We start from the raw sequence: 288,358 nt of genomic DNA, 5'->3' as shown, positions 1-288,358 counted from the left end.
TACAAGATCCAGATATGACAAAAGCATGGAAATTTCATATATGTTGGATCTCTTAGCAAGGTCTAATGGAAATTGGAGATGGCTTAATCTTTCTTAACCCAAAGGAGGTGCTTTCTAGATGGGGAGGAAGATATGGGCATTATAACTTTTAATTCTGCCTTTGCCTGTAGAGCAGGCAAATGGAGACTGCTGAAAGGTATTTCCAGTTTCCATACTCCTCCCTCTACCACTCCTGCTGAGGAAAATAGGATTTTTGCTAATGAGCTGGTGAGCCAGTCAAGTACTACTGCTGCCCCACCGACACCAAGAAGATGAGACTATGTATCAGATGTGAGGAGTCCTGGCTTTTGTGACAGGCAGGGGGGACTATTAGAGATCACTGTTTTGGAAATCTGGGGAGAGATTAAAATGATAAGGGAATGGCAGAACGCACAAACTCCAGGACACTGGGTATAGTTTCATTTTGGAAATAGTCCAGGTAGGTGCAGGCACCTGCTTATGTTCTTCTTTATGAATGATAAGGTTTGGTGAGCCTCACTGGACAATGAAACAACAGGAAATATGTTCCTAGTCAAGGAAGGGTCGATCATTATGGAAGGATTCTATTGTCCTAAAACAAAAGAGTGTTATTGATATTGAATGGTATCTTCCTCCTTCCAAGAAGATCAAGGAACCTTAACAGCACTTTGTATCTTTAGATTTTATACACAGTTGGTGATCCAAAGCCTGTATTCCCTAGCCAGCTTCCACGTTCAATTCTACCCTTCCTCATCCCTGTCCCTTGAGCTGTTGTTCTTAACTTGACCTAACAATCCCATCAAAAAGAAGAAAAACCAGAGTGTGGAGAAATCCTCCTTTCTATTGCTTCCCATCCAAGACTGTACAGGATCCTTCCTTTCTTCCAAAAAAAAGTTTCTCAGTGGTGAGGATACTGCCCTAGCTGACTGTTCCCTTGGGCACTTTACCCCAGGATTGTCATGGAAACACCATGGTTACCAGAAGGACTGCCACTCCCCTCCCCCAACCTCCAGAATGGAAGTTTATCTTAAGATATGGTACATCTTCAGCCCTAAGGCCCTTGGAAGCTGCTTCCCTCTGCTTTCACAGTCAAAACTGCATAGGTAAAAATGAAAATGTCTCAACAATTCTTGTCAGACGGTTGGCAAGAAGATGGTGATGGGGTTTGGCAACAGCTTAGAGTGGAAAGAAGCAAGGATGTGTTTTACTGTTCTTTCCCTTCATCAGATCAACCAATCCTTTTTTCTGTTCCTTCTTTCCTCTCCACCTCAATAACAGGAAGGGGGTCAGTATTCTGAGTCAAACTTACCATAAGACCCATCCCATAAGAAAATAAACAGTGATGCTGTTGAAAGCATCACTGATCTCTTGTTAGCATCTTTCCTCTTGGTTTAAAGAACTTTAATTCCAGAAGGCAAATTTCTCAGAGTGGCTAATTTGGTTAGAGGAGTTGGGAACAGAAAAGTGTCTAGAATTCTGATGCAAGGATAAACATGAACCTTGCTGTGCTACAGTGGCCAGGATACCAGAAAGACAAAGGAATTCAGAAAACCCATCTACCTCACAACGAAGGTTCAAGGCAATTTCTTTACTTTCTATTCTGTTGTCTGAGGGCCTGGTTTCTTGTTTCTTAGGTTTCATCTAGTACTTGTATTTAAAAGAAGTAAAAAAGGGACAAGCCTCCTTTTTGAGTCTCAGTGGCAAACTAACCAGCAAACCCTAAATTCCAGAGTTCTCTGCTATTCTAAAATTTTGAGGCGAAAATACAAGAGATGTTTTTCATTATCACAGTAGTTTAGGTGTGTGTGTTTGAAGTGAAGGTCATAAAGTATTCAAAATGGCGCAATTGGATGAACTTTAAATGTCCCCCTCCCCCTCCCCATCCATGTAGCCAAAATTACAATTTCAGTTATGGGAAGAAACTAGATTAGAAACAGAAGACCCTAGGCTGGGAGAACAGAGCAGATTTTAAAAGCAGGATTAAAAGCTCTGGATGAGCTGCTAAGTTGGGGGAGGAACAAGGCACAAGAAGCACAGCTGGCCTGGAAGAGGAGAGGATTGTCAGGAGAAATATCAGCTACCTAAGAGGCCAGGATTGGAATTCTGCAAGGCATGCCCAATATTCCCCATTTAAATTGTTGTAAGAATATACCTGCCCTGTGGGGGCGGGTGTAGAGAGAGAGGAGCTGGTGTAACACAGTAGAAAGAGCATTGGATTTGGACTTATAGGACCTGAGTTAAAAATCTCATTTTTGCTACTCATTAGTGTATGACCTTGGGTCAGTCACTGAACATCTCCAGCTATCATTTGTGAAATGAAAGGAACAGACCAGATCATCTTTAAAGGTCCCTTCCCAGTTAGAATCCTATGAGAGATGAGAGCTGGTAGAATGAGCCTTACTTAGTCCTTTGCTGAATTTTATTTGTCTCTATATGATGCCACCAGTATCTATTTTTGTATATACTCAAAGAACTGTTGTGGTGAAAGTCTAGTATTTGGGGGAGGGGCACTTATTGTTTATCCTTTGGGTATTCCATGAAGTAGAGACCACTGATCTCTAATGTCATCTCTGTAGTTCATTACAGTCATTTGTGGGGATTTAGAGATTTCCATAGGGAGAAGCAGATTGGCCAATGCTGTTAAAAATACTAAGCCCTTATTTGACTTTTAACTCACACACAAGTGGAATAATGGATAGTTTTGGACTCAGAGTCAGGAAGACCTGATTCTTTCCTCAGATACTAACTAGCTTATGTGACTCTGAACGAGATACTTCATGCTCAGCCTTCAATTCCTCATCTGTAAAATGGTGATATTAATAACACCACCTACCTCACAGCGTTTTTGTGAAGATCAGGTAAGATAATATATGTAAAGCATTTTGCAAACTTTACAAGGGCTATGTGAAGGATAGCTATTGTTAATATTATCACTTGGGGGCATAAGCAAGAGAATATGAGGCACAGTTATCACAGAGATGAGAAGGTAACAAGCTCTGCAGAGGAGTAGGACATGTCTGTGGTTCAGCCTTCAAAGAAGGGGCATCTGAGTCTCAGTTCAGGGAGGAAGAACATCAATGATTCAGTAGGAAACTGCCTTCCTGGCCTGGTCCTCGGGTTACGTTAGGCTCTTAGAACACCTATTTTTATATGGCAATATGGGAATACCTGTAATGTCCCATCTAATAATAAGATACAGATGAGGGTTTGGGGATTTTATAGGGAAGGGAGGCCTCTGACTCAGGCTCCTCTGCTTTTCCATTTCTGATATCACAGGTAAGAAGGTGCCAACGACTCCAAATATGAGGATTCCAGAGAGAGACAGGCCAATGGTACCAGGCAATAGAAGGGTCAACTTCCATCACCCACCTTTGAGAGTTGAAACATGTCACAAAAAAGGCAAGGCTAAGAAACTCAGAGGTTATATTTTTGGACATATGAGCTTCTGGTATCCTTTTCCGCTCTTTCAGATTGCTGTCTATCCCATCATATTCCTGGGGAGTAGAGGTTCAGATGCCTTAGCGGAACTTTCAAACATGGAGAAGGAAGGAAAGAGACATACTGGCAGAAATACTGTGGGTTCATGGGGAGCATTACATGAACACTTTCTATGAAAAATAGCTCATAGAAAAGCTCATTGGCTTCCCCCCTCCTCCTGTGTTTACCCTCATCTCCAGCTCCCCACTGTAGAAGGATAGCCCCAGAGAAAGAGGAAGCTGAAGAGACGCTCAGGATGATCCAAAACAGGAAACTGCAGGATGACTGACACTTTTAGGATAACAGAAGATTCTGACCCTGCCTAGGTCCTTTGGGGTAACAGAAACAGTGCTTCCTTTTTTGGCATGGCCCACCACATGAAACTGGGAGCTGAGTAGAGGTCATCAAATAAGCCTTCCAGAATCTTCCTCTGAGCTGTGTCTGACTCAGTGCTGTTAGTGTCCATTTTCAGGTCTAGTCAACAAATACTGATTGAGTACCTATTCTATTCCAGCCTTAAATTTGTGATCCTTTGATCTTACTTGTAAATGTAATGGAAACATAAAAACAAAAGTGAGACAGTCCAGGCCTCAAAGGGCTTCCATTATATCAGAGGGGGACACAAGATGGACAAAGATAAGTGTTATGTAGGGTAGGGAGTGGCAAAGGTTAAGAAGAGATCTGACAAAAAGTTCTGGGGACACCTAAGAAGACAGAGAGTGAATAACTTTAGGAGATGTACAGATCAGAAAAAACTTTAATGAAAAGGTGACCCTTGAAATGAACCTTGAAGGAACACAAGGATTATTAAAAAAAAAGGGGGGGGGATGTTTTATGCAAATGCAGGAAGATGGAAGATGATGTGTTTGTACAGATGGAAATGGTCCAGTTTGACTGGAACAATAGACTGCATGAGAAGGAAGTAGTGTAAAATAAGCCTTGAGAGAGTTGGCAACAGGTTGTGGAAAGTCTCAAATGCCAAGAGGGACCAAGGAGCTGTTGAGAGTTCTTGAGTAGGGAAGCAACATGATCAGACCTATGACTTGGGGATATTAATGTGACAATTATGTAAAGGTTTATGGGTTCTCCTCAGAGAGGCAAGTAAATGAATGGGTTTTAGTGCATCACAAAGACAAAAGAAACATCATTAGTTGGGAAATCTTGTCATTTTGTAGTACTTACTTATAATGAACATAATAAGATTATCATTAAGATAATTTCAGCTTTATTTATCAGAAACTATTTGTTATAGAGGATGAAGGGATAAAGAAAATACAAGGAAGTAAGGGAAGTTTAGATAGGTCTTACTTTTACCTTCTTGGGTCTTCTTATGGCATCTCAGGATGCCATGAAAACATGGACATCCTGTACTTGAGACCTTGACTTGTGGTACAGTCTCACTGGGAATTCCCTCTAGAGTTTTCCTTGAGTGTTGAGGTAGGGTCAAGTTCTTATGGCCAGATTCTCATTTCAATTAACACATTTTTTTTTTTGAAAGAATGGGTCTCCCTACCTCTCCTGATATGGAAGTATAGTGGCCATTAAGTGGGTCCACACTCAATAATGGTCAGCACAGAAACTTTAATTTCCTTTATTTTTCTGACATGGGCTGGTTTGCCCTTCCTCAAGCAGCCTGGTAGCCCTACACTAATAGGGGTTCACCATGTTGGTGCCAGACTTAGTGCAGGCACCAGATCAACTTTAGCCCTACCGGGGATCAGTACTCCCAAACTCAAGTGATCTACCAGCCTCATCCTCCACAGCAGCAGGGACCACAGGTATGTGCCATCATACCTAATCATGTGCCCAAGTCAGCAGAAAATCTAAGCATCCCCCATTTGTCTATCTGGTATTTCCTATCAATCTAGGTCTATGCTATTTCAATGCTCAAATGGAGCTGTGATCGCATAAAAGGAAATGATTTCTCTAGCAATGAAAATCCTGACCTATCTATGCCCGCTCATCCTGTGTGACTCTTATTCATGTACTCTCATAAGCTGCTTCCTGGAGACCTGTCTAGCATGCTGGAGATGGGATTCCTTACTTGATGCTACAAGTATACCCCTACAACATTAGGATTGTTTAACTTTTATCCTCCATCATTATCCATGAAGGCAACACATATTCCTATCATGTTTCCCTGCTAATAATCTTTTTTTTAAACTTCTTTGTTAAATATGGCAGTCTGCTCGCATCTAGCATCAACCTATACATTGCCTTCTAGGTGACATTCATTTCAAGTCTTTGAAGACTTGTGTTCTATGTCTTGCTTCTATATAATAACACCAGTAGAATCTTTGTATTAAAAAAAAATGGACCTTAATTTCTGGGAGAAGTTTAGAGGTCATAGGATCACAGATCTCAAGGCTAGAAGACATCTTAGAAGATACATACATATATGTATGTATGTATATGTATTTTCTATGCCTTTGGTTCTTCTTTGCTTTCAAGTAACCTTGTGAGGTGATTGCTCAGTACCCTCCCAACTGATGCAGCAAGCCTTCCTTTATATATACTTTGTCTAATCCAGCTGATTTTCCTGTCTTTTTCAACCCCTTCAATTTGCAGATGAGGAAACTGAGGTATACAGAGGTTAAGTGACATGTCCAGGGTCACACAAGTGGCAAGAAAGAAAGAGAGAGAGGGGATATGTACTTTTGAAAAATTATGTGATGGCAAATATATTGTCTACAATGGGATTTCACTTGCAAAAAAATGACTGTTCCCTGCCAATACCCTCATTGACTTAATTCCCTGAAGCATATGTAAATGATCTCATAAACTTATATAGATGGGAAAGTTGACATATAAGTCAATAAATATTGATAGTGTCTGTTACTTTAAAATTTTTTGGCATTAATAACATCTAAGATATTTTCTATGCCTTTGGTATCTTCTTTGCCTTCAAGTAACCTTGTGAATTGATTACTTAATACCCTCCCAGCTGATCCAGCACTGGCTTTCTTTATATATACTTTGTCTAATCCAGATGATTTTCCTGTCTTCTCTTTAATGCTATTTCTACTTCTTCTCTAAGTACATCTGAAGCTGTGATGTTAATGTTCAGATGTGGTGGCTCTACTGTCCTCAAAACTGAAAAGAATTTGTTAAAAAAAAAATCTTTACCAGTTTTTCCCATTTTTTTCTTGTTTATTGCCCTCCTTCCATGGAATTTGCACCTTTAAATGCCTTCAGAATGACCAAACTTTCTTTTAACTGGATTTAGCTTCTAATATTTTCCTCCATTTTATGAAGTAGCACTGCTTATAATCTTTCATTATCCTTTTCTGTAAAACTTTACTAATGAGTTTATATTCTAAACCAGTATTGTCTTTGGTTTATATGTCTCTTTGCTTAGAAATGAGTGTTTTCTGAATAAGGTACTAAAAGATTCTTTTGATCTCCCTGTTTTCCCAGTTGATCTACATTGGTTAAACTTACATATGAAATTTCTATAGACTTTATCTATACCCTTTCTTCCATCCATAATCCATTTTACAATATTAATGACTTTGTTTGAATAAGTTATTATTACATTTGTTTGAAAGTTAGTATTAAGTTGGTTTAATTGCCATATATTTTTCTAATTTTTACTCTTTTTTGTGGTTTTGTATCCATTTCTATCTTTGTCTTTATAAGTTGGTGGTCTGGCTATACTCAAATAGCTGAATCAAGGATAATTCCCACATCAGTAATGGGTCATTTTCTGTGTATTAAAACATAACCATTTTTTTGTGGGTTATGTTACTTACTGTTCATTATATCTAGCACCTACCTGGTATTTTCCCAAAGTGTTAATGATGTAGAAAAATAAGGTTTCTGTATCATCTAAAAGTCTTTTCCCCCTCTCATCACCTTCACCTATTCTTACTTGCACATTGAAATCACAAAGTTTCAGTGTGTATTTTGATTTAACTTGTCAGGTCTGATCAAGTTGTCCCTAGGATTTCCCACCTTCATAATTTTGCTCAACAAACATTGGTGCTTATACAGTTATTTCATGTTGTTTTGCAAATAATTACCAGGAGCCCTGGGGGCCATCTCCAGTCTTCCTGATCTATATCTTGCCACTAGACCCAGATAGCTCCAGAGGAGAAAGTGAGGTTGGTGACTTTGCACAGCTCTGCCTCCCTTAAATCCAATTCACTTGCAAGCTATGGTATCATCTTCCTAATGTCATGGTCCTCTTCAAGAGCAAAGGACAAATAACGACCATGAGCACTGCCATATGAACTATCCTATGGATTTTATTTCTTATTGTATTGGGACACACGATATAATCATCTCTCCCAATGCTTTTATTTGTTTCTCCAAGAAGAACCTAGGAGCCATCCTTGCTTTTTAGCTACAACTATCCTCTTCTGTCTTATTTCATTTAATAGCAAGCATGGCAAGATGGCTAAGATTCCATTTCTTGGCTAGTATGTTACTTGTCAATTGTTGGATCTAACATTTAGTTCACCAATAGCCAAGGTAAAATGTATAGACAGCCTAAAACTTGCATAATTCTTAGCACCCTCTTGTTCCTTTTCCCAGTGCCCTACCACTATTACTTCAGAAGCAAGCAGAGGGCTGCCCAGTACTATGAACCATGTTTCATGGATTTTGCGTGACCAATTGATGATTAGTTTCTGGTCCTCAGAAAGCAGATTCATTCTGTTGCCAAATTCATACACAAAGCCTTTGTAGTAGGGTAGAATCTGCCAGAACTTAATTTGCTTGTATAGTCTTTGACAGAGCAGTACCTCTGTACCATGATGAGGCATCAAACTTGGAATCTGTGAGGTTACTACAATGCTTGTTCTTTATTGTTTACAGAAGAAATCAGTTATTCCTCTTTTTTCCTGGAGCACTCTGGGAACAGGCAAAGGATTCCTCCCTGAACATAACAGGATCATATATATGCATATACATATATACACATACATATATATGCATATACATACATACATATATGCACATTTGTGTTTATGGGTGTGTGTTGGGTGATGCTGCTTTGGTGTTCCTCACAGATGTCCCAGTATTCCCTAACATCAGCTTCCAAAAGTGGTAGCCTCCCAGAGTTTAATATCGTTAAGGGTGAGTTCTGTCTGGATGTCTCCAACCTATTTTGCAGCTGCTGAGTAGCATGACTCAGATTTATTGAGACAATTGTCAGAGCTTAGTGAACTTCTAGTCAGCTGTGATATAGGGGTGCTATGATCTTGATTACTGTTCTTAGGGTCTATCTCCTTCTAAGAGGAATGTTACAAATGAACTGTGGGTCTTTGGTGTTTTGTAAAGGGGCCATACCTTTCAAATCTGACTGTGCTTAATGTGTTATGGTTAGTCATTTCCATGGGAGGGTGGCAGATTAGCTGAGAGTTTGGACTCAGTCAGTGAAGAGGCAGTTTCTGTTTTCCTTCCTCACAGGCCTTTTTTTCCCCCCAGAAGCAAAATCACATGTGATTTTGTTGACCAATAAACTTGAATCAGAAGGCCTGAGTTCCATTCCCTGGGACTTTTATTCTAATATAATTCATAATCCCATCTATTTTTCAATAACTCACATTAGCAAAATAGCATAGACTACTTCTGCCCATCCCAGAGGCCCTTTAGAAACAGTACTTTGAATTCCTTAAAGTGAAATGCCATAGAAACAAAATATCAAACTACAATGTCTTCTATGACCAAAAAAATTGCTTGGTTCTGGGTCTTGAAACACAAGGAGGGTTTTGCTCAAAAAAAGCTTACAATCTAGTTGGAGGGACAACTGTTTCAGTTGTCTAATTTTCAGTCCTGTCTGACTCTTCATGAGTGGGGTTTTCTTGTCAAAGATAATAGAGTGGCTCACCATTTCCCTCTCCATCTCATTTTACAGATGAGGAAACTGAGGCAAGCACGCTTAAGTGACTTGCCCACGTCCATACAGCTAGTGTCTGAGGCCAGATTTGAACTCAGGAAGATGAGTCTTCCTGACTCCAGGTCTGGGACTTTATCCACTGTGCTACCTACCTGCCCGAGACTACTGTTACATCTACATAAAAAAAAGAATAAAAGGTAGCATGTACTACATATACAGTGCCTCACACCACCTTTTTCTCCTTTCTGGACAGAAGTCTCTTTGACACAACAGCTAGGAGGCTGGTTGTAACAGTTTAGGTCCAATGGACAACTTGTGAGGCCATCCTGTGAACTGAGCAGGAAGTTTGCCCCATGAGGTGAGGCATAGAGTCATAGTTCCATTTTCCCAAGCTAGAAAGTATAATTACCATTAGGGTTCATGTTTTTGATCATACCAACCACTGATGGTAAGTCCAGCACAGCTGCCTTTGGATTTTGATGGTGACTTTGTCCTTATTTCCTCTTGTCAGTTCTGTTGAACTCAGGCCCTTATGTCTCACATGACCAACCCTTTCTCTTCCCCTAACCTAAGCCTAGCTCTAGTTCTGACTCATTCCTGGCCTCCATTCCATTCCCAAATGTACTGGGAATGGAAAAAAAGACAGAATTTGGAATTCCTGAGCCCCCAATGGACATCCCCTCTTATCAGCTTCAATTGCATCCAGCTGCTTCTGCACAGGCTCACTTGTGGCTGCAGACTTCTTACCCACTAACAGCACTGCTCTCCTTATTCTGGCACCTTTAAAAAAAAACCCTAGAAAATGTTTCCATATGGGACATTAACTCTCTTCCATTTTCTCTCTTTTTCTTGTATGGTTTCCATTTTCAAACAGCACTCCTGTTGTCTCCAGGTAAGAGGTTTGTTTTTCCTCTTCTTTCTGTCAGTAGTCAGGATGACTTCTGCTCTTTGCCCCCTTTTAAGGGATGCTTGTGTCATAGTGGGGACTAAGATTTGGCAGTCAGCTTGGGGATGTCAAGGATATTTAGCCCTGGCAAGTTCTTCAAAGGCTTAGGGTCTCATTTCACTAATTTTACACAGTCTTGAATCAGAGGTGATATTCTTAGCATCATTTTTTATATGGACATATAAGAGAAAGGGGCAGGAACATTGCCACTGTTTCCAAATATCTGAAGGACTTTTCATGTGAAAGATGAATTAGGTGTATTCTGTATGTATACAGATGGGAAAAGTGGAACCAGGGGTTGGAGATTAGAGCAAGGTAGATTTAGCTCAGGATAAGAATTTACTGATAGAGCTATCCCAAAATGAAATGGCCTGCCTTATGAGGGAAGAAGTTTCTCTTCACTGAAAGTGTTTAAGCAGAGTTTGTATAATCCCAGGAACACTGCAGAAAGGATTCATGAATGAAGAAGGGGTTGGATTTGATGACTTCTAAGATGCCTTCCATATGTAAAATTCTTTGGGCCTATTGTTTAGATGGTCTCTTCTGATTCTTGGATGGGAAATGAAAAATATGAACAGGACTCCTCCCTCATCCTGATTCACCCAATATCTCATTTAGGTAACGGAAAAATGAGAGATTGAGCTATATAGCCCCTGAAAACAGGCTTTTGAAGATGAATTTTGAGAATATCTTTTTGTTTCGAAAGCTGTCGGGACCTTGGTGAGGGGGAACCCTCAAATTGTCATCCAGAATTAGAAAAGTCAGTTATGCAAAAATTTGGGAACTTTATTGATGTTAGAACTTTTCTATCTCATTAATTCTATTCAATTCAACAAACATTTATTAAGCACCTACTATGTACAAGACTCTTTGCTTGGTGCTGAGACCCAAGCTGCTAGAATGTTTGGAAATGTCACCATTGACCTTCATACTTAGCTGTAACAAGAAATGTGTAAGTAAACTCAAAGAAATATTTGAAGCTTTTCTCCTGGCTGAAATAGAAATCTTGGAATGCCCTAATGAAAGGAGTCAAGTTACTTTAAAAGAGATTCTGAAATACATTTTAGGCTTTGAATGTGATTTGTTCCTGAGTCTGGGGTATGCTTCCATGAGTGGGATCCAACTGTGAAGTATTAGTAGACTTAAGGCAAAAAGTTAGCATTGCCTTTCCCCTGGGTGTTAGAGAGGAACTGCTGCTAATAGCTTAGTGCAGAAGGGTCAAGGCAAAAGGAAATGTGGTTTTATAGGAAGATGTTTTATTACTTCTTAAGAAAATATCATATATATCCCTAGACCTTTTGGTGAAGAACCATCTGATGTCATATGAGTTACAAAGGTCTTCTTCCTTACCACGTGCTACATCATTTTTCAGTAGCTGAAGTCACCCTTCAAACTTAATTCTGGATTGTCAATGTAGATCACACATTTATTTTAGTGTGTTCCTTTTTTAATGGTATGGGCAAATCCATCTGTATTTCTTTGAAATAAAAGGAGGAAAAGAGGTGGAAAAGGAAAAGAGAAAAAAAGGCAAGATGACAAGAATAGGGAAGAAATAAATTTGGTTCCAGAAGCTTCATGTTCACTTGTCCCACTTTTTCCATCTCTCTGATAATTTTCATGGTTTAATTCTGTCACATAGAGTTCTACCAAAATCTTCAACCATTTTCACTAATTAAAATTGGTTTCTTCCCCCAAGGTTTCAGGTTAGAGGAAAAGGCTTTTTCTCCAAAACTTATTAACTTTCTACTCTCACCCCACCCTCCAGGGATGTCAACTTTGATCTGCCTATAAGCTCAAATTAGATGCAAGAATGCATTTTCATGGGCTTTTGAATTTGGGAATCTGTCATTTGGGCACATGACTTAAGTTCATTGGGTAGCCTCAAGCTTTTTTTTTAAAACTCTTTTTATAGAGTAGGCAACCTTTACCAGTGGGGTAATATTAAACCTTTCTATGCCTCTACTATCTGATCAAGCCCAGGGATGCATTCTGAGATCCAGGGATTCCCTGTGCCTACTTTTCCCATGTGAAGGGGTTTTTTGAATCATCACTTGTAACCTCGTCGGTTTTAAGCTTGACAAACAACTCTCTCTCTTCATATACTTTTCAACCCTCCATTTCATCTTCTGAAACTTTCCTTCCTGGTCTTCAGAATTTGATAAATTTTGCTTATACATCAAGCAGACTGTCCAGGTCATCAATAATACCTACTTTCCCTTGAATCTAGGGGATTCTAGTCACATCACAGTGCATAATAGTGACTAGAATAATTGTTTCCTGGCTCAGCCTTCTCTGAAGAAATCCTAGTTGAGGTCTGAATTAAATGGAAGGAACAGAAATCTACAGTATCCATACTGTAGATGAAACTGAGCCTCAGCATCTGTAGTGCTTTGGAGACATGTAGATTAGCAAATATTTATGGAGGATTTAATATTATAAAGCTCTTTTCTAGGTGCTATGGTATGCACAAGGTATAAGACTGTAGACAGAGATTCAGAAACAGACAAATTTATATAGAAAGCTGGATAGCAAACCTGATTGCCATCACAGAGAAGAGGATAGGTCAATAGGTAAATCAATATTCTGCCTAATAGACACAGTATTAGATTGGCAGATAGACTAAGACTTACATAGGTACAATGACATGTCACTAGGGAACTCATTATGTTGGCACAAGGAGCTGTGTGGCCCATGTACAGATATGACCTAGGGGAAAATAGCACATCTCTGCCAGACAGAGTATAACCCTTCTTTTGTGAGACAGTGACATACACACACACACACACACACACACACACACACACACACACACACAGAATTTGTGCTGATTTCTGAGGAATCTGATGGAGTGTCTCTAAGAACCTAAGGGAACTCTTCAATCACTCCCTAAAGGGGATGCAGGTCACTATTGTGTGTCCAGAGAACTATCTTCTAGGTTTACTTACGCTCTAGCCATAGCCAATTATTGTCTAAAGGGATTAGCTATTAAGATGCTCAGATGATGATAAAAGCATTTAGATATTGTCAACTCACCTGGAAATTCAAGGGACAATTTCCCACAAGAGAATCCAAATCCTTTTTGGGAATAATCGAAGTCTGGCTGCATTTTAAACCTAGTAGGGAAAGATAGCACCATGGACAGTTCTGAGGCTGCTCTTAGTGCTCCAGCCTCTCTATTAAATTTTTTTTTTTAAATCATTTCTTCAGATTTGCCATCCTTGATGTTAGGGAATTTCCCTCAGAGGATCACTCATTTTTGATCCTTTTAATGGATCCCTACACCAATATGAACTGAAGTTAGTTTTCTTCCCTCTCACACCAGTTCATCCAGCTATAGAGAAAGGAAAGGCCTTAAGATATCTCTGTATCTTGAGACTATCCAAAGTACAGGAATCCTCAAGAAAACTCAGCATGTGGTGTGGAAGTAATTAAGGTGCCAAATGAAAGAATTAATTTTATGAGCACATGTGGAAGTAGATGTGTCTAAGTTAAAATAAGCTCTGGAAGGAATAAGCTGCCAAACACTTCTTATTCTTTAAGACAGAAAATATATCTGTCTGCATATTGAAGCTGCCTATAAAGGGATTTGCTAGCATAATTGGAAAGCAGCCTCTGACTGTTTCAACCTATGAAAGCCTCTATTGGCCACAGAGTCAGGATAGCAGACTTCTCAGGGGGAGCTCTGGAAGGAAGCAAAGACACTGATTGGAGTTGAATAATCAGAATTGTTTTGAGAAAATTTTGCCTAGCTCCCATGGAGTTAGTTTTAGGCATCATTAGATGAAAGCCCATGAAGTTTTGGGAAAATGTTCTAGATTTCTTATTGTGACAATGGTATGCTCTTTAAATGCTGATATTCCTGGAAGTGGCCTCCTTCTCTTTATTGGCACCATCCCAATTCTGGAGTTCTGTAAACAGCTGTTTATTCAACATGGCAAGCCTTTCTACTGGGTCTCATGTTCTTTACTTTCTACCCAGAACCATGAAGTTATTGTTCAGCCATTCAACAGTACTTTTCCACGTGAAAGATGATGGGATATTCATTTCAGTCTTGTCTAAAAAACAGGGGTCAGAATGTTGTAGATGTTGGGCAAGGATTTGGGATTTATGTTTGATCCTGTCAGTAACTTACTGAGTGACTTGGGGATGTGATTCAATTCCTTGATGAATTTCTCATATGCAAAAATAAGACAGTAATCATTCTGTGGAAATTAATGGGATATCTGTAAAGGGCCTGGATCTTCTTGGTAAAGGTGTTACATAATTAAAGGTGCTAATATGCATAAGAAATGTATGTTCTTTTATATTCTTTCCCTACTCCTTTTGCCCAAAGCATTGAATTGCAGATTTCTGGTGAAAGCATCCTGAAACTTGGTTTTATTTTGTTTTGTTGTAGATGTGACTGACAGGAAGCTATCTGTAGAAGAGGAGGAGGCCAAGAGGATAGCAGAGATGGGAAAGCCAGTGTTGGGCGAGCACCCCAAATTAGAAGTAATCATTGAAGAGTCCTATGAATTCAAGGTCAGGACATCAATGAGAGTGCTGGGATGGGAGGCAAGAGATTTGGGGTTTAGGTACAGTTCCACCATTAAATGGTTGTGTAATGGGAGAAAATAATTCAAATTGTGCTGTGTCTCAATTTTCTAGTCTGGAAAATGGGTATAACTGTGCTACAAGGGGATGTTATGAGGACAAATTAAGGAAATTAGAAGAAGGGGATTATAAAAATGCTACTTATTTAGCATTTGTATTCACTAGCAAGTTTCCTAACCTCCCAAGGCCTCTGTTTCTTTTTCTTCACCCTGAAAAAGGTGATTGTTGATCTTTCAAAGCTAATTCCTGTGATGCTAAAATCCTATGACCAGATGATCTCTCAAATGCCTTTAAGTTCTTAATCCTATCTCATTATAATTTTATTTTTTAAAGCTCAGATGGTATAAACTCATTGCATCAGCACAGGGCCTATTAGAGATGGTTATTGTGAGTATTATTATTTCTGGAATAATATGAGGAAAGAAAAAAAGAGAGAAGGATCCTTTGATACTTTTCAGTCCTCAGCCTATGCAAATCCATTTGTAATTTCCCCGCCTCTAGCAATGAGGCATTCTCCTATCTTGCTGTCCTAAATAACATGGAATTCCTCGTTGGGCCCTGAGAATTCAGACCTCATGGCTTCAGGTTTCTGTTTTTTTGACAGAGTACAGTGGACAAATTAATCAAGAAGACAAACCTGGCCCTGGTTGTGGGGACACATTCCTGGCGTGATCAATTCATGGAGGCCATCACTGTCAGTGCAGGTGAGAAGGCTTAGAGTTATGGATGCTGAGGAGGTTGGATAATACTGGTGAGAAGTTGGAGGGGGAAAGAAGCAGCATTGGTCCGTGGCTTAGAAAAAGATAGAAATTCCTATTTCTGAGGATACCTGTGTGCCAGCATTCGCTATCCTATTCTCAAATGTGCAGGTGATTGTTAAGCTTGGTGAAGTCACATACCTTTCTGTATCTTGGTTTCTCTTTTCTGTAAAAAGGAGAGGCAGCACACTCTTTGTGTATTTACTTCTGAACTTTGAGAATTAATAAAATTGTGGATGTGCTTTTTAGAAGAATTTCATTTCTGTCTTTTGTTTTCATATCACCTTCATTTCTGAATATATCCCTTCCCCCTCTCCTACCCAGTAAACCACCCTTTGTCATAAATAATAAATAAGGAGAAGAAAAGCAATTCAGCAAAACAAACCAACATATCAACCAATTTTGACAGCATATGCAGAAATATAATTCTCTACCTGTGTATTTCTTCAACTCTTCTCTGAGGTCAAGCTTCATTAAAAGATGCTTTTAGTTCCTTAAGAAAACATTCTCCTGTCAGAACTGGAAGCTGGATGTCTCATTTTTTTTCTGTTGGCCTGTGACCAAAGGACTACCTTTAGTGATGTCCCATGGGATTGCTGTAAACCACAACTCATAAATACTGCCATGAGGTAGAAAACCACAGTTCTCTTTCTCTCTCTCTCTTTCTCTATCTGTCCCCCCTGCCCCTTCTTGCCTCCTCTCTCTCCCATTCCATATCAGCAAAACACAAATGTGTTTGCCTCTCAGCAAATGGTAAACAGAGAGTTGCTGACTAGCCATGGTTGCTTTCAGAATTCTTCATTGCCATAGCAACCCACGAGGTCATATCCCACAGGTCCCAGTGTCAGAGTAAAGTTATAGCCCTGGAGAGAAGACTTGCTGCTGACCCACTTTCCAGCATCAATGGCTAAGGATCTATCCTCTCCTTCCATTACCCTCTGGTCACTACTTTGGTCCCTTGACAAAAAGAGGCCAAAGGGAAGGAAAATAGAGGAGTAATGCATTTCCTGGTGTTTAAGGGAACTCTTGAAAAAAAATTCAGCATTGAATTATAGACTGTTAGAACTGGGAGGAACCTTAAAGGTCTATTCCATCTTACAATTCTTTTTAGAATTCTTCATCTTACAAATAAGGAAACTGAGATCCAGAAATATGATATGATTTTCTGAAAGTCCCATAGAGTGCAGAAAAAACTAGAATCCATGCTTTCTGACAATGAGCTTAGTAATTTTCTTCCTATAACATACTACCTATTATGAAGCCCAGTCTACTCCAAGTAGTATGCTATGCCGTCACAGGGTAAATGTGCCAAACGTATGTAGGTAGAGTATATCTTTTCCTAATAGACCATCTTGGCTTGCTCAAAGTAGAATCCACCTGCCTTGTCTTTAGGTCTTGGGGACACCTCAACAGAGAGGTTTAAGAATAGGGATTTGAACACAGGTCCTCTGACTCCAAATCCAGAATACCGCCATTAGTAAAATTGGGCAACTGGAATAGATGACACATCCCTTCCATCTCTAAATCTACAATCCTCTGAACTCTTCCTCCTCTTTTTTAAACAATGCTTATTCCCTCCTCTAAAGCTTCATTCTCTGCTTTCCCTGACAGTGACTTTCTTGCCTACCTATCCTGTCCATGAAAAATCAGCAGCTTTCTTTCTTTCTCCTCCCTGGAGGACCCACTTTGGGATGATAAATGCTGCCCAAGCTTCCCCCATCATCTCTGCATTTTATTGATCCCACTGTGATATCCCCAAAAAAGGAGAAAAAAGGAGGGGAGAAGCAATGATAAGACAGAGTTTCCAAGTGTCTGAAACTGTCCTTCCTGGGTCTCTGTTTGTATCTCATAAGCACAGATGACCAATTCCTGGCTTTTGTGATCAGTTTAGTGTCATTTGTTTCACCACAGTAGAGAAGCAAATGTAGTTCCCTCCTACACCACTTCATCTAGGCCTCTGACCTAGATTCTGTTTGAGATTGCCCAAGAGATAGCAATCTCAGTCTGTTGTGGCATGGAAGTAATTAAAGGGACATTTTCTTGGGTCTGCAGGACTCTCTTCCTGCTCCCTTTGGGAATAGTTCTAAATACCAATGTATGTGTGTGTGTGTGTGTGTGTGTGTGTATGTTTGTATGTGTGTGCTCACACACACAAACATACACACACACACACACACACACATGCACAAATAGAGGAATATAAACTCTCTTGGTTGCATTTAGAAAGAATAAGGAATGAAAATATGTTCTTCTGCACACTTTACCTGGCCCTACTTTTCTTGCTTCCAGCAGGAGATGAAGATGAGGATGAATCAGGTGAGGAGAGGCTGCCTTCCTGCTTTGACTACGTTATGCACTTCCTCACTGTCTTCTGGAAGGTGCTATTTGCCTGTGTGCCCCCCACAGAGTACTGCCATGGCTGGGCCTGCTTTGTGGTTTCAATCCTCATAATTGGCATGCTCACCGCCATCATCGGTGACTTGGCTTCCCACTTTGGCTGCACCATTGGCCTCAAGGACTCTGTCACAGCTGTGGTTTTTGTGGCCTTTGGCACCTCTGTCCCAGGTGAGATTGTGGGAAGGGAATCCTGAGAAGATGGGGTTGGTGGGGAGAGAATGCTATGTGACTCATGTAAGGTGCTATGCTTAGCCCTGTTCCTCAGCAAAAGCAGCCATTTTAGGGCTCAGGTCATTGATTCTCAACAGCTTCTCTTAGTTGTATTGCCCAACAATCTTGGACAGTGCTTGATGGTAAAGAAATGGGAACTTCATGTATACCATGCACCATTCCCTTAGAATCCTGTCTAAAATGGCCCAAACTCAGGATACCCTGAAATATGAGGAGGGTGGTCTCTTGAAGGTCTTTGAGGACTTAGAGCCAGAAAACCTTCTGGATGACCATTAGCAAGTAATTTAACTCCCTCTAAGTCTCAGTTTGCTCACTTGTAAAATGGAGCTAATGCTACTTACATTGCAGTGATATATGAGGATCCAGCAACAAGATATTATTATTATCAACCTTATCCCTTTACTGATTTTTCATACTAAGCACCACAAAAATTAATTACAGGGGGGCAGCTAGGGGGGGCAGCACCAGCCCTGGAGTCAGGAAGACCTGAGTTCAAATCCAGCCTCAGACACTTGACACTTACTAGCTGTGTGACCTTGGGCAGGTCACTTGACCCCAATTGCCTTGCCTTCCCCTCTCCAAAAAAAATTAATTATGGAGTAGAGGGAAGAAGGCAATAAGCATTTATTAAGCACCTACTATATGCCAGGTACTGAGCCAAGCACTTTACAAACATTACCTCATTTGATCCTTACAACAGCTCTAGGAGATAGATACTGTCATCATCCTAGTTTTACAATTATTGAAGGACAAGTAATATAAGATACCTGCCCAGGACCATACAGCTTCTAAGGCCAGTTTTGAACTTGGGTCTTCTTGACTCTAGGCTGAGAGCTTTCTCCTCTTTGCCACCTTGCTATCTATAAAATAAAATGCCTGTTCTCAAAAAACGTATTCAGTCAAGGACTTGAGACTCTTTCATGTCTCTCAGTGATCCTAAAAACTTACCCTGGTCTAGCTTAGTCCATCCCATGGAGCCGACAGCACCTTGGGACTCAATCTCTAATCATCCACCTTTGCTAGCTCTCTGACAGCTAGAGTCCAAGGATCGTGCCACAGAGAAGATGCTGGAATACATCAGGGGTTTAAAGCTAGAAGACCCAAGAGATCATCTTGTCTAATCACTGGATAGACTGTTAAGGCCTAGAATAAAAGTGTCCAAAGTGCAGACCATCTGGTCAGTCACAGAATCATGGAGAACCATGACCCCTCATTTTACAGATAAACAAACTGAGACCCAGGGAACTGAGCTGACTTGTCAAAGGTTATGTAGCTGGTTTGTGTCCATCAAGTGCTGAAATATAAAAGTGGATTTTAAAAATGGCCCCAGACTTCAACAATATGTCCACAGATTTGGAAAAGTAAATGACCTTAGAGGTAATTTAATCCAAGCCTCCCATTTTCCTGATGAGGAAATTGGGGCCTAGAGATGTTAAGTGTCTTGTCCACATCTGTGTAGCTGATGACCAGAGAGCCAGGACTTGAACTCAAGTCTCTTAATTCTCAACATATTGTTATTTTCTCTCTACTACACCACACCACTATGTGAAGTTCAGCAGTTAGGAGTTGGCCATTCTTAGACATAAGACTCAGTTTTCCAACCCATCTTTTTCCTATTCCAGACACTTTTGCCAGCAAAGCCGCTGCCATCCAGGATGTATATGCTGATGCCTCCATAGGCAATGTCACGGGCAGCAACGCCGTTAATGTCTTCCTTGGCATTGGGCTGGCCTGGTCAGTGGCTGCCATCTACTGGGCCCTGAAAGGACAGGAATTCCACGTCTCAGCTGGCACCCTGGCTTTCTCTGTCACCCTCTTCACCATCTTTGCTTTTGTCTGCATCAGCGTCCTCCTATACCGGAGACGGCCCCACCTTGGTGGGGAATTGGGTGGCCCCCGGGGCTGCAGGCTGGCCACAACTTTGCTCTTCGTGACCTTGTGGCTCCTGTACATTCTCTTTGCCACACTGGAAGCCTATTGTTATATCAAAGGGTTCTGAGCAACCGAGGGCCGGTAGATCCAAGGAACCTCTCAGCCTCACCACCCGGCTCCAGCGACCACCAGGATGTTTGGTAGAGGAGAGAAAGCACCAGACATCCATGTCACTGGGGCACCATCTTCTGCTTGAATCTCCCCCAGCTAGGCCCTGGGACTAATGGACAACATGAAGGGTACAGCTGTAACCAATCAAACAGAAAGACAAAAGAAGCTACAACTTATCAAGTATTTAAATACAAGCCAACAATAGCAACAAAATCAACTCCCACCTCCTTCCTCCCCACAGTCCCAGCCTCCACAGCAGAGGATCCTGCTCATCTTACTCTTTTCGGCTCCGTTGTACTTGGTTGTTACATGTTCTCAAGATTGGGATTTCTCATGTGGGTCTCAATGGGATATCAAACACACACACACACACACACACACACACACACACACACGCACACGTTTCCACATCCAGCTGACAGGGTTGGAGGCGAATCATCACAACCATTTGACTTGGCCTCGTTTTCTAATTTGTGTTATTATTGTTGTCATGTGTAATCATTATTGTTATTTGGTGTCAGGTTTACCTCATTGTTTATTCTATCTTCCTCCTGACATCCATGACAAAGATGAAATGGAGCAACACTGGGCTGTTGTATAGAGAAAAAAGAGGGTGAATTTTTTAGCCGCAAACAATCTCATTCTCCCTAAGGAAGATCCATCATGATTCTGTCCTTGTTTCCTTTTTTTCCCTCAGAGTCTTTTATAGGACTGATATACTTAATGTGAAAAGACGCATGCTCATGTGTGCGCACAAACACAAACACATACACACAAACACCTATAACCACACACACAGTTGTTGGGGGGGGGCAATTAAATATTAGAGTTCCAAAAAGGAAAAAAAAACCCTTAAGACAAATATCTTTGTTTCCTGTCCCAATTGCTGTGTTTGAATACAACATGTCTTTTGTACGTTTATCAGTTCCTTCATAGTCATGGTATTTTACGAAGAACTATCTAGATATGGATTTATCCTGGGGAAGCAATAGGAAGTTAAGGCACAAGATGGAAAAGACCTGGCAGAGGAAGGTGTGATGTGTGACTTCTTGACCTCCTCTGATTTGCTTTTTGAGGTAGGATGAGAGGCATGTGCATATATCGAGATTTTTTTTTTAAGGCAAAACAAAAACATCACTGATTTGGTGTTCTCACCATTTGGTGCTTTTGAGAAATGTCGACTTCTTCATGGTCTTCCCACCTAGAGTATCATTGTGTTAGGGTTCCCCAAATTTCTTAGAGTCACATGAATTTGGGAGAAGTTGGGAGTAAGAGAGACTCCTTCCATCTGCTACTCTAATTTCTCTGTGCCTTTAAGGGATGAGCACTGATACCCTGTATAGTTCTTCTAAGTCACCAATGTGGGCTATATTGGACACTTATCTTTTAATGGTCTCTCATTGTTTTGAAATTTCATGAAGATATTTTTCCATCTGTACCTGAGTTATATTTCTGTGATCATAATTTTCTGAGGTCCTAGTTTGGGGAGTGACATGTTGTCGTGTCATTCAGATCTTGACAAAGTTTGAGAGGTCTTGTCTTTAAAATATACATACATAGTCACCATAAAACTGCCACAATTCTTCAGGTCTCTTCATTGACATAAGTACATTTTTAAGAGTAAAAAAATGAAAAGAGCAAAAAATACCATTTAATCTTAAACCCATTTTTAAAGAAAAAAAGTGCTCATGTCATAAGGTCTATTGACAGTCACCATTGGAAATTTTGGGGTGGTTAAAAAAATAAAAGCTATACTCTATCTCTTTAAAAATACATGCCATTTATCCTTGTTTTTATTAACTGCAAAAGACCAGAATGCCATTTTGGGTCCTCTCCTCAGTCAATGTAATTGAGATGAAAATGTCATTTATGGTGAAGTGTGCTTCCAATGATGCTATTTATGTCAGATCTGATTTAGAAAAAAGACAGGCTAGCACTGCAGAGGTAGCTCCAGTAGGGCCACACTAGAACTGAAGACACTGGAGGGTAGCAAGGCCATGAGTTACAATTCTTTTTTTTACATATAATTAATTTATTTGTCTTCAGTTTTCAACAATCACTTCCATAAATTTTAAATTTTCTCCTCCTTCCTCCCCCCTCCATTCCCACGATGTCATGGAATCTTATATGGGTTCTACACATGCATTCTTATTAAACACATTTTCACATTAGTCATGTTGCATAGAAGAATTAAAACGAATGGGAGAAACCATGAGAAAAACCAAACCAAACCAAAACATAAACCAAGAGAAAATAGTCTGCTTCATGTGTTGTAACTTTATAGTTCTTTCTCTGAATGAGGATGTCATTCTGCTTCATGGAGCTACAATTCTTGCAGAAGGAACAGGGTAGGAAGGAACCTTTTATAATGGGAAGGGATGTAGAAAGTTGCGAGTACTAATCTTGAATGGGGAAAAATGAATCTTTCTCATAATCCAAGGATACATAATTCTTTCTCCTTCACAAATACACTTAAATACATCAAGATTAGTTCTAAGTTGGTACTTTCCATAGACCATTCCTATGATGGGATTGTTAAGGTCAGTATCAGAAAATCACAAAGACAAACTTAGTGTATTATACAGTAAAACAGAGTTCAAGTTACCATCTGGGATTTGCAAAGGAAACGGGATCAAGCAACATCAATAAACACTTGAAAGTGGCTCAGTTGTTTAAGGTGGGCATGTATATTTCTTAATTTGCATTTGTCAGATGCAAACCTATAACACTATTTAGCTGGTTGAACAGCAAAGAAGAGGAATTATGAAATCCATATGGGACCTGATTTAACTCTACCCTTTGTTTGGATAATTATCAGGTTATCTGGATGTTCAACTCAATTCAACTCAGGATATATTGTTTGTATTTCCTGTGTGTAGAGTACCATGGAGATGTCAAAAAGTGAAGTCAATAAGCATTCATTAAATGCCTACCATGTGCCAGGTACTGTGCTAAGTACTGGGGATACAAAGAAAGCACCCCTTCAAAAAACTGAAAATAAACAAAAAAAACCCCAGATGCTGCTCTCAAATATCTCACAATCTAAAGGAGGAGACAAGATGCAAACAACTATGTACAAATTTATCATATATGTGGTGTGTGTGTGTGTGTGTGTGTGTGTGTGTGTGTGACAAATTGGAGATGAATATCTGGAAGGAAGGAAAGTGTAAGCAAACAGGACATACAGGAAAGGGCCAAGTTATGAAAGCCTTTAAAAGCTAAAATAGAGGATTTTTTATATTTGTTCCTGGGGCTAAAAAGGAGTCATTAGAGTTTATTGAATTGGGGGTGGGGGAAAGAAAGACACGGCAGACCTGTAAGAAAATCAGTTTGACAGCTAAGTGGAGGAGTGGGTAGAGAAGAGAGGGAGGAAAATCAACTAGTAGACTATTGAAAATACAAAGAGGATAAGACACAGTCTGTATCCTCCAGGAGTGAACAGTCTCGTAAGACTTCATCTAATACTGTATGCTGGGTGTGTGGGCAGAGAGGGAAGCAGGGGAAATGTTCCCTATTGGAATGACCTTGGGGAAAAGGGAAGAATTGTGTTGAGAATGATGCCATGGTTCAATCAACAAGAGATACAAATATAACCCGTAAGTGCTTACTGTGTTCCAGGCACTAGGCTATGTATTGAATCTGTTGTTACAGAGCTTTTTCCAAACTCTCTTGGCTCCCCAATACCATGCATCTCACCAGAGAAGCCTTTACAATTAGGTCTCTATGGGGCAGAAGGGGGAAGGAAGGGCATAGTGGGTCTGGGAAGTCATGCTCCTTCCTATTGAGAAATCTGGTTGCTTTTCTCTCTTTGTATTGTCAGACTCTCCATCCTCATCTTCTCCAGCTTCAGTAAAACAAAGGGAAAAATGGTTGTTGGATCAAGGATCATTAAAAGGAAGAAGGATAAATTTAAGGGCAAAAGCTGTCGGAACCTTTCAGTTTTATCTGAGTCAGGTATTTTATATCTCAGAGAGAGGCAGTATGATGTAATGGAAAAGTCACTATAGTAAGAGTAAATAGAACTGAGTTCTGGTCCTGGTTGGACCACTCTCTAACTATGTGACTCTGGGAAAATCATTTCCTCACTGGGCCCAAGTTTCTATCTGCAAAGTGAAGTGATTAATCTAAATGATCTCTAAGGTCCTTTCAATTTAATTCAATAAACTTTTATGAATCACCTCCTGTGTGCAAAACACTGTTAAGAGCTAGAGATACAAATATAACCCATGTCTCAGCACTTCAAGCTCTGGGTTTATATGGCCTGAGTTGCGTCGTGGGGGCATTCCCCTTAGAATTATTCCCTCTTTAGCTTATAGTCTGGAAACCTCAAGACTATAGCTTGTGTCTAGGTATTTACACACAGGTGAAAGGACCCTATACTAATACTCAGGATAACAAATGCATTTCTTGGGTATAGGACAACCCTTATTTCACCTCACAAATATGCAGATAATGCCAAGGACCTTCCCTAAAATTATGCGGAAGGCCCTCTAAAGCAGTGATGCAAAGCTTAAAAGAAACAGCAGCCCCTAAACCATTACCCACATGTTTATATATGTATATGTATATATATATATGTATATATATATATACATATATATATATGTATTTTTAAATTAATACATTAACACATTAAAATCAGATGAGAACATTTTAATCTGGCTTTGGCTGAACTGGGTTGTGTTTCATGGGGCTCATAAAGTCCATCTCAAGACAGTGCATTTCCCTTTTCCATAGGGTGCTCAAATCCTCTGACTCATGACTACCTCAGGGTTTGGACTTCTCCATTTAATTCAAGTCAATTAACATGTATTAAGCACCTACTATGTGTGCTTAGCACTGTGCTAAGCCTTGGCGATACAAATAAGAAAGAGACAGTTCCTGCTTTCAGTGATTACAATCTAACTTGAGAAGACAACATACAAAATGTGGCTGAAAGGGGGAGAAGGGGAAGGTCACGGGGTCCTGTACAGGGACATCCCAAAGAAGTAAAAGTCAAGCAGAGGGGAAACTAAGTCTCCTGAGCCCTCCATAAAGGCAGGCTTTGGGAGGAGATTGATGCTCCCCCCACCAGCTCTCCAATAAGAAAGAAAAAACGACTGAGGGTGGGTGGGGAAGGTGCTGATTATCATAACCTGAGTAATCTGAGTCAATCCTCGGAGGTGAGGAGACTTCAGGTGATCAGCTCATCCTGGTGTAGGGCATGAGTCCCGTGGAGTCAAAACCAAGCAAAGCTGCTGATGAAAAGGAAAAATGAATGTGGAAGAGCTAGAAAAGGAAAAATGAATGTGGAAGAGCTAGAAAGGCAGAACCCCACCAGACTGTCATCTCCTGTAACATGGAATAATCCCTGTCCTCCTTACCAACAAGGTTTCTGGGGGGATAAATTGAGGTAATGTAATTGTGAAAGCTCTTTGTAAACTAGAAAATACATATGTATGTGTAAGTTTGTTGTTAGAACTATCTCCGGTCAGTCAACAAGTATTTATTAAGCACCTGCTAGTTCCAGTCACTGTGCTAAATTCAAAGAAAGGCAGAATCAATTCTTGCCTTCAAGGAGCATATATTTTAACAGGAGAAGACAAGTAAATTGCTAGGTGTGTAAATATCTATATAGAGAGTAGCTAGAAAGCATCTGAGGGGGCCAGGGAAGGCTTCCTGCAGAAGGTAATTTTACTGGAGTCTTGAAGGCAGCAAGGCAGGATATTCCATTCTTCTAATGTTAACATATTCCTCCTTGTGCTCCACCCAAACCTGATTCCTATTTTTCCACCCACTGGTTCTGTCACTTTGGCAGGACATAGAATAAATGTCATGTTTGTTCCATGGGGCAGCCTTTTAAATATCTGAAGACAGCTACTATGTCCTTCCCAAATTAACTTTTCTCTAGTCTAATATCCTCAACATGTCAACCATTACTCACAAAATACAGTTTTTAGACTCTTTACTGCCCTATTCAGTTATCCTCCTGTAAACATTTTGCAATTTGTCAGTTTTTCCCTTAAAATTTGGTTCCCAGTTGAACACAATGTAATTTGCTCAGCACAGATTATGGTGGGAATGTTAACTTGCTTGATCTGAACACTCTAATTTTATTAATGGCTCCTAAAACCATGTTAGATTCTTTGAAGGCTCTGCCACGCAATGTTGCCTCATACTGAGCTGGCAGTCCACTAAAGTCTCCAGGTTTTATTTACTATTAATCCAGATCTATCTAATCATACACCTTTAGGAAAAATGGGGCTGTGGGAGTTTAATTTAGTGGCTAAGCAAAAAACTGTAAATGTAGAGACTGTTAGAAGTTTATTTAGACTTTAATTTTGTGAACACATTGGTTTTAAGGAGGAGTGCCATTTAGGGAGGCCAAATTCATGATCTGTCAATAAGTTCTGAGTGACAAGGAATCAGTTCCACTAGTCTCTCCAAGTATCTGTGTCCTAGAACATCAGCTGGCTACATACTTCATTTGGTACTTACATAGTTTTTTTTTTTAAAAAAATCTAAATATCAGACTTTTTCACTACCCCTGTTAGCTTTTATTTTATTGAGGTCAGATCATTACTCAAAACTTTTTTGCATCTTGCTTCTGTCATATTAGTGATCTCTCCTGATTTTGTGTCACCTGCAAATTTGATAAGTAAATAGTCTGTGTCTTCACCAACAAAATTGTTGAACAGGAGAGGGCAAGGTGCAGAGGGACCTCCCTTTATGGCCAATAATTGGGTTGTACCTCTGCTGTCATTAATAGACCAAGTCATTAATCAACACGCTCACTTTGGATAGGGTCTTTCAACTAGCTACATTTCTCACTAAAAAATGAGAGATTTAAGAGTTTTTATCAAACATATTACTGAAATACAGGCATACAATGCAGGAATACACCAACAAGTATTTAACAACCTACTTTCTGAAGCAAAACACATGTTTAATCTGCATTATTCATATTTTCTTCTTTACTTTCTAGTCTAGTTGTTATTTAGTCATTTTTTCAGTCATGTCTGACTCTTTGGGAGTCCCTTGGCAAAGCTACTGGAGTGGTTTGCCATTTCCTTCTCCAACTCATTTTATAGAGGAGGAAGCTGAGACAAACAGGGTTAAGTGACTTGCCCAGAGTCACATGGCTAGAGTGCGTCTTAGACAGTGTCTAAGGCTGGATTTGAATTCAGGAAGAGTAGTCTTCCTGACTCCAGGCCAGGTACACTATCCGCTGTGCCATGTAGCTTCCCCTTCTTAAGTCTAAACAATCTACAAAACAACAAATCATACTCTGATTTGTAGCATTTGTTGATTTTCAAGGCGTAAATGTTTATGCTGAAAGTTTAATAATGGGTTCTCAAGCCAGTAAAAGCTGGCTCTAGCATATCTCTGATACTATATCTCAAATCCCTGGGATCTGAGATCCCTGCCAGTCTTGTAACCTTATCCAAAAAAGGAAATCGGCTTACTTTCATGTGGCTTCTTAGTGAATTCATGGTGTCTTCAGTAATAGATAATTACTTTCTTATCTCATTGCTAACAAGTCTCTAAAAATATATTCTTTATTTTTTCTTAGTAACTTATAATTTCTATACTCTTTCCCCTCACCACTCCCCCCCCCCCCCTTTTTTTTTCCGTTTTCAAAAACAGAAAAAAAAGCCATTTGCTTGTCTTTAGTCTTTTTGGACTTCTCTATTTCTTCATAATTTCTCAAAAACACATCTGCAAATTTTTTTCTGTATTCTGAGATGCAATTCATCTGGGACTGTAGTTTTGAAATCAGTGAATCTAAATTCTGTCTTTCAAACCTGCCTATCTATCTTGGTCTTCCATTCTGTCTGACCAATGTGTGTTCCATCCTTTCCAGGTTAAAGATTATACTCCTTGGTAGAGAAGATAGCAGCAAAATGAAGGACTGAGTCATGCTGTGTTCTTTCTGTAATCTATTATACTATTCCAGCCCTTGCTCTGCAAAAAATAAAACCAAAAACCAGTAGATGTAACCTTGCCTTCTTATTCTTTTGTGCTCCTTTTATCATCCATAATTTTTCATAAGTCTCAGGTCATTCTGTACTTTATTTTTCCTGGGACTATTCTTGAAGGTCTTTGACTGTACAAGTATTTTTGGTCATGCTGTGTATTCTGTCTCCTGCTCTTATAAGAACTGTGTTAATTACAGAGCTCTCTTAGACACTTATCTTCTCATTAGACAGTGAGCTCCATGACAGCAGGGACTAGAGGATGAGAGGGATTGTTTGTTTTTGTTTTTCATAATATTCCCCAGTGCCTGGCATATAGAAGGTGCTTAATAAATAGATGCTTGTTGGCATGACTTAATTGGGCTCATTTGTGATTATATTGTTCAATTTTTTGATAAGAGAAATCAAAGTACTTGATAGATTTGCTTAATATAAATCCTGTGAACTCTCTCTCTGTGAAAAAGACAGGAGCACCAGGAGTCATATGCAAAAGATGAGAAAATTGAGGCCTAGAAGTGCTGTGATTAGCCCAGAGTTATACAGCTGATGTTTATGTAGTTGAGAATAGAAGTCAATCCCTTGACCTCTATGGTCCCAAGTTTTATTCAGTTTCCTATACATAGAGGACACCACAAAGCAGGACATCAACTCGGGGTAATATTCCACTGATCCCTTCCCATCCTAACCTGGTTCCCCTTCAACAATTCAATTCATGTCCTCATCAAATGCCTTCTAAGAGCCAGGCACTGTGCTAGGTGCTGAGCATATGATGACTAAAATGAAATAGCCCCTTGCCCATAAGGAGCCATTTGGGGGTAAGGAGGTGACCAATAGATAGGAAATAGAAAAGGAGCTTCTGGGGTGCAGGATGCATGAAGAAGCACTAGGGAGTTTACTAGAGGCAGGGATGGAATGAACATCAAGGGAGTCATTTGACTGGAAAGTAGAATTTGTGACTGAGGATGGGCATTTTTGAGACCAATGGCTAGGGCTGGAGGTATGTCCAAAAGCAGGAACAAATCAAGGCTAACTGATCCATTGAGAACTCAAAAGGGTCAAGAATGAACTCCACAGCTCTGACTTCTTTAGGCCAATGTTGCTAACCCTTCTTGATGGTTTCCACTTTATGCTGTTTTTGACTGCAGAGGATGAATCAGTAGGCCAACCCATAAGTCCCTCTCTCCTTTCTCACTGAGGTCTAGTCTCTGTGGGGCAAATTTGAAGAGGAGGAAGCAGATTGAGCAGGTCACCCCAGTAGCCAAAAGCGTATTTCTAAGAGTCCTTTTACTGGAATGAAGTGGTTGTAATTGAGGACTCTTAACTGATCATCAAAGGAGTCCAGTTTAAAAAAGACCTTTCCCAAGGGTTGATCTAGAAAACTGTCTTCAAGTGTTTGAAAAGAAGTAGTGCGGAGGAGGGATTAGATTTTTATGGCCCCAATGGGCAGAACTAGGAGTGATGTGTGGAAGCTGCAAGGGGTCATATTTAGGCTTGATCTCAGAAAAAAAAACTTCCTACCATTTGGAGAAAACCCAAAGTGAATCTTCAATAGGTAATGGGTTTTTGATTTCTCCCTCCTGCTAAAATTCAAGCTCTTTTTGCACTTTCCTCAGGAGACACAAGTATTTGGGATTTTTTTGGCTACATGTTTAATTAAGATTAATGTACACCTTCTCCTCCCCCCCCCCCCCCCCCCGTCATTATCATGACCTACTATTTCTGAGCTTATTTTTGTCATTTGATATAACAGTTGGTCTTCTTTTAGTTGTGGACAAGTGCTTCTTCTGATGCTTTAAACAACTGTTCTCCATTTTTGGGGGGTTTGAGTATTCACCTGTTTGTAGTTTCTTCTAGCCTTCTTTTCCCTCAAATAGCTTCTTTTCCTTTCTTCATCACATGGAGTCTCTTAAACTCCAGTCTCTCATACATTCTGTCTATTGGGCACCTGGAATCTAGTCTATTAGAAAGTGCCTGTGAGATGAATGGACCAAGTCTGACTGTTTCTTAGAGTAGCCACAATGCAGTTAGCTGATTTCTTAATTAGCTTGCCTTGTAAAGAGCCATAGGGAGGAAAAAGGTCAGTCCAGAGGTGTTCCTTTCCCTTCACCTCTTCTTATTTTGTTCTTAATGGCATGTGCCTACTCATATCCCCCATGCTCTGCCCCCAGGCCCCTTGGTTGCTGATTTTTAAAAATTGTATTTTGTTTAAATGATTTTAATGCTATGTGGGTGCAAAAGGTTCCTGGTCATCATGATCCCTATGTTATTGACAACAGGAGGCTGGAAGAATGTGGGGAATGACAGTTTGTCATTCCTCTTTCTCCTGACCATCTGCTCCTCTTCCTAATGATGGAATTTCTGGGAAGTAGAGAGGATAGTGTTCCTCAAGATATTTCCAACCAAGTCTCTTAACTTTGCCACTCTCATTCCCACATGAGGAAATGGACAAAAGGTCACTGTAGAAAGACTAACAAACATCTACTCTTTCATATCTTGATTTTCATGTCTTGATTATATGTATAATCAATTATAATAGGGCTGTGGAGTAGGAGACACATCAGAAAGATTGCCCATGCCCAATCTATCATAAATCTCCTTTTATTTAAAATCACTTATAGGTGGCAGCCAGTGTGGTGTAACAGAGACAGAGTTGGTGTTGAAGTCAAGATGACCTGAGCTCAAGTCATACCGTTTGAATGCATCTCAAGAGGATATTCATTTAGCCTATTAGGCACAGTTGCTTTCAAAATACCATAGTCATCTTTCTTAGGATACAGAGTTGGAAAGTACTTTAGAAATCATTGAATATGATATTCGTATTTTATAAATGAGGAAATTAAGGCCCAGAGGAGGAAACAAGCACCTACTATGTGCCAGGTGCTATGATAAGCACGTTACAGATATTAAAGCATTTGATTCTCACAACAACCCTGGGAGGTAGGTTCTATTATAACCCTCATTTTACAGTGGGAGAAACTGAAGCAGGCAGCAGGTTAATGACTTGCCCAAAGTCATCCATCTAGTAAGTGTCTGAGGCAAGATTTCAACTCAGATCATCTTTACTGGGGGTTTCTTATTGCAAGGAAATCCTGTAGAACTACAAGCAGAGGATCATATATTTAGGGATGGAAGCCAATTGGGAGCTCATCTAGCCTAACCCATTTATTTTGTTATTTAGTCATTTTTCAGTGGGGTCTGACCCCATTTGAGGTTTTCTTGGCAAAGATACTAGAGTGGTTTACCATTTCCTTCTCCAGCTCATTTGACACATGAGAAAACTGAGGCAAACAGGGTGAAGTGACTTGCCCAGGGTCACACAGCTATTAAGTATCTGAGGTCAGATTTGAACTCATGAAATGAGTCTTCCTGACTCTAGGTCAGGCACTCTACCTACTGAGCCACCGATCTGAGTTCCTTTGAGGTTAAGCATATCCATAATCATGCAGAGAGTAAGTAGCAGATTAAGAATTCAAACTCAGGTCTTCTGATTCTAGAGTCAGTGTTCTTTGTACTGTAGCAGACTGCCTTCAGAACACATCTTAAAGATTTTCTAGTTCAAAATTATTTAAAAGATAAGGAAAATGAGGTAAGAGAGATGACCTGTCTGAGCACACACAACAAAGTAGCAGAATGGGTACCAGAACCCAGGTCTCCTGACTCCCACCTAAGGATTCTGTCCTTGACGCTACTGCCTTCTTAGTAGTCCCTCCCTTAAGATCTGGTTTCTCTTGACCAGATTATTTTAATTCATTGCTTTTATCTCACAGATAATATTCTCCATTCTATTAACACCTTATTCTCCTATAGTCCTTAGCCAAGATCCCTTCCATCTTCTAAAATCAGGTTGCTCAGAAACTGGTGTTTCTTGTCCCTTACTTTCTCATTCCATATAATCCCAATATCTCTCCACATTATTACATAAACACCCTTTGAAACATAACGGTGTCTAATGGTGGTGTTCTCCCTTAGCTGCAAGGAATCACAGAGTCATAAGATCATAGATATAGAGTTGGAAGGGAATTCATCAACTTATCTAGTTCATTCCCTTTTTTCTACATAGGGAAACTAAGGCCTAGAGAAGGGAAGGGACACACAGGTACCATGTGACATAGATTCTATCTCACTGAAATCTGGAATGTTTTTCCACTGGATCGTGTAGCTTTCTAAAATGAATCAACTGCCACTACCAAGATTCCTACTCAACTGATAGGCATGACCAAGACCTAAATTTGGTGTTCAGGGACCTTAGCAGCTCCATAATGTTATACTCTTTGAACATGAATATCCTACTGAAACTTACCGTTCATACAACTCCTACATAAATATATTTTATTACTTGATATGTGGAATACCCCATTGTACCTCTTTCATTTATGCCCTTTATTACACCCTTTCACACATTCTTATTCAAATATTATTTCATTTTTAAACCTTATTTTGTTCTTCTAGCAGATACATTTGTTATGCCTTCCTGTTACCTCCTCTAAAGTATGCACATGGAATCATAGAATTGGAAGGAACCTACAAGTCATTCAGTTCAAATTCTTTTCCAATTGACTCATACTTTCATTTAGTAAACATTTACCCCCTTTTAACAATTCTCTTTTTAAATGTAAACTTGACAAACAACAAACAACAAACATGAGCATTGAATAAACAAGCAAAGAAAAATGGTTGTATTTGAAAATGTGAACTTCCATTACATAGTTTTTAAAAAATGTATATTAAATTTAATATATTAACAAGATTGCCCTGCTTGTTTGTGTCCTCTTCTGAATTTCCTTTGCTCTCTTCTGTGTATTTTTCATACATTTCCATTGATATTCATCCACTTCTCTCCTTTCCTCCTTCTACCCTCCCCCATCACTAACTATACCCACTGATTTCCCTACCCCCATCTCTATCCATACCCCTAAGCAATAGATGGTCTCCCTTTTAACAAATTAGCATAGTCAAGCAAAATAAATCTTACATATTGGCCATGTCTGAAGAAGAATGTATCATTGTGCATCTATAATCCATCACCTATGCCAAGAGGCAGGAAGCATGCTTCACTATCAGTGTTTTGAATTTGTAATTGATTGGTTATTGCATTGGTCAGATTTCTTGTCCTTAAAAATTGTTTTCCTTTGAATTATTGTAGTCTTCATATAAATTGTTTTTCTGGTTTTGCTCACTTCATATCAGTTCATAGGAATCTCAGATTTCTCTGAATCCATTCCTTTTATCATTTCATATGGTACAATACAATTACATGAGGTCAGTATATCATAATTTTTTCAACCAATCCCCAACTGATTGGCACCCCTCCCCTTTGCTACAATACAAAGGGCTGCTACAAATACTTTTGTACATATGGGTCTTTTCTCTCTTTCTTTGACTTCTTTGGATTTATTCCTAGTCAGTAGGAGTGTCTATTTCCATCAGATTGTTTTGACCAATTCCCAGCTCCTCCAAAAGTGCATTAGTATATCAAGTATTTATTAATAACCTACTGTCTTCTGGCCTAGGCACTGGGATACAGAGATAAGGATGAAATATGAAATAAATCCTGCTCTTCTTAAATTCTAATAAGAGGAAAAAAATATGGACACAAGAGGAAATACAAAAGATATATAGAATTAATATGGGGGTTATATATAGAATTGATACTAGGGAGTTTAGGAAAGGAGAGATGGGTACTGCAATATGAATCAAACCAAGGCAAGAATCAGATTCTTGCCTTGGTTTGATTCATATTGTATTTATTAAGCTCCTACTATGTGTTGGACACTGTGCTAGACAGAAGTGAAACAATTCCTACCCTCAAAGAACTTGTATTCTAGTAGGGGATGATAACATTCAGGAAAGTGATGGTTAGAAAAAGGAGTTTGGTCTGGGGAATCACAGGGTAATTGAGTGGAACCATAGGATAATTAATAGACTCCAGAAGGCAGTGGTAGCTTTGTTTTGATTACTATTGCTGAAGAAGGTAGTGGAAAAATGGTTGAGAAGAGGGAATATATGTATGCAGGGCAGGTGGAAAGATATTCTGGGTGAATAGATATGAAGGATGCTCTTGGGCTGGCTAGATATCGAGGGTTATGTGAGTATTCCTGACAGCTTATGCTTATACAGCCCCTCAAAAACAGGGAACTCCTTGTCAAGGCATTCTGTTCTTATTATTGGACAACTATAATTAAAAGGATCTTCCACTGAATTCTTCCTCCCTGTGCCTCTCATTCATGGCCCTCAGTTCTGCTCTCTGGGACCACAGCAAACTAAGACTAAATCTCCTCCCACATATCAGTCCTTAAAGTATTTGAAGAAAACTGTTATGTTTGCCCCAAGATTTCTCTTTTTTAGGCTTTAATATTCCCAGTTCCTTCAACTCTTCCATATGGAAGGGGGTTTACAGTCCCATACTCTCTTGGTTGCTTCTTTCCCCATAGGTTCCACTTGTCCATTTCTCTCTTAAAATATGGTATCCAGAACTAAACCCAATACTGTCAAAGTGATCCGACTAAAGTAGAGTACAGTAGGAATAGTACTTCCCACATTCTAGACACATATTTTATTCCTTGCAGCCTTGAATTATATTTCTTTTTTTGGTTGTTATGTCAAAAAACTCACATTTATGTAAGATTTTAATGTCCCCAGATCTGAATAGACTCTCCTGGCTAGCTGTTCACATAATTTTCTCGAGGTGTCTCATTGTATCTGCCCACTTACACATTTGTCACATTATCCCATTTTCAGGCATTATTCTCCCTAAATGTACTTTTCGGTAAATGCTCCTAATAACCATTTTCTGCACTAGGATTAAAAAAGCCTGAGTTCTAGATCTTATTCTGGTGACCTTGACATATTACTCAGATCATAGATTATGAAAAGAATTGTAGGTGTAGCCTAATTTAACTCCTTCATTTTATCAATGAGAAAATTGAGGACCAGGGAGGACCTGCCCAAGACCCCCCAAAATTTAAGTGGCAAAGTTGGGCTTAAAACTACGGTCACCGGAGCCTAAATCTAGAATTCTTTGCATCTTGGTGTGCTGGTAAATGTTTAACAGTCAGCTTTCCAAAATGTATGCAGACACACTTTTAAGTTTAATTAGCATTACTAGTACTTTCTCCATCATTCTTTCAAGCCTAGAAAATCAACAAAACAGTAAATCAAACCCTGATTTGTACAGCACTTGCCAATTTTGAAGGTGTAAACTCTTGCACTGACAATATCCGCATCTTTAAAGTGAAGAGACTAGACTAGAGATTTTCATAGGACCACAGGATGAAGAGCAGGAAGGGACCTCAGATGCATCTAGCTCAATCCCCTCATTTTACAGGGGAGGAAACTGAGGTCCATAGAAGTTAACTGACTTGATTTTGTTGTTCAGTTGTTTTTCAGTCATGTTTGACTCTTTGTGACCCCATTTGGGGTTTTCTTGGCAAAAATACTGAAGTGGTTTGCCATTTCCTTCTCCAGCTCTTTTTACAGCTGGGGAAACTGAGGCAAACAGGATTAAGTGACTTGCCCAGGGTTACACAGCTAGGAAGTATCTGAGGCTGGATTTGAACTCGGGTCTTCCTGACTCCAGATTTGGCACTTTATCTACTGTGCCACCAAGCTGCCTAATTCACTTGACTAAAACCACACAAATACTAAATAGCAGGGTCAGAATTCAAAACCATCTCTCTAAATTTATCACTCTATCAACTTTCATTTCTCTATCTGGTCAAGTAGGAGACTGTCATTACACTCCCTAAATAGGCCTTTCAAGTCATTTCTTGCCATTTACTATTCCATTTCCTATTTCACTATGACTTTCTATACCCATGTCATCAAATCATTCATCTCTTTCCTCAGAACATAATATTGGAAATTTAGAGCTGAAAGGGAACTTAAAGATTATCTAGTTCAAACTCCTCATTTTATGGATGTTCACCCTATCATCTTGCAGATGAGGAAGCAAGGGGAGAGAGAGAGAGAGAGAGAGAGAGAGAGAGAGAGAGAGAGAGAGAGAGAGAGAGAGAGAGAAAGTTTAGATGAGATACATTCTCTGTCCTCAAAGAGCTTAGGGAGGTTGAATAGATTCACGTTGATTGGTGTACCTCAATCAGTCAGCCTGTGTGTGAATACCCTGCAGCCTTGATGTCTCATCCTCATGTTTGAATCCCCTGAAATCTACACTTGGGTTTAAGGTCTATTTTGGGTAAGCGTTCACCCCTAAATAAGTCCCCACCGATGTTTCTTTTAAACACTCTACCCAGAGGACACTAGTTCGAAGCAAAAGACATTAAACTGCAAAGAAAATAAGTGACATGGAAAATATACTACACCCAACCAAAAGGTATGTTCTCCCATAGTTGGTGGAAGCACCTGGGCTAGGGCAATTCATGTCCTTCAGGCTGTATCTCCCTTGGAACCACTCTCTGGCCCAGAGATGCAGCCTACATCTCTTGCATAGACAGCAATGTCATCTGGCTGGTCTGGTAATGTCATCAAGGCATGAACTGCTTTCTCCATTGCCTCAGATTGCTGGAGTTCTCACTTAGAACATTCTTTTTGCTATTGTGACATCTACTGGTAGTTTTGCTGAGTTTTCCAAGGGTTCACCGAATCAGAGCCTCTGTGTGGCCTTGTCCTGTGAGGGCAACAGTCTGAGCTATTTTACTTGATCACCCAGGGTCTCTAAGTTCTTTTGTGACTCAAACCCCCCACAGTTAGTCAGTTATGCAGCCACCCAGACATTTAGAGAAACCCTGGAACATTAAACCTGTCTTTTAAACTACTTTTCTTCTGCCTCAGCTGCTATTCTTTGAATTAAGTCTAATCTCTCAGGGTGAGACAATTCCTTTCAAGATCTTGGTCACTAACTTGAGTCTGTACAGTCAGTGCACCTTTGTCTGGCTTTTGTACCAGCAGTGAAATCACTTCTCCCCGTAAAAAAGACATCAGTGGATATAGGGTCTCATCAACATGGGCATTCTCTCCATAAGTACAGACAAGTACCCCACCAAGACCAGTTCAATCAATGGAATCTTGTCTAATCCTCTCACAAGTCTTACATAGAGAATCTGTCCAACATACCAGAGGCCTTTCTCTAGGTTTATCATGGAGACCATTGTTGAAGTAAAGTGGAAAGAGTTCTGGGATCAGTGGGATTGGGTTCAAATCCCTTCTCTGGTACTTCCTGTGTGACCATGGGCAGGCCATTGAACTGATATGGATCCAAGTTTTCTTACCTGTAAAATCTTAATTACGGTTGATGTCTCTTCCAACTCTAGATCCATATTCTTATCCCATACTCTGGTTATTTTCCAATCATAAATGTCCTGGATGAATTTTATGCCATTTTTAGCACACTAATAATCATTCATAACACTGGTTACTAACCTTGCAGCCTGCTTACACCCACCATCTTCCTCTCCATTGTCCTTTGGGTCACTTGCCTAAGTTAAGGACCTAAATGTAGATCTTAAGTGTTAGTCTGTCAATAAGTATTTATTAAATGCCTACTATGTGCCAGGCACTGTGCTAAGTTCTGGGGATATAAAAAGGGCTGTGGTGATGATGTGGTAGGAGAGCAAAGCCTAAGAGGCTTCAGGAACAGGAGTAGTGACTGCTCTGTTTTCCTTGAATTGGGGTGAGGGGCAGTGAGGTAGATGAGATGTTTGCGGAGAGATGCTAGGAAATGTTTAATAACCCTGGGGAAAAGAATATACACAGGACCTAGTTTTAAGTTTAATCTTCATTTTAAGCATTTTTTCCCATCAACTTTCTTAAGTCTGCCTCAAGTGTGACCTTTACAGAACTAAAATTTGGATTCAGTCAAAAGGCTGTACTTAAGAAGGTCACATGTGGCCTTAAGGGTCACAGGTTCCCCCCCCCCCACAGACAATCAACAAAATAATAAATCAAGCTATAATTTTTAGCTTTTGCTGAATTCTGATGTGCAGATGCACACAAAGAAAATTCAGCAATGGGTTAGCTTGAAAAAGCTGGCTCCAGCACAACCTTGGATGACTGTGTGTGACTGCACAGGGAAGGATGCTTTGCAATATGCCTTCTTGGGAACCCAGACTCAGGGAATTGGTTACTCTGGTTGAAGCAATTCAGGTGACTCTAACAAAGACCATTTGGCTGCCTAGCTCCAGGCACAGGGCATGAAGGAAAGATGAATGCGCAGGCTAGTTTCTTCTAGGGCTTAGTCAATGTTCCTATGCAACAGAGCTAGGATTTCATTCCAAAATTCTATACCATACCAGTTTTAGATATGTCTCTTTGGAGAAGAAGAGAGGAGGTCTAGACCACACCAGAGGGAGTCTGGGCTCTTTATTTATCCTGTAAAATCTTAATGGAGTTGATTTTTACCTTCTGAAGGGTAGTAGAAGGCCTTCCATAGAGGATGTTTCTAGGAAGGTCTTGTTGCACCTAGTAAGGTCCACTTGTTAATGGGAACTCTTGAATTTGGGATTTGGAGGTAGGGGTTGATGAGTGACAGCAAGAGTCAACAGAATCGCCCTTTTGGCTTCCATGCCTTTGTGTAGTCACTGAAAAGAACGAATCAGTTCTTCTGAGTCTGTTGTTTTATAAAGGGGCTGGGGGAGGGGCAGTGGGCATATGTTCTTCAGACCAGGAGACTGCACCATTGGGAGCACATTCTCTAGAAATCCCACGAGAAGAGTATTAAAGTAAGATGCTCTTTTTTCTCTGACTTACAGAAATGACAGATACCATTAGATGATCCCCAGATTATTTCAAACTGAGCTAAAACGATGTGATGTTGAATAGTGCTGGAAATGGGTGGGCTACCAGTTGGAGTTTAGGACTTTTTTTTAATAAAGGGATTGTAGTCCATCACTGGCCATTGTAATAGGATTTGACCTGTGAAAGAAGATTTGGTTAATAAATTAGCAACAGTGGAGTGAGACCAGAGTTAGGGAGCAGGGGCTGTTGGCTTCTGAGAATGTTATCGGAAGGGTACCATTCATATGCCAATGTCTCCAGGAAAGCCTGACTGTCACTTTCTCCATACCCACAACACTTATTCATCTAACCAGGGTGTCCTTATTTTTGTGTTTGTCATGGATTTACAGTCTGCTGAAGCCTATGGACCCTGTCTCAGAATATTGTTGTGGATTCCTATATTCATAATCAAAAGAAATACTAAATTTCTATTCGAGGTTGGAGAAAACAAAGATATAACTTTTTCCCATCCTAGTTCACTGACCCTTGAAATCTGTCCACCGAGTCCATGGATTCCAGGTTAAAAACCTGTGATTTAAGCAAGTTCTCCTCCCCAGGTGGGGAACCAAGGGCCTTTGGAGTCCAAGTTTTACGGAACTTTTATTAAGTGGATTTGTTCTGTGAAGTTTGGATTCAGTCAAACAGCTGTCACACCCAAGGATTTGAAAGGTCTTGAAGTCATGGGTTCTCCACCCCTGCCCTAGCCCCTTACTAGCTCCAGTTTTCCAAGTAAGAATGACATGTAGAGTTGCAATATCATAGTATCAGGTGCCAGCCTTGTGGACTTTCTTAATTTGGTGTGAACACTTAGGGATGTATATATGGTGGGGGAGGTGAAAAAGTACCAGTATTCAGAAACATAGTTGGGAGACTAAGGATGTAGCCTAGACAGGAATTGGATGGGGGCTCGAGGAAGGTTTGTGGTAGAGCTATTCCTGCCCCAACAATTTCTTTCTTTTTTTAATTATTTTTTTCAATGAACAAAAATTAGTTTTTTTCCTGCTCCTCCCCAAATATACCTATAACCTTCATTTTGGTAAGAGAAACTGTTCCCATAAACCACGAGAAAGGAGTTGGGAAAACCGGGGGTATCATATTAGAGGAGATTTTCATTGCTTCCAAAATTCCACTTTTCCCCATGTAACGGTGACTAAATAGACCCTGTATTGATTTTTTCCTTCCCTGCCCCTGTTTGCTGGTGCCAAATGCATGTTTGGGGAAGGGGGAAGATGGGCAGCTAGCTTCTTTGGCAGGTTTCCATTGATGAAATAGATAGCATGTATTATAGTATTTTATGGTTTGCAAAGCACTTTACAAACATTATCACATTATCACTCATCACAACAACCCTGGAAGGCTGTGCTATTATGATCTCTATTTTAAAGTTGAGGAAACTGAGGCAGAGTATGCCATTGCCTAGGATCACACAGCTAGTAAGTGTCTAAAGCAGGATTTTGACTCAGGTTTTCCTGATTCTAGGTTCAACTATGCTCTGTAGCTGACCAGAGCGATAAAGGGGGGCAAGGGTGGAGGGAGGTAGAAAATGTTAAGTCAGGGTGAGTAAGTAGATTTTGGGGAATTAGGCTGGAGTCTTTTGGGTTCTGAGGAGTCACTGAGGTAAAGATAATCCAGGGGATGAGACCTCCACATTTTTATCAGTGGCTTGGATGAAGCATTGTTGACTTGTTTATCTCATTTGCAGTTGCCATAGAGAGGGGTGGGATAGCTAACAAAGTGGGACCTTTGAGGACACTTCAACTCTGAAATTCTGTGACTGACTCCTTGAAGTAGTGTTACAATCCCAAATAAAGCCTTACCTTTTCCAATTGGGACAAATGGAGAGCAGAGACGAAAGGCTATGGCTAGGACAGACAATAAACTTTTTGGGTGTGGGTGTCATGGATAATATCCACATTATGGATAAGATAAACCTGCCAAAGTTTATTGGTACAAGCCACAGCTTTGAGCCTAAGGGTCAATTACCTTACTCCTTTTCCCCAAGAACTCTCTCTGGTTACCAAGTGGAAGCCAGAGCTGTGTGCTCTGTGCCCTTCCCCTGCATGTCCTGAAAAAGTGATTGTTTTCCAAAGGTAAAAAACCAGGGTGAATGGACATACATCTTGGGGAAAGGCAAGCGTGAACAACGTGGAAATTCCTTCAGATGCTAGTGACTTCTCGTCTCAAAATGATCTTGTATTTATTTTGTGCATACTTATACATGTCTCTCCCTATAGAATGCAATCTCCTTGAGAATATAGTATTTGAGAGTATAGTATTTGAATTTGGTATCTGAATCTCCAGTGCCTAGCACATGAGAATTTAATAAATATCTGTTGATTGATAGAAAGTTCAGACTAAGGACCTGGGTTTCTTTCATTAAAAATCTGTAGTTAAGTGGAGATGAATGGGATGCGAGAAGAAACTTCACCAGTATGGTTTTCAGAAGACCAGCTCCTCCTCATCAAGGAGGGGAGGGAAATCTAGTGGACAACCTCAGTGATTTAGGTTTAATACCTTCCATGGATCTGCTAGTTTCACAGGTGACTGAAAACTGAAGAAGGCAGCAAAAGACCTTAGGATCATAGATTCAGAGCTGAAAGGAACCTTACAGGTTATCTATCAATTTAGTCTAATACCACCTCTCCCCCATTTATAAAGGGGGAAAGAGAGGCTTGGCAGAGCCAGCGATTCAAACTCAAACCTTCCACATGCAGATTCGGTGTCCCACAAATGTAATATGCTGCCTTCCATAGAAAAGGAGTTAAATTAGAAGATATCGGCAGCGAAGAGTTAATTCTTTGGTAATGGCTCTCTAACTTCTAGCCAGAAATGAGGGTCATAGTGCAGTGGGGAGGAGAATTGGCAAGGAGAGATACAAAACAAATGGAGAACCCTGGAGGTGTTGATCAGGTTGGCTTTCCTTGCCACATCTCTCATGGATGACAGCAGGAGAAGAGCACACAGACCCTCCTTTCCAACCCCCAGGCTGGGAATAAATCTTTTCGTCAAAGAATGGCCCAGCTTCTTGGGCTTAATGATTTTCAGGTCTGCTGGTTGTAACCTAATGTGCATATTGTATGTTTATAAGTGTTAGTTATAAGGAGATAAGAATCCTCAAATATAACCCAACTACATACATTAGGAGGACTTTTGTGTTGACTTGCCAGCGCACATTGCCATCTTGTGGTCATATCTTGGTTTTCTTGCCAGTGCATTGAAGAAACAGACAGAAGCAGGACAGAGTCCTAGGGCTCCAAGGTCACAATTGGGAAATTTCTCCAGAAATTTCTAGGGAATAGAAGGACCCCCAGAGACAAAGAACGCAGACACTGAAATTTATCTTTTTTTTTTTTTTATTTTAAAAAATGACCAAACCCCTTTCTTCAATACACAAATCACTCATACCACCGCAGAGAGTAAAACTCTGGAGTGCTGTCTGTATTCAGTCTTCAGTCTATAACCATGACTTCAGGGAAAAGTGTAGTCTGAAAGTCGGAGGACACCATTTAGATAAGGAGGGAGCCTGCTATTAACCTGCCCCCCTGAACCTGTCTTGGAATACACATTCTTCCTCCAGTCAATCTCTCCTGGGAGGCCAGAGGTTCTTTTGGTTTAAATCAGCATTTTTTCCATTCCAATCAATCTGTGTCACAGCTCCATCCCTCCCAAGTTATTCTGCCCAGATCTAAGAGTTTCCTTTTGGTCACTTTAACAGGCTGCTCTATCTTTGATCTAAGGTGAAAGATGAGTGGTACGTGGGGTCACTTCAGTCGTAAGTGGCTTTGGTTCTACAAGCAACCACTGTGGTAAACCTTTAAGCTGGACGTTCTTAATCTGGAGCCCATGGGTAGATTTCAGGCTATTTGTGAACTTGGATGGGGGAAAAATTACATCTTTATTTTCACTAACTTCTAACTGAAACTTAGGATTTCTCTTAATTTTTTAAAGCATTATTTTGAGAAGGGGTCTGTAGCTTTTATCAGAATACCCAAGGGTTTCATGACACAAAAAAAGGTTTGTTGTTGTTCAGTCATTTCAGTCATGTCTGACTCTTTGTGACCCCATTTGGGATTTTCTTGGCAAAGATAATGGAATGGTTTGCCATTTCCTTCTCTAGCTCATTTTGTAGATGAGAAAGCAAAGAACCCCTATTCTAAGCCCCCTTATCTAGACAGTGGATGAACTCTCTCTAGGCTTTAGCAATGTGGTCACTAGAAGACCAGGGGGAACAAAAAGAGGGCTGGTGGGCAAACTGGCTAATTGTCACTGAAGCAGGACCTAGTTTGTGCATTACTTTTCCAGAAATTAAATGCAGCAAAAACCCACCTGACCTAAGTAAAGGGAAGCCAAGCTTTGGATGGTTCTCTTGGGTTAGAAGAAGATGATAATGAAACACCTCAAAGACAAGAGTATCATCCCCGACGAACATGTGTAGGACTCCCTTATAATTCTGGCTTCATCTGTACATTTCTCAGAGGGTCAGGAAAGATCTAGTGGGAAGACAGGGGCTAGAATGTGAATTAACTTTATGTGAGGGTAGGCTTTTTGTTCCCTAAATCCTAGACTAAAATAATGTAACTGTTCAAATGACAAATTAAGGCCCTCTCCCTGAAGACTTGAGAGCTAGCATGGCATGGTAGATATAGGACTGGATTCAAGTCAGGAAGACCTGGGTTCAAACTTGCTTTGACCATAGCAACTCAAAACAGAGTCATTACCATCTGCATCAAAGGAGGTATACCCACATCCACGGAATCCCAGCTCTTCTAAAGAAGTTCAGACAAAGCTGTAAATTAGGCAGCTCCTTCAATGATGGCTGGCTGAAGCCACTCCTTAATTCTTCACTTTTAGTTGGACAACACTACATTCAGAATGAATATGAGATATAAAATTTCCTAGATTGATGCTCATTTTAGAAGACCATACCAGTGGACTGAGATTATTAATGCATTGAGGACTAAGATTTTCCTTAATTTGTAGATATTGGAGTAGTTCTTCCAATTCCTTGTGATTTCCTCTTGATGATTAAATATACAAAAAACCTTATATTGGCTATTAACTCCCCTGCACGAAAATTCATTGTGGGTTACTAAGACCATGGGAGTAGGGACAACCACTTTCTACTTTGACCCAATAACCACTTTTCCCATCTGTGTTCATTCTCCAAAACTAGGAATAGGAGAGAGGAGACTTGTAAATCCCATCCTTGTTGCAAAATGCTGCTGCCACCAGTACTTTCCTATCTCATGCATTGGAAAACCTACTCCATACATAAATTTCTATCACTATTTCCAGTTCCTTGATCCACAAGATATACTGATCCTAGAGAAAACTAGCATGTTCTCTCTCTCTCTCTCTCTCTCTCTCTCTCTCTCCCTCTCTCTCTCCCTCTCTCTCTCCCTCTCCCTCTCCCTCTCCCTCTCCCTCTCCCTCTCTCCCCCTCCCTCTCCCTCTCTTTCCCTCTCCCCCTCTCCCCTCCTTCACTCTCCTCTCTTTATCTCTACTCCTCTAATTAACTGGATTCAGCTCTTCCTCAGTCCCAATTGGCTAAAAAATTGGTCCTACAGAAATATACATAAAGCCTCTATTAACCCTTAATTAGGAAGCCCTAAATCTTCCTCCCAGAGGATTCTAGAATGCTAAGGAAATAGATTACAAAAAATTTATTTCCCAGAGAAAGGAGGGAATGTTTTCACCTAGGTGCCTGCTAGGCATTTCTATGTTCTATAACCTGATAAAGATTTTAGGATCCTCTTCCAACCCTGTGTCTCTAGTTGAAACCCAAACACCCTTCTAAGGAGGGAACACTAATTGCCCGAGGAGCTTGCTCTAAGATCTACCAGGTTAGGAACTGTTTCCATTGGGGCAGTAGGAATAACTTCTTCATCCAGTAAGATAATCAGCAATCCCACTTAGGCTACTACAATAGAAAAGGTAAGACATGTCTCCATCTACATCACTGAGGGGAGTAAGGAAGAAAATAAAGAGGGAGGGTCAATCCACACAGAGTGAGGATAGATAATGAACTATTGGCTTCCCCAAAACCTTTAGTAGAGAGAAGAAAGAAGACCATCAACTCTGAAGCTTGTACAAAAGAACTGTACAATCCACATATATATTTATATACAGTATATAAATCTCTTTCTTCTCAAGGCTGAACAAACTCCAACAAAACAAAACAAAACTCTAAAAGTTGTCAGTAGCTGATTCAAAAAAAGAGAAAAGTTTTGCTTTTTTTTTCCTCTTCTCTTCTTCCACTGTGGTATTCAATAACAGTGTTTTTTTTTGTTTTTTGTTTTTTAAAAACAGGACCCAAAACAAAACAACACACACACACACATACACAAATGAGAGAATGATTTAAAAGTGCAAACATTTGGGGCACCTCTCCTGTTAGGCGGGATGGGACTGGTCAGGGTCAAAGGTCTCTGATGATCCATTCTCTCTGCACGAACTCCCCACCTGCCCTTCTGCTCTTAGACCAGCTGTCCTACTAGAAATATGAAAAGGTAAGTACAGAAAGAAGAAAATACAAACGAAAGCAAATGGAGCTTCAAATATGGTGGTGGCTGTTGGGGCAAGTGGTGTTTTGGGGAAGGGACAAGTAGAGGGTTGGTCAAGAATCACCTAGGCATGTGGATAAACACAATTTACTAGCCCACCCTTGCCTCTGGAGGAATCACTTTGCAGATTAGAATGAGGGACTTCTGTGCTCTTCTCTGATCATTTCTTTGCCTGGGAAAGAAAATGTGTGCCATCCGGCAAGCACAGGGTGGTTGTTCAAGAGGCCTAAACTCAACTGTGTTGAACTGCTTATACTTTCTTGGTTGGAGTAGGGTGGGAAATAATAAAATTAGCCTACAGCTTTCATTGCAACCTCTCCCTGAGAAACAAGAGAGCTAGAATATGTCTCTGGAGAAGATTTTGAAATAGCTAAGGGAAAATATGGGATGATAGAAAAGGGAGGGAAAAAGGGAAGTGACTTACTGAATGGGTTAATGCCTTGTCTTTTTCCATGAGGAAAGTTGGCCATGCTGCTACCTGCAAGGAATGAGAACATGAAGGTGATTTGTCAGCAAAGAAGAGGGAGGGAGCAGTCATTGCTGTCTTTTGTTCCCTAATCCCCAAAAGTGTGTGTGGGAAACAGGTGAAAATTGACTGGCCATGTTTATTTTCCACAAGTGTTCATAACTCTTGTATGCCTGGTTGAGAAGAATCTTGGATCTGGAGTCAGAAAAAGCTGGGTTGGAATCTGGTGGGACATTTAGGAATTGTGCGATTCTGTGTGAATTTCTTGGAGTCTGTTTCATCTGTAAAATGGCAATACTAGCACCTACCTCTCAGGGTGTTTGTGAGGATTCTTGAAAATATAGAGGGCTTTTGTTTGGGAGAATGTCACAGGGACTTAATGTAATTGAGACTAAACTCACAACCCTAGCCAGTACCTTCTGTATGCCTCCCTACTCCCCTTCTAGTCTGCTTAGTGCAAAGATCACTGAGCTTGGGGGTGGGGGGATGCCAAGAGATCTGGCAGGCTCCAGTGCTCCCTTTAGTCTACTGGATGGCCTTGGGGCAAATATGATGTTGGATAAGTCATTTCCTTGGGCTCCAGTTTCCTCATCTATATGAGGGGGTTGGATTAGATGATTTCAAAAGTCCTTTCTACTTTTAAAACCTATGACCTCTGCTTCATTTCATCTGAAAAATATTATCTGTCTTACCTATTTAACAGGAGGCTTTACAAAAACTGGTATTTATATAACACTTAAGTTTGCAAAGTACCGTATGTGTTCTCAAGAGCCATATGAAAAGGATATAATTAAACAGGCCTAAAATCATTCCTATTTTTATGGATGAAAAAAAAAAACTGAGGCCCAGAGGCATTGATTTATAGGCTCATTGAGTGAGAAAAGGAAGCGACTTTGGGAGAGAAGAGGAAGGGAATAAGCATTTATTACGTACCATTATTTGCCAGGCAATGTACTAAGTGCTTTATAAATATGCAAAATCAGAAGTGAAACTTTACATTCTAATACAGGGAAGGTAGGGATGATATTGATTTTTGGATGGACTTGTACTGGTTTCCTTTTAAGGAGACAAAGAAAGCCATATTTGGGATTTGATCCTGGGGCATTGAACTGACCTGAGTTAGGTCTGGCCCAGAATAGGGGAAGTCAGTATCTCCATATAACTATATGCAAATTATAAGCAAGATAAATCCAAGGTAGCTTTGAAGGGAAGCTACTAGCCACTGGAGGGATCAGAAAAGGATTCATGTAGTAGGTGGCACTTGAACTGAATGCCAAAGAAAAGTATATTCTGGGGGATGGAGATGAGAAAGCAATGCAATCCAGGCACGAGGGTCAACTAATGAAAAGTTCTAGAGGTGAGAGATGGAACATTGTGTGTGGGGTAAAGCACGTTAGTCTGTAGATCCAGACTCTTAGACTCTAGTGCAAGGAAGAAACCCAGAAAGTTAGGATAAATAAAGCCAGGTTGTGAAGAGTTTTAAATGCCAAATAGGGGAGTTTATACTTGATCCAGTAGGCAGCTACTGAAACTTATTGATAACAAGGTCAGATCCACCCTTTAGGAAAGTCCCTGAAGACTATATGGAGAATGGTTTGGAGTGGGAAAAGATTTGAAGCCGGGAGACCAACTAGGAAGCTATGGCAATAATCCAGGTGAAAGGGCATGAGGATTTGAAGTTGGGAAGCATGACAGATATTGACTCGGGAAAGGAGACTGAGAAATAGTCATTATACAGGAGGACAGGGTGCTCTGTGATATAAAATGTTGCAAAGAAATCAAGGAGGGGGAGGATTGAGAAAAGGCCGTTAAATTTTTTGGCAATTAAGAGGCCACTATTAACTTCGGAAATGGCAAGTTCTAGTTGTTTTGAAGTTTGAAGTCAGATTGCAAAAAAGGTTTCCAAGGGAGTGAGACGAGAAGAAACCTAGTATAGGCTGCTTTTTTTCAGTGTGGCTGAAAATAAGAAAGATAGAAGTGGATAGCTGGTAGATGGCAGATCTTATCTCTTCCTAACATATGTAGAAACACCTGAGTAAAAACACTGGCTTTTAAATGGGGTAAAAGAAAAAGGGACAATCATTGTCTGAAATGTTTTAACACTGTTTTTCCTAGAGACAGAGGGATAAACCAGCTCCTAGAATCCAGAGTATGGACAATAAGAGGATTAAGCAGAGCAGGAGTTAAGAATAGAATGGACACCATCTATAGCACCAAAAAACCACCACCAATGAAGTAGAAAAAGAAAAGGTATGTGAGTGGGGCTAGGGAGAAAGAACTGAAAACTTCAAGCTGGAAGGGATGAAAGAAGTGAGCTAGTCTATTCCCCTCATTTTATACATGGGGAAACTAAGGTTCAGAGTCACAGCTAGGAAATAGGGAGAGCTGAACTGCAAAGTCCTGTGACTTCAAAGCTGTATTGTTTCTGACATCCCAAGAAGACAGGCACTGAGAGAAGGACAAGAAGGGAAGGGAAAGAATGGAGAGGAAGAGAAAGTCTGCGGGAGAAAGAAGAGGAGTAAGAAAGTTAAGGAACAGGGGGAGTGGTAAAGACAGATGGAGTGAAGAAAGGATGATTGATCTCTCTCTTTATGTGTGTGTATATATATGTATACACATACATACATATATGTACATATGTATTTATATATCTACACATAGAAATATATACATATATATATCTTTAGCTGTCTTTCTTTGATGTCTATCTATCCATCTGTCTTAGACACTCAGAGGAAAAGATATCCTAGGTATGAGAGGCATATAAAAATAAAAAAACTGAAACCAAACATCTGATAAATACAAGGACAGTCTCGTATTTCATCTAGGAAACTATTTCACTATACCATGAAAGATCAAGGACTCAAATTCCAAGAAGATTTAAAGGCAGAATTTACTTTTAAAGAATACGTTTGTATATGTTGTACCACCAAAACCTCTGGTTTCCTCTCTCACCACCCCCTGCTTTCCTCCCTACCTTTATACACTCCCTCTTTCAGAGATCCTAAAAGCAGGACTATAGCTCCAATTAAGACTCCACTTATGACTAGTGTACAAGCCCCAAGAAGTCCACCAGAGGGCGATATAACCTCCATTTGGGATGACCATTACAATGTCTCTGTGTTTCCCAAACTTTGCTGCTTTTTTTCTAAAGCAGTTGGAGCCAATAGCTCATTCTACTGCTTTCTTACTTCACCCATGCTTTTGCACTATCATTCTTCTCCCATGACACAGCCACCCACTCCCCACCCCCTACCTCCCCTGTCTCTAGCTCCAAGGATTCTGGGCTTCTACCAAACAGTCTCAGTGTTTTTTTCAATCACCCATCAGGTCACCATAGAAATTATATTTTATAGATTCAATAGCAGTGCTTGCTTGAGGTGGGAGGCAGGGGCTATGATATTAGCAGAAGGGGCTCTGAATTTAACAGTAACAATAAGGTTCTCAGATTCATAGCATAATAGAAAGAAGAAGGAGGCATCTAAATGTAACAGTGCATAGAGCACTGTGCCTGAAGTCAGGAAGACTCATCTTCTTTAGTTCAAATCTGGTCTCAGATGCTAGCTTTGATTAGTTTAATTTTGGGCAAGTCACATAACCCTGTTTGCCTCAGTTTCCTCATCTGAAAAATGAGCTGGAGAAGGAAATAGCAAACCACTTCAGTATCTTTGCCAAGAAAACCCCAAATGAGGCACAAAGAGTTGGGCATGAATGAAATGAATGAATAACAACAGATATAAGAAGAATCTTGGAAATCTAGTCTAATCCTCTAATTTTACAGAGATGGACACTGAAACACAGAAGATAAGGGAAAGTGCATGAACACATCTTTTCTGCTGACAAAGATATTTTTCTGGTTGATGATACTCTGTACTGTACAAAGTGCTGAACCCCTTCTAGTGTGTACGCTTTCTACAAGAGCATGCAGCTAACTGCTCATACCTGGTAGCTAGCAGAGCCCAAACCATCCAAAGTTGGATGAAGAGAGTGAAGACATTCTCAGGCCATGGGGATGCCCTATGATTATTTATCCCTCTTTAAATGTACCTGATCTGGATTATAAAAGAAAATCAAGAGCATGTGAGACTTGAACTAGCAACCTGAAGAGGCCCAGGCTGTCAGGCCGCCATGCCCAGTGACCCCACTTGTAAAGTGGACAGAAGGAGAATTAGTCACTTACCTCCTTCCTTTTTCACTCCCAGGCAACCTTTTAGTTCTTGCAATGAGATGGATTTGTCCTTGTTCAGGTCACAGTAGTCTGTAAAACGCCGGGCACATTTCTTGGGTTTGGCCTTCTTCTTCACGTATCTTTTGAAGGGTTTCATCTCCCTCTTGCTGATGTCATTACTGCCATTGTTATCCAGCTGGCTAAAGTACCAGTGTACTACCCGCTCCTCCAGAGTGTGACTTGGATCTGGCTCAGAGAACCTAGGCCCAAAAGATACCCATCCCACCACTTAGATCCTTTGGAAAGTCTCCCAAGAGAAGAGGTCATTTCTGGAGAGCCAATGGCCCATGAGGAGTTGGGCCAAGTAAGGCTGAGGCATTGCTCCTGTCCCAAGTCAGACCACTGAGGACCTCTAATTCATCCTTCCCCCAGTTTAAATCTAAAGAATAAAGAATCTGTTTCCTCAAGAACGCACAAACTAAGAGAACCTTTAACAAAACAACCTGTCTGACTCTGAACTAGATTCCTTGCTGAGGCTCCACAGGAAAAGTGGGAAAGTCAAAGACAGGGGAAAGATTATACCTCCATCTAGAATTTTTCCTGTTATGGGTCCTTTTGGCAGTCCGGTGATGCCTGTGGACCCCTCAGGATAGTATTTTTAAATGTAAAAAATAAAATTGAAAGGATTACAAAGGAAATCAAATCTGGTGAAATAGTTATCAAATTATACATTTTTAAAAATTAGTTCACAGATTCCAGGTTAAGAGCTTCTATTCTAGTTCATTGCTTATTGATAGACGTATGCGTGTGTGTGTGTGTGTATGTTTGTATGTATGTATATGTATGTATGGACACTCCCACAAATAGTGTGTAATCACTTCGAAGTATCTGAGTGGCAATGTGCCAGCTTTTGTGTTGGGTATTATGGAGGATACAAATATGTAAGACATAGTCCTTCTCCTCAAAGACCTTGCAATCTACCTGAGGAGACACATTTCTAACAGATATAACAAAGTTAAATGCTAACTGTTTTTAGTATCTTGTATTACTGGGGGCAGGGAGGTGTGAGAAGGTAATGAGGCACAGTGGAAAAGCATAGGGTGAGAAGTTGGATAACCTGAGTCCAGGTCCCCACTCAGCTGCTTAGTGTCTTCCCCTGTGAAGTAGCAATAACTGTACTTGTACTGCCTATCACTCAAGATTGTTACAGGGAAAGCATTTTGTACAAATGGAAGTGCCATGTAAGTGTGTTCACAGGGCAGTAAAAAGTATTAAAAAGTAGTAAAAAAACCAAAAGTTTGGGGAGGGGAGAGATGATCATGAACTAGAAGGGTAGAAGAAGGTTTTATAGAGGAGTTAGATCTTTGGGTTTCATAGAACCACATATATCCCCATAGCCATGGTGTGATTATAAAGTCATGAGGTTCTTTCACACATGCAGCTTATGGAAATATTTTGTAGCTTTAGAGTCACCTCATTTAACTTATTAAATAATTGCAAAACATGGAACAAAATATATCACCACCTTTAGCACATATTCAATTGAATAGAGGCACTTTACTTAGATAGACAGACTGTGCTGATAATGCTGAGCTCAAGCTTTCCATTGGATTAATTAGGAAAGGGAATGAGCATGATCTGATGGAGTTTGACAAAACCCAGTAGCTTCTAATCCCAACTTTGGTCACCAACTTATAAAATGATTCTAGTATTATCACTTGGTGCAGTGGGCTTGGAATCAGGAAGATTCATCTTTATGAGTTCAAATCCAAGCTCAGATATTTGGTATCTGTGTGATCCTAGGTCATGTAATCCTGTTAGCCTCCATTTCCTCATCCGTAAAAGGAACTGGAGAAAGAAATGGCAAATCACTCCAGTATCTTCTCCAAGGTACTTGAGATTTCTCACAAAGAGTCAGACTTCACTGAAACAACTCAACAACAGCAATCATAATTTTCTTTGATATTCCTGGGCTAGTGTCTCCTGAAAAGAAGAGTGAGGAGAAGAAGCCTATGAAGCTTGGCTGACAGCAATAGGGCAGAAAGTTAGCACGAGTAAACTTTGACTAAGAAAGAGAGAAGGCCTTATGAGATCTGGTACTCTGCTAGAGTTTCGCCATTTAATAAGAGTCATAAAATTGAAAAGGATCACCTCAACAAAGTGGTCCTTCAATTTCTACTAGAAGATCTTCAGTAATGGAGATATTATTACCCTTTCCTGCCTCTTCCTAATTCCACTTTTGGATGGCTCTATTGAAGAAGTTTTTCCCCTATATCAAGCCCAAATTTGTCTCTATGCAACTTCTAATCAATGCTTTTAGTTCTGTCTTCTAGAGTCAAATAAAAAAAAAAGCTTAATCCTCTTTTCACATAACAGGACTTCAAATGCATGAAGACAATGACATCTTCCCTTCTCTTGGCTAAATAACCCCAGTTCTTTCACTTCACAACCTCTAGCCCTTTAACTATCTTTCTTTTCATCCTGCCACAGATGTGTTCTGGCTTGTCAAAATCTTTTTTTACATGTGGAGCCCCAAATTGTACACAGCACTGAGCTGTGATTACCATGCTGACCATGACATTTCCACTATATAGTGGAACGCTATGGGTTTATAGCTTCTCTTTATTTGGGTTAATGAGAAGTTAATGAATTAACCTTTTTTTGATGGATTACAGAACTAAATTTATAATCCATGAAGATTCTCCAGGCTTTTTTCATCTAAACTGCTGTTTGGTCATTACTCTTCCATTCTGTATTTGTTTTTAATCCAGGTGCAGGACAATACTATTAACCTTTTTTATTAGATTCAATCTATATTTCATTGGATTCATTCTATAAATTTAACAATTATCTTTTTGGACTCCAACTTTGTTGTCAAATGTGTTATTTATCCCTTTCCTAGCTTTAGGTTATCTACACATTTGATAAGCACAACAGACATGTAAGACATTCAACTACAAGCCTTCCTGTAGGGATTATTACACCACAGATAAAGATCAAATGGTGGATGAGTAATTGTGACCTGATTGATCTCCAAGTCAAGAAGAGTGACTAGAAAAAAGACCCATCCCTTTTCTTTGGTTTGCTCAGATGCCCAACAAAGGAGATTGGCTGCTGTTGGTAGCAGCCCCTCTCCTGCTCAGAAATTTTTCTATGGTTACCTATGTTCTTTTCCCATTGATGCTTTTAATAAATTAGAGGAATAAAAAATAACATCTCACAGAAACTGGGGTATCTTTGCTCTATAATCTATCTCATAACTGTGTATAATTCGGAGTATACTCTAAATAGAATCCAAAAGAGATTAATATTTAAATACTAATAAGACCTCATTAATGCTGTCCTTGGGGGTATTATCTGCACAGGCTCTATACAATCCTTAAACATGGAAGTTTTCTGAGACAAAATGGAGACTTGGTGAAGGTCAACTTTTGTCTTCAAGGTACACAGTGATCAATTTTTAAGGATTCTGTTGCATTTGATAAAGGAATAAATGGCATGGTCCCTGTCATCCAATTGTACCAGATAGGCACTTGGAAATAATTTCTATTGAGATTATAGCACATGTAGCTTCTTGTGGGGGGAAAGAGAAAGACTATAGTCTAAGTTGAAGCTCCAAAAATGATCCACCCAAGTGGCTAGAATCTCCCTACACACCCAATAAGGAGAAGACACTGAGCAGGCAAGGCTTAAAGAATGGCTAGACGCAAAGAAAAAAAAGAGTCTGACACCTACTTACCCAACAGAAGTATTTCTAAGAAGGAGGGAGGAAAAGTCTGCTAACCCTGAAGCAGTGAGGTTTATTGTCTGTCTGTCCCTCCCTTGCTAGGGGGAGGTCATGGGATCCCCAGGCAAAATGAAGCTTTTCCTTTAACCTTTAGCATTAGCATAACGTAATGTCTCACCTAGAGGATGGAATAATAAAGCCTCAGTCAGGGGAAGACGGAAAAGAGTGGGTCATCCGATCCACTGGTCGTGCCAAGGAACGGATTGCTCCCTCCAGCATGTTCTCCCAGGGCTCCTTGCTGTCCAGGTTTCAGCTGCTCAGTCGACAGAGGCTTTCCTTACTTTCTCTTAGGGCTATTCCACAGGAATAAGTCATCTCACTTTTACCCACTTCACATCAGTCAGCAACTTTTCAGTATCTCTCCTATATTCTGAGGAGTTCACATTTTTCAAACCTTAACTACCTACCATCTTCAAATGAAGTCTTGCTTCTTGGCCATAATTTGACTTCACTCAGATTATTTTACTTATTTTACTCCTTCTCTTGCCTCCCTTTTCTGCAATTTGCTGGCAAAAGCCCCTGCTCCCACCTAGACCAACTAGGAGCCTATACTCCAAATTATGAAACCACTATAACTTCTATCTGCAAAAATTCCAGTGCCGGCCCCTGCTCTAGCCTGTAGGCAAATCAGTTCTCTCAGCCTTAGTTTGAATGAGCAACATACACTTGGATGTTTTTCTACTGTTTATAAATTAATGCCTTATTACATCCTTATAAATGTCCCCTTAACAAATGGTATGAAGGAGATTAAGACTTATATAGAATGTGGAACTCAAGAGTCCTCACTGCCATAACCAACCAAACTGTGACACAGTGATGCCTCTTTAGTGTCCTCTTCCTGCCCCTGAGAGCAAATGGAATCCTGGGATAAGAAAAATTATTTCTAAGTGATAAGGTTCCTTATTGTTGAGAGAAGACAGATTACAAGCAGGAGTCCTGGCTAAAGACCTAATTGTCCTGGCAGTGAAGACTATGGATGCTGATGTGTTGCCAGAAGGAAAGAAACCTCATGGGGTAGGGGAGGGGAGGAAATTCAGTAGTATTTAAGAATAAAAATAGCCCCCAAAGAAGTTGAGAGGGAGGCAGAATCCTGTCACAGTTATTTTCATACCCCTGTTGTTGCTGAGTCATTATTCAGTCTTGTCCAACTTTTTGTGATCCCATTTGGAGTTTTCTTGGTAAAGATACTGAAATTGTTTGCCATTTTCTTCTCCAGCTCATTTTAGAGATGAGGGAACTGAGGTAAACAGGGTTAAGTGACTTGTCCAGGGTCACACAGCCAGTAAGCATCTGAGGCTGAATTTGAACTCAGGAAGACGAATTTTCCTGACTCCAGGCCCAGCACTCTATCCAATGTGCTACCTAGCTGCCCTGTCATACCTCTAAATAAATCACAAAAAAGAAGGGAGAGTCATAAAAGTAATTTGAGCGAATGAATGAAAAGGCATTTATTAAGTGCTTATTATGCAACCAACACCAGGGATAAGATTAGAAAAACAAAGACAGTCCCTTCTGTCAAGTATCTTATATTCCACTGAGGGAGGACAACACAAAAAAACAGGAGTGTTAGCCAGTGAGGGACACTTTTGTTAAAAAAAAAAAAAAAAATTACAGGAATAGTGAATAGGACCTTAGGGGAAAAGAGTGATACTGTTTGATGAAAACCAGCTGAACCGCACTATTGGCTGTGGGGCATCCTCAAATCCAAGCAGAGGCAATCACTTAGCCCAGTTTATGCAAAATTTGATCAAAGTTGAAACCTCTCAGAAGAGTATTTAAGTTCTCCCAAGCCAAATCCTGGGAGTTAGATATGTGCACATCAAATGGAACACACATATAGATCTTACACTCCAGGAAGAGTTGGTTAGTGGGGAAAAAAAGGATTCAAGAGCCAGAGGACTTGGGTTAAAATCTCACCTGTGATGCTTACTACCTATCTGACTTATGACAAGTCACTTAACTTGGGCCTTAGTTGGTGGTCCCTCCCAGCCCTATATCTATGATCTTAAGTGAGAGAATGGGTGCGCTCTACTTCCCAAGGAAACATGGTGGAGAGAGAGCCAAGGAAAACATGGATAAAAAAACAGGGGGAAAATATCACCAATACCTTCTAGGAAATTTCCCAAGGTGCCATAGACTAGAATCCTTTTTATCTTACCACCAGCTCTTAGATCAATACTTTCTAATTTGTTAAGAATTGTGATTCACTGATTTCAAATCTTGCTCTTGTCCAATCCCCCTGGCTCTCAGCAATTCCTTTTCAGTAGGCAATTATAATTGGCAGCTGCTCCTCCACAAAAGAAGTCATCACCTTGTACTCTTGAGAATTTCGATGACTGATACCAATCAGCAACCAAAAGATTTTTGGAGAAGTTATAAAATTGATTTTTTTTATTAAAAAGTTAGAGAGTCCTGTCTGAAAGCAATGGAAGTATCCTGGAAGTCATATCATCCTATATGGCACTTATACCTCAGGGGAAGTGAGGAAGAAAGCAAACATTTGTTAAGAATCTACTATGTGTTAGGTACTGCTACAAATATCTCATTTGAGCCTCTCCACAGTCCAATGAGAGACATGGTAGTATTATCCCCATTTTACTGTTAAGGAAACTGGTGCAGGCAGAGGTTAAGTGACTCAGACAACCAATGTCTGAGGCTTCATTGAACTCAGGTTTTCTTGACTTTTAGCTCGGCACTTTATATACTGTTCCACCTAGCAAATTAATAGGAGAAACCATAGAGGCTTTCTGATATTCTAAAAGATCAAACCCATTTGGATAGGGTCTATGTGATACAAAATTTCAGGTTTTAATTAATTGTATTATAGTCAAATGCTAATTTTCTTTGTGTCTGTGGTTGATCAGCCTTCAGGGAGTTCTTGTCTACATATAATGGGGAGTCTAAGCAAAGACTAGTGAGGCCCCATTCCAGAGGTTTCCTCTGAATTCTGGGAAGGGCAAAATGTTACCCTTCTCTTCTTAAATTTCCTTATTTAATTGCTGTGGTAGCCTTTGCAAACTCTAGTTGGGGTAAGAAATATGAATGCCAGGAACTCTTACTCAAAGCAAACTGCTTTGGCCAACATCTCAGGCTCATTTCTGTTGTCCCAAGCATTTTTCAGGAAGGTGTCAAGGGTAGGCTTGGATGTTTTAGCCAAGCCAAACAAACTTTCTAAATCTCTAGAGACATGTCCAGTTCAGCTAACTATGAGATCGGTGGCACCAACACTTGAGAAACAACCACATCAGCCACATTCCCTCTCTTACTGGTACCTTTCCTCAACTCACTACTATATATGATCACAGTGAAAAGGGACAGGGCTGAAAATACTGTACTATCTTTTCCCTGGTTAGATAAAAGACCATATACATTCTACTCCCTAAAAGAATATTACTCTAGAGGGCATCTACTTCCTCAAGTTGAGTTTAGCTGTTAGGACTTCTCAACTCCAAGTCCAGTGCTCTGTACATGGTGCAGGAAGTCCTGTGGCACAGTGGAGTCAGGAGAGCCTGAGTTCAAATTCAGCCACAGACACTTACTAGATATGTGATCTTGGGCAAGTCACTTAACCTCTGTCTGGTTCAGTTTCCTGAACTGTCAAATACAGATAATACTAGCATCTTCCTTCCAGGGTTGTTGTGAGGACCAATTAGATAGTATTCATAAAGCACTTGGTATGGTGCCTAGCACATAGCAGGTGCTATATAAATGATTGTTATCTTCCCTTTCCTTTCCTCAGGGGGGTAAGTGGTGGTATGGAAAATCTTTCTACATCTGAAGACTCAATTTTACATCTACAACATTTATAGAATTGTAGTGCAGGGGGTTGTTCTGTGAAGTTTAGATTCAATCAAACAGTCACACTTGAGGACCTAGAGTGCCATATGTGGCCTCAATGTCCCAGGTTCCCCACCAGGTCTAAGCCAAACATAAAGGTCAGGTCTAATTTGATCCAACTGGCTTCATGTTGACAAATTCTACATTCAAAGCTGAAGCCATCACAGACTCCAGAGTCCTTCCAAACCATTTCTTCTGCCTGACTTTCCTCTTTCTCTTAATGGTACCACTATTTTTCCAGTTATAAAAATTCCTGATCTTTAATGAACCTTGTCTCCTTTCCCCCAATTCTCTTGCCAACCTTAATTTATGTAATATCTCCCCCATTAGTACCCCAACACAACCCTAGGTTCAGATCTTCATTATTTTTCACTTGGACAACTGTAGCAGGCTCCTATGATTATCCATTCTCTTCCCCATCTAATTCATCCTGTGATAAATCTGAGAATATTTGCATGAGATTGATCATGTCTCTCCCCTGATAGAAAACATTTAATTGAAGACAGTGGAGAAGCAGAAAAAAGTAGACGACTCCCACTCCACCACCCCCATTCTGCACCCACAGTTCTTCCAAAACAGATCTAGGAAATGCACAGACCAAATAATCACCAGGAAATTGAAAAAAAAATCCAAGTGAATCTTTTTTTTCTTTTCTACTCCAAGTTAACATAGGGAAATAGAGAGGTCTACAGATACTGGGGATGGAGTACTGCAAGAATGTGCTGTACCCAGAATGTTCCTGTGTGGAAAGAAGCTGTGTACCAGGGCAAGAAGAGATCCTAGATCCAGAATGGAGGGGCCTAAACTTCTTTAAGGTACAAAAACAAGTGCCAGCTGAGAGGTTTGTTGCTCATTACTTATTTTGGTGTTATACATTCAGGGCAGACTAAGAAGGGGACTTGTACCTAGGGGTGAACATTACAGAGAAGAGCGATCTTGGGCTCCAACCTATGACCTGAACAAGGAGCAAATTCATAAACAAGTGGCAGCTGTAGGGTCTGGCCCCAGGAGTGGAGTGGGGTCTCACTTCCAGATTTTAGCCCAGTTGAAGCTGGCAGGGCAGAATACCCAGGGCAGCAATCCCAGAACAAAAAGATAGCAGTTGAGTTCAACAGTAGTGTACCCAATCTCCAAATGGAGCAAGAGCTAAGGTCTGCTGTTTAACCCCCAACCTAGGTGAGGAAATTGGAGAGATCAGACCAAGAAGGGCAGCCATCAGACTTCGTCTAGGGCTCAAGCTTTCAGGTCTCAAGCCTTAGCTGTCCTTGAGATCCTAAAATAACACAATGTTCAATATCCCAAGAAAGCAGTGGAAAGATCAGTCTAGACATTCTCTCCAGAAATGTTCAGAACCTGCCCTTAACATAATATCCAAAGTGAGGAAGTAGGTTAGAAAAATGAGAAAAGAATCTCACCAGAAAAAGAAGTTGTGGAACAGGGAAGCTCAAGATACAAACTCAGAAGAAGAAAATGACTTCAAAACATCTCTAAGCAAAGTCTTGACCAAAAACTCAACTTGGGCACAGATTAAACTAGAAATCCTGAAAGAGATAAAAAGTTTAAAAAAAGTTTTTTTTTTTATTTTTTTATAAAAGAAATGAGAGTGCTAGAGGAAAAAATGGGAAAAGAAATGAGAGGTACTGAAGGTAAGAACTAGAAAGCAAATAGCTTTGCACAAGAGGTACAAAAAGTTGCCTCAGCAATAAACTCTCTGAAACTATGAATGGACTATATAGAAGTAAATGCTTTCATGAGACAACAAGAACTATTAAAACAAAGGGAAAAGACTGAAAAAAAGAAAAAAGTATCTCTTTTTAAAATGTGAAGTATTTTTTGTTTGGTAAACAAAAACAACTGACCTTCTTACTTCTTTTACAACTATGACTAATATGGAAATGTTTTTTTTTCTTTTTATAAATTATTTGTTTTCAGTTTTCAACAATCACTTCTATAATTCTTAAATTTTCTCCTTCTTCTTTACCCCTCCCTCCCAAAGATGGTATGCAATCTCATATGAGTTCTACACATACATCCTTATTAAATACATTTTCACAATAATCATGTTGCAAAGAAGAATTAAAATGAATGGGAGAAATTAGAAGAAAAGCCAAACCAAAATAAAACATAATGGAAATATGTTTTACATGATTATACCTATATAACCTATATCAAATGACTTTCTGTTTTAGAAAGAAAGCAGGGGAAGGAGGGAGAAAAATTTGGAGCTCAAATTTTTGTAAAAATAAATACTAAAAATTGTCTTTATATATAATCAAAAAAAGAATAAAATATTATTTTAAAAAAACAAACAACTGACCTGAAAAACAGATCGGGAAAGATAATTTAAGGATTGCTGGAAAGCCATGACAAAAAAAAAAAAAAAGAGCCTAGACATCATACCTCTCAAGAAGTCATAAAAGAAAACTGTCCAGATCTCATAGAAGTAGAAGACAAAATTAAAAGAGAAAGAAAAAGATCTATTGGTCATCTCTTGAAAATGAATATCCCAAATGAAAACATTTAGAAACATTATAGTCAAAATTCAGAGCATGATAGACACAGAAGTTTTGATCTGCCTGGTTTGATCCTCCTTAGGAAGATTTGTAGTCCCCACTCTGGCCCTTACCATATTGGTGCTGGACTTAGTGTAGACAATCAGATCAGCTTTACCCCTACTTAGATCTCTCAAGCCCAAGTGATCTACTAGCCTCACCATCTCTAGCAGCAGGGATTACTGGCATGAACCACCATACCCTACTCCATGAAACCTTTTCTGATACTCTCAACCAGTCCTGCTCCAAATCCTTCAAATCCTTTGTAATGCTCTTACATATCAGAGTTACATAAACCTCTCTACTAGGTCTTAAACTAATCAAGGACAGGAAGTATGTCCTACTTATCTTTATATACTCCACCACCAAGTGCAGTGTTTTTCTCAAAGTAAGTGCTATTACTGTATATATTTAAGATATATTTCTAAACACACACACACACACACACACACACGTGTGTATATGTATTTAGTTTAATCAAACTCAACCTCATGCCATGCCCTCTTTTCTAATTCTAAGTACCAGACCAAAACTCTGAAACAATTGAATTACAGAGCTTGAGGCAGATGGTACAAGATTAACTAAAGACAGAAGGAAGGCAGACCAATTTAAATGCTATGCTTAGGATCCTAAAGCTTTTGTCTTCCCTATCAAAGAAGATGATTTGCATAGGGCAAAACAAGCATGCTTAAAAAGAACATGTGGTAATAATAGAAGCACCTAGCAAATCTAAATGAGTTTGTCTTTAAGCCCATATATGGGTTTATCCCAGAACACTGGAAACATACAGACGAAATTTCTAATTGCTACTTGTAATCACTGAGGAATTGTGGAGTACGATAGAAGTACTGGAGACACTCAAGGTTCCAATTTTCAAAAAAATTGATGGAAAGGTAGATTCTGCAAACCACAGACCAAGGAGCTTAATCTTGATCCTCAGAACAATTCTCCAAGTACCTCAAGTGAATGACATTAGCATTCAGAAAAGGAAGATGGGAATTATCATAGATTTACTAAGAAATCAAAATTGATGGACTTCAACATTCTTCCTAAACTGTTGGGTAGAAAAGTATTTTCAGGACATTACATATCCTGTGCCTGGTCTCCCCTTTACCATCCTGGTACTTCTGAGGTAACCACCACAGAATCTGATTGCCCAGTGTAGGGAACCTGCATCCTTGAGGCCACATGTGGCCTTCTAGGTCCTCAAGTTTGGATTCAGTCAAAGGGGACATTTGAGGACCTACAGAGCCACATGTGGCCTCAAGGTTGCAGGTCCCCCACTGTTGGCCTAGTGCCCTTTGCTTTTTTATCCTTCTCACCACCTCTATAAAGCCAAGGCAACCTGATATACTTGAGACTCAAAATAGGGGCAGTTCCAAGGGAATCCAAAGAAGGCAAAGAAACCTGGGGTTTAGTCATTAGTAATCAGGTCCCAAGCCCCAGTATCATTATCCTCTTAAACTAAGGGGTATGTGTTTCTGAGCCATGTTACACAGTAAAGCAAGACCAAAATGAAAATCTCTCTATATGAGCTACCGGGCTTGGGAATTGTTTTTAAAGGTCTGAAAATTGCTTTTTTTTAATAGTCTCGGACTGAAAATGTAATATCAAATGAGATTTTTGTTTTAGAGACTTAGACATTCAGTACAGCACCATAGGACTCAGCTGCTATCCTTTTGGTCTGGGATTCTGACCCACTCCTCAAAATTAAATAATATTAGATGACTCAATGATAAACTCACTTGAACTTAAGACAATTCATTTTTCATTAAGAAAAGAAAAAAAAATTGCTTGCACAGCAGTGGAACCTACAGAGAGGGATTTTCTCATGCTCAGTGTGAAGGCAGAGAAGATATCTAGTACTTGGCCACATGTCATGGACTGGACTGTTATGAACCGTGCAATCTGGAGGTCTGACTATATGTGGAGGGCAAAGCGTGTTGCTTGAACTGATCCATTTAAGAGGCCTATACACCAGGGCTTGAGGGGCATGAGTTCTATATTCCTGTGCAAAGACAGTTTCAGATTCCATGTCAAAGGGGCAGCAAACTTCGTGTTTGTCTAGGAAAGTGTCAGACCTGAGGTCTAGAATCTTGATTCGTTGACTGGTCTCTTGCTGTTCCTGAGGTGAAAAGTCAGACCAATGTGCAGGACGTATACGTAAAATTCTATCCTATACCCTCTTCTGCATAGTAACTCCCTGCTCTCACCAATTATATCTTTTCTATCATGCATGGTTTCCTTCCATTTAGCACTCCCCATGCCCTAATCCAATTGTTCTCATTCTATACTCTGTTTTTACCAAAGAATAAGTTGATATTTGGCCTACAAATAGAATACAAAAAAGCTACAGAGAACATATTCTGATAAGCCAGGAGAAGAAAGAAAAAGGAAAATGTTCAAATGGAGGTAGTCATAAAATAAGGAAGAAAAAAATGAACAGATTTACCCTATCCTTAAGCCATTTCCTCTCCAATTCTCTCTTATACTCTCCCCAGGTTCCCTCCTGAGTCGAAAAAGTCATACTCACCTCCCACCTCCTGTGGGTGCTGCTGAATTAATGGCCTGAACCATGTCTGTGGTGAGGGCATCTAGCAAGCTGGTGATAAATTCCATTTTCTTCCCTTCTGGACAGCCTGCAAGAGGGAATGAGAAGGGAAAACAGATTATAGATATCAGCTAGACAAGGAAACTGCCTCTCCCAACTAGAATGGAAGAATCTTTGCATTAGAGGAACGTTAGAAGTCATCTTGTCCAGCCTCTGATCCTATGAAGGGGACCCTGCTGAAATATTCCTAACAAGTGGATGTAGCCAATATCTCTAATGACTGAGTCTTTCTGTAGAGGCAGGGCATTTCATTTCTGGAAGCCTGACTATTTGGGAGGTCTTCCTTATTTTGAAACAAAATCTGCTCATACCTATTAGTCTTGGTTCTTGCCTATAGGGAACAAAATATCTTCCCTTCAGATATTTGAAGAGAGTGATTGTGTGTCCCCCCAAGTGTTCTCTTGGGCAGTTAGGTGGTGCAGTAGATAAGAGAGCCCACTCTTCAGTTAGGAAGACTCATCTTCCTGAGTTCCAATCTGTCTTTAGACACTTATTAGCTGTGTGACCCTGGGCAAGTCACTTAACCCTGCTTACCTCAGTTTCCTCATCTGTAAAGTGAGTTGAAGAAGGAAATGGTGAGCCACTCCAGTATCTTTGCCAGGAAAACCCCAAATGGAGTCACAAAGAATCAGATACAACTGAACAACAATGAGTGTTCTCTTATTCAGGTTAAACATTTCCAATTTCTGCAACTGATGTTTGTCTGACATGACTTCATGGCCCCCTCACCAGCTTAGTATCTCTCCCTTAGATGGACTCCAATTTTTTCAATAGTTTTTATGAACTGTGGCACCCAGAAATAAACACATCCTTTAGCTGAGGTCTGACCAAAGCAGAAGAGAATGGAGTCATCTTCAGAAGTAGTATATGTGGTACTATATTACCACATCTCTCCCTATAATCCCTTGACCAGACAACTTTGCTTCTAGGATTTTTCCTACCTTCAAATGATTCTATGCCATTATAATGTTCTGTCTTCCATGGGTGAGTAGGCTAAGCTGCAACCCCAAAACTCTGGTGTTCCTGCCAAATGAGCAATGGCAGGCTTTGTTTTCCCTCAGTTACCTGGAGCACAGGGTGATTCTTGCATCCTTCTCTTGGCTATGCTAAGTATAAATTCAAGCTATTGATAACCATATGAAAGACTATTCTAACTTACTACTGAAATAGAAATTAAAACAGCACTGAGGTTTCTCCCATCAGTCTGGCAAAGATAACAAATAATGAAAATAATGTTGAGGAAGACTATGCCAAGACAGAGACATTAATGAACTATTGGCAGACTTGTGAACTAGTCTGATTATTCTAGAAAACAATTTAGAATTATTTTTAAATATCATTCCCTGACTCAGTGAAATCATTACTAGGCACATACTCCAAGGAGGTTAAAGACAGAGGGAAAGAAGTTATACGCACAAAAATATTTACAGCAATATATTTTGCAGTTGCAAAGAGCTGAAAGGAAAATAGGTGCCCAGTGATTGAGGAATGAGGAGCAAATTGTCATAAGTGAATGTGATAGAATATTATTTTGCCATAAGAAATGACAAACATGAAGAATTTGGAATACTTGGGAGTATTTGTATGAACTGATTCAGCACTGTACTGATGAAATAGAAGAACAATTTATATGTTCTTACACATATAAAGCAAAATAACAGTGAACGCTATCAAAATTCTGATCAGTGGCAAGAGTTGAGTATAATGAAGCCTGACTCCTCAAAAGGGAGTTGGTGGACTAGCTGTGTGGAATGAAGCATATTGTCAGATATGGCAACGTGTCTCTTTCACTTAACTGTAGTTCTTCATTAGAAAGGATAGTCCTACTGGGGAATGGGGAAGATAAGAGATTGAAGTACACAGTGTGTGTGTGTGTGTGTGTGTGTGTGTGTGTGTGTGTGTGTGTGTATAAATCAAAATGGAATGAAAGGCAAGGACTCTCATGTCACCTTTTCTACCTTCAGATTGACTCTGTGCTGTCTACCATGAAAATCTTTCCAACACCATACCAAAAGGTCAATCCTAAAAAGGGGCTCATTTTACGACATATAGCTCCACAGTTTTTGCCTAGATCGAAGAGTCACTAATATGAGGAAACTATGGTTTGTGTAGAGCTTAGAGCCTGCAGGGCTAGTACCATTATTATTCCAAACCACATGTTTCTGACCTTGTTGCATGAGGGGAATGCAAAAAAGTCAGGTGGAAAGCTCTAGACAGCCATGAACTCCGGAAGCCGCTGAATTTGCTGGGATATGCATCTCTGAGTCCAACCTCATGTTATTTGACACTATAGGGAGAGTCAACCTATTACCTACAAAGTCAGTGACATGCCCATAAAATGAAAGGCTCCTCCCAATCTAAGTCTGCTATATTTCATGCAAGTTATGGGATCTATTTAAAAGAGGACTTATTTAAAATTGAAGAAGTCATTGCCACTTTTGCATTAATAGACCTTCTTTCTCCATTGCAGTCCCAAAGCACTCTGTTTCTCATCCATCCTAAGGTAGATCAATGGATAGATAAGCGGTCAGCATCCATACTTGTGAAAACTGGGGCATAGAAAAGAGGAGAGGTTTTTCGGTGAAAGCAAAAGGAGAGGGAAAAAGATCCAGATAAGAGACAGGTTTCATCCCACCTGGTAGTTCTCTCTCCTTAAACGGATCATCCACCTCTGAACTCTTCGACCTGGCATCACTCTCACATACAGGAGTCTCGTACCTGGAGCAGGTAAAGATGTGCTTCAATTAAGATTGACTAATGATCCACAGCTCTGCTATTGTGGTTTAGCATTCATAACAGAGTATCCAGTTGTTTTTATAATCATATATAGCACTGTGAACTAGTCTAATTATTCTAGAAAACAATTTGAAATTATAAAAAAATCATCACTAAACTGTATAATATCCCCTGACTCAGTAAACTCATTCCTAGGAACATACTTCAACTTCAAGGAGGTCAAAGATAGCGGGGAAAGAGTTATATATACAAAAATATTTATAGTAGTACGTTTTATAACCTGCAAAGAGCTGTAAGGGAAGCAGGTGCCCATTGATTGGGGAATGGCCAAACAAATTATCTTAAATGAATGCAATAAAATATTATTTTGCCATAAGAAATGATGAATATGAAGAATTTGGGAAACTTGGGAATATTTGGAGGAACTGATTCAGCATTTTACTGATGAATCAGAAGAGCAATTTTTATATTGATCACAATAATCTCCAGGAAGGCACAAACTAAATAAATCTCATTAGAAATTATTCCAATTGTATCATTTTAATTGTCTTTTTTCAATGGGATCACAAAAGTACTTTTTAAAAAGTCATTATCCTTGCTTAGACAATTTAACTATCAATGAAGCACCAACAAAACTCATGGATACCCATTATAAAGAGAAGGCTGTTTGGGGGTAAACATGAACAGATCTCTCTTCCTTAGCATTTTTTGTGTTGAAGTTTCCAGTTCAAGACGTAAGGCAAGCAGCTTGCCAGTCTTACCGAGTGGAGGTCCCAGGAAGTGGACGTCCTGTGTCAACCAGAACACACCAACAATAGCCGGTGGACTGGTGGCACTGTACTGGCTTATAGAGCCCTCCAGGGGCACATTCTGGGATAACGATGCCCTCCCGGGGGTTCTGACGAGCCTCTTCTAGTGCACTCTGTCTTTCCTGGTCACATGAATGGACTTTCTCTACAGGAATCAATAGAGACAGATATCTTGTCACTTTAAGGATCTACCTATCAGACCAATACTCCAAACTAAAAGATGAAGACCTGGCTCAGACACATGAAAAGGATATGTTTAACGAAAAAGTAGCATAAGAATCTTCAGTGTGGGGTCTGATTTTTCTTTCTCTTGCTAGTAATGGTGGTACCTACAAGTATGCTGTTTTAATATCTGTCAACTTAGCAATTATTTTGTGCTTTTTTAAAAAATTGGATCTTCCTATTTCTTCCACCCTGGAAGTGCAATGATCATTAATGGGTAAGATCCCAACAGCAATCATCAAGGAAGTTTAACCTGCTTTATTTCTTGCAACCTAATGAGCCCCCCCCCCCCCCCATTAGGCATCCTGGTGGTCCTGGTCTACTGAGGGCCCATCATATGGATAATAATAACTACCATTTATATAGTGTCTACTATGTGCCAGGCACTGTGCTAAGTGCTTTATAAAGATCTCATTTTGTCCTCACAACAAGTCTTAGAGGTAGATGGTATTTCACAGATGAGGAAACTGAGGCAAACAGCATTTAAGTGACTTGCTCAGGGTTATATAACTAGTTATGTTTCTAAGGCTGAATTTGACTTTAAGGCTGACTTTCCAACTTCAGGCCTAATGCTTCCAGACTTAATGGGGACCCCTGATCATCTTTAATCTTACTGCAGCTCATAATTCCCAAGCTCAAGTGATCCATCAGCCTTAGCCTTCCCAGCAGCAAGAACTACAGAATGCATATTCATGGTGATCTCTGAATTGTTTTTTCCCCCACTTAATAGTGTTTTATTTTTTCCAATTAAATGTACAAATAGCTTTCAACATTTACTTTTATAAGATTTTGAGTTCAAAACTTTTTTCTCCCTCCCTCCTCCCTCCCCTTTCTTCCCCAAGATAGCAAGCAATCTGACATAGGTTAGTATTACATAGAACATATAACACAGAAGCTTTCATTAAAGTAGCAGGATACAAAGTAAGTCCACAAAAATAATAAGCATTTCCATACAGCAATAACAAGTGTTATAATAATAATAATATTCTTATTATTCCTATATAATTCCTATAATAATAATAATCCTATAAGAATAGGAAGAGAAATTCCATTCAAAAAACCCTACAAGATACATAAGATATCTGAAAGTCAATCTGGACTTAAGACACACTTAAGACATTTATATGCGATTACAGAGAACTCTTTAAAGACTGTGGTCCATCATCTTGAACGACCTTCTTAAAGATGGTGATTGTAATAATGGTCTTGAGAAATTTGCAGAATTCTTAGCCCATCATATAAAGTATATTTTATCATGATAGATTTATCATGCAAATTACTATAGGGTATATAACAAAAATAAACTAATCATGGAATTTTATTCAAACTTGTTTCAGGTTATGGCAACTATTACAGACCCTTAAGACATCACTAATAACATTCTTTCTTTGGGCAAAAAACCCCATAGCTACCAAATCATTGCTGTTTCTAGCTCTGTTCTTCAAGATTTCCTAATCCATGTTTATCTTATTCTTTGTAGACTGAAGAACATTTTTCTTGACTGAGAAAAAATGAGAACAAAGTGTCTAGGCATCCTAGAAATAAAACCACCACCTATCAGTTCCCATGAGTTTTGAGAGGAAAGGCAAAAAAGAGTAGGCAGAAAGTCAGCAAAATTGACTGGGGGCTCAATTTCTAAACTTTAGTTGCCAGCTAAGATATCTTTGGGCTACTTTAAGAAGAAACCTTGAGTACCTTCCAAGATTATCCAAGTCCAGAGATACATTTTTTTACTCATTTCCCTAACTCACATTTTATGACACACAAAAATGCAACACAAGAAGAGAACAATGACCACCCCCCACCCCCAACAAAACCAACAACAGCTTTTTGTTAACACCATACACATGGAATATATCATCACTGACATTCTCTAATGCCTCAGTGTGGGGAGAAGGTGATACTGGGTTCTCCAATGTTATGACAATGGAACACAAACTTTGGAAGGTCTTTTTCCAAGTAAAGAAGGCTTCAAGTACAAGTCTTGCAATAAATGGAGTGACTATTTTCCTAGAACCAGTCTAGCTAAATTGCAAGAGGCTTATCGCCAGAAGATTGGTCACCAGGTGATAATTATTTTTGGCCACAGCAACCCATAAAGAATGTCTAGTGCACAGAAGGGCTCTATCTACATCAGTGGAGGTAGCATTAACACTGATGATATCATGGATATTTTGAAGTGTTGAAGTTTATGTAATATAACTCTTTTGACTGGAGCTTTAAATTAATGTATTATATAGGTCACCATTCTAAAGTAATAAATATGACTGAAAGAAAAACCAGAAACTGGAAGTTAGAGCTTTTCAGACAGAAAAAAATATGAGGGATACAAATTTTCACCATCAGAGTGGATTGCTATCCACCAGCTCTTGTGGCCATGTGAAATAAAGAATAAACCACCTTACTAAAAGATAAGAGCAATGGCTTTACACTTTGGACTCTTTTGAGATATTTCTAAAAATTGACAGCTATTCTCAAATGTTTACAAAGAACTTAGTGACTCACAGGTCAATCAAAATGTCATATACTCAAAATGTAGTATAAAACTGAAAATATAAATACAGAACTCTTAATTCATTTAGCCTAGAAGCTCAATCTGAATTAGTAAAAAATGTAAACTTCAGAATGCTTTTAAAGGTTTGTTGCTTTCAACTCACTCAGACTTGGTTTACAATGCTTTCAAGAAGAGATGCCTACTTAAGGGATATCTAAGTATGATTTATATAATTAACAATATTAACTCTTTAAAATAATAAAGTTTTAAAAATACACAGACCAAAAGGTCCTTCTTGAGTATTTTTGTTGCTGTTATTTTGCTCTGAAAAATCTGTTTTTCCTTTGTGAAATGGAGATAATTTCATCATAGCCACAATTAAATTATTCTACATTACCTGGATCCAAATGAGGAAGGGGAAAAGAATATGCATTTCTATAGTACCTTCTATATGCCAGGCATTGTTCTAAGTGCTTTTACAAATATTACCTCATTTGATAGAAAGGCAATAAGGTACAATAGAAGGAGTACAGGAATTAGAATCTAAGGAACTGAGTTCAATTCTGATTCTAATACTTGCTTGACCCTGAACTTTCTCTCTTTGGGCTACAGTTTCCTTACTTGTAAAATGAAGGCATCCAGGCCGGATAATTTTGAAAGCCCCTTTCACTTTTAAATTTATGATCCTATAGAGTTCTACTGTAAAGAGAAATTAAATGTTTCCAATAATTCACTTGCTGGTTCTTGTATAAAGGTCACACACTGATCAATATCTTATTTATAAAATGAGATAATATTTATAAAGCACTTAGCACAGTGCCTGGCATGTAGTAGGCACTATATAAATGTTTATTTCTTCCCCTTCCCCACTGCCCCTATTTATAACTATCCAAATCACCAGCTAGAGATGACAATCTGCCTTACCTCCTTTCTGTGCAGATAGTTAGAACATTCCCTTTCTTTCTGAACTCCCTGAAAAAACTGGATTTAATCTGTCCTATACCTGAAGACTCCCAGCTATTTTTGGTTTTTCTATACTTGAGCTGTCTCACTTTCTATCCTCACTCTGTGGCCCACAAAAGGAATATTCAAATCCATCCCCATCATTTCTCCCAAGGAAAATGAAGTTGGTACCAAATGCCATGAAGGTATGTGCCCACTTTGAGGGTCTCTGAATCATTTTTGGCTTGAAAAAAGCTCTCTAGAAGTAAGTACTGTTTTAAAGACCTGTTTTTTCTTGGAAGGGTTCAGAAAAGGGCAATATGTCTCACAGTAGGAACCAGGACCCTAAGTGACACTAAGAGTAAGTGTTTGACTTAGGAATAAGGACTCAAAGCAGATCACTTTCTCCTCTTGGGGACTTTTTTCTAGTTAAACAAAGGGCATACAGTGTTTCATAGGCATACATATGTTCCATCACTGTACCAGGTAATAGAGGTGATGTAAATCATGCAGAAGAGGTCAAATGACAATGATAAAAACAAAAACCATCTTTTCCTTAAGGAATTTACCATGTAGCTGGACCAGAGGGAAGCACAAAATAAACTGCATAGCAAAGGAAAAAGTACATGATCTTATTCATAACAAGGCTAAGAGTGTGGGGAATGTGCCATACTTGGGTTCAAATCCCATCTCTGATACTACCTGTGTGATCTCGGACAAGACATTGAATTTCTCCAAGACTCAGGCAACTTTCTGCAAAGGTCTGCAAACTATGACCACAAGGCTAAAGAGGAGGTGGGCTTGCAGGGCTGTACAAAACAGGCATCTGGGCAAATTTAGCCTTTGGGAGATAGTTTGCCAACCCTTGTCCTAAGGCTATAGGTTTATGAAGTATCCTTGATGTTTTGTCTCTTAAAGTTCAGTGCCAAGGTCAAAGCTCAAAGGTCAGTTTCTGACCATTTTCTACCCCATTTCTCCTCTGAAATCCTAAGGCCTATGTCATCATTGTCAAACATCTGATATTTATCATATTTATCATATCTTCTGCAAGACATCTCTCTCCTGTGGTTCTGAGATTATTTTCTATCTACTCTGTGTATATCTTTTCTGTATGTAGTTGTTTGCCTGTTGTATTCTATATTAGAATGTGAATTCCTTGAGAGCAGGGGTTTTGCTTTGAGTTTTTCCTTTTTTTTTAATCTTCAGGATACAACCTCTCCCTTACTGCCTTACTACCTAAAAGTCATGCATGTACCATCTGCAAAAAGCCCTTATTTGATCCAACCAACCATCCCCACTAGCTATCATTCCATATCTCTCCTGCTTTTAGGGGCTAAATACTTTGAAAAGACCCTCTATAACAGATGCTTCCACTTCATTTCCTCTCATTTTTTTTTAACTCTCTAAAGCCCAACCTTATCATTCAACTCTTCATAGTTATTAATGAAAGCTTGTCTTATCTAATGGCCTTTTCTCAATTCTCATCTTTCTTACTTCTCTGCAGCCTCTGACCCTCATGATCATTCTTTTTTTCTCTTTGATATTCTTTTCCCTCTAGGTTTTTGTTGATACTACCCTATCTTAGTTCTTCTACCTATCTGACCATTCCTTCTTAAACTCCGCTGCTGGATCTTCTTTCAGGTCATTTCCACTAACCATGGGTGTCCCACAGGGCTCTGTCCTGGGCCCTCTTCTCTTCTCCCTCTGTACTATTTCAGTTGATGATTTCATTAGCTCCATGGACTCAATTATTATCTCTATACTTATGAAATCTCAGACCTATTTATCCAGTCCTAACTTTTCTGCTGACCTCCAATGTCCCATCTCCAGCTGTTTATTAGACATTTCAAAATGGATATCCTGTAGATGTCTTAAACTCAACATGTTCCAAACTGAACTCATCTTTTCCTTCTCTTTGACTATGAAAAGTATCACCATCTCCTCAGACATCCAGGCTTATAACCCAGGTGTCATCCTCAACTCCTTACTCTATCTCACAGTCTATATCCAATCTATTGCCAAGGCCTGTATATTTTATCTTCTTAACATCTCTCATATATTATGGCAACAGCTTTCTGGCTGTTCTCCTTACCTCAAATATTTTCTCCCTCAAAATAACCCTCTACTCAGCTGTCAAAATGATCCTCCTAAAGCAGACTATGTCATTCTTTCACACAATAAGTTCCAGTGGCTCCCTATCATCTCCAGGATCACCTGTAAAATCCTATTTAATGTTCAAAGCCCTTTATAATCTGCCCCACTTACCTAATTTTCTTATACCTTACACTCTCCTTCTCATGTTCTGCAATCCAGTCACACTGGTCTCCTTGCTGTTCCTTGAACAAGACACTGCCTCTTCTGACTCTGGACATTTTCACTGGTTATCCCTCATGGACAGAGTTCTCACCATCTTCAATATTGTTTTTTGGTTTCCTTAAAGAACCAGTTAAAATCCCACCTTCTACAGGTAGCCCTTCCTAATCCCTCTTAATCCTAGTGCCTTCCCTCTGTTTATTATTTTCATTTTATCTTGTATATATCTTTTTTGTAGATAGTAATTTACATATTGTATCTCTTATTATATTATGAGATGCTTGGGAGTAGGGACTATATTTTGCCTTACTTTGTAGCCCCAGGGCTCAGCAAAGTGCCTGCTATGATCCAAAATTCTGCCCGTCAATAAACATTTGGTGGTGATAAGTAAGTGTAAAGAAAAGCACAAATATTAAGAGATGCCACTGAGGTAGAACATACAACATGATGGGTAAGAGAAAGCTGGAAAATTAAGAATGACCCTGAGACTATAAATCTGAGTAAATGTTGTGCTTGACAGAAGTAGGAAAGGTCAGAAGATGAGTAGGTTGAGGGAGAGAAGTGAGAACTTCTGTTTTTGACATATTGAGTTTGAGATGCCCATGAATATCCACTTTGGAATATCTAACAATCAGTTGACAATGTTGAACGGAAGCTAAAAACAGATACCACAGCTAGATATACCATCAGCAAGGCCATGACACATTGAAAGAGAGAGAGCGTAGAAAGAAAAGAAGACACAAGACAGAGCTTTGGGGGTAAACCCACAGGTAGGAGGTAGGATATGAATATGGTTTTAAGAAAATAAAGGAAACATTTAAGCTATGTCCCCTGCAATTAGCCCTAACCTCATCCGCTAATCTAGTCCCTGTAGACTCCTGGCAAAAAAATGAACAAAATATTGAAAGAAAACCCGAAATATTGAAGGAAAACCCAAAATATGGAAGGGTTCTTTTTGCAGCTAGTTAAATTTCTTAACTTTTGGAATTTCTGGTAAGATGGTGACATGAGAGTTCATAAAGGAGTCCAACAGAGAAAAAAATTAGAAAGGTTATAATATTTGAAGAGTTGGAAGCGGTTAAATGATTATTAAGTGTTTATATTCTATTACAGGAGAATAAAGAAGTGTCTCTTCAGGATTTCAGTATCTTCAAGGGTCACAGAGGAAGTCAGGAAAGACAAATATAGGGCTGAGGTGTGGTTTTGGACTGTTATGCTGTTTTTAAAAGAGGAAAGAAAAGGGAGGGAAGAGAAGTGTACTGGGGAAGAAAAGAGGAAGAAGTTACTATTTTTTCAAAATTGGAGTGTGCCAAAAGAAGAGTACACAAACAAAGAGGAAAGGTTTCTTATGAATTTCACTCTTATTTAAATTTGATGAGGAAAAGCCAAATAAACACATATCTATACATCAATATAAGGTTTGGTATGGAAACTCAATAGATATAATTTGGTATAAAAAACTCAATAGGGAAGGGATATGGAGAGGGGGAGATATTGGTTTTAAAAAGAAGGTAGAGTTGGGAGGGAACTAATCACTGACAATAAAAAAACTTCAACTTCAGAAAGTAGATCATAAGTTGGGGGTGGGAGATCAGTGAGAGGAAGTTAAAAAGAGACAAATCATAAGAACTAGGTGCCAGAGTCTGGGCTAGGTGAAATGAGCAACAGCAGAGCAGTAGGCATGGACCATTTCAATTGTAAATAATGATTTGATCATATTCCTTCCTCTTCTCTACCTCCTTCCTTTTTCTAAAGGGGAAGGGGGGACCAAAAGAAAGTAAGGAAAAATGAAAAGGATATGAATAGGTATAAGAATAGGAAATGACACTTTTGATTTAACTAATATTGTGAATACTAAGAAGATGAGACTCCCTCTATCAATATAATTACCTTCTCTACAACTTATATTTTATAAAATTGTCTAGAGTAGTAAGAGGTTAAGTGATTTGCCCAGCATCACAGTCAATATGTGTCAAAGGCAAGACATAAACTCAATTCTTCTTGACTTTACTACCAATTCTCTATTCATTACATCACTGCTGCCTAAAAAGGATATTTTTTGGGGTGGGTGAGATTAGAGAAATGCGCAACTAATGATCATAAGCATGAACATAAATGGGATAAACTCACCCTTAAGACAGAAAAGGGTAGTAGAAGTTAACAAAATACTGTCCAAAAGGAAGACACTTCAATCATAAAAGATTCACATAGAGTTAAAATAAGGGCAAGGAAGAGTATTTATCATGCTTCAGGTGAATTCGCTAAAAGAAGGAGTGACAATTATGATCTGAGACAAGGCAATGGTAAAATGAACATAGTTAAAAGAATTAAACAGGGAAACTATACTGTATTTGAACTCACCATAGACAATAAAATAAGAACAATACTTAAAATATATGCATATATGTGCACATGTATACATATATGTATACATATGTGTGTATCCAGAATGATATGGCATCTAAGTACTTAAAAGAAAAGGTAATCAAATAATAGAGAGAAATAGAAGAAAAACTATAATATTAAGGGACTATAATATTATAACTATAATATTAAATGGGTCCATTCATAATTAAATCTAACAAAAAAGATAAAAAATAAAGAAGTTTAGGATATGAATAGAATTTTAGAAGAGCTAGATATGATAGATCTTTGGTGATTTCTGAATGGGAACTAAAAGAAGCATACACATGACATACTTATAAAAACTGACATGAAGCAATTAGATGAATACAACTATAAGACACTTTCTAAAAGACAAAATGCATAGATTACATATATATGTATACATGCACACACACATATATATATACATACATATATGTATGTATTCAAGAAGATTGAATGAATCATTTTCTTTTTTTAATAGTATTTTATTTTTCTCCCCAATGACATATTGAGATAATTTTTAGCATTCATTTTTACAAGATTTCGAGTTCCAAATTTTTCTCCCTCCCTCCCCTCCCTTCTTCCAAATGGCAATCTGATGTAAGTTATACATGTGCTATCATGTAAAACATATTTCCATATTAGTCACAGTTGTGAAAGAAGGAAATTATCAAAAGGAAAAAAAGCAATGAAAAAGAATAAAGTAGAAAAATATGTTTTGATCTAAAATCAGAGTCCATTGGTTCTTTTTTCTGGATGTGGATAGCATTTTCCTTTGTGAATCCTTTGTACTTGTCTTGGATCATTGTGTTGTTAAGAAGAGCTGAATCATTTATAGTTGATTATCACACAATCTTGCTGATACTGTGTATAACGTTTTTCCTGGTTCTGCTCATTTCACTTTGCATCAGTTTGTATAAATCCTTCCAGGCTTTCTGAAATCTATCTGTTCACCATTTCTGAAGTTTGAATTCAGTTAAAGGGCTGCACTTGAGGACCTACAGCACCACATGTGGCCTTGGGGCCACAGGTTTGCCACCCTTGTTCTTGATTTTTTGGTCCTCCAGATGAATTTTGTTGTTATTTTTTCTAGCTCTATCAAATAACTTTTTTGGTAGTTTCATTGATATGGCACTGAATAAGTAAATTTGTTTAGGTAGAATTGTCATTTTTATTATATTGGCTCAGCCTACCTGTGAGCAACTGATATTTTTCCAGTTGTTTAGATCTGACTTTATATGTGTGAAAAATGTTTTGTAATTATGTTCATGTAGTTCTTGAGTTTGTCTTGGCAGTTAGTCTGCCAAGCATTTTATATTATTTATGAATCACACTTTCTTACTTTTGGCAGTGAGGCAATAGGCTAGAGGAAGAGAATGAGACATGTTTTCATATCTGTGGATTTGTTTTACCGGACTATACTTCTTACAAAGAAAAGGCTTTGGAAGGGATGAGGGGTAGGTAGTCATGATGTAAAACAGAGAGGATAGTAATGACAGTGATGCAAAAGAAAAGAAAAGAAACAAAAAGAATGGAAAGGGGAATTAATGAAAAAAATTTAATAGAAGAAAGCAGAAGTGAGTTTTAAAAAAGGGATAGAAATAAACAGAGTAATGTTGGAACCGCCATTTTAGATTTAATAGACTTAAAAATAAATAAAACCTAGCTATATATAATAGAGATTGATATGAGGCAATTCTTTTTATGTTCTTTGTATATGGAAATTTTCACATTTGTTGATTCCTATCAAGTTTAAAATAGTAAAAAAAGTTAAAAATAAAGTCATTTACTTGCCTTTTGGCCTGAAACAAAAAGAGGGGTTTCTAGGTCACAGCACCAACAAGATGGCAGATAGACATTTCACCAGACCTCATTCATTCTTTAAAAAACCCATGAATGAGTAAAATTATGCACCAGATATAAAACAATTATAGCTGAATCAACAGGTCAAAAAAGAGATAACCTCAATATGGTAAAATTCATATGAATGAGTTTACTCAATACTCCTCCCTACCAGCATTCAATTCAGATGCACAAACTGACCTAAGAACTTGGGCCAATGGCTCATATTGGGATGCCATCTTGTTGCAAGGAGTTTTCTAGAAAATCTTTCCCATTATATTCTCATATTTCTGAACAAACAGGAAACCTTGACTATTCCAGAAGCATGAAGAAGAAGCAGGAGGAGAAAGTATATTGCCTTCTGCCTAGGGCTACTCTCAGATTAGGTATTTTCAAGGCTGAAGAGACTCTTCCCAGAACACATTCCTTGTCCACCCAATGCTTCAAAAAGAAGCAAATGCTGATTTAGTCCAAATAGGAAAGGAAAGGAGAAAAGCCTAGAGAAGAACTGAGCGAGGCAGGCAATGTTCATGGCTCCTCCTAGCCTGAAGAAATGAAGGCCCAGTTGTGGTCAGTCTTGTCATCCTAGGGGAAATTCAAGGGGTACCTAGGGCAGTTAACCTTCCAAAACCTAACTCAGGAGGTGCATGAAGTAGTCCAACCCTGGAGGAGTGTAGTAACAATGAAACGGGGAAGGAGTCAGAGAGTTAATAATGGAAAATATAACGGGTAAAGGTTAAAACACCAAAAACTTCAAGAGGAAGAAAACTCAATAAAAACCTAAAATATAAAATAGACAATTCAACAGAGAGTATCTTAAAACTAGGAAACAGCATGAGTATTACATTCTCAAAGAGATTACATTATCATTTTAAAAGCCCCAAACTTTATTTTGAACTTCCAAACACCAAATATCATGAACATTTCCATACATTAAGCAGAGCAGAAAATGAGGGAGAACAAACATGAAACCATGAATCTCTCCCATGTACATTCTGCTTTATCCTTTTAAGTATATAATAAATACAGTGCTACTTTCAAAGCCACCCTGCATATCTAGTTCCCTCTAAATTTTTTCCCTTTTCTGCACTAAAAAAAAAAATTCTTCAATGACCTTCATTACTTTATTTTTGTCTCTTTTGACATTATTAATACAAATGCCACTTCCTCCCAACCTCTTCAAATAAAAAAAGGAAAAAGAAAACCTTTGTAACATATATGCATAATCAATCAAAACAGATACATAAATTGTATATGACAAAAATATATGTCTCGTTCAGTACCTTAAGACAATCACCTTCCTGACAGGAGGTAGGTAAACATATTTCATCATTGTTCCTCTGAAGACATAATGGGTCATTTCATCCAATTTCTTATGTCTTTCCAAGTTGTTTTTCCTTGTGATGTTGCCATTATAAAAATAATTTTCATGATTCTCCTCATTTCATTCTATAGCAGTTCATACAAATCTACCATGATTTGTTTCAACTCTCCCCAAATAATCATTCCCTTGGTTCTCATTAATTTGCTAAACATATAAAGCTGCTATGAATATTTTTGTACAGATGATTCTTTCCCTTTTTTTTTTTTTTTTAATCTCTCAAATAAAACCTATGAGTACTATTGCTGGGTCAAAGGGAATGGATAGTTTAGTTACTTTTGGGATATTACAAATTGCTTTCCAGAAAAGCTGAACTAATTCAGAGCTCCATTAACAGTTCATTTGCCTGCCTGACCTCTCATGATCTCTCCAGCAACTGTCATTTTCCCTTTTTTTGTCATCACTGTCAAATGAAAGTAGAACTTAATAGTTATTTTATGTTTTCTCTAATAAATATTTCTGATTTGGAACATTTCTATATGACTGCTGATACTCTGATTTTTTTGTTTTGTTTTGGGAATTGCTTGTTCATATATTTAGCTATTGTGGAATGGCTCTTGTTCTGTATTTGAATCATTTCCTTATATATCTTGGGCATGAGACTTTTATCAGAGAAATTCGATGCAAAGCTATTTCCTAGATAATTTTTCTCTTCCAGTTTTTGACTGTGCTTTACTTGAGTGAATACTTTCCAGTTTTGTTTTAGAGGTAGCTAGTTAGGTGGCATAGTGGATAAAACTTTGGAGTTGGAGTCAAGAAGACCCAAGTTCAAATCCTGCTTTAGGTATTTAGTAGCTATATGACCCTGTCACTTAATCTCTCTTATTTTCAGTTTCTTCATTTGTAAAATGAGGAAACTAATAGTTTCTACCTGAGAGAGTTTCTGTAAGAATCAAGTGAAATAATATATGTAAAACATTTCGCTAACTTTAAAGCACTGTATAAATGTTAGCTATTATTATTACTATTATTGAATTTTGTAAACCTCTCTGTGGCTTGTTTGGTCGCAAATCTCCAAATTCATAGCTGTGAAAAGTATTTCCTTCCCTGATTTTCTGATTTGTTTAGAATATGACACTTACTATCTGCTAGGTATCTATTTTGAGCTTATTTTGGTATATAATGTGAAATATTGTTCTAAACCTAATTTCTGGCATATTATTTTCTAGTTTTCCTAGAAGGTTTTGCAGATAATGAGGGTTTACCCCAGTAATTGGAGTCCTGGGTTTTATCAAACACTATGCTATTAAATTCTATTGATCCTGGTTCTTGTGTTCCTAATGTGTTCTGATGATCAACTGTTCTATTTTTTTTTTTATTTAGTACCAACTAGTCTTGATAATTTCTATTTTAAAGTATAGTCTGAGATGTGGAACTGCAAGGTCCCTGTCCTTACCTTTATATTATTTTGTTTCCCTTGAAATTCTGTCTTTTGTCCCTCCATTTGAATTTTATTATTTTTTCTAGCTCTACAAAAGTAATTCTTTGGTAGATTGATTGGTATGGCACCAGGGTTGTGCTGGTAAATAGTAAGTAACTGGTTCTTATAGGACAAACTTAAGTTTAATCCACATTATTTAACATTTTATCTATCACTTTCTTAAGTCTAGACAACCAACAAAACAACAAATTATGCCTTGATTTATAGTATTTGCCAATTTCTGAGGGGTAAAAGCTCATAGTGAAAATCTTACAATTGGCTCTTGCTAGTCATTAATAGCTGGTTCCAGCACACTCCAGGTATCACGGAGTAAGTGAATTTTGGTTTTATCTAACTATCCAAGTATAGCCTAATCATAAGCAATTAATACTTTTTAAAAAATTCTTTAGGTCTGTATTTTAATAAAGAGAGTTTTGTAGCTGTAGTTCAATATTTCCTTTATGTGTTTTGTTAGACTCAAATATTTTATTCATTCTGCAGTCATTTTTAATGGAAATTCTCTTTATATTCTTTTATGATTGGTTTTATTAAATGTATATAGAGAAGCTGATGAGTTGTGTGAGCTTATTTTATATACTGCTACTTTGCTAAAGTTATTCATTGCTTTGATGACTTTTTAGTTGAATTTTTAGAGTTCTTTAAATAGACCATATTAACATGTGCAAAAAAGCACTGGCTTTATGTTCTGTTTGTGCCTTACTGATTCCTTAATTTGTTCTTCCCTTATAGCTTTTATTTTTAGAAATATCTGAAGTAAAAATGCCAGTATTTGACACTCTTGCTTTTTTTTTTATTGAATTAGAAAGGCCTCTAAGCACTTTTCTTTTCCACATTATGTTAGTTTTAGGTTTTAGATGAATACCATCTACCTCATTAAAGGAAAAGGCTCATTTATTCTGATATTTTTATTATTTTCCTAAAGAGAAATCAATGTTTTATTTTATCAAAAAGTCTACTGCATATATACTCATGTAGTTTTCTTTATTATTAATATGACTGAATAATATGGATTAAATAAGAAATAAATAAGTATATAGACCAGAAAACAGAATAATATTTCAAGTAGACTAGAAGAGAATCAATGAAGACAAAAAAAAAAAATCAAAGAAAAATTTCTTAAAAATATATTCAGAAAAAAAAGAATTCTAAAACAAGCAGATGGAAGGTGCTTTTAAACTACTTGAGAAGGGAAAAAGAGGGAAAATAATTAAGCAAAAGAAAGAACAATAAATCACCAACATAAATGAAAGCCCCAAACTAAGGACAGCATAAAGAAATAGGAGCAACATATATGAGAAAGAAGATACCTTGTAGGAGAAGAGTTGCACCAGAGTAGCTTAAGCAAACTAATCATCATTTAAATATAACTAACAAAACAATCAAAGTTTTGATTAGAGGAAGATTTTAAAAAATTTTAAAAAGTAACTGTACAATGTTGAAAACCTATTGGAGGAAACATAAACCTAACTTTCATAACTTTAAATGTGAATGGACTGAATACTCTAATAAAATGAAAGAAGTAGCAAAATGAATATCAAAACAAAAACTACATAATATATTGTTTATAAAAAACATATCTTAAAAAAGCAGACACACAAAAAAAGAGAGACTGGAACAAAATTTGCTATGAATAATGGGAATAAAAATTTTAGGTATCCCAGTTATGCTTAATGAACACAAGGCAAAAAATAAAGGTTCATATCAATAGAGACAAATGACTACATTATGCGAAGCCTAAAAGAACCATAGACAATGAACCAATGTCAATATTAAACATACATGCCAACTAGCATAGCACAACAGTAACAGGCAATTTTGATGTTCCTTTCTCAAGATGGAAAAATCTAAATGAAATATTTAGAAAAGGTGTGTATATAATTGAATAAGCTGTTAGAAAATTTAGAACCAAACGATTTTTGACATTTTCTGGATGGGCCCATTTGTGTGTGTCACTGTGTATATACACAATATACATATACATTTTTTTTTATTGTGTCATGGTCTTTTTTTGTTTATTTTCCCTTGATTTTTTTGAGTAACAGTAATTTAATAGCTAGTATTTGTATAGCACTTTAAGCTTTGCAAATGTTATCTCATTTAATCCTCACAACAGCTCTGTGAAATATGTACTGATATTGTCCCCATTTTGTAGATGGGGAAACTAAGGCAAATAGTCATTAAGTGACTTGTCCAGGCTCACACAACTAGTAAGTATCTGAAGGAACACTGAAATCCAGTGCAGTCTTCCTAAATCTAAGTTGAGTGCTTTTACCTAGTGTGTCACCTATTTGAAATTTCTTCATGTCCTAATATACTTCTCAATATCATATAGGACTTTTATAAAAAACAGATCATGTATTAGGACATGGAGAAATTCAAAACAAATGGAAAAAAAGCGGAACTAAATATAGTACTTACAGATCATAATACAATAAAAATATGAAGCACAATCAAAAGCATAAACCTAAATGGAGACAAATACTAAATAATGAGTGGGCTCAAGAACAAATCTTCAAAGTGATTGATAACTACTTGAAAGAAAAACAATGACAACATACCAAAATTTCTGGGATGCAGCTAAAGCAGTCCACAGAGGAAAAATTATATCCCTAAAAACATATGTTAATAAAATAGAAAAAGAGAGGATTAATAAACTATGAAATTTTAAAAATAGATTCCCCTAAAATAAGCCCAAAATAAGCAGAAGAAGAGAAAATTAAAAATTAGGGGAGAAATAAGTTGGAAACCAAGAAGACTATAGAACTGATCAAGAATAAAATCTTGTTCTTTGAAAAGACTAACAAAATTGATAAACCTTTAATCAAACTAAATAGAGAAATGATAAAATAAAAAATGATCAACATAAAATAAGAACAAAGAGAAGAAATAAAAAAATTATTAGAAGCCAATAAATGCACAATACATGTGTGTATATCCTCAAATTAACAGAACACTTTTAAATACAGATCTTAAATAATCTAATCTCAGAAAGGGACATTAATGTAGCAGTAAAGCAACTACCGAAGACAGAAACTCTTGGTCCAGATGCATTTATAGAAAAACTATACTAAACTTTTAAGGTATAATTATAATTAATACATACTAAAAATTATTCTCAAAAATTGAGAAAGCATGCTATAAAGCTTCTTTTATCAAATGAATATAGTTCTAATGCCTAAACAAAGGAAAGATGAAACAAAGACTATAATCTAAAATTATTAATGAATGTTGATTAATTTTTTTAACTTTAAAATAAAATCCTGACAAAAATACAAAAATCATTCACTGAGGTTATACCAGGATGACTCAATACTAGGAAAATAATAATCATTTATTAAAAACTAAAACATTTTATACAACATGAGTCTATCAATAGATTTTTTAAAAGTACGTTTCATAGAAAGACTTTTCTACGAAAGGTACTTTTTAAAAAATATAAAAAATACTATCTAGAGCCAAAAGCTAGCATTATATGCTAGGCAAACTTTAGAAGCATTCCAAATAAATATGGGGTTAATGCAAAGGTATCCTCTTTCCCTCATGTTATTTGACCAAAGTTTAGAAACCCTAACAATTGCAATGATATAAGGAAAGAAATCAAGATAAGGTAGGTAAGACAGACATAAAACTCTACCTATTTGCTGATGACATGATGATTTACCTATAAAACCTAAGGGAATTAGCAAAAATACTAAATGAAACAATAGTTTCAGTAGAGTTTCAAGCTATAAAATAAACCCACAAAATCAACAACATTTCTACAGAGTAATAAAATACAGAGACAGTAATAGAAAATCCCATTAAAAATTATGAAATTCAGAAAATATCAGGAAGTCAATCTACCAAAACACACTCAATTTGGAATAAAGAAAGAATGGCTTATATAATTGGAGGGCTCTTCAGTATTCATGGCTGAACCATATATAATATATATGACGTGTAATAAAAATGATAGTTACTAAAAATTAGTTTAGAGAGTTAATGCTATACTTAATAAACCATTAAAGAAACTCTTTACAAACTGAGAGTAATAAAAATTTGTTGAGAGGAACAAGAGATCTAGAATAGCAAAGGAAATGATGAAAACAGGTAAAAATGAAGGCAAAAGTTTGTCCAGACCTCAAACTATACTATAAAATAGTAAGCATAAAAACTATTTGGTACTAACTTTCAAAAAAGTAGAAAAAATAGATCCATGAAGCAGACTAGAAAAGGAAGAACCAGAAAAATTTTACTGAACCCATTGTTCAGTTAACAAGAAAACATAAAATGTCGAGAAAAAACTCTATTTGAAAATAATTGCTGGGAAAATTGGAAAGCAGTCTGGAAGAAAATAAGTTTAGAACAATAGTTTATACCATATATCACAATAAATTCAAAATGCACATGTGATGTGAATTTTAAGGAACATACTATAAAAAATTAGAATAGAAGAAAATTATATTATACTTTCCACATGTATGTCTAGGATGTGAGTTCTTAACTGACCAAAGGATAGGGACAATTATGAAAGAAAAAATAGGTACTTTTCAATTGAGACTGACTTGGACAAAATTAATGGCAAGAGGAAAAGGAGACAAGTAGCTGACTAAGAACAAAATAATTTTTTTGCATCAAATATCTCTGATAAATAAGATATATAGACAGTTATTCAATATATAAAGTCAATAGTCATTCCCCAATATGGAAAAGGTCAAAGAAGATGAAGAAATGGTTCTCAAAGAAAAATGGAAAACTATTGAAAAGGAAAAAAAATGCTCTAAACCACTAAGAGAAATCTAAAGCAAAAGAACCCTTAGGTTTTAAGTCATACTCAGCAATTTGGGAAAGATGAAAAAAATATGAAAAGTCAATGAAAGAAGGGTTGTAAAAAAGATGGATATGTGAATGCATTGTTGGTAAAGCTGGTTCAAAAATCTGGAAAGAAATTTGGAATTATGAGAGAGTGACTAAAATGTCATTCTTTTTTTTGTCCTAGAGGAAACATAAATCCTACAAAGAAGAATGACAGAAAGAAAATTCCCATATAGACCAAATATGTATAACAACACTTTTTTTAAATAGCGAAGAAATGGGAACAAAATAGATGTATGTCGGTTGGGGAATGACTGAACAAATTGTGGCATATGAATGTAATGGTATTACATGTACTGTAAGAAATAAATATGATGAATACAGAGAAACATTGGGAAAACTTATCTGAATTGACACAAAGTAAGGTAAGCAGAATGAAAAACATATATAAAGACTGTTGTTCTGTCATTTTTCAGTCATGTCCGATTCTTTATGACCCCATTTGGGGTTTTCTTGGCAAAGATAGTAGAGTGGTTTGCTATATCCTTCTCCAGCTCATTTTTACAGATGAGGAAACTGAGGCAGACAGGGTTTAGTGACTTGACCTGGGTCACACAGCTAGTAAGTGTCTGAGGCCAGATTTGAACTCAGGAAGATGAGTCTTTCTGACTCCAGGCCTGATACTCTATCCACCCCAACACTTAGTACTACAGCAATACAAATGGAAACAAAACAAATGAAACTGAATGCTGAAAAATCATCCTGTAATAACCAAGCTCATCCTAAAAGATATACTAGAAAATACCCTGCCCCTTGGTTTTTTGCAGAGGTAGGATCCATGAGTATAGGACACTTTATATAATATCAGACTTTATATATGTATATATATATGTATATGTGTGTGTGTGTATAAATTTTAACTCTGTTCTTTTTTATTATAAAAGATACCTCTGTGGGAAGCTTATCACCTATTTTTTAACCATCCAAGTCATTGATAAAATTGTTAAATAGAACAGGGTAAGGGATATGATGGAAATTACGTGATGTAAAAATATATCAATAAAGTTTTTATTTAAAAATTAAAAAAATTATTAATTAGCAAAAGGAAATCAGGAAAGATTAATGTGAAGAAAGGTAGGGTTGTGTATATTACAGGTAAAACTCTATCTTTATGCACGTAAGTTAATGCTGATGAAGAAAAGAGTGTATTTAGGGTTGGATTTGAGTCTAATCCTTCCCCCTTCAGCTTCCTGCATTTTTCCTCTAAAAATCTAGCTTGAATAATTTTCTCTCCATTGTCACAATATTCATATCACTATATCCATGATCAAGATCATGTTCTCTTTTACTAATATTGCTTTTCATTTTTCTTCTTCTCAATTGTCCTTTACTTCTCTATATTTGTATTGTCAATTTTTTGTTCTTTCACTTTCTTGGAGAGACTTGACACAGTGCATTTAAGTTTGTCTATTTTTTTCATGTCATATATTCTGCCATTTGTTCCCATCTTACTTCTCTCAAGAGTCTGATTTCTATTTTAAACCATCTTGGAACATCCTTCTGTGACTTCATGCTTTATAAAGAATCCATAAACTTGTGTTTTTCATCAGATGTTTGTTAAATGTCCTTTGTCTTTCAATATTTATTTGAAGATGCTTACAGTGTTTTAAATGTCTTGGTTGTCATCTTTCCTTATAATTTTAGTATTGTACCTATGGATTTATCTGTGTATACTCCAGGTTTTTAACTGAGTTTTCTTCCATTTTCTTTGATAGTTTTTTCCTCCTTTGATTTCCTTATTGCTCACTTTCTGTCTCCTTTCTCTTGGGCTTTCCCAGTCTCTTCCCATATTACAGATTTTCCCTTTTTCCAGGATTCAATCTCTACCTCAAGTAGTTTCTAGCTATGGGGGTGGGAGATAGGACTGGCCTCAGCTGGATTTTAGTCTCCTTTCCTTCAGGTCCTGTACAGTTCCTGTGCAAGTTCTCTCCATTCTTTAGTTCTCTGGGGCTAGATGAAATCTGTGTCTGGCATTTTTGTAAACTTAGAGGACAGAATTTCTGTTGCCTTGGTGTTACATAATCTAGGGATGTCCCAAAAAGAAAAAAAAGAAGTTTCTCTCCTCCCTCACACCTCTCACTCCTTGGTGAATGACTAGGCAGAGTTTAGGTCTGCTGTGTGTTACATGAGGATGATATTGGGGGAAAGGTGGGGGAATACTGTATGCTGGAAGAGATTGCGTCATGAGAGAAATCCCTAAGTGGGTCTCAAAGTACAAATCTGTAGGTTGGCTTACATGCTCTGCTTGAGAGTGGAAAATAGTGGGGTAGGGAGGCTAAGCATGTTCGGGATTATTTTTCTCCACTGTTGACTCATGAGGCTTTTACCTCATTAGGTTCCTTAATAACTTGTCCTTGTGGAAAGAGCTATAATTTCTCTACCTCTGGTGCATTAATTCTTCTCTAGGGTATTTTATTTTATTTTGAGAAGTAGTAGGACTAGAAAGAAAAAAGAAATCTCATTCTTCATCTTGTTGATCACATGACGTAGAAGTCTCAGTAGTGGCTCAGGAGTAATAATCTGTTGGTGCTTTCAGGACTTGAGGATGGAATAAACATGGACCAGGTGACTTGAATTCATCAAGGGCAGCCAAATGCTTCCTTACTCTACCTCCTTTTCTATCTTGGGTATCCCTCCCTGTTAGTCATTTTTATTGTTATTTCGAGTGTAAAGGTCATTCTCCTTTGGAGAAAAAAAATAGAAACAAAATAAGACCTAAGTAGTTCTTTCAGCTCATGATCATCAGTAATCATTGTCTCAATTATCCTAAGCAAATGTCTGATCCCTGATTCTTTGATTTTATTTTTCTTCCAATATAATTTTTAAAAATCTTTTATTTTTATTGTCCTGAGCTTCCGTTACTCACCTCAACTCACTTTGAGCTTTAGCTTTACTGACACCTCTTTTACGGGATTGTGCCACGCTTGTATCATCCTCTGTAATCTTGCCTTGCTTCCATCTTATATACATTTCTTTGTAAAATCTAAATTAGTTGTGTATTCCCTGTGCACCTATATTGGTCTCTTCATAAAATGTGGGATGTTTTTCCTCCTCATTCAAACAATTTCCCTTTATGTCTTCAGAATTTCTTTCCTGAGCATCTTTCTTGGGCTGACTTATCTTAAAGTATTTTACTCTGTGATGATATCCTATTTTTTCCTCTGAACTCATTGAAACGTGTTTTCCTAAAATCTAGGGTACATATTATACTATACCCAGTTTTCCTCTCTTCTATTATAAATTCTAGGACAGAGTGGTCACTTCCCCATCATTTCTACTCCAGCAACCAGTTGTGAGGGAGAATTAGATGCAGAGTAGAATTTCTCCTTGTGGGTCCCTCCACCTTTGAAAGGATGAAATTATCATTAGGGATGTCATGAACTTATTAGCTACTCTGCTTTTGGGAAAGAGCAATAGCTTGAGGTCCTCTATCACTATTATTTCATACATCTGTGACAAACTTGTGATCTACCTCTCATTTTTTCTTTCTTGTCCAAGTGGTCTATAGAATACTTTGATGAGAAAATGATGTCTACATCTTCATCCTTTGACACTTACTCATATAGTCCTTCTCATACTTCCCTTCTCTGGTTCCTAGGTTTCCTCAATATGAGCATACTATTTTAACATATTATGCTATCTCTCTCTCCCGCCTTCTTTTGAATAAAGTTTTCCCTTCCAGAGTCATGGTCTCGTAGTATGTTTCATCCTCTCAAGTCTCACTGCTATCTAGTTTATCTTGTGTGCTGCCTAAATTTTGTATGTTTAGGTAAAGACACTCGAACCATGCATTTTACTACTGGCCACTTTCTTGGGTTTTGTCTTCTGTGAATTTCTGGATGTCCCAATTTCCACTTTGTCTTCATTGTAGCTATTCTCCATTGGGATAAATTTAGGGATAAATATAATCTGTCTTATCCTCCCAGCATCTTCATTTTAAATTCCTTTTGATTAAATTTATAAGATTTAGAATATACATTTTTACCTATCTTTATTTAGTGTACTCCATCACTGGCCAAGAAACTTTCAGCCTTATATTGTAAACTGTAATCCAGAAATTCTTCCCATTCTCCATTATCACTTCCTTAGTTAGTTATTCACTTTCCAATTTAGTTTTATTTTTCAGGCAACAGTGAAGAAAACAACACATATGCTTCTATGGACTTATTTTCTTACCCAAGATTTCATAATTGTTGGTAATGCTTTTTAGGTTCCTTCTGGCAGTGCCATTTGTGCTCCCATGAATCCCCAAAAGTGGTTAGCTGTCACCTAAGTACTGGGAAGTCTTCTCTATGTCTTTCTACAACTTTCTATTCCACAGATGAAGCCATTTTTTTCTGTCCTTCTCAAAGATCATTCTTCTTGGCAGAGTAAACTGAAGCAAATTAAGACAACTTAAAAAATTAAGAGTTAAATTAACAGATCTGCCCACTTTCCGTTGTTTATAATCATTGTTCAGCACTCCCCTGAACAATAGTTTTCTCTTCTTTCATCTTTCTTTTTTTTTTAAAATCTATTTGTTGTCCTTAGCTTTCTTCATGAGTCTCAACTCTTTATGCACATTAGCATGCCTGATAGTATTGTCACAGGGTTATGTTATGCCTTTGCCTTCATCCTCTCTTATTTGCTCTCACTTCTACCTTCTGTGAGTGTGTTTTTGCTATTGTTGTTGCTTTCTGTTGTGTCTGACTCTGCGACTCCATTTGGGGTTTTCTTGGCAAGGGTACTAGAATGGTTTGCCATTTCTTTCTCAGCCCATTTTACATATGAGGAACTGAGGCAAACAGGGTTAAATAACTTGCCCAGAGTCATACAGTTAGTAAACATCTGAGGCTGGATTTGAATTAATGAAGATGAGTCTTCCAGATTCCAAACCTAGTGCTCTATCCACTGTGCCACCTAGCTGTCCCTATTAATCTTTTTCTTAAAAACCTAATTTGGTTAATAAGTTCTCTGTGCAGGTCCCTTTAGACAACACGAATTGTCCTCTTTGGAACTTCTCTCTTTGTGTCTTCAGAATTTCATTCTCGAGAGCCTTTAGCATCCTTCCTTGACTTTCCCTGTAGAATCTTAATCCATGAGGGGTGGAGCCAAGATGGCAGAATGAGAACAACTACTCACCTAAGCACTTAGACAAACTCCTTCAGATATCTCTAAAAAGAGAATCTGACCAAATTTTGGAGGTGCAGAATCTAATAGGAGACAGACTGTGGTAGATTCACAGACCAGGACAGACTGGAAGGTTGACAGGAAGGATCTGTTCCACGAGGGTGGAGAAGCACACAGCAAAGCATGTCCCGATGCAGCAGGGCTGAGCAGAAAAGCCTTGGGACAGCCTGAGGCAGTAGCAGGAGGAGCTGAATACCAGTGCAAGGCAGGAGACCAGCAGAGCAACTGAGAACCGCCCCAGTTATCAGCAGCAGTTGCTCCTGAGACTATCAGCCCACACATTAAATGTCTGCAAATCACCTACTTGATCTTCTAGGACACAAAATGTCAGAGTAATCAGTAAATGCTCTCTCCTCCTCTCCTTGTTGACCTTGAAAGAACCATAAAATATTTCCCCAGAAAAATCCTGGAACAGTGGAATCAGCAGAAGGGGCAAACAGTCTTATAGCACGTGAGGCTAGGAAAATTGCTAAGGAATATTCCTCTTACTGTGGTGGAGGATCAGAGCTGTCCCAGACAGCCCCACCTCAGTGAACCAGGAGAAAATCCAGGGCTTGAGGAGGGTGGAGCTTTGCAACTACCAATACTAGGACCCCAGGCATGCCTCAGCACTTCAGGGGAAACAGGAAGACACGAGGGCAGCCAGGACCACAAAGCACTGAGCTTGCCTTTTCTCTGGCTCAACTGAGATCTACCATGACCAGACCACCCTCCCCCACACTTAATAAGCTAGCTCCAGGGCAAATCTGGGGAAACACAAAAACAAAGAATTCACCTGACCTGGGCTTTCTCACACCAGCCATCTCAGCATCAGGTTCTTTAGCTTCTGGCTGAAAGAACCAGAGGCCACAATACACAAAGTGTCCTCATCATGAGTAAGAAAAAGCAAAGCAAGAAGAAAAAGACCATAGAATCTTTTATGGGAACAAGGACTAAAACACAAATACCAAAGAGGTCAGTATTGAGACTGTACTCCTATCTGAAACTTCAGAAGGGACTATGAACAGCTCGCATGCACAAAGAGCACTCTTGGAAGAGCTGAAGAAGGAAATAGAAGAAAAACTGGCCAATGATTTTAAAAGTATGAAAAAAGAATTCGCTGAAGAGAACAGCTCTCTAAAAAGGAAAAGTGAACAAATGGAAAAGGAAGTACACAAACTAACTGGAGAATATAATTCCTTAGAAGGAATAATTGGATAGATGGAAAAGGAGATACAAAAGTTAACTGAAGAAAACAACTTGATAAAAATCAGAATTGAGCAAGTAGAAGCTAATGACTCTATGAGACATCAAGAATCAGCCAAACAAAATCTAAAGAATCAACAGATGGAAGAAAATGTAAAATATCTAATTGGAAAAACAACTGACCTGGAAAATAGATTCAGGAAAAAAAACTTAAGAAATATTGACCTACTAGAAAGCCATGATGAAAAAAAGAGCTTGGACAATACCTTCAAAGAAATCATCAAGGAAAACTGCCCAGAAGTGCTAGATCCAGAAGACAAAATATTCATCGAAAGAATCCAATGTTCACCTCCCAAAAGGGATCCCAAACTAAAAACACCAAGAAATACTGCCAAATTCTAGAACTATCAAGTGAAGGAGAAAATGCTACAGGCATCCAGAAAGAAACCATTGAAATATTGAGGAGCTACGGTCAGGATCACACAGGACCTTGCAGTTTCTACATTAAAAGATCAAAGGAATTGGAATCTGGTATTCCGTAAGGCAAAGGAGTTTGGACTACAACCAAGGATCAATTACCCAGCAAAGTTCTGCATAACATTTTGGGCAAGGAGATGGACATTCAATGAAATAAGGGATTTCCAGACCTTCCTGACAAAAAGGCCAGAACTCAATAGAAAATTCGATCTTCAAATGCAGGTCTCAAGAGAGGCATAAAAAGGTAAACAAGGAAAAAGAAAAACTTGTTACTCAGTTTGGGCAAACTGTTTACATTCCTATAAGGGAAAATGATACTTATTAATCTTGAGAACTGTACATCTATTATGAAGTATAAAAGGGATATACATAGAAAGAAGGAATGGGCATAAAGTAGATGATGTGATCATAAAATGTGATTCAAGCATGCAAAGGGATTGTAACAGGAGATGCAAAAAGGAGGAAGCATAAAATGGTAAATGATATCACAGGAAGAAGTACAAAATTATATTACAGTAGAGGGAAAGAGGGGAGGGAGATGAGTATTGTTTGAGAGGTACTCTCTTCTGATTTGGTTCAAGGAGGGAACAGCAAACTTCAGTATATAAATCTAACTAACTCTATAGGCAGTAGGACGGGAAGGGGGAAAGAAAGGGGAGGGGAGGCTAAAAAGGAGGGAAGAAGTAGTAAGGGTAAAGGGGAGTAAAAGGGAGAGGGACTGAAAGAAGGAAGTGAAGACTGAGGGAGGTGGTGGTCAAATATTAAAACTCTATTGTGGAGGGGAAGGGAGAAAGGAGAACTAAAAGCACAAGTGGTGGGAAAGAGAATGGAGGGAAAGACACAGATAGTAATCATAACTGTGAATGTGAATGGGAAGAACGCTCCCATTAAACAGAGACAGGTAGCAGAATGGATTAAAAGCCATAATCCAACAATACGGTGCATACAAGAACACATTTGAAATGGGGGGATATATACAGGATAAAGGTAAAAGGTTGGAACAGAATATATTGTGCTTCAGTTGATGTAAGAAAAGCAGGGGTAGTAATCCTAATCTCAGACAAAGCAAAACCAGAAATAGATCTGATCAAAAGAGATAAGGAAGGAAACTATATCCTGCTACAAGGCACCATGGACAATGAAGCAATATCATTACTAAACATATATGCTCCAAAGGGCATAGCATCCAGATTCTAAGAGGAGAAGTTAATGGAGTTACAGGAAGAAATAGACAGCAAAACTATACTAGTGGGGGACCTCAACCTCCCCCTCTCTGAACTTGATAAATCTAACCTCAAAATAAACCAGAAAGAAGGTAAGGAGGTGAATAAAACTCTGGATAAGGTAGATATGATAGATCTCTGGAGAAAAGTGACTGAAGATAGAAAGGAATATACCATTTTCTCAGTGGTACATGGGACACATACAAAAATTGACCATGTACTAGGGCATAAAAACCTCACAATCCAATGCAGAAAGGCAGAAATGGTCAATGCATCCTTCTTAGATCATAATGTAATAAAAATTAGATACAATAAAAGATCATGGAAAGATAGCATCCTAAAGAAGGAGTGGGTTAAACAACAAATCCTAGAAACAATCAACAACTTCATTCAAGAGAATGACAATAATGACACAACCTAGCAGATCTTATGGGATACTGCAAAAGCAGTTCTTAGGGGGAAGGTTTATATCTTTGAATGCCTACATGAATAAAATAGAGAAAGAGGAGAACAATAAATTGGGAATGCAGGTGAAAAAGCTCAAAAAAAAATTGAAATTTAAAAATTGAAATTGAAAATCCTCAAGTAAATATCAAATTAGAAATACTGAGAACCAATGGAGAGATTAATAAACTTGACATTAAGAAAACTATTGAACTAATGAATAAAACTAATAGTTGGTTTTATGAAAAAACCAATAAAATTGATAAACCTTTGGTCAATTTGATTTCAAAAAAAGAAAGAAGAAAACCAAATTACCAATATCAAAAATGAAAGGGGTGAACACACCTCCAATGAGGAGGAAATTAAAACAATAATTAGAAATTACTTTGCCCAACTTTATGTCCAATAAAATCAACAATCTAAATGAAATGGATGATAATTTTAAAAAATATAAATTGCCAGATTCACAGAAGAGGAAGTTGAATACTTAAACAGCCCCATCTCAGAAAAAGAAATTGAACAAGCCATCAATGAACTCCCTAGGAAAACATCTCCAGGGTCAGATGGATTCTATCAAGTGAATTCTATCAAACATTTAAAGAACAGTTATTTCCAATACTATATAGACTATTTGGGAAAATTGGGGAAGAAGGAGTCCTCCAAAATTCTTTTTATGATACAAATATGGTTTTGACACCTAAACCAGAAAGAACCAAAACCGAAAAAGAAAATTACAGACCAATTTCTCTAATGAATATAGATGCAAAAATTTTAAATAAGATTTTAGCAAAAAGAATACAGCAACTTTTCACTAGAACAATACATTATGATCAGGTAGGATTCACACCAGGAATTCAGGGCTGGTTCAATATTAGGAAAACTATTAGCATTATTGATCATATCAACAACAAACCTAACAGCAACCATAGGATTATCTCAATAGATGCAGAAAAAGCTTTTGACAAAATACAACACCCATTCCTATTAGGAACACTGGAGAGCATAGGAATAAATGGAACTTTCCATAAAATAATAAGCAGTATCTACTTGAAACCTTCAGCAAGCATTATATGCAACAGAGATAAGCTAGATGCACTTCCAATAAGATCAGGGGTGAAATAAGGATATCCATTATCACCACTGTTATTTAATATGGTACTAGAAATGTTAGCTGTAGCAATTAGAGAAGATAAAGAAATTGAAGAAATTAGAACAGGAAAAGAAGAAACTAAGTTATCACTCTTTGCAGATGATATGATGATATACTTAGAGAATCCCAGAGATTCAAGTAAAAAACTTCTTGAAATAACGAACAACTTTGGCAAAGTTGCAGGTTGCAAAATAAACCCACACAAATCTTCTGCATTTTTATATATTACTTAAAAAGTCCAACAGCAAGAGATAGAAAAAGAAATCCCATTTAAAGCTAGGGTAGACACTATAAAATATTTGGGAGTGTACCTGCCAAAACAAATCCAGGGACTGTATGAACACAATTACAAGATACTTTTCACACAAATAAAGACAGATCTAAGTAAGTGGAAAAACATCAGTTGCTTGTGGGTAGGCCGAGCCAATATAATAACAATGACAATTCTACCCAAATTAATTTACTTATTTAGTGCCATAGCAATCAAACTATCAGAGCATTATTTTCTAGAGCTGGAAAAATATCAAAATCATCTGAAAGAACAAAAGGTCCAGAATATTAAGGGAACTAATGAAAAGAAATGCTAGGGAAGGTGGCCTAGCTCTACCAGATCTCAAATTATATTATAAAGCAGCAATTATCAAAATCACTTGGTATTGGCTAAAAAACAGAAGGGTAGACAAGTGGAATATACTAGGTACTCAAGACACAGTAGGCAATGAATATAGCAATCTACTCTTTGATAAACCCAAGGACCCCTGCTTCTGGGGAATAAAAACTCACTGTTCGACAAAAATTGCTGGGAAAACTGGATAACAGTGTGGCGGAAACTAGGTGTAGACCAATGCCTGACACTATACCCAAGAATAAAGTCCACATGGGTACATGAGCTAGGTATAAAGATTGATACTATAAACAAATTAGTGGGCCAAGGAATAGTGTATTTATCAGATTTATGGAGAAAGGAAGAATTTTTGACTAAACAAGAGAAAGTGCAAAATGGATAATTTTGATTACATTAAAGTGAAGAGTTTTTGCACAGCTAAACCCAATGCAACCAAGATTAGGAGGGAAACAGAAAACTGGGAAAGAATTTTTGCAACTAGTGTCTGTGATAAAGGCCTCATTTCTAGAATACATAGAGAACTGAGTCAAATGTACAAGAATACAAGTCATTCCCCAATTGATAAATGGTCAAAGGATATGAACAGGCAGTTTTCAGAGTAAGAAATTAAAGATATCTATAGTCATATGAAAAAATGCTCTAAATCATTATTGATTAGAGAGATGCATATCAATACAACTCTGAGATACCATATCACATCTATCAGATTGGCTAAGATGATAAAACAAGAAGATGATAAATGTTGGAGAAGATGTGGGAGAGTTGAAACACTAATTCATTGTTGGTGGAGCTGTGAGCTGATCCAACCATTGTGGTGGGTAATTTGGAACTATGCCCAAAGGGCTACAAAAATGTGCATGCCCTTTGACCCAGCAATATCACTTCTAGGACTGTATTCCCAAGAGATCATAAAAATGGGAAAGGGTCCCACATGTACAAAAATATTTATAGCAACACTTTTTGTGGTGGCCAAAAACTGGAAGTCAAGGGGATGCCCATCAATTGGGAAATGGCTGAATAAATTATGGCATATGAATGTAATGGAATACTATTGTGGTATAAGAAATGATGAACAGGAAGACTTCAGAGAGGCCTGGAAAGACTTATATTATCTGATGCTGAGTGAAAGGAACAGAACCAGGAGAACTTTTGTACACAGCAACAACCACAGTGTGTGAGGATTTTTTCTGGTAGACTTAGAAGTTCATTGCAATGCAAGGCCTTAAAAAATTCCTAGTGGTCTTTTAAGGCAAAATGCCTTCCACATCCAGAGAAAGAACTATTGAATTCAATTGCAGGATGTAGCAGATCATTTTCTTACGTATTATGTTTTGGTTTGTTATATGATTTTTCCCATTCATTTTATTTCTTCTATATAACTTGAAAAAAAAAAGAATCTTAATCCATGGGATCCTACCTATCTTCTCTCTTAACTCTTTGAAATCTCTTCTCCAAAAATCTACATGTTAGACCATGACTAGCTTTTCTCTCCTTATAGATCCCAAATTCTAAAATAAAAAGTGTTCATCTCCCTTCAAGGTGCCTTATAATTTCCATTCCCATATTCAGCTTCTTGTTGATGAGAATCAAGTCCAAAATAGAATTTTTCCTTGTTGGACCTTTTGAAAAATGAAATCATCATTAAGGAAAGTCAAGAAGTTAATAGCTGTTCTGCCGTTCGGAGAAAGAGGAAAAGAGAGAGAGAAAGAATTCCAGCACAATTCAGTGATCAAATTTCTTCATCAGTGTCATATTTTGTCTCTATGCTGGACCTGATGTTTATTTTATAAAATACTGTCAGGTGACCTGTAGTATATTTGATTAACAATATCAGTTCTATTTCCATGGATAAGGTTAGGGACTGGACCTGGGATTTCATTAGTATGGTGAATTCCCAGACCTTTAAAAAATGACCTTTACTGATGCATGTTAACATCTTTCGTGAAACTTGGCTAGAGCACTTAGAAATTAAGCAACTTGCCCAGGATCACAGAGCCAGTATATATCAGAAGGAAGACTTGAACACAGATCTTCCTGGCTTTAAGGCCAGCTCTCTCCTCATTACTCCATGCCATACCCTGGATACTCTCACCATATTTCCCCCCTCCGATTTCTGGACTTTCTTATGTGAACACATCTTTTCAGTATACAATGTTTACTTTCCCCATCTCCTTTTGCCTTACACCTGTCCTGTTTCTATTGGATAAGGTATATCCTCATAGAATATAGAACTATATTCTATTTATAAGGGGTTCATCCTAATGAGTCTCAGTGATATCCATGTACCCAAAGACTCTTAGGACCTCTAGTTCATCTTGATTACAAACCCATACTTTTTGCATTTGTGTGTAGACATCTGAAGGTATGGACTTTATTAGTGGTTTCTTTCTTGAATTCTGTCTGCAATGAACTTCTGAATGTATCTATCACTATTCTTTTTCCTATATTATAACTAGTATCCATGACATCTAGCCCAGTGGGTATATATAGGGAGATTTCTTCCTCCTCCTTCCTTTTCATGAAGTACTAAGAAGGATCCCATTTATTTGTTTAGCTAAGCATCTTTTTTTTTTTTTTATTACACCTATAGTTTCAGGCTATGTTATACTGTGTTACTTTTCCCAATTAAGTACTTTACACATTTTAACAGAAGTGATTAGCTAGCTTCCAGTGGCTTCACTATCTTCTAGCTAGAGGAGAAGCACAGGTTTTTCTGTTAGTAAGCTGATCTTCACCTGCTCCTACCATATCTATCACTCTGGCATCTACTTGTCATGCTTATTATCTCCAAATTTTAAAATCCAAACAGCTGAAAGTCATTTTAGGTTGGGATTATGAGTGAACCAATTGGAACACAGCTTTAATGTTCTATGTCAAAACAAAGTTGAGGAAATATTCCTAAAGGTCAAAGGCAAAAGGAAGGTAAGTACCCACATGTAGAGATACTTATAGCAGCATTATTTGTAGTAGCAAAAAACCCCCAAAACTGGTAGGAAAGTGAATGCCCATCAACTGGGGAATGTCTAAAATATTGAGACATACAAATGAAATGGAATATTGTGCCATAAGAAATAGAGAATGTGAGAATTTTAGAGAAAGTTGAGAATAGTCATATGAAACAATGTAGAGCAAAGAAAGCAGAACTAGGAAAACATTTTACACAATAATGTCAGTAATGTAAAGGAAAATTAGACTAAAGACTTCAGTACTCTGATCAGTGCTGTGACCAATCATGACTTCAGAAGGCTGGAAGGTGATCCATGCCTTCTGCCTTGTGGTGGTAGACCATAAGACAAGCCTATGATTTGATATGTTTTGCTTAACTGTACTCATTTGTTGTAAGAGAAGGTTCTATTGGAGATAGGGAGAATTAATAGGAAGTGACAATTTTATACATATATATGAATGTCCATGAATGCTTAATGTGAAAAAATAGAAAGAAAAGATTACATCTCAGACTTATATTCAAGAGAGAATACCAGAGATAGTCATTAGCTAACCTCCAAGATACAGTGGAAGTAGAAATCCACTAAAAAATACAACTAATTCACTATTAGAAGTGGCAGCCAGGTGCTTTTCTATGTGGCAGTATATAGAGAAGGGGGGAGGGTGATGGTAGTTATCTTTATAACATTACATTGTAATATATTATTATATTGTAACTTTATAGTTTCCCACCAAGATAGATTTGTTAGATTTAATATTCTTTACTGAATTAGTATACAGCCTTTAAAAGATATAGCAAAGTAAGATAGGAAAAAAGAATTAAATCTTAGTTTAAAACAACATTTCAAAGGAGAAGGGCATTTTCTTTAAGTCAATGATTCTTAACCTTTTGTGTCATGGACCCCTTGGGCAGTTTGATGAAGCCTGTGGACCCTTTCTCAGAATCATATATTCAATGCATAAAATGAAATTCATAGGATTACAAAGGAAGTCATTTGAGTTGAAACACAGTTATCAATATATGAAAAAGACAAGCTTATGGACTGCAGGTTAAAAACTCCTGCTCTAAGACATATTGTACAAGACAGAATATTCTTATTAAGCTCTAGATTGAGGCAGATAAAGAAATCTGGTAAGCTTAAAGCCCAATAGAATTTACATCTTTCCCTGGGACTAAGGGTGGATTCAAGGTAAAGTTTGAAGTTTGTAAGGATGAGAGAGGGAAGGCGGGGGGGGGGGGGGAGAGAGACAGACAGACAGAGACAGAGACAGAGAGAGACAGAGACAGAGACAGAGAGAGTGTGTAGGAGAAAGGAAGGATCATAGACTCAGAAGTGAAAGACGCTATAGTTAGATGCTGGAGATAGCTAAGTGGTTGCTAACCAAGCATGTGCTAAATGACTTGGGAAAAGGGAAAGGGGAGAGAGAGGTAGATCTGACCTTTTCTAGCTAGGAATAGGCAGGAATAACAGTGCCCTAAAATTCATTAAAATTTTTTTCCTTTTAGTCTGGCATTATGAAAATTCTCCTTACCAATTTTATTTGTTAATCTGCTGGCCTCATATTCTTAGGAGAGTCACTGACCAATGCTTGAATTGTGATTTCAATCCAAGGCAATCACAATTATCCTCTCTCTTCTACCTTTTTCATAGTGTGTCTCAGCCTTAGAACAAGAATGTAGAAATTTTGGTAATGGTCCCTGTACAAAAGTACATAAAGCTGGGATGGAAGATTGAGAATGGAAGAACCATGACATAGACCATATTTCTCTATGCAGAAGAGAATAGCCACCCTGTTCTAGGTGGAGAGCACCCAAATCTACCTCTCTTATTTCCATTGCTTCTTATACATTGCCATCTAATTGTCACTATAGAACCTTAATCTCATCCAAAATGAAGGCATCTTGAGACTCCTTCCCTCTTCATTATTTGTGCTACTATTCTGCCTTGGGGGCAGGGGGAGAACACATTTAAAAACCCAACTATTTAGGAACAACACCAACCAAAAAAATAGCCAAGAAGAAGTCTCACCAAAAGCTCATATGAGTTTTGAGAACAAGTCTGAGGATATAAAAAAATTATAGTTATCGCTTCCACATCATGACTGTTCCCATTCTGGATTCAATATATATTGGTGCAAGGAATTAAATGGGGATTTTAGGGGGAGTTTTGTGGAAGCCACAGATGACACTCAAAAGCTAACAGATGACACAGAGCCTATGACCAAACACTTAGCCCAATTTTTGCAATAAGGTACTGTAAACACCCCATGAAAGAAAAAGAAAAAAATCAGACTTCTTCCCTAGTACAAAAAGAGGGCCAAAACAATTTTATTCAGATTCTCCAGACGGCACTGGATGGGTTGGGGGTGGGGTGATGCCCTTAATCCTGGAGATGTAGAACAGATAACTGTATTCTTATTGATGGATAGTATTAAAGTCCAGTGTGGTGTTTTAGATAGAGTACTAGGTTTGGAGTCAGAAGATCTAACTGGATTCATATCCTGACTCTTGGCTGGCTGTGTGACTGGCCAATTTACTTATCTGCTTGGATCCTAAGGCAAATGGGTGCTTGGAGAGAGATCCCACACAGACAGAATCACAGTTCTTTGGCACTAATTGGTAACAATTCTAGAACTTGAAGAAGTCAGAATTTAGTTATCATTCCTCTCCCCGCTACCTCCACCTCCCTTCTGATTCCTTTAATGGGGAAGTTTGGATTTCCCTTTTTCTGTTGATGGCACCACCATCCTCCTGGTCACTCAGGCTCAACAGCACTGATGTCATCCTAAAACTCCTCATTCTCTCTCATCCCCCATATACAATCAGTTGCTGAGTCTCGTTTCTACTTCTGATTTGACTTGACATTGATATGGAGCTACAAATTCTGCAAAGTGCTTTATTTACACTATCTCATTTGACCTTCACGTCCATGCAGCCAGAGAGATGCTACAGATATTATTATCCCCATGTTATGAATTAGAAGACTGAGGCTGGTTTTGACCTCTTATTAGAATGCTAAGGTCTATGAGAGCAGAGACTATATTATTTGCTGTTAAATTGTTCATTCCCCACCCCCCACCTCCCCATCTTATCTCCTATGCAGATTAAGGCTTGTTGAAGGAACAATTTATGTGTACCCTTTTAGAATTTATGCCCCACCCACCTAAAAAGGTGTCTTAAATGTTGTGGAGGGATGATTTAAGAATAAAACAGAACCAGGAGCAGACCAGCTAAAGTAAACTGAAGAAATACATTTATTTTTCAGTTTTCTGCCATATGAGACAACAAGGAAAGCTGTATTTTTTTTTCCTGAGAATAGGGACTGTACAAATTAATCTGCAGAAACTGATTTTTTTTTCCCTAGAGGAACAAGTTAATGAGACTAGTGCACATGACTCCCATCAGCATCATCCCCCCATTCATTCATGGATAGGCTCAGGGAAAGGAGGTAGCAAAATCAAAGAGGAGGCCTAATTTTAAAACAGGGTAAAAATAGAATGAGGGGAATAATCACACTGATGCCTCTAGTCTTGTTTACTGCTGTCTTCTGTAGAGGGAAAACTTGAGAGAGCCAAAAGGACTTAGTGGTGATGAAGAAAGTTACAGTTAGGATGGCCTCTGGATTATTCTTTACACCCTTCTACCATGTTTTTTCTTGCCATTCTCCCTCCTACCATTGTGAACTATAACTGGATCAAGTCACCTGTATAGGGTAGACAGGCAGCAGTCCAGAAAGCTGATTCAAGAAATAAACATTTTTTTTTTAAGTACATGCACCCGACTGGTCCTCAGCTGCTAACATTCATGGATTACTCATTCTTCCTTCCAATCACGTCATGTGCAAGTCTCCAGGTGGCTGTGGGGTATTTGCTTATGGTGACTACCACTGGTTTCCCTGAGAGCTGTTTATTTTTCCAGACCTCAACTTATTACATCACTCTGTGGTTTTCCTGCAAGCAGTCGATGCAGACCAATGAGTTAAGGGGCAAGGGAACATAAGGGTTACACTCAGGAGCCTTTGAGCCATTGAAACCCAAAGACAACAGATTCCCTGTCAAAGGGAAGAGAAGTCTCTAGCCTTGAAGATCTGATAGCATCAAGTCAGAGATTATATAAGGAGAGTCCCAGATCCCAATGCGCTTATGCTAAAAAACAAAATTTATATAACCTTTGACACATACAGACCTAGATTAAAGTAAGCATTGTCATGTCTATAAACAAGTGAGAAATATTCTCAAGGTTTCTTACAACATGGGGAGAAGAACTATGTTTATACTTTTTGGTAACTACAATATCACTAAGGGACGGCAAGAGGTACTTAGGACTCCTTCTGTACATGAAGACCAGGTAACAGTGAAAGTCAGATTGGTGAAAAAAGAAGTCATAATTCTTTTTGATTTACCCATAGAGTCTAGTTCCAGAAATCCTTGTGCTCAAGAGTGTATTTTACTCTATAGGGGATGGCGATCCATTGAATGAATGATGTGTTCAGGCAATTCTGTTTCTCAAAGAACTTCCCTATTTTTTCTATTCCATTTTTTCTCTCTTTATATTACAATATATTACTTTATGACATCACCCTATAAAGAAGCCAGATCACTTGGATAGCAAAGCCATGTGTACATCAAACCAAAGGTAGAGAAAATGAAGGAATGACTCAAGCTGAATATATGAAGGCCAAGCAACCTTACCAAAACCTTTTAAGAGTTCAAAGGAAAAGTCTAGGAGTGAGACTAGAGTAATAACTGACCTCATTATGTTATAATACCACATGACATGATATAATGCTTTCAGGTTAAAAAAATATTTTACATATATTATTTCATTTGACCCCAACAACAATGAAATGAGGTAGAGAAGTTCAGAGAGATTATTAAGTGACTTGCCTATGTAAAAGTCAGTGAGGATTCACAGATCTTCTTGACTCCAAGACAGGGATTATATCTGCTATGCCCTGCTATCTTTCTCCATGGCAACTCTTTAGGGCCTCAAACACTCATATTCTACTTAGTAGATAAAGGAGGATTCATGTGAACATGTGTTCAATTGTGAGGCCACTTCCCAAAGACAGGTGGAGAGGAACACTACCATTTAGGATATATGGGAGGAAAAAAGGACATTGAAAAACAGACCATAAGGACTTATTCTGGTACAACAGGGTCTGGGAAGGGTGAATAAATGTGTGTCAGAGAAGTAGAATGAGCTCTAGGGAACTAGAAGCATAAGAACATGAGTTCTAATCTACGCTTTGTTTTTAAATCATTGTATCATTAATGTGACTCTATAACAGTCACTAAACTACTTTCTTCTTCTGTAAAATAAGGCCCCCCAATTTTGTAAATAATGATAAAATTCCTTTTAAAAAAAAACAAAAGGTTAAAGAGAGAAGAGACCTAGGTCAAAACTTGGCTGAGAGAGAAGCCAACTCCCAAGTTATAAAGCATTATCTACTTGGATTCATCACTTTTCTTAGAAACAAAGAAACCTCCAAGCCAAATTGAGGGAGAGAGTTAAGGAGGTTCATAGGAACACTGATCTAGAGCTGTAAGAGACCACAAAGGTAATCTAGTATAGATTCTTAGACTTTTTCCACTTGTGACCCCTTTAACACTTCTTAAACTTTGGGTTTCAATTCCATATTGTACTTAGTACAATCCTCTTATTTTACACATGAGGAAACTGAGGTTTAGAGGCAGAGGAAAGATTCATACTTGAATCTCTTGATTCCAGATATGGAACTTTTTCATTGCACCAAACTACTTCCCTTAGAAAAGGAGGGAGAGAAAGGAAGACTTTTTTCAGGGAAGAAATCTGTCAAATATCCAAAAGATGATACAGAGTATGGTAAGTATATGACAAAGCCTTAGGATTTGAGGGACCAAGGTATCTGGGAGGGAAGAAAAGTGTGTGAGTGTGGGGGAAGGGTTGTGGATGGCAGATGGAAGGCTAAGTCTGTCTGAATATGTGTCATGCCTTCCAAAACCTTTAACCACTTTGCAGAGCATTTCCAATATCAACAATTCCCAGTCCAACAAGAAAAAAAATAGAATCATAGGGTCTGAATGTGAAAAAAGAATGTTTGGGCAAAAGTGAAGCTGGGATGTTCCTTTGGTCTTTTGTAGAGGGAAGAGAGAAATCACATGGAGGTAGATCATTCTCAGAGTTTATCACCAACAAGCAACTTCTATTGTCCCAATGTGACCTTCCCAGGGTAAAAGGATCAGGACTACCTGAGAGCTAAGAGGATTTCTACAATCAAATCTTCATTGAAAACAAAACAAAACAAAACAAAGCACACTTTCACCAGGTACCTAAATGTACAAGACAGCCAGTATCAAGTTCTAGTTACTTCACTAAGTGGCTTCTCTCTTGCACCCTAAAAGAGTATCACTGGCATCACTCTTGGCATCAAAATGGAAGTTAAGCCTCCAGGTTTCCATCAAACTTTGCAAACTACTTCTGACAGGCTATCATAGGTATATAGTTCAAATAACTGAGAAACAAAAGAATCATAGGGTCTTTTTTTGTGGTCTCCTTTTTGGAGGGCATTGGCTTACTCAGGTAAAACTAAGAAGCATTTCATATTTGGAAGAGAATCCTTTGTCTCTTAATAAGACTTCAACAAATATTTAAATGTCTATCATGTGCAAGATGCTAGGAATGCAAAATTAAAAACTGTCTTTGCCCTTCAAAAACTTCACAACTTTTTTTGCTATCTTCATGCTACTTGATCTTTCTATGGTTTTTGACATTGCTTGTCAATACTCACCCCCTAACTTGTCTTCTTAGTCTTTCTCTCTCATGGCTCCCCACTTACCTTGTTGGTCATTTTGTCCACAGTTTCCTTTTTTGAGACATCACACGATTAAGTGTGGGTATCCATCCAATCATCTATGCTGGACTTTGTCATGGAAATCCCATCTATTCCAAAGGGTTTTTATTATGATGCCCAAATCCGTATATCTGAATCTTTCTCCTTAACTCTAGCCTCACATGACTCACTGACATTCATGCATTCCACTTAGATATTCCATTAGTACCTCAAACTCAACATGGTCCACAACCAGACTCATCATCCCCCCATACCAAGTCCTTCTGCAAAACTACCTATTTCTATTGAAGCTACCATCATCTTCCCCATTACCCATTTTCATAATCTCAGTCATCTTTGATTCTTCATCCTTTCTTACCCCACACATTCAGCTGGTTACCAAGTTGTACTGATACTGCCTCCATGACAACTTTTGTTTCCTTCTTTCTACTTACAGGGCCTCAACCCTAGTTACCTAAACTATTATAAAAAGCCTCTTAATTAAACCTGCTCACCTCCACCCTCTACAATTCATCCCTCGTGCAACTATGGAAATAATTTTCCTAAAACTGGCCATGTGATTTCCCCTATTCAAAAGCCTTTAATGGTCCCCCCACCCCGCCTTTAGTATAGAATAAAATACAAACTCCTGAACATAGCATTCAAGGCCTTCCATGATCTGTCTCCATGTTACCTATCCAGATTTGCTGTCTCTGTCTCTCCTTCATATTCTTTACACTTCAGCCAAGCTAGACAGCTGGCTCTTGCCTGTACTTACCTCTATACAATTTCAAAAGAATTCCCTTGTACCAGAAATGCATTCTCTCTCTCTTGCACTTTTCAAATTTTTTTCTTCCATTTAGGATCAGTTGAAGTACCACAAGCAGCTCTGAGGCAGTTGGAAGGAATGATGGACTTAGAGGAAGGAAAACCTGAATTTGAACCCTGCCTCAGTCACTTATGGGCATTTTGCTTAACCCGGAGAAAGGCTGTTGGTTTAGTGGACAGAACACTGGACTTGGTGGGGAGGGCGGCAGGATGATCTAAGTTCATATGCTACCTTAGCCACATACCGGTTGTATAACCCTGGGTAAGTCACTTACCTGCTCTGTGACTCAGTTACCTCATCCATAAAAGATTCCATGGCTTCTGAGGTCTCTTCAGGATTCAAATTCTGTGGCACTCCAAATACACACAAAATTTTATCTACAGGGATATGCCTCTCTTATTTCTTCTCTATATTTCTTATATATTTCTAATATTTATGTGCTAAGTGCTTTATAGTTATTATTTTATTAGACCTTCACAGCAACCCTAGGAGGTAAGTGTAGTCCCCATGTTACAAATGAAGCAACTGAAGCAAATAGAAGTTAAGTGACTTGCCCAAGATCACACAGATACTAAGAGTCTGAGGCTAGATTTGAACTCAGGTCTTCCTGACTCTAGGTCCAATGTTCTATCTACCACACTACCTAAGCACTTTGTCTAGTCTCCCCTTTGTCCAGTTTACAACCTAATTTGTATTGTGTTTACCTGACTATATGTTTTATTCCTTCAGGAGAGTGTAAACTCCTTGTATGCAGGGTCTGTTTCATGTCTGTTTTTCTGTCCTCAACAATGAGGACTGGGCTTTTAAAATAATAATGTGTTTAATACATGTTTACGAAATTGAATTCTTGATTTGAAACAGTGGCACCTGAGGTAGCTAACCTTCAAGGAAAAAAGCAGGGGGAGGGGAGGAGAGAAGAGACAGAGAGAGAGACAGAAACACATAGAGGCAGACAGAAACACATATATGAGGCAGAAACACATACACACACAGGGAGAGGGAGGGAAAGGGAGATGGAGAGGGGGGAGAAAGGGAGGGAGGGAGAGGGAGAGGGAGAGGGAGAGGGGGAGAGAGGGAGAGAGGGAGAGAGGGAGAGAGGGAGAGAGGGAGAGAGGGAGGGGAGGGGGAGGGGGAGGGGGAGGGAGAGAGGGAGAGGGGGAGAGGGGGGGAGAGGGGGAGGAGGAGGGGGAGGGGGAGGGGGAGGGGGAGAGGGAGGGGGAGAGGGAGAGGGAGAGGGAGAGGGAGAGGGAGAGGGAGAAGGAGAGAGAGAGAGAGAGAGAATGTTCCTTAATGAGAAAGAATGTGAAAGTAGTGCTTTCCAGACAAAAGTCAGAGAGAAGAAAACTGGCAAATCCCCGGGACACCCACCCACCCACCCTTGAAAATCAGTGCTGGTTTCAATTCCTTCGGGGGAACCACCATTTCAGTCCTCCCTAAAGCTCTTTGCCACATCCCAAAGCAATAAGCATAATGAAGCATTATGCTGCTTTCTGAAACAACCTCCAGTCAGCTGAAGCAAAGCAGAGAGATGTGGGAGCCAGCTGCGAGGGCTTAGTCCCTTCTAGGAAGGAATCTTGGCAACTCCCTTAAAGAGGAGAGATAAGGGAGACATAACTACATAACTGCTGTGCTACCTGGGGGAGAACAAGGCCGCTCCCATTGCTGCTTTGCTCAAGAACCTCCAAGGGCCCCTGCGACAAAGTGCAGACTCCTCAGTTTGGCGTTGAAGGTATTTCACAATCTGGTTACAATGGAATCTTCTGAGATTATTGCATATTGTTGCTTTTTCTCACATTCTACATTCTGGCCAAACTGAGCAACATTTCCCACTTTTGTGTTTTTGCTCAGGCTTTCCTCCTTTCCTGGAATACGCTGTTGTTGTTGAGTTGTTCCTGACTCTTTGTGACCCCCTTTGGGGTTTTCTTGGCAAAGATGCTGGAGTGGTTTGCCATTTCCTTCTCCAGCTCATTTTACAGATGAGGAAACCGAGGCAAACAGGGTGACGTGACTCGCCCAGAGTCACATAGATAGGAAATGTGTGAGGCCAGATTTGAATTGAGGTCGTCTAGCCTCCAGTTCCAGTGCTCTATCCACTGCACCACTGAGCTGCCCAGAATATACTCCCTCTTTAGAATTTCTAGCTTAGCTCATGTGTAACTCCTTATAGAAAGCCTGTGCTGATCCCCTTAGGTATTAGTCTTCTTTCTCTTCCTCCAATTTTCCCAAGTAAACTTATCTATAGACATGTCATATATCCCCACTCCTATCCTCTAGCAGAATACATACCCTTGAGGACAGGGATGTTTTTGAGTTTTTCTTTGTATTCCTCGGAAAATGTCCATATACTCTGTGGCAGAACCTTATTAAATGCTGCTTAGCTTGGCTTGGCTTGGAATGGAATGGAATGGACCCAATTACCTAGGCCATGGAATGAAGGCCTTCCCCTCAGTAAGGGTAAAGTGATTTTCTCCAGAAGTTACCTCGAGGCACTCACAAAATGAATATTTCCTCAACATTTCACCACCATGAGAGATGACACAGAAAGCCAGGCTAAGAAATTGACTTTGAGGTCATAAAAATTCAAATCTTTTCCTGAATGAAGAAATCTAATTCTGCCTGACTTGCTATCATCGTCATCGTCATCGTCATTGTCATCATCATCATCATCATCATCATCGTCATCATCTGTAATCCCTCTCCCTCCATCAACAATATAAACTATACACACAGTTGAAGCAAATTTCTCACAGTTTCATTATGGTCACACACAAACCATAATTATTCACCTCCTTAATTTATAGTCATTACTGTTTGTAAGCATCATCATATTTGAATTTCAGAAGTGCATATAAATGGCATACGTTTTACATTTCCTCTCACAGTCTCCACTCTTGGTCAATTTTCACAAAATTATACTTGTCAAAATGATTTCCTAAAGCATAGGTCTGACCACGTCATCCCCCCAAACTCAGTAAACTCCAGTGACTCCCAGTGACCTCCAGGATCAAATATAAAATCCTCAGTTGGGTTTACAAAGCCTTTATAGCTTTCCTCCTTTCATCTTTCCAGCTGTAATACTAATGAGATTAAAGATCTTCCCCACCCATTAATGAGCCTGCCCATTAAGGGGAGTTTGATTACAGGAGACCTGTAGGAAAGCCTATATCTTTCGTTAATGAAGCAGTGGTACTCAAGGGTGGTGATGCCATCTGACTCTGAAAAGTGTATATATACTCTGAGGTGAGGTTTTGTTTTGGGGCTTACTCATTGGAAGTGTTTGCCCAGATAAGACTGGGCAGCCACTAGGGCTTTGAAAATCCAGATGTTGGTGCTTCTCTCTCTGGTAACTATGTATGTATGGTCAGACAGTTATCTGTCTGTTGATCTGTGATGTATGTAATGTTTATGGTCAAAGAGTTGGAAGCTCTGTCTGTTGGTTGATCTTTGTTTCTCTGTATTTTCTCTGATGTGCAGGGTGCTGACTTTTCCCCCTGAATTAAGGGAATGATACATACGCTTTATTAAAGTGATTGTTGACCCCTCAAAAGTTACCTTTCCTTTTAGAAAAAGCAGATCAAAATACCAGAGATAATAGGCCCTCCTCTGTATGTCAGGTTGCTTGCTATTACGCCAGTGTCCTTAGATCTTTCTCACCCCAACATAGTCTATGATCCGGTGACACCGACCTCCTTGTTGTTCCTCGTACAAGACACTCTATCTCCTGACTCCAAATGTTCTTCCACTGGCTGTTCCCCAAGCCTGGAATGCTTTCCCTTCTTATCTTCACCTCCTGGCTCCCTTTTCACCTTCTAAAGAAAGGTTTTCCAATTCCCTTTAATTCCAGTGTCTTCTTTCTCTTACCAATTTATCCAGTATACAGTATCCCTCATTAGGATATATATATATAAATATACAAATATATAAATATATATGTATATATACGTATATATGTATATACGTATATATATGTGTATATATATACACACACATATATGTTCTTCAAGAACAAGTGGCTACCATTTACTTTTCTTTGTAGCTTGGAATGCGTTGGACACTTAATAAATGCTTACTGACTGACACTTTAGAGAATGATACTAACAAATAATTATATTTCATAATAGAACTACAAATAAACCCCTAATTAATGAATTTGCTAATAGCTGTTCCTCTTTAGAGGCCACATGGATAGTGGTTAGGGAGTTGATTTCAGAACCAGAAAGACCTGTGGTTTAAGCTTCCACTTCTGACACACACTGGAATGCTGTGTGACTCTGGGGAAAGTCACTTGACCTCTCACTGTTCTAGACAGCTCTGTAGGACAACGGTTCTTAACCTGAGGTCTGTGAGCTTTAAAAAAAAAATTGATAACTGAATTTCAATATAATTAGTTTCCTTTGTCATCTTATATACTTCATTTTATGCATTTAAAAACGTTATTCTGAGAAGGGGTCCATAGGCTTTGGCTTATGACTAAGAATCCCTGTTCTAAGTTTATAATCTGTAGAGAGGGTGATGACTTGAATTAGTAGAAGGAATTTCCTTAGTTCCTATATCAGTGAAATCATAGTTCTAGGTCTTACCTCTATATCCCAGTGGTTCTTAAAGTGTGGCCTAGGGAGCCCTGGAGGTCCCTGAGACTTTTTAGTGAGTTACCAAGGTATGCATTATTTTTATCATCATCATCATAATTAGATGTTTTAATTTCTAACATGGCAATATTAGAAATCTCTAATATCAAAAGACTTGCAACATAAACAAAAGCTCTCTGGGTCCTCAATAATTTTTAAGAATGTAGAGGGGTCCTGAGACCAAGAAAAAAACAAAAACGTGTGAGAATCATTCTTCTCTCCTATTCCCTATTTATGACATTAACCCAAGTTTGGTCTTCAGGATGAGGAAAGTAGACAAATAGATTTCCCCCAAACCTATTAACCTTCAAAGATTCACCTTTGTCCTACCAGGTTCCTAATCATGGAAGATCCAATAATGCCAAACAGAGTCCAAAAAAACTGACCAGAAGGAATATACACTGTCAGCATCCAAAGACAGTGAACAGTTTTAAGCTGGTTACAATTGAAAATAGGTCCAGGATTAGGGTTTTAAGGGTCCACTGGCTGATATCTTTATGAATAGCCTTGCTTCTTTCAGATTCTGGGCTATTCTGCAGGGCAGCTATAAAGTAAATAAAATTAAAACATAAAGTTAAACCACACATATCATAGAATGTCCAATTTGGAATAGGCTTTAGAAGTCATCTCATACATGCCTGGCACATAATAAAAGTAACAAATACTTGCTCATTAACAAGTTAGTTAACATTCTCATTTTCAAATGATGAAACTGAGGTCCAGGGTGGTAAGGTCACACAGCCAGTTAGCAGCAAAGATAGGAAAGGACATGGGATAAGGAATACTCTCTCCAAAGGATCATTTACCTGAATTTCTTACATTAGAAGTGTTTAGTTTGGAGTCTTTGATTACCAGGTGCTTAATCCACAAAGTGGGGGCTGTGATTTCTAAAAGAAAATAAAAAGACAAAAATAAAAGGCAATAGGTTAAATGAAGAGGAGAAAATTATCACAGTCATGCAGTCAGACTCTTACCTTTCACTCCTTGATTCTGACTTAGGTGCCTGTTCTAAGAACCTGGGGTGTTTCCTAAAACCTATGAGGAGAGATACCTCTTTCTCTAAGCCTGCCCTCATCTCATGCTTTCTCCCTTTCTTCTCTTCTCAAAATCAGCTCAAAGGATCTGATTCAGGGTAACAAGTTTAACTCCCTCCCCACCCTTCAGAGATTCCGTAGGAAGACATCTGCACTGTAGAGTGGGGACCCGTCCACCAAATGGTCAGAGGCCAGGGGCCCTAAGCCATTCTGACCAGAAATCAAAATATTATCCCAGGAGTTGAAGAAGGCTGGGCCAAGCCCACTTCCTCTCAGCTGCTTCCTTGGGAGAAGATTTAAAGGGGATAAGTCAACAAAATGAGATCCAAACAAGCCACAGAGACCGCTTTAACTGGGAACTGCTGAGACTTTACCTAACAAGGAATAGAAAGTGAAAGAGTCACATAAGTTCCCTCTTGTTGTCTTTCCAATCAACCAAACTCTCAAGGCAGGCCTGATCCAGACTGACCTTGAACGATTCCTCTGTCTTAAGGCTCCCAGGAAACAAGGTTGGTTCTAGGCCCCTAGTTATTTGGGTCTCTCAATGAATAGTTCACAGGTCTAGAATTCATTACTTTCTAGGGGTATCCTGAACCTACTACAGGGTCATCTGAATTCTCAAGTGCCTCACGCCCTGTCCCCCTCCCCCCCAAAACTCTATTAGTATTCATAGGGAATTTAAAATTGCCAAAGATCCAGGGCTCTTTGGAGTTTTCAAGGTGCTGAGCCCAGGAAAGTCTTAGCTCAAACTCAATAGCTTTGCTATCCAGATATCCCTCAACACCAAATCTAATAGATTAATCAATACTAGCTCATTCCCATTTAAAAATAGCATATATAAGTATATGCATATAGGTTTGGACATCTACTTTAAGAATCAGGGGTCTCTCCCATTAAAAATTGAAAAAAAAAATTCATACTGTTATTTAACTTTACACATGTACTTCTTGCCTCATTTATTGGGCTATTATTAGTTCCTTGAGGCAAAGAACTGTGCTCTACTCTGCTTTGTTCCATAAGGTAATCAATCTAATGTGTCACCTGAGAGGTGCTTAAATAAATTCAAACCTTCATGAACTATCTATTATATTTAAGATAGTCTGCTAGGTGCTGGGAGAGAGACAAAGGTTAGTGAGGCACAATCCCACTTCACAGGTAGTTTACAATCTATTAAGGGAGAAGAGACATGCACAAAAATATAATATCAATAGAATACACAATAGAATAAATGAAGGAGAAAGGTAGAAGCAACTCTATATAAAATTGGACTGGAAGAAAAGATGGCTTCTATCTCTGAGAAGATTATGGGGTGGATGGAGAGAAATGTCAGATAAGGCTTATAAAGATGGTAGCATTTGAGCTGGACCTTGGAGGATTTTTAAAGGTTCAGCAAGCAGATATAAGGCAGAGCAGGACATCGCACCCAGAGGGAACATCTAGACAGATGCCAAGATCCCTAGCCTGCGGTTGGTGGAGTCTAACAATCTAGTGTGATTGGAAAATAAGTACATTAAAGAGAGGCATGTGAGATAAGACTGAGGTATTGGGTTGGAGCCAGATTATAGACAGTTTGGAATAACAGGGTAAAGAGTTTAGACTAGCCTACAAGCAATGAGGATTAACATGAACCTTATAGGAAGCATGAAGAAGAATGCTAACTTACTGATAGCAGTATGGAAGATAAATTGGAGTAGGAAAGACTGGAGGCAGGTTAGGGGGTTTGCTGATGAATTACTTCAGTAAAGTAGGAGCCATCTCTTCATCAGTAGATCGTAATACTCATTTTTATTTCAATAATAATCAAGATCCAAAAGAGGAAGTCATTGAATACCTCACAGCAAGCAAGGAAAGAATAGATTAAAACTCAGGTGCATAGGTTACCTGCTTCTTAGAGTTAACTCTTTTTAAGTATTATTTTGTTTATTAATTTATTAAATATATTATAATTAATTTATTTAACTTAAAGTTTTATTTAATACTTAATTCTATGCAAAAAGGAAAGATCATTCCCCCAATTCTAAGGTTCCAAACAGAATGAAAAGAAAGAACAGCTCTTACCATCTCCATCAAACACCAACTGTGTCTCCATCGTAGGCGTCGGCTTAGACCCATCATCTGAATTGAGGGTTAAAAAGAAACGAAAAGAAACTACCATTATTGAGGTAAATTACTATCTACTCTCCAGAACTGTTGAATGGTTGGGATTTGCACATGGCCTGGCCAAGTCCAGAATGACAGCAACAAAGAGGGAAAGCATAGGTGGAGAAGAAGTGGGCAAGGTGAGGAAGACAAGCCATCAGAACAGATTCTTGTACCTGCTATTTCAAGGGCTGTAGGGGTGAGTGAGAAAAGGGAAGTGGGTCTTCATTTCTTGAGAGACTTTTGCTCCCAAGTAAAATATGGCCTGGGACAGAATTCCCTCTCCAGATCTCCTGTCTCCCCATCTCAGATGCTAGAAGGAACAGAAGGCTTGGTAGACAAGGTTTAGGTAGCGCTAAGTGTGCTCTGTGATATCTATTTCTTGCTCTCCCAGAGGACAAAGGAATAGTATCGTGGGGATAAAGGTCTCACTCCTTCGTGGCTTTCCCATCCTTCCTGTGACACTTACCAACACAAAACCTGCCCCAGTGACTTCATAGCTGTGGACAAACAAGGGGTTAAAAATAGTTCCTGACAGCTCTGCTCCCACGGTCCTTGACCATAGGCTCCATATCCATTTTGAGAAAACAGAAAGGTCCTTCTTGTCATCATCTAAGCCTCCTGTAGTATTCTTATGACCTGGAGATAGCAGAGAGCTGGACGTTTTTGGTTGTTGTTCAGTCGTTTCAGTCGTGTCCAACTCTTTGTGAACACATTTGGGGTTTTCTTGGCAAAGATATTTGCCATTTACTTCTCCATGCCGAAACTGAGGCAAACAGCTTGGTTAAGTGACTTGCCCAAGGTTACGCATTCAGTAGGTGTCTGAGATCAGATCTGAACTCAGAACTTCCTAATTTCAGGCCCAGTATCTTATCCACTGTGCCACCTGGGCATTTTTTACTTTGACCTCTAAAGCATCCATCTCAGCATGGACTACAATATTAAAGAAGGAAACACATAGAGATTTCATTTTGTTTGTGTCCTTAACATGGAGATGGAAACAAATATTTTTGTCGTTCCAACCCTTGTCTTGGGGTAAAAGTTTGTTGTTCTCTTTACAGAAGCGGGTCAAAATCAAAATACGAGCCACTAATCCATACATAAGGCTCCCTGTGGCTTCATAATGACTTAGTTTTAAAACATAATGTTATCTGTTTTATTGTATTTTTAAATTTATTTTGTTAACTGTTTCTCAATTACATTTTAATCTGGTTGAGCAGCACTTGGGAGTGAGGTGAGTTGCATTCTGGTTGGCATGTTTAACATCTCTGCTCTACCGGACAGGACACCAGGTGTGACAACACCAGGTGATTGGGGCTGGAGGAAAGAGGTAAGAAATAATACAGTGATCCCAGACATCTATGTTACTGCTTATCTCCTCTCTTCAAAAGCCTATCTCATAAAAAAAGGAAAATTACTTTAATATAATTTTATTAAATTACATATTAATTACCAGATGACTCTGTGACCTCATTGATTTGAGAAGTCCTTACAGTGATGTGGAATGCAATTCATCCATGCCTATCAAATGAGATATCTGTAAAGAACTTAACGTAGTTCCTGGCACAAGAATTTCATAATTCAAACACCCCTCTCCCCCTGTATCCATCCTGGGAAAATTCCAAAAGTTCACCACTGTGGGTTCATTCAATATGTTGGAGACCTCCTATCTCCTTTTCATGAGGGTACCAGGGTATCTAGTGTATAATATGTACATATATATACATATATACACACACACAGATATATATACATACTTATATATTTATTTACACACACATTTATATACTACCATACTACCATATAGTACTATTAAACAAGGATAGAGAACATTGATTCTCAAATAGTGCTTAGAATATCAGAGAACTCATCAATAATAAAAGTCAATAACTGGGACTTTCAGATCCTTTGACCTAACTAGGGCTGAAACTAGAATTCTTGAATACAGAGTAAATGCAAGGGTTAGGAACAACATAGAGAACAACTGACTTTGAGCACCAGGTGCCATAACTCCAAAAGAGGAGTCACTTTGTGACTCATCCCCCAGAAAATCTAGTCAGCACTACACCCCCCACCTCCCATGACAATGCTCATAATCCCTGACCTCTTAACCCCTGGAATCAGGCAAGGGGGATGTGATAAATTGAAGAGGATGCAGAGTGGGGGAAGATGCAGCCTTGTAAGAATGCTAATACAGTGAAAGAATCCTTAGAATGATGCCCTTCAGTCAGGTGAAGAAAAACAAAAAGTGGTCCTACCTCACTTGTAGGACCTAGTGGAAGAGCATAAGGAATGGGGATAGAAGGACAGGTAGGAAATATTCTCCAGATATTGGTGCCCTAGGGTAAATGGGACTCTACCCTAGACAAAATATTTTATTAAAGTTAAAGGAGTGAGTCTGATCGCTGGTCACATTCTCAATACCCCAGATTGCTTAAGACTATCCTTCTAGAGAAAAAATAATCAGTTGTTGAACTCTGTTGCTAGGCCAGTCCCTACAAAGGTGAAGGTCAGTCATATTGATAGGAAATAAGAACCCAAATCCTTTATTTGCTACCATAAATAAGCTCTCGCTCCTACCTGACTCATAGGATTCAAAGGGATACAGTTGTCTGTAGCAACCAGTTGGATTCAGACTCCAGAGCAGTGTGTGTGGGTGGGGGGGGGGAGGGAGTTGGGTTGATATTGGAAGTTGGAGGAGAGTAGGGTCAAATGCCAGAGCAGTAAAAAAAAAAAAAAAAAAAAGAAAGAAATCCAGCTGTATTTGCATGTTTTAAGCAGGCTCCTGAAACAAAGATCTTTTGACTCCTAAGCTGCCCAAGGTTGATCTGGAAGTCATTGAGGGAAAATAAACACTGCGCAGAGCCACACAATGTCATTTTTATAGCATCACTTCCCCTGACTCTATTAACACCTCTTTCCATTCAATTCAATAAACCGCCAAAGTCCTCTCAGTTGCTCCAGTATACACTTGGTTGCTTTTGCTAGACATGAAGATATAAATGCCTCTGTATGCTTGGCCTCTGCCGATCAGGGTTTATTGTCTTAGCCCACATCTATCTCCCATATAATAAAGGGAGTTTTAGGGAAAGGAGGGATTCAAAAGCAATTGGGCACAAGAAGAATGAACACTGGATCTACAATTTCTAAGAACCTTGGTTCCAGTCTTGGCTCTGCCCTAATTCTACTTATTTGCTCCTAGGCAAGTCATTTAATTTGTCTAGGCCTCAGTTTACTCAGCTGTAAAATGAGAGGGTTGTACACCACATTCCTTTTCTGCTTTAAAGCTATGATCCTATCAATTTACAGAAGGACCACTGGATATGACATCAAAAGATCTGAATTAGAATCCCAACTTCTTTTCTAATTATGTAACCTTGGATAAGTCTCTCTGGAACTATTTCCCCAAACATTTAAAAAAATAAAAAGGAGTGGTTTGGGGAGTATTGACTCAGATCTTTACAAAGTTACTTTCAGTTCTAAATCCTATGGTCCTTTATCAAGCAGAAAACAAACATCGCCAAAGGAATTGTGAGCAGTGATGTACAAAACACTTTAGGTAACTGACATCTTTGCAGCAGAGTGTCCCATCTGGCCTAATTCGGACATGTGTATGAGTTAACCCTTGACTGCTAGTACCGAATCACCATTACCTGGTGGCTTTAAGAATTGATTCACAGCACAGCTTCTGGCACCAGGCTATGATCACTCAAGAATCTTTGTACCATGTTACCATATTAAGGTTATATGGATTGAGAACCAGAACCAGTCTGTAATTCTGAAGGACTTGGGGAATAAGGATGAATATTCTGGCTATCCATTTCTCCAGGAATTTTCATCAGTTTTCATAATGGAGGTAGAATGACTCAGAGCATTTTCAAGATGCCCAGGGAACCCATTGGAAAACCCTTTTCTCTTTCATGACTTAAGTCTAGATTCCTCAGGACAGCTTTAGGCTTTTGGAACCTAACTAGAACAAAATATGGAAATGTATTTCTAATAATAATGGGCAGTTTACCAGCTCTTGGTGAGGAGCAAGAAGAACCTAAAAGGGATGTGATTCAGTATCATCTCATGCACACAAACATTAATCCATATATATTCCATTTGAATGAAATAAATGAACCTACATTTAAAAAGAAGGAATAGGGTATCCCAAAAGTCTTAGTGCAGTTTACAACTGCACTAAGATTTTTGGGATCCCTGAAAGCGCCTTACTGTCAAGGGTGCTGATGGGAAGTGTAGTTTTTCTCAAGTGAAAAGAGAGTCTATGAGATCACGAGAGACAGAAGCCACTAAGGATAGGGAAGTTGCAAACATTTGCTACCCTAGACTGAATATAATCATGAGTAGTTGAAGCTTTGTCTGGCTCACTGACCCACTTAAAGAGTGACCTTTCTGGACAGAACTTGCTGCCAAACTGGGAGAGTGAATTTATCTCCTCTTTTTCCACTTCCCTCCCCTTCACTGCTGCCTGGTAAATTAGCATTTACTCTGAAATCTTGCATATTTGATGTTTATACTTTTATAATGTTTTTTCCCCTCAAAAGATAAGCTATTAAATTTTTTTTTCATTCTAAGAGATTGATTATTATAAAGGAGAAGACCACACACTGTCTACAGGGGAACCTCTGGTCAAATATTCCTATACTTAACCATGAGCTTGCCTGCCTCTCTCTCTCTCTCTCTCTCTCTCTCTCTCTCTCTCTCTCTCTCTCTCTCTCTGTCTCTCTGTCTCTCTGTCTCTCTGTCTGTCTCTCTGTCTGTCTCTCTGTCTGTCTCTCTGTCTGTATTTTTTTCATAAATAAGATCATAAAATTGCAGAATTTAGAAGTAGGAAATACCTTTGCAATTGTCTATTTTCCAGCCCCCTTGTTTTGCAGATAAGGAGGGCTGAAGTGACTTGTCCATAGGCTTACATCTAAAAAGCAGCCAACCTGAGATTTGAATCCTGACCCTCTAAATCCAGTACTCGCTGCTCTAAGCCAGGCTGCCCCCTATCAATGCTAGCTTTCACTGACACATGCTGCAGACCAGGGTCACCGCCTTGTTGTTCAGTCATTTCACTTGTGTCTGACTCTGTGATCCTGTTTGGGGTTTTCTTGGCAAAGATACTGGAGTGGTTTTTATTTTCTTCTCCAGCTCATTTTACAGATGAGGAAACTGAGGCAAACAGGGTTAAGTGACTTGCACAGAGATATCGCCTCTAAGGTTTGAACTCTCAAAGTCTTCCTGACTCCAGGCCTGGTACTCTATCCACTGTGCCACCTAGCTGTCAGATAGATAAAGAGAGAGACAGAGAGAGGGAGGGAGGGAGGGAGGGAGGGAGGGAGAGAGAGAGAGAGAGAGGGAGAGAGAGACAGAGACAGAGACAAGAGAGAGGAAGGAAGGAAGAAAGAAAAAAGGAAGGAAGGAAGGCAGAAAGAAAGAAAGAAAGAGAAAGAAAGAAAGAAGGAAAGAAAACTTAGATATACAAATGTGACTGGGAAAATATAGTTTCTATACAAACTGCTTATTTTAACTTAATAAAATTAAACCTTTTTCCAAATGATTTCATTTTAAAAAAGGAAAGTCAATCTGGAGGAATTTTCTTTGGAAGAGGTTAAGAATAGCTATACTAAAATTACTATGTTGGGTGGCTCTTGCTCCTTTTTCCCATTCTCCATGTACGTGAGCCACAGTTTTATTCGTTCATTCTCTTAACCACCTGGGAAAAGAGGCAAAGGATAAACACGTGCAGAACCAAGGCAGAGAGAATTTGAATGATTTGTCCAAAATCCCATAGTGCATCAGCAGCTTTGGAAACTCAGAAGTAATTTCTGGTGGTTTTTTAGACAATTATACGGCCCGTCCTCCAAAATTCAAGGTCTGGTTCTCCCTCCTCTCACAGTCTTTTCGTTGCCTCGCAGATGTTTCCCAGAGGAAATCATGGCTGCCAAAGGGCTCTGTGGGCCAATACAGACAGTGGGTTTATGTAATAGCTCAATTCCTAGCCTTGCAGGAAAGCCTGGCCCACGCATAGACAGCTGGAAGTCACTTCGACCCCCGATGACACTGTTCAAAGCCTTCTCTGTTTGGCTTTTTGATTCCTGATTGACATTCAGTGGCAGGTGGAGATAAATGTCGGGCAGAGGACAATGTTGATCTGCTCTGACTATTCTAGGGAAAGACTTTTCAGAATAAAACAAAACAAAGCAAAACAAAAAAAAAGAGATGTGCTTAAGAGGCTGAATAGAGCCTAAGAGGTCCAGAGAAGCAGGGCTGGGGTTTTCAAGGCACTGGCAAGTCAATTGAAGAGTTAATTGTTTGGGTGTACAATGAGTTTATTCTGACTCCATACAAAGAGCTTTCTCTTCCAGGTCCTTCAAAAGCAAATGTGTCAAAGGGGCTGGAATAGCATTCTATACTAATGGCACCTCTTGAGGTCTCTAAGATCACACGGCTTTGGAAAAGGAGGAAAGAAAAGAAAACCACTGCCCCTTCCAAGATTCACACACACACACACACACACACACACACACACACACACACACACACACACACACACACACACGCTTCTCAGTCATCCAAAGTCCCCTTTGCTTCCTGGTCTCCTCTTAAACCACTTCTGTCTGTAGACATCTTTCTCCTGAAGTTCATTATGATTATTATCATCCCTTAATAAATACATACATCACTATGTTTTTATATATGCAGGCAAGTTAAGAACGCCCATCCTATATGGGGTAATAGTAGACTAATTCTCCTTTGGGAGAAGGGGGAGAAAACTTGTACTTTTCACAGTGACTGGGACTTTCTGTAAGTTATGGCCCCGAGGTGTGCTGTGTTGAAATGATTTTTCTAAGACTTCCCTTTGACAAGGAATAGATAGCACCTGTTTGCAAAATTCCTTTGGGAATCTGACTGTAAATATACTCCAGAAGGGTATGGAAGATTAAATCTTAGCCTATTTCTCTATCTACCATGCTGGATTTTCTTCAGGTCATCTTTATCATGAATATTCTTCCTCCAATGCCATCATTCTGATCCTTTCATTTGAAAGTGTTTTGGAGAAGGGAAAAATGGAAAGTGGCAGAAATTATTTTCTAATTTCTAATATTTTCTAATTGTCTATGCTGATTCTAAACACGAATCCCACTCTAAAAAAAGTCATGAAGATAGATTTAGATCAGTCATTCACATTCTCAGATGCACATCTCCTGGGTCCACGAGAAAGGAGGTTGGGATAACGCTTCTGAGTCAGATTAGGGATAGAGGAGAAAGAGCCAAAAGACTACATCCAGATAAAGAACATAAGAGGAAAAAAGAGCAAAAATTTTTTGCTGTGTCTCACAGCTGGGGTGCAGTACTTTAGAAATGGTCCTAAGATCTTTCCGAATCAGGTTCATGATCTGGGCTACTCTTCACTTTTCCTTGGAACAGTATTCCATATCTGGATTTAAAGGTAACGTCAGGCACAATGACAGATTTTCCTTGGCTTTCCTGAAACCAATCGCCCTCATTTGTTCCCCTACTGTCAAGTTTAGGAATATTGAGCCAACTGTTCATTTTAGTTTGGATATTGACATGCCAGCCTACAAAGGCAGAAAGGAAAGGAAATACTGTCCCGTCCAATGATGGGTTTCACATGTGGACCTGTTTCTATGCAATTTCTGCTAATCTCAAATTCAATTCAATTTAAAAAATACATATGTAACAACTTCTACATTCAAGACATTGTCATAGGCATTAGAAATACAAAAATTAAAAATGAGATGCTTTCTACCCTCCAGGAGCTTGACCAGTCCTTCCTTTAGAGGTAGGTTCCTTCTTAGGTATAGGCCTTGTTCTTAGACATGAAAGCCATTTAGACAACTGTCATCCCTCTTGTCTTCATTCTTTCTACCTATTAAAAGAAACTCCCATTTTTGTAACACTTTACTACTTGTAAAGCACCTTTTCACGTCACCCTTCTCTGGTGTTTGCAAGTGGTCTCCTACATCACCATGTGAGCTCCTTGAGGTCAGGAAGTAATCTTACCTTTCTTTGTATCTCCAAGCTTAGAACAGTGCCTGGTACGTAGTAAGTGCTTGTTGACTGTTAGATATCATTAGTTATTCCATTTCACAGAAGAAGGAGCTAAAAAAAACTCAAGTGAAGTTAATTTATTCAGAGTCACATAGCTCATAAGAGGATGAGCTGGGATTTCAGTCCAATTCTAACTCTGAGTCCCACACCCTTACATGTACACATCTATATTCACTCTGATCAGCAGACACCCCTAAGTTACTTCTAAAGTTGAGACAATGGTCATAAAAAAGATACATCATAGAAGTTCACTTGCTTCCTTTTTCCCCAAAGAGAACTATATTTGGTACAGCTAGAAAAATTTTCTACTTCTTTGGGAATATTTATTTCCCATCTACATCTGAAGATGAACCACTGTCAAAAAAGAGGAAGAGACAAGGAGCCAAATTTCAGTTCCTATTACAGCTTAGGACTCCATAGCTCCCAAGATTGAGGAGGCTTACTCCCCATCTTAGGCATTTGAGTCCTATTTCCTACACTTGGGATATAGACATCTGAAAATGCTCTTCCCCTCCTGGAATTGGAGAGATAATTGGGATAGATGAGAAGAGGACCCCTTATCTATAGTTCCCCATACCTGTAATCTAAACCATAATGCCTATCTTTCTAAATTAACTTGCACCAGACCCTGAAGTTAGAGAAAGACAGAAAGAGCCAATATTGGATAGAAACTGCAAGGTAAGAATCAAGATAAACCTTGGTTCATATTCCATCCCCAGTAATCACTCTGTAACTCTGGGAAAGTCACCTAATTTTCTGGAGCCTCTATTTCCTTTGTCCATTGTAATCAAACCAGCATTTATTAAGTATCTACTATGTGTAATGCCTTATGGTAAGTTCTGAAAAACAAAGACAAAATGAAAAACAGTCTGTGCCCTAGAGGAACTGATGAGTAAACAATAAGTAAACAGATAAGTACATACATGATCACTTGACAAGGAAAAGGAAAAAAGCACTGACAATTCGAAGGCTCTGAAAATGATTCCTCTAGGAGATGACACATAACAGAAATCTTGAAGGAAGTTAGGAATTCTAAGAGGCAGAGGTGAAGTGAAATTGCACGTCAGGCACCGGGAACAGCCTACACAAGGAGACAGGAAATGGAGTGCTCATTTCAAGGAAAAGCCAGTTTGGTTGGAATGTAAAGTGGGTGAAGGAGTTAGTTGCAATAAACCCAGAAAAATAGTTAGGGGCCAGACTGAGAAGGGATTTGAATGCCAAGCTGTTGAATTTGCACTTCATCCCAGAGGCAATAGGGAGTCATTGAAGTTTCATGAGTAGAGGAGTATCATAGTCAGACTTATGCTGAATTGTATGGTAGCTATATTAGAGCAGAGTATCAGGAAGGTTGACATCCAAAAAAGAGATTATTACAATTGCCTAGATGAGAAGAGATGACAAAAGACTGAACTGGGGTAGTGGTCATTTGATTACAGGGAAAGGGCAAAGTGTCAGAAATGTGGTAGAGATAGAATAAGACAATAACTGATTGGAAAACAAGGCTAATCAATAATAATTATAGTGCCTACCTCATAGGTCTGTGGTCCTTTTGAAAGTACTCTAAATGTGAATTACAGCTGCTGTTGGCATTTGTCAATCTCTTCCAGAGGACTAACTGCCTCCAGAAGGATCACTCTTCTAAGGAGGAGAGGGTCAGTGATCTTATTGACTCCCTCCATGTCCCACAACTGGACTTGCAGGAAGGTGGGAACAAAGAGAAAGGGGCAGAAGAAAAAGCTTGGAAACTGATAGCATTTGGAGAGCATGCATTTGATTCTCACCAGCAGAGTGTCCTCCATTATCCCACTATCACAGAAAGTCACAACTCTCATGGAGTCGAGCTCTGTATTATTTCTTAAATTTGGATCTCGAGAACCAAGAAATCCGTGCTCTAGGGTCTGTATTCTCACATGGCCACTACCACAAAGTCTATTAGATCCTCTTAGATTCAAGAAATCTTTGAAAAGGCTCTCAGCTGTGGCTTCTCTTTATTTTCTGGGGCATTAGGGTTAGGCTATTGGAGAAAAAAAGAGAGCCTTTCCCTCTCAACCACTCTGTTCCCTGCTACCCTCCAAAAGATGGGACTACGTAAATAAATACAGTTGGCAAGGCAGACAGGAGGAGTCTGATCAGAGGAATGATATCAGCAGAATGGACTATATTTAACTCCAAACCAGCTGTAAACCGCATTTTCTTTTGTACACAGTATTGTGGGATAATTGAAACAATCCTGATGACAATTTATATTCATTCATGTAGCTCTTTGAGGTTAACAAAGACAGAGGATCTTCCATGACAATTACAACCAGAAGATGGTGATCTAAAGAGAGTCACCTTTGTATCGCTCACTTGAGTTGGATCTGTGGTAGTAATGTTAGAAGCCCTATCAAATGACAGAATGGGAAAAAAAAAAAAGGTGGGGTATGAGCGCCTAATTTTAGCTCTGCCTGGTAACCAGGAGAAGACTCTGAGCAAATTGATTTTCATTTTGGGGGTCTCAGATTTCCTACCAAATGAATACAAACTGCTCTTCTTTCAGAAAGAGACTATTAAAGGTAAGGAATCTATCAAGATGTAAAAGCAGCAATAAAAACAAAATATTGCTTTAATGTGACTGTGAATGACACTGATATAAGTGACACATGGTACAGTTGCCCCAGTTCTGCAATATGAGCGCTTCTCAGTTCCAAGCTTTGTCAAATACAGCATGGTGGCATGGAAAGAGTGGTGACTCTGGAGTCAGGAAAACAGATTCAAATCCTGCCACTGATACCAACTATCTGTGACCTCTTTAAGCCTTGCTTTTCTTATCTACAAAATGAAGGTGGAAATAACTATGAGATAGGTACCTTGGCATTGCTGCAAAGAACCCATGAGATGAAGTATGGCAAAGCACTTACAAATGTTAACTTTGTGGTTGTTCAGTCATTTTAAGTCTTGTCCTACTCTTTTTGACTCTATTTGGGGTTTTCCTGGCAAAGATACTGGGGAGGTTTGCCATTTCCTTCTCCAGCTCATTTTACAGATGAGGAAACTGAGGCAAACAGGATTAAATGACTCACCCAGGACCACTCAGCTAGTAAACGTCTGAGACTGGATTTGAACTCAGGAAGATAAGTTCTCCTGATTTCAGGCCCCAGAGCATTCTGTTTGCTAGCTTTCCACATATATTAATGTGCCATATGTCAACAACTGTTATCACCCAGTTTACCAACTACCCATCCTCTCCTCATTCCAGCTTAGAATACAGGGTCACCCCTCCTAAGCACTGTTAAAATTGGAATATGAGTGATGGGGTATCAGATCTGGTACTAGTCAGTGTTCTAGGTCCTAAAAATAAAGAGGATGAAAGGGACTTTGGAGAAAATTTCTCACATTTCTTCACACTCGAAGCTATATTGAAAGCCTATGCTTATATTTCAGTACAATCTTGCACATAGGACGAGAAAGGTGTGAGGATATAGCAAAGCCTCTCAAAACAAAATGGTTCTCTTGGTCTAAAAGATCTTCTCTGATATCCATCAGCATTTGCCTAGAAAAGATAAAAGTTTGTACAAAGAATTCCAGTGGAATTTTAATTTTTTTCCTTAAAAGTTTCTCTATCTCCTAATCATCTTACCTAAAACATACAGTAAAGCAAATTGAAGTCAAGGTTCCAAGAGTCGGACAGTTTGCTCACCTCTACTTTGGGTATGACTTATCAGAGCAGGAAGGAATGATCTGAGTTCCTTGGTTTTTGGAAAAGATCAATCATCATACATTATCATCTCTTTTCTTCTTAGATATTTCATGTTGTGATTCCCTATAGAAGACACCAGCTCTACAGCACTGTGGCATAATTGAAAATAACTAACAATATATTTTTATTTAAGTTTAACAAAGTTCTCCTCTCCCTCCAAACTCCCTCCAAAAATCTTCCCTACCGCCATAACAACTGCATGATTTTAAGTATTTTGTCCATCAGGGTAGCCAGGTGGTGCAGTAGATAGAACTCTGGGCCCAGAATTAGGAAGACCTGAGTTCAAATTTGACCTCAGACACCTATTAGCTGGGTGACCATGAACATGTCACTTAATCTTGTTTGCCTCAGCTTCCTCATTTGTAAAATGAGCTGCAGAAGGAAATGGCGAACTACTCCAGTATCTTTGCCAAGAAAATCCCAAATGGGATCACAAGGAGTTGGACACAATTGAGATGATTTGAACAGCATTTTCCCTGTTTTATAAAGTGACTGAACTCAGAGAGTTTGTTTCATACCCATGGTCCCATAGCTAGTTAGTGCCAGAGTCAGGATATGAAAATGAGTCACACCTGATTGCAGTCCAGTGCTCTTTGCTTGCAAAGAGTGAGACCTTAACTGGAATCACAGCTCTCACTCTTTGCCTTAACTGCAATCACAGCTCTGACTCACTTTGTTACTGGGCTGGTCACAACTTCTCTGAGATGCAGTTTCTTCAACTGTAAAATGAGGATATGTACCTTAGAGGAGTGTTTTGGGGATTAAATGAAAAAACGCATGACAAATAGGAGTCATAAGCCCAAACTGCTGAACAAATGTGAAGTGGCATTGCTGAAGTTAGCTAGAGAGTGTGTGAACACACACACACACACACACATCTTGAAGCAACAGGGTCTAAGGGGAAGAAAGGCAGGCAAGGATGTGATCTTTCCAGATCAATTGTTGTTTGAAATTTAAACATATGGCACAAGACCTAATATAGCTTGTGTTAATTACCACACATGGGCCCCATAAAAGAGTCTGTTAAATCCACAGAGCACAAAGAACAGAGAGGGAAAAGCTATTCTGAGAGATTAAGTAAACAGTCTGTAGTTTTCACCCTTCTCCCATCGTGCAGGTGTCTCTGTATAAGATAACATCGCTGCTGCCTGCCGTTTCCAACTTCCCTCAGGCGTCACACCTGGGAGCCTGGGGACCTTGGGACACAGAGAGATTCCCTTCTGGGGCCACAGCATACCAAGCTACTGTGACCTTGTAAGTGATTCTGCTTCTCTCACTCTCTACTTCCATGGGCCTCTTTTACTTGTCATTCCCCACCTTTTCCTTAAAGGGCTAATGCCTGGTTTGGCACTCAGACTCTGGCTCACAATATAACTTTTCATTTCTCCCTCAACTAAAGAGAAAGAATCCTTTTCTGGGTCTGTCAATAAGCCATGTTCACAGGGGCAAGTGGGGGGAAGGAAAGTTATATTGGATCTGGATCCAGTCTACCCTCACCCCACTTTATACACAACATAGACTTTGGATATACCCTTCTTTTAACCTTCTTCCTATACCTCTCCACTCTCTCAATCCTCCACGTTCCTAATGCATTTTTGAGGCAGCCTCCAAAAACAACCAACTGGAACAGGATAGAGACATGTCCTATGATTACACTAGGTTCTGGTATAGGAAAAGCAGACCCCATGTGTGGGCACTGACTCTAACAAGGAGTCTTTTGTCCCTTTCCCACCTGCTGCCCTCCAGAACACATTCCATTCTTAAGTGGCAGCTGAAAGAGGAACCTTGGCAGGTTGATTCAGGATATTACAAATGCCCTCTCCCACCTTTAGGGCACCAGTTCAAATCCAGCTTTCCTGGACAGGTGTGCCTGAGGGTGGTCATTTCCACCAGGTGGCCAGGGAGGGAGATACTGGGGAGGGAGACTTCACATTCCAAGGACACCAGCTCCTATCTCAAATCTACCCAAACAGGCAAGGGAATACATTACCTCCCTATGGTGGTTTTCTCATCAGAGTGCAAACAATCCCCCAGATTCTCCACTGCTGTTGTTAAGCCAAAGACATAATCCTCTTGGTAGCACTAGTGTCCATGGAAATTAGCACTGGAGGGTGCCCCAGAGAGGAAATTGCGAACAATTCCCCCTTCAGAAGTCATACTTTGATAGTTGCCAGAAGATTTCATTTTCTGTGCCACTCCAAATCCCTCAACCAGATCAGGATTCATGCTGAAGCCTCTATTAATGTTAATAAAATACACAGGACCCATGGCTCATCTCAGACACTCTCCCTAGCTTTATCAACAGTTTAGTGAAGCAACATTTCTGCCATTTGTTACTCCTAGGGTGAAGATATCCTAATCAACCTGGAAACCTGCTGAGTGATCTCTTCATTAGTTCATTTAAAAAAATAAATAAATGAACCTTATGACCCATCTTTATTTCTTTCAGGGGAACCATTCATGGTTTTCCACTTTGCTCCTTTTAGTGAACAGGAAAAAAAAGCCAGAGTAACTCATTTTGCATCGTTGTTGGCAATTTCACTTGTAGGACCTATTCTGAAGAAACAATATTAATTTTTATATGGATTTCTAATCTTTGCGGAAATTGGAAAACTCCCCCACAACCCCAATTTCCCCAAAGTTCCTCATAAACCACCCCAAACCACGTCAACATAATAAAGTTGCTTGTGATGTGTTTGTTTTAAATTATCTATTATTTCTTATTCTCTCATGTTCTCTCACCAGAGTAACTAGGACAGGGCAATTAAGACTTCGTTGTAGTGCACTGAAGTTTAGAGTACGCTTGTGACTTCTTTTGCAGCAATTTATAAGAACTAAGCTAATAATTTAGTTAGCAAGAATAATTTATTGAAATAAAGAACTCCTAGATGGGACTTTCCCTGCCTCTGTTGCCACACCCCACTTCAAATCTTTCAAATAACCTCCTGTGTTCCCCCAACATCTGAGGCAATGTCTCCAGTAAGTGGCTTCCACCACCAGGCTATACAGCATCCTAGAATCTATCCACTACCTGCTTAATTGAAATACAACTAAATGACTAATTGCAGCTCTGGTTCTCAATTCATCTAATCAACTACCCACTAGAAGTGATTCTGTATAGGGACAGCTAGGTGGCTCAGTGGATAGAGTGCCAGGCCTTGAATCAGGAACACTCATCTCCCTGAGTTCAAATCTGGCCTTAGATATTTACTGTGTGATCCTAGGCAAGTTGCTTAACTCTATTTGCCTCATTTTCCTCATCTGTATAATGAGTTGGAGAAGGAAATGGAAAACCATTCTAGAATCTTTGCAAAGAAAATCATGACAAATTCCCTTTGATCTGTGAAGTCTGCACTCTTTGACTGAGGATTCAGTCAAAGAGTTGCACCTGAGGACCTCAAAAGGAATTTGATCTGTAAAGTTTGGATTCACTCAAAGGGATTCAAAGGACTGTACTTGAGTACCTAGAGGGTCACATGGCCTTGAGGCCACAGGTTCTCCACCCTTGTTCAAGGATCTGCCCCAAAGGCATGAGATAGGGGAAAATCTAGAAACCGTCAGTGAGATAGCCCCAAGAATATCTGGTATCTTTGGTTAGACTGGGCTGCATAATGGGTTCAGAGAGACACTACAACCTCCCTGGAAGTTTCCTCTTCAGTAAAAAAATGAGGAAATTAGTCAAGATGGCCTCTGAGTTTCCTTTCAGGTCTAGATCTTTCCTTTTCCTACATTTGTCTCTCCCCTGCTTCAGTGCTGGACACACACATAGGAGATACTGGACACTACATCCTTATTGAGTGAAAGACTGAATCATCCCACAGTGGGTGTACTGCAATCCTCTGTCCTTGCTCAAGAGCATTTACAGTGTGCTTATTAAATGACTAACAATCAAGGCTCTTGTCTGGGAATTCCAGGTGTTTGCCCTCATACCCCCCAGACCTGACCAAAATCTCTGTGAATAATTATTTGCTTTAAAAAGGAGGGGCTGGGGAGAGAGGCAAGAACTCTCCAGGGGATAGCTCTAGCTTTTTCCAGTTTGTCTAAAAGTTGACTGTTTAGAATCACAGAATGTTTTATCATGTGAGGAACTCCTTCCACCAAAGTAGATGACAAGCCCTTGATGACTTAGTAGACCTACAGAGCTGGAAGATGCATCAAAGTTAAGCAACCTGCCAAGGGTCACATAGCCAATTAAATGTCAGAGGCAGAATTTTACAAGGTCTACCTAGTTTCAAACCCAGCACTCCATTTGCAACACCAATAGTTCTCAACCTTGTTGGTCTCAGGACCCCTTTACACTCTTAAAGATGATTGAGGACCCACCCCAAAGGGATTTTGTTGTTGTAGCTGTTCAGTCATTTCAATTGTGTCTGTATCTTCATGACCCCATTGGGGTTTTCTTGGCAAGGATCCTGCAGTGGTTTGCCATTTCTTTCTTCAGCTAATTTTACAGACGAGGAAACTGAAGCAAAGCAAGGTTAAGTGACTTGCTCAGGGTCACACAACTAGTAAGTGTCTGAAGCCAGATTTTTGAACTCAGGAAGATGAGTCTTCCTGACTTCCTCCAACCACTCACTGTATCACCTACCTGCCCTTTTGTTCATGTTCACAATATTTATCGTATTAGAAACTGAAACATTTTAGTATTATTATGGAAATAGTTTTGACCTCATAAACCCCTTGAAAGCGTCTTAGGGACACACAGGGGTTCCCAGACCACCCTTCTGAGAATGACTGCACTATACCATGTTACCATTATACTATAATACCTCTCAGTGGAGACAAATATTGAATAAATCACGAAACTTCACTCACCTTTCCTTCCTGAGTTACCATGGCCTGAGGGTTTATCTGTGACTGAACCTTTGTTGGGGAAGGGAAAAAAAATAAACACATCAGGGATGTATTCTGGTAGACTTAAAGTCTTTGCACAATCTGATGGTATAAGCCCATGGTGTGTAAACATTTTCTTTATACACATCTAGGATAATCATATACAATTTTAGTACACAGTCACAAATGAGAGATTTGCCTCACATCAAAGTTCCCAATATTCAAGTGCTATTGAAGTGCTCCATAGTTTTGTCATTTCCCTAATTCAAAGTATCACTTCCATATTACTACTACTATTCCTATTCAATGCAATTCTCTCCCTTAGTTACCCCTACTGTGCGCTAAATAGAACCTAATCTGGACTAAGTTATTTCTTCAGCAAAGACAGCTGAAAAGAAAACACCTCTCTCATCCCAGCTGCAATAACTGACATCTTATTGGTTAGAGCAGGAAATCAGTGATTTTCCAATTGCATTAACTGGAAAATAGTTGGTCCAATCATAATGAATGGGCAAAAATGGTCCAAAGCATGGAAACAATTTTCCACTAAGTGGTCTTGGCCCTTGGGGGAATGGACGTCAAGCACACTTGGCTAAACATGCTGTTGTACAGATCTGGGTGTCTCACACAGACCTGTTCTACCACTGAGGCACCTGTAAGTTGTAGGCAAAGCCATACTTCTAAAATGACAGTGATAGGGAGAAAAACACTATCATTAACTCATCTTCAAAATGGCATTCAGGGAAAAAATATTCCCTTAGATATACCACCAGAAGCTCTTGAAAAAAGGTAACATCATCATATTTTGTATTATATCGCATGGAACTGTGAAGTCTAGCATTCTCCTCCATATACTACATTTAGGGGAGAATTCACTTAGTTTGGAACTTAGTTAGAATTCACTTAGTGAAAACAATTTTGCTTGTTTTGTTTTAAGGAAAGAAGTCCAGATCGTTTATTAGATGTCCAAAGCCAAAGAAGGCTTGATTTCTCCCTCTCTAAGTAAAAGTTTCCAATTCCCCTTTAAAGCAGAACAAAAGCAAGCTTTCTTATTTGCCTCATGGATTTTAAGTCTGCTATTGCTAGAGTCTATATCCCTTTCTATTCACTTTCCCCCTTCTCGTTTATCTACAGGGGCCATGAACAAAGGTGACCAATCTAAAGTGTTTACAGAAAAATTCACCATAACAATGGTATTGAAATTCATTAGATCCTGGTAAAAAAAAAAATCCAGCCAGGATAGCATTAAATTGTTTCTGTTTGTTTGAAATTTCCTTGGGAATGGGTATATTGAAATTTCCTTGGAAATAGAAGTATTAAGAAAAATGGAGGGAAGTAGATTATTCATTTCTAGGTGTCAATAAACCCTTTTATTAATCTCATGAAGTCTCTATCTTTAGTTTTAGTTATGGAACTGAAACTTATTGACTTTGTCACCTCCACTATATCCCACCCCAACTCTCTAACTAACTAACCCAAGCAGAATTTTTGCTCACAAAATCGGAAACAGAAAAACAGAAATAGGTACTTTTCTCATGGATCAACCTAAAGGGTCTTATATCATTTACATCCCATATATTCATCTACCCTGAATAATGTAGCATTTACAAGAGAAGAAACAAGGGACTGAACCAGTACCAAAGTGCATAGATTTCTGTCACTTGGCATCATTTATACACAGGCTAAAATATGACCTATTTGAGCTGCATCTTCCTCTGTTAGGACCAGTGAAGAGTTCGCAATTCCCACGCAACTCCCCCCATCCCTGTCCAGCTTGCATCAGCCTCAGTGGGGTTTCTCCTCTCTTCCCACTGATTCCTCCCATACCTCCATCCCACAGTACCTGAACATACAGGAGTTTTGTTCTGCACAGAAGAGCCACTGATGGGCTTTCCATCGGTAGTGACACACCAACAGTATCCAGTATAAGTATGACACTGCACCTGTTTAGAGAAATGAGCAAAGACCATGAGACTCAGGTATTGCTTCAGCATGGATGGGCTGAGCTGGCTTGTGAAGGGAAATGACATATCTTTTTACCTGCTACACCTGACTTCAAAGTGTATTCACATGAGGAAGGCAGTCATTCAATACCATTTATTAAAAGTCTGTTATTAGAGTATGCCATATTGCATCCTGGGAATAAGAATGGATACTGAAAAAAAAATAGTAGAGACATCTGCTTTCAAGGGTGATTTACCCAAAATAAGGCTTAAAACAACTGCATGTAATATTAATATCATACCAGTTGAGGATCTTAATGTTGATACAAAGAATTGGGAGCTACTATTATAAATTAGGTCAATCAGGAAAATTCCTGTTGGAGGAAGACTTAAAATATTAAGGATCACAATAAATAGTCTTTGATTTCAAGGAGATGGCATGCTTGAATCAAAGAGGTTACTCTTTTCACTCTCCTTGGGTAAACATAAGATAAATTAATAAATGAATGAATGAAGATAAATCACAGGATCAGAGGCATAGAGCTAGAAGGAACCTCAGAGAAAATCAATCCAACAATTTCATTTTACAGATACGGAAACTGAAGTCCAGGAGGAAGGTAAGGTGATTTCCCAGAGTCTCATAGGTAATAAACTTCAAAAGTGGGATTCAAAGCCTGGTCCTTTGACTCACATGATCTAAATTTTTCCTTGGTACATATCTTTATATTCCAGATTCATTTAATTTATTTGTAACTTTATTTATTAGTTTAAATAATTTGCTGAAGATCATGGAGATATAAATCACCATATCGTATCAATGATTCCTCCATAATGGACACAAACCAGAAGGCATTCTATATAATTAGCAAGATAAACATTGCAAAATAAAGCAACAGAAGGACTATGGGAGCAGTGGAGCATGTGGTTCATATTGGAGAGCTAATAATAATAACTCACCTTTATACAGTGCTTTAAGGCTTAAGCAAGGCACTTTTCAAATATCTCATTTTATCCTCACAACACACTGGGAGGTGGATGATATTATTATCTCTATTTTACAAATAAGGAAACTGAGGTAGACCAGGGTTAAGTGACTTGCTCAGGGGCCACACTGCTAGTAAGTGTCTAAAGAATGATTTGAACTCAGGTCATCTTAAGCCCAGGTCCAGTATGCCATCCACTGAACCACCCACATCCAAATCTTGTAAAGGCAGAAAAGGCCTTTGATTACCTCAGGGATTTTTTTGTCTTCCCCTTGTATTCTAGGTGAGGAAGAACATCATCTTATCCTCTCCTTAATTACCCTGTCCAGGATGGTGTGAAGAAGTTTCTATGAGTCAAGAAGTTGGTATCCTCTGCAGAGGCAAATGCATGCCCTTGTCATCCCCTCAGCCCTATCACTGCCTCTGAAGCAATGTAGCTAAATGATTATCTGTTCTCAAACAGAGCTGTTTCAGTGGTACCTTGAGCCAACAGTGATGCTGAGAAGCTCATTGTATACAGACCCTAATACTGAACAGAAGCATCATATGGGAGCTTAACATGCCCAGCTGAGCTGAAGTCCCTTGTGATACTGGGCACCTACTCAGTTCTGTTCACTCTCATCTGGGTAAAGAAACACTTCTTAGATCAAGAATGGCAAGCACCCAGAGCTTCTCTAAATCCCTTGATGTCTCCAACTGCACTTCTTGGGTGGGAAATACAACTGGAAACTTGGAGAGGACCCCTCTAGATTTTGTCAGTACCATAGTACCATAAGCTCATGAGGAGATCATCCTTCTCCGACAGTTGAGATTTTAATGAGATCTGGCTGCTAGCTTTCCCCTCCTCTGCCACTAATTATCTTTATAGAAAGATGTATTTGGGAGACCATGCCAACCATTCTGACTCCATCTGAAGCTCTTGGACTCCTACTGCTCCATGAAGCAGTCTCCTACCCAGCAGGCACTGCCAACCAAGCCTAGCATCCTGGGGTTGTTCAAGTTTCCTTTCCAAAGGGATTTACTGTTGAATTTGGAGAATAGATGTGAAAAAATAGGATACAGGAATAGATGCCAATCCAGCTCTGAAGGTTCATCTCAGATTCATGCTAGTTATGGAAGAATTTGCCTCCACCCAGACACACAGTGAATAGCCAAAGTCAATAATATCTCCTGGTGTTGAGGGGCAGAATGGGGCATCTATATTAGTGTTCAACAATGTAAAAGCAGACTTTTATTATATTGCATTATGGATCAGGGAACACATGATCTATCCAAGTCTGTAGAGTGGAAAGATAGTGTATTGGGGTTACAATGCTGGATTTGGAGTCAGCAAGGCTTGGATTTGAATTCATCTTGCTAACTGCATGAATATAGACAAGTCAGTCTATAAAAGGTGGAAGGATGACACCTGTGATACCTACCTCACAAGGCTAATATGAGGTTCAAATGAAATCATGCGTCCAAAGCAGTTTGTTAACTTTTAAAAGGAGTTATGGAAATGTCATTTAGACTAGATGCCCTTAGAAATTTCTTTCCACTCAGAGTCTCTGACTCTCTATATAAGCCTATTGTGAAAACACAGACTGGTATGCCAGGATCTTCTCCCAGGGATGGGAGGAGTCTGGCAGCACACAGGCTCAAACTGAGCATTCATAACCTTGGATTTTGCTGCTAAACAGAGCACCTTAAATTGGACTATTAAAGTCCAGCTAAAAGCTAATGAGAGACTGATTTTCCAGTCCACTGAAATAGAAATAAAAAGGGAGAGAGACAGAGACAGAGACAGAGAGACAGAGAGACAGTGAGAGAGAGTGAGAGAGAGAGAGAGAGAGAGAGAGAGAGAGAGAGAGAGAGAGAGAGAGGAAGAGAGGGAAAGGGAAGTAAGGAGGGAAGGAGAGTGGTGTCTACCATTTTCTTCAGAACAAGTAAAAATAAAACACATCCTCTTATAACATTTAGATGTACAGGGTCACTCCATAGCAGAATGTCTTAGGCAAAGAACAAAACTAAAGCTAATCTGTGTCAGACCAAGTTCAAGGGCAGGTGTAATTATTTGAGTGAATTTCTTTTCTATGAGTATTGCTTTTAAACAGGTATAGGATCTAATTTAAAAAGCTAGATTTTTTTTTTAAAAAGTGCTTTTCAATTTTGTTGTTTCTGTGAAATACAGGATATGCCTAAAAATATATCATTTATTTTCCAGGGCATTTTTTTAAAAAGCAAACTTGGTACAAAGATGCTCTTGTCTAAAAGACACAACAAATAATAACTGGTATTTATAAAGCTCTTGAGAGCTTATATGTTATACAACATAACAAATGCATAACTATGGGGAACTGGAATAAAGAATTAGTCACTAAACATAATTAAGCACCTACTATGTGACTTTACATACATCGTTGGAACCTTACAAGAACCTTTGATGTGGCAACTATTGGCATTATCTCCATTTGAGAAATGAGGAAACTGAGTCTGATAGCAGTTATGTGATATGCCCAGATTCACACCACTGGTGAGTATCTGAGATAAGATTTAAACTCAAGTCTTACTAGGACAACGTCAAGCATTCTATCCTCTATGTCATTTTTTCTTAGCAAATTGTTTGCATACTGATATGCAATAGATCCTAACTCTCTGATTGGGGGGAAGGGAGTGCCAGTTTAAACTAGTAAAAATCTTATCTAGCTTTTTAAAAATTAAATTTACAAAATTTCATGTCATCCACTTGTATTTTCCTATGTAGAGGGTAAAGCTTCATTCTTTATTAAGGATATTGTCTAGTAGTCTCATGACTATCATTCAGATGATGTACAATCCAGAGAGGTTGTTCATCATTATGTGTATCTTGGACAAATACTACAAATGGACAGTGAGGTAGACATAGAATGAAAGAGGAGAATTTCCTTTTGGAAATTGCAAAGCTCCTTTTAATGGAGCTTATTTCTTCTATAATCAAAGTTTCATCTTTGTGATAGTAATAATCGGTTGCTTCTTGTATATATCTAAGTCTGAAAAGACTTCAGTCTCTAGAAGAATTCATAGGATCTTGCTCTAAAGCTAGAAAGGATCTTGGAAGTCATTGAATCTGATCTCCCCTCATTTTACAGATGAAGAAATGAAGGTTTAGAGATTTAAAATGACTTATTCAGGATCCCAAACCTAGATTTTCATGACTCCAAATGCAGTGCCCCATCATCTGTACTACATTGCCTTGATTAAAAATATCATTCAGAGGGCAACAGGGTGGGACATGCTGGGTATGAACAAGCTGCACAACATAACAAATGCATAACTATGGAGAACTGGAATAAAGAATTAGTCACTAAGCATAATTAAGCACCTACTATGTGGCAGGCACTGTGCTAAATGCTAGGAATACAAAGAAAGGCAAAAATGAACAAACAAAAAACCCCACAGTCCCTGTCATCAAGAAACTCAAATTCTGATTGGGGAGACAACATGCAAATAATTATGTATGTATAGATACAATGGAGAAGAAAGGTCATCTCAGAATGAAAATCCTAGGGAAGACTGTGAGGTGGGGTTGGGGGAAGGAAAGCAAGGATTTTGAGTTGAATCCTAAAGGGAGCTAGGGAGGCTAGGAGGCAGAGGCAGACATGGGGGACAATCAGTACAAAGGCATGAAATTAGGAGCTGGGGTGTTGTGTGGGGAACAGTAAGTAGGATAATGTTGGGGAAATAACGTATAAGAATACTGGAAAGGTAGAAAAGGAACTCAACTAGAAAATGCACAGATAAGCAATTCATGAATTCTCACAAGCAACAGAAATAATAAATTAAATCTTAAATAAAATATTTTATTGATAATTGAAGTATAAGCATAACTCTAATAAATCTGTGAATGGCTTTTCCCTGATAGGGACATGAGTAGAATACATAAATAGTACCAAAATATCTAGTACAACTACAGAAGTTTAGAGAGAAAAACATCTTTATATATTATATACGGAAAATATTCCTAAAATTAGTATGTTTGGGAGATTGGAATAGGGAAGGGAAAGGGAGATGATAAAAAAGAAAAATAAAGGATTGGTGGAGATAAGGAACCAACTGGAGTTGTCTAAAAAAAGAAGAATGGAAGTTCAGTCACCTGAATTTTAAAGAAGAATATGTTGATTTGGCAACAGTAATAAAAAGACACTGGAGGTAGTGGGAAGAAAGGGGACACCAGGAAATATCCATAAAAGGGAGGATGGAGAGGAGAGGAAACATAGCAACATAGCCCATGGCCAAGAAGTATATTTATCTATCTTGAGTAAGACATAGTCAAGGTTTGGTGAAGGAGAAAAAACAATTGCTGTCCTCCATAGTAGACTAAGCCAGAAAAAAGCCAGAACATAATTATTGCATCTATAGGGTAAAATCCCCTAAACAGGTAAGCAAGTTGGTGCTAGAATGTAAGTAGTTGTATAATCAGTCAAAACTGCATCTAAGGCAATTTCTTTTTTGGAAGGAGGGGAAAGAAAGGGAGAGAGAGGGTACCCTGTTCTGTACAGCCCTAGAAAGGATGCAATTACATCTGGAGGGGGCAGCCTATTTCCTAGAGATTCCCAAAGGGGTGAATGTATGCCTCACTTCCCTCTGGGGACCATGAGGCTAAATGTGAGAATGATAGATAACTCAGGGAGGAAGTATGCTCTCCTAGAAAGGATGCATTGCCCCTCTGCCCATCTTGTGGGCACACTAGGATGAAACCCTATTCATATTGTACTAGATTATGTTTCTGAACATGAAAACAAGCTGTGGGAGTGATGAAGAATCTAGTTTTCCCCAGAAGGGGGAAAAACTATATTTCTCACAATTGGGGTGTGAGAAGCATAGAAATATGAAGTGAGTGGGGAGGAGAGTAGGCATCTCTGAAAAAACATGTAATGCATCTACTATTAAAAACAAATTACCTGTAAAATAGGTTAAGGAGAGATAATTTAAGGAGAGATAGCCAAACTCCTTGAAAACCATAATTAATAGAAAAATAAGTGGATAGCATATTTCAAGAAAGCATAAAACAAAACTACCTACAGTTATTAGAACAAAAGGGTAAACAGAATATACAGATTCTACCTGTCATCTCCTATAAGAAATCCCAAATCAAAAATACCCAGGAATGTCATAGACCAAAATCCAGTACATCTAGGTCAAGAAAATTATGAAAAGTGTCTAGAAACCAAAATTCAAGTGCCAAGAAAACAGACAGATCACACAAGACTACACTGCAACTCCTAAGATTGTGGGAAAATAATAGGATACAAAATGGTGAAAGGCAAAAGAAAAAAAAAGACTGAGAATGAAGAATTATACTGCAAAATTGGGTATCATTTTAAAGAGGAAAAATGAAACATTAATGAGATAGAACTTTAAAGAATCTCTGATGAAAAGATAAGAATTGAGTGAAATCATTGCCTCTTTTGTTGATGAAAGTACTTAGAAATAGAAATTTTACCTTAACAAGTCCTTTGGTTACATAGCAAAAGCTTTGGTATTATGTCTTATTATTGGCATTTTGTTTAACAATGCTTTTCTTTCTATGATTTGTTCTTTGATTCACATATGTTCTTCAGGATATTAATTTTCATTTACATTTGAGTCCTTTCTTCAAAGAACTTCATTGATTGAAATTTTATTGTATTTTGTTAAGTAAGGGATATGTTTAATGTTTCTGCTTGTCTGGATCTATTTTTATGCTCCAGTACATGAACAATTTTTGTAAAGGAGACGTGCAAACTTAGGGGAGTCAAGATGGTAGTAAACCATTGTAACTCTCCCATATTCACCACCAAAACCATAAAATAGTATCCCAAAAGAAATCCTGGAACAGTAGACTCAGCAAACAGACAGGGTGAAGCAATCTTTTAGCCCAACTTGGAAGATCAACAAGAAAGGTCTATCTCACTCAGGTAAAAGTGGAGCATGGTCCAGGAAAGGAAGCATCTCAGCAAGCCTGAAAACCAGTGGGAGATCCTGAGCTCCAGTGTGGTGGGAAAGGTAAATGCTAACACTCGGACCACCCATGTGCCTCACTATAGCCAGGGGAATGGATAGACTTTAACTTGGAGAACTACCATGTGCTTCAGCATAGCCTTGGACAAACAGGCTACTCAGTGGTCAAACCTTCACATGCTTCAGCATCACCTTGCTCAATGCTAGTGAGTAAAGGACCTACATGTGCAAAAATATTTATGGCAGCTCTTTTGTGGTGCCAAAATATTGAAAATTAAGGGGATGCCCATCAATTGATGAATGGCCGAACAAGGTGTGATACATGAATGTAATGGTATACTATTATGCAGTAAGAAATGATGAACAGTAAGATTTCAGAAAAAACTGGAAAGACTTGTATGAACTGATGCAAAGTAAAATGAGCAGAACCAGGAAAACATTGTACAAGTGTCAGCAACACTCTGTGATGATAAACTATGACTGACACAGCTTTTCTCAGCTTCACAGCAACACAAATCCAAGACAAGTACAAAGGATTCATGAAGGAAAATGTTATCCACATCCACATAAAGAACTGATGGACTCTGAATGCAGATTGAAGGATACTTTTTTCTACTTTATTCAAACAACCCCTATGAGTAGTAGTTGGAAAGATGGAAGGAAGGAAGGAAGAAAGGAAAGAAGGAAGGAATTGTGTTGTCCAGCTGGTCAGTTGCAGTTGGGACCTCCATTCTCAGAGAGTACCATGACACCAGGGAGGTGATGACATGATATGCAGGTGAATAGTATTTAAGTGAGGGAGGGCTATGCAAAGACACCAGCCTCACTTTTTCCTCCTGAGCCATGTGGCAAGATACAGATCAGCACCACTGAAGATGGCCCTGAATGCTGTGGGAGACCTTGGGCTTTTTAAGCTAAGGTCTTTAACAGGTCTCAAGTTGACAGAGGCAACACTCATTCAGTGATTAAGGCTAGAGGCAGAGAATGTCTCCTTTGCCTAGTTAAAAAAAAATTAATCTGGGAGGGGAAGACCCTCAGAGTTTCTGGCTAGAAGGGGAGCAACTGACAGAGAGAGAAGGAAGACAAGTAAAAGAATGAGGATGAAAGACAGGGGAATCTGACGGAGAACATGGGACTGAATGAGATTACTTGTTCATACAGAGGGGTTGACTTTGGCAAGGAGAAGCATTACCTTCTCATTCGAGATAGGGTGAAAGAGGAATGGTGGTAGAAGGCTTCTGGGTAATGTAAGATAAGAAGGATCATAGAAGAGGGGGTTCTCATTGAATGGCCTCAAATTTTTTTCAGTAAAATATGAAGTAAGATTCTTAGCTGAGAGGGTTGATGGGGAGCTATGGAAAGTTTGAGGAGGGTTGAAAGGATTTGAGAGAACTGCTGTGGTGAGATAGTGAAATAATCAGGGAGGTGTTAAAGCAATTACCAATTAACAATTAAATCAATTAAGCAAAAATGTCATTACCAGCAGTGATAGTACAGCTGAGGTTATAGTGTACTATAAATTTGTAGTGGACTCAGGATGTTTGCTTGATTTTCTCCACTCTCATTCAGTAGCACATGTGTAGGAGCAAAGGCAGCAGATGGTGGGAGTGGCAAGAAAAATATCGCAACATATTAAAAAAATGTATGTATGATAACCAAGTTGGATTTGTGAATTCAGGGTTGGCTCAATATTAGGAAAATTATAAATATGATAGACCTTATTAATAGAAAAAGCAATAAAAATAAATAATTATAGTAATAGATACAGAAGGGCTTTTGAAAAAATATAGGACTCTTTGAGGTAAAAGTAAACAAAACTAGAAAGCATAGAAATTAATGAACCTTTCCTTAATATGCTAACCAGTATCTATGACCAATATCATTTGTAATAGAGAAATACTTAAGGCTTTTCTAATAAGATCAGGAATAAAGCAAGGTTGCCCAGTGTCACTATTATTGGACAGTTCTGGAAATACTAGGTACAGCAGTAAGATAAGAAAAAACAATTAAGAGAAATAAACATGGGCAAAGAAACAGAACAATCACTTTTTGCAGGTGACATGATTTTGCAGGGTTACTTATAGACTCCTAGAAGTCAACTAAGATTTAATAGAAACAATAATTTTATCAAAAGAACAGGATATGAAATAAACCCAAATAGTCTTTCTGTGTGTTAAAACCAAAGAAAGGAAAAATTTCATCCAGAATTACTATAGAATTGCGTATCTGGGATTCACTATATCCACACAAAAAAACCAAGTCTTAAGGAAAGCTTAAATTGTAAAGAATGTATTTGCTCGTGGTGGGCCAAGCTAATATAACAGAAGTTACAATACTATCTAAATTAATTTTTAGATTCAATGGCTGAACAGATTGTGAAAGTAGTATCATTGTGATCCAAGAAATGAAGAAGGGGTTAGATTCAGAGAAGCCTGGTAAGACATATTAATAGATACAGAATAAAATTTGTGGATCAAGCTAGAAGTGCTTATACAATGACTGAAACATTGTAAAAGAAAGTATCTTCGAAAGACTTAAAAACTCTTACCAACCTCATCCAGAAGACAGTTGATGTCTCCCTCCTCTTGGGGAGAGGTGATTGACTACAGTTGCTGAATGAGATACACCTTTCAAGACAAGATCATTGCAACATTTGTTGCAACACTGAATAGTTTGACCATACATTCATTACAAAGGAGGCCTTTCATTTAGTAGCAAGGAGGGGGAGAGTCAGAGGAAAGTTAAAGGGAATAGGAATAATGGGGAGGATGGGGGGGGGGGGGGGGGGAAGGAATAAAAAAAGCACCATTGAAACATTTTAAAAAATACAGACAATGCCATAGGTAGTACTGGAACTACCCAACCAAATATGGTGTATGTTTAAAAAAAAAAAGCTCTAGAAAGGAGATGATTCATGTACAACCCCTGTTTTCTGACCTTTGTATACAGAAATCTTCATATTTGATGATGATTTTCTAGTTTGTAATTAAAAAACAAAGATTTCATAGCAGGATGGCTATTCCTGCCCCAGGGCTAAAAGATCCTCTTTCACAAACAGTGTTGTCCCTGGGAGGGGGTGGGGGGGAGGGGAAGGAAGAGGAAAGTGGTGAAATGACAAGCAAACTCGAAGTAGAACAAATCTCATCTTAATGCTACATTTGGGGATTTCTTCCTTATTCAGTTACAGAGAAGCAGTTTCTTGCCCAACAGTGAAGCATTTACCATTTATGTCCATCCCTCCACGTAATAGACAAGCATGCATGTTTAATAGTGTGATTGTCTGGTGTGTGTTTTTTTAAGTGAACATTGTACATTATGTAGGGAGCCCCAAGCAGGGGTAGAAGCCACAGCACACACAGAAACCACTTTGTCTCTTGTGCCCAAGGGAGCCTGATATACTCAGATGCACTCAGAACACTCAGACATACACAGAGAGTAATGTTGGGAGAAAGAATTGTGGTCAGGTTCACCTTCTTTACCTGACTAGAACTTAGTTCTGATTTTTTAAAATAATCATTAAAATTTTAATTTATGTAATAAAACAAGCATTTCTATAACAGTACAATAAAAAGATGATTGCACATGAAACTTCAAATCTACTATGCACAATTTATTATTCCTTTTAAATATGCAACAAAATTATGATGTAAATTTCTTTTCTCTCTTTCCCCCTACCCCCACCCCCAGCTGTTTGTCTACCCATTTTCTAGGACAGCACCATGCTTTAAAAATATTTATCGAATTTAATCACAATTTTCCCCAGGTAAGTTTTTTACACATCAAGAAGGATATACAATAGTAAACCAAATCTTGCTTTTCAAAATCCAGACATTTCTTAAATGTCAACAATGTACAAGACACCCTGCTAGGCACTGAGAATATGAAGACAGAATAAAACAGATTCTACCTTCAAGGGTAGTTTTTATTGTTTATGATTAAATTTGGGGAATTTATGGTTAGTTTTGTCTTGTTTTGATTTTGTTTTTAATTTCTTAGATTAAATCAGTGAATTTGCATTCTCATCCAAGCAAACTCATTGTGGATGATTAATCAGTATAACTGGTAATATTAATATTTAGTATAAGACAAGATTATATCATTTTAAGGCTTACAGACCAATTTACATATATTATCTCATTGGATTATCATAACAATCTTGGGAGTTAGGCACTCCAGGTATCATTATTTTGACTTAAAATGAGGAAAAGAGTTTCTGAAAAACTATGTGACATGCCCATGGTAACTCAGGCATACTCTGGTAACTAAAGGCATATTTCAACCTCATATTCTGGAGCCTCCTCCCATCAGCTCCTGAGAGATGATTATTAAATTTTCACTGTGAGTGCTTATACCTTGGAAATCACCAAGGGCTACAAATAAGGGCTTGATTTATTGCTTTGTTAATTATCTAGACTTAAGAAGGTTATGGAGAGAATGTTAATAATTTGCTAAACCTAAAAGCTGTGTCATGTATATGTTTCTCTCCTGGAGCCAATTGTTAAATGTTTACCAGCTCACCTCTGGTCTCACCTCATTAAAGATCCAGTGTTCATTCTGCTCATTTATTTTACCAAATGCTCACAAAATTTAACTTCAGAATTAAGACTATTAGTGAATCATAAATATAAAGAATGCCTCCCTGAAAAGGCTGTCAGAATCTTGTTGATCAACTTCCCAGAAAAACTAGATAGGAGCTACTATGGGATATAGATAGATAAACAGACAGACAGATAGAGATAGAGAAAGATCCACAGGTAAATGTACAATCCTAAGTTATTTTACTTTGTGGGAAATTCACAGAAAAATGAATCAAAGAACAAAAAAATTGGAGCTAATGATAATTATTATAAAACCTTCTATGTGCCAAGACTGCAATCAGTTCCCTCCCTTTCCCACCCCCAGTTGTAACTAACCCCCTCCCCAAAGGGAAAGACAGGATAACAAGAGTTAGCTATTTCTTTAAAATGTGAGTTCCTACAGAACTCCTCTGCTCTGTGAATTTAGTGCTTAAATTTATGCAACCTGAGTGCTTTTGAGAACTATTAAAAAAGGCATCCTTGAAAACTGTTCTTTCCTGTTCCCTGAAAGAAGGAAAGTATTTCTCAGACTATTTGCTAGTTTGCTGTTTGTTCAAGACTCAGTCAACAAGCATTATTATTGTTCAGTTGTGTTTGAGTCTTGGTGACCCCATTTATAGTTTTCCTGGCAAAGATACTGGAATAGTTTGCCATTTCCTTCTAACCAGCTCATTTTACAGGTGAGGAAATGGAGGCAAACAGAGTTAAGTGACTTGCCCAGGGTCACATATCTGGTAAGTGTCTGAGGCCAGATATGAACTCAAATCTTCCTGACTCCAGGCTGGCATAGGCCAGATGACTACTTTCTGAGTGTGTTTTTGAGCAATGGTATTAAAGTTAAATAAAGATGGCCACTAAACTATACACAGGGATCCCTGCAGGCCACAGATTGACTTAGAAAACCTCATATTAATATTATCTATGTTTTATTATATTTTTATTTATTTTATGAAATATTTCCCAATTATATTTTAACTTGGTTCACCTGGCACTCCGATAATGGTGTGGGCTTGGTAGCAGGCCTTAGGTGATGTGTCTGACACCTCTGGTATAGAGGGTACTCTTGATCAGGTCTGGATTGAACCGGACAATCCATCCAACTCTTTGATTCTTTGTACGACCAGAGTAGATCCAGAATCCTAACCTTTTATAACTTTGGAACTTGGAATGCATTTCCCCACTGAAGTAATTAACCAAATAGCATCAAAGTAACTTTTAAAAAAAATGACTTATTCGTTAACCAAGTACCACCTATACAGATTTGTATTAGCTGTTTTTTTCATTTGTACATGTCTTATCTCTATAATTAGGTTATCAACTTCTTGAGGGCAGGGACCATGATTAATTTTATTTCCTATGGCACCTAACATAGCATTTTGCATATAGAAAGCACTCAACAATTAGTCAATTAATTGATATTTTGGAGAGAGAGAGAGGAACAAAATCAAAGAATTACATCAAAACTATGGCCACTTTAAGGTGATACATGAATTTTCCCAAGATACTTTAATTCCTTCCCTATAAATCTTCTTCCAGTAAGAGCTGAGGCTCTAAGTTATTTGCACAAATCAAGAGTTTGTCTACTTATTCCCTGTGTGACCTTGGGCAAGTCATTTAACCTTCTGGGGTCTCACTTTCTTCATTATAAAGTGAGAGGAGGTGCCTTCAAACTCTAAATCAATGATTCTGTAATTGTGAAAATACCATGGACCTCATGCATTACAGACAGAATAAACTATTGGCAATTTGTAGAAACAACCAAGGCACCTGGCCTTGGTAGAACCATTCATTTATTCCATATTTACAAAATGCTTACTCCACACAGGGCAATGCTTTAAGTAAATGAGTCAGGCACAGTGTCTACCAACCAGAAGCTTAGTGGTTGGTAAAGGGGGAGAATGAAGCGTTTAAGAAGGATTCAAGTACTGTGAGTATTCAGTGTATTTCATGATATATTGGACACACACACCCACACCAGGAACAAAATATAAGACAATAGAATATACAATTTGTTCACACAAACTCCCACACCATTAGGGAGCATTGCAAAGAGCAAGTCTTCAGACATAAGGATGAGAAAATTCACAAGTGAAAGGAGGAGGCACACATATGATTCTCTCCTTAGGTACAGGGTGGGGTAAGGATGAAGGCAAGACCACAAAAGGAGAAATGATGGGTCCATGTGGTGCTGGATCCTGCTAGGCAAATCATATGCATCTGGGGTCCTTTCATTCCCTTAAAAACTTCAGAATAATTCCACCATCTAGTAATTCACATAGCTATAACATAACTGTTAAAAATAGGCGTCTTAAAGTATCTTGTCTCAGATCTAACTACAACTTCTCTGTCTCAGATTCAGACTCAGCAGCAATTCACTGTAAATGTCATATGCTTGCTCTATGGGGAGGAAGAAACTAGGATAAAACAGTGTCTACTCTCCCATAAACTCTAGAATTGCTATATATCTTCATTCTTATAGCCCTGGAGAAACTCGCTGCCTGTGGGTTTTTCTTTTTAAAAAGAAAAAATAAAACAGACATACAGACACAAAGAAGTTTATGGAATAAATTGGGGGTGGAAGGAGAGGGAAGTCTCAAAGGATTCGGCAGCCATCAATATAATTGAAGCAACACGAGAAAAGACAGCCTTGTTTCAAAAAGTTATTACAATGTCTTTGATCAAGGGAAAAAGCAAATCCATTCCCATCACTTCAGCTGAAATGGGCCTTCAATCTAGCTGTCTATCTGCCCACCAGGGTAATCAAACATCACAGTTGAACAGCACATGGTAGTACTTAGGATGTCAAATGAAAGAGGCAGCTCTTAGCCATTTTTTTTATGCCACCACCTGGGTCTGCCCCAAACTTTTCTGCCCCCACATTTAACATTTCAGTTCCCACCTAGTTTGAATAGCTGCCTTTCATAGCAAACCACTGTCTGGTTAAGTTTTACTCACCCAAAGCAAAAGCAAACAAGCACATTAGAGCAAAAGCTTTGTTACATGAGCTCAGAGCCCTGCTAGACTGGAAGCTCAGTGAGGGCAGAGTCCGTATCTGAAGGAAACTTTATATCTCCCCCGGTATAATGATCTGCACATTTAATATATTTCTACTGATCTTGTTGAGTCATTTCAGTTATGTCTGAATTCATTTAGGATTTTCTTGGCAAAGATACTGGAGTAGTTTGCCATTTCCTTTTCCAACTCATTTTATAGATGAGGAAACAGATAAACAGGGTGAAGTGACCTGCCCAGGGTCACACAGCTAGTAAGTGTCAGATTTGAACTCGGGAAGATGAATCTTCCTGATTGTAGGCCCAGACCTCTATTCACTGCACCACCCTGTTCATGCTTCAAGTCAATTAAACAACAAGTCCTAGGTCGTATCAGCATAAAGATATTTTATAAACTATTTCCAAAAGTAATCCTTTGCCTCCCCAACTGTCTATACACATACTACTCTGGATCCCTGAAATTGTCATCCTAGGATTCAGTTTAATGACAATCATTACACAACAACACATAATGAGACCACTGCCACAGGAAAGAAGGCACCTTTATGTTGTCTGGTGCAATCCTGACCTTCCCAGGGCCTGAGGCATAACATCCTCCTAGCCATGAAGACTGAAAGGAAGGCTGTGTTGAAAAGGGACAACCATAGGAAAACAGACAGGGAGAGGCTTATTTTTCCCCAGTCCTAATTTAAACAGAAAAGTTAATGTTATGATTTTTTTCCTTCTTGTCATCTTTACCCTGTGTGTCCCAAACATTTAAATGAGATAAAATTATTAAGGTCTTAAAATTTCCCAATTAGTATAGTGTTTTTGAAGATACTTATACAAAGTGCATCTATATTTTATTTATTAGTATCTTTCAACCAACTATTAATACTACTCCAATGCCTATGCACCAAAAGAAGGAAGGAAATCAACATTTGTTAAATGCTTATTTGTGCCAGGCGCTGTGCTAAGGCTTCACAAATATCTGGTCATCATTTGATCATTTGATCCTCACAACAACCCAGGGAGGTAGGTGGTGCTATTATCTCCATTGCACAGTTGAGGAAACTGAGATGAACAAAGCTGAAGTGATTTGTTCCAGGTCACATAACTGGAAAGAATCTGAGTTCAGATTTGAACTTAGGTCTTTCCAATTTCAGCTCTGGTGCTCTATCCTCTGCATTACCAATTCGCCTCTCAAAGTTAGAGGGAAAGTTCTGATATGTAACAAGACTTTGTTCAGCTGTTCAGTCATTTCTGTCATGTCTAGCTTTTCATGACCCCATTTTAAGTTTTTTTGCAAAGATACTGGAGTGGTTTGACATTTTCTTTCCAGCTTATTTTACAGATGAGGAAACTGAGGCAAACAGGGTTAAGAGACTTGCCCAAGGTCCCACAGCTAGTAAGAGTCTGAGACTGACCTGGAATTTAGGTCTTTCTGACTCCAAGGCCTGGTGCTCTATCCACTGCATTACCTAGCTGTCCTAACAAGACTATTTATGGCAATTCTTTTTACAGAAGCCAAAAATTAGAAGGTAAAGCAGTATCCTCCTTTTGGGGAATGTCTAAATAAATTATGATATATGAATGTAATGAAATGTTATGCCATAAAAAATGAGGAAATGGACAGTTCCGGAGGATACTGGAAAAAAAAAAAATCTATGAACTGATGCAGAATAAAGTGAGCATCTCTATCTCTCCCTCCCTCACTCTCTTTTTCTCTGCATATATATATATATGTATATATATATATATGTATAAAGATATTGGATTTATATATATATATATATATATATATATATATATATATATATATATATATAAAATGATCTATATAAAGGTAATAACAGAGAAAATTAAGTTTGAAGGACTTTAGAATTCTGATCAACACAACAATAAGCCATGAGTCCAAAATAATGAAGATAAAACATCTCCTACCAGGGAAGTGACTGTCAATGTGGGAATTTATTATGCTGAAGTATGCATGCAAGTATTAAGAACTCTTTTCATTTAAAAACTTGTTGTATGGGGGAGATAGAAAGGCCAGATTAAAAATGAAAGGTTAGATTAAAGGGTCTTTTAGGCCCCTCTCAACTTGAAATATGCAAAAAAAAAAGAGAGAGGGAGAATATTTTCCACAACCTAATTATATCCCCCCCTAAAAAGGTGTTTGTTTTTTTTTTTTAAAGTTTCACTGTTGCCCTTTTTAATACTGCAGGCATTTCCCAATACCTTCTCCCACACACATAAAACTCTCTTTTGTCACAGAAAACAATTAGCAAAATTTACCAGCACTAGCAATCATAACTAATTGGGTATGCAACATTCAGCTCTCATAGTCATTGACCCCTCTACAGAGAGGAGCAAAGAGTTGTCTATTTTCAGTTCCCTAGAATCAGCATTAATCATTATCTTTAATCAGAGATTGTGCTGCCTCTGCAGCCTTCTGCTAGTGTAATTGTTTTATAGTTATACTGATTCTGCTTGCACTGCTTTATATCTGTTTACAATAGTCTTCCAAGGGGTTTTTCCTGAAAGACATTTTCCCCCAGAAGTGAGAAGATACACGGCCATTTAGCATAAAGATTCTATTTTTCTCCCAGAAAGCACTAGTTTGGGACAGCTTTCTTTGAATTGGAAGACATCAGCTTATCAGCATGATGAAAGTAATATGGAAAGCTGTCTCTAATTGTTTTTGTCCCCACCCCAATTCCAGAGACTCAACCTGAGTTAAGTATATCCACAAAGTAAGGACAATCTGGCATTAGTTAAACCTTAGAGAACAGAACACAAATTGGTAGAGATCTATATATGCGAGCTTGACCCAGCCTTCATCTAAGCTGTAGGGGAAATCCTTGTTTTCTTATATGCCTCCTACCATTCCAACATACTCAGTGGTTCAAAACTTAGAACATTACCTTTGACCTGGTGATGCTAAAAATATTTCCCTTCCAATACTTTAGATTCATTAGTCTCTTTCTTCCAAAAAAATTTATTGATAGCTTCTGCTCATCACCATAATTTTTCAGTACTCTTCCCTCTTCTCACTCTTGTATCATAAAATAAATAATATTTTTAAAGTATAAAAAGAGGAAAAAAAGAGTAAAAGTTAATGAATACTTTGAAAAAAAGTCCAAAAAATAAATGCAGTCTATCACACCCATGGACCTCCCACCCAAAGGAGCTGGGTAGAGGTGCCTGATAGGAAGACTCCTGATGATCATTTACCACACCCTCTTTATTTTACCAACCAGGAAACTAAGGCCCAGAAAGAAGTGCTTTACCTAAGATAGTGTGACTAATTAGTAAAAAAAAAAAAAAAGAAAGAAAGAAAGAAAGAAAGAAAGAAAGACAAAGTCCAGATTTCTTGATCCAATCCAACTGTCTTACTGAATTCAGTAAGCTTCTTGGCAGAGTGCACAAATGTAAGCCTGTACTCCAATCAGACTACCTAACATAGCACACTCTTTTATTGGGGTAATCATTTTATTAAAACTTCAAATTTTTTTTTAGCATCCTATACTTGATATCCTTAGACACAAACATTTCCATATACAAAAAAGAACAGAAAATGAAGATTATACATGAAGACATACATATATGTGTGTGTATATACATATATGTGTGTATATATATTATATATGTATGTATGTATTATATATATACACATATACATATGTATATGTATATGAAAATGCAATATGGTTTGGCTCATCTCATTGTACCGATTCATCCAAGTCTTCCTAGGTTTTTCTGAATCTATATCTTTGGTCATTTCTTATAGTGCAATAATATTTCATATATTCCTTTACCATAATTGGTTAGGCAATTCTCCAATTAATGGGCATCTCCTTAACTTTTGGTTCTTTGCTATTGAATATTAATTCTTTGCTTTGGATATTTTTCCACATATGGGTCCTTTCCTTCTTTTATTCTTTGGGATATGGACCTAGCAGTAGTATTAGTGAGTAAAAGAGCATTCCGGTTTAGTAGTTTTGGGGGCATAGTTCCAAATTGCTTTAGAGAATGGTTTAATTAATCCACAACTCCACCAATATTGCATTAGTTAGTGTGCCTGAACTCCCACATTCTCACCTGCAACTGTCATTTGCCTTGTCTTTGCTAGTCTGATGGGGGTGAGGTAGAACCTCACAGTTGTTTTAATTTGATGTCACCATTAGGGACTGAAGAGTATTTTTTCAAGATGATCATTGATAGCTTGCTTTTGAGAACTGTCCATTTCATTTGACCATTTCTATGGAATAATGGCACTTTTATTCACTTAATTCAATTCTCTGTGTATTTTATATATCACACCTTTGTCAGAGAAAATTGCTATAAACACTTTGTCCCAGTTAACTCATCCTTTTCTAATTTTAGTTGCAGTATTTTTTTTTTTTTATAAAAGCTTTTCAGTTTCATGTAAATAAAATTGCCTGTTTTAGGACTTGTGATCCTTTCTACCCCTTGGAAGGTCAAGAATTCTTCCCCATCCATAATTTCAAAAGGTATTTACTTCTCAACTCTTCTAATTTATTTGTGACATGACCTTTTCTATCTAGGCCATGTATCGGTTTAGAGTGTCTTATGGTATAAGGTGTGATGTCAGTCTAATTCTAATTTCTACCAAACTGCTTTTGTTTTGTCAACAGATTTTGTTGAAAAGAGAGTCTTTACACCAATAGTTAGGGTCATGGGTTTTATTTAACACTACACTAATATTAGTTTTATTCTGAATCATTTATTCCTAATCTATCCACTAATCAACTTTTCTATATTTTTAAACCAGTATCAAATAGATTTGACAATTATGCTTTGTAATATAATTTAAGATATGGTACTCTTAGGCCACCTTCTTTCCACACTGATTCTGTTGCACAAAATAAAGCATCAGTATCTAAGCTTAGTAAAGAAGTTTAGGGAGGCGGAGCCAAGATAGCAGAGTAGAAAGACGCACATACACATAGCTCCGAACCCACAACCCACAGAACGGCTAGAGGGGACCAACTCATGGTGAATTCTGCACCCAGAGGCCACGGAATATTGGAGCGAGGGAGATTTCTGTTCCGGAGAGACCTGCAAACCTCTCGCGGGGGGTCCTTCGCGGCGCCGGGACTGGGAGCAGAGGGCAGCCCTGCAGCAGCCACGACACCGTGAGGAAAAGATCCGAGCGGGCTCCGGGGATGGGATCTCCAGCGGCCACACGGGTCCCTCCACCCACAGAGGGACCTGCAAACCTCTCACAAAAGGTCCGTCCCGCTGCAGACGCAGAGCCCAGCCCAGACCTGCAGCGGCCGCGGCTCCGAGAGGTACAGATCCAAACAGGCTTCAGGGACGGGATCTCCAGCGGCGGCACAAGCCCCTCCACCCACAGGTGACGGGGGTCAGTGAGAGAGTCTCTTTGGCGGGTCAAGAGGGGAGTGGGGTGCCCCCATGGCTCGGGCCCCCCCAGGAGATAGAAGCTGAGAGGTGGCTGCAGACAGGGGCTCCCCAAACGGGCGGGAGCCTGGATCCATTGTGGAAGGTCTGTACATAAACCCCCTGAGGGAACTGAGCCTGAGAGGCGGCCCTGCCCCGACCTGACCACCTGAACTTAATTCTCACACTGAATAGCAGCCCTGTCCCCGCCAAAAGCCCTAAGGTGGGAAGCAACATTTGAATCTCAGTCCCCAAACGCTGGCTGGGAGGACCAGGAGGCAAGGTGGGTGTGGGGAGAACATTCAGAGGTCAAGTCACTGGCTGGGGAGAATGCCCAGAAAAGGGAAAAGAAATAAAACTATTGAAGGCTACTTTCTTGGAGAACAGACATTTCCTCCCTTCCTTTCTGATGAGGAAGAACAATGCTTACCATCAGGCAAAGACACAGAAATCAAGGATTCTGTGTCCCAGCCCACCCAATGGTCTCAGGCCATGGAAGAGCTCAAAAAGAATTTTGAAAATCAAGTTAGAGAGGTGGAGGAAAAACTGGGAAGAGAAATGAGAGGGATGAAAGAGAAGCATGAAAAGCAGATCAGCTCCCTGCTAAAGGAGAACCAAAAAAATGTTGAAGAAATTAACACCTTGAAAACTAGCCTAACTCAATTGGCAAAAGAGGTTCAAAAGGCCAATGAGGAGAAGAATGCTTTCAAAAGCAGAATTAGCCAAATGGAAAAGGAGATTCAAAAGATCACTGAAGAAAATAGTTCTTTCAAAACTAGAATGGCACGGATGGAAGCTAAGGACTTTGTGAGAAAGACAGGTATCACAGAACATAGCGAGAAGATTGGAAAAATGGAAGATAATGTGAAATATCTTATTGGAAAAACAACTGACCTGGAAAATAGATTCAGGAGAGACAATGTAAAAATTCTGGGACTACCTGAAAACCATGATCAAAAGAAGAGCCTAGACATCATCTTTCATGAAATTATCAAGGAAAACTGCCCTGAGATTCTAGAACCAGAGGGCAAAATAAATATTCAAGGAATCCACAGAACACCGCATGAAAGAGATCCAAAAAGAGAAACTCCTAGGAACATTGTGGCCAAATTCCAGAATTCCCAGGTGAAAGAGAAAATATTGCAAGCAGCTAGAAAGAAACAATTCAAGTATTGTGGAAATACAATCAGGATAACACAAGATCTAGCACCCTCTACATTAAGGGATCGAAGGGAATGGAATAGGATATTCCAGAAGTCAAAGGAACTAGGACTAAAACCAAGAATCACCTACCTAGCAAAACTGAGTATAATACTTCAGGAGAAAAAATGGTCTTTCAATGAAATAGAGGATTTTCAAATTTTCTTGATGAAAAGACCAGAGCTTAAAAGAAAATTTGACTTTCAAACACAAGAATGAAGAGAACCATGAAAAGGTGAACAGCAAAGAGAAGTCATAAGGGACTTACTAAAGTTGAACTGTTTACATTCCTACATGGAAAGACAATATTTGTAACTCTTGGAACATTTCAGTATCTGGGTACTGGGTGGGAGTACACACACACACATGCACACACGCACACATACATAGAGACAGAGTGCACAGAGTGAATTGAAGAGGATGGGATCATATCTTAAAAAAAAAATGAAATCAAGCAGTGAGAGAGAAATATTGGGAGGAGAAAGGGAGAAATTGAATGGGGCAAATTATCTCTCATAAAAGAGGCAAGCAAAAGACTTATTAGTGGAGGGATAAAGAGGGGAGGCAAGAGAAAAACATGAGGTCTACTCTCATCACATTCCACTAAAGGAAAGAATAAAATGCACACTCATTCTGATAGGAAAACCTATCTCACAATACAGGAGAGTGGGGGACAAGGGCACAAGCAGGGTGGGGGGGAGGATAGAGGGGAGGGCATGGGGAGGAGAATGCAATCCGAGGTCGACACTCATGGGGAGGGAAAGGATCATAAGAGAATAGAAGTAATGGGGGACAGGATAGGATGGAGGGAAATATAGTTAGTCCTATACAACACAAGTAGTATGGAAATCATTTGCAAAACTACACAGATTTGGCCTATATTGAATTGCTTGTCTTCCAAAGGGAAGGGGTGGAGAGGGAGGGAGCTAAAGAAGTTGGAACTCAAAGTGTTAGGATCAACTGTAATGTTCTTACCACTAGGAAATAAGAATTACAGGTTAAGGGGTCAAGAAAGCTATCTGGCCCTACAGGACAAAAGAGAAGACAGAGACAAGGGCAGAGAGGGAGGATAGAAGAGAGAGCAGATTGGTCACAGGGGCAATTAGAATGCTTGGGTTTGGGGGGGGAGGGGATAAAAGGGGAGAAAATTTGTAACCCAAAATTTTGTGAAAATAAATGTTAAAAGTTAAATAAAAAAAAAAAAGAAGTTTACTCAATAACCACTCTAAGTAATATCAAGCAATATTACCTCTGTAAGAAAAAAACAAGTTAAGGAAAGTGTTGAGGTTGTCCCCATCTTCATTCCTCTTCAGGTTCCATTTCTGACTTGCCAGACTTTCTCTACCATGCCATAGCAGCTTTCTTACCCTGGAAGTATGTTCTGTTCCTGCAGTCTCCTCACCCTAGAAGTTCAATCCATCCCTGGCCTGCTCACACTCAAAGTATACTCCACTCCTGTGGTCCCTTAGTTGGACTAGTCAGTTCCTGCCAAAGTCTTCATTTCAAGGGAAGTGCCCAGATTAGCCGTGTCTTCATTTCTCTCTTGAATTACTACCCTTTCTCCACCACCATACTATCCCTCCTCAAACCTTGATACCTTTGTACCTGACCTTCCTTTTTAGCTTCTTTTTATGTGATTTTTTTCCCCTCATTAAAGTATAAACTCCTTGAGGGCTGGGTCTTTGTCTGTACATTTATTTGTATTCCTAGAACATAGCACAATACTTGACACACAGCAAGCACTCAACAAATGTCTCAACTTGTTGAAGTGAGACACAAAACTGAAAGCCATAAGCTTGTTAAAGATTTTTAGTTTGCCATTATCATAAAGACTAGAGCACAGATGTTTGTACAGTCATTTTTCAGTCATGTCTGACTCTTCAGGACCTCATTTGGGGTTTTCTTGGCTGAGATACTAGAATGGCTTTGCATTTCCTTCTCCAGCTCATTTTACCAACAAGGAAACTGAAGCAAATAGGGTAAAGTTATTTGTCCAGAGTCATACAGCTAGAAAGTGTCTGAGGCCATATTTGAACTCAGGAAGATGAATCTTCCTGACGCCAGACCTGGTGCTCTATTCAGTGCACCATCCAGCTGCCCCACAAATATTTCCCTATAAATGTGAGTGGAGAGGGGAGTATTAAAGATATGTTTATCTGCATGTTACATTGGACTGAAGCCCCATAGCACTGCAAAGTCTCTTAACTAAGGCTCACAACTATTTTGGACTTCAGCCTAACAAGCCACATATGAATAGCACAGTTGCTGATGAATATCTCTTCTAGATAATGACATGCAATTGGAGAGAAATTTCATTGAGCATATTCATCATTCCCTACATCTTGGACATCCACTGCAGATGAACAATGTTCTGGGTCCACAACCAAACAAGAGGAAATAGGTTTCTGGAATGCATTTAGGAAATAGAATAGTGTTTTCAAGATCCCTAAGCATAAGGGGGAAAAACCTGTCTTTTCAACACTCACATTTTTCTAGTGATATTGTGAATCATATACCACAGTCTCAAAAGAGTCAAAACTTCAGGTCATCCAAAGGACCATAGAAAAATACAGAGTGGGCACAAAGACACTAAATCAAATGACAAACAATGAATTTCTTGCAAAAAGCATCATAAAAGACATCAGAGAGATGCATGTCTGGAAAAAGAGGGGGACAGGTTGTGAACTAGACCACCAATAAGCCACTGAAGTAATAAAGAAGAAATAGGTAGCATAAAGTACTGTATAAAGTTCTATCCAGGTGAAGAAAAAAATGTTATTGCAGACAGAGGAGAATCAGGAAAAACTGGCCCTGCCTAATAATCCTCACTAACTACATGAAGCGGTGGAGTTCTTGCCACAGAGGGGCATAGCACTAGATTCACTCAGCTCAGATAGTCTGTATTTATGCCAATCTCTCTGCTCCAGCTGGGTTTCTAGGCTCATCTCTGTCAGATACACCTTTGCAAGGAGGTAGGGCTGGAGACAGACTAAATAAATGCTTTACCAAGAGAGCATTTAATTGGTCCACCACAGCACAATGTTCTGTAAATACTCCATGCCAACGTCAACATAGCCAGAATACCTCTGCACAGAACACTAACCAGAGGATTGCTGGAGACTCCAACCTGCCCCACCCTCCTCTCCTCTCCAGGAAACAAGATTCCTATTGAACTCAAATTGGACAATGTTTCACTAGAGCTTTGGTTATGGGGCAGAGTAGAGTACAGAATTGTATAAGGAGAAGAAAGGGAAGTTAGGGGAAGAAGAGGGTAACTGAAAGAAAAATTCCATGGAAATTGGCAAAGTATGAGAAAAAAATCAGCCCGCACTTGACAGGGGAGAAAAATGAAGGTCTGGCATTCAGGGAAGACAGCTAGCAGGGAGAATGAGGAGAGAGAAATCCAAGTTTCCTGGCTCCCCATTTCATGCATCTCTTAAAAAATCCATTGCCAATCTGGCAAAGTACAATGGGAGAGAGGGGAAGAAAGAGGAGACAGGAATGACCAAGAAAGCAGTGCAGAGAGAAATCACCCAGTGCCTTATAAAATATTTCGTATATATAAAGTATGAAAAGGAAAAAAGTCTCTTCTCTTCTCTAAAATACAGAAAGCTTCTCCTAGTCCAAAAAATAAACCTGTGAAGAGTGCTGGTAAAGGGCTTACCTGTGTGAAAGAGCCATCCTCAGTGCATTCTGGCACAAATACTGCCTCCTGGGGTTTCTTGGCTTGCTCCAAGGCTTGAGCCCTCTCCTGGCGGCACTTGCTTTGGCCAACATCTGAAAGAGAAGTAGACCATACCTCATTTGGATCAGAAGTACCTCAAAACAGAGACGAAAATGAGTTTGGGGGAACCCACTAAAAAAAGCCACTCAGTGAATGAGTAAAGTTCTTTAGTTAAGACTACCTTGATGACCAGCTTCCACCAGAATCAGCTTAGGGGAAAGATACTGTTGAGAATCTTAGAGGGAAATTAAGTAATTGATACATATAGAGGAAGGCAGAATGATAAACCAGAACACTGAATGTCAGTCTAGGACCTAGGTTCAGATTCTGACATTACATTACTTATTAACTGTGTGGCTTTCTTCTCATGAGACCTCAACTACTTCAAATGTAAATTGATGAGGTTGGACTAGGCAAGAGCTAAGATCCCTTATAACTCCAAAACAGACAATCATGTAATGGAAGAATCCCTTCTGTCAGAGTTGTGGTCTTGAAAGTAGCTGAAAATAGGCAATTAGGGGACATTTGGGAAAGGGGGGGGGGTGATTAAAAAAATAGTGGAAAATCTCTTCTCTCTTGTTCACCATCCTTTCACCAAAGTTAGAGTGCTTAGTTCATCTGTGAAATGATCAATTAGAGCCCATGGATATTGGAACACATATACAGATGGCCTACAAATTTGTACCTAACTCAGAAATGATTGCTTCTTTTGTCTTATCTAAAGGTTGAGGTTTTGGGTATGAACACCAGAAGTCTGGGTTCTTGCCCCAGCTCTGCTGTTAAACTAAGTATAGCACAGGGGAAACCTCTCTGGAATCAGATATCTGAATTCAGGACCCACCTATGGACCTACCTATGGGACTGTTAGCAAATCACAACCTCCCTGGACCTCAGTTTCCTCATCTGTTAAATTACAGATACAGACTAAATGGTTTCTGTGGTCACCTCTGATCCTGTTAAAGTGATGATGCCCCAGTTTGACTTAGCTGGTTTCCTCCTTTGTAAGATGAGGTTTATCACTAAGTAGTCATAAACCCTTCCTCATAGGGTGATGATGAATAAAATATGGATGCCTATGAAACCACCTCACAAATAGTAAATACTATAAAAGTACTAGACAGCAATTAATAAAACCAAGAAATAGGAGAGCATAGAGGCCAGAGAGAAGGTTTCAGAATTAGGAAACTCCCCGGTCAAGTTCTGTTTCTGATATATGCCTGCTTTCACTTACAAGTCATTTATCTCCTTAAATCTCTGGGAAACTCTCTAGAAAAATTTCAGAGCAGACTGAGAGAGTTTCCTCAATGGTAGTTTCCTATACCAATGAAGTCACAGTTCAATTCAAAAGGATATTAAAACAGTCAGTGTTCTAGTAGGCGTTATTTTCTCCACTTAGAGATGGGCCCCGTAGGCAAAAGTTCTAGGTAGTTCTAGTTCAAACCACAAGCCAGACCTGGAGTTTAGGTTAAATGAGATCATTTATGCCTGGGGTCTGGGTTAAGTTGGGGTTAAGAACAAACAAACAGACAAACAAAAAACCAGCCTTCCAACAAGTCCAAAGGCTATATTTATTTATATGTATTTCATATATATTTATATTATATATAACATATTATATATTTATTAATCTATATTTAAAGGATGCTCAGGGCATCCTTTAGGGATGGCGATTGAAGATACTGTAGGGCCAACTAGCATAGCTAAACCTGATTATCAAGGGTGAAAGAGGAAAGTAAAGGAAAGGAGGCCGTTGACTAGCTTTTGTAAAGCAAGAAATATCCCTGGACCAGAAAGTAAGGGTCCTGAGTTGATACAACCCCTTAAGTGACATCATCTAGGCCTAATCAAATCACATGAAACAATTTTCACGTTTATTTCCTTACATGTGGGGAGAAATGTCTCTTTAAGTTTTCACAAAAGATTTAAGATGCTGGGGAAGGTGAGTGATGATAATATATCCAACTTTTAGTATTCATATTAACAGAGGAAACAGTGACATAGATATTCTAATGCATCAGACTTTTATGCAGCTTGTTGATAATTCATTGGGAAAACATTATAAAGTCATATTTGCTTGCTGCTATCACAAAGAAGATCATATTGGGGAGCATAAAAATATAAGATAAAATCTTATCTAATCTAAGAAGAAATATTTCTTGCAGAAAACTGACTTACCTATAAGAACCTACTACATTTAGACCAAATACCCTACTTTTTGGTTTCATCTGAAGTTCCTGACTTTACAAATAGGAAGTGAAAAAAATTATTGATTTTTGTCATCCCAGAATAATTCAACCCACTTACAAATGGAGTCTTGGAGTTAAATGGGACCATAGAGGTCACATGGTCAAACTTCCCTTCCTGAAATCATCAAACTCAGGAAGGCATGTATTGTGGTAATGCTTACATCTTAAGAATCACCAGCACTAACAAATTTCCAGGATAACAACAACCACAAAACAGGCAAGGTCATTGTTCACCCTAAGTTTCCTCTTGGTGTTAATATTTAGCAAGGAAAAAAGGCTCATCTTTCCAAAAGACTTGAATTCTTCCCCAAAAACCCTCTGGAAAAAAAGTCTCTCCTTCATGGCTTTTACTTGTATTTCTTTTTTTTCCTTTTCATTTTTCATTTATTTATTTATTTAACTTTTAACATTCATTTTCACAAAATTTTGGGTTCCGAATTTTCTCCCCTTTTGTCCCCTCCCCCCCAAACACCAAGCATTCTAATTGCCCCTATCACCAATTTGCTCTCTCTTCTATCATCCCTCTCTGCCCTTGTCTCCATCTTCTCTTTTGTCCTGTAGGGCCAAATAACTTTCTATACCCCTTTACCTGTATTTCTTGTTTCCTAGTAGCAAGAACAGTACTCAACATTTGTTCCTAAAACTTTGAGTTCCAACTTCTCTTCCTCCCTCCCTCCCCACCCCTTCCCTTTGGAAGGCAAGCAATTCAATTTAGGCCATATCTGTATAGTTTTGCAAATGACTTCCATAATAGTCGTGTTGTATAAGACTAACTATATTTCCCTCCATCCTATCCTGTCCCCCATTACTTCTATTCTCTCTTTTGATCCTGTCCCTCCCCATGAGTGTTGACCTTAAATTATGCCCTTCTCCCCATGCCCTCCCTTCCATCATCCCCCCTACCCTGCTTATCCCCTTCTCCCCCACTTTCCTGTATTGTAAGATAGGTTTTCATACCAAAATGAGTGTGCATTTTATTCCTTCCTTTAGTCGAATGTGATGAGAGTAAACTTCATGTTTTTCTCTCACCTCCCCTCTTTTTCCCTCCACTAATAAGTCTTTTGCTTGCCTCTTTTATGAGAGATAATTTGCCCCATTCCATTTCTCCCTTTCTCCTCCCAATATAGTTCTCTCTCACCCGTTAATTTAACTTTTTAAAGATATGATCCCATCCTATTTCATTCACTTTTTGCTCTCTGTCTCTATGTGTGTGTGCGTGTGCATGTGTGTGTGTGTAATCCTATCCAGTACCCAGATACTGAAAAGTTTCAAGAGTTACAAATATTGTCTTTCCATGTAGGAATGTAAACAGTTCAACTTTAGTAAGGCCCTTATAACTTCTCTTTGCTGTTTACCTTTTCATGCTTCTCTTCATTCTTGTGTTTGAAAGTCAAATTTTCTTTTCAGCTCTGGTCTTTTCATCAAGAATGCTTGAAAGTCCTCTATTTCATTGAAAGACCAATTTTTTTTTGCTGGGTAAGTGATTCTTGGTTTTAGTCGTAGTTCCTTTGACTTCTGGAATATCTTATTCCATGCGCTTCGATCCCTTAATGTAGAAACTGCTAGATCTTGTGTTATCCTGATTGTATTTCCACAATACTTGAATTGCTTCTTTCTAGCTGCTTGCAATATTTTCTCCTTGACCAGGGAACTCTGGAATTTGGCCACAATGTCCCTAGGAGTTTCTCTTTTTGGATCTCTTTCAGGCGGTGATTTGTGGATTCCTTGAATACTTATTTTGCCCTCTGGTTCTAAAGTCTCAGGGCAGTTTTCCTTGATAATTTCATGAAAGATGATGTCTAGGCTCTTTTTTTGATCATGGCTTTCAGGTAGGCTCATAATTTTTAAATTGTCTCTCCTGGATCTATTTTCCAGGTCAGTTGTTTTTCCAATGAGATATTTCACATTATCTTCCATTTTTTCTGTCTTTTGGTTTTGTTTTGTGATTTCTTGGTTTCTCATAAAGTCATTAGCCTCCATCTGTTCCATTCTAATTTTGAAAGAACTATTTTCTTCAGTGAGCTTTTGAACCTCCTTTTCCATTTGGCTAATTCTGCTTTTGAAAGCATTCTTCTCCTCATTGACTTTTTGAACCTCTTTTGCCAGTTGAGTTAGCCTATTTTTCAAGGTGTTCTTTACTTCAGCATTTTTTGGGGTCTCCTTTAGCAGGGTGTTGACCTGCTTTTCATGCTTTACTTCCATCTCTCTCATTTCTCTTCCCAGTTTTTTCTCCACCTCTCTAACTTGATTTTCAAAATCCTTTTTGAGCTCTTCCATGGCCTGAGCCCATTGGGTGGGCTGGGATACAGAAGCCTTGATTTCTGTGTCTTTCCCTGATGGTAAGCATTGTTCTTCCTCATCAGAAAGGAAGGGAGGAAATACCTGTTCACCAAGAAAGTAACCTTCTATAGTCTTATTTTTTTTGTCTTTTCTGGGCATTTTCCCAGCCAGTTCCTCGACTTCTGAGTATCCTCTTCACATCCACTTTGCCTCCAGATCCTCCCAGCCAGTGCTTGAGGTCTGAGATTCAAATACTGCTTCCCAGCCCCAGGGCTTTTGGTGGGGGTGGGGCTGCTATTCAGTATGAGATTAAGTTCAGCTGCTCAGGTTGGGGCAGGGCCGCCCCACAGGCTCAGTTCCCTCACGGGGTTTATGCAGAGACCTTCAACAATGGATCTGGGCTCCTGCCTGCTTGGGGAGCCCTGGTCTGCTCCCGCCTCTGCTGCTGCCTCCCGAGGAGGCCTGAGTTATGGGGGTACCCCACTCCCCTCTTGGCAAGCCAAGAAGACCTTCTCACCAACCTTTGGGGCCCGTGGGTGGAGGGACCTGCACGGCCACTAGAGATTCTGTCCCTGAAGCCTGCTCGGATCTGCTCCTCTCAGTGCCACGTGGCCAAGGCAGGGCTGGACTCGGCTCCGGGTCCAGGGTGCAACGGACCTTTTGCGAGAGGTTTTCAGGGCTCTCTGGAACAGAAATCTCGTCTGCTCCGTTCTGTGGCTTCTGCTGCTCCAGAATTTGTTGGGAGTTCTTCTTTACAGATATTTTATGGGCTGTGTGTTCAGAGCTAGCATATGTGTGTCTTTCTACTCTGCCATCTTGGTTCCGCCCCGCTACTTGTATTTCTTATGAAACAGTTGTCTCAGTTTTTCAAAGGCTTTTCAAAGATACTTTACTCCCCAAGAATTATAAGCAATTTATTTTATATACCAAAGGGTTTGTAACAATGTATTTTTAGCCATCAGCAGGATAACATGTTAGGAACTTGCATTTTATATATGTCAATTAAGAAAAAATGAAGGAGAAGGACAACAGTTTCTCTCCCAACCATTTTCCAAGGGTAGCCTGATCAGAAATGGAAGAGATGCTTATTTCTTCAGATGAAGGAACTCTCTCCATTTTGTTTTCTTCCCTTAGATGAAGGTAAAGGAAGAGAAGGAAATACATGTTGAATGCTTCGTACTGACAAGGTACTGACAAAGAGACTGGGACTCTGGGAGACAGTGTCATATAGAGGAAAGAGGCCTGGTCCTGGAGTCAGAGAATCTGAGTTCAAATTCTGCCTCTGACACCACACCTTTAAACAAGGCATTCATGATCCTAAGTTTCCTCATTTGAAAAATGAGAAAGTTGTACTAGATGGCCTCTGAAGTCCCTTTCATTTTTAGACCTATAATCTTTTAAGATCTATGATTCTTTGATTCTCCCCACCCTCAGCATATTCAAAGATGTCCACACTTACCTTTACACCTGCCTCGATGTACCACTCCCAAGGCTGCATCCCTGCACTTGGCTCTCTGGTAGTCACACATGGACTCATAGGTCCTGCCATCAGAAGCGCAAAGTGGCTTGGGCTGAGATCGGGAACAGTGAAGGTTGCACTGAGGGTCACGATCACTTATTAAAAACTAGACAAGATGGAGAGAGGAAGGAGAAAAAGAAATGATAATAAATCTATTATGTATAATATCAGTTCACACAAAGTAGCAGTGGACACAAGGTCATAGAAACTGAACTAGAAAGGACCTTAGATGTTATAATAAATTAATATTGTTGTTCAATCATTTTTCAGTCATGTCTGATTCCTTGTGACCCCATTTGTTTTTGTTTTTGTTTTTTTTTTGGCAAAGACACTGAAGTTGTTTGTCATTTCCTTCTCTAGCTCATTTTAAGGGATGAGGTAAACAGGATTAAGTGACTTGCTCAGGGTCACACAGCTACTAAGTGTCCCAGGCCAGATTTCAACTCAGGAAAATGAATCTTCCTGAGTCTAGATCCAGTACTCTACCCACTGAACCATCTAGTTGCCCTGATATGGAAACTATAACCAAGACAAAGTTAACATATCTAAGAAGGAGGGCTGAGGCATGAACCCAAGAATTCTCTTTGCTCTTCTCTCCATCATTCTTTCTGATACACTTTCCCTCTTCCTGCTTCCAGTGATGGAAAAGTTAGGATCATAACATCAGAGTGAAAAAGCATCCAAAATTAATCATTTTACAATTGAGAAAATTGAGGTCCAGACTGAGGAAGTGATTTGCCCATGTTAACAAACAGCCAAAATTAGAGAAAGGTGACCAGAATTTTGTCCTAGGATCCAAGTAGCCAGAAGAGGCAAGCTCTCTCTTTCATCAAAGTTAGGCAAATTTCTACCTCTGAGCAAGGGCTGGATTGGGGGCTGGAAGGTTTCTCCTTTGACATGTTATAGAGATATCTTGTGGTTCTCCATCAGCCCATCCCAGACAAAATGGCTCTGCTTTCTTATCCAACCTTGGGCTGCTGACCCCAGAGTCCCATTACCAAAGGAGCCTTCTTTCAGGACCCATTGCCCTACTCCCATTGACTATCATTTGGGTTGCCACCTCCCTCCCCAAGGCAACTTTTTGGCTTGGCTTATAACCCTGTTAATAGGGAAATAGTAGTGGGGTGGCTTTTCTGAGATTCAGCTTCATCATCTTTAAACTGGGGATGACAATACTTGTGGAACCTACAGGGTTATTATAAGAATCAAACAAAAATGTTACATACCAATGGATATGCAACCTTAAAATATTACATTTTAAAATTAAAACTGGAATAATATTATTAGCTATAATAGTAGCAACAGCAATCATTATTTTAGACAATATTCTTTTACTGACTCTGTTCGTGGAATTTGAAAGTTCCTCTGGACTGACTGGGACATTTGGCTTCATTCGATCTCCTTCTGATCATATGAAAAAGTAACGTAGGCTCTGAGGGAGAAGATCAGAGGAAGTTGGGCAGTTCTAGTCCTAGCCAGTATCTGTAATCACTGATTATCATATGCTGAGATTCAGGTGTTTTAGTCCATCACCATCAATTCAATGTGAACCATGAGTGTGATAAGGTGCTTCATGTATTTCTTGGAATACATCTGCTGTGTCAAAACAAAAACGCATCGGCTATTTTTTAAAGTTTTAAAAATAGAATCCTGATCACAAAAAAGTAAAAATCCCAATGTATTCTCTGAGCTGAGGAGGCTACATATGAAACAACTGTGTTCAATTCTAAACACTGAATTTTAATAAACTACAAAGAATAAACTAAAAATTTTAACAAATAAACTAGAATATAATCTGGACACCAGGCCAAAAGAAGGATAATTGGAAGAAATGAAAAAGTCCCTAGTCATCCCAAGAGGTGAATGCATGACCATGGGCTATCTGGCTACCAGTGAGAAATGAGCAACATTCACAGCCCATCCCTAAGCCTTGCTTCAGAGATTAATATATAGCTAAAAGAACATTAGACTAGGAGTCAAAAGGATAACTAGGTGACTCAGAGGATAGAGCCAGCTCTGGAGTCAGGAGGACCTGAGTTCAAATCTGACCTCAGACACTTACTAGCTATATGACCTTGGGCAAGTCACTTAATTCTATGGGCCTCAGTTTCCTCATCGGTAAAATAAGCTGAAGGAAATGGCAAACCAGTACAGTATCTTTCCTAAGAAAAGCCCAAAAGGGGTCACAAAGAGTTGGCCATGACTAGAAGAAGTGAACAATAATAAGAGAGTCTCAGTCCTACCAATAGTCATGTAACCTTGGGCAAGTTCTTAATTTCTTTTGACCTCATTTTCCATTTAGTAATTTTCTAAATTACTCTTACATCTCTTAACATTCTATTACTTTATAATTAAACTGGCTTTCATATCAGATTCTTGGAACTTTCTCAATGAAGCTTACACTGGTAGTTCCCTACCTGGCAACATTTGGAACAGCATGATGATAAAAACTAGATAAATTTTACTCAGTGATCACCCTAATTTAAAACATTGAAAGAAATCAGAACTCTGATCAATGCAATCACAACTTCAGAGAACTGATGTTGGAGCATTATCTCAGTAAGGACATTCCTCACCTAGAGTTTTCTTAGTTGTTTAGCTGTTTCAGTCATGTCTGACTCTTTGTGACCCCATTTTGGGGTTTTCTTGGCAAAGATACCAGAATACTTTGACATTTCCTTGTTCAGATCATTTGACCAGTGATGAAACTGAGGCAAACAGGCTTAAGTGACTTGCCCAGGGTCACATAGCTAGTAAGTGTCTGACACTAGATTTGAACTCAGTGCTTCCTGACTCCCAGCCTGGCACTCTGTCCACTTACACCAACTACTTGTACCTCTCCTAGACTCTAGGTAAGGAATTAAGCATGCATTGTAAAATGAGGCCAATGTGTTGATTTGGTTTGACTAATTTTACATATATATGTATATATATGCATATGTGTATATATGTATGTACATATTTATACATATATTTGTTCTATCTGGAAGTAGGGACGGATAACTGAATGACAGTAATGTTAAAAAGAGCACTGATAAAACATTTTTAAAAAAATATCAATTATCCACAGTTCTAGACAAAAAAAGCTTCTTCTCCCTACTTCCTTCTACCTGGATGAATCCTTATACTGATGATCACTGAACCACCTCTGAACCTTAGGTCCAGGTCTGTAGGTGTGGATCACTAAAATTTCAGCCATAGAAACTAGTTAGCAGAACAAATCATACAGTTAGCTATACACCTTCTCTTCCTTCATCATACCAGAAGACATGATGGGTGAGGTGACTGACTTGGAGTCAGGGAGAACTGAGTTTAAATTCAGCCTCATGCACTTAACTAGCTATGTGACTCTGGGCAAATTACTTAATTCTTGACTACCTTAGTTTCCTCATTTGTAGAATAGAGATAATAATCGCACTTATGTCTCAGGGTTGATATGATGATCAAATGAGATAATATTTGTAGAGTACTATATGAATATTAGCTATTATTATTATTTATTATTCAAAAGAGAAAATAAGATTTAGATGATGATCAGAGCTAGAAATTAATCCACGCTCACGATTCTGCCTTAGGGGACATAAAATAGTGTTGGACTTGGAGTAAGGAAGAACTGGGTTTGAGTCCTTCCTCCTACATTTGCTAGTTGTATGACCTTGGACAAGTAAGTCACTTAAACTCTCAGTTTCCTCATCTGTAAAATAGCGATAATAATACCTACCTCATAAGGTTGCTGTGAGGATCAAATAAGACAATACATGGAAAGCACTTTGAAAATTTTAAAGGATGACTATTGTTATTATTGTGGTGGAGGTGGTGGTGGTTTTCCTTATTTTTAGCCTGGAATCTCATTGCCTGTGGCAGCACTTACCTAACAATACCTTACTAAGGGTTCTGGGCAAGCCTGGCTTTTTGAGAGTGGTGACTTTCAGTCATGCAACAAATGCCTGCCTTACATACCTTATTTCCAAGACTACTGCCACTTGTATTCTTGATGCCTTCCACTTTAAGTAAGGTGCTTGCTTTACTCTGGGGCATAACCAGGAGTGAGTTGGTAAATGTTTAATGACCAGCTCTAAAGTGGGAAAAATGCACCTATGACATGCTTTTAACTTTAATTGGCATTATGATTTTTGTCATCCTTTTCTTAAATCTGGGAAATCAACAAAACAATATATCAAGGCCTGATTTTTAGCATTGATTGATTTCTGACGTGTAAATGCTCACAATAAAAAGTTAACAATCAACTAGCTGGTTTGAACTGGCTCTCTGAACTCACTGTGGGTACAGGTGATCTGTAGCTTCTGGTGTAAGTCTCAACCCAGCAGCTGCAGCTAGGTTTTCTGTATCAGTCTCCTCTCCTCTCACTATCCCCTCTGAGAGCATAGCCATCCTCTGAGACTAATAATTTCCATCATTCATGGAGGTGGGAGCAACAACATCCCTTCTGAATGTGCTGGGTCAAACTTGGACATTTAGAGGTTCAGTGCAGAATAAAATCTAATAGGAGGCTGATTATCTCTAGGGTATTGTCCTACTGAGTTCTTCAAAAAACTAAGGCTGAAATAAAGAATCCTTCTTTCCTCTTGTTTGCTCCACAGTTCTACTCCTGATGTCTCCCTCAAACCTGGGATCTCAGCAGTGCTCACTTGTTGCCAGCAGCCTACAAGAGCCAGGCAGTATGGCGTTACCTGGCAAATGAGCAGTGATTTATGGTCTTCTCTATCCCTATGCTGGAGTCAACCAATGGTTGGAGGGTTGTCAGGGAAATGTGAGTCACTGCTATAATCACCTAAGTATATAAGTCTGACTCTTTCCCCCTTTTTAAAAGTTAGAGTTTAAAAAAAAACCCCACAAAACTCTTGCCTCAAGTCAGGTTCTCTAATGATTTTAATTTTATTTTTGTCTTTTGTATTTAAAGAACCTTCATTTCTGAATATACCTCTTCTACTTGAGGAGCCTTTAACAAAGATTTTTTTAAAGGGAAAAAGAAATGATAATTCATGAAAACCAAGCAGTAGTACATCAACTGTTTCTGACAGCGTAAACAGTATTCCCCATCCATGGCACCACCATATGAATGAAATTAGGAAAGTACACTTCCCGTTCTTCTCCCAAATGGAACTTAGGCAATACACAAGTTTCATCCTACTGTTCTTTCCACTTACATTGTTGTATAGACTTGCATAATGTGTCAATGAGTATATTGGTATTACTGGTTCGGCTGACTTCATGACATCACTTCATATGTATTTCTTTCATTTCTTTGAATTGGACCCTCTCCCCCACTTTGGTAGAGCAAGATTCCATTTCATTCTTGTGACACAGTTTCCTTGACCATTTCCCAATAAATAGACATCTAATTTGTTTCCAGTTCTTTGCCACCAAAAAAAAAAATGCTTCAAAGAACAATTTGGGGGAGAAAGCTAGGTGGTACAGTTAACAGAGTGCCAGGCCTGAAGTCAGGAAGACTCATCTTTCTGAGTTCAAATCTAGCCTCAGACACTTAGTAGCTATATGACCCTGGCCAAGTCACTTAACCCTGTCTACCTCAGTGCCTTATGTATAAAATGAACTGGAAAAGTAAGTAGCAAACCACTCTAGCATCTTTACCAAGAAAACCCCAAATGGGGGCATGAAGAGCTGGACACAATTGAAATGGTCAAACAACAACAAAGAATATTTTAACATCTGTGAGATGCATCCTTGGGATGTATGCCTAGGCGTGGTATTTCTGGATACCACTTTTAAGGGTGTCTCTGGTAGCCCATTTAAGAGGAATGTAAACCACTTTTTTTTTGGTTCAATAAATTGCTATCCAGAAAGAGTGGACTAATTTGTAATCCCACCAACATTAGCGTGTCTTCTTGCACTCACTCCTCCATCAATTGTTTTCAACTTTTTTTCATCTTTGACAATTTGCTGGATAAAATTTCAGAGTTGCTTTAATTTACATTTATATTATTACTGATTTGGAATAAGGTTTCATGGTTTGTTGATAGTTTGCAACATTTCTCGTGAGAATTGTGTGCAAATAACTTTTGGAAAAAAGATCTTGCTTTTATATATTTGTGTTAACTTCCTATATATCTTAGAAATAAGATACTCATCAGAAATATTGGGTTCAATAATTTTCCCCCAATCAACAGATTTCCTTCTTATCCAATTTCTTTGATTTTGTTTGTGCAAAAGCTTTTCAATTTCATATAATCAAAATTCTATATTTTCTTTCTTTCTTTTTTTTTTTGGTGACCTCCTCCATCCCTTGTTTTTTCGTCCCCTAGCTATAGTTGGAAAGGTATCTCCACCTATTTGCTTCCATTTTTAAAAGTGATATAACCTTTCAGGTTTAAGTACATTTGTAATTTATTGATAAATATGCATGAGATGTCAGTTTAAACCTTAAAAAAACTCTACAATTTTTCCAGCAGTCTAATAGAGAATCTGCCTCTAGACAGTTTATAGTCTTCAGTTTATCAAACCATGGGTTATTTTTCTACTTGCTCATCTAGTCTGTTTCACCAATATGCTTAATTTTTTTCAACCAGTCCCAAATAGCTTTCATGATTATTACTCTTTCACAATATAATCTGACATCTGCTTTTCAATCTTATATTTTCATTGTTTCTTTTATTTTGTCCAAATGAACTTTGTTATTATTTTGTATGCTCTATAAAATAACAGTAAACCCTTGCTAGTTTGATAGGCATAGGACTGAACTGTAAGTTTATTTCAATAGTATCAGCAGTTTAATTTTTTTTTATTGTACTGGCTCAACCCAACCATACGAAATAAATACAATTAATGAATAAATTAATTATTTTAAGAGTGTTATATGGTTATAATTCTATGAAAATTGAGTGTCTTGTTAGATTGATTCTCAGTAAATTATGAATTTTGTAATTATTATGAATGGGATTTCCCTTTCTATCATATTCTCATGGTTTTTTATATTGCTTTAGAGAAATGCTGATGATTTCTGTGGATTGATTTTGCATACTATTACTCTAATGAAGCTATTATCTTAATTAGAAAACCTCAGAGCATCAGTAAAAGAAACTAAGTAAACCATTATGTCATTTGCAAATAGGGATGTTTGCTGTCACTGACCTTTCTAGAGTATGGCATATAATATAGAGGAGAAGGAGAACACTTACTTTACTCCCACATTTATGGGGAAAGCTTCTAGGGCTTCCCCATTATAAATAATGCTAACTTTTGCTTTTTATCATTTAAAAATTACTCCTACAACAGGTCAACAGGAATATTTTTTTCAATATACTGCTTTAGTATTTTCTGCTAGGGTTTAATTTTTTGTATCAATATTTATTAGGGATATTGGATACAGTTCTATTTCTTTGCATTATCCTTCCTAGATTCAGGTGTTAGTAACTAATTTGTCTCAACTATAAATCTGAGGGTTTTTTATTTTTGCAATTTCTTTATAATTTGTTCAATTTCATTTTCTAAGATCAAATGGAGGCCATTTCCTTTTCTCTTAAATTAGATAGCTGATATTCATATGTATAATAATCCATTTTCTTTAAATTCTTGGCTTTACTAGCACATAATTGTGCAGGAGGTTATATTAATTATTTTCATTTTTTTCCTCTTTCTTGATTTTACCTTTTGGGATTAGAGAAATTCTAGACTTAGGAGCAACATAAAGACAATAAAGGAAAAAACACAAATATAATCCATGAACTGGACATTGGATTTTCCTCTCTCTTTCACTTTTGATGAAGGTAGTTAAAATTATACCACTTAATTATAATGAAGCCACTTAATTATACCACTTATTTTAGACTTTTAAAAAACCTTTTAATGTTATCATTTCTACAAGTCTTTTTTCATTTCTCCTTTAATAGTCAAGATTCCTTCTAATATACAAGATTCTTTTTTCTATGCTTATTTTTGATTTGTTTGTTAGTTTTTAGTTTTTTATAATTGTATACATAGTTAATCAATCATTCTCCCCTTCCCCCTTCTATTTTCCTAATGAATATTTTCACAGGAGAAGCCAGATGATGTAAAGGATAGAAAACTGACCTTGGAGTGAGGAATCTTTATGCTAAAATTCTTCCTCTGATAAATACAATTCAGAACTGGACAAGTCATTTCACTTCACAGTAATTCTAAGCCTTCTTTAAGGTTACAGTTTGTACAACAGTTGGGAATCTGTATTGGTAGAGGGAATTCCCTCACTAACTGGCTGAAATTATCTATCTAATTAAAAAAAAAAAAGATTTTAGAGACACGTTTTTTCTTTTGAGGGCTACTTTAAGTGCATCCCCAAGATTTTGGCATGCTGACTCAGCATTATCACTTTCTTTCACATGGTTACTGTTCCTATGATTTCTTTTGGGATTCTCATTACTCAGGTTGCTATTAAGACCTTTGCTTGTGTTTCCTATAGTCATCATCATCTACTCTGTTGGGACTAATCTATTCTCACAAAGTGGAAGGAGAATAAACAAATAAACCATGAGCAGTTTAGAGAGACAAGAAAATCAAATTTTCAGGAAAAAAGAAATCCCATAATAAATGAGAAAAGGAAATTATTAGAAAGTTTTGCTCAACTATATGCCAACAAAACTATTTAAATGAAACATGAATATTTTTAAAATACAAAATGTCAAGGCTAACAGAATAGAGAATTTAAATCAGCTAGTCTCAGAAAAAAAATTGAACAAGCAATACTGAAAAATGAGGGGAAATAGTAACTCCAGGAATGGATGGATTTATAAATGAATTCTATCAAACATTCAAATAACAATTACTTATAATACTACATACACATTTTTGGGGAAAAAATAGGACAATAAGGAACCCTGTGAAATTCCAAATGTGGTCTTGATACTTAAATCAGACAGAGACGAAACAGAGAACAAAAACTATAGACCAATAAACTTAATGAATATCAATGCAAAGATTTTAAATAAAATATTATAAAAGTGACTATAGCAACATTAAAATATGAAACACTTGGCAGTTCTCTTATACATAGGAACTGTACAAATATAACTACAAAACACTTTTACCAAAATAAAGACAGTCAAGTAATTTTAGAGAGTGAATGCTTGTGGTTAGGACATATCAATATAATAAAAATTAATTATTTAAAGTCATACCAAATCACTGATTCCTTTGTAGTGTTAGAAATATATAAAAACATTCATCTATTAGCAACAATAACAAAAAAAGGTCAACACTATTAAGAGTAATAATGAAAAAAATGGAAAGGAAAGGGATCTAGCATTACCAGATTTTACACAAGATTTTACTACAAGATTGTAATCATTATAAATATTTCATACTAGTTAAAATATAGAAAAGTTAATCAATGGAACAGTTCACTATACAATATTCAGAAGCAAGTGAATATAGTAGTATATTATTGTACAAATCTAAAGGCCTCAGCTACTAAGATAAGGATTTACTATTCAACAACAGCTGCTGAAAAGAAACTGGAAAGTGGTCTTGCAGAAATTAGATTTAGATGAGGGGCAGCTAGGTGGTGCAGTGGATAGAGCACCATTGCAGGAGTCAGGAGGACCTGAGTTCAAACCTCACCTCAGACACTTGACACTCACTAGCTGGGTGTCCTTGGGCAAGTCACTTAACCCCAATTGCCTCATCCTGGGTCATCTCCAGTCATCCTGATGAATATCTGGTCACTGGATTCAGATGGCTCTGGAGGAGAAGTGAGGCTGGTGACCTGAACAACTCTCCCTCACTCAAAACAAACTCGTGCAAGTCATATCATTATTTCTCTGATGGCATGGTCTTCTTTGGCAAAGAAGGATGAACACACAGATTTAGATCAACGCTCATACCATATAAGACAAGATGCAAATAGATGCTTAACTTAGACCTTAGACATTAAAGGCTACATCAAAGACAAATAAGAGGGATTCAGGAAGGAATATCATTTATGGAAATGCCAACTATGAATAAGGAAAGGATTTATGACCAAACTAGTGATAGAGAGGATCACAAAAGATAAAAGGGAAAAGTCTGATTCCATAAAACTAACAAAATATTTTTGCACAAAATAAAAAATAATTTACCTATTTTTATTTTTTTGTTTTTGTTTTTATTTTTGCACAAAATAAAACTAATACTGTTATAATTAGAAATGAAACAGATAACTCAGGTGGAAAGCTCATCTCTCTGATAGGAGTCTGACATCCAAGACAGATAAAAAACTGATTTAAAGATACAAGAACAAGAGTCACATCCCAATAGATAAATGGTCACGGATATGATCAGGCACTTGCCAAAGTAAAAGAAAACACACTATCAACAATCATATCGAAGAATGCTTCCAATCACTAATAATTAGAAAAATGTGCATTAAAACAACTCTGATGTTCTACATCACTCCCATCATATTGGCAAAGATAATAAGAAAGGAAAATAACAATTATTAAAAGTGCTCCAAGAAAGTAGATTGATGCACTATTTTGATGGAACTGTGAATTCATCTGGAGCGCAAGGGTGGGCACCCTAGGAGCCCTCTAGGTCCTTGGGTACGGACTTTTGACTGAGTTCAAGTTTTACAGAACGAGTCCTTCTTTTATGGGGATTTCTTCTGTGAAGTCTGCATTCAGTCAAAGGGCCACATGTGAGGACCTAGAGGGCTGCATGTGGCCTCGAGGCTGAAGGTTCCCCACCCCTGCAGGTCCAGGAGGAAATTTGTTTCTAAGGCCCCCAAACAGTCAATAATACTCTTTGTCAGTGTGATACTACTACTAAAATTATAATCCAAAGAGATCGGAGAATAAAGGGACCCATTTTTAAGAATGTTCACAGCAGCTATTACTGTTTTTATTGTTGATGTATTGTTATGATTGTGAAGAGCTGGAAACCAGAGGGCTACTCATCAGTTACAGACGGTCAAACAAATTGTCTTATAGGACTATAATAAAACTATCACCGCACTGTAAAGAATGACAGATGGGAGGATTTCAGAAAAATACTGGAAAGACATATGAACTGGTACAGATTACAGTGAGCAAGACACACTGAACAATTTATATACAATAACACTGCAAAGAAAAGCCACTCTGAAAGATACAGGAACACGGATCAATGTAACAGTCAACTACAATTCCAGATAAGTGATGAAGCCTGCTACCCATCTTCTGAGAGAGAACTGATGGATGGACTCACAAAACAGAATAAGATATACACTTTTGGACATGGCTGATGTGGGAATCTATTTTGACTATGCCATTTTATTACAAGTGCTTTGTTTTTTTAAAAAGACTCTTTTTTTATGGGGGTGACAGAGGGGCAAGTTGAGAAGGAGAAATCTAATGACAGAGTAGCCAAAAAAATTTTTTTAAAGAAGAAAATGTAAAGAAAGAGAAGAAAGTCACTGGATCATTTCTTTTTTAATGATAACAGAAGGCCAGAAGTAAACAAAGAAGAAGGAAAACTTTGAAACCAAAGTGTTGAATTTATTATATACCTAAAAGAGCAAAGCAAGCTGTGTACAAAAGAGATTTGCCATGTGTACAAAAAAGATTTTATATTTAATTCTCTTTTTCTGTTATTCTTTGCCTATGTAAATGGTCATTTTATTTGTTATTTGGTCAAGGATTATTTTTTAAAAAAGCTTTAATGATTGACTCTTGATCACACAGGGTTGGAGGAGTTACCCCAAGCTCAGCTTCCAGCTGTTGAAAGGGAGAAGGACAAGACTCACAAATGAAAGTTTCTATTACTAAGACTCTTACTATCTTGTTATTTGACCTAGAGATGAATTTTTTCTTTCCTCAAAGAAATGTTAAATGTCTTTATTAATTATCTAGACCAAGCCATATTTGAACAAGAATACTCTCTATGATATTTCTAATATGTGTTCATCTACTCTTCGTTTGAATACTTCCAGTAATGGGGAACACACTCTCTCCTTGGGCGGCCCAGTAGATATTTTTTGATGGTTCTAATTGTCATGAAGTTTTTCTTTACATCAAACCTAATTTCATTTTCTTTCGATGGCCACCTATTGCCCTTACCTATGCCTTCTCTAAAATGAAAGAGGACAGATCAAATTTCTAGGTCACATGACAGCCCTTCTGATACTTGAAAATACCTATCATGCCCCGCTATTTCTTTTCTTTTCCAGATTAACATAAAGCATTCATAAAACATTTCCCCTCACACAAGGGAGTGTTGACCCCTACTCACTCTCTGGGTCAGCTCATCAATCCAACATGTTCTCACACTGACAGGTTTAGATTTCCAGAAAAAGATCACGACTATCCTTAGATTCTCTCATAGTCCTATAAGTAGTCTTGTTATGGGAGAAACAGTTCTGGAACCTGCACCAAATTTTTTTTCTCTTACACAAAACCATCTACTCACAATAATGTTACTTTTAGGTTTTATATATAGTCACACACTTAACAAGAAGGCAAAAGAAATGATAACAACACAGATACTTATATATAAGACAAATATAAGAATAATAAATACATCCACACCTAGACTTCAGCCACATGCTCCCACCAAAGCACTCAACATCTGTGGGAGAGAGTTGGCACACACTTATATATAAACCTGCCAATAAGGCAGATATGTGAAGAAAAACCATGTAGCTAGAGTAATTCACAAATTTGGAAATGTAAACTTCAGTGTCCTATTTCCATCTCAGGACTTTCCACGAAAGAATCTTTATAGATGTAGCTTCTGTGCTGAACAAATGCGTCTACCGCTGATCTGAGTTGGTCCATACTTTGCCTGATTAACACTTGCCTAGGTACAATGACTCAGACAAACTAGTCAGTCCTCTCTGTGACTTTTCCAATTCCATGCTTTCAAGTGGTTCCCTTGCCCAGTTTGACTTATTCAAAATTAACTGTGGTATTAATCATTTCTAGCTTCAAACTTAGCTGATGAAGCTAATGAAATGAAGCTGATGAAATTTATCCTTCCACCTCTACCTATTGTCTTGCTGGGCTCATCTTTAGTCCCTTCTGCAAATGACCCCACCTAAACTCATGGTTAATATGTGTATGAAGTGTTTAGGACTAGCACTGCTGGTGTGAGGGCTTGCTAAGTCTTTTTCAGCACTGCTCATCCACCTTTGATGTCCACCTGATTCACCTGTGTGGCTCCAAGAAGTTGTAGCACGCACAGTGGCCACAGTCTGGTAAACTATTTCTGCAGACTGCTAACCCAGGTTAAGGGCATTCAATGGCCCTCAAACCCATCAGTGAGTTAGGAGAGGTTTTCTCCAAACATGTGAAGGTTTCCCATGGTGGAAAGGGCAGATGAGTACAATATGTTCAATGACCATAAAGGCAAAGAAAATAGGCACCATGGAGTGATGAGAGCTTGGTCAGACATCAGAGATGCAAAGTCATTCACTGAATCCCAGGCCATTGCCAGTTGCTTTGACTTTTGTCCTGCCACTGGACTCAATGACTCAGGAAGAGAGAATGAGGCTATAACTTTGTGTGACCCTGCCTCACTGTATTGTTAATGTATTTTTTCTTAATTTGAAGATCTTTCCCACCAAGATCACGTGGAAACCTAAGTCACATATGGTGGAAGGAGCTTATTGAACGGGTAGAACAAGAAAGGTGAAGCAGAGCTGGGAGGAAGTTGGTGAGAGCAGTTAGGGTGGAGGAAAGAAAGGACACAAGCAGGCAGCAGCAATAGTGAGAGAGAGAAGGGCATTTTGCTTAGGGGAGCCTGTCTATGGGAAGGTCTGACAATGCATATAGACTTCTTGGTTACTATGATGGATTTCTTTGTTGCTGTGATGGATTTGGTTTTGTGGTGTTGGGATCTGACTTTCTGGTGTTTGAATAAATGTTTTGATTCTGTCTTCCATGTGGAGAGTCTGCTATATTTTGCATTTCAGAACTGTGCTGGCATATTCATAGCCACTGTAGGCGCTGTGAATATCACGTTGGTGCTGCACTCTTTAGGTCTCTTCAAAAACAAAGGGCAAACAACTCACAACTTATGGTTAGTATCTTCTGTCTATAGTCAGATAAATTACTCTCCCTATAATCATAAACAACTATAGCAAATATATAACTGACATATAACATTATACCTTGTTGTTATTGAGTTGTTTTTACGTATGTCTGACTTTTTGTGACCCCATTTGGGGTTTTCCTGGCAGAGATACTGGAGTGGTTTGCCATTTTCTTCTCCTCATTTACCCATTTTACAGATGAGAAAACTGAGGCAAACAGGGTTAAGTGACTTGCCCGGGATCTCACAGCTAATAAAGTGTCTGAGGTCAGATTTGAACTCAGGAAGATGAATCTTCCTAGCTGCTCCAACACCTTATCACATTAAAAATAAACAACAATAGTCTCAGAACTCTGAGTCAGAGCAAATGTTTGTTTTAGATCCTGGGAAAAACCTATCACTTAGACAAGTGAACTGTCAAAGCAAACAGCTCAATAACAAACTACTTTATAGATAAAGGAAACATCTTAAATAAAAAGGGGCTTACACTAACACGACCAGTTGCTTCATTCCTCCCTAATAAAACATGATTTCAAGATCCTTCATCATCTTGGTTGTGCTTCTTTGGATGCATGGAAACCTTTTATTTTCTAAGTTGACATGAGATCATTCTTTTGATATGGCCATTTAACCAGTTCAAAATCTATATTATCATCTACTTAACATCTGCATCTTTTCCACAAAGGGAACATGAGAGACTGTCAGATGCTTTATTAAAATGAGATCAGATATATCTACAGCATTTCCATTACCTACTAGACTAGTAGCCTTGTCAAAAAAAGAATTAGGTTTAATTTGACATGCCATGGTCTTGAGTAAGCCATGTTGGCTCTTTGTATAATAAGATATTCTATAATTTAGCCAGGAATTGAACCCATGGTCACTGATCTATAGTTTGTAAATACCTTTCTCTTCCCCCCCCCCCCACCTTGATTTTGGAGGCAATGGGGTCATACAATTTGTACATGTCTGTGGTTGGACTTGAACCCAGGAACTCCTGACTGAAGGTTGATGCTCTCTCCATTGAGCCACTTAACTGTCCCTCTGTTCCCTTTTTTGAAAGTCCAGACATCTGCCCTTCTTTCATCGGGAAACTTCTCATGCAATCTCTAAAATCTTTTAAAGAGCAGTTGGGAACTTGAATTGACATATAAACACCTATGCTACTCCTCCCAAGTGTTTCTTCCCTTCCCTGTTCCATCTCTAATCCACCTCTTTCAATTTCTCAAATTCTTGTGAATTCATCTTTTTTGGGTGTTCTTCATAATGAAAAATGTCCCCAGTGAAAAATCTACCAAATAGAGAAATGCAAATACATACAACACACACATATATGTAGACACACACACACACACAAGAGAGCACAGTGGTTACCAGTGTTGTAAAAAACTGCTGCTTCTGGAAGTAGAGTAATATAAATGACAATATGGAACTAGTGAAAGACCAAACATCTTGGAAATGAAATCCACTGTCTCAGCCGAAAAGCAACAGTTCTATGTTGCCAGAAACATGCTTCCCAGAAGCAGAAGGGCAATGTCTGTAATTCCACAGGCTCAAGACCTTCCCAGAAAACATCCCTCTTCATAAGAAGTGTTAATGTTTCTCCTTCCTCCAAATCTGAGTTTTCAGAATAATTCTTACACCTTTGGCAAGAATTCCCCTAAATCTGGGAGTACAGACCTTTCCTCCTCCCCTTCTTCATAGCCTGGAATTTTTATTCCTCAAGTGGTGAGTAAGACAAACCAATGATTTTCTGATCCTCCTTAAAGCTAGTACAATCTTTCCTCTGTTAATTACTTGTAATGTATCCTGTATACATCCTGTATACATCCTGTATACAGCTGTTTTCATGTTGTCCTTGAGAGCAAAGAATGTCTTTTGCCTTTCTTGTTGTGTTCGTCCTTCACTGCTGAAAAAGACCATGCCATCAGAGTAATGATGACATGACTTGCACTTGACTTTGTTTTGAGTGAGGAAGGGCTGTACGAGGTCACCAGCCTCACTTCTCCTCCAGAGCCACTGAATCCAGTGACCAGATATTCATCAGGATGACTGGAGATGACCCAGGATGAAGCAATTGGGGTTAAGTGACTTGCCCAAGGTCACACAGCTAGTGAGTGTCAACTCCTGCTCTGGTGCTCTATCCACTGCACCACCTAGCTGCCTGTCCTTTCTTTGTATTCCCAGGGCTTAACACATTTTAGGTACTTAATTCAAAATCCAATCTCCTAGATGAACAAAATCCTGGAAGATGGGCTCCCTGTTCCCTTAAAAGGGAAACTAGCCCAGTCTAAGTAAAGCAGATGCTACTCCTAGTGTATTCAGGGCATAGTCAGTGTTCAAAGCCTTACACCAACAGTGTGAGTCACCCTGCTGGGATTTGAACCTGTGGTTCCTGGGCGTCTACTGTGACCATTGGAATTTTGGGGCTTCCCATCACCACCGCCACCACCAAACACTAAGCAATTTTCTCAATGGGGAAAACAAATTAAATCCATTTATAAAGATGTTTATACACACTCCTCTCTCTCCCAGACAAAATCACAAAGGAAAACAAAACAATAAGTATTCAATAAGATTGAACAATGGGAACTACACAAAAGGGAGAAAACAAAGTTTTCTCCTCCCCTCCCCACGGTCAGGAATGAAGGACTCCAAGGCAAACTCAGAATGCTTTGTCCTAGGCTCAGAATTGTTTCACAAAGCAGATGCCAGAAGCACATTTTTATCCTCATAAACAATCTGTCCTTCCTACTTGGAAATTGAGGTCCAGATTGGTGAGTAATTTTTCCGCCATGATTACCTTCCCACATGGCTGGCAAGAATGTCCAAGCAATACTCCCTTTTACATTGACCCTCTTGGCTTTCATTCAGTCACAACTTCTGCTATTTGCTACTGTCTCTTAGTTCAAGCAGTTTGCAATGCTACTATTTAACTGCTGTTTCCCAAAGAATTCCATGACGGTGGAAGATGGATTAGTAATAGTGAAATGTTCCATCTCAGAGAACATTTCATTTCTTATTAAAAAGATTAGGTCTTGAATTAACATTGGCATTAATTAGCTGTTAATTTAGGATTATTGCTCAAGGATCCAGAGAGCCATTTCCCAGAAACAACTTTTCTCATCTGTGAAATGAAGGGGCTGGCCTAAATCAACAGTTTTCAAGTATGGTCTGGGGACCCTTAGTAGTCCCTGAGATCCTTTCAGGGTCCCATGAGGTCAAAATTATTTTCCTAATAAGAAGAATTTTTATTTCTAATACTAGACATAACCCATATTAATAAAAGCTCTTGGGGGAGGTATCTTCAATTTTTAATAGTGTAAAATCATCCTTAGATGAAAAAGCTTGAGAACCACTGTACCAAATGACTTATGGGCTCCCTTCCACTTCGGTAGCTAGGTAGTCCAGTGGTTAGAGGCTGGGGCCTGGAATCAGGAAGACTTGAGTTTTTCCTCAGACTCTTACACTGTGATCACAGGTAGGTCATTTAACTGCTGTCTGCCTTAGTTTCCTCATCTCTAAAATAGGGATAATAATAGCATCAACCTTCCAAGGCTTTTGTGAGTATAAAATTAAATACTCTTCAACTGCTTTGCAGATTTTAAAGCACTACGCAAATGCTATCTTTTTTCCTCCAATTTTATTTGTTTTGTTTTCAATTTTCAACAATCACTTCCAAAAATTTTAAATTTTCTCCCTCTCCTTCCCCACTCCCTTCCCAAGAGGGCATGCAATCTTTCTTATATGGGTTCTACACATACATTCCTATTAAACACATTTTCATATTAGTCATGTTGCATAGAACAATTAAAATGAATAGGAGAAAGCATGAGTAAAATTAAACAAAACCACACATAACAAAAGAAAAAATAGTCTGCTTCATTCTGTGTTCCAACTCCATAGTTCTTTCTCTGGATGTGGATGGCATTTTGCATCAAGAGTCCTTTGGAAATGTTTTAGGTCCTTGCCTTGCTGCTCTTTTTGTGGTGACCAAGAACTGGAATTTGAGGGCACGCCCATCAACTGAGAAATGGCTAAGCAAGTTGTGGTATATGAATGTAATGGGATACTACTGTGCTATAAGAAATGATGAACAGGAAGACTTTAGAGAGGCCTGGAAGGACTTATAAGAACTGATGCTGAGTGAAGTGAGCAGAACCAGGAGAACATTATACACAGTAACTGCCACAGTGTGTGAGGACTGCTTTTGATAGCTATCTTTATTCCACTTCTAAATCTATGAGTTAATGTCCCTTATTGGGGATTAAAAGGGAGGGTAAAAAGGCAGGGGAGGGGGAGAAGTTAAATTGTCACATCAGTGAAGACAGCCTTTATGGAAGCTAGAGAGGAAAGGATAGAAATAAGCTAGACCACAGTCTTGTCAAAGAATTTGGGCTGAGTTCTTGGAATCCTTTTCTAGATCATGAAGGGCAGAATTAATAACAATGGGCAGAAAAACTGCCTAATTCCCTAATTATCCTCAAGTGGGTTACTTCAGAAGGTAGGAGATTCTCCTTCCCTGGATATCTTCAATGTTTTGGGGTTCTTATAACGGGGATTCCTGCTCCAGCCTGGGCTAGGGCAGATAGCCTCTGGAGGTTTCTTTCAACTAAGAGTCTATTTTCTTAAAGAATCTCAATAAGTAAACATAGCGATCATTTCTGAATATATCTCCAAGTCTGACTAGTCTCCAGGTCCCTACATCCAAATGCCTGTAGGCTATTTACACCTAGCTATCTCACTGTAGCCTCAAAATCAGTTATGTTCAAAGACAAGCTTAATATCTTTCCTTCTAAATTTGCTTCTCCTGCCTCCATTCTGGTCACCGTCCTTCTCCTCCCCTGACATTTACAGGATGTTGAAGAACCTGACTACTTAGTCATCCCTAGAAACATAAGAAGTTGCTGATTTTTTGTTTTTTTCTTTCTTGTGATTTTCCCTTTTTGTTCTGATTCTTCTTTCACAACATGACTAATATGCAAATATGTTTAATATAAGCCTATATTCTGATTAACAAGACAAAACTCAGGAAAAAGAGAACTAAAAGGAATTTATTAAAAAGCACATCAAGGTAGCCTGTATTGTTACTTTGTCATTTTTAAATAAACTTCTTTTAGCTGGAACAAAGAATTTTCCTTTTAACAAAGAGAATAAGCATTTAATAACATTGTGCACTAGGACCTGTGTCAAGCACTTTTTACAAATATTATGTCATTTTACAAATATTATGTCAACCCTATGAGGTGGGTGCTGCTATTATCCCTATTTTATAGCTGAAGAAACTGAAACAACCGAGGTAAACAGAAGTTAAGTGACTTGTCTAGGCTCACACAGCTAGTAAGTGTCTGAGGATGGTTTGAACTCAAGTCCTCTTGACTCTAGATCCAGTGCTCTATCTACTTGGCCACCAGCTGCCTCAATTCATCTAGGCTCCAAGTTGGAAGGAATTTCAAAGGTCATCTTGTTTAACCCTTCTGTGTACCAAAATTCCTTCTACAACATTCTCAAAAAAGTGAGCCACACTGTTTGAAGACCTCCAGTAATGGAATTCAAATCCCTAGGGAGCCACCGGTGGACTGAATTCTTTGAAACAAAAACCATTAAGTTAAGCATCTCCTACCCCTCCCACGACCACCACTATCTAATCTGCAATTTGCATTGAAAATTTCAATCACTATTTCTGCTGTTACCTCTAACCCTTCCCTGACCCCACTGTAAAGGCATTTACACAGGTGCTCGGGAGATTCCCTAACTTGGCTGGCTTCAGACTGAGATTTGGGGAAGATTGAAGAGGGGAGATAAGAGAGGTCAAAGGGAAATAGAGATCTGCCAACAAAAGCCACATCTGCCCTTCTCCACACCTCAACTGCCTGGGATGACAAACAGCAAAATACTGATTAAAGCTCTCCTCACTGCACTGTGGGAAAGCAGACTCTCCCTCCAGCTGTTTGGCAGCTGGAAACACTTCTGTTGTTTTAGCCAGGAAAGGTCTGACCTGTCTCTTTCCACACCAAAACAAGGGATCTGGTGGTTACTGTGCCCAGTTGGACTGTTCCTTCTCCCTTGTGTGTCCATCACTGTTTTGTGGTCTGAAAAAAAATCTCAAGAAATTTGGCAGTTATCTATAGAGCAAAAGCCATTAAGTGTGTGTGTGTGGGGGTGGGGGGGGGTGGGGGGTGGGTTTGAAGTGGGGTTGTGCCTTGTGGAGCTGCCACTAAAGAAAATGCACTCTGTTTCAATTCCTGGGCCTAGACACTGAGCAACACGCAGAGAAGGAATCTCGCTCAAAATCTCGAGTCCAAAAGAGGTCCTGAGTCCCCAATTCATCAGCCAGCCTCTTGGAAATGAGTGCATAGGTGAAATTTAGGCCAAGACTCCAGAGTCCCTGGGAAGCTAGCTAAACAAGCTTCCAGAGTTTGCTTGTTTCCACAAGCGCTTCAGAGAGGCTCCATAAGCAATTTCTGGTGGCCCCTGTTGTATCTCCCTTTCCCTTACCCCTCCCCCACCAGATGGACCTCCTCTCTCTCTCTCTTCCTCCCTCTCTCTCCTTTTCTCTGTCTCTCTCCTTCTTATCTCTCTCCCTTTCTCTCCTTTCTTTCTCTCCCCCTCTCTCTCTCTTCTGTCTCTCCCTCATTCTCTTTCTCTCCCCCTCTCTCTTTCTCTCCCCTCTCTCTTTCTCTCTTCTCTCTCTCACTCTCTTTCTCTCCCCCTTCTCTCTCTCCCTCTTTCCCTTTCTCTCTCTCTGTCTCCTCCCACACTACCTCCTCTTTCTCCTTTCTCATATATCCCTCTCTCCTGTAGGGCCTGTTAAGCCCACACACCTTTCCTAAAGGCCTAGAGGTGACACTCTAGGTTTAAGAGGTTGACAGTTTTCTCTGGGAAAATGAGTCTCTTCAGGTTGTGATAACTGGCTTAGCAAATATTCAAGAACTCCAGTATTCAAGAAAAACATTCCCCTTAGTCCCACCCCAAAGATAGTCTATCATTTTTTTTTTTAATATTTCCATACATTCTACTTGGACCTAGTTAATCATTTAGACATTTGACCACTGTCTTAGGGTAAGGTGCATCGTGTTCTAGATTAGGGGTTCTTACTTGACATCTGTGAATTGATTAAAAATTTTTTTTGATAACTATTTCAATATAATTGATTTACTTTGCAATCCTATGTATTTTATTTTATATATTTAAAAATATTATTCTGAGAAGTGATCCATCTGCTATATCTGACTGCCATGGGAGATTATGACATACGCTGTCCTCAATGCTTATAATCAGTGACAGGAAATAAAAGACTTCAGTGAAATTTGATAGAGAATCATGTGTTTCACTGTCTCCTATCAAGAGACCTAAAATGAGGAGGCTAGCAACCGTGACATAAACCATGAGAGGAACTAGACATAATTAACCTAGAGAAGATAAGGCATTTTGAAATCATTTGAAAGAAGTCAGATTAGAGAACTAATTCTAAAAAGTAGAACTAGAACCACTGGATAGAATTTGCAGAGAAACACATTTCAGCTTGGTATAAGGAAAAATTTCAGAACATCTAGAACTGGAAAATAGAGTAGTGAGTTCCCCATTACTGGAAGATTTCAAGCGAAGATTATAGAACCACTTAGTTATTTCAGGAAAGAGTCATGCTATATCTGTTGCTGGTTTAGCTGATCGATGAGATTGTAGAATTCTAAATGTACAATTTAGCAGGAGAGGCTGTAGATAAGGATAAGGGAAGCACATAGCTGAGGATGGTAGTAAAGAAATCGTAATGAGAAAAAAGGGGCAAATATTTCTTTGAATGGACGGGCTTCAACTGCGAAAAAAAGTATTCCATAGATTTTTACCTTTTCTCTAAACCTCTGCCAAGTCAGATAGGACAGCAAAGCTACAAATCCTTCAATCAGTATTTGAAGCCTTCGCTTGGCTTCCATTTGGTAGAGATGAAATGAACACAGAACATTTGATAGATTTCATAAAATCAGGAGTTCTGAGAAAGCCTGTTCTCCTTCTCCCTCAAATTTTGCCACCCTAAAACCATTAACTCTGAATCATAAGCTATGGTTAACAAAAGTTTAGGAATTTCTGAGTGCTGGCAAATTCTTCACACACACAGGAGGAAAAAAAATAAGCTGAAAATATCAAAAAGGGTCAAAGTTACCTTCTATTCTCAGATCCAGGTTCTTTCAGCCATATAGGAAGCAAGCTTTAGGAGGAATTTTAAAGGTCATCTAGTCTAGCCCCTTCATTCCACCAGTGAGGTGCCCAGATTAGTTTAAATAATTTGGCAAAGAGGTCACAGAAGCAGTAAGAGGCAGAGTCAAGATGTAAACCCAGGTTGTTTGACTGTAATCTCGTACTCTTTTTCCCTGCATCATGGATGAGTCTTAAAGCGCAGAGCACAGTCTTCCCTTTATTCAGAAATATGATTTTGCTATGACCAGTCTGCCCTTCATACTGAATATGAAGCTAAAGGCTTGGGTTGAAATTCCTTTGCTGCTTTCTCACTGTGACTTTAGGCAAGTCACTAATTTCCCTGGGCCTCAGTTTTCTTATCTGTTAAATGATGAGGTTGGACTTAATGACTTTCAAAATTCCTTCCAGGCCGAAATCTATTAATTCTAGCATCCTATGAGTTCAGTTTTAAAATTCAATAAGATCAGAAATTTTTTTATTTGCCCAACATAACCAGCCTTCTTCATCCTCGACAAAGGGTACTTGAAAGGCTCCAGGTTTGAAATAGAATTTATGTATCATAATCATAATAACATAGATCATCATAATAACTTATATATCATAAAATATCACAATAATATAAGAATTTATATATCATAATAAATAGAATTTATATATCATAACACTATCATAATTTTTATATCATGATAATAAATCACATTTTTCCATAATGAATATAAATAATTTATATATCATAATAATAACACCTAGAATTTATGTAACTTTTTAAAGCATTTCATTTGATTTTCACAACCCTGTGAGGTAAGTTCATGACTATCCCTCTTTTATGGATAAGGAAACTGATGCAGAGGAAGGGTAAAAGATTTTAAACATCATCTAATCCAGCATCTTCATTTTACCGATGAGGATTCTGGTGTCCAGATATGTTTAAGTAACTTGGTCCAACTAGTCCAACATAGGTAGGTGGTCCAGGGGATGGAGATCTGGACTTGGAGTCCAGAAGACCTAAAGTTAAATTCAGCCTCAGAGACTTACTAGCTGTGTGACTTTGGGCAAGTCACTTAATTTGTTTGCCTCAGTTTCTGCGACTGTAAAATGAGGATAATTATAGCACATTGAAGGGTTGTGAAGATCAAATGAGATAATATCTGTAAAGCACTTAGCACAGTGCCTGGCATGTAGGAGGTGCTATATTAGGTGCTAGTATATTCAGTGCTAGTTTCTATTAACATTATCATTATTATGTGACTTACTTTCCTATGGTCACATAGCTAATATGTATCTAAGGCTCAGATCTTCCTAAGTTCAATACTCTATCCACCAGGAACGTTACAAGTGTCTCAGGAAAAGAAAATCTCAATGAATCATATTCCAAAAATTCCTTTGCAGACCAGCTGCTTTGAGCTATATAGGAATAGATTTTCCTGCATTGAGATCATGCATGAGACCATTACTTTTAAATGGTTAGGCTCCTAGGCCAACTCACAAGAGCCTATCTAATTCGTAGTGTAATTGAAATATTACTAAGAGTAACCCTGAGATCCTATATGTTCCAAGATGATAAGAATGTTTTAATGTCTTCAATCCTAGTGAAGGTAGGGAAAAAGTGGACCCAGGAGGAAAAAAAACAGAATAAGTAATAAGCTGCACATGTGTATATGTATATATATACACATGTGTTCATGTATATATACATATATGTACATATACAGATATACATACATGTATATATCATATGTATATATAAAACAAAAATATAAGATAGAAGATAAAAAATATAATATACATAGGTGTGTATATATACATACATAAGCATATGTGTGTATGTGTGTGTATGTATATATATGTATGTATGTATCTCCAGTATTCTCAAACTGAAGACTGTCTTCACTTAATATTTGTACAGTGATTTTTAAACCCTCCTTATTAACCCATCTCCCAATCTCTATTTCTCCCCTCAGTTCATTCCTTCAAATAGATACTACACTGACCTTCCTAAGGCATAAATATACTTGTTACACATCTGTTCAAAAATCTTTAGCGGCTCTCTATTGCCTAATAACTAAAACACAAAATCTTTTCAGTCCAACAGTCTTAACTCATTGCCTACTATGTTCTGAGTCTTCCACCTTTGTGATATTGTCTTATCTGTGCTTTCAGGAAGTCCATCTGGTAGTTGTATGGGAGATGGATTGGAGACAGGGGACATAGAAAGGGAGAGCCCAGTTTGGAGGCTGATTTATTAATCTATATTAGATATAAATCTAATTTATTAATCTAGGGCAGCAGTTCTCAAAACTTTTTGTTTCCAGGACCCCTTTATACTCTTAAAAATTTTTGAGGATAATTCCATCCCCAGATAAGAGCTTTTATTTATGTTGGTTATATCTATCAATATTTACCATATTAGACCTCAAAATGTCTTAGTGTTAGTATGAAAAGTTTGAACTTTGTGGACCCTCTGAAAGGGTATTGTGGATTCCCTGGGTTCCCCATACCAAACTTTGAGAACCACTGGTCTAGAGAAGAGATGATGAGATCTTTAACTAGAACAGCTAGGTGATGTGTTGAGATGAAATGCTGGACCTAGAATCAGGAAGATCTAAGTTCAAGTATCATCTCAGGCACTTACCAGGTGTGTGACCTTAGGCAAGTCCCTTAACTTCTGTTTGCCTCGGTTTCCTCACCTATAAAAAGGTGATATAATAGCATCTGCCTCCTAGGGCTGGTGTGAAGGTTAATGAGACAATATTTATAAAGCACTTAACACAGTGACTAGCCCATGGGCACTATCTAAATACTAAATACTAAATTATTGTCATCTAAGTTGGTAGTAGTATAAGTAGAGAACAGGGATAGATATAAAAGATATTACATAGGTAAAATCAACTGAATTGATGTGGGTTAGGGATGGGGAGGAGTGGGGAGGTAGAAAGAAGAGATAAAGATGACTACATGGTTCTTAATCTGGGAGGGAAGGATAGGAGTGCCCCTCAACAGAAATAACAAAGTTTGAAGGAGAGGTAGATTTAAAAGCAAAGACGATGAGTTGATTTTGTGGATATGTTGAATCTGAGCTTCTGGCAAGACATTCAGGCATTGGTGATGCTGTAGGGCTAGCAGGTGGTTGGTGATGTCATATTGGAACTCAGGAGAGAGATTAAGCCTAAATATTTAGATTATGAGCAACAAGGTGGCAAAGTGGCTAGAGTATCAGGCTTGGAGTCAGGAAGACTTGAGTTCAAAATCAACCTCAGACATTTACTAGCTATGTGACCCTGGGCAAGTCTCTTAACCCTGTTTGCCTCAGTTTCCTCATCTGCAAAATGAGTTGGAGAAGGAAATGGCAAACCACTTCAGTATCTTTGCCAAGAAAACCCCCAAATGAGGGCAGAAATGCAGAAATGGGTTTTGCAAAGGAAAAGGGTCACCTATTTATCAGAGAATGGAGCCAATAAGGAGAAAATGATGTCAAGGAATTGGTGGGGGAAGGGAATGAGCATTTATTAAGTACCTACTATATGCTAGATAGGGGCAACTAGGTGGTATAGAGAATTAAGCACTCGACCTGGAGTCAGGAAGACCTGAATTCAAATCTGGCTGAAGGTACTTATTAGCTGTGTGACCCTAGACAAGTCACTTAACCCTGTTTGGCTCATCTGTAAAATGAGCTGGACAAGGAAATGACAAACCACTCCAGTATCTCTGCCAAGAAAACCCCAAAAGTGGGTCCCAAAGAGTCAGACAAGACTGAAAAAAAATTAACAAGCACAATATTCTAAGGACCACATATTAAGCCCTTTACAAATATTACCTCATCCGATTCTCACAACAACCCTGTGAGACTGAGGCTATTATTACCCCCAGCTTATGGTTGAGGAAACCAAGGGAGATTCAAGGTTAAGGGACTTGCCCCAGCTCATATAGCTAGGAAGAGTCTGAGGTTAGATTTGAACTTTGATCTTCTTGCATCTAGTTATATGAATCTATCCACTGTACTATGTAGCTATGGATTAATTACATTAGGGAGAAAGAGGAGAGGAGCAACCTTAACAGCCTTAGTGGATGAACTTTAACAAAGGGAACAGTACTTACAGAGAAAAGAAAAGGTTTGTAATAGCCTCTGTGGGAGGAGCAGTAGAGATTGGGAAAACAATGTGATTTCATCCACTTGAGAGACTTTCAGGGAGGAACCCCTACTAATGCAGATTGGCACCTACAGGGATGGTTTTTGCCTTTCTTTGTATCCCTGCTGCTTAGCACAATGCCTGGCATACAGTCAGCACTAAATAAATTCTTGTTGACTTGATTTTCTATGGAACTTTAAGAGTTTAAGTTTAAATCTTTCAGAGTTTCCTGGGGCAATGAGAGGTTAAATGACTTACTTAGGTAATACAGTCAATATGTGGCACAGGATAGAACTTTTTGACTTCAAAGTCAGTTTTCTATCCCCTACACTATGGTGCTTCTGGCATTAAAAATCAGATAACACAAATTTGCAGCAGACCTAGTCAGCATGGATGAATGGCTTCCTCCAGCAGCACAGGAGAAAGAACAGAGAAGGTAGATGGTTTGGTCTCACAAGAATTAGCAAGGATAAAATGAGGAGCAAAAGATTCAAGCGTAGTAAAGATTGAGAAGGGAGGAAACTGGGACCAAAGTAGAAGTGCTAGACAAAGGGCAAGATGTGGGATGGCTGAAGGGCAAAGAATAGGATTAGTGAAAGGGAGAAAGGGGGAGAGAGAGAGAGAGAGAGAGAGAGAGAGAGAGAGAGAGAGAGAGAGAGAGAGAGAGAGAGAGAGAGAGAGAGAGGGAAGGGGAGGGGAAGGAAGAAGGAGAAAGGGAAGAAAGGGAGAGAGACAGAGACAGAGAAAATAACAGAAAGTGACCACCACCTAAAGGAGCCTTAGCATTCTGGATCATAGAGGTTGAACATTTATAGGTGATGGTAAAATCAAGGGCACGATTTTTGAATATGGCTAAGGTGAAGCAAAGATGCAGAAAGTTGAGGAAAATTGATAAACTGGGAGGTCATGTTGTTTGAGAGGACATAAACATGTACATTTCAATCCCTGAGTGATTGAGATAGTGAATAAGATGGAATCACATACTAAACTCCTTGAGAAAAGAAGGAGGCTGACCTGGGAGCCAAGATAAAACTTCAGTGAAAATCTAGATAGGATGATATATTTAGGTGTAGTTAGTGAATCTCAAAGGGAGGTCATGCTTGAGGGATGACAGCAAAGTGAGGTTTTGTCTGGAAGTGACAATTGAAAGCAAGGAGTATGCTTCTTCCTCACCCAACATGTCAGAGGGACGTAAGAGAAGGTATACACAGAATCGGAGAAGCCAAAGATGTCTTGGGGAGTGCCAAGTACAAGAAAATAGAAGAAGTATGAGATGTCTCAAATGAAGTTTATCAACAACAGAATGAGGCCGCATCTTTGGAGAACAGCAAAGAGGCCAATGTCACCTCAGTACCTTGAGGAGGGAGTAGGGTGTAAGAAGCCTGGAAAGGTAGGAAAGGGACAAGTTATAGAGAGAACTTTAAAGTCATAGAGAGGAGTTGGTAAGCGGGAACCACTGGAGTTGAATGAAAGGGAAAGGAGGTGAAATGATCAGATTTGTGCTTTAGAAGATCAGTTTGATGGCTGGGTGGAGGATGAACTGGAGGAATGAGAGACTAGAAATATGGAGACCAATCATTCGGCTATTGCAGTAGTCTAGACTGCCTGCACCAGGGCAGTGACAGTGTCAGGAGAGAAAATGGGGCCTCTAGAAAAGATATTACAAAGGCAGAATCAATAAGACTTGGCTCCTGATTGGTTATAGTATGTATGGGGGGAGGAAGGAGGTTAGAGTTGCTAAGGATGACATCTAGTTGCAAGCCTGAATAATTGGGAGGATTGTGGTACAACTCACCTAGAAGAGGGAAGTTATGAAGAAAAGGAAAGATTTGAGGTATGGGGTGAGGCTGATGAACGTGTTCAGTTTTAGAAATGTTGAGTTTGAGATGTCTACCAGATATCTAATTTGAGATGGCAAATGGGCAGAGGTAATGGAATGTTCTAACATTGTTGAAGGAATACATCATTATAAACTCCAGAACCAATAGGTTTCCATGGTTCATGGGAGTCTTCCAAATCCAATTTTTGAGAAGGTCTAGGGGTGGAGTACCCAACCCCACCATCATCAATGAGCAACACTGAGGACAACTTTGCCTCAGGTTTTGAGTATGAGTGTAATATTGAGATGAGTATAATATTGTTTGGTTTTTTAAAGTATGGTTTAGTGAAGTAGGGTTAAAGAAGTGGCACCTCCCCATACAGCAGAATGTTTAGACTTCCAAAAATGACCAAATGGGTGACATAACCAATTTATTTAAGCCTAAATATAACTGACCCAGCCTTAATACTACTGCTGTGCCAGAAGGGCCAAAGAGTAGAGGCAGGTAATTCTATAAGGAGGCTGTTGAAATAGTCTACATGGGTTAGCAGGAAATAAGGTGATAATTGTAGAAGCATCATTACACATGGATTCAGAGGACCTGGGATTGAATCTCAGTTTTACCACTTACCGCCTGTATGACCTGTATGACCTTGAGCAAGTTACTTAACCAATTTGGACCATAGTTTTTTCATCTGAAAATGAGGATGTTGGAACCTAAATGAGCTCTAAGACTTTTTCCAGGCCTAAATCTATAATTGTGTGACCATCCTAGAAACATGTAGTCAGAACAGAATAGGATCACAGAAATCAAAACCAACAGAATTTGATAACTGATTGAATATGAGAAGTAAGATAGTCAAATAACACCAAAATTTAAAGCAGAAGTTAAAAGATAGCATGGCAGTATCAAAAGATAGCAGACATATAATAAAGTCAGAAAAAAAGAACAGAAGGTGGTCCCGGTTGGCACAACCTATCACTGGGATCCTCCAAGTGTCCCCACATGGGATTTGAGGTGGCCTAAGGTAGAGAAAAGATGGGTTTTGTTTGACATCAAGCTCCAGAGTTGGCACCAACTGGGACCATTCTTTCTCTGTCCCAGAACCCAATCATAACCTACTTCTTAAGTCCTCTTTCTCCTCTCTCCATCTTGGCTGGACAATGTTCTCCCCAACCCTATCAGGGTTTCAATTTGGCTAGAAAAACTTCTTTATTTCCACCCCTATAAGACCCACTCTACCTCATCCAAAGGTGGTGGTCCATTCCATTGCACCCTAACCAATTACTGGACTTTTTCATATGCTCTGAAACTGTACTCTCCTCTATGTGTCACCTTTCCCAAGTAGCATGCAAACTCCTCAAGAACAGGGACTCTTCTTTCTCCATCAGTATCCCCAGATATTATTTCAGTGCTTTGAACTTAGTAAGTGCTTAATAAAGACTTTTTCATTTATTCTCACTCACTCATTCATTCATTCATTCATTCATTCATTCAATAAACTTAGAGGGAAAATGAGTTCAGTTTGGGACATATCAAGTTGAGAAAGCTAGGGGAATACATAGGTGATGGTGCCCTGCAGGCAGTTGAGGATGGAACCTGGAGCTCAAAAAACAGATATTAGATCTGAAGATATAGATCTGCATCTGTAAAATGAAGGGGTTATACTGAAGGAAACTCTGTCATCCCTTTCAGCTTTGATAGACTATAACTATAGATGGTAGTGAACCTGCTGTAGCAAATGAGATTACCAAGAAAGAGCACAGAGAGAGAAGAAGACCAAGAATGATCTTTTGAGGACACCTGGGAGGGAGAAAGGGGATAATACAATTCAATAATTTATTAAGTGCCTACTATGTGCCAGGCATTGTGCTAAACAATGGGGTACGAGTAATAAAAAAGAAAGACAGGTTAAGAAAAGGACATGGAATCATTGAAGGAAATAGAGATGGAATAGTTACAGAGGTAAGAAAATATGTCTGAAGGCAAGGGAGAGTATGATTACAGTCAAATGATGATAGAGGTCAAGGAAGAGAAGGCTTGAAGAAAAACCCATTGGGATTTGATGAGTAGAAGTTTATTGGTGACTTCTGAGGGAGGAATTTTGGTCAAATGTTGGAGGAATTGAAGAGTTATAATTAACTCTAACAAATCCTCCACACCAGGTAAATCTTAAACATCTATTCCTATTTAATTACTAACAGGACAACACCACACACTTATATAGCACTCTGTAAACCTTAAAATGGGCAGGTAGGTGGCACAATGTATAGACCAGACCACAGGGCTTGGAATCAGAAAGATGAGTCTTCCTGAGTTCAAATACAGCCTCAGACACTTATTAACTGTGTGACCCTGGGCAAGTCACTTAACCCTGTTTGCCTCAGTTCCTCACTTGTAAAATGAACTGGAGAAGGAAATGGCAAACCATTCCAGTATCTTTGCCAAGAAATTCCAAGTGGGGTCGCAGAGAGTTGGACATGACTGAACCAAAACTTTAAAATGTTTCCTTCACAAGTGTTTCCATTTTATAATTGCAGAAATTTGAGAAATTGAGCCTGAAAGTGGTTAAGCGACTTACTGAAGGTTATTCATTTAGTAAGGATCAGAGCTGGGACTAAACAAATGATTTGTGTCTCCAAATCTAGTGTTCTTACCACTATGTAACACTGTCTCAACTCCAAAGTGCCCCCCTTATCAGGCTCCCTCACAAGGCTATCACTGCCATATTCCTTTCAACTACCAGAAATAGGGATAATGGGAGGAAGAAAGTTAATTGTCTTAGTGATGATTTCTGGTTAACGTTCTCTACCTAAACCCACTCAACCCTTTCTGTAGCTGTGGTGGCCACAGGAGACAGATTCTTATTCTGGACATGTTGCAGATCCGTTTAAAAAGAAAACTTAACTGCCCCAAGACGTTGGTGTAAAACCTTGTTTAATTAAGTCACTCCTCTCAGTCTTAGTCCCTTCACCAGTAAAATGAAAGAGTTGGACTAGATTATCAATAATAACCTGAGAGGGACATTTTACATTGATTCACCATGATTTTTTTACTATGAGCACCATCGTACAATTGCTTAATATTGCAATGCATGAAAATGTTCAAATCTGTAAAAATGTTATTTGGGTAAGATATGGAATACGTGTGAGAAGCAGCAAAGCTGCCCACAAACCAGGCAGAGCTGGGCTTCAATTGTGCTTTTGACATATGACTGTTTATGAGACTGCTATTGGGCAAATCACTTAATCTCCTGGTGTTCTAGGTCAAAGGGGTCAAATATGCAGCCCAAAACACTGAGAGTAGCCTGAATAAGATTAAAAAAGTAACTGGAAAATATATAACAAAATAAATAAGAATAGGATAAAACATAATATGTTAATATGCGATTTTCTAAGTCAAAATATGGGGCAATTATGTGGTGTGATGCATAGAGCACCAGATCTGGAGTCAGGAAGACCTGAATTCAAATATGATCTCAGACACTTACTAGCTATGAGACCCTGGGTAAGTCACTTAACCCTGTTTATTTTTAGTTACTTCATTTGTAAAATGAGTTGGAGGGAAATGGCAAATCATTTCAGTATCTCTGCCAAGAAAACCCCAAATGGAGTCGTGAAGAGTTAGACATGACTGAAATGGCTGAACAACAACAAATTGCAGCCTGCAGGGCTCATTATATACCCTTTTTGTTATTGTTCAGCCATTTTAGTCATGTCTAACTCTTCATGACTCCATTTGGGTTTTTCTTGTCAGAGATACTGGAGTGTTTTGCCATTTCCTTCTCCAGTTCATTTTACAGATGAAGAAACCAAGACAAACAGGGTTAAATGACTTGCCCAGGGTCACACAGCTAGGAAGTATCTGAGGGCAGGTTTGAACTCAGGAAGATGACTCTAGGCCCAGTGCTCTATCCACTGCACCACTGAGGTGCCCTAACTTCCCATTTTCCTTTGGGTTTGATACCACTGATTTAAGCAACACTCTAAGATCAAGTTGCAAAAGTGCTATATGGATAGAGCAAGTTTCCTTACCTGATACGTTCCCATACCTGTGAAACTGAAATCACAGGTCCAGTGCCTGTCACATGCTTATTCCTATAGTTTAAATGCAGCCCACTGTTATCCAACATTCATCCTACAGTAATTTCTAGTGAGGATGGAGATAACTGGGCAGAATTTTAAAAACCAGGGAATCTGAATACTTCTGGAAATCTCTTCCCTCCCCTAAACTACAAGAATGAAATTTGATCAAATGAAGAGGAAAGAAAACAGAAAAAGAAATTCCACAGAATTGTTGTACAATCTTCATGCTGTGCTGATAATATATGTATTTGTACTGGGTATTTCTTTATCATGTATTCTGTGAGCCTCTGTCTTCCTGAAATCTGGTCATACTGCGATCTGATCCCAGACACACACACACACACACACACACACACACACACACACACACACACACACATACACTCCTTTAAAGTTGCACTCAAACAAAAGAAGCCTACATTTTATTTCATGTGGACTCAGTGTAGTATCTAGAACCAAGCAGAACCTGATTTGTCTCCTACTCAAAATCCTGTTATGTCTCCTAGAGAAGGAGAGATTGCTGCTCTCTGAGGCCCCTGGTTCATTGGATATTACCCACAAATGTGAGGCTGTTTAAAGCAGAGGAGAAAAATCCTGCTGACTTCCTACTGGCTCAAGGAAAGGTAAATAAAACCATGGCAAATTCTACAGGTACAATGTAGGAAGCCAAGGCAAACCTAACTCACTTTTGAGAGAGAAAGTAGGATTCTTCCCTCTTATACCCCTAGATTACAGAGGCAGAAAGGACCTTAGACATCATCTAAATCATTTGATCCAATCCCTTTATTTTACGGAGAATTGGACTGGGCCAATAAAGGTAAAGTGATCTGTTCAAGGTCAGACAGTAAGCAGCAGATCTCTGCTTGACTCAAACATTGTTGTTTTACCTCAGGAATAATAATAATATACCTATAATATAATGATACCTATGCCAGAACTCTTGTTATTTCAGACTCCACGCAGAAATCTGTAATAATTCAAACCCAGCCAAGCTTAGGTTAAAATTTTCCCTGAACAGGTTATACTAAGCAAAGGGTCCGATCAAAGTTTACAAACGGTGCGTTTAACCTACCAAAGAAAATCAACTTATTAAAGACTTTGAAATTTATAAAAGGAGATCGTGGCTGTGAAAGTGCACAGAAAAGTGAAAAGCATTATGTACATATTAAACATTAGTTTTATATTATATTAATTATAAAAGGGGGGGTTAGTGTGGAGTAAGAACAAAAATACCCAACAATTTGGAATGGAAGAACTTAGATTTTAATTTGACTGTACTATTTGTAATCTACATAAGCTTGGGCAAGTCACTATTTCTAAGCTTCAGTTTTCTCTTCAGCAAAATGAGGGGATCAGGCTATGCTCTCTGGGAGTCTCATTGATTCTAAATCCAATTGGTCCTGTGAGTTCACACTATTCATTAAAGGTAAAAACATTCCTCTATTTAGTATATGAGTTTTTAAAAAAAGTAATAAAACTATCTCCTTTAAAGATGTATTTTGTAACTCAGACAAGCTTTCCTTATTTCCAGTTGGTCTGAATCAGTAAAACTCTACTTCACATTTTATTGTGTAAGATTTACAGCAATCTTCAGTCTATAGGACTTGAGAAAAAGGAAAATGATTGGAAAGTCATAAGCTATTCATCAGATCCTTGTAAACTAACTTGAAAACAGTTAAATATTCTGGCTTTGGCATGGGAGATAGAAGGTAGGGGGAGGGGAAGCAGGAGAAAGGATAAAAAGGTATACAAGAAGCACAATGATTTGCCCTGAAGTCCAAGCAGCAGAGCCAGGAATAGAAGCCAAAGCTTCCTGACCTTCAGCCAGAAGTACCCCAGGGGAAGCAGCCTATTTTCAAGATGCTATAATATGGTAGTAGACTTCTAGGTCTGCTAAGGCAGTAGAGAAACATTTATAGAATCCTGAGCAATAATACAGCTACCCCGAGGAAGAAATATCTCCTGGCCACTTTCCCCAAAAGCTATGGGATAGCCAAGATTACAGTTTATTTCAGGAAAAAAAAATAGTCCTGCTTAAAGTAAAAAAAAAAACTCATTTCGCTCTGAATTAATCCTCAACATAGTTGACTCATGACTTGTTCTGGTTGAACCAGCCACGCTTTGTTTGCTTTGTGCATTTGCCCAGGTACCAGATGTGTCCAGTGGGTCATAGTGGCCCAGTACTCCCTGAGCGGCTTTGCTGAAGCACATGGGCCTTCATCAAGTACAGATCACAAGAGATTAAATTCAGACACCTATGTTATCCCCTAGACTGGGTACCTTATCTGCAAAATGGTGGAAAAGAACAGTGCCTGCTTGCAAAGTTGTAAGGAGCCTATAAGATAAAGAGTATAAACCACTTCATAAACCTTAAAGCATAATATAACTGTCAGCTATTATTACTTTTATTATAATTACTTTAAAACTATCTCTCTATAGGCCACACACTGGCCCTTAAGCCCCTAAACCTAGACAAGATACCATCATTGACTCTCAAGCGCTTTGGCATCTTGACCCAAAATTCCTGTAGAATAGGGTACTGTTAAATGATCACCAGTTAAGGGCTCATGAATTCAGCCTTGTCTATACTTGTAATTCCTAAGCCCTCAAGTCAGTCATGGTCATACTCCTGCCAAGGCCCTAATCAAGGATGTTTACAATCAAGGATATCCCTGATGCAGAGAAACTCTGCTCCAGCACACTATCAAAAACAAATACTCATTATATTTAGACTTTGAACATAAAATAATGCTGAGCAAAAAGATGTACAAAATAGTATATATGTATGTATAACCATATCTATATGCGTATGTGTGTATCTATCTATGTATATATAATCTATATATGTATGCGTATGTATGTATGTATGTATGTATGTGGATATGAATGTAGATATGGATGGCTTGGCCATCTTCCCCAGAGGTATACATGGCAATCAAATATTTGCCAAATGGAATCTAATGGGGTAGACAGAATACACACATTCCATTCAACAAGCATTTCTCGGGGTCCTATAATGTGCCAAAAATGAAATAGTCTCTCTCTCAAGGAGCTTATATTCTATATTCAACATATACACACATAAACCAATACAAAATATACCCACAGTAAATTTGAAGGTGGAGAGAGTATTAACCACTTGGCACTGGAAGCCCTTCACAATCTGCTTTAGCTTGTCCTTTCAGATTTATTATGTGTTTCTCCTCTTGACAAACTCTTAAGTACAGCAAAACAGACATCACTGCTGTCCATTCCTCAGGACACACCTGTCTCTGTGTCTTTACTCATGATTAGAATGCGCTCCCTGCTCATCTTTGCCTCTTCAAACCATTAGCTTCCTTAGAGTCCTTATCTTACAAGCCCAGGTCAAGCACCATTTCTTTCATGAGTCCTTTTTTTATTTCCCACACCTACTAGGCTTTCCTCTTTCTCCACCTCCCAAATCACCTTATATTCACTTTGCTACATTTCATATTTACTTCTATGTATATATATTGCTTCCCTTTAATAGAATATAAAATTTTGGAGGGCAGGGATTGTTTAAGGTGTCTTTGTATCCCTGACACTTATCACCATTCCTGGCACAGAACACATACTTATATAAATGTTTATATGTTGACAGGACATGGAAGTACATAGAAAAAAAATGTGAAATAAGTCTACAAAGATAGATCAGAGCTATACTGTGAGTGGCTTTAAATGCTAAAGGGGAGATTGTTTTGTTTCTAGAAGCCATGTTGTTTGTCCTTTGTTTCAAAGAGGACCAATGACATCACGGTGTGATGTCTTGACTTGTGCATCAATTGGATTTAAGTGAGGCAGAATTGCACAAAGTCTTCAGCCTCACGTTCTCTTCCAGAGTCATCAAAGTCCAGTGGCAAGATAAAAGCAAAGATGACTGGAGATCTGGGATTCGATGGATGACTTTGGAGTCTTCAATGTCCAACCAAGTTCTAAACACTCCACAGTACCTGTTTTTTTTAGCTGTCTTCATGATCTTTGGAACAAATTGTTCTCATCCACCCATCCAGCCAGGGAAGACTTCACAAATCCAGGGGTAGACATTCCCCTAAATCACCAACCGTTTTAGCCCTCAATGTAATTTAGCCCATCTGTTAAGACAGTTTAACCATAGCTTCTTGGAGCCACAGGTGAGAGCTGGATGAATAAAGTGGACACCAAAGGTGGGTGAGCAGCCCTGAAAAAGCTCGGCAAGTCTTCACATCAAAGGCACCAGTCCACACTGAACACCCCATATATCCCTCCCAGAAGCCATAGGAAGCCACTGAAGTCATCAGGTAGGAGAGGGACATTGTCAGTCCTACACTTTAAGAATGCCAATTGGCAGCGATGTGGGGGATAGACTGGAGAGGGCAGAGGGTGAAATTGCAGTAGGATAACTGACAAGAGGTAATTAGAATATGAACTAGGATAGTGACCATGTTTGTAGAGAAAAAAAGGGCAGGTATGAAAGATGTATAGGCTAAACAACAAAACTTGGTGACTGATGGGATATGGGGGAGAGAGGTGAGGGAGAGTGAAGGAAGACTCTGAGGATGCAAACCTGGGCTACTGGAAGGTCAGTGATGACCATTACTCAAATATGGAAGTTAGAAAAAGGGGTGATTTTGCACATGTTGGGAGAGAGAATGAGAGGTTTTTAAAAATATGTTGACAGTTTTTATAAGTTCAGTTTGGGACATCTAGGTGCAGATGTCTAGCAGGCACCTGGTGAAGAAGGACTGGGGTTCGGGAGAGAAATGAGGCCTGGATAAATAGATTTTGAAGACATCGGTATAGAGATGATGCTTGAATTCTTGAAAGCTAAAGAGAACACCAAAAATACACAGAGAGAAGAGCAATGTCCTGAAAAGATATACTGTGTTGGGTTCCTAAAATGCTAAATGCACAATTTACTTTTTGTCCTGTGAAATTTTCATTTATGATTTCTTGAAATACAGCTCTGAAAAAAACCCCAACAGGCTTTTTAAAAGTCCATTGTGTTTCAAATGGAGCTATTTAACTATTCCTTTAAACCCAAATCACTCTGGCTTTCATGGAATGGCCAATAATGGCACCCAGCCCAAGCCTCTGTGGCTCTTTGTTTAGATTTTAACGGCTTAGAATGAGTGTAGATACCAATTGTTTTCTGTTCTGGCCAGAAACTTTGAGGGTCTTCCCCTCTCAGATTGATATTTTTTTTGACGGTAAATTAGGGCATCTTTTGTCTCAATTATCACTTAGCCCTTAGACATTGAACCAACATTTCCTCAAACCAACTGAGACCTGGCAGATTGTAATTTAGAAAGACCAAGGTCACTCCCTACATCCTGGGCCATCGACAATTGTTCTTAACTTTTATCTTGTCATTGGACTTACATGACTAGAGAAGAGAGTGAGGCTGATGACTTTGTGCAGCTCTACCTCACTTAAACTCAATTCATGAACAGGTCATTATCGCATAATGTCTAGAACAAACGATAAACAGCTACAAATGCACAATAACAGTAATACTATATTGCCACAGACAGAGAAGGAGGAATCATCAGGAAAGTTTCCAAAAAAAAAAGGGGGACCTGGTACCTGGGCAGTCCCATCAGCTTTCCCTTTCTATAAGCATTTTTTGTTCAGGTGCCAGGCAAGGCCTCTAATGCTGAGCACCAAGACACAGAGAATACAAAAAACAGACATGATTCAGGGTAAACTAGCTTTTAGAGAATGCTAACATTTGAAGTGTCTTAGCAACTATTTAGTCTAACCTCATCCTGGGATTTTACAGATGAGAAAATTTCCACAAAAGAACCATGTGCCCACATCCACAAGGAAAAACCAAAATCATACAAGTTCCTACCAATGGACCCTTTTAATGTATTTGGGTTAGATATTACTTTTCTAGGCGTAATAGAAGTCCATCCCAAGGCAGAACAGATAGCAAGGTCCTCCAAAACAAATCTATATTATTTCAGCTAGACCAGACAAGTTTTTGAGGATATTTGTCTAAGTTGTCTAAGAGGTGGGAGAATGGGAGAAAGGTTACTATTTTAACAAAGATTTGAACTAAAAGGCTAGATCTTGCCTCTAAACCAGGAGTTCTCAGTTTGGAGTCCAGGAAGCTATAAAGATGAATTTCACAGGAATCTATAATCTTGAATGGAAAAAAATACCCCTTTATTTTCACTAATCCTTAATGGAAATTTAGCATTTCTCTCAATTATTTAAAAACACCGAAAGGAATCCATTGACTTTATCAGATTTTAAGAATCCTCTTTCTAAAGCAAAACAGTGACCTATATCTTGTCAGTAAATTTTTCATGTTACCTCAAGCAATTCCTTACTATACTACTGGTATAGTGCAGGGTCATTCAACATAGGGAATAGGTCAGGTATGAACACAAAGCAGAAACCTTTCCTAAGACTGCTTCCTTTTTCTTCTTCAAGAGCTCTGACAAGTCACACTCTGTCCTTTGCTTGTGCTCATCGATCTATCTGCCCCATAGGAAAAGATAACATTTGACCACACTAAAGAGTCAGTCTGGAAATATACCAATCTGATTGTCATGTAGCTTCTGCTATATTAAAATAAGAAAGCTGACAGCTCTCCAGCAGGCTGCAGTCATCCCTTGAATAACAAATCATCAGGCATCATCACCATTGCTTGTCCTTCCATGTTCTGCAATTTAGGCAGCCAGTCTACACAATTCTAGCTCCTTTAGACTGAAGAAATTCTTGTTTTCACTAAGTCACAGCAAAATATAACCTTCCTTGTCAAATACAGTATCTAGATGAGGAATATTAGAAACACTTAGGTGTAACATTCCAGATTTCAAGATAATGGATAGCAAGTAAGATACTAAGAGGGAAGGTGGGGAAAAAATGAACTAGAAACATAGAATGAAAATAAAAGCAAAAAGAAGGAAAAGGGCAGACCCAATCTGAGGGGTGCAAAGAAAATAGGAGAGTCTACAATATGGTTTGCTAAAGATATCTTTGCTCCTGAAAAATGTCTTAGAATTAACATTTGCATAAGCCCTATCCAGACTTTAGCAACCAGTTCATGATATCATAGACTTAGAGGCCATTGAGTTCAACTACCTCATTTTACAGAGAAGAGAACTGAGGTAGAGAGAAGTCAAGTCATTTGGCCGGAGTCAAACAGTAAGTGTCTGAGACAGGATTTGAACTCCAGCCATCCTGACTCAAAGCTCGAAGGCTCTCATTCACTACAACACTTCTGGCCTCTACCACTTGCCTCCCTCAACAAGTCAGTTAACAACGCTCATTAAGTGCCAATTGAGTTTAGAGAATAGTTTTGATTATAGCTCATAGACAATACCCAGTTCTTTAAATTGTACAGGTAGTGAATTAGGATTACTATAATCAGTCAGTCAACAAGCATTTATTAAGTGTTTACTATGTACCAGGAATTGTATGAAGTTTTGGGGATACGGAGAAAGGCACAAACAAGATCCCTGCCCTCAAGGGACACATTTTCTAGTGGGGGAGACAACAGCCAAATCACTATGTATATACAAGATATATAGAGGGTAGATGGAAGATTGCAATTTCAGAGGGAAGGCATTAGAAGTATTGAGGGTGGGGGTTGGTGGAAATGGATGGGCTAATGCATTCTAATTTATATAAAACCAAAATTTAGTCCCTGAGTTAATCCAGGATTACTACTAAAGGTAGATCCAGAGAACTAGTTCAGTTTGGAACCCAGGAGATCATCCTGGGATGACCCAAACTCCCCAGACCATCTCTAAAACCTTTCCCTTAGTCTCTCCAGAGTCCTTGGGCATGATGATAGCTTGAAGGCTACCCATTCCTTTCTGGTTTGGGCTCAAAGTATTAAACATCTGAGGAGGCATAGGATGTATGGATCAAGCATTCCAGCAAATGGTGCCAATGTTAGAATCTTTTCCCTCTAGGTCAAACAATACAAATGGGAAATCTTGAAATTCCTTATTTTGAGCAGACCACACCCTTGTACTGTTTATAATAAAGTTCCTCAGGAGGAAAGGTTAAAGATTTAAGTTCCATAGTCCCACATTAAAACAGCAGCAACAAAAATGACTTTAAGTACTTACTAGATGTGGACCTACATGAATACTGTGCATTTTAGAACATAAGCTCTCAGGGAACAAACACATCTATTTGACTCAATACCATGTAACCACTACAATAGAGTATGGTGAAGCAGCAAAGCCTTTCCTTTGGGGAAGAGGGCTACAACAGCAATGACTTGCTTTTCAGAACCAAAGATTATATGAAGGAAAAAGAGTTAAGACAACTTATGTGTGCTTGTGATTTAGGTAGAATGTAATGTTCAGAGTTGTTTCACCTCAAATTTTATTATTTGGGAGACTCCAAAGAAAAGTATGGGAGAGGAGGCATTAGACAGATTACCAGACTGACCTTGTTGTTTTATGACTGTGAAACCTGGACAGTACATCTGTGCTATGCCAGGAAACTGAATCACTTCCATTTAAATTATCTTAGGAAGATTCTGAAGATCACCTGGCAGGATAAGGTACCAGACACTGAGGTCCTTACTCAACCTAAACTGCCAACCATTCAAACTCTGCTTCGGAGGGTGCAACTTTGATGGACTGGCCATGTTGTTTGAATACAAAATGTATGCTTGCCAAAAAGACTAATTTATGGAGAACTCACACAGGGAAAGCATTCACATGGTGGTTAGAAGAAACAATAGAAGGACACTCTCAAGGTCTCTCCTAAGAACTTTGGAATTGATTGTGTGATATAAGACACACTGGCACAGGACCCCTCACATGGTATGCCCACATCAGAGAAAGTGCTGTGCTCTGTGAGCAGAGCAGAATTGAAAAAGCTCAAAGGAAATGCAGGATGAACAAATTTGGAGAATCTACCCCAAATGTTCGCACAGACTATTTGTGCCCAACCTGTGGTAGAGCATTCTGAGTTCATATTGGTCTGATCACCTGGTTGGTTCTATGCTTGTTTGAAGTAGCTGAATTGAACTGAGCTGAGCTGACCTGCCTCTGTCCCTACAAGTCAGGGAAAGACACTACTAAATGGAACCAATATAACTATAATTGAGAATGTTTTATTACTAACATAGGAAGAAATGAGAAAGTCAGGCGAGAGCACCAGGACAAAGTGAGTGATTAGATACATCTGTCACTCGGGTATTCCAGCCCCTAACAGAATCCAGATCTGCCTTCTAGCTAAATTATCATAGAATGTGGGGCCTATGAATTCACTATCTAATGGGCTAGGGTTGTACCTTAAATCTATGATTTTTTTTTTATCAAGGATCTACAATTTTTAACATCTAAAGATTCTATGATTTCAAAAGGTTAGGAATATTCCTACTTCTCTAGTTCTATAGCTCAAACCAAGTTAGAACTCCCTTTTGAGGGAATGAAGAGTTTAGTCACTACCATCTTTCAAAGATCCCTGCTGTCTAGGGATCTTTCTGCAGCTACTATGACTCCCATGAGAGCCAGTAGAGTGAATGCCATCTTTTCCTAAGGCCCACAAGGTGCCCACATCCATAAAGTCAGCATCTTATGCCCAGAAGTGGGGTGGGGGAGAAATGCCTCCAAGCACAAGGAGAGGTCCCAAGTTCTACAAGGCAGCTAACTAATGAATAGTGCAGAAATGCTGCCTGGTGAGGCTGGAATAAAGACTGAATGACACTAATCTGCCCATTGAAAGTCAGGATGAAAGGATTGCACCTGGATTAACAATGCTGCATCTGAAACTCAAATTGGCACCCCAAAGGTCTTTGCCAAAGGTCTTTCACTTCCATCCCTCCTTTTCTTCATATCCCTATATAGTCCTCTTTGTTTCTTGTCTTACTTGCCCTGCTCCTTTTTTCTCTACCTACTGGCTTTGGTTCATATAAGAGAAAGGAGAGAGTGCCCTTGCTTTAACAAATAGTGTTGAAACTAAGGCTAGCATTGCTTTTCTTGGTTCAACTGGTATGGACTATTAATCTAGGAAGGAGAAGGAGTGAAGAGTATTCTCCTTCATTTGGAAACACCAGAAATAGGAAAACTGGAGTGTTTAAATCTATTTCTATTGGGTCAGTATTTATTCAAACACTTTTAAGTGTCTACTATGTCCCAGGTAGGAGCAGTTAGGTGATACAGCAGATAGCACACTGAGCCTGGAGTCAGGAAGATTTGAGTTCAAATCCTGTCTCAGGTGACAGTTGAGTGCCAGATGGACACTAACGGTGAATAAGCAGCTGTGAGAAGGGCTCCAATTCAAACTAGAGATACTAGACTTTTTGAATACTCCATATACATATTTACAAAATAATGAGGTACAGGTTCCGGAAGCCCCTTTGGATCTTCCCACTTGATCTGGGGTTCGCCTGAGACCATAAACCTTCCATTATCTATATGCCAGAATCTTTGTTATCCTTAACTTAGCCTACCCCTCCATGGTCTGCTATCTCCAGTTACCCTTCAGCTACTTCCCATCCTTAATCCCATTCTCTTGGTTCCTGGAGTCTGTTTTCTAGTTACTTCAACTACTGGCCACTCCAACCTTGCCTAAACCCCTACCCCTCTAGTTGCCCCAGACTACTTGGCCAACCCTAGATCCCTCCCACAATCTTCCTGTATATAAGATCTATCTTTCCTCCATGGAAATGCTCAAATTCAATCTAGCTCAGATTCTATCTGGCCCGCTTGTCATTACAAGCATCACAAAGGCTCAGATTCCTTAAGAATCTACCCAATATGGTGGAGCTTTAATAAACTTTGTTTTTCTTTGACTGAAAGAAGGTTTGAATTGAATTCATTTGGGCAGGACCTGGTGTGTCAGTATTTTGGGGTCCTGAGCACTCCTAAACCTCAACATACTGACACACTGACTGCTACTTGTTCCAGGTCCTCACTAAGGCAGAGGTTGAATAAGACACATGTTCACAGTTACCAACTTGGTCTTTCCATAAGGGTCCTAGAAGTTGTTTATAAATTCACCCCAAGAAATAAGATTATAGTCAATTCGCTGAAGACAAGTGGTTGAAAGTAATTAGTTTGTGTTAAAAGGAAACTAGAATAGTATGCATGTACACATGCTTCATCAATCTCCAAAAGGGATAAGACCTTTTCTGCCACTCATTCCCACTCCCATCCCCCCATCCAAGGGTTATTAATCACTTTAGAAAAATTCAAGCTTCCACAGGAGTGAGGCTAGTACCCTTCCATTCAAGATAAGTACCCCACATTTCTGCCTAGGATGGAAGTTCACCTGTTCTGGAGTTTGAAATTCCAGATGTATAGGAAACCTGGCTATAAAGATGGTAGAAGCCAATGATAGCCTAGATGGTCATGGGCTTATCGTATTACAAATGATAGTTGAGAGAAAGATAGAATATTGTGTTGGGAAGACAGACATGCTGATACATTGTTAACAGAGCTATGAAGTGCAAAACAATCTAGAATTATGTGATTAAAGTCACTAAACCGTGACTACTCTCCAATCTACTCCTCAGCCTATAACCCAAGGAAGGCAAAGACAAAAAAAAAAGGTCCTACAGGTAAGAAAATATTCATAGCAGGATTTTTTACAATAGCAGAAAACACTACAATCAAAGTGGATCCTTACTAATTGGGAAATAGCTGAACATGTTGTGGTTTATGGATATAATGGAATATTATGTTACCATAAAAAATTATATATACATATATATGTATATAACTCAGAGCAACCTGAGATGCTTTGTAGAAACTGAAGTAGAATGAAGACAGGAGAATGACTATTACACAATAACTAAGATGATAAAAATTTAAATAATACTAAAAAACAATCGAGATCAAATTAGTTGCAATGACCAATCTTGATCCCAAAGAACAGATGATGGTAAAGAAGTAGGGGACTATGGATATAGAAGTTTGCATATGCTATCACTAGGCTGATAAGTTATGCTTATTTTTGCTTTGTTCCAAGAAAGCTCATGGGGTGTTATGTTACCACTATCTTCTTGCCCTTTAGCCAGGATTATTGAACACCTAAATTGGGGTAACTGTGGTAGCATGAAAAACAATTAATTAATTGATTAATTAATTAAATGAATAATATACAAGAAAACTCTTTTTAAAGGAAATTAAAGGAACTGGCATTAACAGAAGAAAAAGGGAGTTTGTAACCCAGTAAAATAGAGTCTATAGACCACTACAAAGTATGAAAATGTGGCAACAAAGTATTTAAGTTGTCTAGCTCCAACTGTGTTAGAAAGGCAACGACGAGGGGTGCTTGCTAAAGCATTTGTTGCTTTCCCACCATCTTCAGCCCCTCCTCAGACAGTCACCCTGATACCCGATCAGCAAATGGCAACATTAGGAATAGAGTGCTTCTTCCAAATTCTCATTGAGGTGCAATGTGTGGCCTCCATTCTAGAATCCAGAAAAGTTACTCTGTACATCAAACACTAAGAGTAGATTGGTTGCTGTTCAGTCATTTTCAGTCATGTCCAACTTTTTGTAATCTGATTTGGGGTTTTCTTGTCAAAGATACTGGAGTGGTTTGCTATTTTCTTCTCCAGTTCATTTTACAGAGAAGGAAATTGAGGCACATAGGATTAAGTAACTTACCCAGGGTCACACAGCTAGTAAGTGTAGAAAGTAATTTTTTCCCCTATCTCTCCCCTACCCCCACCCCAGGATAGCATATATCCTGATTGCCCTATCCTCCAGTCTGCCCTCCCTTCTATCACACCTCCCCCCTACTTATGCCCTTCCCTTCTATTTTCTTGTAGGGTAAGATAGATTTCTATACCCCATTGCGTATATATCTTATTTCCTATTTGCATATAAAAACAACCTCTAACATTCATTTTTCAAGCTTTGAGTTCCACCTTCTTTCCCTTCCATCCTTACCATCTACCCTCATTGAGAAGACAATCAATTTGATAAAGATTATCATGTGTAGTCATGCAAAACACCTCCCTTACAGTGATGCTGTAAAAGACTAACTATATTTCCCTCTATCCTGTCCCACCCTCCATTTATTCATTTCTCTCCTTTGATCTATCCCTCTGCCAAAGTGTTTGCTTCTGATTACTCCTTTCCCAATCTGCCATCTCTTCTATTATCCCCCCTCTCTTATCCCCTTCCCCCCTGCTTTCCTGTAGGGTAAGATGAACTTTCATACCCACTTGAGTGTGTATGTTATTCCCTCCTGAAGCCAAATCCAAATGGCAGGCTCACTTATTCCCCCTCACCTTCCCCTTCTTCCTCTCCATTGTAAAAGCTTTTCCTTGCCTCTTTTAGGTGAGATGATTTACTACAGTCTACCTCTTCCTTTCTCTTTCTTCTAGTATATTCCCCTTAACCCTTAATTTTCTTTTTAGATATCATCCCTTCATATTCAGCTCAGTCTGTGGCCTCTCTCTCTCTCTCCAAATACACACACACACACACACACACACACACACACACACACACACATATATATATATATATATATATATATATACATACATTCCCTTCACCTATCTAATATGGAGAAAGGTTATAAATATCCTCTTTCCATGTAGGAATGTAAACAGTTCAACTTTAAAAAGTCCCTTATGGTTTTTCTTTCCTGTTTATCTTTTCATGATTCTGTTGATTCTTGTCAAATTTTCTGTTCAGCTCTGGCCTTTTCAAAAAAATGTTTGAAAGTCCTCTATTTCATTGAAGTTACATTTTTTTCCCCTGAAGTATTATACTCAGTTTTGCTGGGTAGGTGATTCTTGGTTTTAATCCTATCTCCTTTTACCTCTGGAATATCATATTCCAAGCCCTCCAATCCCTTAGCGTAGGAGCTGCTAAATACTGTGTTATCCTGATTGTGGTTCCACAATACTCGAATTGTTTCTTTTGACTGCTTGCAATATTTTCTCCTTGACCTGGAAATTCTGGAATTTGGCTACAATATTCCTAGGAGTTTTCCTTTTGGGATCTCTCTCAAGAGGTGATCAGTGGATTCTTTCCATTTCTATTTTACTTTCTGGTTCTAGAATATCAGGACAGTTTTCCTTGATAATTTCTTTTTTTTTTTTTTTTTTTTTTTTTACAGTTTTCATAAAGGTCTATTTCATTATTGGTGGGTAGCGCCATTTAACAGTTAAATACATTTAAATAATGTATAGGTGACTGCACTACTGCAGCATTGGTAACTAGATAGATAACCAATTTAACTAGAAACCAACAAGTAACTGTCTAAATATTTAAAATACAGCTCTTGTTTGGATCATCCCTTGTTTAGATCATCCCTCTTAGAAAAAAAAGCCTGCTGGTCACATTGGAAATATATTTTAAGGCCAAATCTTCTGCTAGCTATCCCTTTCCCACAGGTTTCTTTAATTGCACTAAGCCTCCAACTCCAAGGCAAGCCCAAGTTTGTGACCTCCAGCATTGATGCTCTTCCCATCCACCAGGGCAGACAGCGTCAGCTTCACACCAGGCCTCAGGGTCTGAGTATAACCCACACCAATTAAACTAGAATTGTTGACTTTGGCAGAAATAGAAGCAGTGGAGTCCGACTGATATTTGGCTGCAATGCCGAAACGAGTGCAGTTGGTGCCTGATGTCCAAGCTAGGTTTACGGAAGTATCAAGATCTTCACACACTTTCTGATAAATTGAACCTCCAAATTCTGTTCCATCATTGACGTTAGTGTGCAGTTGGAAATCTCCAGTCCTGTAGCCCACTGCAAAGTTATTCCTTGTTAACTTTGACTTGGCACTATCGAAGGTCATCTGGTAGCCAGCAAGCCAGCCTTCATAACCAAAAACGGCTGACCCATGAATTGCAGGTCCAGCAAAATCAAAGTCAATGTCACAGCCAAGGTTTATACATTCCCGTTTATAAGCAGACTTTATTTTACCACTTTTCTTTCCTGTGTTTGGTGAGAAGGTAGTGTCAAATGTCAGCTTCAAACCCTGGCAAATCTGATCTTCAATTGCGATTTCGGTTCCCAGAGTGTTATCAGTGTTCCATTTTTCTGTGAAAGTCAGACCATACTCACACCATTTATATTTGGTCTCCAAAGTCCCAGAAACTTTACCAGTGTCTGTATTAGATGAACCCGATGATGAGAATTCCACTCCACTGCAGGATTTTGTTTTCACATCCAGTTTCACCAACCCAAAACCAAATCCTTTGTTGAAAATATCTCTTGCAGCTTTGCCAAGGTCAGCATATGAAGGAGGAATACACATTGACGGACGCTCACAATCCTGCAGGTACGACGACATGGCGATGCCGAGCGGAGGATTGACCTGCGGGGAAGGACGAGAGAAGCGGCGTCGGAGCAGGCCGGGAGGCAGCTCGGGGCGGGGCTCCTTGATAATTTCTTGAAAGATGTTGTCTAGGCTTTTTTTGATCATGGCTTTCAAGTAGTTCAATAATTTTTAAATTCTCTCTCCTGGATGCATTTTCCAGGTCAGTTGTTTTTCCAACGAGATATTTCATATTGTCTTCTGTTTTTTCATTATTTTGGTTTTGTTTTATAATTTCTTGATTTTTCACAAAGTTATTAGCTTCCATTTGCTCCATTATAATTTTGAAAGAATTATTTTCTTCAGTGAGTTTTTGGATCTCTTTTTCCTTTTGACTCATTCTGCTTTTAAGTCATTCTTATTCCCATTGGCTTTTTGTACTCTTTTGCCATTTGGGTTAGTCTAATTTTAAAGGTGTTATTTTCTTCAGCATTTTGGGGGAGTTTCCTTTAGCAAACTGTTGATTCATTTTTCATGATTATCTTGCATCACTTTCATTTCTCTTCCCAATTTTTCCTCTAGTTCTCTTACTTGATTTTCAAAATCCTTTTTGAGCTCTTCCATGACCTAAGACCAATTCATATTTTTCTTAAAGCCTTTGGATGCAGGAACTTTGGCTTTGTTGTCTTCCTCTGCCTGTATGTTTTTATCTTTCTTATCATCAATGACATAAGAAAATACCTCTTCACTGAGAAAGTAGGATTCTATAGTCTGTCTCTTTTTCCCCTGTTTGCTCATTTTCCCAGTCAATTACTTGAATTTTGAGCTTTGTTAAGTGAAGGGCTCCAGAAGCAGCCTCTCCTGCAGCAGTGGCTACAGCTGCCCTGGAGCTGGAACTGGGTCTGGGTCCCAACCATGTTCCCTTCTCAGCCAGGTAAGAGACCCTTCCCACTGATCTTCCCACTGTCTTTAGTGTTTGTGGGTTGAGAAGTCTAGAATCCATAGCAGCCACCAGCAATTCAGTAGCCTAAGGCCTACCTTGGCTCAGTCCTCATAGGAGTGCCCACTCTGCTCCCAGCCTGGTGCAATAAACCCTTCTTATCAACCTTCCAGATTGTCTTGAGCTGGAAATTTGCTTCAGTTTGTCTTTTTGTGGCTTCTGCTACTCTAGAATTTATTTAGAGTCATTTTGTACATATTTTTAAGGGGTTTGGGGGGAGAGCTGTAGCAGGTCCATGCTTCTACTTTGCCATCTTGGCTCCGCCCCATGAAGTCATTTTCCAACTCAAGAAGATGAGTCTTCAGGACCAGCACTCTATCTTCCATCCCACCTAGCAGCCCTGACAAGTAAATCTTAAGTTTTCCATATCCCCACCTTCCCCCAGATGTATTGCAGGATCCAAGCTCCCCTTTTGCTTCATTTTTCCCTGTCCTCTCCATGAGCTGTAGTTCATTCAGCTAACAATTTGTCAAAGACCCAGTTGCTAGCAATAAAGAGAATCTGCCTGCATTTAATTTGGAATAGCATGTTATTTACTTACTAACATTTTTTCCCCTGGAGGTGGCTTCTCTCCCCACAGACTTTTGTGACCATGATTCTCAGCTGTAATCAGTGGTTGCTGTATTGAATTATTTACCACCACCCACGTACCCTACATAGTATCCTTTCTAGGGATACAATACTGTTCCACACTTGGGGAACAGAGGGGACCTATCATCAAATTGCATTAGCTGGTTTCTTCCTCTTCCTACACCTTGTGAATGGTGGGTAATGAGTAACTCCTTTTTGCTCACTGTGATCCTAGGTGACCAAATGAAGCTAAGTGCTGTACTCCTTGGAAAGCCCTCTAAATAGCACTAAGTGACAGCTAGAAGCTACTAGATGGAAGGAAGAAAATAAACATTTGTTAAGCACTTATTGTGTGCTAGGCATCATGCTAAGCACTTCACAAATATTATCTCATTTGATCCTCACAATAACCTTGGGAAGTAGTGCTATTATTATCATTCCCATTTTACAGTAGAGGAGACTGAGGCAGACAGAAGTTAAATGACTTGCCCAGAGTCATATAGCTATAAAGTGTCTGAGATTGAATTTGAACCTAGGTTTTCCTGACTCCAGGCTCAGTGCTCTATCCACTGCACAGCCTCACTGCCTCTAAAACATAACAGAAGAATGTACTACAAATTCCACAGAGCATCTAAAGTTAAAATAAGTACCTGTTCCCATTCATTCATCCTGAATGAAGAGACTTTCTCAGGTAAGATCACTTGCTACTCTCCAGGTTTCGGAACTACAGGCACAGGGTACATAGCTCTGTACACTAGAATAAGTGGAAAGTAGTATGGGTAAGATACATCACCTCTCCCCATTGAATTTGTAATCCAGGGAAAAATTTAAATAAAATACAGATCTTGCCATATGATCAGTGATTTGTATGCACTGTTTACAGAGGCCATTCAAATTGGTATCTATACTCAGTTGTGAACATTAACTTGTGTGGGTAGGTCATTCTGGGTTAAGCAGAGTTTCCACAAATTGTTTTTTGGAGGACAAATCCTCATTTCTCTTTCTGACTTTGTAGCCAAGGCTTGGTTCAACAAAGAAAAGTACAGAGTGACCCTTTCTGATTCTGGCTGACCATGTTTGCTAGCTCAGTCCTTGAGTGGCTTTGTGGACAACAAAGCCTCTGGCTGCTTCCAGTAAATTCATGCTGAAGAGTGCTTTGGGGATGACACAACCATTTCCTTATTGGCCATTTAACAGGAAGAAGTGTTGACTCAGTAGGCCTTTAAAAAGAGAGTGATTGTTAAGGAAGGTGACCTAACAGAGTTCCAGATTTCAAACTAAATTACAAAATGGCAAGCCTCAAAACAATCTTGTACTGGCTAAGAAACAAAGTAGTATATCAGTAGAATAGATCAGGCATACAAAGCTGTTGCTGTTGTGTCTGACTCTTTGTAACACCATGGACCATAGCACACCAATACTTGCCGTGGAGTTTTCTTGGTAAAGATACTGGAGTGGTTTACCATTTCTTTCTCAAGTGGACTAAGGCAAACAGAGGTTTGTGTGACCCAAGGTCACACAATTAGTGTCTAAGGGTAGATTTGAACTCAGGTCTTCCTGACTCCTGACCCAGTGCTCTATTCATTGAGCCATCTAGATGCCTCTCAGGTATACAATACACAGTAGCAAATAAACACAGTGCTGTAGTCTAGTGCTTAATAAACCCAAAGACTCAAACTTTTGGTGTGAGAACTCACCATTTGACAAAAATTGCAGGGAAAGATGGAAAGCGATTTGGTAGAAACTAGGCATCGACCAATATCTCACACCAAGAGAAGGTCAAAATGGGTACATGATTTAAACATAAAGAGTGATCTCATAAGAAAAGTAGAGGAGGATGAAAAAATGTACTTGTTAGATCTACAGATAAGTGAAGAGTTTATGACTAAACAAGAGAAAGAAAGGATTACAGGAAGTAAAATTGATCATTTTGATTATATGAAATTAAAAGCTTTTGCACAAACAAACTAATGCAGCCAAAATTAGAAAGAAATCAGGAAATTGGTGGTGGTGGTGGTGGGGAAATTATGGCAAGATTCTCTGATAAAGGTCTCATGTCTCAAATATACAGGAAGCTGATCCCAAATTTATAAAAATAAAAGCCATTTCCAGTGAATGAATGGTCAAAACATGAATGGGTACTGTTCAGAAGAAGAAACAAAAGCTATCTACAGTCACATGAAAACATGCTCTAAGTCACTGTTGATTAGAGGAAGGCAAATTAAAACAACTCTGAGATATCACCTCCCGCCTTTCAGAATGGCTAATATGATAGAAAAGGAAAATGACAGATGCTGGAAGGGATGTGGAAAAATAGGTATTATACTAATGCATAACTGATGGGGTTGTGAACTGGTTCAACCATTCCAGAGAACAATTTGGAGCTATATGCAAAGATCTATAACACTGTACATAGCTTTTGATCCAGTAAAACCACCACTAGGTCTGTATCCCAAAGAGATCAAAGAAAAGAGAAAAGGACCTATTTGTACAAAAATATTTAAGCAATTCTTTTTGTAGTGGCAAAGAATTGAAAACTGAGGGGATGCCCATCAACTGGAGAAATGATTAAACAAGTTGTGATATATGATTATGACAGAATGCTTTTGTGCATTCTATAATATATAATATCATAGATATAGATACGGATATATAATCTTATAATTCTGTAAGAAATGATGAGCAGAGTGGTTTCAGAAAAATCTGGAAAGACTTATATGAACTCATGCAAAGTAAAGTGAACAGAACCAGGAGAACACTGTGACAACAGTAATACTGTAAGGATGATCAACTGTGAAAGACTTAGCTACTCTGATCAAAACAGTGATCAAAGACAATTCCAAAGGACTCATGATAAAAGATACTATCTACCTCCAGAGAGGTGTATGACCCTGGGCAAGTCACTTAACCTTATTTGCCTTAGTTTCCTTATCTATAAAATGAGCTGAAGAAAACTGCCAACCACTCCAGCATCTTAGCCAAGAAAACCCCAAATGGGGTCACAAAGCATTGGATACAACTGAAAACAACTGAACAGTAACAACCTTCAGAGAGATAATTGATGAACTCTGAATTCTGAGTGAAGCATACTTGGTTCACTTTATTTTTCTTGTTTTCTTTTGCAACATGGTTAATATGGAAATATGTTTTATATGATTTCACATGTGTAATTGATATCAAATTGTTTGCCTTCTCTAAGAAGGGGGAGGGGCAGAGAGTGAGAGTGCAGAGAGTGAGAGAATTTGGAACTCAAATTAAAAAAAAAGAATTTTAAAATGTTTTTACATGCTACTGGGAAATATTTAATGAAATAAATTAAAATATTTTAAATGATGCCTCTAAAAGTAAAAATAATAATATTAATAAAAGGGAGCAACTCTGTCCCTGTCAATTTTCTTTATAATATAAGAGGATTCATGTTTTTATAGAACTTTCTATGAGGAGGTGGGAGAGGTTTGGTCCTTTTCTACCCCTGGCATCATGGGAACTAGGGCAGAAGAATTCAAATAGACACCCTTGAGCCTAAAGCTAGGCCACCTTTTTTTTCTTTTGCTTTTTTTCCTTTCCTTAATCATCCAATACTGATCACCTGGTAAATGCATCCAGGTTCGAAGGGGACATTGTAAGTTTGGGAGGTCATGGGACCATTAGATGGAACTGACTGGCTGAAGGGGAAATTTCTGCATCAGAAATATCGACCACTGACAAGAGATGTAAGTGTCCTGGCACAGCTGGCTGGTGAACACAGAATTTGAGTCAACAGTGCAGAGCCACAATGAATTGCAGTACCTGCTCAGCACTTCCAAAAATGGCCAAAATGGAAATTTGTTTTGATTGACTATAGATATTTGCAATGGCTTTTCTTTTTCTTGCATCTCCACTGGGGAAGATCTGCTCAAAGGCAGATCTTAACTAATTAAAAGAAATAAAATACCTCAAAATGCTTTATGTTCTGGTGAGGTTTAGGTGAAGGATAAATGCAGTTATAAAATATACTGAATTCTGCTTTGTGTCTGTCAATATGTGCTCATGACTTTATCTTTCTACCGGTACCTCCCTCCTTGGAATACCCCAGACATGAGCTAAAACCTAAGCTTTAAGTAAACTGTCTCCAGGGCACAGCAACAAGTATGAGAAATGGAAGACCACCTTTTCTCATTGAAGGCCAGTTTCCCTCCAAGATCAAATGTGACCAGACTGAATACATGGGAGCAGAGGTATGGTTGTCTCAGCCCCTAGGGCCTAGAAATAGTTACTTAGAACTTAGGGGACAGTGGATATTTCAAGGTAATAAAGGGAGGTTCACAGATGATCTGAGCAAAGTAGGTCATAAACAAGGACTACAGCAAGTTGAGTTATCAGCAAAGGTATGAGAATTACTCCATAGTGGTTGTGGGGATTCAATGAGATACTAATTATGAAACACTTAGTGTAGTGCCTGGTACGTCATAAGCATGTTGAGACGGATGATGATGATGATGTTACTTGGTTAATGTCACTCAGGCAATAAATAGCAAAGCTGAGACTTGATCCTGAGTCTTCTGTCTCCAAATGAATTCTTCATGCTACATAGCACTCTATAACTGTGTATGTATGCACATGTGCATGCACACACACACACACACACAACATACATACACACCCTAGTCATGCTGAAGCTGATTGAACTTTGACCCTGTTATCTAGGTAGGTAGCTTGGACTTGGACCTAGAAAGAAGAGAGTTTATTCCTACCTCATACTCCTCTCTAGGCCTCAGTTTCTTCATCTGTAAAGATGGGATATCACCTACCTCACAGGTCTGCTGTGAGAATCCAGTAAGATCATAATTTATGAAGTGCTTTGTAAACCTTAAATTACAGTTTAAGTGCAGCTGTTTAACTATTCATATTTGACAGTGAATTACATGGAGGTGGCCCAGTGGGTAGAGTGGGACTGGAGTCAGGAAGACCCAAGTCTAAATCCAGCATCAGACACTTTCTAGGTGACCCTGGGCAAGTCCCTTAACCTCTGTTTACCTTAATCCAGGGAAGAAGAAAATAGCAAACCACTCCAATATCTTTGCCAAGAAAACCCCATGGTCAGTATTGGCATGCTATGGTCCATGGGGTCATGAAGAGTAGGACATGAGTAAACAATAACAAGGGAAAATACGCTTCCCTGAATCCTTTTGGTTTGGGAAAAGAAGACATGATTGAAGAGAAATATGCTCTCTTGCTCAGTAGTACTGACAGCCTGGGAGTTGCTGCCTCACATTGTATTTACCAATAGTCCTGATTCAAAGTTAGAAAGAACAAGTCCCAGCATTCCCATAATTACCTTTTTGCTTAGCATGTGCCCCTGAGACCTTAAGGAAATTAGAACTGTCTCTAAATCCAGAACAATTCCAGGTTCCTCTGGGAGACCTACCAGGAAGTCTCCTCTGGGGAAACACTTCCTTTAGACCCCTATATAAATATAGGAAGGAGTATGGGTAGACTATGTCTTCTGCCATAGACTCTTTATACCACGCAATACCTAAAACTGTGTATGTACAAACAAACACACACATACACACACATCTTTTTTTTTTTCTTACTGGACTCTTCCCTAGTGTGCCTCCAATTCTCAGGCAATGAAAAAAAATTTAACATATATTTCAGTAAGCATTTATCAATACAAGAACAGCCTCAATAATGACTAAATGTTGACTTGGAAGGTCAAATTTCTAAGAGTATTCTGCCCCCTAGAAAGGACATTTGTGATACTGAGCATTGTGTTAAATGCTTGGGGTAGAGTGGGAGTGCAGTAGAGGAACCATGGACCACAGCTGAGAATGATGGTCATAGACTCTGGGGAGAAAAACCTCTCCAGGAAAAAAAAAATCTAATCCAATATAGGGTTATAGGACATAGAAACTGCATGTACCATATTTGCAACAGGTGGTCATCCAGCTTCTACATAAAGAAGACCACAGGCAAAGGAGGAACCTACCACTTCCAGGGGCAGCCCATTCTAATTTTGGACAGATTGTTTCAGATTGTTAGGAAGCTTTTCCTTACACGGAGGCAAACCTGTCTCAGTACAACTTCTACCCAATACAACATTTTCTACTTTTCATTCTGCTCTTTGGAGCTAAGCAGAATATGCCTTCCACCAGGCATCCCTTCAGATAGTTAAAGACAGTTATCATATGTCCCATAAGCCTTCTCTTCTCCAATCTGTTTCTAGTTCCTTCAATTAGTCCTTGCCTGGTATGGTTTCCAGTTAAGTCATCATCCAAGATTTCCTCTTTAGACACATTCTAGTTTGTTTGTGTCCTTCCAAAAATCTAATTCTTAGAAAGGAACAGAGTGCTTTAGCTGTGACCTGCTCAGGGCAGTGTACAGTGGGACTATCACCTCCCTCTCTGAGAGATACGAAACAAACCTGTGCCAGGGATGGGGCACAGTTTATATGATTTTGCAAGAGGAATGTGGAGTACTTGATGAAGAATAATGCGAAATAATGGAAAAGTAGCCTAAAGCTTCATTATGGAGAGCTTCAGTGCCAGGATGAGGAATTTGTATTGTAGAGACCTAAAAAGGGCATCAGAATGAATAATGATAAAGAAATCCAAAGAGTTTCTTTCATCTAGTGTAGGACTATACAATAAAAGACAGACACAGAAACTGAAAAAAGTGGCCCGCCAAGAAAAACGGTAACTTTGACTGGAGATGTCCCAGGGAGATCAGTAGTCTATAACTCTCCGGAAAATGCAGAGAAAGTAGGAAGGGAGAAAAATGGAGGAGGTAGTTTACCAAATACCAGGGAAGGTGAGTTCCTAAAATCAAAGACATAATCAATAGGACTTGACTACCCTATTCAAGAATTCAGGAGGAGTGGAAGGCTGAATTAGCCCGAAGTCCCAAAGCAGGAAATGAAGTTGTTGACTTTGGGTTCTTGCCATTTTCAGAATCTCCAATTAACATCCTAATGAAATCTTGTTTTCCAGTCTTCAGAGGAATGATCATAAAGGTGACTATAGTTAAGTGATAGCTTAAACCTATAAATTCATATCCCAAGATTTATAAAAACCAGTTAAGATGTAAATGACAAAGATTAAACATGAGTTATTTCAGGGTATAATAAAAAAATTCTTTCTCATATGAAGTGGTAACTTGGACCTCTGGGACATTAAAGAGTAGTTTGGGCCTGACCTCAGAGACAAATTTCACATAGAAAGAACTCATTTCTAGACCCAAGTGCCAATATATTGAAGAATTATCCCACTTAGGAGGAGTCATGCCAATTCACCAATAGAGTGAGTAGATTCCTTCCAAAGTAATCTTTGTTCTAGTGGAGTGTATTTTTACTTAAAGGTCTAAGGAAGGAGGACAAAGTTAAGAAGGAGAAGAAATAGACATTACACTCTTCTTTCACTATTTTTCTCCCAGGGATCTTTAGAAGAAACTGGGGAGGGGGGAGCAAGTAATTTCTAAAGATTTTTTTTTCCAGAGAAAAGCAAGATTGGACCCTGGGTTTACAATGGATGTTTCTAGACAACTTTCCTTCCTCCCCTCCTTTGAAAAAGTGAGGAATCCATAGATATAGAACACACTGAATGAGACATCAGGTTTTTCTGATGTGTTGATCAGTTTTGTTGATTTTTTTCTTCCTCCTCTTGCTTTTAAAAAATTCTTTGTTTTAAGAGATAGATCTTTGGGAGGGGAGGAGCAAAGGGATACAAGAGGAAGGCTAGGTGATGTACAAACAAAAGATATTGGTAAAAATCTATTTTTTAAAATGAGATATTTCTAAACTACATAGACTCTTCTTGTCCATTTGTATCCCTAGCAGACCTGAAGTGCTTCTCCAAAAAAGCCCTTAGACAGAAAAGTAGCATGGCATGGTGAATATAAAGCCAGCCTGTGAGTCAGGAGCATCTGAGTTCAAACTGTACCTCTGACACATCTGCATGTCATACTGTGCAAGTCTCTTAAACACTCCTTGAGAGAGTACCCTAGGCAACTCTATGCCTATACATTTCACAGTAGGCAGAGTGAGTTTTCTTGCCTTGGAATCCCCTTTACCAATGAATTCAAATCTGGCCTCAGATACTTACTAGCTGTGTGATCCTGGGCAAGTGACTTAATTCTGTTTGTCCCAGTTCCTTATTTGTAAAATGAGCTACAGAAGAAAATAGTAAAGCATTCCAGTATATTTGCCATCAAACCCTAATTGGGGTCACAGAGAGTTGGATACAACTGAAAAATGACTTAAGAACAATAACAACACACATTAAGAAGAAACCCATCATCCATCATGCCCCCGAATCAAATTTCCAAGGAATTACTTTATAGAGCTAAAAAAAATCGTAATAAAATTCATCTGGAGGAATAAAAGTTCAAAAATATCAGTGGAATCAGTAGTACGAAACCTCAAACTATACTGCAAAGTAGTAATCTTCAAAATAATTTGGTACTGAATCAAAAACAGAAAAGTTAATCAGTAAAACAGATTAGTTACACAATAGATAGAAGCAAATAATCACACAAAGCTAGTATTTAATAAACTCAAAGAAGCCAGGTACTGGAGCAAGAATTCAAGATGCAATTAAAAAATGTTATGAAAACTGGAAAGTAGTTTGGCAGAAAGTAGGCATAGACCAACATCTCACATTGTATACAAAGATAAGCTCAAAATAGATACATGATTTAGACATACAAGGAAATATCATCATCTAATTAGTACAGCATGAAGGAAATTACCTGTCATATCAATGGACAGGGAAAGAGTTTATGATCAAAGAAGAGAGAGGTACACAGGAAGTGAAATGGATTATTTTAATTACATGAAACTTAAGTTTTTGCACAAAGAAAACTAATGCAGCTAAAATTAGAAAAAAATAGGAAACTGGGGGAAAATCTTTATAGCAAATTATTCTGATAAAAGTCTTACTTCTAAAATAATACATAGGAAATTCAGTCAAATCTACAAGAATAGGAGCCATTTCCCAATTGATAAGTGGTCAAAGGATATAAATGGGCAGTTTTTAGAAGAAGAAATCAAAGCTATCACTAGCCATATGAAAAAATGTTCTAAATCACTAATAATTAGAGAAATGTAAATGAAAACAACTCTGAGATACCATTTCACACATATCTGATTAGCTAAGATGACAAAAAAGGAGAGAACGTGGGAAAATAGGTGTGCTAGTATGCTATTAGTAGTGTTGTGAACTGCTCCAACCATTCTGGAGAACAATTTGTATCTATTCTTAAAAAGCTGTCAAGCTTTGCATACTCTTTGACCCAGTATACCACTATAAGGTCTATATCTCAAAGAGATAAAAGAAAGAGGAAAGTAACCTATATGTTTAAAAAAGAATTTTTAACAGCTCTTTTTGAGGTAGCAAAAAATTGGAAACTGATAGGATGTCCATCAGTTGGGGACCAGCTGAACATGTCATGGCATGTTGTGCTATAAGAAATGATTTTCAGAAAAACCTGGAAAGATTTAAGTGAATTGATGCAAAGTGAAGTGAGTCGAACCAGGAGAACAATTTATACAATAACAGCAACTATGTAAAGATAATTAACCCTGAAAGACTTAGTAACTCTGGTCAATACATTGATTAACTACAATTCCAAAGGTCTCATTATGAAACATTGTATCTACCTCCAGAAAGAGAACAAATGGATTCAGCAAACAGATTAAAACATATTTTCTCTTTTTCTTGCTCTTTCTTGCTTTTTTCCCCTCTCAGAACATAGCTAATGCAGAAATTTGTTTTACACATATTTGCAATGGACTTTAATTGTATTGCTTTCTTAATGGGAGGGAGAAGATCTTCAGAAAACTGAAAATAATTACGAGGAAGAAAGTATTTAAAAATAAAATCAAGTCTTTCTAATCAAGTTCATGAAACCAAGAAATACATCAAACATCTACAGTTATAGACATCAGCATGGTGGCTACCTGAGCACATAAAATCAATTTCCCAAGGAAATTTCAAGTTGTTAAGAAGAGTTCATTTAGAAGTAGGCATCATTCTAATACTTCCTACAGTAGCACAGCAAGGGTCTAGGTAAAGTAAGTGTAATAACATAGACCAGAGCCCATACTACCCGAGGTTAAGTAGGGAAGAAAAAGATAATCTACCCTATTAGCTGAAGCCCTCATTTTTTTTTTTTTTATGGATAAGAAGAGAGAATGAAATCGAACATGGAAAAGATCTGAGCGTTACACTGTCACAGACAGCCAATAATTCATACCACCCCACCATCTGTGTTTCTCTAACACCTAGCACTTCAGGGGCCCAGAGACACTGACTCTTGACTAGCCAGCCCTCTTCTGTCTTCCTCTGTCCTTTTAGTTTCTAATTTATTCTTAACCTGCTGTTTCTGGCTCATTTCCATGAAAGCACTAACTGTTCCCAAGACTTCTCTGACCCTTTTATGAAAAATGCATGATAAATTTCAGTTCTGCATCCAGCTGTACAGTATTGTAGAGACCACCCAGTTTAAGGGTACACCCCATCTCTTGGGATGATGGTCTTTTTGTTGGGAATAGGAGAATGAGAATCCTCCTTGGTACTTATGCAACTCCTTGCCAAAGTTCAAAGTCTTTCACATAGACATGATCTCATTCATCCCTCCCACAGTCTGCACTATAAAGGAAAAATGCATTGTCTCCATTTACCAGGATGGGGGAACCAGCAGCACAATGCAGAGAGGGTAACCTGCTAAACTCTACTGTAAGCAAGGTAGATCTGGAAATAGAACCCCAATTGTACATAGACTGCTGTTCTACAAAACTGGCCAGAATGAATTTCCATGTCACAATATATCACTTGTTCTAGATGTGTCAACTGGCCTTTTTTTTTTAAACTGGGGAATGGCCACTAGCCCCAAGAATCAAATCAAAGATCAAAAGGTGTGATGACCAAAACAGACAACATAGATGCGAACCTTAAAGGCAAGGAAGGCTATGGGGGTGAGGTGTAGAATGGAGACTGAATAGGAGAAATGCACATAGTAAAGTTTACCTCCTCTCTCACATTGTTGATTCCCTCCTCTTCAAACTAGGAGGTGGAGAGATCTGATTCTACTTCAGACAGGCTGCTAATTCAGCTTAAGTTGAAAAAGTCTGTTCTGAAGCTAACCTTCTTCCTGCCTCAAAATTGTACAAGGTAGAGATGGAACTGGGGAGAAGTCTTCCATAACAGAATCCCACTAATATGTCAATATATCAAGAATCAAATTCCAACAGTGTGGGCAACTATCCTTCACTGACAGCAGACTGAAATCCCCTCTACAATGTAATAGACAGTCTTCAAGAGTTGTCATACCTGAAAAATTTGTCAGCATGTAGCCAGTCCGGTAATGAGACTTTTCAGATTTTTGTTGTTCATTTGTTTTCAGTTGTATCTGACTCTTCGTGACACTATTTGAATTTTCTTGGCAAAGATAACTTGAGTGGTTTGCCATTTCCTTCTCCAGTGGATTAAGGTAAACAGAGGTTAAGTGACTTGCCCAGGATCACACAGCTAGTAAGTGTCTGAGGTCAGGTAGTAAGCATTAGAACTTAGGTTTGAAGTCAGATCTTCTGAATTTAGATATTCTGATTTTTCTGCTGTTTCACACTATAAAATAGCCTGGCACTCAAGCCTTGCATTTGCATAAGACTCTCCTCATTGGTGGAGAGAATGATTACTAACAAAATGAGTGGCAGAGTAGGTGAGAGCTTCCAAGAGACTTTTCTTTCTGGCTTGGTTTTGAGAGAGGACACATAAAGTTTCACGTCCTTTTGAAGGACAGGTCCTTGGGGGTAAAAAAAGAAGAGACTCTTGGGAAGACATCAACATGATTCAACCAAAAGTTCTTCTACATTTCTCCATATTCAGCATGCTACACTGTAAACTTTGGGGAATATTTCCTTGGACAAGGTCCAGGAATCTCCCTTGCTTCCAACCTGTCTCCCTCCTTGCAGAAGAGCTCATTCACTCTGTGCTTTCTGATATATTTGAATTTTACTTCTCTATGTAATTTATATGATTTCTGTTTGTCATCTGCTTGTATAAATGAGTTTATTTGCTTTTCAATATATGTGATGATCTTTGTGTTACTAAGATTTGAAGGGAAGGGAGATCGACCTTCAGAACCATGGGATCTATGATCCTAAGTCCATGAATAGATTTCAAGAAATTCAAGAACTTGGATTAAAAAAAAATTATATCCTCATTTCAAAATAATCAATTTTCTTTCATTTCATACATTTAAAAACATTATTCTGAGAAGGAATTCATAAGCTTTACCAGATTGACAAAAGAGTTCTTGACATCAAAAAAAAAAAAAAAAAAGTTAAGAACAGTTACAGGCTCAGCATTTTATTCTGGATCCTGGAATCCAGAAGACCTGAGTTAAAATTTGGCCTCAGACATTTACTAGCTGTGTGACCCTGGGCAAGTCACTTAATCCCGTTTGCTTCTGTTTCCTCATCTTTAAATTGAGCTGGAGAAAGAAGTGGCAACCACTTTTCCAAGTGTCTTTTCCAAGAAAACACCAAATGAAGTCACAAAAATTAGACACAGCTGAAAAATGACAACAGGAACAACTTCTCTTGAAGAAATATAAGCTCATTTCTAGTTTAAAGGTTTTCAAAAGAGACAACTAAGGACTGCCTACATTTAAAACTCAGCTCTGATTCTTGCCTGCATGAACTTGGACATTTTTCTGGGCCTCAGTTTCCCCATCTGTAAAATGAAGTAGTTCTCTTCCAACCTTATCCCTCTGATCCTATGGGATAATATGGGTAAAGCATCTTGTAGAATTTAAAGTTCTACATAAACATCAATGATTTTTATTATTAACATAACTCAATTCTACAAAAGTCATCAAGGCTTCTCAGACTATTTTTTTTCCAAAAGCCTCAATAATTTTCCATCTTTCATTACATTTTCTCCCATTTTTCCAGCACCATAGCTTGGTGTTTATACTAATCCAGCAACATTTACCTGTGGCCTTTATAAATTTCTTGAAGGCTAAGTCCCTGAATTTCACAGCACTATTTAATTTATCCTGCATAAGTAAAGAATGAGCTCAGTTTTCCAGTTCAATTAAATTTGTTCCTCTAAGGACTACAATTTGTTTTAACTATTCTGATGAATTTTTTCCCCAAAATACATCTCACATTTTCCCTCATACAGAACATGTAAAATATAATTTAACCTCTTGATTTAGAGGAACATGGGGAAGACAAATATGAATTAATATAGATCAGAGAAAAAAAGTACCAAGGGGACAATATAAACAGTAACTAAACTAATGTTTAAAAAAGACAGGTGAACCCAAATTAAATTCAATGGCCAATATTAAATTTGTAGGAAAGATAAAATGTGTATGAAATCATAGGATCACAGATTTAGAGTTGGAAAAAACATGAGAAGCTATCTAATCCATCCTTCCCCATTTTACACATGAGGAAAATGCGGCAAAAAAAAAGGCTAAGTCACTTGCCCAAAGTTATAAACCAATAAATATCTGAGGTAGATTTGAGCCAAAGCCCCCCTGATTCCAAATCCAGCACTCTGTCCAACAAGCAAAGTTCCTTTATGTTGACAAAGGGAGAAGGAGGTCGAGAATATGGATGTGGCATAGGTAGATATTTCTATTGGTCAATTTTGCTGACTGAGGGTTCTGATAGGAGGAAAGAGAAGGGCATATCAGGAATGACTAATATAAAAAACAAAAACAAACTCACTATTGAAAAATAAGTTAACCACTTGACATCCTACAACTATCCATTCTTGATTACATATATTGCTTGCCTTTGGTTAAAAAAAAAAACAAACCAAAAACCAATAATTTCCTTGGTATGGGTACCTTCTCCACCAAAATTCTCCTGCTATAGCACATGAATTGAGTAGCTGTGACCAAAAATATATGTCATCTGGTAGCCAACCTTCTGAAGGGACTCTACCAATTTAACTAATCGTATATTCCATATATAGTAGAAACTGTAATTAATTACTAGCATAGGTCACAAGAATTTATTGTCATTATCTTCATTTTGTGAGGCATATGGTGGCACAGTGGAAAGAGTGCTAGGTTTGGAATCAAGAAGACTGGAGTGTAAATCTGGTTGCAGACACTTGCTAGCTGTGTAACCCTGGGCAAGTCACTTAATCTAAGCCTCCGTTTCCTCAGTTGTAAAATGGGGATAATGATAGCACCTTCCCTTCCCCTGACTATTGTGAGAATCAAATGAGATAGTTTCCAAAAAGCATTTAGCATGGTTCCTGGTAGAGAGTAGGCACTATATAAATGCTTATAGAGTACTTTCTTCTCCTTTTTACTTTCCCTCCATTTACATAAAAGAATCTCAAAAGAGTGTTTGAGTAGAAGGATGACAGAAACAATGTCAGAGATCATGTTTATGTAAGCCTATTTGAGGTCAACTCTTTCACAGAGACTTTGGCCATTATTACTGTATCTTTAAGAGAGAATGAGTAGAATCTTGAGGAGTTTTATATAGTTTATCTGCCATTCTGGAAAGAATTACCTCTCACAGCTAGAGAAGAACTGTGTGAATAACAGAAAGGATTGAGAGAGATTTCCTCAAAAGCTGTGAGTTAAATGTCTTCTTTGAGAAACTCTGAAGAGACATTTGAGAGCCTTATTTTGTTGAGAAGATACTGCTGTGGAGAAGTTATTTGGGAGAAAAGATCCTGGTGAGATGTTGACTGCCATCCTAGGAGAGATAAATAATGGGGCTATTGTCAGCAAAGGAGACACCAGAAGGAAGATTCAAGTTGAGCAGCCAGTATAACACTCAGGGGTCTTCCAGTAATAATAGCCTTGGAGTATGGCAGTCAGGAAACCCCTGGACAGCGGCATGCCCTACATGGGGAGATCTGCAGATTGATGTGCTCCCTAGTTAGGTAATATACAGCTCTGGGTCCAGAATGGGAATTAATAAGGCTCCTACCAAGAGGACAATGATCGATTCATATATGCTAGGGGTTCTGAAAGTTTGAAGCAAGCTGACATGAGTTGCCTCTGACAGTCTCCGAGAGCTCTGAGATGCAGGCAAGCTTGAGACCTGCTTGTACTTTGTGAAGAGCATACATTATTAGGAGACAGAGGGAGAAAAAGTGAGAGAGAGAGAGAGAGAGAGAGAGAGAGAGAGAGAGAGAGAGAGAGAGAGAGAGAGAGAGAGAGAGAGAGAAAGAAGAGAAGAGAAGAGAAGAGAAGAGAAGAGAAGAGAAGAGAAGAGAAGAGAAGAGAAGAGAAGAGGAGGGAGGGAGTCACATTACCATATCAAAACTTCAAAAGAACTCCCAACAAATTAAGAAAAAATAAAGGACATCAAAAAAAATATTCTGCCCAAACATATGCTGGCAAAACTGATAACAAATGAAATGGATGAAAATTTGTTAAAATATGCTGATTAACAGGAGTAGAACTAGACTATTTATAAAACCTGATTTCATAAAAAAAAAAAATGAAAAAGCCACATATCAATTCCAAAAGAAAAAAAGGATCAGACGGTTTTACAAGTGAAATCTGTCAAGTATTCAAAAAACCCCAACAACCTAAAACACCATCATTATATAAGTAGTTTGTAAAAAGATAAAACAGAAGGAATTCTACTAAGTTCCTGCTATGAAACATATATGGTCCTGCTACTACAAAAAGGCAAAATAGAGGGAAAAAAATGTAGGCCAACATACCTCATGAATAATAAAATAAAATATATTGAATGAATATTATTAAAGATGCTATAGCAAGATATTCAACATATACATCAATTACTGTATCATCTTTTGAATATAAAATCAGGTTGGATTTTGTAATGTTAATTATGTTCATGAGAGTTAAAGATCTTCCCCACCCATTAATGGACCTGCTCATTAAGGGAAGCTTGATTAGGGGAGATTTGTTTTGTAGGAAGGCCCACACCTTCTATAAATTTCTAATGAGGCACTGGTTCTCAAGGGTCATGATACCCCCTGGCTCGGAAAAGTGTATACATACTCTAAGGTGAGGTTTTGCTTTGGGGCTTCCTCACTGGAAGTGTTTATTTGGCTAGACAAGACTCTGGGTAGTCACTAAGGCCCACCATCACACCCTTCCCTTGAAAACTCAGATATTGGTGCTTCTCTCTCTGGTATATATGTCATGGTCAGACAGTTGGATCTGTCTGTTGATCTGTGATGTATGCATTGCTTATGGTCAGACAGTTGGGAGCTCTGTCGGTTTTTATTTCTGTTTGTATCTTCTCTGAAGTTCAGGGTGCTGACTTTTTCACCTGAACTAAATAAATGATATACGTGCTTGATTAAAGTGATTGTTGACCCCTCTAAAGTTGCTTTCCTTTTAGAAAAGCAGATCTAAAAACCTGTACAGCAGGCCCTCCTGTGTATGCTGAGGTTCTTGCTGTTACAGATTTGTACCTAGAAATATTCAGTAAGGATTATCTGGGAATCCATCTACCAAGATACACATGATTTACATTAGTACAACTACAAAACTCTTTTTACAAAAATTTCTAAAAAATTATTGGAGAGATATTCACTGACCATATATAATAGCAATGACAGTACTGCCTAAATTAATCTACAGATTCAATATCATAACAAATGGCCAAAAAGTAACTTGATAGAGTTATAAAAAATTACAACAAAAATTATCTACTGAAACTAAAGGTCAATAATGCTAAATTTTTAAAAGGGACAAAATAAAAAGGTCAGGAATGTAGCCTTACAATACTGTATCTCAAATTTTACTACTAAGTAGTAATTATTAAAACTGTTTGGTACTGGTTAAGAAATAGAAAGTTGACAAGCAGAACATATTAATTATAAAAGCAATCAAACATGAAAAATTACATTTGAAAAAACCCAAGAACTCCAATTACTGAAAAAGCAAGACACTTGTCACTACTTGACAAACTCTGAAAGGAAAACTGGAAAGCATATTAATAGAAATTAGAAATCATCTCACACCACATATAACATAATAAGCTCCACATTGATATAGACCCTAGATGTGACCCACACTTGTCTGAGTATACCCAGATGGGCTGACACAGTAGGTGTCTGTGTCCCCTACCACATGGTCTGGTGTAGCCTCCTTTGATTGGCTGTCTAACCAGAACAAGTTTCAGTCTTAATACTGGTGAGACTGAGATGATTGCTCTTTTTACCATGTTTTCCACCTTGTGCTCTCTCCTGCTATATCCAAAGGATAAAGATCACAGTTTGCTCACAGCACAGGTACCATGAACTGAACTTGTAAGAGGCAAAGGGCTTTCTATTCCTACTCCTTCTTTTATCCTACTTGGAAATATTTGTTTCTGTTACGTATTGTTTATCTTCCTCAGGTTCAGGCACATGCACGGTACTGGACCCAGGAGTTTGAGCCACAGAGACCCTGAAGCCAGGATTCCTAGTGAGATAGGTAGTGGATAGATAGGTACAGCCAGTCCTATCAAGGTGACTGTTTCTCAAGCCTGAAGGGAACTTTGGACTTAGACCTGGGACTAGGCTCCATAGGAACTGAGCTAGGTGGTAAACCTAATTGTTTTCCCTACCTCAGAGAATGAGATGATACCGGGGGAATGGGAGATTATTCCTATCACATTTAGGGCAGTAAGTTTATATATTTAAGATTATACCCTTTGAAGTAAATATTTCTGTAAAAGCTAATTCTACTGTCAAGTAGCTAACTGACTGGGAGAACACCATTAATGGGGTTGGAGACATTTGCAGAAGACCTAGACATCTAATCCCCAGAAAACCCTGGGAGAGGAGTAAAATGTAGCACAGTGGATATTCAGGCAATGGAGGTCAGGGTGGTTAATGTCACATAGTTAAAGAAGCTCACAGTATAAGCAAATAAGAGGAACAGGGAAAGAGATTTCTTTCATAAGTATGAAGAGGTGATGAGTGCTTGACCACACAAGGCTCAGAGGAGAGAACATTGACAATTTTGATTATATAAAATTGAGTGGTCTCTGAACAAACAAAATCAATGCAGTTAGAATCTGAAGAGAAATTATTAACTGGGAAAAATCTTTGTAATGACAAATTTCTCAGATAACAAATTAATATCCAAGATAAATAAGAATTGATTCAGATATATAAGACCAAGTCATTCCTCAATGGATAAAGGATTAAGACGATTCTCAAGAGAAGAAAAGCCAGCTATGAACAAGTATATGAAAAAAATGCTTCAAATCACTAATAACAAGGAAAAATCAAATTGAAACAAACAACTCCAAGGTTCCATTTTTCAATTGACAAAGCTGACAAAAAAGAAAAATTAAAATTGTTGCAGGGAACGTGGAAGGAGAAGCACACTAATATACTCCTGGCTGCGTTGGAACTCTATCTCTAAAGTCACTAAAATGTGTATTCCCTATAACTCAGGCACATACCCTAAAGAAAGAAAAAACTAAAGGGGTGCCTATCATGAAATAAATTGATTATAGCATATAATAAATAAATACATTATAGCATATAAATCTAATGGAATATTGTTATTCCATTAGAAATTCAAAGAAACCTAAGAATGTTTCATAAAGTGATGTAGAGTGAAGTAGGGCAACTAGGTGATGCAATGGATAGAATGCTGGGCCTGAAGTCAGGAAGACTCATCATCTTCCTGAGTTCAAATCTAGCCTCAGACATTTATTAGCTGTGTCACACTAGCTGAGCAAGTCACTTAACCCTATTTGCCTCACTTCCTTTATCTGCAAAATGAGCTAGAGAAGGAAATAGCAAACCACTCTAACATCTTTGCCAAGAAAACCCCAAATAGGGGTTACAAAGAGTTGGACATGACTAAACAACTGACTGGACTGAAAATAACGAAGAGAGTGAATTGAGAAGAACCAGAAAAACAATTTACAGAAGGACTTAGAAATTACGTTAGCAGTTACAACATTGCTAACGAAAACGAATTTGAGAGGTTTAAGAACCTTGATCCAGGACCAAGATTGAGACTCTGGAAGACTGGTGAAGAATTATGCTGATTCCCCTCATTGGCAAAAAGATGAGAGCATAGAGGTAGAGCAAAGCATCCATTTCAGGCATGGCCAGTGTTTGGCTTTGTTTGCTTGACTAAACTTATTTATTATGAAGGAGGGTTTTTTTGTTTTTTTTGATTTTTGGGTGAGACAGAGAATTACCAAGTATTTGGGCAGTGATATTGCCCCCTCACACCAAAAAAGAAAAGAGCACCAATGAAATGTTTCTAAAAATATACACAGTAGAGCAGGAGGAATTTCAGAAAGAAACATAGGCAAGTTTGGTAGTGGTAGAACTACTTAGTCAAATTTAATATATACTCTACAAAGCCAATCTATACAAAAAAAGATTTATGGTATTATATATAATCCTCTTTTTCTGTTTTTTCTATAAGAAAATATTCATGCTTTGTTGATGTTTGTCACACTCATAAAAATTAAGAAAGATAAGCAATAACCATGTGAAAAAATATTTCACATCACTAATAATTAGAGGTATGTAAATTAAAACAACTTTGAGTTTCCACCTCATATCCATAGGACTGACAAAGAAAGGAAAATAACAAGTTTTGGAGGCACTATAGGAAAACAGGCACATTAGTGCACTGCTAGTAGAAATGTGAATTAGACCAACCATTCTAGAAAGCAATTTAGAATTACACCAAAAAGGTTACTGAACTATGTTTCTTTGACCCATCTATACTGCTCCTAGGTCTACTCTCCAGAGATCTAAGAGGAATAGGACCTGTATGTACAAAAACATTTACAGCAGCTCATTATAGTATGTAGCTCCAAACTGGAAACTAAAGAGGTTCCCACCTATTGGTGAATGACTAAACCAATTATGGGATATGAACGTAATGCAATATTATGTCATTAGAAGTTACAAAATAGACAATTTTAAAAGAAACTGGTAAGATATCCTTCAGGAACTTAGGTAGAGTGAAGTGAAAACTATGAGAAAAATGTATACAATGACAACAACATTATAGAAAACAACTTTGAAAAACTTCAGAACTCTGATCAGTGCAAACATACATCATGAGTCCAGAGGATGGAAGATGAAACATACCTCCCACTTCCTACTAGAGAGAGGATGAACTTAACATGCAAAATGAGACATGCCTTTTTGGACTTGGACAACATGGAAGTTTGTTTTGCTTGCCAACTGAGATTTGTTAGGAGTGTTTTGTTTCGTTAATTGTTCAATGCAGTTTGGAGGGGTGGATCAGTAGTGGGAGAGATTTCACATCTGTGATTTCATTAACACAGGGAACACTGATATGAAGAAATTTCCTCTACCACTGCAGGGCAGCATATTCTTCACACCATATACTTTTAGGAAGTTTTCTAGGGATTTAAAAGGTAAAATGATTTGGCCAGGGTCAGTCAGACCCTGTTAGTCAGTGTTGTGCAAGACACAGGGTATATAATAAAATAGAAAATAACTTAAAAATCAAAATAATAAACTATGCCATTTCAGAATTATATTTTAATCGTCTCATCTCTCCAAGTATCAGTGATTCCTTTGCCACATTTTCCTCCTTGCATTAGTATTTCTAGTTGACCTTGCTTGCTACCCAACATTTGTGCATGTATATGTGAGGCCAACAATTTTGCCTTATGTACTTTTTTTGAAGGTAGGTAAACAATTAATACTCAAATATTGAAACATTCCATTCAATTTTGTAAAATATTAAAAAGTCAGAAATAATGAGGAATTTTTCAAAAGCAGTCTTTCAAAGTGCTTTGAGAAAAACAATGTACTCTATACATGTCAATGAATAAACATTTTTAACAAGTTCCACAGTTGCTCTTTTCTCATTGGGTTTTTTTTTAATCTTTTTCTCCCAGCATTTGAGAATTTGCCCAGGTTGACACTGATTCTGGACATGATTCAACATGTCAGTCCTAAATCTATTGCCCCAGATTTGGAATCTGTCCTTGGGAACTCTCACTGGAATATCTATATAGGCAGAACCACTCCTATGAAAGTCCCTAGTTTCAGGCTTTACAAAAGGTGTCCTGGGAGATGCCTCTCCATTTGGAAGCCCTCCATAGATATTGTTCTCAACTACATTGGAAGTATTGGGCGCCTGAATTGGCAGGACATGGCAAATTCATCTGCGTTGGATTTCTGACAAGTAATGCATTTGACTTTACACCTTCTCAGTATAAACACAGTCTGTCTCTTTTGACCTCGCCCAGCTGCTAAGGCTGTGTGGTTTATTAGAAGTTAGGTACCCAAGGCTTATTGCAATAGCAGCATTTTGTCAAGCAAATAAATAAATAATTTTTTAAACATAAATCATTGCTACTGCCCTCCACATCGCTGGCATGCAAATCTTGGGAAACAAAAGTAAACAGAGCCTGTCTTACGGGCTTACTGTGCCAACGCAGCTTTGCCAACTCCAAGTCTTTCACTGCAGCCACCCCAAAAAGATTATTTTTTAAAACTTGTTCAGGAGAGCTGCTACATGGCTGTCTGTTTCTACTCACCTCCTAGCTGGTGATCCCATCTGTTCCAGTGTTTCTAACCTAAATAGTCGACAATTTTTCCCAACAAAGTGAACCCCTCAGAAACCTAAAAATTCTGACTAATTCACTAGGCAAAGATAGATGGTAGGGGCCATCATCATGGGTAGTGGTAGTGAGGATTCTCCCTTTAGAGCCTGGTTAAGAGGAATGAATAATTGTGAGGGAAGAGAAAAAGTCAATTAACTATATATTTCTTTATAAAGGTGATAAGTTTTGATTTTGTCATCTTGACACTCCAAATGAAGGGTCCTTTGTTTAATTTTCCAAGGCTGTTACTCTTCCATCTCAAAACAACTATTATCTGGCTCCTCAAAGCCCTCACACATCTTATTGAAATCCTATGATCAGTAGTGTCTTTTTTTTAAAGTTTTCTGTAGTATAATGGAGGAAGGCCATTATTTCAAGAGTTTTACTACTCCTAGTTCCTATGGTACCTTGAAAATTTTTGGAAAAACTCTTTTCAAAGCATAATTTAAAACCAAAAATGTTTTCAAACGGAAAATGGCTCTTCACAAAAAAGAGTCAGAACACATATTTTAAAAGGACCTCACAACCTTGAAAAGTTTTTACATGCCATCTGGCTAGGAACTATTTATCCCAATGACCTTCTCCCTTCCAGTTAAATTTATTCACCACCTGAATATAGTAGTGAAAGATTCATATGCCTACACTTGAAATGTCATTCTGAAAGAATAATGAGAAGAGCTCACTTTAAAATTTGCAAAGCATTTTCCATATTCCACTCATTTGATCCTTACAACAACCTCTGTGACGTAGGGTATGTTATTATCCCCATTTTACAGATGAGGAAACTGAGGCTGAGAGAGGTTAAATGATTCACTCAAGAGTCACATAGGAAACACTGTTATCCACTGTTATCAATTATCTGGCACAGAAATACCGGAGAGATATCTTACAATTCAGTGACCTCTCATTCTATCAAGGTGGATATTTATTCCATCAATGGGGGTTGCTAACATGCACTGAAGTAGACAATCTAAATAAATTGCTGGTGGTCAACTATTATGAAGCAGCAGGAAGAACACTGAACTTGGAGTCCTGGGACCTAAAATCATTTGGGCTCTGCCACTAAATAACCTATGTGACCTTGGACAACTCCCTTAATCTCTAGGATTCTCTCATTTCTTCATAAGATAGCCCCAAATGTTCCATTCTGGCTTTAGTCTACAATAATAATTATTTAGCTTCTCTAAACTTTGTAAGGTTGGTCTTCCCAGTAAAGAAGCATAGTCCATCATTGTACAGATACCTGAATATTTTCCAGCTTGGAAGTACCTACAGAGAAGTAGGTTATGGTGAGCAGGAAGAGGAAGACACCAAAAGGTTTAACAAAGTAGCAGCTACTATAAGATGCCAGAGGAGTAGCAATGGGGAGGGGAGAAAAATCCATTCTGTATGAGCACAACAGAAAACTTGACTTTCTTTGCTGTAACAAATTGTTATCTGGCAATTGTCATACACCTGCTGCTACCTTGAGGAAGAGCTGAGATACAATTGGCCCATCCCCCTTTGTTGACCTTGACCTAACTGAATTATTTTTAATCTCATTATGAAAGTAAAAGCTGGCCCCTTTGTGAATCCCTTGCTGATCTGTCAACATGTCACCTTGACATACTTTTAATAAATTCCTTTGGATTCTTTTTTTCCCCAGAGTTTTGCCTGTCCTATGCTAGCATAGCCCCTAAGGACTTCCCTACCATGATGAGATACTGACCAATAACTTTGCTAAAAAAGATGTCAATCATCCAGAAAATATGACCTCTGGCAAAGAGGGAAAAGATGTCTTACAATTTCATGCTACTAAATATGGTCAGTCATGTCACATAATGGCAGACTAATACTCACTAAAATACAAAACAACATAAATTCCAAGTTCAGAGAGAAAGACCAAGAAAACTTTTCAGAATAAACACAGTCTTCTCTGACTAATCACAGTTTTAATACTATTGTATTGGTTAGTATCAGTAGACACGTATGGAGCACAAAGTGCCTGCTTTTGTGGGGTGTCCATATGTGGGGGGTATAGTGAAGCATAGTAGGATGTGGGGATAAAAGGAGGTTTGAGAAACAGGTCCCAATACAAGTTTCTTAACAGCATATTGCTAATAAGAATAATTTAGCATAATTGTTAAAGTCATAATGTGAGGTAAAAGGCCTGGATGAGAGTGAGGTGAGGAATGGAAAAAGGGAAGGACCGACATTCTTCTGGTTCTTTCTTTAAAATGTCTTGCAAATACAGGGGTTGACACTCAGTAGGTCCTGAGTAAGCATTTGTTGAATGGAATTGCAGTGGACAAGTGAATTCTTTAGAAACTTATAAGGCTCTGGCTGAAAGGTTACTTAAGCTTAAGGTCAGGAAAAAAGGCCAACTGAACTTCATCTACTTCTGCCTCACGGTGTTTCTAACAGCACACTGGCTAGGGCTCATCTTACAAGAAGTTATTATAACATACCAGAATGACTTTCTATTGAATCCTAGCATAGTATTCATAATACTTGTGGCATCATCTAAATGAGAAGGGGAAAGGAGGGAAGGAGGGAGGGTGAGAAAAAGAAAGGGAGGGAGAGACAGAGGGAGAGATGGAGGGAGAGAGACAGACACAAAGAGAGACAGAGGAGGGAAGTGAGAAAGTGAGGAAGGAAGGAGGGAAGGAAAGGAGGGAGGGAAGGGAGGAGGGGAGAAAGTAAAGCAGGAAGAAGGGAAGGAAGGACAGAGGGAGGGAGGGGAGGAAGGAGGGAGGAAGGAGGGAAGGAAGGAAGAAAAATTACTATATAAAATGTATTTTAAAAGAAAGAAAAAAGAATAATAGGCATGCAAGAATTGAAGATATAATATCTTGCCCAAACCTCCAACGTATAGTTTCATTTCCTAGCTACATGTCTAACTGACCTACCACCACCAGGGGAATCTTTTGCAAGGTGTTCTATAGACTTCCCTCAACAAAGAGTCCATTTAAATTAACTTGAGGTATGGGCTTATAGGTGATTGACTTAGAGCTGGAGGGGAATCTTGGAGACAATTTAGTCTAAAAGTCTCATTTGATAGATAATAAAACTGAACTCCCACAGAGAGGTTGAGACTTTCCCAAGATGACCCAGGTAATCAATAGTAGACTGAGAATTCGAATCCAGGTCCTCTAACTTCAAATTCTGGACTTCTCCTACTGTCCTACACTGCTTCTTAGACTTGTGTCTTTTGTCCTACTAAACTACAGCTCTATGAAGTTTGGGGGCACTGCACAACAGCAGCAATATATTGTTTTTAAATGTCTGCTGGGGTACATGTTATTTTAATGTGAGTCTAGTACCCCCCCAGACTACCCTACCTTCTACAACTCACAGATTGGATCTCCAGGGGGCAACTTCGTATCTTCAGTACTTAGCATAGTACCTGGTATATAGTAGGTGCTTAATAAATGTGTGTTGATTGATCCACACTTCCTATTCCTTAGAACTGCTATCCATCTTGGACCACACACAACACTGTGTTTACACCTCTTATAGGAACTTATTCTGTGGCACTGTAGTTATTTGCCTTAGTGTTAGACCTCCCAATTAGACTCTGGTACCATGAAGACTGAAAGCATGCTTTATTTCAATTTTGCATCTCCTCACCTGGAAGGACACAGTGTTCAACAGAGTAAGCATTTAATAAATATTTTGAACTCAGTTGGAAACATAATCTTAAAGGAAAATAATCTTAATTGTCAAGGCTAGAAGTTCAATGAGGAGCCTTTATTTCAAACGAAGGTGAGGAGGATAGCCCCTCTCTGTGGTTACTGAGGTAGATCAGTACATCTTCAGAGATGATAATTTGCCATTTCTAAGCAATGGAACCTTGGTGATTTATTAGCAACTACAATCAAAAGTACAACAATGATAAGATATCCCATTTACAACTTTCTTATCTCCTATCTTATCTTTTTTTATCTACACTTTCCCCAAGAATTACTTTAATCTGATAACTTCCTATGGAATTTGTGAAGAAGCCCTATGTAAAGTCTAAATAAAGCAAACCCTCTTCCCTGCTAGGAATATTTCTCGATAGATGTTATTATAAGAGATTTTTCTTTCTTTCCTTCATTTCTTTTCTTCCTTCCTTTCTTGTTTCTGATTTCATTGGTATAGGGGACAAGGGAATTCTTAATAACCCAGACTGTCATGTGCTCTCTGACTTATGATCTTTAGAGGGTTTCCTGGGGTTCTAAGGACTTGCCTAAAGTCACAAAGCCTATTTGTGTTACAAGTGGGGCTTGAACAGGTGTTCATAACTTCAAGCCCAGCACTCCAATTGCTACACCACACTTTCTCTTACAGCTATTATAAATGCTTTGAGGGGCAATATGACCTAGTGAATAGACTTCTGGGCTTGGAATCAGGAGACCTGGGTTCAGCACATTCCATTTCAAATATTTAGCACCTACTTTTTTGATCATGAACAAATCATTCAACCTCTCAGAGCCTTTTCACCATCTCAACTGGGAAACATTTGTACTATCTACCCCACAGGTTACTGTGATGTGATGAAAGAATTTTGCAAATCTTAAAATATTATATAGTTTACTACGAGTGATGTCATTTTATAGATGGGGAGACTATGGGTTAGGTTAAATGACTCTCCCAGGGTGACATATTATCTTGAAGATGAAATAAGATAACATATGAATGTCAGCTACTTTTATTATTATATCATATAATAGTATTGTAATATTGTATAACATAATTATTATGTAACAAAATGAACAATATCACAGATTGTAAGAGCTAGAAGGCACCTCAGAGGTCATCAAATCCAACCTCCTTATTTTACAGATGAGGAAACTGAGGCCTTTGGAAGCTAAATGACATGTCACAGTTACATAGGTAGCAAACATGAGAAGTGATTTAAATCCAGGTCCCCTGGTTCCAAAACCAGTGCTCTTTCAATCAATTCATTTCAATCAATAAACATTTGTTGAACACTATCAAGGTGAAGGTACTGTGCTAAGTGCTGGGGATACAAAAGGAGGCAAAAGGTATCCCCTGCCCTCAAGGAGCTTGCAATCTAATGAGGGAAAATGTCTCATTTGAGTTTCACAACAACCTTGAGAGGCAGGTGATATGTTCATGCTCTTTTTACAGATGGAAGTAACTAATGCAGATAAAGGGTAAGTGACTTGTCCAGTATTGTGTGGTTGTAAGTGCCTGATGCTGGATTTGAACCCCATTACTCTAGGCCCTACTGTGCCATCCAGTTCTCTGAAATGAGATAATATTTGTAAAGCACTTAGCATATTGCCTGGCATATCATAAGCACTATATAAATGCTTACTCCCTTCCACTCCTCTTTTCCACTGTGTCACATTACCTCCTTAATTAGAGATTTTAATCTAATGAGATAATATGGGATATATCCCTTAACTAAAACATTTCCCTAGAAATAGAAAGGCATAGCCTATTTTTTTAATTAGTTAAAAATGGATGGGAGAGTAGCATTGTATATGGAGAAAAGGGTATTCTTGTACGGAAATTGATGAACTTAAGAAAGCAAGAATGGTATAGAAATGAAGCTTAAAGAAGGGAGAAATAGATCAGGAGAGTCAGATCACCTCACCAGAAAAAAAAATGAATGATGAATTTATGATGCATATCACAAATTTGGCACCAAAATATAGTGGTGATGAAGAAAATTCAACTCTAGACATTTATTAGTTGCTGTATGTGTGTCTCTGTCCAAACCGAAGTTGCTGATAAGTTATTATTTGTACTGGTTAATGGATTCCCAAACTCTGACTTTTCTTGGCCATATAACACAGTAACCCAGTCTCATTCCAGACATCAAAAATGGCAATTTGACTTGCTTTAGGCTAAGGAACAGATGAAAACTCTAGATCCAGTTTAATTATGCTTTGTGGGAAGTTTATCTGAGATCAGTAAACTAGAAGTTTGTGGCAACTATAAAGAGACTAAGACTGTTATATAATGACTCTTCCAGAGTCTGTTGATTTAGAAGGGAGGAGAAAAATAAGATGTCACACATGGGGTGAGGGTAACATGATTGGAAAATCAAAAACTATGCTGACAAAAAAAGTCATATTTTTGCCTTTCTATCTCACATACTTCATATTTATAGGAGATATGGACTCCCTTTACTGAAATGTCTTCTCAAACCAATATAATTCATGGGTGAATTGATGTTCAAAAGAACCTGGTCAAGATGTATTACCAAAGCAAACAAAGCAAATTTGTTGTTAAAAACAGAAATCTGGGTTACATGGATGTGAAACTCACCTTGCTCATCTTTAGCCTGACTCAAATTAATTTGCATGCTAAGCCAGAGAAACTTTTGGGAGTATTTAAGAACATCTAAAATTTAACTAGATAGTTATCAGGGATCGAAAAACAAAAGACATAATCTTATTCAGGGTCATTTTGTTTGGCTTTTGTTAGCTGAGTGCAGTGGCTATGATTAAAGAATTTTCAGGTACTCTTACCAAGAAGGGGCCATAGGAACAATATCTTAACAGACTGATGTTGAGATGGCCAATGGTTGGCCCTGAAGAGATTAGCCTAGAACCAGAAGATGGTAGAAGAAAGCAAAGTTCAATAGCTACCACACACTGAAGTTATGAGATCATACCAAGATTACAGTGAAGCACTATGCTCAGAGACAGATACACAGAGAGAAAGAGACAGATGGACAGACAACGTGCCAAGTCATTACTATAGAACTAGGGAGGACCAAGCAACAGTGTCCAGCAAAGACCCCACACATTCAGCATCAAGCAGTCTCAATGAGAGGAATGCAGTCCCCCTTCACACTCCCTAGATGTGGGTTCCCTTATGAGTGATCCATACTGATGTAAACACACCAGTGGAAGCTTATGAGATGTGGTTTAAAAGTAGCTCACAGAATGCCTTGAACTTGTAGGAGGATGTGACTTTGGTTTATTGAGGGCAATGTTCTATAACAAATCTTCCTATTAGGTTATCCCTTTAAATGCTTTTACTTTAAACAAATTGTTTCCTCTGGATAACTAGAGAAAAAGCAAACATATCATTGTGCTCAGTGAACTATTGTTTTAAGTGGATGTGGACTCATATAATACTCTGGATAGAAGGTGCCTATTCTGGGGGATACCAGCATACAAATTCTACTGAACATTTATTGAGCCCCTGCTATGTTCAAATATATTAGGTACTAGGGGGTAAACAATTGTCCTTAGGGAGCTTATATTATACTGGGGAGATAAAACATGCTTACAGATAAGTACATAGAAGATAATTTGAGAAGTGAAAATACAAGTGAGTAGCTAGGATGAGGTAGTACCTGATCCAAGTCAAAGAAAGATAAAGATTAAGAAATTCCCTTCCAAGCATGAGAACAAAACCTGAACAATGCAAGGGATACAGGTGCAGAGATTGAATATCATGTCTTAGGAGAATCTAGCAGTCAAGTTTGGTTGGAATGTAGAATGTGTGAAGGGGGATTCTGTGAAATAAAGCTGAAGAGACAGTTTGCTGATGGCTAAAGGCAACATGGGGCCACTGAAGGTTTTTCTGGAAGGAGTGTCATGGCTAGTGATAAACTAAAATCATAGCCAAAACATTCTTCATACAAGATTAGAAGGAGATGGGATGTCCAAGAACATTGAAAAGAAGGTAGGAGGAGGGGGAGATTGTGGGGTTAGGCTTCACAATTCCTTCTGAAAGCATTCAGATCCCCTTCAAAGCAGTCATAAAATTGGTATGTGTCCAACAACCCATTCTTAGACTTTTTCTCTTTTACCTCAAATTTTATTTTGTTTTATTGTTATAAAAACTCTTCTGGACAAAACCCCCATTGAATATACAACGTGACTTTTTTTTCTATTGTATTGGCCATTGTAAAAAGTCCATTAGTCATTGGGTTTTGAACAACTTGAGAAAAAGATTTAATTTAGTTATCATGTATGAATATCTTTTCAAAGTCTACACCAAAAGCTACCTCAGCTTTCACTTCTTCCCTGATTTTTCCTTTAAAAGTCAGAGGTAGAAAAAACAGAACAATTTCATAGCCAGAGCCTTTGCGTCCTGCCAAACCAGGTGTTCCATTCATTTTGCAAAGTGAGAAAAGTTTGAGGAAGAAAGAATAACACAACCATACCCAGAGTGGGCAAAGTAGTTGCTTCAGAATTTTAACCATAAGTTCCAATTTCTGTCACAGTATTGGCCAAAAACAACTCAGGAACATAATCTTCCACTAAAGCGTAAACCATTTTCTCCCCTCTTCTGAATTTTTGCCATATTCCCTACGATTCCAGTAGATTTGAGAGGTTAACATTGGACAGAAGGAAAGAAAATTGAATAAATATTCGAAAGTCCAGGGTTGTAGTGCCCGTGCTTCTCCCCCCAACTAGTTGTATGATTTTGTACATTTAACATCTCTCAGCCTCAGTTTCCTCATCTGTAAAATGAATTGAGTTAGATTAGAGAATTTCTAAGATCCTTTCAGATCTCATTTCCCTCTTCTTTTTCAAATTGGCTGCCTCTTTTAGGATCGGCTCTACTTATCCTTCATTCTCCAAGCTTTTACTCTCTGCCTGTTCTCCTTGGAGCATCACCTCAGAGCTGGCCTTGCTGATTAGATCCTCAGCAGGATGACTACCCCCAGTTTCAAGGCACTCTGTGGGGCTGTACCCCCCCCCCCCAAAAAAAAGTCCTACTTCACAAGCCCCCACTGGTATATTTACTTTTAAGAGTCAGCCAAATGACATAATTACTCAAAACAAGTCATTTGCTCAGATAGTACTATAAGAACAGTAGTTATAACCTATTCTCTTCTTAAACCTGAGGTATACCCTCCTACAAATACAGACAGTTTAATTGAGAAAATGACACAAAACACATAGTACAATCAATAGAGAAGTACTTAGGGAACACTTGTGGGCAAAAGGACTCATGCTGCAGGGTTCCAAGGTCCTTTTTCTTCTCGTGGTATCCTAGTGCTGCTTCTCCCCTCATTCTCTCACCCTCAGCATCCCTGCTAGATTCCTTAGGCCTTGCTGGACTTGGTATCCCCTACTGGGCAAGTACCTTTATTCAAAGGTCCAATGGGGGTAGGGACCAGGGAAGAGAAAGGAATCTTCCCCAGAGTCAATTAATGATTCCCTTTTAAGGGCTGGGCTCTTCAACAACTATCTTCTCAATTTACAGATCTCAGATACCTCAGAACTATTTCCTACCTCAACTGACTCCCAACACAGCACATCTTGACTTTTAAAGAGACATAAAGGGCATGGCTCAACCTTTGGCCAGCCAATACTACCTTCTAATACCTTGCAGTGTGACCTAAGACCTTATATATCTCATAAAATAACAAAATGAAAATACATCTTAAAAGATTCATACCTTATTGCCTCTGTTACCTTCCCCTTCTATTCTATATTTTTATTCAACTAGGCTGGAGGGAAATCAATTGATCAGAAGTCATCTAATCAATTTCCCCACCCTATCAGCTACTAATTCTCAAACTAGCTTCATTAACAAGAACATACAGCTTTCAAAACAGTTCTACCTGCAGAGACCCATTTATAACTGTGGTCATGAACTTGTTTTCTACCCCAAATTGGAACTGTTTTCCTCCTGAGGCTCTCAATTGAGAATCCAATCTTTCTCTTCATCAAGGATACCCTTGATACACACACTCATAATGATTCTGTGGTACTAAGAAAGCAGGCATAAGAGCTGATAGTTGTTGGGTTTCCCCCCATAGGAATAGTTTCCATGATTGTTTTTTCTGTTTTGTATCTTCCCTTCTTTCACATATTTTAAGAACTGATACTTCAATGTCTTCAAAATTTTCATCATCTTCAAAGACCTTTTCTGTAAATACTTTTTCCAATTCAGTTATTCTTCCTGTTCATTTTTAGGTGACATTTTTACTTCCTGAAATATGGTTATTAGGGTCTAAATACAATAGTTCTCACTGATGGAGAAAATGGTATTGTTTTTGTTGTCATATTCATAAAATTATTAATAGAGGCAGGATTTGAGCCCTGGCACTCTAATATCCAATCTAGCACTCTTTCCTATTGAGAATGCAGGAGAATAGAGTGACTCAATGTTAACATGTGGTAATATGGAATTAAGTCTATCATAGCTTTTAAGTCACACCTTATGCGAGTTTTAATAGCTTAAACAGCTTTAATAGTTTAAACTACTCTAAGACTTTTTGGACAACCTATATTATAAACTGTGTTGTTAAAGGAGTGAATTCACGAGTAAAAAAGAAACAAACTACTGAGTAGAATAGAAAACCAAACCTAGTAATTTACTGCTTACAAGAAATACCATGAAAGCACAGGAATTTATACAAATTAAAAGTGAAGGGTGGAAATAAAACCTATTGTACTTTAGCCGAATGCAAAAAGTTATAAGTTGAAAGTCATTTTGAATAAGATGATAGCAAAAAAGAAATACTGTTAAGAGAGATGAACAGAATGCCACATATAAGAAACCATCAATATTAAAAATATATATACCAAATGATATAACCAAGTTCTTAAAGGAAAAGTTGACTAGCTATTAAAAGATCTAAATAGTAATTTTTTTTTAATTGGACCTATGATTTCATTGGAAAAGGAAAAAGGGAACATTGATACAAAATTATCACATAAATTCTAGGAAAAAGTTAGATCAATCTCCAACAAATATTCATTAAAGTTTGAATTTATATCATAATAATTCATTATGAAATTAGCATGATAAAACATATAATACTAGTTTAGACAAAAAGACATTTGATTAGATCAATAGATATAACTGAAACTCCTCCACCAAAACATAAAATCTTTAAAAAAAAACACCTCATAAAACTAAAAAGGAATCTCCTTAACATGTTTAAAAGTATTTACCTAAGAGTTGTCAATACCTGTAACAGAGAAACATTGGAAACTTTCCCACTAAGGCCAGGAGTGAAACAAGGATGCCCACTGTCACCATTATTATTTGATATAGTACAAAACATTCTAGATACAGCAATCCAACAAGAAAAATAAATTAAGCAATAGACATTTACAAAGAGGAACAATGTAAAATAGTGAATACAGTGCTAGACTTCGAGTCATGAACCAATCAACAATATCTTATTAAATATTTACTCTATGCAAAACACTGGAGATTGAAAGACAAAAGACAAAAGCTACCTTCAAAGAGCTTACTTCTAGTGAGATAGAACATTTTATTTTATTTTTTTATTTTTTTTTTATTTTTTAATGTTTAACAATCACTGCCATACAATTGAGATTTTATCCCCCCCCCCACCTACCCCCAACTACCCCCTCCCTCCCCACGACTGCATACAATTCTGTATAGGTTCTACATATACTTTCCTATTGAGTGTATTTTCACTATAGTCATGCTATGTAGTCAGACTAAAATAAATGAAAGAAATCATATAACAAATCAAAACATGATACACAAAAACTTACACATACACAAACATGATCTGCTACATTTTGCGAATGACTTCCATATTTCTTTCTCTGAGTGTGGAAGGTATTTTGCCTTGAGAACCACCATTGGGATTTTTTTTTTTTTAAGAAGTTCTTGCGTTATTACGAAATTCCAAGTCTACCAGAAAAAACTCTCGCACACTGTGGTCGTTGCTGTGCACAAAGTTCTCCTGGTTCTGCTCCTTTCACTTAGCATCAGGTCATATAAGTTCTTCCAGGCCTCTCTGAAGTCTTCTTGTTCATCATTTCTTATGGCACAATAGTACTCCATTACATTCATATACCATATTTTATTCAGCCATTCCCCAATTGATGGACATCCCCTTGACTTCCAGTTTTTGGCAACTACAAAAAGTGCTGCTATAAATATTTTTGTACATGTGGGACCCTTTCCCATTTTTATGATCTCTTGGGGATACAGTCCTAGTAGCGATATTGCTGGGTCAAAGGGTATGCACATTTTTGTAGCCCTTTGGGCATAGTTCCAAATTGCTCTCCAGAATGGTTGGATGCGCTCGCAGCTCCACCAACAATGAATTAGTGTTCCAACTCTCCCACATCCTCTCCAGCATTTATCATTTTCTTGTTCTGTCATGTTTGCCAATTTTATAGGTGTGATGTGGTACCTCAGAGTTGTTTTGATTTGCATTTGTCTAATCAATAGTGATTTAGAGCATTTTTTCATATGATTATAGATATCTTTAATTTCTTCTTCTGAAAATTGCCTGTTCATATCCTTTGACCATTTATCAATTGGGGAATGACTTGTATGATTATACATTTGAGTCAGTTCTCTATATATTCTAGAAATGAGGCCTTTATCCCCAAGCTTAGCTGTAAAAATTCTCTCCCAATTTACTACATCCCTCCGGATTTTGGTTGCGTTGGGTTTGGTTGTGCAAAAACTTCTCAGTTTAATGTAATCAAAGTTATCCATTTTGCATTTCATAATGCTTTCTATCTCTCCTTTAGTAAAAAATTCTTCCCTTCTCCATAGATCTGATAAATACACTATTCCTTGCTTCTCCAGTTTATTCATGGTATCAATCTTTATACCTAAATCATGTACCCATTTGGACTTTATTCTTGTGTACGGTGTCAGGTACGGGTCTATGCCTAATTTCCGCCACACTGTTATCCAGTTTTCCCAGCAATTTTTGTTAAACAGTGAGTTCTTATCCCAGAAGCTGGGGTCCTTGGGTTTATCAAACAGAAGGTTGCTATATTCCTTGCCTACTGCGTCTTGAGTGCCAAGTCTATTTCACTTCTCTACCTCTCTGTTTCTTAGCCAATACCGAGTGGTTTTGATAATTGCTGCTTTATAGTACAGTTTGAGGTCTGGTAGCGCTAGGCCACCTTCCCAAGCATTTCTTTTCATTAGTCCCTTTGATATTCTGGACCTTTTGTTTTTCCAAATGAATTTTGATATTATTTTATCCAGCTCTAGAAAATAATTGTCTGATAGTTTAATTGGTGTGGCACTAAATAAGTAAATTAATTTAGGTAGAATTGTCATTTTTATTATATTAGCACGGCCTGCCCATGAACAACTAATGTTTTTCCACTTACTTAAATCTGAGATAGAACATTTTCATAGAAAAGAAAAAGCAGGATCTAGACTAAATAAATACACCATGATTTGGGGAAAGGGCATGTCACTAACAAGTTAGAGAACTTAAGCTAGAAGACTTGGGTTCAAATCCTACCTCTTACACATTCTAACTATAAGATCATGGGCAAGTTATTTAACCTCTAATCTTGAATTTCTTTATCTGTAAGATAGGTGTTAACATTACTTGTACCTAATAGGATTATTGGGAGGCAAAAATGAGATAGGTCATATAAAGTACTTGAAGACTTCACAGCACTTATAAAAATGTCAGTTATTTTTTTAAAAGGAGGTAAATTCTCTATTTTGTCAATAATATGAGGATTTGTTTTTGGGAGAGTCCAGAAAAATCTCTTATTCTAGGCCTAAAATTTCTTGTATAACCAGCCTTTGGGCAAAAAAATTTGGGAGAAGGACTAAGCTTGACTCCCAACTTTGCCCCACCCTTCCTTTTGAAAACAAATTGTGAGAAGAAGAGACAGGAGAGTTAATGAAGCAGGAAGAAATGACTGAAGAGCTGAACATGGACTTGGACAGCATGAGATACAATGCAGACACCAGAACCAGGGATCTATAGGTTCAGGGCACTGAGCAGGCCCAAAAGATGAGACAGGTCAGAGATCCCTTCTACCCACTAGCAAAACTATATCCTTATCCCTCCGCCCTTTCCGTTTAACCAGGTAAACAAGCTGGTCATGTCCTTATCCCTTGTTTTCAATTCAGATTTTATTTGCCAACTATGAAATTCTGTTGGCCAGTAGAAATGGTAATCTATGCATCATTTAAGACTAACCCACACAAAGAGGGGAGAGAGGGAGAGAGGGGCAGAGAGGGGCAGAGAGAGGGAGAGAGGGAGAGAGAGGGAGGGAGAGGGAGAGGGAGAGAGGGGGGGGGATTCCTTTTTCTAGAGATGAAAAGTGTGATCATTGGGAATAATCTAAGAGTCTCAAAGTTATCAAGACCAAGGAAGAGTGTGGTAGTGGACTATATAAGCCTGGCATATGAAATCAAGATTCAGTTAGTCCTAGAAACAAATCAGGAGCTGATTAGGAAAAAAAAAAAAGTTGGGAGGAACAAATTATGGGTAATAATACATTCATCTTCAGACCACTGACAGCCATTCTTGGAAGGGTGGGTTTGGGGGAGGGGCATTCCATAGATGGAGGAGGGAATAGAAAGAAAGTTATGCTTCCACAAAAGAGGGAATTCCTGCCCCCCAGTCTCCCTGCTAGCCCACTGGAAGCTCAGGTCTCTCTTGCTCTATAGCGCCACCTGCTGCCAACACTTCCAATAGGCCATGCTTAGTCTAAATGCCTGACACCAGATGTAGGAAATCATCTCCCATCTGAGTGATACTCCACCCCTTCATATAAAACACCTAGTCCTCTTCTAAATTAATTAATTGTAATACAGAAAAGGACTTAGATATTCATAAACGGAACTAGAGGAAGTATAACCTACATGTTAAGTCAGAAGGATCACTTTTCACTGGATCATTCATGGCACCCATCTTCCTCCTATAACCTATAGATCATCTCACCTAGGGCCCTGTGCTGCCTAAATCACAGATGTATTATCAAGTGGAATCTTTGTCTTTCCAGTCATTATGATTCAGATATGTCCTTAAGCTCTACCCCATAATGACTTCCTCTTTTCTTTATATCCTCTCTCCAGATGTCTTATTAAGCAAATTTTCTTGTACAAGTGAAAACATGCCAAATCAAGACCTATTGCTTTTGGCATCCTTAGCCAGTTTGCTTCTATGAAAATCTCCAAATAGAAGTAGGGGAGAGGAAAAGCAAATATAGTGGATGGTACAAATTAGAAAACCTGGAGGAATCAACTGGAAAATTAATCAAGATAATAGTTTTGGCAAATTAGCAGGAGAGAAAAACAAATGCACAAATCAGTATGTCAGCAACCAAAAACAAAAGAAAGAGAACTTATAACCATAAAATGCATTCAATATACTGAAATTAATCTAGTAAGATTTATATAAATACAACTGAAAAAAACTATTTTACTATAAATAAAAGATGATTAAGTAGATAGTCAATGTTCATGAAAAGACCACATAAAATTGTAAATTTATTATACTACCAAACAAATCTACAGATTTAATGCCATAATAATGCCATACAAATGGAATATTTTCTAGTATTAGGCAGTTAACAAACATTTATTAAGTACTTAATATGTGCCAGATATTGTGCTAAGAGCTGGGGCTACAAAGAAAGTAAAAAAACAAAACAAAACAAAAAACCCAGTTCCTGCTCTCAAGGAGCTCACAGGCTAATAGAGACGACAACATACAAACTACATACCAACAAGATATATACAGGATTAATTGGATATAATCTCAGGGGGAAGACACTAAGATGAAGGAGGAATGGGAAAATCTTGCATAAGATGAAAACTTAGCTGAAACTTGAAGGAAGTCAGGAAGCCAAGAGGCTGAGATGAGGAAGAGAGCTCCAGACATGGAGGACAACCAGTGAAAATACCTGGAGTCCAAGATGGAATGTCTTGTTCAAGAAATGGCAAAGAGGCCAGTGGATTACATAGTAGAGTGGGTGGCAGTGATGGGAAGAAGAAGAAGAAGGTATAAGAAACCTGGAAAGGTAAGAAAGGGTCAGATCAAAAAGAGCTTTAAAAACCGGAGAATTTTATACTAGAGGTTATAGGAAGCTACCAAAGTTTATTCATATGAAAGGGGTTAAGTTCAAGAATATCTAGGGAAATGATTAAAAAAAACAGAAATGAAGGAAGTTTGATATAATCAGATTTCAAAGTATATTACAAAATATATGTCAAAACTATATAAGCTGGATAAAAAATGAAAAGTTGCTGAATATTTGATTGATTGATTAAGACTCAGAAAGAAATGCATTCAGTGCTCTAACCTTTGACAAATGTAAGAATACAAAGTAGTAGGGAGAGAATTCTATGTGGCAAAAATTACTATGAAAAGTTGCAGAAAAATAGACTGACATTTTACATCATATACCACAATAAGTTCAAAACAGATAAATGCCTTAACTATAAAAAGTAGTGCTATTAAAAAGTTTTAGAACCAAAAAAAAATGCTCCTTTATAACTTTGGATACAGAAACATAATGAATAAGATAGACTACTCAAATTAGATGAAAATAAAAAGGGTTTTGAAGAAACAAATTGGGACCAAAAGAAAGGATATGGATTAAGGAAAAATTTGGCTCTGTAGTAAGAGGTTGCGGTTTAGTCATTTTCATCATGTCTGACTCTTTGTAACCCCATTTAAGATTTTTTTGGCAAAGATACTGGAGTGGTTTGCCAATTCCTTCCCTAGCTCATTTTATACATAAAGAAACTGAGGCAAACAGGGTTAAGTGACTTGCCAACTCATAAGTGTCTAAAGCTAGATTTGAACTCAGGAAGACAAATCTTCCCAACTCCAGGTTCAACATTCTATCCACTAACCACCTATCTGCCCTTCTATATGGTTTCAAATCCTGCCTTATAATTACTACCTGTGTGACTGTGCACAAGTCATTTGAACTTCTTAGACCTCAGTTTCATCTGTAAAATGAGGAAGTTGGTTAGAATTTAAGTTTTCCAGCCCTAATTCTATAATCCTTTGATTTTACATAAACTATCTGATAAAGCCCTACATCCAAATTCCAGAGAAAACATAAACTAAAAAGATAAAAGTAATTTCCCTACAGATAAGTGCTAAAAACCTATAAAAAAAATTCTCAAAAGAAATACAAACTATCAACAACCATCTTAAAAGGCATTCAAATTTACTACTAACCAATGAAAAAGCAATTGAGATCAATTCACACCTATCAATGATAAAAAGATTCAGCATGAGAGAAACCAGGCACATCAATTCATTGCTGGTAGACTTGTGATTTGATCCAACTATTTTGGAAGATTTGGAACTATAAGAAGAGTTGTAGAATTGTTTACTTGACAAAGCTAAACTCCTAAAGAGTTTATACTATTACCAATGAGGTATTTGATGACAATAACCAAAAAGACCGATTTCTGTGAGAATATTCACAGTAGTATTATTTGTAAAAGCAATAAATTGGAAAATTGAGGGACACAAAATTTGGGAATGGCTGCAAATCATGGAATGTGAATGAAATAAAATATAATTGTGCCATAAGGAATGACAAATTTGAAGAATTTAAATATAGGAAGACTTGTAAGAAGTGATACAGAGAGAAAAGAGCAGAACCACAAGAATATACAACTATATGAAAGATGATCATTTTAAATGGGAACCGAACAAATTCAAAGACATTCATGATACTAGGTGATTCAGTTGGAAGTACACTTAGGGGGAGGGAGAGTATTTATAAGATGCTTTGAGGACCATCTTTCATTCCTCTTCTCTCTCCACTTCTGCCTCCCCAGACTTTACCACCAGTGCTTAGTCTCTGTAATTCCCTTCTCCCATTGAAGAGCTCCTTCTTGGACCTCCATTTTGAGGGACTCAGGACTGCATTCCCCATCTGGTTCTGTTTCTGACTTTCTGGACTTTGTCACCAAATCTCCCTATGATGGTGTTTCCCCTTACCCCCAATTTTCCGTTTCCTTTTATGTATAGTCTTCTGTTAAAATGTAAGCTCCTTGAGGGAAAAGACTGTCATTCTTTTTGCTTGTATTTGTATCACTAACACTTAACATAGTGCTATATTTAATAACTGCTAGTTAATTGACTGAAACCAAATCAATAAAAAAATTTAATTAAAATGGACATTTATAGCACTTTAAAGTTCGTAAAACACTGTTTTGATTCTCACAATCATCCTTAGTGAAACTCAGGCAAGTTAAATAATTTGCCTAGGGTCATACAGCTAATAAGTGTCAGGTGTAAGATTCAAACCAGATCTTGCTAATTCCAAACCTATCACTATACCCATTATGTCACATTGCCTTTGTTAAGAAAAGAGTGAGAAAGAGGGGAGAAAAACCACAGGAATAAGGAGAAATGGAGGCTAGCAAACAGTAGAGTTGAGTGGATTCAAAACTGCTTGAATGACCAACAGTCCAATGTTAACTTGGAAGAAGGTCTTTGGTAGAATACTTTGGGGACCTGTCTTTAATCCTGAACTATAGGGCATTTTGTCAATGACTTGAACAAAAGCACGTCACACATGATGGCATTCATCAAATTTAAAAATGACACAAAGCTCAGAAAGATAGATAACACTGGATGCTAGCTGAGGCCTCAAAAGACCTTAATGTACTATAATGATAGCATAAATATTAATAAAGATTAATAAGTTAATAAATAATAAATATTAATTAATAAGAATTTAATAGCAATAAACTCACATTTTAAAATGTCAGCTTCTCTAGTACAAGAAGGAGAGCAATGGTTAGATGATATCTTTTAGTGGACTTAAAGCTAATTCAACAATGCTACACAGTAGCCAAAAAACATGCATTGAGAGAATCTTAGCATATAAGACTAGGGAGGTGACATTTCTGTTCTACTCTACCCTGTTAAGACCCATATGTGAAACATGGTTTCAGTTCTGGCTACTACCTTCTCAGGGAGAATATTAAAAAGTTAGAGAGTATTCAGAGACTGATTGGGATTGTAAGGGGACTAAAGACAATGTAATAGGAGGATCAGTTAAAAGAACTAGGGATATTTAGTAATTTGGGGGCAGTTAGGTGGCACAACAGATAGAGTGCTGAGCCTGGAGTCAGGAAGACTCATCTTCCTGAGTTCAAATCTGGCATTAGACACTTAGTAGCTGTGGGACCTTGGGCAAGTCACTTAATTCTGTTTGCCTCAGTTTCCTCCATCTGAGCTGGAGAAGGAATGGCAAACCACGCCAGTATCTTTGCCAAGAAAATCCCAAATGGGGTCATGATGAGTCAAATATAACTGAAAAATGACTGAGTAACAATTAAAGTAAAGTAAAGGAAAGGACTCTACACTGAGGTCTTTGAGAAAAAGGAGTATGATCACTTGTTTGGAAGTTGTAGAGGGGATTCCTATATAGGTACAGGCTGCACTAGGTGGTCTCTAGGGTCCCCTTGCAATACTGTCATTATGTAAGCACTAGATTTAGAATCAGAGTGCCTGAGCTCAATGCCCAGCTTTCTGTTTACATGACCTTCAGCAAGTCACCTTCCCAAGACTCAACTTCCTTATTTGTTCATTGAAAGGTAAGACTAGATAATCTTAGGACTCTCTCACAGAATCCAGACATTTTTTCCAATGATATCTCAAAGGTAATTTGAATTTGGGAGTTGGTGTTTTGGACAAATCATGAATAGGAGCAAATAAAGTAGGAAGTTAACTGGGTACTTTTTAATAGCTTTTATAAATGCATATTTTTAAAGTCTGAAAATATCATCTTTTACAAGACATAGATATTGGCAATGAAACAATTCAAATGTGCTATCAGACTCAAAGCCTTGGGGGAGAGCAATACACAAGAGACATAAGTAACATAATTTTCCAACCTTGCCCAGAAGACATTTCAGCTATTGAAGAAATAGTGTTCTGTGGCATCCCTAGAAAGTGGCCTGGGATTTGCCTGACTTACTTCATAAGATATTTGGCCAAAAGGATGATCAAAGTTTATTGAGAAACTTCAAAGGAGTATTTGGGGCACCACAGCTTTTCTTTCAGAAAAGGCCTAGTACTGATGATTTAATGCAGAGGATCCCAAACTTATTTGACCTTCCACCATCTTTTCAAAAGAATATTCAGTGCCACTCATTTTGGTATGAAAACCTATCTTACAATACAGGAAAGTGGGGGATAAGGGGATAAACAGGGTGGGGGGGATGATGGAAGGGAGGGCATGGGGAGGAGGGAGCAATTTGAGGTCGACACTCATGGGGAGGGACAGGATCAAAAGAGAGAATAGAAGTAATGGGGGGCAGGACAGGATTGAGGGAAATATAGTTAGTCTTACACAACACAACTATTATGGAAGTCATTTGCAAAACTACACAGATTTGGCCTATATTGAATTGTTTGCCTTCCAAAGGGAAGGGGTGGGGAGGGAGGGAGGAAAAGAAGTTGGAACTCAAAGTTTTAGGAACAACTGTCAAGTACTGTTCTTGCCACTAGGAAATAAGAAATACAGGTAAAGAGGTATAGAAAGTTATTTGGCCCTACAGGACAAAAGAGAAGATGGAGACAAAGTCAGAGAGGGATGATAGAAGAGAGAGCAGATTGGTGATAGGGGCAATTAGAATGCTCGGTGTTTTGGTGTGGGGGGAGGAGACAAAAGGGGAGAAAATTTGGAACCCAAAATTTTGTGAAAATGAATGTTAAAAGTTAAATAAATAAATTAATTAAATAAATAAAAAAGAGAAAGAAAAAGAATATTCAGTGCCCTCCTAGAAATTTACTTTATTTTGTCCTTTAATGATTTTTTAAAAATGCATCATTTAAAAAAATGCATAATTTTTTTAATGATGCATCTTAAATTTATTGTAAATTTGTGTTTTTTTCCTGCATTGCAATTTTGATGACACAATATTGCATGATGTAACCTTATAGTATCATATTATAAACAAGTCATTATACACACATATTTTTTATTTACTTTTTAAAAATTATTTATTTATTTTTAGTTTTCAACATTCATTTCCATAAGATTTTGAATTCCAAATGTTCTCCCTATCTCTTCCCTCCTCCCACCCCAAAACACCATGCATTCTGATTACCCCTTCCCCCAATATTCCCTCCCTTCTATCACACCCCTCTCTTCCCTTATTCCCATCTTGTCTCTCTTTTTGTAGTGTAAGATAGATTTCTATACCCCATCATCTGTATTTCTTATTTCCCAGTTGCATGTAAAAACAATTCTCAACATTCATTCCTAAAACTTTGAGTTCCAACTTCTCTCTCTTCCTCCCTTCCCACCCATCTCCACAAAAAGGCAAACAATTCAATATAGGTTATATATGTTTGGTTTTGCAAAAGACTTCTGTAATAGGCATGTTGTGAAAGACTAACTATATCTCTCTCCATCATGTCCTACCCCCCATTTATTCTATTCTCTTTTGCCCTTGCCCCTTCTCTAAAGTATTTACTTCTAAATGCTCTCTCCTCCCATTTGCCCTCCCTTCTATCATCTCCCCCACCCACTTATCCCCTCTCCCCTACTTTCCTGTAGTGTAAAATAGATTTTTATACCAAATTGAGTGTGCATGTTGTTCCTCCCTTAGGCCAAATGTGATGAGAATAAGCTTTACTTTTTGCCTCTCACCACCCCTTTTTTCCCCTCCTTGCGAAAAGCTTTTTCTTGCCTCTTTTATAACAGATAATTTGCCCCATTACATTTCTCTCTTTCTCCTCCCAATATTTTCCTCTCCCATCCCTTAATTTTATTTTTTTAGATATCATCCCTTCCTATTCAACTTACCTTGTGCCCTCTGTCTATATATGTGTGTATAATCCCTCTAACTACCCAAATACTGAGAAAAGTTTCAAGAGTTACAAATATTATCTTTCCATGTAGGAATGTAAACAGTTCAACTTTAATAAGCCTCTTATGATTTCTCTTTCCTGTTTACCTTTTTATGCTTCTCTTGATTCTTATGTTTGAAAGACAGATTTTCTATTCAGCTCTGGTCTTTTCATCAAGAATGCCTGAAAGTCCTCTATATCATTGAATGACCATTTTTCCCCCTGAAGTAATATACTCAGTTTTGCTGGGTAGGTGATCCTTGGTTTTAATCCTAGTTCCTTTGACTTATGGAATATCATATTCCAAGCCCTTTGATCCCTTAATGTAGAAGCTGCTAGATCTTGTGTTATTCTGATTGTATTTCCACAATACTAGAATTGTTTCTTTCTGGCTGTTTGCAATATTTTCTCCTTCACCTAGTAACTCTGGAATTTGACTACAATGTTCCTAGGAGTTTCTCTTTTGGGATCTCTTTCAGGAGGTGATCAGTGGATTTTTTCAATATTTATTTTACCCTCTGCTTCTAGAATATCAGGGCAGCTTTCCTTGATAATTTCATGAAAGATGATGTCTAGGCTGTTTTTTGATCATGGCTTTCACGTAGTCCCATAATTTTTAAATTGTGTCTCCTGGATCTATTTTCCAGGTCAGTTGTTTCTCTAATGAGATATTTCACATTGTCTTCTGTAATTTCTTGGTTTCTCATAAAGTCATTAGCTTCCATCTGCTCCACTCTAATTTTTAAAGAACTATTTTCTTCAGTGAGCTTTTGAACCTCCTTTTCCATTTGACTAATTCTGGTTTTTAAAACATTCTTCTCCTCATTGACTTTTTGGACCTCTTTTGCCATTTGAGTTAGACTATTGAGTTAGTGTTATTTTCTTTAGCTATTTTTGGATCTCCTTTAGCAAGCTATTGACTCGCTCTTCATGATTTTCTTGCATTGCTCTCATTTCGCTTCCTAATTTTTCCTCCACTTCTCTTACTTGATTTTCAAAATCCTTTTTGAGCTCTTCCATGGCAAATCAGATCATGCACATTTATTTTGGATGCAGATGCCTTGACTTTTATGTCTTCCTCTGTTGGTATACATTGTTCTTCTTCATCCAAAAGGATGGAAGAAAATACCTGTTCACCAAGAAAGTAACCTTCTATAGTCTTATTTTTCCCCCTTTTTTGGGCATTTTCCTAGCAAGTTACTTGATTTTTGAGTCTTTTGTCAAGAGGAGGGTATACTCTAGGGATCTGTAAGTTCTCAGGTCCTCCAAGGTGGCACAATCAGGGGAGAAGAGTTTACTCGAGCAACCACAAGTTTTTCTTCCCAGGATCTGAGAATAGAATTCCCTCTCCAGAGCCTCCACCAGCTCCACTTGCCAGTGCTCCTTCTCACCCCAGGACTACCACTCAGGGCTGAGATCCAGATCAGTGTTCAATTCCCCCAGAATTTTTAGGCTGAAGGGTCCATAAATGGATGCTACCACTGCCTGGGGCCACCTGGGACTGGGGCTAGGATGGCACCCTGCTCCCTTCTCACCTAGGTGAAAGAGTTTTCTCACTGACCTTTAACGCTGTCTTTGGTGCTTGTGGGTTGAGTAATCTGGGACCAGCAGCTACTACCCAGGATTGTGTGCCCTGCAGCCTGCTCCGGTCTTGTCCAAGTCACACAGCACAACCAAGGCTGGGTTGCACTCCATGGGCTGGGCTCCGTCCTGAGCCCAGTGTGATAGACCTTTCCTGTTGGTCATCCAGGCTATGTTGTACTAAAAGTCTCTTTCACTCTGTCATTTTGTGGCTTCTGCTGCTCTACAATTTGTTTAGATTCATTTTTTACAGATATTTTATGGGATGTGGGGGGAGAGCTTCTATAGGTCTGTCTTATACTCTGTCATCTTGGCTCTGCCTCCCTGTACTCACATATTCTTGTTGATGCATACTGAACTTTCTGACAACGTGCAACAGGCTTGTCTGCCAACACTTGTTTGTTAAGACCTGTTGGCAGACTTGACTGATGGGTTATAACTTGCATTTCATGAAAAATAATGTAATAATTACAACTTTAACTCTGTTACACAATAGATGAAACATATATGAATAGTTTTTAAAAATTGTCTTATCTTCTCTTTTTCCTTATGCTTCCATGGTCCCTTATTTTTATTTAATTCTCCCAACTGCACCTGAGGCTACCACCACCCTGGATCATGCTAGCACTCCCAGGGGGATGTATCACCCACTTTAGGAACTTATGATAAATGCTTCTAATAAGTGTCTGGTACATACTGGTGATATGATCCTAGGGAAATGACTTCATTTCTAAGTGTCTTGATTAACATTAAGACTGTATGCTGATCTATATTAGTAGAGGATATTTCCTCACAAAAATTCTTCTAATCCAATGATTCAAATGGTGAAAAATGAAATGTCTATTAGGCAGTTTTTAACACAAGACCCTCAAAGGAAATAGATGAATATTAAAATGAAAATAGATATGAGAAGGGAAAGTCAACTAATTGGTATAATGAACTTAGTTTGGTGTGTGTGTGTGTGTGTGTGTGTGTGTGTGTATGTGTGTGAGCGCGTGCATGCATGCATGAGATAGAGAGTGAGAGAGAGTGAGAGAGAGAGAGAGAGAGAGAGAGAGAGAGAGAGAGAGAGAGAGAGAGAAGGTGCTTGCCTTTTTTGAGGGGTGGGGGAGAAAATGGAGGCATTAAATGGAGATCCAATTTTCCTTCTACTCCCTAACCAATAAACCTATTCCACCTTGAATCATGATCCCTGCTAAGCAAATATTGTACAATGCTAACCCTGTTTGGCAGGCCTTGGGAGCTGTACTGATCGATTTCTCTTTAGCAAGTCAACCCTTGTCCTTCCTGAAACAGCTCTACAGTGACAAATGTGGAAGGAGGGGGCCTTCCAGACTGTTGCTCCAAACAGCAATGCCAGAAACCTGGCTAGCTGAACAATTAAACCTCTATGTGATTCAGAGAGAAAGGGGACCTGTACCTGCTAAATGGGAACACGGCTTCCCCTTCCCCCAGCCCTTTGGTAAAATGGAGAGGTGAAAGGAGGGAAAAATCAGCTCAGAAGCAAATCTTCTGGCACTAATCTTCTAACCTAAAGCTTTTGACCTAATCACCTGCTAGATGCACAGGTGGACAACTACATTCAGTCCATGGTATCATTAAGATTACCATCTGAGTCAGCTAATGGTATTTTCACCAGGTACTTGCATGGGCATCTCAATTAATCTATATTTATTAAGCATCAACTATGTGCCATGCACTTCACTAAGTACTGAGGATATGAAATGAGGTAAAAGACAGTCCCTGCCCTCAAAGAGATTATAATATAATGAGAGAAAATCTGAAAACAAACATATACAAAGCAAGCACTCTTTCCTCCCTCTCTCCATATATACATACACACATACATACATCTGTATATATATATATGTATATATATATATATATATATATATACACACACACACACACACACACACACACACACACATATACATATATCTATATATACATACATATACATACACATATATATGATATATAGAAAATAATTAACAAAAGGAAAGCATTGGAATTAAGAGGGGTTGGGGAAGTTTTCTGATGGGAGGTGGGATTTTAGTCAGGACTTAAAGGAAACCAAGGTGTTCAGAGCAGAGAAAGGAGAGTGTTCCAGGCAAGGGGAACAGCTAAAGAGAATGCTATGAGCAGAGAGATGGAGTATCATGTTCACAGAGCAACTAGGAAGCCAATGTCATGAATAAAAGAAATAAGATACAAGAAGATTGGAAAGGCAGGAGGTGGCTAGATTATGAAGGGCTTTGAATGCCAAACACAGCATTTTGTATTTGATCCTGAAGGCAATGGGGAACCACTGGAGTTTATCAAGCAGAGGGAGTGACATAATCAGACCTGCACTTCAGGAAAATCAGTTTAGTGATTTAGCTGAATGGAGGATGGATTGAAATGGGGAGAGTCTCAAGACAAAGTGTTCAACGTAGGCCCCTCTGGCTTTCATTCTCACTAGGAGCTTCTCAAGCAAGCCTCCCCATCCTATCCCCATGTTTACAAGGCAGGTGTCTCAATGATCAAAACGCCTCAAGGCACAAATTTGACTTCCTATCCCCATTCCCATCTTTGAGATAGGATACTCAAGCATAAAGTCAGTACCTAACTTCTTCACAATCATTGTTCTCACCAAAGTCCTTGACTATTAGCTGATTGGAAATATGCTATTGGACCTCATCTGTTATGACTCACAATCCCACAGAAGATGCAAATTTCTATTCTGTTATATAAGCATGATTTAAAAAAATATTACAGAGCAGCAGCATGATAAAATGGACATGAGGTTGGTTTTAGAGTCAGAAAGACCAAGGTTCAGGTCCACTTCTGAAACATACTAGTTGTGTGACTACAGGCAAATCATTGAATTTATCAGTTCCTTCCAGATAATTCTAGAAATTACAGACAACTGACTCTTTTTGCGTCTATGGGAGGAATTTTTTTTCCTAATGGAATTCCATTCTAGATAAAGAAAAATAAAAATTGAGCCACTGTAGTCAGTAAATTATGGATGGAGGGTGGAGGAAGAGAAGGAGCAAACAATTTTTTAAAAGAGTAGAATTAAAGCAAGTTTCTCACCCTCCAAGTTTTGGGACATATCATTCCTTAAATTCGGGTCATATTCTTGGATGTGACTAAAACTGGGAGTGTTTTCATAGAATTTTAATGGAAGATAAGAGCTAGCTCCCGCTCTTGACCCTTTTAATATTCATCAGAAATTTCTCAAATCTTCTCATCACCACCTAACAGAGCACCCAAAGCTCATTTTCCTTAAACTGTCCATATCATATCCAAGTTATGACCATCAAGGAGTCATCATTTTCTAGACACATTTTGAATTGCTCTGAAAAATTATCCTTTTTTACTCCTATACAAAGTTTCTTATTGGAGAAGTTTCAACAAATTAACACTGAACTAAAGAAATAGTAATGTTTCTTTTCCTTCAAAAATCCTAACATTGCAAGTATCTGCCTTGAATTGAGGTCCTCTTTGCCTCCAAAAGCACTTCCTATAGAATAGATATAAGTATAACACTTAATAGTCACTGATATCCAATGTTAAACAAAATCAGGGATTTCATGAAATTTCATGAAAACACAAAATAAATGAAGCAAATATTGGGAATATAGGGTAACTAAACTAGTGAGCCAGATATAGTTAAACGCAAAGGGCACAGTCTTGATTTGCTAGAAAGTCTACCAAAAAGGTCAATTTTCTATATACTGTCACTCAAAAGATGAACCAAAGATACACAGGGATCCCCTATGGAAATACTGTAACAAGCCAGATATTTTTCTTATTATTATAATTATACTGCTGCTCGGTCACTTCTATAATCATTGAGTAGATACAGAAAGAAAGCAGAATCTTTGATAATTATGAGACTCTACAAATGATAGGTTAAGTATCAAGGAGAGGATAAAAGCATAGTTAGACTAAGACTAATTTGACTTCAATATTTTCTTATTTCTTCTCCATTCCTTTTGCCATAGGAGAATTATCTACTTCCTAACCCCCCCTGAGATTTCACTGGCTCCTGAGGCTGACTTGAGTCATTAATGGGGTTTTCTTGTTGCCTGAGGGCCATCTATGAAGAGCCAGCATCTCTCAGACTTGGTAGATGACTGTCATGCAACTCTCTACTCTTTGCTGATAAAATTTATGGAGACAAAGGGTAGAAGTGAGAGAAGTCTATCTTAACCAGTCCTGTATCATTTCTGAGTATCCTTTCCAGTCTATAGCTAAGTAAAACTCCTTTTGTTAACTGTTAGATTGTCTATGTATAACTAATTTTATTCCAATCTAGAACTTGAGCTACCAAACTGCTCTCATTTAGATATGATCAATCACTTTTTTGGATGATTAAGTCAGGATTAGCTCCAAAAAGCTTCATGGTTGAAGTTGAGGAAAGGCTATGCAGATACAAAGAATGGGATGATCAGATAGCCAGATAAAGTAGCACTGCACTCTATAGCAAAAAACCTTCAGGTGACCTATGGAGAATGCTCTCAATGGGACAAAAAAGAAGACCACCCCATTGCTCAATGATAGGAAGGAATTAGCTTGTTTTATGTAAAGGAGGTTGACATAGAGTTTAAAGATAATGCCAGAGAGAGGCATATGTTGGTGGTGGTTAACAGTTCTAAAGAAGCTGAATTGCTAACATGGAATATGAGAACAAACAAACAAACAAAAACCTAGTCCAGTACCTTTCAACAACTAAGGGCAGAGTGATTGATGATGGATTTATTAACAGTACAAGCGAGAAAGGTAATGCTGATGGGGGCAGGGACTGTCAGGCTACAGGCAGGACATATGGTCTTTAACCCAGAGGTTTAGCTTGGAAAAGGTGTTAAATCCTGTTGAGATTCAGGCTATAAAGTAAGAGAATAGGAGCCAAAGTGAGGAGAATTGAGAGTGATCATTGGTAGTACAAAATCCTTGGGCATATATTATTACTATCTATACCTCCCCCTTCAGGGATCAGGGTAGGGGGACATAAGAGGGGTTACATTTATTGCTAAGGAAGTTGCAGAAGTTAAGTAACAATTTGATGAGTCACTGGAACAATGATAGCTGAGCTTGTGGTCCAATGGGGCCATTTTGGAGATCTCCACAGCTGAGTTTCAAAGACTTAGGGAACTTACAGAAGACTTACTTTTGCAAAGCAACCCATAAAGGGATTATTAGTTGTCCCTTTTCCATAGCTAAGAAGGAGAATTGTATATATTAGCCTAATAAAGATAGATTCCCTTTGTATCTGGTTCCCTAATGTAGATCTACAAGGGAGGAGGTAAAGTTCCTAAAAGAGATGAGTTTGGTAGACCAGGTCTGTGTGTTCCTCAAACCCCAACACAAACACAAAGCACACTACATCCTATGACCAGCTTGTCTAGGGGGCAAGTAGATCCCATTTTCTGGGTGGAACTTTGCCCAAATTCAGCCAAGGCTTTAGCAATGGACATATACATGCCAACAGGTGAAATTAACAGTAAAAGATCAGAGACAAAAGTGGCCAAATATGACTGTCAGTATAAATAGTAATTCTGGAAATGGCCAAAAGATGCATGTACCATAGCTGAGGTGGAAAATTTCCTCTCCTAAAGGAAGCTTTGTTATAGCATATGAAACATGAGATTGATAAGGAACCAATAGATTGCCAACTTATATGACTGCTAGTAAAACTGCATTCTGATATCTGGGATCAGGTAGGTAAGAACTCTTCTGCCCTACCCAAGCTTAAGGCATCCCCTGGAGTCCCTACCCCCTTGATGTCCTGAACCACTCAAGTCTCTGTACCCAGACTTAAGAAGCTTCAAGGACAAGGTCCAAGGCCAAAGTTTCCTTAAGGATAAGTGCATCCTAACTGTAAGAATTTAAGGGCATCAGAGTCTATATGCCCAAGTCACACTAGCCTGGAAAGGGAAGAGCCTAGGACTTCTAGAATTATACCAGGGGACTCTTATGAGATCATAAAGGTATTCCAGTTTTCATGGAAAGTTTCAAGGGACAGATTGCCAAGGAATGTGGGAAGATCTCATCAGAATAGCCATCACAAATGTGACGCAGGGTATAGTGGAAATGGGCACTATGAGTTCTTGGGAATCAGTACCCTATATGATCCTTTTGGCAACCTCCATGCCTCTTATTGTGTGTCGAATCAAATGGAAACATTCAGAATTGCCTGAACCATCCCATATAGTTAAAACCAAATAACATGAGATCTGCGGTAGAAGATGGGTATGCAATATTTCCTCCCTAGTGAGGGAGATAGGACAGCTTAGGTGGTACAGTGGACAAAGCACTGGGCTTGAGGCAGGAAGACCTGAGTTCAAATCAGGCCATAGACGCTTATTAGTTGTGTGACCCTGGGTAAGTCACTTAATCCCATTTGCCTAAATTTCCTCATCTGTGAAATGGGGACACACTGGAGAAAGAAATGGCAAACCACTCCAGTATCTTTGCCAAGAAAACCCCAAATGGGGTCATGAAAATTCAGATACAACTGAAACAACAGAACAACAAAGTTATGGAAGTGAAGGAGGGTGAGAGTCTCCTTACAACAACCCTGTTTTGCTGATAAAAAAGACAAATAATGGCTGGCACACAGTAGACTAGAGAGGACTGGACAAAGTTTTTAGACTCATGACTGCAACCATTCTTGACTTCAACATAGGAAATGATACTCCAGGCAGCTGGTAAGAGGTATGAAATTATTGAACTCACTGATGCTTTTTTTCTTTATTCCTGTGGCTAAAACTAGTCAGAAGTTGTTCAATTTCACCTAGAAAGGAATCCAGTATATCTTCACCATCCTTCCCTAAGGTTGGCTACCTGAACTCTCTGCATTCTGCTGCAGGTTGGTGGGGAGAAAATGAAAGAAGTTTCCCTTCTTGAGGACATCGATATTCACCTCTGTACAGTGATGACACTGCCCTTAGACAGACAAGAATAAGAGGTGAAAAGTCATCCCTAAAAAACACCTAAGTACCAACACACTCAGTCAAGTTTTGGGGAAAGAATGGATAGGAAAAACTCAGATGATTCTGGACAGAGTTAAGAATAAGCTACTAACAATTGCATCCTCACACCCAAAAAGATAGTCCAGAGGTTTATTGGGCTCTTTGGGCTTTGGATTTTTATCTGGATGTATTGATGGCCCCATTTACTAAGTCACCCATACATCTACCTCTTCTGGTGGGACTCAGAACAGTTTGGAAGATCTGTATCAGGTCCAGCAATCTTTTAAAAGGCTTCATTTCATATGAGGAAGGGGATGTAGCCTTTAGCAGGTATCTAGGTATGGCCAAACCAAATGACTGGCAGGCTTATGGCCTCTAGAATTTCCCCAAAGTGGCCATTTATGATGCCACCTTTGAAAAGCATTGACTCAGCTACTACTGTGCCCAAGTTGCTAATGAACCAATAATTCTGGTCAATTCCTAGCAAGAGTTGTTTATTAACAGTTCGGTGATACAAGATAGTCATTCCAACAAGGGTCAGAGCACAAAATTCTTTTGTTAAATGGAAATGGTACATTAAATATCTCACCTAGTTCCTTGGGTGTTGGTAGCCTTTAAAAATAGGTCTCGACTGTGCCAGAGACAGGGACCTCCAATTCAAGTTCCAACATTCTGACTCCTCCACTAATCCAATGAGACCCTGTCTATGAGGACCCAGATCTTGAGAAATACCACTTTGTCTGGTTCGCTAAGAATACCATCTGCTACTGGAGAGGCATGCTCAAGTAAACTTCAATGACCATTAAGAAAGGAAAGGAAGAAGGCAGGAAATGAACATTTATTAAGTACCTACCATGTGCTAGGCACTGTGCTAAGTGCTTTACAAACATCTCATTTGATTTTCACAACAACCCTATGATATGGGGTTACTATTACAATCCAGTAATGTGGATATTATTATCCCCACTTTGTAGAAGAGGAAACTGAGACAGAGGTTAAGTGACTTGTCCAGGGTCACATAGCTAGTATGTGTCTGAAGCTGCATTTGAATTCAGAACTCAGCACTCTACTATACCACCTAAATTTTGTTGTTCACTCATTTCAGTTGTGTCTGGCTCTCTGTGACCTTATTTTGGGGTTTTCTTGGAAAAGATGCTAGAGTGGTTTGCCATTTCTTTCTTCAACTCATTTTACAGATAAAGAACTGAAGCAAACAGGGTTAAATTACTTGTCAAGGGTCACAGAGCTAGCAAGTATCTAAGCCCAGATTTGAATTTAGGAAGATGATCCTTCCTGACTGCAGATCCAGTGCTCTATCCACTGCGCTACCAAACTGCCACCCACCACTAATCAGGTAATGAGGAATATCCTGCAGAATAGATCTCCAGTCAAATCCTCACAGGGGACTCAACTTTGACCCTATGGTTGACATATGAGAGTTTTGAGGAACCTGATAGATAAAATTTTCAGCTACAATGATCCCTGGCAGTAGCCATGGGACTGGCTAAGTGGTTTGGAGCATAGAGAGAACAAAACTGGACAATCTGTTTCTCTTTCTGGGGATCAGATCCCCAATGGAGAAATTATCCTGATGTCTCCTCCCAACATATAATTTTTTGTGGGACATCCAGGCTCATCAGACACATCATATACCCTCTGTTAGAGGTTGGGTACTGGGGCCAAAGTCAATTTGGACATGGGGACTATGATGCTATCTTGCAAGAGGTGTGGGACTATATGACTCCCCTAAGAATGAAGCAATGGTTCTCCTCATGCTTACCAATAAATAACCATTCCAAAAGACTAACATTTCATGATCCTGCATGGTTCCCCATTTGCCACCAGCTTATACTGGTCTCCTTCCTTCATCTCAAGCCAAGAGTTTTGCCCTTTTCCAGCATATGCCATCATTGTGCCAGTCACTGTGCAACTACCACCAAAGTTCTTACAGAACATATCTTTCTTCCTTGTTATACCTCACCCCTGAATCATTGGCTTTGATCAGGGCACCTACTTCATCTTCATGGATGTCTGTGACTGGGCATCACATCTCCTGGATTTTAACCTTTTCTGTACCATTTCCATTCTGCTTTCAGTGTTTAACAGTGGAATGAGCTTTCAAAACAACAGTCCTGTCATTATGACCCTATTTGTCATGGTTCCCTGCCCCATATCCCATAAGTTATGTCTCTAACAAATTGACATACTCTAGGAAGGGGAAAGTATCTCTGGTTCATTGGTTTCTGGAAGATTTACTGGATAAGGATAGACTGACTTCAGACATCATCTCGGTTGCTTTCTCTCAGGCTCTTCCTTATTCCATCTCCTGTACAGTTTCCTGGGCCTCAGGGTCCCAGATCCCTCAAAAGCCTCTATGCAACCTGAGGAAATGACTCATTTAATAGGTCTCCTTTCCTCCAGGATGGTTCATATAACTTTTAGGAAAGGGTTTTGGGGACCCTAGGGTAGAATTTTGAGGTCTTTTGGTTTCTAACAATATGTGGGGAAGTAAGACTGTATCTACATAGCCATGATCATTGCAAATTTTCCAGAATGAAAGAAAATCCTTACCTGAACCCCTGAATGAAGATAATGGAGAGTCTTTACCTAGCCCTTGTGGGAGTAGGGAACAGCCTCTCAACAGAGGCCTCCAAATGGGCAAAGCATGATATTTTTCATATGATAGAGATCCCAGGGAGAGGGAGATTTGGGACAATAGACCAAGGAACCATGACTGAATGAAGAGACATTCAGAAGGAGTGTAAGTATCAACTCAGATCCTGGGACAAGTTATATCCAAGAGAGTTATTTTACTCCAGAAGACTTTGGGCCATGATGAGAACTGTTGACTGAGATAAAATATCACATGTTGTTGTTCTGATGTTCCTGGTACTGTTCCTGTTCTTTGTCACTGTTCTACAACAAACCCACTGTGAACTGCTGATCTTTAAGATTTGAGACCTGATCCTTTCATGGAAGGGGAAAGTGAAACCTAAGATTTCTGGTCTTTGTTCTTCACATTCTGCCATTTCTTCTAGAGATACTTACACTGCCTGTTTGTCATTTGTATGGGGTCTTGGGGGGATGTCTTTCTGTTAGTTCTTCTTTTTGTTTCTCCAATGCTGTCTAGGATAAACTTCTCACTTTCCAAAGGTGAGTACTGCCCAATATGGGTCCTAAAGGCATTTATGTGGTCCTCTAGGAGACCTTTAGGACCTGATCACCATTTTATAAGGTGTGAGAGGTACAATATCCACCGTGGTCCCGGCCATTTGGAAGGTGTACTGGGCTTTGAATCAAGAAGACCGGAGTTCAATGCTGCTCCGGAGTCATTTAACCTCTCCACACCTCAGTTTCCTCATCTGTAAATAGGGATAACAGTAGCACTACCTCACAGAGTTGTGAAGATTATATGAGACAATATTTACATAGTGTGCTTTGTAAATTTGTATGCTGTACTTTGTATAATGTAGAATGTACATTTGTACAATGTACTTTGTAAACCTTAAAGTACTTTACGAATCTTAGCTGTGCTAGTTTGTTTGTTTGTTTTTCCTAAATGGCAAGGAAGCTATCCTTGAGCCATGACTGGTCCAGAAAGCCAAGACTTGAGCTATTGATACTGATTCGTGGTTGTCTAAGGGCATTGAAAGAAGACAGCCTGCAGAGAGTCAAAGCCCCTCAGACTTGGTGGAAGCCACACTGTCACATAAGCCATCATACACTGCTGACTAGATACATTTCTCTACAGAGACAAAGGGGGCAGCATCTACCTGAATCAGTGCCGTAACTTTTCTACAGCATGGCTAAGTAAAACTTCTTTTGTTAACTATTGGATGGTCTAGAAGTGTCTTCTTTTATTTTAGTCTCAAACCTGAATTTCCAGGACAATCTGAGTCAGGTTTGGCCTATATGGCTTTTAAATAGGTATAATTTCAGTGTTTAAAATCTATTAAATAACTTAAGACAACCACAAATGCAAACAGAGGATTTATTCCTGGCACAATTCTAAATATATCATTGACTCACATGCTCAAGGGTTTAGGAGAGTGAGTGAGTGTGTGAGTGTGTGTGTGAGTGTGTGTGTGTGTGTGTGTGTGTGTGTGTGTGTAAGACACAGAAGCCTATTCAATTTATTGTTTATGTACCACCACTTGTATTGAATTGATGAGCTAAAGAGGCTGGAGGTGGGGTTAGAAAGGGGGAGATTCATCAATTGCTCAATTCATTTACTGACCAATGATTTATTAAGAGCCTACTGTGTATAGAACACAGTATTAGGCATTGGGAGAAATGACAAAAACACAAATAACTGTAGTACAAAATAAAAGACATGAGCTACAATTCTCAAAAAACGTTTTATTCTAAGTAATAAATAGAGAGAGGAGATGACTTACAAAGCCAGGAATGTAAAGCAAGATTTCACCCCCAAACCATTTGTTAGATAAACTAATTTTGGCCATCATGGTGGGGAGGCTGGCATCTTTAATTTATTTGGGAGAGCTCTAATCTATTTCTCCCGTCTTTGCTGTTCCTAATTAGTTGGAGGAAACACCCTTGCTCACCCAACCCCTCAGTTTAAGAGGCTTTCATATCAAATCAAGTGGCTTCATTTAAAAGGCATCCTCATCTACATCCATAAAAGTCACTCACACAGAGACTCCTTACTTGCTCTAACCTTGAAAATCCTGCTGCCAAGGATTTAGGACACACACTGGGTCTAATCGGCCACATTTTAACTGCGGCTGTTACACATCTGGTCATAAAAGCAAGGTACAACCCAACACAGACAAGCACTTTTCTTTCATAGAGTGGTTTGAATACTGATCTCAGAATGATAAAGGGGCTTCAAACGAAATCACTATGTCTGATGAGTGATTAAGCCTCTCCATGCCTTGCCATTTTCTCCTCTTTCACATCCAGACTACTGCTATAAAGATGATTCTCATACAGCAGTGGGGGCTAAAAAAGATTCTGAGATTTCAAAACAGATACAAGAGAAAAACTAGTGAGATTATCTAGTGGAGCACACATTGATGGAAGAGTCAGTTCACTTTCATAAAATTCAAGTTTACTTTTTTTTATAGCACATTGGGCATTCATATTGACTTGGGATAGCAACTATTTCTTAGCTACAGATGAGTAAATAGTTCATTTCTGTGCTGGAGATTGCCTGGAGTTTGCAAAAATTGAACTGCTAAAGATTACAGGATGAATTCATTTTACCCTAAAATTGTAGGAAGGAAATCTATAGAAAAAATTCACAAGCTGTTTGTCAATACAATGCACTAGGGACAATCCTGTTCTCCGAAAAAGAATTGCATTTTATCCCTCTTTCCAAACAGAGCAAAGGTCAGAATCATACAATTTCCAAACAGAGTAGTGCTGGAAACATGCAGAGTTGCTACTTCATGCTGCACATTTTTTTCTTCTATTCCCTCACTATATAGCTATTCGCCGCCGCCACCCCCCCCCCCCCCAGCATTTCAGTTTTGCCCTACATATGAGCACCAAGATTTTGTTTTGATTTAATTAGAAATGCTCACTTAACCCCCCTCCCCCCCAGGATCTTGTTTTGCTACTGGATTGATAGCTCAAAGCTGTGTGGGAGCAGGGGGGAGGTGGTGACCAAGAGATCCTAGCCCTGAGGAAGCAGTTGCAGGTTGTGACAACAGGAAATCGATACGTTAGGTGAGGCTCCTTAGCAGGAATCAGAAGGAATTGGGGCAATCAGCAAAGTTGTGGAAGGAAAGGATGCTGAAACAACGGGGGCGATAGTGAAACTAGTAATTAATCACGAAGCAGGAGAGAACATCGAGCACCTTTAGATCAAAATACCCCAGGAGAAGGGAGGTGGGGGGGGAACCACATCTCTAACTTAGCTGTAAGTGTCCCAGAGAAGCTGCAGAAAAGTAAAGAAGCAGCTGAAGAAAACCCGCTCTGTTTTAACCTCTTCTCAAATAAAGCCAACGAGAGCACGGACTGAAAAGTGGGGAAAGGAACAGACCTTTGCTCTTTCTTAAGGGATAAGGAGAAATACCTTTGGAGCTAGGCACAGCTGCCTCTTCCCAGGTGGAAGGGGGAGCGGGGGTGGGCTGGAAGAGCAGAGGCAGCGCTTCGTCTTTGGGTCCCTCTGCCTGCTCCGGGGAGACCACAGCCCACAGGGAGAGGGCTACGCAGGCACGCACTTACCCTGGGTCCCGTAGCTCTATGGCTGGGAGTTTGCGGGAGATGCACCAGCACCAGGAGCAGCTGGGAAGTAACCAGCCGGCTCCAGCGCCCGGGAAGCATTTTGACAGCGACGGTCGTGGGGTGGGTAGCAGGCTCCGCACACACCGCCTCCCCACCCCCTGCTTCGCCCCTGGACGAGACTCGCGGTTCGTGGGAGAGGAGAGAGGTCCCGATGCGGGTGCTCCCGGAGTCTGCTTTCAAAACGCACGGTCATGAAACAAGGAGCAGACGTGGGATGCGGAGGCAGGCGGACAGCCTGGGCTGCAGCCGAGCGCTAGCGCGTGCTCTCCTTGGTCGGCTCGGCTGGGCTCTGCCAGTCCCACCGAGGTAGCAGGTTAAAAGCCTTATCCCCGGGCCATGAGAATCCCCGTTATAAACTCTGGGAGGGGCGGAGCCGGGCAGGCCTGATGGACGCCTAGGAGGGCCAGTGGCGGTCGAAAAGATGACAAGTAGAAGCCAATAGGAAAAAGAAAGGAGAGGGAGAGGTCATTTCCCCCCTCCCTGTCTCCCCCACACTCCTTCGCTACTTCGGTGGATTTGGTCAAAAGAGCTGGGTTGGCCAGCCTAATTCTTGAGCAAGGAGGGTAAAAAGAAAACCTCTGCTCTCTGCATTTCTTTCTTGAGCCTCTCACCCTCAACTTGGACAGGGTTTACGCAATCTTCCATCCCATTACCCCATGAGAAGCCGTAACTGGTTGGCAATTGTATAATAGTCATACGCTTTACCACTATGGAAGTACTTTTACATTCTCAACGGCCCTATGGGGTAGATAGGGTAGGTCTTAACTGTTCCCATTTTAAAGATGAAGAAGTTGAAGCTAAGGGAGGGTAGTAAAGGTGAGAGAAACGCTCCTCCCTTGACTCATTGTCCAGTGTTCTTTCTAATAATTTCGGTAGCCAGTAATAGAGAAGGTGAAACGAAGAAAGGGCACTGTATGTGTATTCTCGGGGGAAGCAAAGGGGAAAAGGAGCTAAGTTTGTTAATAAAGGAATGAGAAGGATCAGAGTGGGAAATTGATTTAAGCATCACTGGATGTGAGAAATTAAATTACACAAGATGGGAGATTTCAGCGGAGATTGGTTCACTGTCGGCTGGCAATATCCTAATGAGGAATTAATTTATTGGGTGGGGTTAGATTAGATGACATATAACACCTCTTCCAACCATAGAGAACTAACTGACTTCTAAAATCTAATGCTCCAAGGTGCTAAATTCTAGTTCCCAGACCTGGGATTCTCCTCTTTCCTTATAAAACACACAACTTTCTAACAGGCTCCCTACTTCCAATCTCTCTTCTCTTCAATCAATTAGAATACAGAATTTGGAGTCAAAGGACTTATGTTTGAGTTACCTCTGCCATGATTATCTACGGGACTTTGGGCAAGCCAGGTCACTTCTCATTGCCTCAGTTTCCTAATTTATAAATTGAGGGTGTTAGACTGTTGCTGTTGTTGAGTCATGCCCAGCTCTTCATGACTCCATTTGGGGTTTTCTTAGCAAAAATCTACGGGAATGGTTTGCCATTTCCTTTTCCAGTGTGTCCTCATTTTACAGATGAGGAAACTGAGTTAAGTGACTTGCTCAGGGTCAGTAAATGTCTGAAGCTGGATTTGAATTCAGGTCTTCTTGACTCCAGGACCAGCACTCAATCCACTGAGCCACCTCACTGCCCTCTAAGGTTGCTTCTAGTTCTAAATTTATTTTCTTAAATCATGCACACTCCTGCCAAAATAATTGTAACACACAAGAAGGAAAAGGACTGGCTCTTTAGTCAGAAAACCTAGATTCAGCTCTACCTCTGATGCTTACTATCTATGTGAGGTTGGTTTGTTTGGGTAAGTCTGATGGATGACACCATTTAATTGGTGGGTCTCCATTTTTTCATCTATAAAGTGACAGGATTTGTACTGGATAAATTGTAAGATCTGTTTCATCTGTAGATCTATGAAACTATGATTTTCAAAAACTAATAATGACTTCTTATTGTCTATAATAGTGGATTCCATGGTAAAGACTGGGAATCCAGGGATGTATGAGCAACTGATCTCATGGGAAATTGGGTCACATGCAATCTAATCCAATAAACATTTATTGAGCAATTACCATGTGCTAGGCATCGTGCTAAGCACTGGGGATTTAAGTAATGAAAAGACAGTTCCTGCTCTCAAGGAACTTACAATCAAAAGGGAGGAGAAAATATACAAAAGGAGAATATACAATATACAAAATATACAAAAGAAAAGAGGGGGGGGAGGGGGGGAGGGTCACCTGGAGGCATCTTGTTCTGTGAAGTTAAAATCTGATCGAAAAGCATATGAAGAGTGGAGTAAGTTGTAAAATCCAGTTTCTGCCTTCTACAAAGGAAAGCATTGAAAAGGGTTTGGTACTTCACTCCATAGCTCTCCAATCAGAGTGTACAGGAGGCGAAGGTGGGTGGTATAAATCAAGGCTTGAGATAGTGGCATGGTGATGAGATTAGAGGTGGTGAATTTAACCTGGGAGGGGTGTCGTGCTCCTGGGAGATTTGAGATAGAGCAATTATTTAATTGGTCTAACACTAGCCTTTTTTGCCCTTATCTCCCAACACTCCCCCATTCATCACCCTCCCTCCTTTTTAGAAATCTCCAAGTTCCTCCTGGAACAGCTAGGTGGCACAGTGAATAGAGCACCAGGTCTGGAGTTAGGGAAGATTTCTCTTCCTGAGTTCAAATATGGCCTCAGATACTAGCTGTGTGACTCTGGGCAAGTCATTTAACTCCCCTTGCCTCAGTTTCCTCAACTGTAAAATGAGGGGATGGCAAACCACTCCTGTATCTTTGCCAAGAAAACCCCAAAGGGGGTCATGAAGGTTTGGACACAACTGAACAACAACAACATGCGTCAGAAACTTAAAACATTCAATTAAATTCCAGGCTAAGGATTTTTTATTTTATTTGCTAGGTAATAAGGAGCCATGGAAGACTTTTGATGTAGGACATGACACAGATTTTCATTAGGAAAATTATTTTAGTGGCAGTGCGAAGATGAGAATGGATTGCAGATAGACCAGGAGTAGATAGGGTAGTGAGAAGATTATTTCAATAATCCAAGACTTGGACTCCAAGTAATAAAGTCTCAAACTAGGATAGTAGCCAAAAGAAGAATGGGATTATTACATATTTATGCAGATAAATCACTATCTAACAAGGAATCAAATGCAGCAAAGGACTAGGAGACCATATACTAACCCAGGCTCATGAGGAATCTTAAGATGGCCTTCAATTATGCCCATATGCCCAGTTTTGGCATGACAGAAATCAATGACCTCTCTCAGTGGAGCCTTAGATTAAGTGTCCCTAAATTCAATGGAAATCAGCTCAGATGGACTGAATGGTCTGTCTTTTCATCTTTCCTGAATAAGTACTTTGAGTTTAGACCACACAATCTAGCATTTAAAGCAAAGTTTTGTATCTTTCCTGTGTCACATACCGTGAAAGACTTTGTCTTTATATTTCTTCTGTATTCCTCTGCTTCCATAGCACAACATAGGTACTCAATCACTACCATGCTGGATTGATTGCTTTTCCATATAACTGGTTATGGAGATAATCATTTGATGTCAGTATGTAATCAGCTGTTGTCAACTGACCAATTATAAGGCAACATCCCTTTCTAGGAACCATTATTATGAGTTGAATTTCAGAAGAAGTACCCCTTTTTCTTGTTAAGGTATTTGCCTCCCAGGGGCATCCCACAAAACATATATCCAAATTAATTTGGATACAGGAGGTGGAGGGACCCTGGGGAATGAATTGCTTTTTTATTTTAACTATTATTCAACTTTTTATTGTTGTTCTTCAGTCATTTTCAGGCACATCTGACTCTTTATGACCCCATTTGGGGTTTTCTTGCAAAGATCCTGGAGTGGTTTGCCATTTCCTTCTCCAGTTCATTCTATAGGTGAGGAAAATGAGGCAAACAGGGTTAAGCGATTTGCCCAGTCACACAGCTAGTGTCTGAGGCCAGGTTTGAATTCAGGTCTTCCTGACTTCAGGCCCACCGCTCTATCTACTGAGCCACCTAGCTGCCTAAAACAGTTGTTATCCTGACCTAGTCATGTCTCAAAGGCTAACTTCTCCATGTCTTTACTCAGTTCTATCCCTTGCCAAATCCATCAGATCCTTCCTTCACCAAATATTCTATTGTGCTCTCATATCTTTGTTTTCTCCAGCAAATATCTCTTACCTGTTTGCCTATGAATATACCTGTTCCTTCTACCCATGCTCCTATACGTATGTTTTGATGTTTGTTGGTATAGAGACCTGGCAAATGAAAAAATCCCCTCTCCCAGTGCAGACCAGCAAATGCTCTGCAAGTTAGAGTTTAGGATACTGAGAAGTGAATTGCCCAGGGTCCCAAGACCAGTATGAATACTGGGACAAGGCTAGTTTTCTAACTCTTATGTCATGCTTTCCTCCTTGTTTGCTCTAGTCTTATTTTTTCCCCCAAATCTTTATTTTTTCCTTAAAATACCATCAATTCATTCTGTCCTCTTCCCTGCTAAATTCCTCCCCAAAAGTCTATACTTAATACTCACTGTCTGTACTTGGTAACCATCAATTTACTCCTCAATCCCTTGTAATCCAAATCCCATCTCCAACTCTCCTTAATGAAAGTATGCCCTAATCACCAAATCTAATGACTTCTCATCCCTCCTCAACTTCCTTGATGTGTCTACAAAATTTGTCACAGTTGATGATCCCTCAAAAGCTACTTTCTTCTCCCTTAACTATCCTGATATTGTTTCCTTATCTGTCTTTCTCCCTCTCTCTATAGCTGTTTCTCCTATTGCTTTCATTGGCTCTTCCTCTAATCCTGATTATAAATGTTGATTTTTTCCAAAGTTCTATTCTTGAGCCAATTCCATTATTATATATCTTCCTTGATGATCTCATCTGGCCATACAATATTCCAGAAGCCACGTCATGAAGCGTCTTTAAAGCATCATAAAACCATAGTATTAAAGGTAGAAGGGATGCCTTAGAGGCCATCATCCAACACATTCATTTTACAGATGAAGAAATAAAGCTCAGAGGCATGAAGTGACTTGCCCAAAGTTATTCAATTTAGTAAATGTAGGACAATTCTCCTGATTACCTTGTTAAGCAATTTTTCCATTTAGTTTTACTGCCTCCCATACAGAAATAATATTAGTATCATAGCTAGGTGATGCAGTGGATAGAGCCCTGGACCTGGAATCAGGAAGACCTGAGTTCAAATCTGACCTCAGATACTTACTAGCTGTGTGACCCTGGGCAAGTCATTTAACTCTGCCTCAGTTTCCTCATCTGTAAAATGATCCGGAGAAGGAAATGGCAAACCACTCTGGTAAATTGGCCAAAAAAACCCCAAATGGTTCAAGAAGAGCTGGACACAGTTGAGCAACCACTGAAAAACAAATCATAGATATAGAGCTAGAAAGTGAGATGACTTATCCAGCGTTACATAAGTAATAAGCATAAGAGGTATAATTTGTACCCATGAACTCTCAGAGATACTGTACCTTGCTAATTCTTCTTAACTCCAAAGACCTTTTTCTGTACTTCATTTTCACATTCTATCTTGCATTATAGTTACCTATATTTAATCTCCCTCCTCTAAATTGTAAAATCTCTAGGCTAGAAACAACATCTCATTCATCTTTGTATACCGGCCCCCTCCTCCAAAAAGCATTTTCAGGATGGTTTCCATATCATAGGTTTTTAATAAATGTTTGTTGAATGAATGATTAAATTATTGGATTAATGAATGAAGATATTCCCCTTTTGCAGTTTGGGAATGTCTTCTGCCTACTTTGTTATTGTTAAGTAATTTTTTAATTATGTCCAACTATCTGTGACTCCATTTATGGTTTTCTTGGCAAAGATACCTGAGTGGTTTGCATTTCCTTCTCCAACTCATTTTATAGGTGAGGAAACTGAAGCAAACAGATATAAATGCCTTGCCCAAGGTCACACAGCTAGTAAATATCTGAGGCCAGATTTGAACTCAGGACGATGATTCTTCCTGACTCCAGGACTAACACTCTATCCACTGTACCATCTACCTTCCCCTTAGCTTCCTGCTAAAGTCCTTTACCTGCAGACATTTTTTTCACCGTTTCTTTAGATTTGTCCCTCTGTCCTTGTGCTAGTCCAGCTTTCAATAATAAAAATGAGATGATTTTAGTGGTTTTAGTGGTGACATGAGTAGGTGGCAAAAGCACTTCACATCTTTTTCTTTGTAATTGAAGTTTCATCCCTTGCCATCTTGTCCTCCTAGGGGTATCTGTACAATTCCTAGAGGGTATAGCCTGTTCTTATGGAATCCAACTTCTACCAGTGTTTTGGTCTTGATGCTATAGAAAAATGAAATCATTCCATGGATGGACAGCAACCCTCAAAATAAAACTTAAACAGTTAGAATAAAATTTGTAGACTACATAAATCCATCAGAGAAATCCACTACATTATTTAAATAGCGGTAATTGTTAGAAGTTCTTTCACTAAATCTTCCTATAATATGCAGCCATGGCTCCTACTTCTGCCTTTTGAGACTAATAGGAACAAATCTAATCCTTCTTTTCTGTATCATTTCTTCAAACACTTAAAGACAGTTGGCATGTCCATCCCAAAATTTCTCTTTAAATATCTCCAATTCTGTCCATCAGTCCTCATTCTTCTGCATGTCTTCCTGAAATCTAAGTTCATCAGTAAATTTCTCTATGATTTCATGTCAACCTTTCTGATATTTTAATCCTTGTCAAAATGATTTCCTTTATTTCTTCAGAATTTCATTCTTGAGAGATTCTCTTTTCTTCTAGGCTGACTTCTGAAGAATTTTAGCCATGGGGTTCTACTTGCTTTTTCTCTGAAACTTTTGATATATGTTCTGCTTGATTCTAGGTATGATTTCAGATTATGTCCAGTTTTCTTCTCCTTCTCGATCACTGATTCTAAAATGGTTCCTTCTCCCAAGTTTCTCTTGATTCCCACTCCAGAAAATTAGCATTTCCATACTGGTTTTCTTGCGGTGGTTAGCACAGCACTTAGGACATACCAGGTATTTAATAAATGCTTCTTGACTTGACTTGGCAATGTCAAGATATTGAGATCCCCTGTTTTTCAGAACCAAGGCCCATCAAGCAAGCTGTGCCCTGAGCTTGGCATAACAACAATCCTTTGTGCTCATCTTCTGGAACTGATGGCCTCTGAGCTTGGGCAAAGACCAACAAGCCCAGACATGAAGACCTGCTATGAATGAACTTTTTGTCACTAGACAACCTTACTTCACTGTCGCTCTTGTGCCTTATTCCTGTTGCTACACAGCACTGTTTGACTCTTTGTCTAGCCACAAATATATAAATCAAGGTTCAGCCCCCCTGCTGTGGGTCCCTCCACTAGGGGCAAGACCTTGGCATGTGTGTCCTTGCTTGCAAACCATTTCCCTCACTTTGAAATTAAACTTCTGTTTAATTCCTGACTCTCCAGTCTCTAACCTGCTCTGTTTGCCTTTGGATACTCACAGGTTGGAGACGAGTTCAGTCAGGTTGACAGTAAGAATCCTATTTAGAAGAGAAGTTTTCTCTTATTGTGGTTTCTCTACCCTTTAAAGGACGGAATTATCATTAAAGCTAGTCAAAAAACCATTAGCTGCTTTGTTCGTGGCAGATAGAGAGTTCTAACAGAAATTTAGATATAGTAAGTCTCTACCTCTATCTACTGAATCTCTGTGCCAAATTAGTGATCCGTTTTCCTATCTCCTCATCTATTTCCTTTCTCTGTCTAGGTGGTCTGGGGTAGAGTGTTATAATAACATCGTTCTGTTTCTGTCTGCACTGCTCTTTACCCAAATGCTCTCCACTAAGAACCTATATATCTTAAGGTTCCTTACCCAGATGCCCTGCCTCTGAAAAAGAGACATGGAACTTCTGTTCTGCTCCCTCAAACGTTGTCATGAAGATACTTGACCCCCAACATTGACCAAAAATGGTAAAATAGTTATTCCTCCTCTTACCAAAACCCATGCCAGAATGATTCTTCTCCATCATCCTATGTTATCCTTAAATGTCTGTCATGACACCTCTCACCTGTCCTTGGGAGACTGACATTTTCTGACCTAGATATGATTCATCTTTCTCTTGCCTAAGCTGGTACTCTCTATCCTTAATCATAATGCATGAGTAAAATTTTAATAGCATATTAAAATGGGCTGCCTTTGTTCTTGGTGTCAAAATTTCTAATTCTGCCTTCACCCTCCTACCCTTGGCTGAGGACTTATTGGTATATCCATAGAACCAAAGGATATTGGACATCCTTCCTTGTTCTTAGTTACTTCCAACCATGTCTTTAACTCAGCATGAAGAACGAAGACTTATCTGTCACTGGGGATCATTCCCTCAGAGAAAATATTTTGTAAAAATATAATTATAAATATAATTAAAACTAAAAATGAATTAATATCATCATATTCAAAACATCTCCATCTATGTACCAAGCTTGGGCAAGATCACACCAGATACTATGAGGTTTATTGGAAACAGTACTAGAATCTGGAATCTGAGGCCGTGGGTTTGAACCCTAACGCTACTCTTTGGAAGCATGGGTAAGTTGTTCCCACTCTTCGGACCTCAGTTTCCTGATCTGTAAAATGAAGGGGGTTGATTTGTTGATCTCTAATTCTAAAACCATAATTGCAAAATAACATGATATCACTATTAGTATGTTCTAATTAAATAAGATTTTAATAGTTATGTGGTCTCAGTCAAGTTACTTACTTTCTCTAAGCCTACATAAATGTATATATGATTTTCACATTATTCATTGCTTTGAACTGATTATACTTTTTGTAACACCCCCCCTCCCCTAATCTCTACGCCATCACTCTATCCTTAGTCATTCAAGCAGATCATTTGAAAGTTAACTTCACCTGGACTAGTTCTGTACTACCTATGTGGCAGAGATAGCACATTGTATAGTAGATGGAAGTGATGGACTTGAGATCAGGGAGACCAGGGTTCAGTTCCATCTTTTATAGTAATTTTATTGCCCTGATCACATAATTTAACCTCTGTTTGTTTCAGGCAGCTATCTCCCCAGGACTTACCACTAAGTCATGGTGGCCTAAGATCTATCTCCAACTTTTGCAAGACATTTATTAAATAATTAGCAGTAATTTAAATAAGGATGGACAAGACTTTTTAGATTTTTCTTTGTGAGTAAAAGCAAGCACCCAGGATATAATCTACTTCTGATAAGACTTGGCAGAGATTTCATTTTCTTTATGCAGTGGACCACAACTATGATTTCTTTTTTTCTGTAGCAACTCTTCTTTATTAATTTATTTACTTTTAGTGTTCAACATTCACTTCGATAAGTTTTAAATTTTCTCTCCCTCTCTCCCCAAGACAGCGTGCAATCTGATTATAGGCTCTACACATACATTCCTATTAAACACATTTTCACATTAGCCATATTACATAGAAGAATTATAATAAATGGTAGAAACTATGAGTCTGTTTCACTCTGCATTCAGACTCCACAGTTCTTTCTCAGGATGTGGATGGCATTTTCCATCATAAGTCCTATGGAATTGTTTTAGGTCCTTGCATTGCTGAGAAGCCTATCAAAATTAGTCATTGCATACTGTGGCTGTTACTGTGTACAATGTTTTCCTGGTTCTGCTCACTTCACTCAGCATCAGTTCATATAAGTCTTTACAGGCCTCTCTGAAGTCTTCCTGTTCATCGTTTCTTATAGCACAATAGTATTTCATTATATTCATATACCACAGTTTGTTCAGCCATTCCCCAATTGAAGGGCATTTCCTCAATTTCCAATTCTTGGTCACCACAAAAAGAGCTGCTGTCAATATTTTTGTATATGTGGGTCCTTTCCCCATTTTTATGATCTCTTTAGGATATAGCCCTAGACCCAACCATGATCTCTTGAAGGATGTAGATAAGCCATGCTGACCTACACAAAGGCATAAATTAGCCTTATGTCCAAGTTCGTAGCCTTTACGGAATTAGATTTACAGATTACCCCCTTAGTGACCATACTGCCCAATAAACACCTCCAGAATAATTCCTACTATAATACACTTGATTGAAGTTGGATGATTTTCAATTTATGGGAACCTAACATCTCTCAAAGAAGCCCCTTTCACTCTTGGGTAGCTTTAATTGTTAAGTTGTCCTGACACCAAGCCTAAAGCTTCTTTGCGACTACTATCATTGTTAATGATTTTGTCCTTTAAGGCCAAACAGAACAAATGGAATCCCTCTTCCATATGATAGCCTTTCAAATGCTTGAAGACAGCTATCAACCCTTAAAAACACTCCAGTATGTCTGCCAAGAAAACCCCAACAACTGCTATGACTGAACAACAAAGACACATCTAACTATACCATCATCTAGCCCACACATACAACCCCCAGATCCCAGGTTGTCTTTTCTGATCCAGAGTTTTGCTTATTGTGTCATGAATCAGTCTTCTACTTCATTTTCGGGCCACCATGTCCAAACTATGGCTCCACATGCTTACTTCTGAACCTCTTTCTAGCTCACCTCTATGCTTTCTCTTCCCCTGTTAGAAGATGAGGGGAGAGACTTTCTTGCTTTCTTCTATTTGTATTCACAGTACTTACTTAACATGCAGTAAGTGCTTAATAAATGCTTTTAAAAAAATCTAACATGAACATACTCCGACTGTCTTCATGAACACAAGACGCTTCACTGATGGCATCCGTCTGGATGCTCGTCAGCTTATCAGTGCCTTTCCTAAACTGTGGTACTCAGACCTGAACAGAATTCTCCAACTATTGTCAGAGAAAAACAGAGTACAGTCAAACCATTGCTCTCTTTCTCCTACAAGCTAGGTTTCCCTTAACGCATTCCAAGATCCCAATTGCTTTTTTTGGCAGCTCTATCACAGCACTTTCTCATATTAAGTTTACAGCCCACTAAAACCCCCAGATATTTTTTAGACCAACTGTTGCCTAACCAGGCCTTCTTGGTTCTTCTACTCATGAGGTTGATTTTTCAGCCCAGGACTTTGCATTTATCCTTATTAAATTTTGATTTATCCCAATATCATAAACTGTCAAGAACTTTTTGGACCCATAATCTGTCATTCAGTGTGTTAGAATTTCCTCACAGTTTTGTGTCACATAAAAATTCGATAAGCCTGTCATTTCTGCCTTTAAGTCATTGGTAAAAGTGTTAAATAGCACAGGGACAACCACAGATTCCTGGTGCATTCTGCTGGTGACATTAATTGTAAATTGACATTAAACATTAAGACCTCTTCTTTGAATCATTTAATAATGTCATTTAATAATTTAATAATTTCTATACCCACCCAGGGCAGTGAAATGGTGCAGTGGATAGAACCCTGGGCTTAGAATCAGGAAGACTAATCTTCTTGAGTTCAAATCTGGCCTCACACACTTACTAGCTGTGTGATCCTAGGCAAGTGACTTAACCCTGTTTGCCTCAGCTTCTTCATCTGTAAAAAATGAAAAGGAAATGGCAAACCTCTCCAGTATCTCTGCCAAGAAAACCCAGATGGGCTCATGAAGAGTCAGACACAACCGAAATGACTGAACAACAAAAATCCATCTAATTGTACTATCACCTAGCCCACACATACATTTTTCCTAACAAGAATAGCATGAAAGATTTTATCAAAAGCTTTGCTAAGATTTAGATAAACTGTACCCTATAACATTTTCTGATCCAACAATTTGATAAACCTATCAAAAAAGGTAAAAAAATACTAGTTTGACTTAACCTGTTCTTTATGAAGTCACATTAACTCTTTGTGATCACTGTGATTCACTATCTTCCGTTCCCTTCCGTTCCCTTCCCTTCCTTTCCCTTCCCTTCCTTTCCCTTCCCTTCCTTTCCCTTCCCTTCCCTTCCTTTCCCTTCCCTTCCCTTCCCTTCTTTCTTTTGTCAATTTCTCCTTTTCTTTATATTTTCTAAGCTTCTCTGGCTTCCTTCAAGTTTCATCTGAAGGTCCACCTTCTGCAAGAAATCTTTCCTAGTCCTCCTCCATATTAGTGCCTTCTCCCTGAGATCACTCTCCCAAATTATCCTGTATATATTTTGTTTGTATGTAGTTGCTTTGTGTTGTCTCCCCCATTAGATGGTGAATTCCTTCAGAACCGAAACTGCTTTTTGCCCTTCTTTGTATCCCTAGCACTTAACACAGTGCCTAGCACATTGTTGTTGCAGTTGTTTAGTCAATCAGCCCTGTCCAACTCTTTCTGACCCTGTGGACCATGGCAGCCCCTTTGCCCCACAGTGTTCATGGGAATTTCTTGGCAAAGATTTGTCATTTCTTTCTCCAATGGATTAAGGCAAACAGAGGTTAAGTGACTTGCCTAGGGTCATGTAGCTAGTGTCTGAGGCCAGATTTTGACTCTGGTCTTTCTGACTCCAGGCCCAGCACTCTATCCACTGAGTTACCTAGCTACCTCTGCCTGGTACATAGTAACCACTTTAACAACTGTTAGTTGACTGACTAATCTATTTATCATTTTTCTCTCCTAGGAATTAAAGTCAGGTTCTCTGCCTATAGTTTGCAGACTCTATTTTTTTCCTTTTTTTAAAAAAAAATTGAGACATTTGCCCTCCTCCAGTCCTATAATACCTCCCCCATTCTCCATGATCTTTTACAGAGGTATGAAACATGTTGCTCATGGGCACCATTCTCAAGTGGGACCAGAACCAGATTAAAATGAGATTGGTAAAATATTTAACAAAATAAACAAGAATACAATAGAACATAGATAATGTTAATGTGTGGTTTTCTAAGTCAACATGCTGCCAGTGGGGATCTTCATGTACACTTTATGTAGTTGTCCTGCTTCTCTTTGGGTTTGGTCCCACTGGTGTAAAGGACATAATAAATTAATGATGTTGCCCCTGTGTGGATCCTGATTGCATAAATACATAGTGGTGGGAGTTTCAAAAAGGAATCTGGTAAGATGATGAGAGAAGAGGTAATGGTAAGGGAGGACTGCATACACCCCTACTGGATTTCCCAACCCTGAACCTAATTCACTATATTCTTTATGAGTTCTGTGGATTGACCAGATGTCACAAGGTTCTATTCATCAGCCTGACAGATAGCTTTTTCTTGGAATATCGGTTGGGCAGATTGTCACCACCAAATTGGCCAATGTCTTGTTAATGAGGTTATTGAGAAAGAGACTGCAGCAAATATTTTTAAATGTGCTAGAGAAGAGCAATCATGTATTTGGCAGGGAGAGCAGCAGGCATAAAGTGGATTGCGATAGTCCTTTCCATCCTTAACATCAAATATTACCTTTCAGGCAGAAGTCTTATTTCCAAATGGTTACTATGCCAGAAGTCTTCATTGTTCTGGATCTCACTCATGTAGTCTACTTTAACACATGACCAATTGCTTTCCAATTACTCTACTCACCAAGTATTTTATTTCTCTCTGGTTGGCATAAGAGACTTGGAGGCCTTTTGTAACCATGGCTGCCATTCAAACAACGCATTTCCTTCTCCTGAGTTCTACCAAGCTCAGACAAGGTTAGAAATTCCAGAGAATTCAGAGCCTCACAAATCTTTGTTCTGCCAGGCTTTCTCAAATCATCCAAGTTAGAAAGTGAAGACAACAGAGACATCCTTTCCCTTGAGGTTGGGCGTATGCTCCAAAAATAGTCCATCTAACCTGGCATCTGGTTTATCTGGTCACCTCAGGTTCTCATTTCTACGTGGCTTTTTCAATCCAAAAGGGAGAAAAACATTTATATACTTCATTCATGTAAATTTTCCTAAGAAAAAATTCTTCTGTAAAGGTTGTGAATTATTTTCCAGATTACCACCCATGTAAATAAAAGAAAAAGCACTTATTAAGTTCTTACTATAGGCACATAAATTATTGAACTTAAATTCAGGAAGACTTGGGTTCATTCCCACCTCATATATTTGTTAGTTTAATGGTCCTAAGTAAATCTCTTTACTTCTATTGGCCAGTTCCTTCTTCTGTAAAATAGTCTTTAATAATACCCATAGCATTGAGCCCACTTTTGTGAGGATCAGATGAGATAAAGTATGTAACGGACTTTGCAAACCTTAAGGTATTATATGAATGTCTAAAATAATAATAGTTGTCATCATTATTACTGTTATTTAGTTTAGTTCAACAAACATATGAGTCCCTATTATATTGTAAATACTGTGCTTTATGCTATGGGTTACAAGTTACAAGAGAAGAAGAAAGTCTCCACCTTCAAGGTGCTTAAACCTAGATGGAGAGATAATAATAAAAATAACTGACATTTATATAATGCTTTGAGATTTGCAAAGCAATTTACATACAATATTTCATTTTGATTCTCCCGACAACCCCGCAAGGTTATCAGGTATGATTGTCCCCATTTTGCAGATGAGGAAACTGAGGCTGAAAGAAATTAAGTGACTTGCCCATAATCACACAATAAATGATCAAGAAAGATTTAAACTCAGTTTTCCTTATTCCAAGTCTAATTCTCTACCCATTCTGCATGCAGATGACGGTAAAAAAATTGTCAAAGAAGGGTACTGATGATATGTCTCAAAGGAGTCAGATAAGAGAAAATACCCTGTCACCTCAAATAATTAATGGAGAAATAATGACGTGAGTTGAGCCCTAGACACCAAGTGCGTTTGGAACACGTGTCCCAGATTTGTTGCCCACTGTGGTTTTTCTCAGAAATGAATATGGGTTGTGACTGAAGTCCAATGCTATATTGAAAGATAACTCAAGGCTCAGGAACTTAGAAGGCATGATTTCCTGGGTTCTTTTTCTGGACATATGTGCCTGGTGCCATAGCGAAGAGCTGAATAAATGCTTATTGATTTGCTATGACTTGAAGATAAAAGAAAATTAATAAATTTATTTCATATAAATTTTACTTTGTACACCTGTAGTATGATAAATACTGTCTCAGCAAAATTAACAAAGCTTGCTCATTACATGTGAGGAACTAACTAGAAAATATGTCAGACCTTGAATTCATGAAGGACTCAATAAGAATGTCTGGACTTATTGAAGGGAAACTCTGCATGCTTGAATTTCCCACCTGCCTATATATAGTATTCCCAGCTTAAGTCTCCAGTGTTCTGGCAAAGTACACTTTGCCATGGGAGAATCTCTCATTATCTCCTCTCCATACACTCTGATTCAGTGATACTGGCTATTCTTTGAACAGGACATTGTCTCTCTGCTTTGGGCACCTTCTCTGGCTGTCCTCCATATGTGAAATTCTCCCCCTCATCTCTGTTTCCTGGCTTCCTTCAAGTCTCAGTTAAAGCCCCACGTTTTTCAAGAAGCCCTTCCCAATCCTCCTTGATCCCTCTGAGACTACCCCAGTTTATTCCATCTCATGTTGTCTCCACCACTGGACTGGAAGCTCCTTCAGGGCAGGGGCTGCCTTTTTTGCCATTCTTTGCATGTCCAGCACTTAGTCCAATGCCTAGCACATAACAGCTTTTTTTCTTTTTATCTATTTTTAGCTTACAACATTCAGTTCCATAAGTTTTTGAGTTCCAAATTTTCTCCCCCTCTCTCCCCTCCCACCTCCCCCAAATGGCATGCAATTTGAAATACCTTCTACATATACATTCCCATTAAACATATTTTTACATTAGTCATATTGCAAAAAGGAATTATAACCAATGGAAAAAAGTATGGAATGCTTCACAAATTTACATGTCGTCCTTGTATAGGGGCCATGCTAATCTTCTCTGTATCTTTCCTATTTTAGTATATGTGGTGCTGAAGCAAGCACACATAGCAGGTTCTAAACAAATGTTTGTTGCCTTGCCTTGACTGACCCCAAGACCCTTTTCAGCTTTAAAGCTCTGTTCTAGCAGAGCTGCTAGCAAAGTCAGCCACTTGACTGAGGGCAGGCAGTCCCCTGCTAACTCCCTTTTGCTGAATCCTTGTGAGATTCACCTAATGGCCTTCCTAATATGCCTGGGGGACACCTTTACTTTCATCAGTGTGGGATCATGGTGGCTCACAGTGTCTGTGCCTGTGGTGTAGTACTGCATCCTGGGCCATTGCCAATTGTCTTGACTTTTGTCCTGCCACTAACTCGGAAGACAGAGTGAGGCTGACCACTTTGCACAACTCTGCCTCACTTCAATCCAACTCGCCACAAGTCAGGACGTCACCCATCACATCATCATGTCTTTCTCTTCTTCAAAAACAAAGGACAAATAACAGGGTGTCTAACTTGCTTTGCATCATTCCTGCTTCCAAAACTTATGCCTTTATTTTGCAACTTCTAAATGGCTATGTACTCTTTACTCTGCCTTGGGAAGTTCCCCCCTCACAAAGAGGTCATCAACCCTCTCCCCCCCCCCAAAAAAAAGATCATTTATCAGGGATCTATTTCAGGAAAGGTTTTTTATCAAATACAATGTGGACTGGATGACCTTCCAACTCTGAGATGTTACACTGTTTTGAAGTCATTTCCTTTTCTGTGCCTTTATTTCTTCATCTGTAACAGGAGTTGGATGAGATGATTCACCCTAAGGGTCCCTCCAGTTTTGAATATAGGAAATCAAGAAAAAAATTAATTAACTGCTCTGTGCTCCTGACAACTCTACTGAGGAAGTATGAAACTATCACTTTTATTACGTGCTTTGAGTTCCTCAAAACAGAGTCCTCTCAGGGCTGCTTGAGCCCATAGTCATTGCCTAAGGATAGAACATTTTGATTAGGAAAAGTCACTCCACCTCCCCCTCTCCCCTCCAAAATTGCTTCAGTTATTCATCCCTTTAAGGACTTTCGTCTCATAAGGAACCGAGAACAGCTTGGGATGATGTCCAAGTCATTCTGTAGGAGGATGGCTAGAAATCACCACAAAGAACAAACCAACTGCCAGTTGCTATCACTGGGAATTAAGCACATACTTGTGAATAAGTCCTTAGCAATTTGTTTCTATTATTGGACTGGTCCTTTCCTCTGCTACTGCCCTCCCCCAACTTGCCCTTACCTCACCAAGGCCTTTAGAGAGAATGACTCTTCCAAACAGGTTACTTGTCTGGAGCCTAGGCTAAGACATTCAATAATTCGTTATAATTTTGACATAACAAAGTCCTTATACTTTAATTAGTCATCACAAAATTACAACAACTTAACCTATGACAGATACCAGGCATTCTACTTCCCTCCCTCCTCCACCCCATGGATTTCACAACTTATTCACTGACTTGTATCTTTTATCTGTCTTTTAGTGACCTAATTAAGATGGAAAATCCCTGGGCAGACAACTCTTACCTATTTTTCATGCTAATGTGTAATAGGAAAAACTAAGAGCTATGAGGATTTTGTTCTGCCTGGAAGTCAAAAGCTCTCCCAATTCCATTCAGTTCAAAATGGATTAGGCGCTTCTAAAATGTACAAAGCACAAGGGAATGTAAAAACCAAAGAACTATTTCCGTTCTTAATGAATGAATGAGTTTTTATTAAATGCTTACAATGTGCTTGGCTCTTACAGGTGCTGGGATTACAAAGACAAAAATTAAATAACCCCTACCTCCAAGGAGTTTACAATCTACTAAGAGAAAACAAGTACAAAATTGATACAAAGTAATTTCATAGTGGGGATAGTCACTCACCACTGGATGGATCATGTAGGAGATAGAATCTAAATTGAGTCTTTTAGGATACTGGGAATTCCAAAAAGCAGAGATGAGGGGAGAGAACGTTCCAACATACCATAGGCTTTTGCGCAAGGAGTAATTTCTGTAATTGATAGTGTGGGGCCTGGAGTCAGGAAGACATGAATTCAAATCCAATCTCAAATTCTTATTGTATGACCTTTGGTAAGTCACTTAATTTTTGTTGACCTCAATTTTCTCAGCTATAAAATGGTGGTAATAGTAGCACTTGTCTCCCAGGGCTGTCATAGGGACTAAATGAGATCATATTTATGAAGTGCATAGCACAGTACCTGTCACACAATAGATATTTAATGAATGTTTTTTTCCATCCTTCCTTCCATGGAGACTAGGCTACTTTTTCCCTAAACCATCCTTAAGACTTAATTGGCTTAAGAGATGTAGCTTGATGTAGCTTCCTAGTGGTCTAAGTTTAAAAAACAGCCAACGAAAAGGTAAGAAGTCTCCCTTAGGCTTCAAGCCGCTGGGTTCCACTGTTTCAATCCTGTAACATTCCTAAGCTTTCTTTCCATGCTACGGCTAAGTAAACCTCTTACTGTTAAATGTTAGGTTGCCTGTAAGCGTCTCATTTCTTCCACTTCTGAACTGTAAGCATCAGACTGGCCTGAGTTGGACCTGACCTAACAAAACCATTGATATCCTATAAAAAGCCCTGGATTTGAAGTCAGCAGATGTAGGTTCAGATCTTGGCTTTAACACGTATTAGCTGTGTGACCCTAAGCAAAATACTTACCTCTCTGATTATCAACGTCCTTACCTATAAAGTGGTTGTAGGGAAAACATTTTATAAACCTTAAAGTGATATATAGGTGTAAACTATTACTGTTATTAATAATCTTTTTGGGGGGAGGGAAGCTTTTTATTGTAGGTGCAGTGAGACAGCTGGACACAGTTTAGATGATTCCAGTTTCGTTGGCAGCATCCACAGCACCATAGTCTGCAGCAAGACGGACATAAGCTTTCTTCTCTCCATCAGGCTGGATCACTGTGTTGAGCTGGGCCACATCGATGTCATACAGCTTCTTTACTGCCTGCTTGATCTCATGCTTGTTGGCCTTGATGCCCACAATGAAAACTAGGGTGTTGTCCTCAGTCTTCTTCATAGCAGACTCAGTAGTCAAGGGAAACTTAATGATGGCACAGTGATCAAGCTTGTTTCTCCGAGGGGCAATTTCCGAGGGTATTTGGGCTGCCTTAGTCTTAGTGTCTTGGGTTGCCAGAAGGTGGGGGATGTTTGGG

General features: G+C 38.6%; 2 protein-coding genes, 1 long non-coding RNA gene, 1 other non-coding gene and 1 pseudogene across 16 annotated transcripts in view; 2 read left to right on the top strand and 3 right to left on the bottom strand.

Moving 5' to 3' along the window:
* Window positions 1-22,078, top strand: part of SLC8A3 (solute carrier family 8 member A3) — a 221,091-nt gene extending 199,013 nt beyond the window's left edge. For 3 of the 8 annotated variants that reach the window (XM_072629254.1, XM_072629255.1, XM_072629253.1), the window contains exons 4-8: window positions 10,212-10,229; window positions 14,680-14,804; window positions 15,481-15,580; window positions 17,924-18,199; window positions 19,885-22,078. In XM_072629254.1, coding sequence (XP_072485355.1) covers window positions 10,212-10,229; window positions 14,680-14,804; window positions 15,481-15,580; window positions 17,924-18,199; window positions 19,885-20,261 — 896 coding nt within the window. In that variant the 3' untranslated portion in view covers window positions 20,262-22,078. Of the gene's footprint in view, window positions 1-3,294; window positions 3,418-10,211; window positions 10,230-14,679; window positions 14,805-15,480; window positions 15,581-17,923; window positions 18,200-19,884 lie in introns of all 8 variants that reach the window. The other 5 variants (XM_072629257.1, XM_072629256.1, XM_072629260.1 and 2 more) reach the window with 4 other exon arrangements.
* A 23,006-nt stretch (window positions 22,079-45,084) lies between these two features.
* Window positions 45,085-269,761, bottom strand: SMOC1 (SPARC related modular calcium binding 1). Of its 4 annotated transcripts, none has more exons than XM_072629250.1 (13): window positions 269,348-269,761; window positions 162,479-162,644; window positions 156,434-156,546; window positions 131,538-131,637; window positions 129,677-129,724; window positions 112,975-113,064; window positions 110,689-110,769; window positions 66,470-66,662; window positions 65,608-65,690; window positions 62,895-63,000; window positions 50,198-50,445; window positions 45,976-46,029; window positions 45,085-45,478 (listed from the first exon to the last, which is right to left on the bottom strand). In XM_072629250.1, exons 1-13 carry the CDS (start codon window positions 269,444-269,446, stop codon window positions 45,465-45,467), a joined length of 1,395 nt encoding a protein of 464 aa, XP_072485351.1. In that variant the 5' UTR covers window positions 269,447-269,761; the 3' UTR covers window positions 45,085-45,464. The 4 variants fall into 4 exon arrangements, with proteins under 4 accessions (XP_072485351.1, XP_072485350.1, XP_072485353.1 ...); XM_072629249.1 differs by having other exon boundaries at window positions 45,085-45,481; window positions 269,348-269,760; XM_072629252.1 differs by having other exon boundaries at window positions 112,975-113,031; window positions 269,348-269,760.
* Window positions 102,640-106,057, top strand: LOC140517746 (uncharacterized). Of its 3 annotated transcripts, XR_011971742.1 has the most exons (4): window positions 102,640-103,174; window positions 103,345-103,458; window positions 103,737-103,921; window positions 105,289-106,057. It is a non-coding gene; the product is annotated as an uncharacterized lncRNA (long non-coding RNA). The 3 variants fall into 3 exon arrangements; XR_011971741.1 differs by lacking the exon at window positions 105,289-106,057 and having other exon boundaries at window positions 102,640-102,763; window positions 103,737-104,940; XR_011971740.1 differs by lacking the exon at window positions 105,289-106,057 and having other exon boundaries at window positions 103,737-104,940.
* LOC140517745 (non-selective voltage-gated ion channel VDAC2 pseudogene) lies at window positions 208,793-210,152 on the bottom strand (annotated as a pseudogene).
* A 15,348-nt stretch (window positions 269,762-285,109) lies between the features above and the next one.
* Window positions 285,110-285,216, bottom strand: LOC140521742 (U6 spliceosomal RNA). Its single transcript, XR_011973044.1, has one exon. It is a non-coding gene; the product is annotated as a U6 spliceosomal RNA (small nuclear RNA).
* Between the last annotated feature and the right edge of the window lie 3,142 nt (window positions 285,217-288,358).

The sequence above is a fragment of the Notamacropus eugenii genome, chromosome 1 (assembly GCF_028372415.1).
Source record: "Notamacropus eugenii isolate mMacEug1 chromosome 1, mMacEug1.pri_v2, whole genome shotgun sequence".
Taxonomy (NCBI): Eukaryota; Metazoa; Chordata; class Mammalia; order Diprotodontia; family Macropodidae; genus Notamacropus; species Notamacropus eugenii.
The sequence above is the reverse complement of the archived record's forward strand: the minus strand, read 5'-3'. Positions and strand labels throughout refer to the sequence as shown.

Coding starts and splice junctions, on each gene's coding strand:
- SMOC1 (XM_072629249.1), bottom strand. CDS start 269,446: ATGCTTCCCGGGCGCTGGAGCCGGCTGGTTACTTCCCAGCTGCTCCTG. Junction 129,725..131,537: donor CAAAACTCCTGTATGTTCAG/GTACTGTGGGAT, acceptor TCCCCAACAAAG/GTTCAGTCACAGATAAACCC. Junction 50,446..62,894: donor GCACCCACAGGAGGTGGGAG/GTGAGTATGACT, acceptor TTTTGGGCCTAG/GTTCTCTGAGCCAGATCCAA.